Source organism: Porites lutea, chromosome 12 (assembly GCF_958299795.1).
Source record: "Porites lutea chromosome 12, jaPorLute2.1, whole genome shotgun sequence".
NCBI lineage: Eukaryota > Metazoa > Cnidaria > Anthozoa > Scleractinia > Poritidae > Porites > Porites lutea.
This window is the reverse complement of record NC_133212.1, coordinates 863,790-1,071,289: the sequence shown is the minus strand read 5'-3', so window position 1 is coordinate 1,071,289 and position 207,500 is coordinate 863,790. Positions and strand designations below refer to the sequence as shown.

At 39.2% G+C, this 207,500-nt stretch overlaps 15 protein-coding genes and 3 non-coding genes across 20 annotated transcripts in view; 10 read left to right on the top strand and 8 right to left on the bottom strand.

Moving 5' to 3' along the window:
• Positions 1 to 10,364: 10,364 nt before the first annotated feature.
• Positions 10,365 to 39,118, top strand: LOC140953938 (transient receptor potential cation channel subfamily A member 1-like). The gene is made up of 30 exons (XM_073403318.1): positions 10,365 to 10,484; positions 13,062 to 13,155; positions 14,233 to 14,408; positions 15,675 to 15,782; positions 17,196 to 17,304; positions 17,527 to 17,624; positions 18,402 to 18,449; positions 18,584 to 18,769; positions 19,259 to 19,453; positions 20,185 to 20,271; positions 20,543 to 20,628; positions 21,297 to 21,458; positions 22,518 to 22,632; positions 23,736 to 23,905; positions 25,389 to 25,473; positions 26,203 to 26,259; positions 26,485 to 26,562; positions 26,838 to 26,908; positions 27,227 to 27,386; positions 28,699 to 28,740; positions 31,636 to 31,674; positions 31,967 to 32,047; positions 33,101 to 33,267; positions 33,773 to 33,833; positions 33,931 to 33,999; positions 35,058 to 35,231; positions 36,526 to 36,594; positions 37,216 to 37,326; positions 37,590 to 37,699; positions 38,408 to 39,118. The coding sequence occupies exons 1-30, from the start codon at positions 10,380 to 10,382 to the stop codon at positions 38,541 to 38,543; spliced, it is 3,249 nt and encodes a 1,082-aa protein (XP_073259419.1). The 5' UTR covers positions 10,365 to 10,379; the 3' UTR covers positions 38,544 to 39,118.
• On the top strand, positions 23,270 to 23,353 carry Trnal-cag (transfer RNA leucine (anticodon CAG)). Its single transcript has one exon. It is a non-coding gene; the product is annotated as a tRNA-Leu (tRNA).
• Positions 23,597 to 23,680, top strand: Trnal-uag (transfer RNA leucine (anticodon UAG)). The gene has a single exon. It is a non-coding gene; the product is annotated as a tRNA-Leu (tRNA).
• Trnal-cag (transfer RNA leucine (anticodon CAG)) lies at positions 26,652 to 26,735 on the top strand. Its single transcript has one exon. It is a non-coding gene; the product is annotated as a tRNA-Leu (tRNA).
• A 1,106-nt stretch (positions 39,119 to 40,224) lies between the features above and the next one.
• On the bottom strand, positions 40,225 to 44,775 carry LOC140922061 (cartilage matrix protein-like). Its single transcript, XM_073372089.1, has 3 exons — positions 44,659 to 44,775; positions 41,884 to 42,222; positions 40,225 to 40,525 (listed from the first exon to the last, which is right to left on the bottom strand). The coding sequence occupies exons 1-3, from the start codon at positions 44,747 to 44,749 to the stop codon at positions 40,278 to 40,280; spliced, it is 678 nt and encodes a 225-aa protein (XP_073228190.1). The 5' UTR covers positions 44,750 to 44,775; the 3' UTR covers positions 40,225 to 40,277.
• Positions 44,776 to 47,461: 2,686 nt separating this feature from the next.
• Positions 47,462 to 49,372, bottom strand: LOC140921847 (cartilage matrix protein-like). The gene is made up of 3 exons (XM_073371846.1): positions 49,084 to 49,372; positions 48,454 to 48,801; positions 47,462 to 47,712 (listed from the first exon to the last, which is right to left on the bottom strand). The coding sequence occupies exons 1-3, from the start codon at positions 49,370 to 49,372 to the stop codon at positions 47,462 to 47,464; spliced, it is 888 nt and encodes a 295-aa protein (XP_073227947.1).
• A 4,758-nt stretch (positions 49,373 to 54,130) lies between these two features.
• Positions 54,131 to 55,571, top strand: LOC140954085 (uncharacterized). The gene has a single exon (XM_073403487.1). It carries the CDS (start codon positions 54,478 to 54,480, stop codon positions 55,048 to 55,050), a length of 573 nt encoding a protein of 190 aa, XP_073259588.1. The 5' UTR covers positions 54,131 to 54,477; the 3' UTR covers positions 55,051 to 55,571.
• Positions 55,572 to 55,722: 151 nt separating this feature from the next.
• LOC140954086 (mitochondrial ribosome-associated GTPase 1-like) lies at positions 55,723 to 60,793 on the bottom strand. The gene is made up of 12 exons (XM_073403488.1): positions 60,653 to 60,793; positions 60,494 to 60,557; positions 59,924 to 60,032; positions 59,601 to 59,684; positions 59,172 to 59,234; positions 58,644 to 58,740; positions 58,139 to 58,200; positions 57,993 to 58,032; positions 57,658 to 57,714; positions 57,314 to 57,395; positions 56,836 to 56,927; positions 55,723 to 56,487 (listed from the first exon to the last, which is right to left on the bottom strand). Exons 1-12 carry the CDS (start codon positions 60,783 to 60,785, stop codon positions 56,387 to 56,389), a joined length of 984 nt encoding a protein of 327 aa, XP_073259589.1. The 5' UTR covers positions 60,786 to 60,793; the 3' UTR covers positions 55,723 to 56,386.
• An 82-nt stretch (positions 60,794 to 60,875) lies between these two features.
• LOC140921845 (dystrophin-like) lies at positions 60,876 to 77,041 on the top strand. Its single transcript, XM_073371844.1, has 26 exons — positions 60,876 to 61,004; positions 61,171 to 61,231; positions 62,407 to 62,468; positions 63,436 to 63,510; positions 63,841 to 64,051; positions 65,118 to 65,203; positions 65,318 to 65,397; positions 65,474 to 65,551; positions 65,932 to 66,043; positions 66,427 to 66,481; positions 66,581 to 66,620; positions 67,283 to 67,354; positions 67,521 to 67,669; positions 68,042 to 68,116; positions 68,336 to 68,410; positions 69,063 to 69,101; positions 69,735 to 69,759; positions 70,570 to 70,661; positions 70,925 to 71,132; positions 72,486 to 72,687; positions 72,749 to 72,843; positions 73,898 to 74,402; positions 75,101 to 75,196; positions 75,991 to 76,070; positions 76,222 to 76,289; positions 76,540 to 77,041. Exons 1-26 carry the CDS (start codon positions 60,989 to 60,991, stop codon positions 76,571 to 76,573), a joined length of 2,691 nt encoding a protein of 896 aa, XP_073227945.1. The 5' UTR covers positions 60,876 to 60,988; the 3' UTR covers positions 76,574 to 77,041.
• A 107-nt stretch (positions 77,042 to 77,148) lies between these two features.
• LOC140954113 (uncharacterized) lies at positions 77,149 to 91,176 on the bottom strand. Its single transcript, XM_073403519.1, has 15 exons — positions 90,292 to 91,176; positions 89,258 to 89,366; positions 88,756 to 88,901; positions 87,331 to 87,483; positions 87,085 to 87,167; positions 85,631 to 85,786; positions 84,534 to 84,638; positions 83,799 to 83,920; positions 83,171 to 83,482; positions 81,647 to 81,795; positions 81,183 to 81,386; positions 79,851 to 79,980; positions 79,239 to 79,505; positions 78,416 to 78,548; positions 77,149 to 77,898 (listed from the first exon to the last, which is right to left on the bottom strand). The coding sequence occupies exons 1-15, from the start codon at positions 91,152 to 91,154 to the stop codon at positions 77,555 to 77,557; spliced, it is 3,276 nt and encodes a 1,091-aa protein (XP_073259620.1). The 5' UTR covers positions 91,155 to 91,176; the 3' UTR covers positions 77,149 to 77,554.
• A 1,086-nt stretch (positions 91,177 to 92,262) lies between these two features.
• On the top strand, positions 92,263 to 94,011 carry LOC140921245 (uncharacterized). Its single transcript, XM_073371228.1, has 2 exons — positions 92,263 to 92,998; positions 93,738 to 94,011. The coding sequence occupies exons 1-2, from the start codon at positions 92,266 to 92,268 to the stop codon at positions 93,809 to 93,811; spliced, it is 807 nt and encodes a 268-aa protein (XP_073227329.1). The 5' UTR covers positions 92,263 to 92,265; the 3' UTR covers positions 93,812 to 94,011.
• Positions 94,012 to 94,072: 61 nt separating this feature from the next.
• Positions 94,073 to 96,420, bottom strand: LOC140921844 (uncharacterized). The gene is made up of 3 exons (XM_073371843.1): positions 96,070 to 96,420; positions 95,272 to 95,958; positions 94,073 to 94,872 (listed from the first exon to the last, which is right to left on the bottom strand). Exons 1-3 carry the CDS (start codon positions 96,418 to 96,420, stop codon positions 94,459 to 94,461), a joined length of 1,452 nt encoding a protein of 483 aa, XP_073227944.1. The 3' UTR covers positions 94,073 to 94,458.
• Positions 96,421 to 96,549: 129 nt separating this feature from the next.
• On the top strand, positions 96,550 to 100,513 carry LOC140954094 (intraflagellar transport protein 25 homolog). 2 transcript variants are annotated; one of them, XM_073403496.1, is made up of 7 exons: positions 96,550 to 96,721; positions 97,011 to 97,117; positions 97,460 to 97,528; positions 97,630 to 97,673; positions 98,095 to 98,182; positions 99,050 to 99,104; positions 100,490 to 100,513. In XM_073403496.1, the coding sequence occupies exons 1-7, from the start codon at positions 96,630 to 96,632 to the stop codon at positions 100,494 to 100,496; spliced, it is 462 nt and encodes a 153-aa protein (XP_073259597.1). In that variant the 5' UTR covers positions 96,550 to 96,629; the 3' UTR covers positions 100,497 to 100,513. The 2 variants fall into 2 exon arrangements, with proteins under 2 accessions (XP_073259597.1, XP_073259596.1); XM_073403495.1 differs by lacking the exon at positions 100,490 to 100,513 and having other exon boundaries at positions 99,050 to 99,120.
• On the bottom strand, positions 99,348 to 108,449 carry LOC140954093 (endoplasmic reticulum metallopeptidase 1-like). Of its 2 annotated transcripts, XM_073403494.1 has the most exons (10): positions 107,683 to 108,449; positions 106,818 to 106,991; positions 106,109 to 106,429; positions 105,551 to 105,786; positions 104,226 to 104,663; positions 103,417 to 103,563; positions 102,602 to 102,795; positions 101,142 to 101,257; positions 100,586 to 100,761; positions 99,348 to 99,536 (listed from the first exon to the last, which is right to left on the bottom strand). In XM_073403494.1, the coding sequence occupies exons 1-10, from the start codon at positions 108,446 to 108,448 to the stop codon at positions 99,360 to 99,362; spliced, it is 2,745 nt and encodes a 914-aa protein (XP_073259595.1). In that variant the 5' UTR covers position 108,449; the 3' UTR covers positions 99,348 to 99,359. The 2 variants fall into 2 exon arrangements, 1 of the variants encoding a protein (XP_073259595.1); XR_012167484.1 differs by lacking the exon at positions 101,142 to 101,257 and having other exon boundaries at positions 99,396 to 99,536.
• Positions 108,450 to 108,549: 100 nt separating this feature from the next.
• On the top strand, positions 108,550 to 149,094 carry LOC140921715 (ubiquitin carboxyl-terminal hydrolase 24-like). Its single transcript, XM_073371727.1, has 63 exons — positions 108,550 to 109,145; positions 110,992 to 111,059; positions 111,253 to 111,396; positions 111,716 to 111,859; positions 112,892 to 112,927; positions 113,050 to 113,118; positions 113,314 to 113,379; positions 113,636 to 113,710; positions 114,048 to 114,206; positions 114,510 to 114,624; positions 115,281 to 115,384; positions 115,762 to 115,869; positions 116,331 to 116,426; positions 117,603 to 117,848; positions 118,347 to 118,628; positions 118,918 to 119,029; positions 119,236 to 119,474; positions 119,558 to 119,611; positions 120,107 to 120,219; positions 120,526 to 120,592; positions 120,834 to 120,944; positions 121,277 to 121,375; positions 122,226 to 122,345; positions 122,828 to 122,854; positions 122,956 to 123,000; positions 123,484 to 123,654; positions 124,824 to 124,946; positions 125,201 to 125,295; positions 125,599 to 125,694; positions 126,371 to 126,593; positions 127,662 to 127,889; positions 128,375 to 128,444; positions 129,161 to 129,231; positions 129,441 to 129,495; positions 129,921 to 130,023; positions 130,129 to 130,190; positions 130,640 to 130,732; positions 131,109 to 131,192; positions 132,052 to 132,163; positions 132,469 to 132,613; positions 132,715 to 132,834; positions 133,204 to 133,244; positions 133,845 to 133,971; positions 134,611 to 134,664; positions 134,939 to 135,021; positions 135,733 to 135,871; positions 136,654 to 136,773; positions 137,419 to 137,684; positions 138,105 to 138,244; positions 138,937 to 139,081; positions 139,470 to 139,629; positions 140,612 to 140,704; positions 140,817 to 140,920; positions 141,519 to 141,632; positions 142,051 to 142,150; positions 142,583 to 142,702; positions 143,454 to 143,537; positions 143,768 to 143,876; positions 144,371 to 144,489; positions 145,103 to 145,216; positions 145,953 to 146,018; positions 146,322 to 146,391; positions 147,227 to 149,094. The coding sequence occupies exons 1-63, from the start codon at positions 108,641 to 108,643 to the stop codon at positions 147,601 to 147,603; spliced, it is 7,800 nt and encodes a 2,599-aa protein (XP_073227828.1). The 5' UTR covers positions 108,550 to 108,640; the 3' UTR covers positions 147,604 to 149,094.
• Positions 148,124 to 155,057, bottom strand: LOC140921716 (FGGY carbohydrate kinase domain-containing protein-like). Its single transcript, XM_073371728.1, has 14 exons — positions 154,828 to 155,057; positions 154,202 to 154,569; positions 153,875 to 153,936; positions 153,270 to 153,353; positions 152,977 to 153,105; positions 152,794 to 152,891; positions 152,314 to 152,421; positions 152,074 to 152,135; positions 151,581 to 151,737; positions 151,196 to 151,270; positions 150,524 to 150,644; positions 150,224 to 150,318; positions 149,670 to 149,731; positions 148,124 to 148,966 (listed from the first exon to the last, which is right to left on the bottom strand). Exons 1-14 carry the CDS (start codon positions 155,008 to 155,010, stop codon positions 148,888 to 148,890), a joined length of 1,683 nt encoding a protein of 560 aa, XP_073227829.1. The 5' UTR covers positions 155,011 to 155,057; the 3' UTR covers positions 148,124 to 148,887.
• Positions 155,058 to 157,313: 2,256 nt separating this feature from the next.
• On the top strand, positions 157,314 to 165,757 carry LOC140921560 (sphingomyelinase phosphodiesterase D-like). The gene is made up of 7 exons (XM_073371561.1): positions 157,314 to 157,469; positions 159,997 to 160,502; positions 161,993 to 162,307; positions 163,223 to 163,394; positions 164,197 to 164,291; positions 164,535 to 164,747; positions 165,184 to 165,757. The coding sequence occupies exons 2-7, from the start codon at positions 160,013 to 160,015 to the stop codon at positions 165,453 to 165,455; spliced, it is 1,557 nt and encodes a 518-aa protein (XP_073227662.1). The 5' UTR covers positions 157,314 to 157,469; positions 159,997 to 160,012; the 3' UTR covers positions 165,456 to 165,757.
• A 19,714-nt stretch (positions 165,758 to 185,471) lies between these two features.
• Positions 185,472 to 207,500, bottom strand: part of LOC140921265 (HEAT repeat-containing protein 1-like) — a 29,993-nt gene continuing 7,964 nt past the window's right edge. The window contains exons 7-42 of the mRNA XM_073371250.1: positions 207,315 to 207,413; positions 206,925 to 207,001; positions 206,455 to 206,678; positions 205,957 to 206,075; positions 205,411 to 205,608; positions 205,072 to 205,249; positions 204,592 to 204,644; positions 204,335 to 204,430; positions 203,648 to 203,831; positions 202,966 to 203,333; positions 202,227 to 202,601; positions 201,843 to 201,931; positions 201,351 to 201,494; positions 201,024 to 201,121; positions 200,460 to 200,584; positions 199,836 to 199,964; positions 198,125 to 198,370; positions 197,543 to 197,614; positions 196,838 to 196,898; positions 196,055 to 196,218; positions 195,612 to 195,652; positions 195,192 to 195,315; positions 194,710 to 194,853; positions 193,671 to 193,826; positions 193,514 to 193,564; positions 193,008 to 193,132; positions 192,268 to 192,367; positions 190,035 to 190,150; positions 188,901 to 188,985; positions 188,661 to 188,798; positions 188,445 to 188,549; positions 187,772 to 187,842; positions 187,582 to 187,679; positions 186,631 to 186,794; positions 185,830 to 186,097; positions 185,472 to 185,682 (exon numbers count right to left, since the gene is read on the bottom strand). Coding sequence (XP_073227351.1) covers positions 185,594 to 185,682; positions 185,830 to 186,097; positions 186,631 to 186,794; positions 187,582 to 187,679; positions 187,772 to 187,842; positions 188,445 to 188,549; positions 188,661 to 188,798; positions 188,901 to 188,985; positions 190,035 to 190,150; positions 192,268 to 192,367; positions 193,008 to 193,132; positions 193,514 to 193,564; positions 193,671 to 193,826; positions 194,710 to 194,853; positions 195,192 to 195,315; positions 195,612 to 195,652; positions 196,055 to 196,218; positions 196,838 to 196,898; positions 197,543 to 197,614; positions 198,125 to 198,370; positions 199,836 to 199,964; positions 200,460 to 200,584; positions 201,024 to 201,121; positions 201,351 to 201,494; positions 201,843 to 201,931; positions 202,227 to 202,601; positions 202,966 to 203,333; positions 203,648 to 203,831; positions 204,335 to 204,430; positions 204,592 to 204,644; positions 205,072 to 205,249; positions 205,411 to 205,608; positions 205,957 to 206,075; positions 206,455 to 206,678; positions 206,925 to 207,001; positions 207,315 to 207,413 — 4,974 coding nt within the window. The 3' untranslated portion in view covers positions 185,472 to 185,593. The remainder of the gene's footprint in view (positions 185,683 to 185,829; positions 186,098 to 186,630; positions 186,795 to 187,581; positions 187,680 to 187,771; positions 187,843 to 188,444; positions 188,550 to 188,660; positions 188,799 to 188,900; positions 188,986 to 190,034; positions 190,151 to 192,267; positions 192,368 to 193,007; positions 193,133 to 193,513; positions 193,565 to 193,670; positions 193,827 to 194,709; positions 194,854 to 195,191; positions 195,316 to 195,611; positions 195,653 to 196,054; positions 196,219 to 196,837; positions 196,899 to 197,542; positions 197,615 to 198,124; positions 198,371 to 199,835; positions 199,965 to 200,459; positions 200,585 to 201,023; positions 201,122 to 201,350; positions 201,495 to 201,842; positions 201,932 to 202,226; positions 202,602 to 202,965; positions 203,334 to 203,647; positions 203,832 to 204,334; positions 204,431 to 204,591; positions 204,645 to 205,071; positions 205,250 to 205,410; positions 205,609 to 205,956; positions 206,076 to 206,454; positions 206,679 to 206,924; positions 207,002 to 207,314; positions 207,414 to 207,500) is intronic.

Sequence of the window (207,500 nt, the reverse complement as noted above, 5' to 3'; positions counted from 1 at the left end):
TTTTTAATTTTCTTTTTCCGACCAAACAGATCCTTGCATTTATAATTAAAGTTATATATAGCCTCCTCTTGTGGACGCATGCCGAACAATAGTGTACCGGTTATAAAATCAAGAATATTTAGTTTTTGCTTTACATTTTGCACTGTCTGTAACTGCGTGAATAAGTCGCAGCTAAGCATGGAAGAGGAAGAAGAAAACCTCGTGTTGTCAGATCTAGACAATAGCTCTGAACACAGCAAAAACAATGGAGCAAAGCAGCAAAGGAAGTTTTCACTTAAAGGAGTGAGTACGGAATTTATCCAGCACTAGTAAGATAAATTTTTCTTGGGTGTATAGAGTTATTCCTTATGACCCAGGCCCCAAACTCGTCAAAAGCAGGTAAAAGATTTTTCTGATTGTTCCGTCGCGAAAGAGCGAAATTATAGAGATCTGTTAGAGAGCATCTTTTAAACTTGGATATAAAGTTGTTCGCATTTTGATTAGCAAGCAGGAATCACTCTTTGTCTTGCAAATCCTTAGTTTCATTGATATCAATGGCGCTCTTGCGTAATAGACCTATTCGGCTAACTCAATGTTGTACCCAATTCAAACCCTTTGGGAATAAAACGTTTTGTTTCAGGAATTTCCATATCATTTAAATGTGAATGCCACATTATAATGCAAATGAAATACACAAAGAATCTTACCCCCGGGAGATTCGAATTGGGTACAACATTGAGTTAGCCGAATAGGTCTATGGCAGAAAGTTCAGAAAGTTGAGTTTTTACAGTTTGGGTGTCCTGTAGTGTGCTTGAAGCCAGAACTTCGAGGGTTCTTGTGCCTCTATTAAACAGTTAATCATTAACTGTACCTCAATATAAGTAGTATACTATGTTGTGAGATAAGCCTCGTTAGTGTCTAGCACGGTCTAGCTAGGTCTAGTCTATGACGTCACCTCGGAAAGTAGTGTCTTCCTCCATATATAATGAAGTGGATAGGTTTACTAATGAGCGTTTCTCTGCTACAATAGGAACAATAGGCTTGCCTAGACTTGCCCGGGCTCTTTTAACCCTGATTGGATAGTAAACAATCTATTATGTGTTCAACATAAAAGCGCGCTCTCCGTTCAGCATTTTATTCTTGCAATCGCTTTGCTAAGGAAAAAGTATTACTATCACCAATATTTTTTAAAACATTACTCCAAACATACAAGTCGAATCGAGCGCTACACCGCTTCTGACTATTACAGAACTGTTTCCTCCTTTCTATCTCGAGGAAATGAAAAACTATTGAAGTCTTGTCATTTTCACGCACGGTTAATCAGTTAATTATGCGAGTTCGCAAGCCCAAAGTTGAATACAAATTAGCTCTACAGGAAAGACCCAAGGGAGAGAATCTTGACGTATTATTATAAAACAAATAACTTAACAAGGCCAGGATCAATTAAAACACGCGACTCGTAATTGCTAGCAATAAAAAGACAAGAGCGATACCGTTTTAAACAACTTTATTAAGAAACAAGGACAAAAAGAGTCAAATACACAGGAATGGAAATTAATTAATCTTCATCTTCGTTCTCCTCTGTAGAAGGGGAATAGAAATTGGTTTCCAACGTCTTCGCGTTTTTGTGTGTAACTGCTCCGCAATCGTGACACCGAAGAAAGCCCTCGGGAATCTGGTGATCGCATATAGGACAAATCTTGTAGTTATCGTGCCAAAAGCATTTAGGACATTTCATGATCAATGTCCCGTACACATTAGAGTTTTCGCAGTGTTCACAGGGACTTTTGGAGTGAAAGGTGGTGAACGTTTCAGGGTTACTACTTTCTGTTTCCTCACTATCGTTTTCAGTGTCGTTGTCGCTCTCTTGGGTGCCTTCAGTTTCAACGCCATTCTCAGAAGCCACTACCTCCTCCTCCTGATTTTCAATATCCGATGAACTCTCCTCATTATTACTCTCGTTATCGGAAGTATTTTCTACATTTTGGTAGCCTTTTTCCTTTTCCATTAAATCACTTAACAACTTTTTGTTCTTGTTTAAACTTTTATCGATTCCTAACTCTGCAAGTCCATCTAGAAACGTATTCAGAACACGAGGCTTGGTAACCTCATTGTTATGAGGGAGTAACACATACTCAACTAGCTTAGCGATGTTTGTGACGGGAATAGTGCGTTTATTTCGCAGTAATTGTCCGCTGGGGGTCCAGAAAAGAATATCTTTGGACGCAGCCATACTATGCAGCAAATCAGAAGCACGCTTTTCCGGCACTGCTCGGGAAAGATGACTCAAAACATCTTTTATTCTCGGTTCTTCTTTTATTCCTGGTTCTTCATCCTCGCTTTCATCACCAGAACTTTCGCTTTCTTCATGTTCACTCTCGTGATCTTCTTCTTCAACTAAATCTATGTTTCTCTTCATTTTGATGAGTACCCGTGACAGACTTAGCTTCAAATGATCAACCTAGCGATGTGTCACCTCTTTTATAGCATTAGAAATCCTAAGCTTGAAACGACAGGGGCTAATACATCTTCAATAAAACCACTACCCTCTTGAACAAGGACTCGCTTCTTTGTTTTGAAAGGGACATTTGGACTGGCCAGGTTAAGTAAAGCATCCTTATATGGCAGCAATACCCGCTTATTTTCTTCGGAGATAGGAATGTGTCCCATGAGTAAATTGTATAAGACTTGGATTAGTGCATGAAGTTGCTGTGGTGTAGCCGTCTTTAAAAGAAACTGGCGCTGATAAGTAGGGCAAGCAGCTAACAGCTGAAGAAAACCACGATTGTTGTTCACTACACGAGACATTGCTACAAAATGAACTAAGAATGGCAGTTGGTAGTCTTTTATAGAATCTGGTGGAGAGAAAACAATAGAAATGTGGTGGCAGTGGTGGTGGTGGAGGAAAACAACAGAAATGTGGTGGCGGTAGTGGTGGTGGAGGGAAAACAATAGAAATGTGGTGGCGGCGGTGGTGGAGGAAAGAAAACAATAGAAATGTGGTGGCAGTGGTGGTGGTGGAGGAAAACAACAGAAATGTGGTGGCGGTGGTGGTGGTGGAGGGAAAACAATAGAAATGTGGTGGTGGTGGTGGTGGTGGTGGTGAAGGGAAAACAATAGAAATGTGGTGGCGGTGGTGGTGGTGGAGGGAAAACAACAGAAATGTGGTGGCGGTGGTGGTGGTGGAGGGAAAACAATATAAATGTGGTGGTGGTGTAGGAGAAACAATAGAAATGTGGTGGTGGTGGAGGGAAAACAATAGAAATCTGGTGGCGGTGGTGGTGGCGGTGGTGGTGGTGGTGGTGGTGGAGGAAAACAATAGAAATGTGGTGGTGGTGGTGGTGAAGGGAAAACAATAGAAATGTGGTGGCGGTGGTGGTGGTGGAGGGAAAACAACAGAAATGTGGTGGCGGTGGTGGTGGTGGAGGGAAAACAATAGAAATGTGGTGGTGGTGTAGGAAAAACAATAGAAATGTGGTGGTGGTGGAGGGAAAACAATAGAAATGTGGTGGCGGTGGTGGTGGTGGTGGTGGAGGAGAGAAAACAATAGAATTGTGGTGGTGGTGGTAGTGGTGGTCTTGGGGGAGGAAAACAATAGAATCTTGTGGCCTGAAACCTATATAAATGCGCAACAATCTTCCTCTTTCTCAGTCTACATTTTGCTCCTGAGGAGTTGCCATGAGTTGGTTCTGTTCTGTCTGCGAAAAATCTTTTAGTAGAAAAGATAGTATGCAAAGGCACGTGATGTCTAAACACCGCAATGCTGGTCTCACCCCATTTCAAACAGTTCCAATATTTTCACAGAAATGTCAGCGGTTTCGCTTCGAGCATCCTTTCACCTCCATGATTGCCGGAATGACCGGGTCCGGAAAAACGGCCTGGGTTCGATCGCTATTGCAACAAGCTTCAGAGACCATTTACCCTCCCCCAGAGAGGATCGTTTGGTGTTATTCACAATGGCAGCCTGCGTATACACAAATGTTAGTCGCCATGCCAAACATTGAATTCGTCAAGGGAATTCCTACGGCTTAGGAGCAAGATTCCTATTTTGATGTGAACAAACGGAATTTGATCGTGTTTGATGATCAGATGATTGACGCCAATAAGGACAAGCGAATTGTGAACCTTTTTACTCGTGGTTCTCATCATCGCAATCTGAGCGTGATTTATATCGTGCAGAATCTATTTCATCAGGGGAAAGGTAGCCGCAGCATAAGCTTAAACAGCCATTATCTGGTGTTATTCAAGAATCCACGAGACAAATTGCAAATCCTGACTCTGGCGAAGCAAATGTATCCGGGCAGACTGATTTCTTTTTAAATCAGTACGAAGAGGCTGTAAAAAGACCTTTTGGTTATCTTCTGATTGATCTGAAAACTACTACCCAAGATAATTGTCGGTTGCGAACAAACGTCCTCCCCAGTGAAGAAGGCTTTAACCAAGCAAGGTTTCAAGAAAATATTCCTCAAGAGCTCCTAAAATATCTGAAGCAGCAAACTCTTTCGCCTGTCCCACTTCTTCCAGCTATGCAAGAAATACAGGGCAACATGGATGACGTGCTTTCTCGAAACGATCTTCGGGACGATCAAAAAGCTAAGCGATACGTTCAGTTGCAAAACAGATACCTGGCTTTTAAAGAACAATTAAATACAAGAACACGACCGGAAGAAATAATCAGTACTGTTCCAGACTTAACATCAAGGACACAAGATTCTTCGACAGCAACGACAGCATTCTCGACTCCCCTCAACCCCTTTAATGTAACACCTGAATTAACACAAGCGGCTATCTCTCAAAAGGCTGACAAAGAAAGCCTCACCCCTCCACCACCCTTAAATTCTGCTTTCCTGACCCATCCTCCCACAGTAGAAACCCCATCACAACAAGTACCGAAGCGCAAAAGGCGTCGGATTCAATTTCTAAATTATTTCGATGATCATAAGTCTCATGGCAAACAGCTGAAGAAACGTCGGCATAAGAAATTCAAACCTTACAAGTACTCCATGGGCGAAGATGAAGATTAATTAATTTCCATTCCTGTGTATTTGACTCTTTTTGTCATTGTTTTTTAATAATTTTTTTTAAAACGATATCTCTCTTGTGTTTTTATTGCTAGCAATTATGAGTCGCGTGTTTTAATTGATCCTGGCCTTGTTAAGTTATTTGTTTTATAATAATACGTCAAGATTCTCTCCCTTGGGTCTTTCCTGTAGAGCTAATTTGTATTCAACTTTGGGCTTGCGAACTCGCATAATTAACTGATTAACCGTGCGTGAAAATGACAAGACTTCAATAGTTTTTCATTTCCTCGAGATAGAAAGGAGGAAACAGTTCTGTAATAGTCAGAAGCGGTGTAGCGCTCGATTCGACTTGTATGTTTGGAGTAATGTTTTAAAAAATATTGGTGATAGTAATACTTTTTCCTTAGCAAAGCGATTGCAAGAATAAAATGCTGAACGGAGAGCGCGCTTTTATGTTGAACACATAATAGATTGTTTACTATCCAATCAGGGTTAAAAGAGCCCGGGCAAGTCTAGGCAAGCCTATTGTTCCTATTGTAGTAGAGAAACGCTCATTAGTAAACCTATCCACTTCATTATATATGGAGGAAGACACTACTTTCCGAGGTGACGTCATAGGCTTATGCATATCAATTAAGGGAAGAGGGTCTCAATGGGGTGGTGGCTTTTACGGTTATCGGCTAAAATTTTGGCTATTTTACGGCTATCGGTTAATTTTTTTCAGTTACGGTTAACAAAAAAGTTAAAAATTAACTTCCTTTGTTTCAAAAAGTTAAATATTAATTAACCTGTATTTTTTGTATCTTTAAATCGAAATAAGAGGGTCTGGATGGGGGGAAGTACAAATGTCAGTTGTCAGTTAAAATTTCGGCCATTTGTCAGGTGTCAGTTAAATGTTGGGCTTTTTGTCAGTTGTCAGTTAAATGGTTATTAATGATTAGCTATGAAACTTATTTGGATATTTTTAATGCAACATTTGGCTTAAAAGGCACATATAATGTACATTAATTTTCGTCTATTTGTCAGTTGTCAGTTAAAATTTTGGCCATTTGTCAGTTGTCAGTTAACCCCACCCAGACCCTCAAATAAGGTCTTCAGATCATCTCGGGATGAAACAAACTATTCTTGTGAAAAATTTTAATATTTGATAGATCATTCTTTTTATGAAGTATTTCACTTCTAATATTATTTTGTACATAGAAATGTCGATAGTCAATTTAAAAATAATCTTTGTGAAAAAGCAAAAGCGGACACGCAAACGCCCAACTCAAGGCCGGGGCGCGACATTCATTATAACAGAAATGGCCGTTTTCATACTAGAGACGGATTACTCGTGTGAGACGGGTTATCCGTTTGATGATTCGCGTCGGGTAGGTAATACTTCGTAATTTGAAAATGGAATAGTATTAATTTTGAATGAACAATCCGCCTGACTTTATCCGTCAATTTCGACGGACAGTTTCAAGACGGGATTATCCGTTCCAGATAGCCTGTGTACAGCCGCCCCCTCTCCTCAGAAAAAATAGGAGAAGGGGTGTCTGTGAGGAGGGCGCTACTTTACACAGGCTAGTCTCAGACGGATAATCCATCTCTAGCTCTAGCGTGAAAACGGCCAATAACAAAATTCCCGTGTCCGGTGTTTTTAATGATAGCGAAGGACTGTACGGAGCGACTGTCTACCGTTGCCTTGTCCGTAGGCCTCATTATTCCGCGCGGCTAATGCGTTTCGGGTCACGTGGTCCTAGCGAGTTCGCCACCGAAATGCCTTGACCGAGATTGCGTGGGAAGACGCCGTACAGGGACGGCAATGTCTACCGTAGCGTCAGAGAAAAACAGGGAAATATTGTTTATCGGCAACGCGTTTTGCAAACAGTGACATCTCTGTGTATTGTTTCACTAGTGTTTTGAGGGCACGACCTCCTGAAAATAGCAAATATTAATCCCCAGCAAGAAGCCACACTTTCGCTATGGAAAAAATTAGTTCCCCGAGAGAGTGGAGGAAATGGAGCCTAGGTCTTGGTCAACACCTAAAAGGCGCTTCACCTAACGTACGTACGGAGTTTCACTAGCCGGGAAATAAAAAACGCAACCATAAGTAAGTTTTGTAACTCCCTTAAAAGTGGCAAATCTAGGGAACAATTTCTTTTACGGTTAACTCTTTTTTACTCGATTTACGGCTAACGGTTAAAATTTTTCAATTTTTACGGCTATCGACTAAATTTTTGGCCTTTTTACGGCTATCGGTTAACCCCATTGAGACCCTCAGGGAAGGCATACGGAAGGCAAGGGAAGGCACCAACGGGGTTAAGTTTGCTGAAGCCCTACTACTAATATAACCAACATTTTGCCTGTTTTCCCAAAACTTCGTTAAATCAAAGTTTTTGATTTAACGAAGCCTCGATATAACGAACAAATTTCCCCAGTCCCTCGGCACTTCGTTAAATCGAGGTTCCGCAAATTCTTCTACTAAGTAATTATAATGGCAACTGTTGGACATTTGGCGGTAACGTTTGCGAAAATCCAGTTAGATGTACATTATTTAGATATTTCGGTTGAGCCTCCCACGCAGACGTTCTTAGGGGCTCGTCACGCGTTCCTGTCCCACTAACGACGTTAATGGGGCTACGCATGCCCCTGCAGGCTCGACCCAAACATAGCGAAGTTCTTGATGCGAGGAATTTGAAAAGAATTGTCAACCGCAATTTGCAGTGGAAAACCTGTTTGTTATCCGAGCTATTGGCCAAAAATAAAAGAAAAAAAAAAAATTTTCGAAGAAAAAAAAATATGGAGAATCCGGACATCGATCCCACATCCTCTGACATGCTAAGCGAGCGCTCTACCATTTGAGCTAATCCCCCGGAGAAGCTAAAATTTGTTAAAATTAGATTCATCTTCTTGTTCTTTACAAGCAGTCTGCGTCTATGCAGGGATTTTAAGTCATGGCTACTGCTAATGGCTGGAATACATTGTTAAAACAGTTTAACAGTTTAAAAATTCGTAAGATAATTATTTAAAGTGGCTTTGTTTGCCCTTTCAAGGTTTTAATAGAGCGTTTATAAACATGTACTGGCGTGCAGCGATTTGCTTAACTAGAGCAAATAGCGATACACCATTCTCTGTGCTTGACGAAAGCCAGTAACAAAGGAAAAAGGAATGTAAGAAAACAGATTACAGAAAATCTTCTCGAGTCTTTTTCTTACGAGAGCTAACAAGGAAAGATTTCCTTGGGTTTCCGACTTCCGTCTAAAAATATTAGAAACCTCTCCTCAGTTTTCCGTCGTATTTTTTGGACTTTTCAAATTATTTTCTTTATTTTCAAACAGGATCATAAGGGAGGGAAATGTGTCTTGCCTTTGAATCCCAATACTTCTCAAGAAAACTCTCAATTAATTAGTTTAGCTTTGAGAAACAGCGGAGGTCAATCCATGAATCCCTACCTTTGTTCTGGGATTTCGCAGTTTGGACACGATCGCTTAGGCCCAATTTTGATACAATACATTAAAACAAATTCACTGTCCGTAGAGAAGATGCTATTGCATACAAGAATCCGCGGCAGCAAGTTAAGGCGATTTTTTTTATAGCTAAGTCAACTATGGGAACGGTCCTCTGAAATAATTCCGGCTTAACGGGGAAGGAAGTGTTCGCTCTGTTTACAATCTGTAAATTGCAGCTCATTTAGGAGACGTTTTAATAGCATTTTAACGTTTCGCATATGTGAATAAAGCTTTGATGATAGGACGGTTTGCGCAGGTAGAATTGGGATAATTTTCAGTTCGTGAACAGTGTACAAAGTATAGGCTGGATTGCTGGTGCTGAGTTTGAGTGCTGGCAGAAAATATATATGATAACGGATATATTCTATAGCTTAAGTTATTATTGAAGTTGTGAGTAGCCGTATAAACCTAAGAATAATTGAAAAGAAGTAAAGGTAAACTTTCCTGACAGGTGTTCTCGCTAAAACAAACGGTATTTTAACCCATTTTAATAAAACCGTTTATAGTTTTCACGCTTATTGATTGCGGGAAATGCACGTGATATAATTTGTTGATAGAAGACTGGGTTATCGCGCACTTTGTCGGCAAATGGGAACTTTAATTTAAGTACCGTCGCTCGGCCTAATGTACTTTAAATTGAAGTTACCGACTTATGGTTTCTTCGCTGTTATTACAACATGCGGGAAGATCACTGTTTGGAAAGGAAAATATCAACTCAGGATTAGATAGACTGGCCACAATTTAAACGTAGCTTCAAGGCTTGAAGGAAAAAAGTAATTAAAGAAATGTATATTCATCCTTTAACCTCTAGACGGTCTCTTTTGTTTTATTCGCCCAAGCGTTGGTTTTAACACTATCGAAATTTGCCATCGTCTACTGAACCAAAACATACAGTCATCGCTCTTTTAAGACGGAGGCCTTTGGGAACCGGTCATTGGATGTTTAGAGAGATTTCCACTTTCTTAATTAAGAGATAATGATTACAAATTATATATACGTCCTGAAAAAAGGCAGGGACCGAGTGTTGTAAGTAGAGAGGTGTCTGCTCATGGACAGTCAGCTGTGTCCAATGACCAAAATTAATACACATTCAAATAATTTCTTAGCACCGCTCAAGCAACATTAATTTATTTATTTATATTTGATTCTGGAACAACTGGGTTAGCATTAGATCGAGCTAGTTTAAACAGAGTCCTGTAAAAGAAAACAACAACCACGTCAAACAAATAAACAGATAAATTGCAAGTCAATTCAAAAAGATAAAAACCACACCGATGAAACACAACGAGACTTGGCACAAGAGAGCTTGAAGTTTCGTTTCGCCTACGACTTGAATGATCGAAGTCAGTGGCAAGTAAGTTCCTGATCTAATGTTGGAAGTTAAGGATGTTCTAAGACCTAATGATAATGTAATTTATTTAATGTTTTGATCAGAGCTTTGCTACCCCGAGGCAATCTCAGTGTTGGTCGACATTGCTTATCAGTTCCCAAACAATGATGATTGTTAAACTCCACCAGCTTGGAACTGAAAGTAGATGAATTAACACTTTGTATCTTGACCTTCATAATAATAATAAGAAGAAAAAAGTAGGCAGAATGTAATTCTCATCAACATGTTATTGCCAGAATATCATAAAAGAGCCGGGGTTTGACTGAAGATTCGAAACTTTCATTAAGTACACGAAATTCTTTCATATGTCAGCACCAAACTCTTTAATTTGCTTTTCCAACCAAACAGATTCCTGCATTTAAAATTAAAGTTATATATAGCTTCTTCTTGTGGGCGCAGGCCGAACAATAGTGACCGGTTATAAAAACAAGAAAATTATTTTTTTCCTTTACATTTTGCACTGTCTGTAATTGCGTGAATAAGTCGCAGCTAAGCATGGAAGAGGAAGAAGAAAACCTCGAGTTGTCATATCTAGAAAATGGCTCCCCACGCAGCAAAAACAATGGAGAAAAGCAGCCAAGAAAGTTTTTACTTAAAAGAGTGAGTACGGAATTTAGCCAGCGCTAGTAAGATAAATTTTTCTTGGGTGTTTAGAGTTATTCCTTATTACGATCCGGGAGTCGTACGATCAAACTCGTCAAAAGCAGGTAAAAGATGTTTCTGATAGTTCCGTCGCGAAAGAGCGAAATTATAGGGATCTGTTAGAGAGCATCACTTAAACTTGGATATAAAGTTGTTCACATTTTGATTAGCAAGCAGGAATCACTCTTCGCCTTGCAAATCCTTAGTTTCATTAATATGAATGGCCCTCTTGCGTAATGGCAGAAAGTTCAGAAAGTTGAGCTTTTACAGTTGGGTGTCCTGTAGTGTGCTAGAAGCCAGAACTTAGAGGGTTCTTGCGCCGCTATTAAACAGTTAATCATTAACTGTACCTCGATATAACGAACAGTTTGCTTGTTTTCCCAAAACTTCGTTAAATCGAGGTTTTTGATATAACGAAGCCTCGATATTACGAACAAATTCCCTAGTCCCTTGGCACTTCGTTAAAATCGAGGTTCCCCTGAAGTCTTCTACTAAGTTTTTATAATGGCAACTTTGGAGATAGTTTTTGCTCGAAAAAAAACTTTTGGAAGTAAAAGGTCCATTTGGCGGTAACGTAGAGTGGTTTATTTCCCATGACATGTACTTTCATCCAAGCCGCCTCACAGTTTGAGTCCAGATTACTTTCGTGGGTCGCTATCAATTTGTTGGAAACAGCTGTTAATACACCACCACCGATTAAGATTTCGGTCTTTTCGAAAAATCGTGTAATTTCCACCAAAGATTTCCGATGAGAGAATCGAATTACCAATATGGGTCTCATTAGCATTTATAATATCTGAATTGTATGTGGCAACCATGAGTTGGAAATCTGGCCGCTTCGAATGACTCCGCAGGCTGCAACAATTTAACGACAACACTCGTAGTGTGGAGGTACATTGTGATGCCTTTCCATTCTTTTGTGATTGAGTTGGAATAGAGCCCTTTCCATCTCTACGCGAAGTTGGCGGTTGTCTACAAGGAGTTGATGAAGTGCAAGGCTGGCCGTCGTTTGTTGTTGCGTTGAATGATGAAAATCGGGTAGTTGATGTAATATCGTTAAGGGGCGAAGAAGAGTATCTTTACGTTCAGACTCTTCGGGTGACCATCATACAGATGCCAAGGGTAATGCCGCAGCTATTACTGGCACTTCTACCAAACACGCCCGTTTTAAACACCACCAGGTAAGATATGAATTTACAGACTGCCTTAAACGATTATCAGACTTTTGCGAGGTAAGTTTATTGAAGATTGTGACATGGTGTCTTTTGAAAGAGCGAGGCATTATTGACTTTAGTATTAGCATGGGCAATCAGAGGTTTCATGCCGGTATTACATCGAATAACATGCACATATTTTCTATTAAGAGTTAATAAAGAAAATTATTGGATGGTGGTATTGAACTTAAGGTAAGTCTCAGTCATATATTGTGCATTTTAGACAACGTTTTTTATGAATGTGAGGGCATTAAAAAAAAAACTTCCATGCAGTTCAAGAGTATAGCTCAGGGGCGAATCTACGGGGAGGGTGCAGGGGGTGCGCACCCCCCCCTGAGATGACCTGCGGTTTTCTAATACAACTGGTATTCTGCAAAAAAAAAACTATGTGGTTTATTGGTGTTGAAGTAGAGCAAGAGACGAGTGCACCTTCTCCTACAAAAAATCACTCCTGGATCCGCCCCTGTGGCGGGTCGGGTATGGTCGAAAATAAGTAATTTAAGATTTCATATTCCTTTCTGCGGTCTACCCTAAATAAACAAGTTTTGCTAGTCAGTCATAAAGCTTAACGCTCTATAAATTTAAAGCCCGGCTTAGGGAAAGCATTTTGCTTTATCGAAGGGCGATATCGTTACATCGTTAGGGTGTGTATTTGAAGGGATTTTTATTCTCTCAAATCTACAAGTACGATGCTGAACAATTACTTTGCATCCTACAGAAAACTTTTAAGATTAAACTAGTTTTTATGTTATCCATATAAACCTTAGAAACTGAAATCGTAAATATGCCGCGTTGTCGGACTTTCAGATGTAACAATTCTGCAATGACGGGATGAACTTCCTTTGTTTGCCATTACGTTCCGCTAGCTTGATAGCGACATGTTATTCCACTGAAGTGCATGCAACAAGTTTAGCTATGGCTCTTAACGATATTTTCAACTTTCACAAAGTGAGACAGCTTTAACTTCTTTAAACTCCTTAATAACAAGTCGCTTTAAGGAGCAATTACTGTCATACCTACAGCTGTAGCTAGCTACTAATGAGTTCGAGTCAATAACCTGAATGAAAGGCGTCTGGACAAAGCAGGGGGAGATTGAGCTCATACAGGGTCACTGATCAAAATTTCCTCTTTTTGCTCTTTTGCTTTTCCTCTTTTTTCATCCTCATCTCATCCCTTGTCTGCCGCTGTAGACGAACGATCATACGACACAGCTATGCTCCAGTTATTTCCACTAAAGTTTTACTGAGAATTAATTACCAAAACGCGTAGCAGATTTGAAGTTGTTATGTAAAGCTTCTTTGTTTGTTTTCACCTTTCACAGAAAGCAGGCAAGGGAAACAAGCTGCAAAAATTACATCTTGCTGCTTTTTCAGGAAATGAAGAAGAGGTTCGAAAATTGCTTGGAAAAGGAGTAGGTAGGTAAAGTCCAAACACTATGAAGTGAATTTAGTGTTCGAAGTTAAGGCGTTCAGTTCTTTATTGCTGTTGTCTTGTTTTGGCCAGTCTCGAAGTATCACTGAATATGTCGCACGAAACTCTCTCTGACATATTTCATATAGCTTCTGTAATAATCAATGATTATTAAAGAAATTCAATTCTGAAGGAAGGCGGAGTAGGCGATACCCAAACGCGCAATCCCTCATGGTTGTGGATTTTGTTTTCTCTTGATGAATGAAGTTTATTTCTAAAGGAAATGAATGTTTTTACGGCTTATGGCCAACAATTTATTCTGACTTCCGGGTCATTGTACATCGGAGACATGTAAGTTCTCTAGTCATGAAAGCGAGGCACAAGGCTTTAGCTCGTTGTAACAAGAAATTTAGGAAAAATGCCTTCCCTTTCCTGCCTTTAGCTCTATTTTTTCTTTAGGGGATGGCTGGTTTACCCTCACCTTTGTTCTTAATGTTCTTGTGTATTGCCCCAGCTTTTTATTCTTTGATTAAAAAAACGGCCACGCGAGGCAAAATTCGTTCGTTAATAGACTGGTCATTATTTGGTGTCCCAGCAAAAAGAGCTCACCTAAAGCAAGACTCCACCAATATCAGCGTGTTGTTCACATTTCGCACCCTTCCTACATCTTGTCTAACTTTCAAGACTAGTCGGAATCTTTACCCTCGCAGAGCCGTAACAAGCCTTTAGAAACTTGGAGGGGGGCGGGGGCGGGGGGGCACAAAGATTTTAGGTAGCTCATAGTCATTGTGTTTGAAAAGCAGAGGGTTTTTGGTCCGGAGGACCCATTGGACTGGTCTCTGTATCTTAAAACCTGAAAATATTTCACCTAGCTGCAAAGACATCATTGTGTGCTCTGGGAGATGAATTTTTATTCTCAACTTTTATGCGTGAATGTTTTGACTTTTTGAGGCAAAAAACTGGGGTGGGGGGCACGCCCCCCCCCCCCCCCTTCCGGCCCCTTCCCATGCTACGGCCCTGCCTCGTCATCATCATTTTCGTCAAAAGTAATTTGCAATTTCTATCATTCATTCCTTGTGCAGATGTTAATGCGAAAGATACATTCGGCAAGACACCACTGCATAATGCTATTCTTGGCAAACACGTGACCATTGTTGAGCTACTTCTTAAATCAGGAGCTGATGTGAAGTGTTTGGACGAGCGCGGTGACACGCCACTGCACAATGCTGTTAGAGTGGACAGTGAAGCCATTGTGGTGGTGAGCTTTTAAACAACCTAGTTCTCAGGGCTTTCACTCGTTATTACTGAGAGAAAAGTCCTGGGAACCAGTTTGCTTTTAAAACTTCTTACACACCCGAACGTTTTCTCTCACTGTTAGTCTATTACACAAACATCTTCCTATACTCCTCTAATCTTCTCAAGTTCTGGTAATGAACGGAAACATCTGTGCTATCTTTATACTGTATCTCCGAAACCTCTTTGTAAGTAATGGTTAGGAACATGAAAAAGCTTGAATTGGCCCTTTCCAGCTAGTAATTCACGTGGTACAACTCCGCTATGCTGGAAAGCAATACAAGAGACGCAATGGGAGAAGACAAACGAAGGAAATTACAATTTTAAATGATGTGAGTCCTTTGCTTGTCTTCCATCAGTGCATCTCTTACTCTTCAGCATGGTGGTTTTGTACCACGTGACTGACTAGATGCGAGGGGCCTATTGTTTAAGCTAAGATAGAATGCCCTGTAATTAGCACAGGGGCACCCAACGAGAATATAGTTCAAAATCACTTGAACATAGCATTGTTGAACGTATTTTAGTATTCAAACGGTAGATATGGGCATATTTTTATCCCCTAAAAATTTTCCATCTGTTCGGATTTCCTAGCTGAAAGTCTAGTGATCCGAGAATTATGAGGAATCAAAACTTACCTTTTCGAAAATTTGTGTCAGAAAAAAGGCTCCCGAAAATTCTAGGTTACCTTTTTAAGGTAAAAATCCGTTAAAAATGGCCAATTATACCATTTTTTACATGTTCGAAAATCTTAGGAGAGGCAGTCAAGCAAGAAATTCTACAGCAAATGTTCCGAAAATTCTAGATCTCAAATCGTCTTCCGAACAGATATTTTCCAAAAATTGACGTCTGGTGTCCCTGATTAGCAATTTCTCAGGTTGTCCTTACTCGACTGGGTAAATGTGGGGCCAAATTGCACTTTTAAACTGTTTAAAGGGACGAACTTCGATCCAGATTTATCCTTCGCAACATCGCAAAAGCCGGTAAAAGAAGCATTGGTATTTATATCCCCACGACAGTCCCACAGTGCATTTTGACACAACACTGACCCAGTCCCACGCCCAAAATCAAACTGGCCAATAGTATATCCAGTAGAACTGAGACTGTGATATTTTCCTCGAATTAGAGGTAATTTGCTGAACAATAAACAGAAAATCCAATGAATGCTCCCTGTTGTCTGCCTTGGTTAGAGCTCGCGGAGTCATTCTATTTATATTATTTTCTCTTTGCACAGCTTCTTCTAAATAACACTAAAAGTAAATCCAATGCCAAGGGATTTGGTTCATACACACCTCTACACATTGCTGCCCAAATTGACAGCGTGGATATTTGCAAGCAACTGGTAAGTGAAAATGTATTTACATTCGGCGGAGCTAAACGTAGTGGCAGTGACAGAGAATGTAAATACTTTCCTATTGGTATGAACGTACGTGAGCCGCTATGGCGTTAATTGACTGTATTGTTATTAGGTTTATAAGGTTTTGACAGTTGTAATGTATTCATCTCAGCTCTCGAACTATCAATTCATTTTTATATCTTACTTTATTCATCTATCGATTGATTTTTTACCTTTAACCCCCAGAGGTTGTGCGACCGCATCGGTTGGGGAATACGTTCCCAATTTTTTCCCGTTGGGTTTTTGGGTTTTCGTATCAGGCGGCGCACGTGAATAGTTTAGCCTGAGTGACTTCATTTAGGAATATTTGTATACTATTCTTTAGTTATGATGTTGCCAGACTTTGTATGTTATTTGGACGGCATTAAACACTCAGGCTCCACAGTTCGAGCTGCGCACCGATTCCCGTCTCTTAGTCGTGAATATAAATAGGAACATACACTCCTCTACCTTCAGACACTCTTGGTGACGACAATTGTCCGGATTCAAGTGTTTGTCACTTACGATAAGCCGACAGGAATTTCTATACTGGACTGCTCTTCTGGTCTGCTCCAGCACTACTGTATTTCCTTATTAGCTAAACCATACAGTTAAACAAGCGGAGCTACAATTAACAGTCCAGACAGTAAGTTGTAGAGCGTTTTCACATGACATCACGGCGGCCATATTGGTGTCCCAAGAAAATGAAACGGCGGCCATGTTTGTGCTCCAAACCAATCGTGTAGGAGTCGAACTCTTTTCTTATGTAAAAACTTTCTTTTGTTCCAATAAATTTGCATAACGGCTGCACCGTAATTTTTAGGGAGTTATATAACTCCAAAAATGAATAAAAATTTTAGGTACAGGATAAGCCCTTTTTGGGGGATATTTTGACTCCTAATTTAACTCCGAATTTGGGGTCATTTTTAGTCCTGAAAAAGAGTTCTTTTTACTCCCAGTCTGGAGTTAAAATAACTCCGAAATGGGGTTACTTTTACTCCTTACATGGGTTGTTTGTACTCTTTTTGGAGTTAATTTAACTCTGGAAGTGGAGTAAAAAATTTTAGGTACAGGATAACTCCTTTTTGGTGGTTATTTTAACTCCTTAATATCTTGGGTCACTTTTACTCCTAAAAGAGAGTTTTTTAAACTCCTTTTTTGGAGTTAAAATAACCCCCCCAAAAATAACTCCACTGTAAGGAGTTAAATTAGCCCCACTAGAGGAGTTATAATACCTCCTTGAAAATTACTGTGTGGACATGTGGGTGAAAACACGCTATAAGACACGCAATCCTGGATAGAGGGCCAGACCTAACAGGCAAAAGGTACTAACATTAAAACCAAACCTAATTTGACGTTAAAGTGTTTCGTCTTTGTTAGGTTGAACACAATGGTGATATCAGTCAGAGAGCTGAAGATAAGATGACACCATTTGGCATGGCAGTATCCAAGGGGTCACAATCTGTTGCTGAGTACTTTGTCAGCATTTGTAAGTGTCCTAATATCACGTGATCATGATTTTCCCGCCATTTTTAATCGTTGCCGCCTGGCGTTAGACAAATCCAACAAGGAATTGGGCCTTGTGGTAATCTATGAGTGACTAGCAAAATGGTGATGCTTCAATGTATACGTAACTAGTGTTCTTCAGTTTGATGAGAGAAGGCCGAGGCCTCCCCAATTAACTTTCAACTATTTGATAATTTTTCATCAGTGGACGAAAAACAACTTGACAAAGACAATCTCCTTTGTAATGCTGATAATGAAGGAAGCACCCTACTACATCTAGCAGTGGACAGCGGAATTCCACAGGTAAGTGCATGCGCCGCGAGTCGACGCAATAGTTTTAGAGTGCTGTGTCATGTCTGTGTAGTTTTTTTTTCTAATAACAGTGGCGGAGCCAGGGAAGGGGCCCGCCCCCCTTATTTTTAGACCAAACTGAGGCCCAAAAGGCCGAAAAAAAATTTTTTGGGGACCGCCCCCCCCCTCCCCCACCCCTCCCCCACCCCCCTTATCTGAAGGCCTGCCTCCGCCACTAAATATTGCCAATTACGCGTCCTAATAGCTCACAATCGATATATTAAATTTCTAACATGACTTCGACTTTTTCTGGTCATTTTTCTATATATTTTTTTTCTTGGCGCTCAAGTCTCTTCTGGGAATTGCGATACAATGGAGTCGTAAATAATGTGCAATTTTGACCCCGAAGCCTCGGAATCTTGTTAAAATTTTAATATATCGAACGTGGGCTATTAGCTATGGAACTTGAGCGATCGAAATTACTTGTAATGACAAAATAATAGCTTCCTGCAAAAACACTTGAAATATGTCTGATAAGCCTTATATCCAACGCTACAAACAACAAAAATGAACTTTGAGAAACTGTTAGGCTAGTGACACAGCTTCTAAGGCACATTAAACTATATTTCTTTCAGTTGATCTTGTCAGCCTAAACCGGCCCTCCGAAAGGAAACAAGATTGCATTCTTTCAACTGAGAGTTCGCATGGTCTAACATATCTCCGATGAAGTAAAACTGGATTTTTTAAAAAAGGTTAAACGTGTATTAATTGAAAGTTCTTTTTCCTCAGATCGTGTCACTGTGCCTGCAAATTGGAGCAAATGTGCGTCAAACAAAGGTAATGGCCAATTACATCAAACACTGTCTTACTAGCTCAGTTTTTCCCCAGCTCAGGAATTCCATCAAAAACGTCTTTGCTTAAGCTCGCTAAAACAGGGCAGTTTCAACACAAAAATATATCCACTTTTGTAGGAGGCGGACAACAGTACAGCGTTTCATCTGGCATGCACACAAGGCTCACTGGAGATAGTTCAGCTGCTGGTCGGAGCAGACCCTGATTTGTGTAAAGAAGAGATACTAGATGAGCAAGGAATGGTACCCCTTCATCGGGCAGCGCTGAACAATCACGAGTCTGTTGTCAGCTACTTAGTAGATGAGGTATGACGTGTATTTTGTCTCTATCTGACCGACGGATTGCAAACCAGCCCGTATTTTGACGTTGGTCAAAAACACGCGTGCAGTCAATCAAAAGGTCGAGGGTGAAAAAGAATGAGCTACAATAAAGAATAATCCTGAGCATTTGTTAAAAATGTGGTACCATCTGTGGTATAAAATTCACAGCTACAAGGTGAAGCGTAAAAGGTCCTCTGGCTACCATCCTTTCTTGCTATCATTTATATAACGTGGGGGTTGACTGCTTTAACAGTCGACCTCATTGACTGTAAGACCAGCTACAGTTGGATGTGGAAAGGTCTTGATCTACCACGCAACTTCCCCCCTCCCCCCGTCCTCGCCAATTTACCACATAATAACAAACGACAATTCTTTCCATTATTGGATCGACCGCCATGTGGTCCATACAAGTATGAAGTCCAACAGTACTGAAGAAAACGAGGGTATGTAAATGTAAGTTCCTTCTCTTTTCAGGGTGCTCCGGTGGATCCCCGAGACATTCAAGGTCGCACCCCCCTTTTCTTAGCTGCGTCAGCTGGTGGAACAGATACTGTTAAATCGCTAATGGACCGGGGGGCCGATATAACACTTAAAGATGTTGAATTGCGCTCACCCTTGCACGCAGCAATTGTGGATGGAGATTCGTCCACCATGGAAGCCTTACTCAAGGTAATACGTTTGGTAATTATGCAAAAAATGGTTACTTACACGTTTAACCGCCTCCGGTTAGCTCAGTTGGGAGAGACGCGCTGTGATTTCAGATCTTCTATCAGTTCAGATGTTCGTGGCATTGGGCGGCAACGTTAAGCTGTTGGCCTTATCCTCGTCATCCTTTCTTATCAGTTGCAAAGTGACGTAAAAGAAGCCACCCTGCTGTTAGAAAATAGTAGGGGATGTAGACCCCCGGGTGGTGTGATCTATCTCACCTGAGGGTAGGGGACTGTTACGGGCCCGCGGTAAATGGCGTCATGAAGTTGAGGTGTCCCTTTCAAATTGGCGAATCAAAATAAATGAATAAACAAATGATTTAGCCTTTCTACGAAACTGGACAAAGATGTACCATATAACAAAAGTTCTGATTGTGTTTGACAGAGTTTGTCCCAATCCTTGCGCCTTAATCCTCATGAGCAAACAGCAATTTCAGCCAGAAGAGGCAATTTACGCTCTTTGTTTTCAAAACATATGTGTGCGGTCTGATAAACAAGCCGCGGGCGGACCGACGCTATGCTGTTGCTGAGGGCGTAGTTGGGAAAAACGTTTCCTAGAATCGCTTGATTCGCTCACCCTAGGATCGGAAGAACTAGCGCTCAAACCATCATCATTTAATTTATTTAAAATGACATATTTGCTTACCAGATTATTTACAGCTACCTTTTTTTATTTGTTATCTTTACTTATAGAGTCCTGCGGCGAAGGCTTTAGTGGTTGATAAGGACGTTACTGGATACACCCCAGTGCATTACGCTGCACGGGATGGTTACTTGCAGGTAAATGTCCTTATTATCGAGGTAAGGTATTTCTAAAATTCCATTTCACATCACAAAAAGGCACGCGTTACTGGCATCTCAGAGCTCTCGCAACCAATAACCTCATGACCTAACTGACAGACGATAAAGCAATACACAATTTAGTCTGGTGACTCTAACGTTGACTTGCTCGCAAACGTCATTCACTGAACAACACTGCTATTCTGGACTACACACACGGGCAATCATATTCAGCCTATTAATTTAATAATTGTTGTTTCCCCATCTGCAGCACATCACCCTCTTCATCAGCAAGAACAAGGCGGCTCGTCAAGTGACGTCAGACTCACTGGATACTCCTCTTCATATCGTTGCTCGGTACGTTTTGCGGACCTACGAGAAAATCTAGGCGGATACCTCATAAAAGCAAATCAACGCTTCATGAAATTTACGCGATTTTTAATTTAAGTCGTATCAATTTATGTATATGTTAATTTCCGCGCCATTAATAAAGTGGAAAGTTAATTATCGTTACTTTAATTTCCATTATTTTGGCCTCAAATTCTTGATACACTTTTGACAGTCTTGACACCTATGAAAGAGGAGTAACGTGTTTTATCAGGGTAGTAGTAGTAGGGAGGAAAGCTAATAGGAGGGAGATTTCTTTGGCTGACCCCCTTCGTACGTTTATGGGAAGCACCACGAAAAAAGTTCCCATTTCGGATTATGCGTTTTATCCTTTGTTCTTGTCATCTCAACAAGTTTTGTTTCTTTGTAAAGGTCGTGTTAATTTCCTTTATGCGAAAGTCGTTTTCCATTATATTCGCGCTAATTTAAGTCGCGTTACCTTTCAATACCGTAATTTCATGGAATATTAAATTCCTATAAGGTAAGCGCTCTGCAGACTGCAGACCTACTTAAACCTTGTGAGGACCATCACGTGATCTGAACTTGGAAAACCTAACATACATCCTAAAATGGTCTATGAAAACGCGCTTTTTTGAGGAATTTTTTGTCGAACATAAATCATTGTTTGCTTTTTCCAGGTATGGCTGGCTACAGATTGCTGAAGCATTACTGGTTAAGAGAAATGTCCGAATAATCAATTTGCAAAATAATAAGGGAAAAACGCCCCTTCATTACGCATGTCACGAAGGGCATGAGCATATAGCCAAGCTTCTGTTGAAGAAGGGCGCTACAATTGAAAGGTGATATAAAGATGACTACCTCGCAAAATTTACTTAGATCCACTCGTATTTCTTTTATTCATCCTTTCACGCACTTCTTTTTTCTTAAACAATATTTAAAATGACAAAGATAAAACTGTAATGGCAAATAATTAGTGGCCAATAAAAGGGAAAAACCTGCAGATCGTCTCCGGGACAAACGTGGATCTTCACATGCTACAAACTAAACTAATAAATTAGGAATTTGTTTGATCGTTCGGGAAAAAATTTATTACTGATCTGATTCAGCTGATTGGTTCGATGCATCCTAAGTTCGACGTCTGACCCAACAGACGATCTTAACTTAATTTAGGTCGACCCAAATTAGAGTTTGGTTCGTCTCATGAAAAGTTCGATGTGTGGCCTAGACCTTAGCCACTCTTCTTGTAATGTGCTGCTGTTTCTCCAAGGGAATCCTTAGTATTACTATCTAGCTATTTAGATTTACAGTCGAACCTCCTCAATTCAGGCGCAAAAAGGAAATAGAGCCTAGTGTCCGCATTACAGAAATGCCGTTTGTATCAGAGTCAGGAATCGTATAAAGTTTTAGTCCTAGTGGGACCAAGAGAACTGTCTGTCTAGGGGTGCCCTCCGTACTATGCCGGGGGTGCCCTAAGAACAGGTTTGACTGTATTCAACATCGATATATAGCCGAAAATTCGTCTTCAAGAGAACGTGCTTTCATTGAATACTTCAAGATGATATCTAACAACAAAACTGTTTCCCGCCAAAAGCCCTGAGCGGACAGCAAGACAAAATTATGACGTCAGACCGGAGCTGTGCCGTGTTACCCGCAAATGTTGATCGATTCACTTTCATAAATTTGTGAAAGTGGAAGTTTTCTTCATGCGCTATATAACAAAAACTCAGCGCTGAGATGTTCGAGAAACAAACTAAACTCTCTCCCACTGACCATTCGTTTAATGGTCAATATAACATGGTTTTTCGCGTGACACTGTCCCTTCCCCCTAGTCCGGCTATCTTGTTCTGAGTATTAGCTTAATAAGACCTATGTAATTTCTCTCGTCAATTTATTATCAGAGATCATCATGACCGCACTCCACTACACATGGCTGCTGTCAAAGGCTCCGAGCGCTGTGTGGAGTACATACTGCAGACTCACCCTGAAAGTCTCAACGCTCTAGATAAACATCAGGTGCAGTGTCGGACTCACTTGCTATAGCCCACGTCCAATATTTTGAAATTCTATCATGACTCCGAGGCTTAATATGACTCCGAGGCTCTAGGGTCAAAATTGCAAATTTTTCACCGCGCCATTGTCTCGCAATTCCCAAAAGAGAACTAAGCACAAATAAAAACCAAACCAAATATAGAAAAATGACCAGAAAGCCTCGGAGTCACGTTAGAATTTTAATATATCGAACTTGGGCTATTTGTGATTACTCTCAGTTATACTACTACATGAGAAATTTCTGCAATTTGATTGGCTCAGAGCAGTGGTATTTCTGCTTAATTTGAAATACCTACATGTGAAAATTACAAACCTTTTGCGGGTAGTAGTATAAACAAATAATAGCATGATTTGTACGTGATATTTGGCATAAATACCACTTGTGATATTTCAAAATTGTCTCAAATTTCACTCGCCTAACGGCTCGTGAAATTACGTATAACAATTTTGAAATATCACTCGTGGTATTTATGCCAAATATCACTACATATCATGCTATTACCTATGCTAAGTACTGTGGTAGCAACATGTTATTCTTGGAGACGCAGTTGATGAGAAAAGAGTTTTTTTAAAAAACAAGATCAATTATTTAGGGCATGTTGTCAGGATGGCCGAGCGGTCTAAGGCGCTGTGTTCAGGTCGCAGTCTACTCTTGTAGGCGTGGGTTCGAATCCCACTTCTGACATGTTTACATTTTTGAAACTCTATGTTTTTGTTTTTGTTTTTGTTGTTGTTGTGGTAGTGGTTGTTGTTGTTGTTTAAATTAAAATCTGGTAAAATCGTTCAAAGGATAAAGGAACCCCCCAAAGACTTCTCTCGTCGTTACACAGGCAAAACGTTCAGCCGTTAAACTTTCGTTTTACGAGGACATACGGTATTCTGCTTATCCTTTTCATTGTAAATAGAATGTTTACGCTATCACTCGTGTGTCAGAATGGGCGAGTGGTCTAAGGTGCTGCGTTTAGGTCCCAGTCTACTCTTGTAGGCGTGGGTTCGAATCCCACTTCTGACATTCTTGTATAAACATGGTTGAAACTCTATTTTTATTTTTATTTTTTTCTATTCAGAACACGGCCCTGAACTTGGCTGCAACTACTGGCCACGCATCTCTCGTGTCATATCTGCTGTCCGTAAAAGAACAAGAAATCCTGTTAAACAAGTATAACCAGAATGTGCTGGACCTTGCCATATCCAACAACAAAGAAAAGGTTGCGATGGCCATAATTGAACACAGCAGGTAGGTACAAAATGATTTCTCGAGGCGCGCAAGGAAAAGCTCTTTGTAAAGACACAGCCTTTGGCGGAGACAACCTCGAAATTACGACACGCGAGGTAAACACACGTGAATCCCCCGTGCGGCTTGAATACTATGCAGGCTAGTATTCGAAGTGCTTTTGCTAGTCTTTTCTGTAAATGGGACTAATAAATAACGTGGTTGCCCAGTTGCATACCATAATTTTTTACAGCGGAGCACCATGGAAGAAACTTTGGTTATCTTTGTATCCAAGAAATTTTGGTTTGGACAAAATTGTTCGTACGTGCGTCCTCCCCTTCATGTTAGAGGATGTGTTGTGTCTTTTTAGCTTTAAGGTGGCTCGATACAGTTTTTCAGGGTCAACACCTCCCAAGTTTGAGCATAAACTACGTCGCCATAAACAAAGTGTTGGAGAAATTAACAGCACAGTTGTATTAGATTAAGATGAAAATTTGTTATGATCATGGTTGCAATGGCATCGGAGTTGTCATAGCAACGAAATGACAATATTACCTATTTTACTTGCAGTAGTATATCTCGGCACTGGGAACTGTTCTTCGAAAATCATTCACGAGAGCTTTTTCTTCAATAGCAGCCTCGATGTTCGTGAAGTTTAAGCGAAATCTGTAAGAGCGTTATCGAGATATTTTGGGATAAAGATTTTGAGGTTAAAAATACGGTAAAAATGGACAATCTTGGTGTTTGGCTGTTATCTGTAGAAAATGAAGCGCTTTTGACATGCAATTTCACCTCATAGTACTTTCAACCTTTTTAAAAACGTGTGTGAAAGATCAAGGAGATAGCTCCAGCCGATTGCTAGATGTATTGGCCCTGAAAAACTGTATCGAGCCACCTTAAAGTCTAAGGTATACAGCCATTTCGAGAAGGTTATCGGAAAAAGTGCACGCGACAATCCTGAAAGGTATTGTGGGTGGTTCTGAGTTTACTGTTCTTCACAGAAATTTGAAAGAATGGCACGTATGGACGTATGTTTGCGAATGCTAAAGGAAAGCAATAATAGAAGATTCGACACTTACAATGTCAGGAACAGCGTATTGATCATATCCCATATTACCTTTCGGGATGGTCGCGTGCATACTTTTTCGAACAACCTTTCTCGAAATAGCTGTATACATACTGTGTTTAACTTACTTTAAATGGACATCGATGTTATGATCGTCGACAGCTGTCATAATAGAAAATAGGGTATCCGCGGAGCAGTGTCACATGACTGTATCGCAATCTCATTGAGGTGACGTAAATTTATCCGCTTATTACTTTTCAATTGATCCAGGCACAGGTCTAGTTTTAAAGGAGGAATTCAGTTCGCTTCTTGCTAACGGCAAAAGTTGAATTACTTAAGAAATAAGTTTCTTAACAGATCCCTCAAGAGCTTCGCTCTTGGTCTTGGCTGGATATCTAGTTACTGTGAATAACTAAGTATTCTATCTGTCCTAAATCATAGGTGGAAAGAGGTGATTGACACCACTGAAGGTGGAGGTGTATCTCAGATTCAGACACTTGTGGCAGAAATGCCTGACGTAGCAGAGGTATGTACACTTCATTCTCAAACTCACTAATAATTCATGAAACGAAACTCACCACAAGAGTCACGGGGGAACTCCCATATCAAAGATACCGGAATGCTCGTGGGAGAGTTAGCCGGCTCTATTAAATCCCATACCAATTGTAGAACATTATATATCATATGTAACAATTAGCAATTATTGGACAAGGTTGAGCAAAATATCGTGAATTGTCAGTGGTGAGCAGATCAATTATTCGGCTTCGGCAAATAATTGATCTGGGAGACACTGACAAATCACGTTATTTTGCGATAACCGAGTTCAATAATTGTTTTATCATTCGATCACCGAGTTTGTTTTTTTAATGAATATCCTCGGGAAGCGAAGCGATCTGCCATTTTCACGCAAGAGCGATCGCAAGAAGGAGAAAAGCACGGTTTCCTTTACGCATGTGCAGAATATTATTTGCAACCAAACACAGTTGGACGGTATTGCGCATGAGCACATCATTATTTGTAGGCAGTTATTTGCAGGTCACGTGGTGGGCTCTCGGTCAATGAAAAGAAAGAAACATTTGCATCGAATGATAATAGATATTTGCCACAACATTTTGCTGCCTACCTTTACGCGGTGAGCGTCGTGTTTGGGACACAGTGTGTGTTGCCGTATCTTGTAAACCTTTTTTTAACTGACTTCAAACAAATGTCATTGCTTTCATTTGAAATTACTCACTGGATGACTCTTTTTCTCCAGCGCGTTTTAGACAATTGCATTGAACAAGATGGAGATCCAAGTAGTAAAGATTTCAAGGCAAGATAACGAAACAATGCTCTTTTACTTTAGTCATTTTACATTATTCATAAGTGTTTTATTACCCTCGCCTCCACAAAAATTCTCCTTTCTCCCGTTTAGTCCGCCACACTATTTGATGCACATTTACCACATAATAGTGAACGAGACCATAGAGTAGCTTAATGTATCGAGCTTTCCATGTTTCCAATTCGAATAATGGATTGATGACTCTTTATTTGTCAGGTAACATACGATTTAAGGCTAATACAAGGAAAGCAGAGCACGACGAGTCCACTGGAACACTCTCTCGACGCGCTTAAGGTATGAAATTCCACCAGGTTTCTACTAGTGATAAAAGTTCTTGCTTGAAATCTGTATGATTGCGTTAAAAAGTAATTTTCAGCCAACTCGTCAGGATGGCCGAGCGGTCTAAGGCGCTGCGTTCAGGTCGCAGTCTACTCTTGTAGGCGTGGGTTCGAATCCCACTTCTGACATTATTTTATTCTTTGCAATTGTTCTACATTTTTCTGGTTTTGTTGTCATTCTTATTTTTTCTTATTTTTTTGATTTATTCCCTGTCTGTTCTTCTTCTTAAGACCATGGCAGAACGACGGCGGGAGAGATGTTTGACTCACCCTGTGTGCTACGTCCTCATGAATATTAAATGGTTAGTTTCTCTGTTCTTTCCTGGGTTTTATGTGTTATCCATTTTCTGTCAGCGCGCTCAGGGTTTGTTTTCTCGTTTTGATTGGCCAACAAAAAAAATTCGCGCCACCCTCTTAGCCAATCATAGATAACTTCCTGAGGTACGTGCTCATGATTTCCTGCGCTGAAAGAGGCAGCTCAGGTAAGTTGATTGTGATTGGCTAAGAAACTGCTCAATACATCATTTACGCACTGGATTGAAACAAGAGAGGATAAGAGATTCATCTCTTCTGATTGACAGAAAAGTAATAGAATATCTGTTTATTTTTTTCTGTTATAGGAAAAAATTTGGATGGATAACATTTATCGTCAACTTGTTGCTTTATTTGGCGTTTCTTCTTCCTTTTACTACCCTGGCTGTTAACCCCAAGATCAACATTTGTGTCCTGTGCAATTATAGCTTCTGTAACGAGACACCTGCAATTCCAAATGGCCAGTCAGTAAGTCAAAGTGCCAAGTAAAAATACATTCGAACCTCCATGTGCAACTACGTCTCGTAAGCGACCACCTCCCATAAGCGACCGACGATAAAAAACACAACAATTTTCTCAGTCAAAGCCTTACAGTTGGAACCTGTAGTAAACGACCACTTCCTGTAAGCGACCGCGACCACTTTTCGGGGATTTTTCTATTGTTTGAAAGCGACTACTTCACCCATGGTCTGATCTCTATACACACCCTATGTACTGTGTTACTAAAGTATACAAACAACTTGTAACGACAACATGGAACTACACATATCCTAACTTAGAAACCGCACACGATAAATTACCTTCCATAAAGTAGATGTGTCCGGACCTCTTCTCGGAAGAGACCTCTGTTGTTCGATTCTTGTAAACGACCACTGAGTCTTCGCGAATTCACATTTTGCGTGGTCGCTTAAGATAGGTTCGACTGTAGAATGAAAATTGAATGAGCTGTGACGTCACGGCTGTCTAGTTCATTTTGTTAATAATGCCAAAGTTATGCGTCTTTATTCGCTATGGAACTTGAGAAATTTCTTGTAAATGAAAAAATCACAGCTTCGTTTCAAACAAATATATCTCCTGAGCATTATATCAAACGCTACAAACAACAAAAATGAACACAAGTGAAGATTTATACCTTTATGTTTCGTGTTCTGAGCAGTGATTTTTCTGTTTCATTCAGGGGTTTCGTGGCAGATTTCGTGATACAGCTTCTTTAAAGAGATCTGCTTCGGCTCCAAAGGGCCAAATTAGCCGTGCAGACACAATTGAGCCCAATTTGAATCACGACAGCCTCACAATTATGTATTCTAGCCCATAATGTTAGACCCGAAAATATTATACTCCAAAAAACTAACCCCATTTTGGTTGCCAAAACAGGTTTTTTTATTTACTTTTTACATGACCCGTCGTTTCGTTTACTAGATTTACGCCCGATGACTTATGGGTTTTTTTCCTGGTTCGTGACATCTCATCTCTTGCAACCCCGTGGTTTTGTTGTGAAGTAGAACAATAAGGAAAATTAAGTTTGTCTTTGTCACCTGAAAGAATATAAAGAAAATTGGAAAAAGAGCGCATTTGCAGGGAGCGACATCACCCTCCAGGCGTTTACTTTTTAAATTCCCTTTCTCAGTCTCCTTGTGTTTCAGAACCTTTGCGAGGCCACAAAAATGCCTCTGTGCAGAAAAGAGTTTTTCCGTATTTAATTAATTCTCTTCACACAACAACATCATGTGTTGCTGGACTAGTTATATATCTCCTTATGCCTTTACACTGTTCTTTTCAGGAGTGGCACGATGAAATTGACACCTGCACCACATATGACAAGGTGACGCAACACTCTTGTATTTTCTCTCTTTTTTTTTTCCTTGGTCCGGTTTCACTCTGCCAGGAGAACCTTTCTTTCGCTTGCTTGATTTTGGCGTACTCTTGAAAGCCTCTACATGAATCGATTAAGATCTTTGTTGCGCATGCGCTGCATGTTGCTAGTATACCGTTTCGAACCCAGGCCTAATAGCCCCACCCTTGGTTCAGTGGGCTCAGTTATGACCATCGATTATCGATAAACGGATGTTCGCACTCGAAAAAAACAGTTTGACGAGAGAAACGAGACAGGTAAATTCTTACTTAAAAGCCTATTTGGATATCTCATTCCACCTCAATCGCCTGTGCTTTGATGCTTAGACGACAGATACACTTTCCCTCGTTTACGAACTAGTTTTGGAGTTGCCCTTTAAGTAAAAACCTCACACTGTTACAGTTACTTCTGTACCTAATTAATAATTAATTATTAAAAATTTATAACGCGCCTTTTCCATGCAAATATGATCAAAAGCGCATGACAACTCGTAAATGTTAAAAGAAAATAAAAACTAAAATGAGCAAAATAATTAAGGCTAAGAATAAACAACGCTAAAAATTAAATAAAGATTTAAAAAAAAAAAAACACTAAATATGTTACATAGTAGGTAAAAAAAATTACATATCAAAAGCTAGTCTAAAAAGATGCGTTTTTAGTAGAGATTGAAAACGTTCAAAATTGTCCTCAAGACCGATGTGAAGGGGCAGATTGTTCCATAAATTAGGGGCAGCAGATGAAAAAGCACGATCCCCTAAAGTCTTTTTCAGTTTTAAACTAGGATAATTTAAGATAAGACCGCTAGCTGAACGGAGATTATAGCGCGGCTGTTCTTTGATAGCAATCAAATCGATCAAGTAACCAGGTGCATGACCGTAGATAGCTTTAAAAGTAAGAAGAAGTATTTTAAAATCAATACGAAATTTGACAGGAAGCCAATGTAACGCACATAGTACTGGTGTTATGTGACTGTAGCGAGGGACATTAGATATAAGTCGAGCAGCTGCATTCTGCAAGCGTTGTAGTTTAAGTAGATGAGCAGAGGGTAAACCAAATAGAAGGCTGTTGCAGTAATCTATACGACCAATGATAAAAGCATGGACCAAAGTTCGTGCAGACTCCTGGGACAGATATTTTCGAATACGCCGAATATTGTATAAATGGAAAAACCCAGATTTACAAGTTTTTTGGATCTGTTCCTGGAGACTCAAGTTAGAATCGAACCATGTCCCTAAATTTCTTGCCACAGTGACAGGAACAACGTCAATGCTTCCTACAGTAAGGCAATCAATATTTACTTTACCTGTTTTATTTACCTGTTTAAGTGTAAAGCTTTTCTATTTTTAACGTAACAATGAATTTCAGACGACAATGGTGTATTTTTACGAATACCCTCCCATACATAAAGCTTCACCTTCCGTGTTTTCTGTAACAAAGATTTTAATTTCTTTATTGGTAGTCTGCTAGGTGCACGATCGCGTCGAGAAAAATGACTAACCTTATTTAAACCAACGGAATTGTAGGTTCTGTTATAAATAAATTTCCCACGACGAGATCTCAATTCAACTTCTTTTATTTCCTCCAGAACACAATTTTCCATCTGTAAAACTAGCTCATTACCTTCTCTTGTCGTCACCTCGCTGCCATCAAAACACTCTAACACAAAACTTGCTGATAATGCAAAATCCCGACGCACAGCATCGTACATGTACCGCGTCACAATATACACAATTAGATGAAAAAACACAACACGCAATACAAAAACAAGCACATTAACCGTCAACCTGCTAAACAAAATTGAAATAATAAAAAGAATTGTTACAGTTATCACAGTAGTTCCAAAAGAAGCCTCAGTCCCTTTTGGTTTCAATTTTTGACAATCGTCTCTTCCTTCATCGGAACAGATTTTTATCACAGGCAACTCGTTGTGTTCCGCAATGCAAAAATCAAAATCACTATTGTCACACTGATAACCAGCTACACAAATCTTGCGACTCTCAAACTTGTTAAACATTCCTTTGTTCAAACTCTTGTCCATTTTACACGTACACTCCTTATATTCCGATTTGTCATTGCTTCTATGGGGTCCATGAATCTTTGATGTCATTGAATGTCTTGATAATTTCCTTTGTTTTTCTTTGAGTTCGCGGACCAGCCCATTCCGAAAACACTCAGTGATATTTTTTAGTGTGGGCCTACCGCGAACAGTGTGTGCATTTGTAAGCTTAACCCTGGATAACATAACTGAACAATATATTAACACGTTCCTCGAAACGCCGCGGCCAAACTGCTTCTCACTGCTGCTTCGAAAAATTTCGGATCGAACGATATCCAAATCGTCCCTCATTGGATTATCCACTCGACATAACAAAATCGACCAATCACAAAATAAGGAAAAGAAAATGGAAATAAAATAAAGAAAACATCAAATTGACCTCCTAGGAAACATGCTGTCTTTCTATGATTGGTGCATTTCGATCCTCTCGTCAAAAAAATGTCAGACGCCAATTATCTTAGTGGACTTCTTAGGAAACGAAAGTTTACTTCAACGGGTTCAAAAGGTCATTTTTGGTGATTTGTGATTGGTGGATTTCGATCCGTTTCTGTGTTTCAAGGTTCGTTGCTTATGATCTTATAGACCTATTCGGCTAACTCAATGTTGTACCCAATTCAAATCTCCCGGGGATAAGATTCTTTGTGTATTGTATTTGCATTATAATGTGGCATTCACATTTAAATGATATGGAAATTCCTGAAACAAAACGTTTTATTCCCAAAGGGTTTGAATTGGGTACAACATTGAGTTAGCCGAATAGGTCTATTGTGACCAAAACCCGACGTTAATATTCCAAATATTTTTGATAGATTTCATCCCAGGACTTCAGACTGCCAAATTTCAATAAGGTAAGAATACTGAACATTCAGATTAACTTTTGAGATCGTAAAAGTGCGATAAAGTGCCGTGTGCTCGCAGAGCTTTCTTTCCCACATGCCTCTTATCTTGTACAAGACGTTGGCATGGCAGACATTCGCCTCGCTTCGCTTGTTTACTTCCCTTGCTTATGTTAGCACGTATTGCGTGCCTATTGCACATTTGCGTCAAAACAAGCCGTTTTCATTACTCTATTTGGGCCACGCTCAAATAATTATGAACGTATTTACATTGTAATTGTCACATTGTTTGCTTATATTCTAGACTGTCGTGTTTCTGCATTGCTTTGTAATTATCTTTGCCTTGATTCACGTCATAAAAGAAATTATGCAACTTGTTCGCCAGGTAAGGATCCGTTAATTTTTCTTAAAAAAAACCTTGGTGCAAGTTAATTTTATTTCCGTACTTTTAGCCGATATCACCTTATTGACATTGTTATTTATGTAATTAAATAAACCATTTGTATACATGTGCAAGCATCACGTTAAATATGAAGAAAAATGTACCCATGTAACACAGTTCCAAGGTCAAATGTATACCATATACCTACAAGCATATATGATAACAAAGCACAGGACGTTTGTATCAAAACAAGGTCACCGTCAGCCTCACATTTACTCGAAGGCCAAGGTACTAAGTCCACAACTTTAAAATTGTCCATTTGTCGTGGCCGCTGAATAAAAGCACCGAAGACTTATTTGTACAGGGTTGGTCTCAACCTAAAGTAAAATATTCACATATACCGGCGAGAAGGTGCCTGAATTTGAATTTCAAACAATAGACGCAGTTGTACACAGGTCTTCTTCTGAGGCTAACCCTGTATGAAAGAGTTTTCTTTGCTTCTATGCAGCGGCCGCGACGAATTCGAAACTCGACTGTTGTCTTTAATTTTCTAAACAATGTCTCGACGGGTCTGTTCTGTTCGGGATACGACAATGATCGTCGGAAATCCTCGCGTAGTTTTGTAGTCCTTTTGACGATCAAACGCAACCGTTGCATGTCTTGTTTCCACGCCTTCTCCCGCGCTTTACAATTGGAAACCGGTCACGTGTATTTGCTTCAAGGTGTTTATTGGTTCATTGTCTGTTTCTATTGTTATTAGCAAAAGTAATTAGCGAGTCTTCATTATCTATGGTTTGTGGAGGTTCACAAAAGTCACGAGGTTTACTTTTGGGGGAGGTCATTTGAGTTTTGCCGTTGCCCGAGGGGGGTCATATGGATGATCAAAATTGGGGCCATACAAGATGCCACTCCTCCCCACCCCCCCCCCCCCCCTTCGCCATAGCACCACAAACCATAAATAAGACATTCAGTATTAAAATGTTAAAGCACGAAGACCGAAAACATTCATTCAAAGCCAATTTATTGGTTTTCATTTTCGTTTTTGCCTTTTCACAGCGCCTTAAATACTTGACGTCCGCAACGAACCTTATCGAGTGGGCGATATACGTGTCTGCGTTATACTATGTATTTCCAGTATGCGCCTGCAAGTCATATTTCAAAACCATGGCAGCGGCCTTTTCTCTGTTCTTTGCTTGGCTCAATCTTGTGCTTTACTTCAGAAGGTTAGTCATTCCATTTTTCTCAATAACGCCTCACGCAGCAAACACGAGGTAACTGTGTTAGAGTTTGTTTAATAAGAGTGCTAAAGATCAAGAATGACTGGTATTTTTGTTGTTGTTGTTGTTTTGTTTTGTTTTGGGGGATCAAGGATGGCCCAGTGGTAAGAGCACTCGCCTCTCACCAATGTGGCCTGAGTTTGAATCCTGGCGTCCACGCCATATGTGGGCTGAGTTTATTATTGGTTCTCTTCCTTGCTCTGAGAGGTTTCTCTCCGGGTACTCCGGTTTTCCTCTGTCCTTGAAAACCAGCCCTTCTAAATTCAAATTCGACCTGGGACGCACGCACACGTTTAAAAGACTTCTTAAACCTCCTAAGTACTTTGTGGGTAAACAAACAAATAAATACAAATTAAATTACAAGTACAATTTTGTTTGTTTTGTTTTTTGTTTGTTTGCTTGTTTGTTGTTCTTGTGGCTGTTTTGTACCATTTCTTTCTTTTCTTTTCAGACTTTCGTACTACGGAAAATACGTGATAATGCTGCTGACAATGTTTCGGACGCTTTTCCAGGTATTTATGTCCATGAAAGAAAACAATGTAATGTGAAAAAAACTTATTCGCGGTCGGTTTTAACGCTTTGTTATACCATGATATCTTTTTATTTCAGGTCTTGCTTCTCTTTTTTCTGTTCGTGGTAGCATTTGGAACGACCTTTTTCCTGCTTATGTATAACCAGGTATGTTGTATTGTAGATCTCAGTGCCTAGAGAGCTTAAGAAAAGACGAGGACGACTACGAGTACAAGATTTTCTTAACACTAAGTAGTGCGCGCGCGTAATCCAGCGTCATTTGGGCGGGAAAATTGGTGGTAGCCTCCCTCATTCTACTACAAGGGTTAGCGAGAATGTCGTAGTGGCGGAAACAAGTTATCAAATGTAAGAATTTTTATCATTTTGCGGTCGGGAGGGGGCTTAACCTCCTCCAATAAAGATAACAGGGCTAAATTTTGTGGTGAAAATGTACACTCTTGGGTATGTTTTTATTTTTTTACAATATCTGAAAAAACGTACGTTAAATCAAATCGTAATCCTCGAATATAAAGGTCTCTAATAATGTAAATATACAGGACTTGCTTCCCAAAACAGCTATTAACCAATATGATGTTCCGAGAGGGAAGCGCCCTGTTTAGACCGAATAAATGCTTGAAATTTATCGGAAGTTGCTTTCCGGAGTGGTCCGCAAACTTTTATTCAGTCTTGTCAAAAGAATAGTCCAGTTTCGAATTAAAAAATACCGCTGAATACAAACATTAACGGCACATTTATAAAGGGTTAGCCTCGACATAAAGTAAAATATTCAGAAATTCCGGCAAGTAAGTGTTTGAAATTTGAATATACACAATAGACAGAGTAATGAACAGGTCTTTTTCTCCTTGGAATTTGTGAATATATTACTTCAGATGGAGGCTAATTAAGCCTGTAAAAAATGCGTCTTTACTTCTTTAATTCAGCGGTCATAGCGAACTCGAAACTGGACTATTCAACAGCCGCCATTACAATATTCTGCATTGTTTGCTTTGAGGTATGTCGCGCGTGGTTTTAAGGACGTTGTAAACGACGTCTCAGGAAATAAACTTCCGTTAAATTACAACCTCTAGAAATAACTTAAGTGTAATTCACATCTCCCGGCCAACGCCCTAAGATTCCCTCTCTGTGCCAATCAAAACGCGCGAAAATGCTATCTACTGATTTAGTACATACTAATAATGCTAATCGCCTTTTTTTTTCTTTCACAGGAATTCCACACATTTGAATTTGCTTTATTGAAGACATTTGCAATGACCTTGGGTGAACTGGATTATGAAAATGATTTTATTATACAAAAATCGGAGCGGCATTACTCAGAAGCTGTCAATGTAGTCTTTGTATTGTTCTGTCTGGCAATGCCCATTATCCTCATGAACATGTTGGTATGCTATTTTCTTGTTTATAATACAGTCATCAAATTATTTTTTGCTGGATTGCGAGCAGTCTCCTATTTCTGTTTTGAGTCAAAATACATCAAGAGCACGCGTGACGGGTGAGCGGGAAGGCCGCGAGTAGCCTGGGACTAGGCTCCGTAGTGGATGAGGGGAGGAGGTGGGGCGCCAATCGGTCTTCGCTCCCCGATATTTTTTCGCCCTTTTCCCCCACTGCGCAACCTGGTGTCCTGCTGGTCCCAGGCTAAGCCGTGAGGAACAAGGGCGGAAGTACCCTTGTCTCTCCTCCTTTTTATCATCAATTTACATAATTTTACTTTTTCGCTCGCCGCCCGTTGCTCTGAGGAAAGAAAGACGACCGCTCGCGGTCTTACTTTTTGCAGCTGAAATAAACGATGACAGTTCCAAAAAACCTTTCGTTTTATTTGCATAAGTATAGGTAATCGGCCCTTTAACTCGGGCATATCGGACTTGTTCAACTTGAAGGCGGAACCACAGTTTTTAAAACGGACATTCCCTAGTGAAAGGCCTATTTATAAAATGCGTATTTATCACATTGGGAGTGCTTTATAAAGACTTTTTTGTTTGATATGTCCGTAAAATAACTTGGGGAAGTTTTCGAAGGAAAAAAGAACATATAGTCTCTAAGGGATTACATTCCATTATGTGAAAAATTGTGAAGGTCCCAGTGGAATAGCCCACTTTCGATATATTAAAAATTCTAACATGACTCGGAGGCTTTGTGGTCTCGTTTCTATATTTGGTTTAGTTTTCTTTGTACTTAAGTCTCTTCTGGGAATTGCGAGACAATGGAGTCGTGAGAAATTTGCAATTTGGACCCTAAAGCCTCGGAGTCATGTTAGAATTTTAAAATATCGGACGTGGGCCACTGTGAACACGTTATAGCTTCTTACATTAATTGCTTTGGTTCGACATGAATCAGTCTTGGGGAAGAAATTTACCTTGAAACAAAGTATTTACGGTCTTCTGGTGCTTTAAATATTGTGGAGATAACTCAAGGAATGACGGTGGAGGAATGAACTTTTTAAGAAAATTGCAAATACAAGAAACGCAAGTTTAAGTTACGTCCTGTTGAAAGGATAGATGAAAATCGAAAATGTCCCATGTTTGTAAAATCATGACAGGATGATACTATGTGTACAAGGTATTCATTTGTTGCTTACTCATTCTTTTATCTTGAAACTGGCCTATTTTTGAGGAAAATGTTTAGGTGAATATGGCGGTAGGAATCTAGTATCCATTATTTTCTTGTTGTTATCAATAGATTGGTTTGGCCGTTGGGGACATAGACAAGATTCAGCAGAAGTCAGTAATGGCTCGTTACGTCATGCAGGTATAATTATACATTTTACTGGTTTGTGACGTCATGGCGGCCTTCTTGGTGGTCAATAAAAAAAGGGTTTTCTCTCTGATAGAAACTTAACTCCATTTTTGATTGTATTGACCGCCAACATCGCCAACTTGTCACGTGTTTCCAAACCAAGAATATGCTAATGATCGAGTTATGATGCTGTTAACGACGACGATCATGTTGACAGCGATGACGATGACGGTGTTGATGATGATGATAATGATGTTGATTATTCTGTTGATGATGATGATGATGATGATGATGATGATGATGATGATTATGATGGTGATGACGGTGATGATGATGATGATACTATGTTGATTATTCTGTTGATGATGATGATGATGATGATGATGATTATCATTATTATTATAATGACCATGTAGAGGTTAAGCAACCAAGTCAACGATCGACGGTAACAAAAACTTTGACAAAAAGTTGGGTCTAGCAAAACGCTGTTGCTATTTGGTGCATTTCTTTGACGTCCACTGCAAGACTACGGCGTAAAATTTCCTAATGCGACGTTTCAGTCGAGGAGGTTAACATACGACGACAAATTGTTGTGTTATTTTTCTTGAGCTCTTTCATCTTATTTTATTTAAGGTTGAGCTGTTGCTGGAGATTGAAGAATCGCTACCTAAGTGGATTTTGAGACGTGTCCAGGTCGATAAACACGAAGAATTCCCAAACAGAAGTTCCAAACTACAGACAAAGGTCAGAAAACTCCATTACAAAATTACGTTTGAAATTTTCGCTACCCTCGTTGCTTCAACACACCCCCATCCGCAAAAAGCGAAATGCTAATCGAAACGGACGGTAAAAAAATCAACTTAGCAAACTTCTGTACTCGGTGGTTAACAAAAGACAACGATTAATCAGGAAAGAGGAAAAAACATGAAATGTTTGTAATGGTGTGCTTTCTGATGCCGATATATATCATAAATTTGTTTGTTCTTTTGTTTGGTTTTTTTGTTTAGATCTACGAGAAATTCATTGGTTTTGGCAAGGCAGAAAGCATGGGAGACGATGATGGCGTCCCTCCAGCGTTAGCACAGATTATTGACAAAGTCTTGGAGCAGGATTCAAAGTACAGCTGAATTATTTTCTCTTTTGCATTAATGAAAATGGGCCTGGTCTCCAAAATACATTTGTTCGGCCCTTCGGGCCTCAGGTTGGTCTAAAAATAAAGCGGGGGGGGGGGACGGGCCCCCGGGCCCCTTCCCTGAATCCACCACTGCCTAGTGTTCCCTAGCCTGCATCGATGCCGGCCCATGCATCGTCTAAACCATTGCTCTATATAGCGTCTTCACATGACTTCACGTCCACCATATTAGGTTCTAAAACAATGAATTGGCGGCCATGTTGGTGTACCAAATCGATCCTGTGGGAGTTTAACCTTATTATGTAAAAATGTTCTTTTGTTTCAATAAATTTGCGTCGATGCTGGAAACGCGACTGAAAACGCTTTATACAGGATCGCCCCATGTAATGGAATCCAAGACAGTCTTGGATTCTGGATTCCATACCGTGGATTTCGGATTCCAGGTAATGGTTTTCAGTCTTTGTCAGTGGAACTTGGATTCTGGATTCCAATCGTTAGTGGGATTCCGGATTCCTTGTACTGTATTCCGAATTCTAAAGCCCAGGATTCCAGATTCAACGTGTAAAATTTTCCAGATTTCGGATTCCACAAGCAAAAATTTTCCGGAATCCGAACATGAGGTGCTAAGTTTTCTCCAGCAGAGGAAGTATCTGTGTTATTCTAAAACGGTTCTATTGTTTGTTTCAAACACAGAATTGATGAGATGCACGAGATGCTGAAGGAGCAGTGTAAGGTAGTCAAGGCAATTGGACAACGTAAAGGCGTGGGAGACGACGGTGGCCCTGGAAACAGAAAAAGCCTCTTTAACTGGTTTCCGAAGAAACAATAGGCGTCTTATGAGAATCCATACGTTTCTGCGAGTTTTCAACCCAATTCCAAGACAGTTATATTTTCCTGTTAAGTTGTTAGTTACAGAAAAATTAGAAAGGTCGGGGGTAAAGTATATACGACGTAAAATTTGATAGACGTGCTCAATCTTGTGTTCCTGCTCACTGTGAAGGGAACAAGAGAGTGAGTATTTCAAGCAACTCCAAAGTACATTGAAATTTGTGTTCACAATCCGATGTTTGTGCTTAAATATGAACGCAACACGAGAAGTAGTGTTTCAAACACTTTCGAAACACCTAGAGGTTGATCGAAAGTTGTATTTACAATCCCATATTTGTGCTCAAATATGAAGGCGACGAGAACTAATGTTTGAAACCATTTCTAAACCCTTTGAAGCGAGTTGAAATAGCAAGACAGCTTCAAAGGTGTTTCAGTATCTGATGCATGGAATACTATTCCAGTTGTTTCATTAATCGATTAACAATTCGTCAATTAAAAAGGTGTATAAAGACAAGAGAGAAGTCTCTCTTTCTTTATAGAGGTTAATAGAATAAAACATTGCTATGTAGAATTTGATCCCGACCACGCTTGTCTAATGCGTTTTTGTTCAAAAACACCTACATTTCGATGCCTTTAGGCCTTCCCTCCACACTACGTTGAGCGTTTTCATCGAAAACGATTCGAATTGAAAACGTTCTTGACGGTGGATCAAAGTGCATATACACGTCGTATTAGTTTGAACGGTCGAAAGCACATAAAAGCACCAAAAATGTCGCAGGCGCGTGTGTTTGAAGCATGCGCATAGAGTTAACCTTACAACACAACCGTTTTCGAAAGTTTTCGTGTGGACAGTCGGAAACGGATGATCAAAACAGTAGTGTGAACACGAATCGATCGATCGAAAAAACGCATTACGGTGTGGACACGGCCTTAGGCAATTTATAAATCACTTTCAAAGTGAGCGAAAGATAAGAGACATGTCTTGTAAATTCTGCCTGCCTGACTTTTATGATAATCATTTCTGCGTGTGTTTATCAGAAACAAAATTAGAAACAATGAAACTGGCAGTAAATCTCTTCTTCACATACGCAGTAGAATAAACTAATATTTCCCCCTGTTTTTCTCCGCCTTTCTTCACCTTTCAAATCTATTTCTCTTCTCTAATCTTTTATCTCTATCGCAACTACACTTAACTTTACTTGGTTATGACATTCTGCTTCTCTGTTCAAACCAGTGTGTAAGAAAGTGTTCATTTCTCATACGACGACCTGTCGTTAAATCGAATCCACGCCACAACAGCAGGAGGTCAGTGCTATCATTATTATTTGAAATAGACTGCTCTGCAAAATACCTTACATTATCAACCATTTATGATAAAACTATGCCATCGCATGTTTTTGAAGTAATATATCAAACATGAGATGCAGTGTTTCATCACCAGATGAAACACCGAGAAGAGAGTTGAAAATACGACGCGCAGCGGAGTATTTTTGACGAACTTCGAGGTGTTTCATCTGGTGATGAAACACTGTGTCGAATGTTTGATATTTCTTCTCAAACAAAATCATTTTTGAAGGAGAAATTAAGGATGCAAATACTAAGCAGTGTTTCATCCGATTTCCAAACACTCATTAAACATTAATTTCCTTTGTATTTTCTTAATGAATTATTAATGAGTTTGAGAACTGCAAATGAACAACTTTAAATATCTATTCCTTAAGCTTTTTTGTGACTATTAACAGACTTGCGTAACAATTGAATCGATTATTTGATTTTCAGCCATAGAATCTGTCAGCCTAAAAAAATGGTGTTTTAGAGGACGACTGGAAATAACTTGTAATTCTTCATCTTTCATGCTGTTTGTGATTCCCACTGCAAACATTTCAATTCCCCTTCTTTTCATTTGACCTACTTTCTCCTTTACCATGTCGGTACCAATGCCGCTCCACCCATCGGTGACAACTACAGTTACTTTTTTAACGCCTGAAATCATAACGTGGGAAAAATATTAGGGAGTCTAAGCCCCCCTGGGGGGGGACTCCGCATATGAAAGGGGTGGGGATGCTCGTCGGAAATTTTGAATTAAACCCCTAAAGGAGACCGATCTGGGCGTGGCCCAAGCTTTTTTTGACCCCTAAAAGAGACCATGTTAAAACACAGACAATATAGATATTTTTATATTTTTTCGCGTGCAACCCTAAACGAGACCTTCCCAGCTAAATATGATGACGTTTTGCCTAGAACACCCTAAGTGAGACCAAAATCCGACATTTATACCCCTAAGCGAGACGACGAGCATTCCCAACCCCTTCATATGCGGAGTTCCCCCCCCCCCCCCCGGGGTGTAAGCAGCGACGTTTTTGAGAGAGGCACTTCAACCGGAAGTGGACTTTTTGCGCACTTGAGCTGTGATTTTGAACAAACGTTTGGTCAAATCGTCTCTATAAGAGTAAAGACACATAGCCATACAAATTTGATAGCGTCAGAGCATATTAAAATAGAAAATAGCTCATTTCCGGTTGAGGAACGTCGCTCAAAAACGTCGCTGATTAAGCTCTAATAATGCAACGTGACCCAGTTGAATGTGAGAGATCAGGGGAGCGGAAGCCGGGGAGAATAGGCGGAGGGTGGGGTACGGGAGGCGGGGGAGGGAAGTCAGGTGAGAGGTAAGAGTTCTAAAAGGGTGGGAAACGGGAGAAATAGGGCCGGGGTTACGCTGTTTAATATTTCGCAACCCAAAAAGGGCAAAAAAAAATGAGATCCCCTCGCCCCGCTCGTTGAGATATTTGATACCAGTTTCACTGAACTGTAAACGCGATTCACATGTACCGAACGGTAAACGCGATTCCGGGACGAGATTTACCAGTTCTAAATTTTGTGAACAGACCAGTTTGTACAAGTCAGTTCCATTTACCGAAAAACAGCCGCGAAGGCCTGAAACTGGTATGAAAAATGGAATACGAATTTCCGTTTGGAACATTCCGTCCGCAAAAAAAAAAAAATTCCGCTGCAATTACCCAGAATGTCGTATAATAATCCAGCTACTTTCCAACCGGATTTTCCGGGACTTTCCAACGAGATTTTCCGGAATCTGTTTGTTCACCATTGTAAACAACCGTGACCGCCGTTTTAGTTTGGTACACCAACATGGTGTACGTGACGTCATGTGAAAAGGCTTCACATTCTAGTTGCCTCTAGCCTCTGTTTCAAAGCGAGGCTAAGAGCGAAACCATTGATATGAAATCTCATGCAAATAAAACTCATTTACACAACAAAGCTTTTGCACTTAGCCTCGTTTTGAAAGTGGGAGTTTTTGGAACTGGGAAAAATAGTTTTCTTACCAGGCCTCCCACTTCTTGCCCCACTCTTCTCTGTAAACACCTCGAAATTTACGGCCTCCAGAGTTTTACCAGTGCCGCTTGAAGATGCTTCGTAGAAAATGTTGTCCAAAGTATTATCCAGTGACTTCTCGTCATTATTATCATTAAACCTGGACGCTATGTTGATGTACTGAGAATAAGCGATAACAGACACTTGAACTTTGTCTTTTGAAATCGTAAACCTCTTTATCAGTCTCTTGGCAAAATCTTTTCCAAGTTTGAAGTTCTCTTCACCAATGCTGGCAGACGCATCCAAGACAATTGCCAAGTCGATCTTTTTCCCACATATTTTTTGTTTTCCTGTTGAAATGCAAAGAATTACATCAAAACACCAGCTCTTTCTTAAGTTTTCTTTCCAGTTTATAGTAGAATTGTTTTCCCTGCGAGCTCGCCTCTCACGCTGACTTCGCGTTACTTCTCCACGAGGATTGCGTGACAAGCCAAAAGAACATCTGCATTAACATCTGCGTTAAACATCTGCGTGGGAGGCTAGCTCCGAGCATGAGCAGTAAGGTTGATGTCTACCGATACCCATAGATTAAATAATCGATACCACAATCTCTACCACAACCAATGTTCTCTTACCCTGAGAGTTAAAGGTCTTTTAAAGCTACTTGCAAACGGACGCAACAACTCCCAACATTGTTGCCCAACAATGTTGGGAGTTGTTCCGTCCGTTTGCACGTAGCTTAAAGTTTGAACGGTTTCAAACTTTGCGCACTGACAACTCTTAACAACATGCAAAAGGGTGTGGAAACGGACGCAACGTGTAACATCCAACAATACTGCGAGTTTTTGGCCAACAATGCGTCCGTTTACAGAGGGCTTCATATACAGTACTCTACCAATAGGCCCCAAAATACTAAAAACAAAACTCTACCAATAGGCCAATTCCGAGTTGCTCAAGCCTTTGTTTCAAAGCGAGACTAAGTGCGAAGCTATCACAAGACAGCTTTTGCATTGGCCTCGTTTTCAAAGCGAGAGTTTTTTGAACTAGAAAATGGCCTATTGAATCATTTCCAGATACAAAAAAAGACCTACCTATTAAATCTATAGGCATATCCGGGTTCCAAAACCTCTCACTTTTAAAACAAGGCTAAGTACAAAACCTTTCTTTGCCCTCTGCTTTCTTGTGAAAATGAGTTTTATTTGCATGAGAATAAGAATCACTTTCTTCTCAATGGCTTTGCAGTAGACTCGTTTTGAGAGAGGGGCTTGGGACGACACTGAAATGGCCTATTTTGAGATAGAAACTTATATGCAATGGTTAGAAGAGCACAGGAAGAGCATTAAGAGAAAGAGAAGCAGATTATTTGTTTTTTTTTTTCTTTTTATTGTAGTGAGTTTTAATCGAAATAAAAAAAATTGAGAAAAAGTATTTTAGGTATTTCGAGAATGGAGTTATATATCGATATAAAATACATCATAACACTGACGGCACTAAGAACCCACGTCCGTTTTTCTTTTTGTTTTTCGAACAACGGAATTCACTTCGCACAAGCATGTTTGGTCGTGAACTTAGTGTATTTGCCGCTGTATCTATATTTCTTTGAATTTTCTTAACTAACGGGCATTTTTTACAGAAATATAAAAGAGATTAGCATATAGGCGTTTCAAGTGATAACCGATACAAGCTCTTGCGTGCCTGGTGGCACTTTCTTGTTCAGATTAATAAAACACCGTGGCAAGTATTCTTTCGGCGACTTCTGACACTTTACTATTTACGGCACCGACAAATCAGCTGACAAATGACAGGTCTGTTATCGAGTTTGAAGCCTTTCAAGTGAAAAACTTCGCTCAACGTTTTCTTTCGTCGTTTTGGAAGGGATTAACCAACACGGGGACCGGGAACAATTTTCAACGTCCATGTTTAATTCTAGAAGAAAAATCGGAAACGGCCAATTATTCCAACAATAAAATCTTTAAGCTTAGGGTGCACTATAAGTGTTCTCACGCACGTTTGTGCCAAGTTTGCGTTGAAGTTAATTCTAACTGGCTTCTAACCGATCAGATATCAGTGTTAAACATCAAGAATCGTTAAAAGCTCATATGTCACATTTTTACCAAGGGCGACCCTAAACCAACATGGCTTCAAGAAACCTAGACAAAATCTTACTTTTTTCTACCGACTTTGTTGATGTCATCATTGCAGCGTCTCAGATTTTAGTAGCAAAAGGATTTGCTAAGAAGTATTTTACTAGACGTGTTCTTAAATCTCCTTTTTTGATTAGGGAGGTTCTCTCGTTACAGGTGTCGCCCCTCCTCACACATTCCCGCGGCCTTACAGGTTTCTTAATCAACTGGTCATAACATGAAATGGCTCCATTTCGAAATTTCGGCAAGGAGGCGCTGCTGATTAGGAATTAAGGACCTCCCATAAATAAAAATGTCAGCAGTGAAAAACTTGGTCTTTTTTAGTTTGCATGCTTTTTCTTTTATATGCAATTTTTCCTGCCATTTATCATCTTTAACGGTTTATTACTTCTGACGATGTACTTGGAACAAACAAAACGTCAAGTTGAAGTCTTTTTTCTTTCCAGAAATGCGTTTATATGTCCTCATGTTTATCACCGCAGTTTGGTTTTTATTACGTCCAAAGTGAGAGAGGTTTTTCAAGCTCTCCGTGGAGAAGGTATCCGGCTCAATGGACCACAAAGCCGTGTGAATAAGATAGGTCTTTGATTACAGGCCTCAATTTTTTTTTAATACAAGTTCTCATTACTCTCATTATCTTACCTTCAGCTCCAAAATTAACAGCCACCACTAATAACGGCAACACCCACCAACAATTCATCTTCACTCGGATCACTTCAGTCCGTATCTTCATCAAATCCAGAGATAGCTGATAAGGTGATACTCGGTAAAGAAATATCAAAAGGTGTCGAATGTTTTCAAAAAACACAGACGTTTCGGGTTTATGAGCGTTCTTCAGTGTGAGAAAAAAAGCAGTGATTTGCTATCGTCAGTTCTTTACTGAGCGAGACTGAGCTGTCCAGTCTCATGCAGTCAACAATTGTACTTCCTGCTTGCCTACGGCGAATATTCTATTCAGTAAGCTGGTATTACCTCTGTCTAAAAACTGTGGGCGATCACAAAACATTTTCAATCGTGAATTATTAATTGAGCCCACAAGTACTGATTAATTGACAAATGTATCGTGATCGATACCAAAAATTTTTGTGAACGTTTTAGACAGCCTCTGTCAAAGGCGAGAACCACTTCACTCGCCGCTCAATGAAGTACCATCCTGGCAAAGCCCAATAAATATAACGCCTCTGTGAAAGGCTAAACCTGCAGCATTTCCACCGCATGTCCAAAACAGTCATTTCAACTGCGTTCATATGACAATGAGATTTGGAACCGTCTTGCGTTTCAGTGATCCAGCCCGAGTTCTATGTCTTTCGTTTAATAAGCTGGGAGGGGTACGCCGCTTTGGTCTATTGACGGTTGTCAGAGATAGGGTAGGTTCTCAGTGAGACACTTCAAGGGCAAAGAATAAACTGTTTATTTCAGTTAACGTCAACCTCCCTGAAAAACGCGGTTGGTATGTGGAATTTTAAGGTTGAATAAAGAAGTACCTTAAACACTGAAAAACCCATCCAGAAAAAAGCAAACCTCAGTGGAAGAAAGAGAGAATGTCAGTTTTATTGAAAGGATAAGACTGTGACACGAAGAAGCGGCGATAGCGGGGATTAGAGATTACCGTGAGCTAAAGCTCGTTATAAAATAGTCCATTTGTACGATGGCGTTATTTTTTTTCTACTACAACCAGAATCTTTTTTTTTTCCTTTCACATTTGAATTTAGTAATTCCAGCGAGGTTTAAATAATAAAAGGCCTCATTTGCACAAGAAAGCAAAACCCTGAAGGATTGTGGTCGTAGTAAAAAAAAAGAGACATCGCACAAATCAATAAAATTGCTAGATTTACCTTTCTATCTGTATATTTCTTTCGTCGTTTTGGAAGTGATTAACCAACACGGGGAGCGGTAACCGAAACAGGGTACGGAGAACGGGGAACGCGAAAATGAAAAATGGGGACAAAACAGAGAATTGGAAATAAAGTTACTGCAAGAGAGAATGATCCTCTCTTGGTTACTGATAGAGCTAGGGTTTTAATAAAATTTTGTTCCCAGTTTTCATTCTCCCGTTCAACGTGCGCTCTCCGTTCCTTGCTCCCTGTTCCTCATTATAGCAACTGTCGTTTTGGAAGGAATTTTTATCAAAACAAAGACGGTTTTCTATGTTCAATCACCAGCGTGAGGGCGCGTCGAATTTTGATTTTTGTCTCGACCTGAGAGAGTTAGGAGAGAGTTTCCGACGATTGAACAGTACCCTGATCGAAAGGTTTTATCGTTGTAAATTTTAAATTGGAAGCAGTTTACCAGTCCTAGAAGCTCTAAACATTATAACTCGAACATGTTTCCCAGCATTAGAACTGTATTGCTAAGGTTATGAAACCATCTACATTTAAAACTTGAGTAACAACATGAACACTGAACTAAATAGCTTTCCGGACTCGATAAGTTAATATCGGGCATTGAAACAAAACTGAATGCAAGGCTGACATTACGGCAAAGGGCTCATTTATTTGAGGCTAATATATCGGCTAACATAACTAGCCTTCCTCAGGGCCAGAGCTACACTGAAGGGGCGGGAAAGGGTTGACTCCAAGGGCTTCTAATGGAGATGGAGGCTCCATTTGATGGGCTCCTGTCGACCCATGTAAGGAAATTCTGGATTCCAGCTACTGGATTCCGGATACCAATCGGTAATGGGATTCCGGATTCTAAATTCCAGCATTCTGGATTCCACGGCAAAAATTTGCCGGATTCCAGGTTCCATAAAGAAAAATTTTGCGAAAATTTTACAAAAAAGTGCAAGCCTACACTCAATTCCCGGGAAGAATGTAGTGAATTCGCAGACCTTCTATTTTAGTATTATATTTTAGAGACCATTCTTAAACGCTTTTAGAGTTCCTCTGTCTATTGCTTTGTATTCCATTCACAGTCTATTTCTATAGCTTTCATACATGCGTCACATCTTTTACACATTTCACCCTACACTTTCTTTGCATACAGCTATTTCGAGAAAGGTTGTGGGAAAAAGTGCACGCGACAATACCGAAAGGTATTGTGGGTGGTTTTGAGTTCGATGTTCTTCAAAGAAATTTGATAGAATGGAACAAGAGGCCGTGGACGTGTGTTTGCGGGAGCTAAAGGAAAGCAACAAAAGAAGTTTTGACAGCTACACAGTCAGGAACAGTGTATTGATCATATCCCATATTACCTTTCGGGATCGTCGCGTGCACATTTTTGCCGGGACAACCTTTCTCGAAACAGCTGTATATATAGCGCGCGCGGAATATTCTCTTATCCCTGATGATGCCGTTGATCGGCGAAAGCTTGGATTTTAGATTTTACCCAGTTTTAAACAGCAGTTTAAGGCCTCACTAGAACAGTTTTATATATTTGAATGCCGGTTTCGCGGCCGATTTCAGAATCTGGATTCCCTTGCATGGAGCAAATATCTGCTGATTCGTTATTTACACAGCTGGTTTGTGATTGACTCAATAATTTTGTTTACATCTTGGGAATCATTTATCCTAAATAAATGATTTTTAACTGGTGCGCTAGATAAAGCTAACAATTCCTCTTCGTTTATCCGGCGTGTTATTCCAATGACAAAAACCTCAATTCCTTGATCTCTCATCATTCTCACTTTGTCCTTCAAAAATTCAACTCCTGTGGTGCTAAATCCGTCCGTAACGATAACAACCACCTTCCTGACATCTGTTCAAGGAAATAACATCATAAAGAAGAGTGTTTTAATTTTTATGTTTCTTTAATGTCAATTTTTTAATTCTAGCCACTACAACCAGTTGCAAAAGTACTTGAGACACTGTACCGTATTTTGGCTTAAATGGCCTGTCCATGATCGTGTGCTCGAGACCCCCCCCCCACCCCTTTTCAAAGTTGCTAGCAATACAAAACCATGCTCAAAATTTCGAGGAACAACTTTGAATGGGGGGGAGGAGGGGGGGTCACTATTTTATCTCACAGACCTAGGCCTGTGACTAGCAGAGATTTGAAGCAAGACAGGTTGTTTTTTCGTGAGAGTGTGTCAACATTTTTGCAACTGGTTGTAGCTGGCTTCGGTAATAATAATATAAGAGGACTAGGAGCGAAAGCCGGATTCAAACGACAGAAATACGAAAAGTAAGGAAATTCTTAAATTGATACATCAAACACGCGAGAGAGTGTTTCATCTGATATCCAAACACCCAGAGCTAATGTATCAAACACAGGATGGAATGTTTCACCTGATATCCAGACGTTAAGAAGTAATATATCAAACACGAGATAAGGTGTTTCGTCTGATATTCAAACACTTGGAAGTAATATATCAGGCACGAGAAGGAGTGGTTCATTACTACATACTCAATATAGCACCAGGTACTATGAATACATGACTATACCACTATATACCATCCATTGCTTAACTACAGTAGTTTTTATAACCAACCTACTTACCACGGTGTCCGATTCTCGCTCCTCCTTTAACCCCAAACAAATCATTGGTGACCATTTTTAAAGCTCTTCCCGTGCTAGTGGAAGATGACTCGTAGAAATGCCTGTCCAACGCCCTCTCCAATTGCGTCTCGTTATAGTAATCATCAAATTTGGGAGCAACGTCAATGTGTTGAGAGTAGGACACGAGCGATATTAAAACCTCGTCTTTGGAAATTTCAAATTGCCTCAACAGTGTTCTGGTTAAGTCCTTGGCAAGTTTGAAATTCTCTTCACCGATGCTCGCAGAAGCGTCCAGAACGATAGCCAAGTCAATCTTCTTGGCGCATTTGTGTCGTGTTGCTGTGAAACGTTACATTTATGTTATGAGTAAGGAGACCAAAACGTCATCAAAGTCTGTAGGAGTCTTGTAGGTTTTGCTGTCTGATTTGTTTTGTAGGTTTTTGTGGGACTTAAAAGATATTCCAAATTCGCGCCAAAATTGTTCTAAAAATAGAATGGTTTGTAAAACGCTGTGACACGAGTATCGATAACTAGTAATTATCATGGTTAAAAGCCTTGAAAAAGTGCACTAAAAAAACTCTTTCAAAACGCCACCTAATTTCATTTAATAGGTTGTTAATCAAATGATACACATCTTAGTGCGTTTATGTGTGTTAACTCCTTTTTCTACTCCGCTGGAGATGTTAGTTCCCAAGGCCTTCTTCGCAAGCTGTACATGACTGTCTTTGCTCGCTGCACTTGGGTAAACTGCCTGGGTGAACGGCATGGCTGTGCCGGACTGCGCATGCGGTAGGTTCTTACTATGGGAATTCAAGGGTTTCTCGGATGGCGAATAGCCTCTCTTTTTCTTTAGGTTTGCAGTGAGGAGAGACTGCTCGTAGTCTACCGGTTTCTGTGTGGTGAGTGCTAGTCGATGCATATTGATTCTTTCTGGTGTCAAGGAAAACTTTGCTAGAGTTTTTAAGGCTTTGGCTTAAGTTGGTTATCTTACCTTCAGCCACCGCCAAAAACAAAAAGGACCAGTAAAATTCCATTTTCATCGATATCGTCCCCACGGATTGCTATCGTTTGTGACCTGCCGATGTTCATTGAAGAAACCATCTGTTTTATGATTTTTCCAAGAAGGAATGAATAAAGAGCCTTACGTTTTGGTGCTTTAAGGGAGACGATAAGAAACTTAATATCAGTGGTTTAAGCTACAATCTTGGACAAAACGTGTTAAGAATTTTGCACTTTTTTATTTACAGGAAGCCTATCCCGCGGATTTAGTATCGCTGTGACCCCTTTCCCACCCCACCCTGGTTAATGTTATTCATCCGGAGGCAGAAATGATTCAGCCGGAGTTCAACATTTTTAAATTGTCTTCTTGGGGGAAGTGGTGGGGGGGGGGGGAGGGTATTTTTGATTGATGCCAGTGTTTTAACGAAATGATCCGAAATTAACTAGACATGCAACATCCATTTTATTGACATTTCAGTTTTGTCCAAAATTGTAGGACCAAAACACTCAAAGAAGAGAATGAGACCATTCTCTTAAGGTTGCGTTCGATTGGGAAATCCGGATTTAGACGCGAAATCCAAAAATGGATTTCACCTCGATCCGCGGAGAAATCCGTCCTCGGGATGGATTTCAATTACGAAATCCAAATCCGGATTTCATGGATTTGCGAAAAAGGATTTGCAAAACTATCCTAATGAACAGCGGTCTTCTTTTTGCCGAATTATGCGTGAGCGTGAAGACCGCTGTTCTTAAGGACAGTTTTTCAAATCCTTTTTCGTATTTACCGATCGAACGGTAAAAAGGAAATCCAAAAACAGATATTTCAGCCTTGAAATCCGTTTTCGGATTTCGCGTTCAATTTCAAATCCGAAATCAGGATTTTAAAATCTTAGTCCAGATTTCCCAATCGATTCAACGACGCGAAGGCAACGGGAACGGAAAAAAAACAATAGGTTTAATGAGCAAAACAGTAACTTTGCACGTGCAGCACACTTTTTTGTAATTTCCTGGCCGATATTTGCACGACCTCAAAAATTGCCTAATTTCACGTTTTACCGAGAACGTAAACAAGCAACGACGAAATTTTATCTCTCTTTCTGAACTTGGATATCGCCCCTTGGAATTCAACTTCAGGAGGGTTCGCCAACATTTTACAAAGTAAGTGGGTAGGAATAATCGCTATAAAGACTGAAAGAACGCATTCTCGTTTCCGTCGCGGTTGTTGAATCGTAAGGTCCCTCCGATATTACAGATGACTTCCCTCATTCTGGAGAACTCAAAGAAGTTTTATCAGTGCTATCGGGGAAAATTATCAGTTTCTTCTTCCTTAAGTTAAGGATTTAAAGATTGCGTTGGTATACAAATTTACCATTTTAGTAGCACTGTAAAGGAATAGATAGGAATTGTCGTTAATCGGGCGTCAGCCATGAAATGTTCAGCGAAATACTGTGCTGACATCATTTCCTCGCGTCATGTAAAGAAAAGCGAGAATATTTAAATGGCATATTGTAACAAATTAAACACACCCTTGCTCATTTGAAGCTTAGACTGCGAGCAGTCACTTATTTTTCTTTGCAAAGTTACTTCACGAGTAACCTATGGAACTCCACGAGTAACTCATGTCGCGATCAACGAGGGCGTAAACTGGGATAAGAGCTAGACGGATTTAGCCGGATTTTAAGAGAAAAGGTGGACTGCAAGCAGTCTTCAAGTTATTAAAGTTAAGTTAAATGTCGATGTCTCATAGGGAAAACTCAAGGTTATCACTACAATTGAAGCTCCTTTAACTTTAACATTAACATGAACACAAAGCCATTAACTCGACACCAGCCGCACTACGTTAACACAATAACCACAAAGCTCTGGCTACCACAATGGCCTTTTTTGAAACATTTACTGGTATTGTTACTTGAAACTTCCAGTTAATGGCCACTCTTGCTGACAACTAACCGCCACCATTTCATTGTGCTAAATCCTAGTATATTTTTCAATGATAACCTTCACTCTGGCCAACCCTGTTTTTGGAAAAATACAATTTCTCTTTTTTCAAGGTCCGTTAACAACATAGCTAACATTTGATGACCATAAATCTTCATAATAAGACAGTAAATTTAATCTAATTTAATTCTTTGATTAAGGGACGATATCATACGAGCCCCCTTCCTTTTACACTGTGACCACCAAATGTACTGATCATGGCCACTGTCAATAGATTGACCAGGTGATCAAGTGTAACTATTTAAAAAATTAACAGACTGCTTGCAGTCCTCCTTTCCTCTTAAAATCCGTCTAGTTCTTATCTCAGCCAGCGCGATGCAAAACCACGACGTTATGTTACAACAAGGGATTGGGATGACCTTATCATGATGTTACGCCCTCATTTATCGCGGCTCGCTGCTTGCGTGCTTGGGTTTATTTCGAGTACAGTAACTTTGTAAAGAGAAATAAGAGACTGCTCGCAGTCAAAATACAAAATCAAAGCCGATGCAACCTTTTTCTAGGGAACCCTGATATGGTTATCGGGGATAAATAGAACAAGAAGCCTCTCGTGAAACGTAGCCCTTGACATGCCGCACCGCCCTCCTCCCGACAAAGGACGTAAGCTTTTGTCACGCGTCGGTCATTGCAAAATTGTCTCAAAATCAAGAACGTACTTCGCACATGACGTTGTAGGACTCTAAAAAGCAGCTCCTGAGAGAAGGCAAAACTTAACTGGACGGGAGCTAAATTTTATTACAGACTTTGTACGTGTGCTTCATTAACTGCTTAGTTTTCAGCTCTGACCCGGGTAGCTCGAATAATGGTTCTCACCAAAGGGTTCACTAAATGGAGACCATAGACTGAATAAATTTCTCAGGGTTGTAAAATTGCTTCCCTAAATTTTTCAGCGATCCAAGCGTCTCTTGTACATTTTAACTTTGCCTACACTTTTGTTCATTTATTTTTCCTTTTTTCTTTTTGAAGACGAGATCATGTGTTCCTTTGTTCTCGCCAAATGTAAGCGAAATTTTCTCCTCAAAGAAAATCTTTACTCTGATGAGAGGCAATTGTTTTAACCAAAAATACTGGGGTCCATAAAAAAAGTCGTGAGCAAACATTAGAAGTATCTTGACCCTGACAAGTAAATCACTTCAACGTACTTACCAAATGATTTGATGTGACCAACCAGTAATTCGGTGAAGCTGTGATCGCTTTAGTTATTACGAATTCGAAACTATGGAGCACCTGTGCTCTTAGACGATGAGGTAAATAAATTATTGTATTGTATTGTATTGTATTGTTGTAGACTGTGGGCGGACATCAAAGACCACGGGGCGCAGTAGCTTTTTAGTCGCGGAACTTGTAAGCTGTCTTGTTTCACACTTTTCTCTTTTAGGCGGGTGGGGGCTGGGGAGAAAGAAAAAGAGAGCGCGGGGCGCCTTTTCCCCCTTTCCATCGTCCCCCGCGCGCTTGCTATCTTGCGATTATTGCTATTTATTGGGAAACCCCAGGGGGAGCCTTGATCATGATAGGAGGAGATTGCCATCTTCCCAGCATGCCTTGCGCCTATTTCGAGTTGTTTCCGGTCCGTATGATGAAAACATAAAATTTTACTTCAAGTTTCGGAGAAATTTTCGCCGCTTTAAGGATGAGATATAGAGTGAAAGTAGGTCTTTCCGTGATTTCTCATATAACGTGCAAGCATTTGCATGCAGTACCAAGAACGAGAAGTCCAAAGGCTACTGCAAAGCTGATTTAAAACAACGTATACTGTTTTTTATAACAATATTTCGGCTTTGTCAGGTTTACAGATGTTACTCATGGATGCAGTGGCCGATACCAGCACAGGCAGAGCAGGCAGCCCAAGCTCATTATGAGAGTTTCAAATCATTTAAAATACTAGTCGCCCCATGTAAGGGAATTCTGATTCTTGTTCAATCTGAAGTCCAAGAAATCTTGCTCGTGGAATGAGGAATCGTGGGCTTTGGAGTCCGGAATAAAGCTCAAGGAATCTGGAATTCCTCGAAGAATTGTACTCTTCCAGAGACAAAAAATAACAAATCCAGCCCTGGAATCAGGAATCCTCGGAGTGGTATCCAGAATCTTGGATTCCTTTACATGGGTCCGGCTAGCCTGCAGAGTAGGCTTTTTTTTTAGCGAAAGCACGACCCAGACCCGCCATAATGAAATTAAGCAATTGAAAAATCACCAGGTTACATATGTGTGGCCTCGTATTGCGTAATTCTAAAATGGCAGCGGAAGTTTTCGGTACAATATAGTAACCAGTCAAAAGTATATCAAAACAACTCGGTTCACCACCTAAAAGAAAAATTGTGCAATAGCCCAAAAATAAAACTTTCGTAACTAAGCGCCCGAAACTGTCACCTTGTTTGTTTAGCTGCAACCAACCAGTTAATCCAGTCATCAGGCTTGCAAGTGCAGACATGGGACTCACTAGGGTGGTGTTAACAAGTAACTTACGTTGAGCTCTTTAATTTTTTTGCGGGACATTACACAGCTTTGTGTACTTCACTTTGAAAAAATGTATATATTTAATTTAACGAAACTCAATAACACTCTGAGCCGGTTTGCCTTCTCATAGCAAGAAATTCACCAGTCGTAGCTGCTTTCCTCCACCCTACCCTGGAAAGTATGTAAATCAGTTCTAATCAATTTTGCGTGGCAAAAAGCACGCGCGAAAAGTTGTCCGTTTCACAGTTGTCTTCGCTGCGGTGGAGAGAGAAGGAGTTCGTTTGTTGGCTTCTGAACACTGTTTTAGCCTAAACTACAGCGATTTTACCTTCCTAAATGAGCGAATTTTTCGATGGTAATTGCGAGGACGACCTGGATGGCAGTAGTGGCTTCAGGGGAATTCTGGTGCTGCGAGAAATCTTTCAAGTAATTTTTGACGAGGGAAGCTAACTCAGGAAAACAAGACTGAAATTGATCGTTCTTCGCGCTATATTTTTAGCTAGCGGAGAAGGAATTGGGATAAAAACTGGGACTGTGTAAAACTCGTTTTAAGAGCTCAAGTACTAAATACAGATGAAGAACCAAGTCGCCAGTCAGATTGGGATGGAAGACGAAACGGAAAGCTGCTTCGCTTCACCGGGATCCATCTTCTCCATTGTCGACAACATTCACTGGGCGATCGCCAGCGCTAGACACAACAAAGCTTATGTTCTTCGATTTGTACCTATAGTTCAACGGATCACCAAAGTTCTGAACGGTGCAGATGTTAAGTTTATCCGCCAAGCGGAATTCTACAGCGACCTGAGGGAAACTCTGTTCAAGATTGAAAGCCACGTGAAAGAAAACTCCACGCGTGGGAAATGGATGAGCAAGTTGTTGGCGAAGAAGAACCAGAAAAGTGTCGAAGAATTTGAAGAGCATGTTGAACATCTAATTACTCGAATCGTCTTCTCCTTTGCGCAACGAGTTCAACTACTGAATATGGCTCGCCAAAAACGACAAAGAAGAAGGGCCTTATCGGAAATTCAGGAGGAAGACGAATCAAGCGAAACACGTAGCAACGGGACTGCTTGTTCTAGCTCATCCTTCGAGGAAGAGCCATCCAGTGAAGAAGCATGTCAAGAGGAACTTACAGGAGAACGTTAAATTTCAAGGTCAATGCGCTGATAATCTAAAGGCATGAATCAAATGACATAAGAAGTGTTTAAGAGATGGGCGTCGCGGTTTCTCGGAATCATTAAACATTTCTGACTTTGCGGTAAAAATCCTTGGTGATTGAGCTTTCTAAACGAGAAGCTGAATAGATTACCATATTATTTATTATATAAACCAAAGGACGCTTTTTCGAAGTCACGTATTCGGGTGAAATCTAAATTAACTTGGAAGGGAAAATAGTTGTTGTACTTCATACCCGTGCTAAACAGAAATGTGTGTCTATTATATAGTGCGTGGTTATCATTTTCTTTAGGGTAAACAAGTAGGCTCTTGAAATGTAAATTAGCCTCTCTAAAATGATGAATCACTTATCTTTATTTTGAATATTTTTGTGGGGGCTCACAGCTGTATAAAAAATTGTGAGGATATAAAAAAGTTATTTGAAGCAGTTATATTTAAACATTAATCATGGGAAAATGATACACAATAAAGTTGAATTCACTTGCTTGGCATTCAGGTATTCAGCCAAACCCTTAACATAATCCGCTATTTGGATGATAAATACTGATGATAAGCAATTATTATCGCTATTTCACCCATCGGGTATGTTTTTTCATAATGTTTGGCCATGCTAACAATGGGAGGAACCAAATAATTTGCCTGACTTTACAGTGAAATACTGTTAAAATCTTCCTCAAGGAAACCGTTCACAAAAGCAATGGACTCACACTACAATGAAAAAAGCTTTGGGCTGTATGCAGGTGTCTCTCTAACAACAAAATGGGAGACATCAGGAGCAGAGATGTCTGTTCACAGGCTGTCAACCAAGGGAACAAAAGTTTTGCTCAATTTACCACCCTAAAATAATTGATAACCTGGTGTTTCAGAATGCTGGACTTCTTCCACACTGATAGTTTGTATGTGGCATATCACATGCTAAACACGCCAACATTGCACCTCAAGGAAACAATGGAAAAGAAACACTCTCACATGACATCACAAGCTTGTCACACCAAATGGCTGAGCAGTTCAAAATTATGTTTTGCTTTCCATTGTGGGTGGGGATGGGGGATAAACCTTGCATCACATTGTACAAAAAGAAGTATGGATATAGTGTAAAAATTTCTTCTTTACTAACAATTTTATTTACATAAATTTCTTTTATATACAAAACTTGAAAACAGACAGATGCTTTGTAGATATTCCAAATGCAGTGTCAAGGCCTGAAAACTTTGAATGTTGAAAGATACTTGTTCATGCCAAAGTTATGCTGTAATTGTCCCATTTTCTCTATTTTGCGAACAGATAAAGTTCTTTTGACTGAGTGTCATCTCTCTGGTAGTTCATCTAGCAGTGTGCTACCGAGGAGTCCTCTTCTGAATCTTGAGATGAAATGAACATGGGCTTTTAGATAATCTGGCGTTCTACCTAAAAGGAACAATATAAATTATATATAGGATGAGTGTTTTACTTTTCCCAAAATGCGACATTCCAGTTGCCACTTTACATTCATTTAACATGTTTTAAGTTTCCAACACATACTTCCACAGAAAGGATGGTTGTAAAATAAGATATTACCAAGGCCCTTCTAGCAAGGGGAGTACATATGTCCGAAGTCTGAATTTTAAATATGGTTTTTTGCATTTTGAGGAGTAGGCAATGTCCCTGTTGGTATTTAAACCATCTATTTTATTTGTCATCACTTCATGTAGTCTCATGTCACTGTTTCAAGGCCAGGTCACTTGTGGAAATTCTATCCTAACAGGGCCCCATTACCTGATCTTGGTCCCTGGAGCTTCACAGCAAGCTGCCTCATGACAAAATCAATACTATCACTGGGGTCTGTGAGACCAATCATATCAACATATCTAAAATAAAAACATTATGGTTACTTGGCTAATAACTATAGCAATGCTATATAACATTATTACCATTATATTAAGATATTAATACCACTAGAAAGTCAGCTAAAGTGATAAGAAGACTGTCTGTAACAAAAGATGGTTCAAACTGATTGAAACTCTTTCTAATGGCCCTTATTTTGATTTGGCAGCAATCATAGTACAAATTTAGATGCTGGTTTGTACAATGTTCACTAAAAAAAAATTAATGACATGAATACACATGGAATTCCAACTGTCATGCCACCATTGTAGTACAAAGTATCCAAAGGATCCATAGATCTAATGTCAACTAGTTGAAGTTGAAAATGGATAGAAATAAATAGTTTAAATAGTTCTCATTTATAACTCACTTGAAACACTTCTGTTTATTCAAAGTGAATAACAGATAGTCAGCAATGAGATCTTCACCCACGACATGGTCTTTAAAACATCCTGCAAAAGAAATACAAGTAATGTGACACTTTAAAATCAATGTCTTAAGTTTTTTTTTATTGAGTCAACTACTTATGTAAGTTCATTCCACAATAACAAAACAACCTGTTTAATTTTCCACATGATCTAATTGCAGCCAAGAAAGCATGCACCTTGTAAAAGGCTTTATGGTTGACAGAACACTTTAGTTCAGCTTAGAAACAATGTAGAAACGTGTCTTGCTAATTTTTCACAGACACTTTAACAGTAATAAAAACAGTACCGGTTAAAGCCAATTTCATTCCCACTTCTGCTGTTGGTATGTACGGAGCCATGATACCTTAAGGAGATGAAAAAAGCCATACATACATGTTAATATAGCAATCAAAAACTGTGTAACTGTAGCAGGTCCCAGCTTGGTTTTTTCAGTACATTCTACAAGTGTTTGCAGTTTATTGCTGCTTTGCACATTATGTCATGGCAGCCAAACAAAAGCGTTTCTTTCCTCTGGGAACTAAACTTCATTTTCATGTAAATTATATAATAAACGTTTATTGCATTGGCCACCAACACGGCCGCCTTTAATTGCGACATGGTTGTAAACCAAGAAATTTCTACCTGGCGTATCATACATGTATGCCATTGGCTCATCACAAACCTGCAATATATAACACATAAATTAAATATGAATTAAGCTTGAACATTCGAAGACCATTTTATAAACTGTTCATGTGTGGATTAATGTAACATCAGTAAAGAGTTACCTTGATTCTATTTTCAATAGATGTGGTTATCCCAGGAACTGCTCCAACTCTGGTAGCTTTGCCTGAAATACATAAACTATAACATGACCAATGATTACAGAAATTACATCAACAAATTATTACAAATCAAAGAACCAGAGTTTCAAGAATTGACATTACAGTTGAGAAAGAGAATAAAAACCCCATAATCATGGCAGGACAACCTTAACGGGTACAGCAGTAGACTGCAATTTGGGAGGTCGACAATTAAATTGTCGACCTCCCAAATTGCAGTCTACTGCTGTACCCGTTAAGGTTGTCCTGCCATGATTATGGGGTTTTTATTCTCTTTCTCAACTGTAATGTCAATTCTTGAAACTCTCTTTTGATCCCTGGAATAGTTTGTGTCTTAATATAACTGAGAGATGAAGGTATTGTCTTTGCTCTGCAAATGGCTAGACCTTCTTGTGGCTTGGATGACAGCATAATATGGCAGTCCCTTCTCCAGTAAAAACATTGCCCATACCTTTCTTCATGTATTTTCTTCTCAGTGCATTGACTAATGAAGACTTTCCAGTATTTGGTAAACCACAGATTAGAATGTTGTAAGGCTTGTCTGGTTCCTTGAAAGAAAATTGTTTAGGTTTAATAAATTAATATCAAATAGTAAATGATGTACGCGGGTAAATAAACTTGACAAATTGGCCAACTTCCAGTGCATTGGTCTTCGAAGCTCAGCGGGTAGAGCACTACTGTGCATCCTGTTGAAGCACTGATATTTTCTCCAGTTTAATTTGCAATTAAACTGTTTAAATTGCAATTACTGCTGCGATGATTATATTTTCATTTAAGTTTGTAATCTTGCAGTTCACATCATCTTCATTCAATAATATGATAAATTAGAATCTTTTGTGCTTGTGCTTCCAGTGCATTTGCATAGCACATGTGACCCATCCCTAACAATGCTCTATATTCTTCATCAAACAAGATCATAAAGACCTTTGGTGATATAACGATTTAAAAAGTTTAGAGTAGATTATGGAATCACACTTACTGGTCTGATATATGTTCCCTCATATTCTGCATCCTTTATAGCCTCTAGGGCCGTGGGAATTATCTGTTGAGACAATAGAATTCTTTGCTTACTTTTTCAATGATACACACTCTATTTCTTAGAATAAGTCCCCCTCCCCCCCCCCCCCTCCTCCCTTTTAGCACCTCTCCTCCCAGGCGTGGATCTAGGATAAATACTGACCGATTTCCTAAACAAGCACCAAAGGTGCAAGCTCCTAGCGGGGTCTGGGGGCGGGCTCCCTCACTAGTAACATTACCGCACAAAACAGTTCTTGGTATACAATGATTTCACCTGAAAAAGCAACGATTTGATGGGATGTGCGTGATGAAATCTGCGCCCTTAGATATTCATACAGGGAGTTCCCCATTGTGATAGGTGAAGAAGTAGAGTTGCCTAGACATGCTTTACCTTTCTGATACTATGATGATACTGTGCTTTACTGTCAGTAAACATTGCTCTGATACCGTCATCTTCCAGACATGTAAGGATATCCTTCAATTCAGATAAAAACATGTGTATAATAAAAGTCATGGTCATATTATTATTATCATCAAACAAGTCCCAGCCAATTAGCAGAGCAGGGAATTAGGCAATTAGGATAAAAGTCAATTAAAATATCCTATATGCAGGTTCTCTTTGTGAATTTTACCAGGGTGTAAGTAAATCCACTATTTCCTTTCTTACTATAAAACACAAAAAACATGAGGCTCCAATATTTCAAAATATTGTACCTGTTTCTTCTTCGTATTTCCTAAGAGATCTGCCTTGTTCAGCACCAAGACATGTGGTCGGCCTTGTAATTTTTCTTTTAACTTAGGATTTCTTCCAGAAAAGGGAATTTAAGTGAAGTTAAGGAACAAGGATTTGGGTAGCACAAACAGTACCTTGAGGGAAAGATCTGTAAACATGACTGTTTAATACATGTAAATATGCATCCTCCAAAAGATCAGTATGGGTCGGCACATATATACATCTCGAATAGGCTTTACAGCTTATTTATTGGTCCTTTACTTTGGTAAGTGTACATCTTTGATGACAATTACTGTATTGTTCTTTATTGTAACCTCAGGTCTTAAAAAGTGCAAAAAATTACTGTTTGGAAACTCCATTACATACAGGTGATCACACATAGTACTTTAAGTCAGCCTTGTTTTCAGGACGTCATCTCCTCCACCCAGAAGCGGGCTGAAGGAGGGGGTGGGGGTGTTGCGGGGTGGGGGGAGGGGGTTGAGTTGTTCTAGCAAGTTTGCATATAATCGCTTTACTTTAATCATACAAATTTTTGCACTGAAAAGGATATTCTCGCATCATGAACTTCTATAACACAGTCGCATTTTTGTAATCGGAGTTGCATCATACGTAAAGCTGTAACAAATATATCAACAATGAATGAGTTGTCATAATGGAGATTGTTTCCTCAGTGTTATCGAAAATAATTTCAACAGCGCTGAGTGACAGACCCTTTGCCATGTGTCCTGGGAACCACTTGAGAAAAACACTGGGATGGAAGTCATTTGGAAGGTGGAAAGTTGGTCGAAAACTTGAGTTTGCCAGCCACAACTCCGCCCGACTTACGTACGGGCTGACCGCCATCTTGGATTACCTCTGACGAGCGCGTTGCATTGTGGGCATGTTTGATTTACCGCTGAAGAATCCGGAAAGACCGCAGGCGGATAAACAACGCTTGAATTCCGCAGGGCTAACAGTGTCGATGCAGATGTGGTTTCAAAGCGTCGTAAACAACATATGAAAGTATTTTAAAACGTTTAATTTACAGCTTGAGAAGAGCAAGGAAAATGCCAGGAATTACAAGTGAGTTTTCGTTGAGAAGCATAAAAATGAACGCGAGAAATGCAACAGGAATGTCGCTATATCAGTAACGTATATATATCAGTGGCGTCGTCCTGAGTTGAGTTTCGAGATTATAATATTTACTCTTGGCATTAAGGGTTCTTTCTATTTTCCCTTTTGACGACAGGTATTTTAACAGACGGCTGGGAACGTTCTGAAACAACCAATGGAGTTCCATATTATATAGAGTATGTACAACAAGTAAAATTAATATAAGTCAAAAATATGACCATGTTGTTTATAAAGCTTGGTTGCATTGAGGGTTTGTGTGTTTTGGCAGCCACTATAAGTACATGTAACCTTACCTATTTTGCAGTAAAGTATAAGAAACAAAGACTTAGTTGTCACTGGTCTATATGGCAGTATGAAGATTTCGGTATTCTACAACTTGTTCTTGGTAGTTTTTTAGTAGTAATATTAATAGAAATTTGCCGTTTTTATCCTACAGATGTTCAGTCGTCTGTTAAGTTCATCTAAATGATGCACTTAACAGAAGATTTTAATGCCGTGAGACGTTTAATACGTCTGTCTTATTTACCGTTTTTATACCAGAAATTAAAGTCGTCATTAACGACTTTAACGTCTGTAGCGTATAAAACAGCTATTTACATGGAATATTTAAAGTGATAGTAAAAGTGGTTATAAAATTTAAAAGTTGAACACACTATAATCATTAAACTATTATTGCACCTGTCAGAGCTGGGGGATTGAAAGCGTAAACCCAGTGGGTGTGTGATAATAATTATTTCAGGGCTCAAGCCACTTTAAGTTTCCCCTTCCCTGAGAACAAATGTGTATCAAATTACATTGTACCATTCCAAGAGTGTATTGCCAGATCGCCGATCTGATGTATGTGAAATACAGTTTGAAATTCATGTTACCATGATCGTAACCTGTGAGCAAGCTGTCCGGGGGACTCTGGCGGGGGATGGGAAAAGGAAGGAGAGCTTGGAACTACATCTCTGAAATTTGAATATCTGCATTGAAAAAGTCAATGCGAAATGATGATTGGTGGAGATGACATTAGTAATGATGTCATCATCCTTAATTGGCATCTGTTTTTCAATGTTTGTTAACATGCGCGCTCGGTTCCGCTTCGCGCTGATTGGTGGAAATCTGACAGCTCAGTCGACGGGGAGCCACAGGAGAACTGGGGCTGGAATTTAAATTGCAAGCTCTCCTTCCTTTTCCTGCCCTGCCGCCAGTGCGCCTGGAGAGCTCGCTCTCAGGCTATTGTTATTGTGTCTAGGGGGACTGGAAGCAAATTTGAAGGTAATCTCAGTAAACTAGAAAATTATAATACACTGTGAGTATTTATAATAAGCTGTACCTAATGAATAATCTCACTATTTTCTTGCTACAGCCATGAAACAGAAAGAACTCATTGGGATCACCCAGACATGATCAGTTTATTGGAAGAAATAGGTATTAATTTTGATCCAGGCTGAAAGTTCCCTTGAATATTATCTCCTGTTACGTTAGCTTAGTACATTTGTACTCTAAGCAGGTCCTGGCTTCCGGATAAGTTTGACAACATACCGTAAAATTCCGAAAATAGGCCCCTCCATGTATAAGCTCCTCCAAATATAAGCCCCCCAAACTTGTAATGCAAAAAACCCTTCATTTAATCCCCCTCCGAATAATACCTCCTGGGGGCTTGTACTTGGAAATTGCCCCCTAATATTAAGTAAAACAGGGTTCGCACAGTCTTGAAAAGTCCTTGAATTTTAGGGGAAGTCCTTGAAAAGTCCTTGAATTCCATTTTTCCTTGAAAAGTCCTTAAATTTCTGTGCAAGTCCTTGAAAAGAGCTTGAATTTTCTTCAACTTTGAATGTAGTAGCCTGGAAATAATTTTTTGATGTTTTTTGGTTGTCCAAGACAGGATATAAATCGTAGCTCAGTGAATGTAAAGGTCATTTACATAAAGTGCTCCATGTTTTATGCAATAATTAACTATCAGTTTAAGACAAGTGAACTGAAAAATGTAGAGAATTTGGTGAAGCAAACAGTTAATGCCTTAAAGTCTTATTAGAATATACTGGGAATATGCATTTTTGTACAATCTGTGAAATTATATTCCTAGTAGGTTGTCCTTGAAAATCTAATGTGGTCCTTGAAAAGTCCTTGAAAAGTCCTTGAAAAATGGTTGCAATTTTTTGTATGAACCCTGTAAAACAAAGCAAAAACAGTAAATTTCCTTCAAACTAGAAGCTAGCCCAATCAATTTTGAAATGCAAATTTCCCTCCGTACATAAGCCCCTCTGAATATAAGCTCCTCCAAAAATAAGCCCCTCAAAAAGGTTCTTTAAAAAATATAAGCCCCGGGGCTTATTTTTGGAATTTTACAGTAGCTTCATGTATAATAAATGATTTTTTTCTAATTTATCTGTAGAGAGTTTAAATAATATCAAGTATGCTGCTTACCGCACAGCCATGAAACTGAGAGCCATCCAAAAGAAAACACAATGTAAGTGATTAATAATATGACAAAATTTTAAATCATTGGAAAAGAAAAGGACATAATTTAAAGTATAATGAGTCCAATATGTAAGATAGGAGTGGGCACTTGTTTTTCTGCCCAAGTTTCTCACTAAATCTCTGTCATCATTAATTTATTCACTGATTTCACAGGAATCTTTCTTTTATTAGTAATTGCTACAGAATGATGAATTTATTTGTTAAATTACTAGTCCATTCTTCTTCAGTTTTATTTTTTTAATTTACCTACACTATGTAAAAGTTGAGATGACTTAATCAATTCTCTAATTTTTTTATTATTATTCTATATTTTGATTAGTATACATGGTTGGTCTACATGCCATCAAATCAACCTTTGATGACAATGGCATCAAAGACGGCTTTGTTGACGGAAACCTGTCTGTAGAAGAATTGATGACAATAATTACTGCAGTCTTTGAAAACCAGTCTGGGGTTCGTGGCACTAATCGCATTGACGTATCCCTTGGAAGTGAACTGGCTTTGAACTGGATTCTTAATGTCTATGATCCGTGAGTACAATATGAATTTAATGTCAGCATGCAAAAACAGCCATCCTTATTGTTCACCACCATAAGAGATGTTTTGTGAGTAATGAGAAGCAGTTATATTTGCAGGCTAATAAATTAAAGTACACTATTACTAATATACCGTAAAATTCCGAAAATAAGCCCCGGGGCTTATATTTTTCAAAGGCCCTTTTTGAGGGGCTTATTTTTGGAGGGGCTTATCTACGGATGGAAATTTGTGTTTCACACCCGATTGGGTTAGCCTCATAGTTTGAACTAAATTTACCATTTTTGCTTTGTTTTACGTTGTATTTGTGAGCAGTTTTTCCAAGTACAAGCCCCAGGGGGCTTATTATTGGAGGGGCGATTCAACAGAGGGTTTTTTGTGTTACCGGTTTGGGGGGCTTATACATGGAGGGGCTTATTTTCGGAATTTTACGGTAGTATCGATTTTCACGTTACAAACTAATTTTTTAACATCTTTTCACCTTTCTACCTACCTCTCTCTTTAGTTGTTAAGTTGTTTTTGTCTAAGCCACTTTATACAGTTCAATCTTCCTTCTTGTATGACTAAAGCAGGTGTTCTCTGCCCCTAAACAAATTATTGAGACCCTGTGCACAGCATAGCATATCAGAGATATTCTCTCCTTAACTCCCCAAAGAGTTGACCCTCTCAAGGGGTTGAGGCAAAGGGAAGACTAACATATCAGAATTCAAAGGAACAAAAGCTTTCCTATAATTAGAAAGATCTCTACATTATCTTTATTAATTTTATCTCCATAGCCTCATTTCTCTGTCAGTGAATGTTCTTCCTTCTTTAATTTGCAAATGACTGACAAATGTAGTAAATGACCTAAAAATGGATAATGTTGTCCAAGACTCTCACTAAGGGTTGGGAGCTGGGGATTTTCCCCAGCTAACTATTAACCAAATGAATATCCTTGCTGGTCAATTTCCTGCCTTTATACATGTATTGCATCGAAGCAGCAACTTGAAATCTTAGTGGCAGCCCTGATACTGGGCATCTTTAAATAATATTTATTATTTTTTTCTTTATTTGTGACAACAGGGGAAGATTGGGTTATGTGCCAATTCTTTCATTTAAAATTGGTCTTGTTGTGATGTGTTCTGAGAAAGTGCAGGAGAAGTACAGATGTAAGTTTCTTTTTATCAAAGTACAAGTAAGATTGATATAGTTTGTTGCCTGTAACAGTGCATGTTTGTGCTGATCGTATTTATCATATATTTTTTTCTTTTTTCGGTTTAAAGACTTGTTCTTACAACTTTGTAACAATCAAGGATTTTTGGATAGCAAAAGGCTTAAATTGTTCCTGCAACAGATGATTCTGGTAAGAAATAAAGAATTACATACAAAGTCAAACTTGACACACCTATATACTAAGTTCTCACTTACATTTTTGGTAGATTCCAAAGTATATCTACGAGAGTGCAGCCTTCAGTGGATCTAGTGTTGAGCCAGCTGTGCGAAACTGTTTTGAAAGGGTAAGTTTATAACTGTGGTCATATACATGTGTAGCCATGAAGTAGTACCCTTTAAGACCGGAATTGAGGGTCACCAAATGAATATGTGTATTTCATACCAGTGAGAATAACTGTCAGTTACACTGTTGATCTGTCAAATAACTTTCCGAGCATTTTTTCTTTTCATGCGAGCAGTAGACAAACCTGATTGAAGTGTTTCCTTTCTCACAAAATGCTGGAAATTTTTCTTTCCTTGCATGAAATCACATGCACAAAAAACCTTTACCTTAATGCATCTAAAGACTTAAAGACATTTCTTTTCAGACTGGCAGTACAATTTATTTGTCTAAATTTACGCTGTCTGTTAGTAACATTTTTGTGATAACTTTGCCTTACTCCAGGTGTCAATTCCAGAAAGAGTGTCCATTGAGGAGTTTATTGAATGGATGATTGCTGAACCTCAAACGATTGTATGGCTTCCTACGCTTCATAGATTAGCTGTGTCAGAAACAGGTTCCCATTTCTTATTTGTTTGTAATACTTTTTATCCTCTCAATTCAATTTACACATAAACATTGCATTATGCCATGCTGATAAGCTTAAGTTTGCAAAGCCATACAAACTTTAGGATGTTGACAGCTTCTGCCCATATGAGATCTTTGGTAAACAGATAATACACTGTAATACACTGTATACACTGAATACACTGTAACCTTAACCTATCTCTAAAAACACAACTTTGTGCCGATAAAGAAGTTCCAGGGCCCAGGAATACTAAACAACAGGAGGCGTATGATGTAGATTTCAGAATGTGTCTTGTTCAAACTCGCTTGTTAGCAGTGGCATTACTTAAATGAAAATCCTTGAAATGTAACAGAGATGTTGTTTCCTTTCAGTTAAACACGAGGCCAAATGTAATGTTTGCAAGATGTACCCTATTGTTGGCTTCAGGTGAGATGGAGTGACCTTACTTTTACTGTATGTGTTCATGAAACTCTGTCTATGTTTATGAAAAACTAATGTACAATGTTTGTTCAAATCCACTACCAGATATCGATGCTTGAAGTGCTTCAACTTTGATCTTTGTCAGGTGAGAGAATGCCCTTAAAAAATGGTAAATAATTGGAGACATGTTTGTCTCTTTATGTTAGATAACAATTTACAGTAATTCTTGTTTAAGTTTGAAAGTTTATATGTCATGTTTATTGGCTAGAACAGTGAAAACAAATCCAAACTGATTAGTCCATCACAACAGCCACAGACAATATGAACCAATCAAAACTAGAAGCATAACACATACTGTTCATTGATGCTAAGCGTGGGAAAACACTTGCGACCAGGACTTTGGCTTACTCCTAATTGGCCAAGAAATTGGCCAAAGACTTTTAACCCTTTAAGCCCCAGTATCCACATACAAATTCTCCAAACTGATCTCTATACATTTCCTTTAAGAATTAGTTGATAGAATTTAATAAAACATCAAGGCATTTTCTCTTTCGTGATCATTTTTTATATTCTCACAACCTTATCTCTTGACAATGTATGGATGTTGTTAGGAGAAAATTGCTGTTGGTCACTATTTGGGACTTAAAGGGTTAAGCCAATCAGAAACTCTGATGATGCACAAAACCTAATCATGATAATGGGGTACTTTTGACACCAGTTGACACTTACTGAACTCCTCCTTCAGATTTTCTGCAAACCAACTACCTTTGAACTTTCTAATTTGTTTGTTCTTTGTTTGTTTTACAGGGATGTTTCTGGTTGGGCCGTGTAAATAAGCAACACAAGATTGGACACCCCACTCAAGAATACTGTCTAGTGGTACGATATAATGATGCTATGATTCTCCCCTTTCCCCGGGCTGCTTCCCCCCAGTTCAAACATGAGCTTCAATTTTTACAAATGTAAATGGGTGTTTCAATGATCCAGGTACTGACACAGGATGAAAAAAACTAAGCATTTTAATTTTTTTTAAAATTTCAAACAGTCAACGCAAAAGGAAGACATCAAAGATTTTGCCAAAGTGATGCGCAACAAAGTGAGTAAGAAGAAGAAAAAGGCTCCACAACATCCCTCAAAAGGAAGGTTTATTCCAATTGAAATGGAAGAAGCTCCACCATCCGAGGAAGAGGATGAGTAAGTTTCAAGTTTGTGATTGGCTCAAAGAACCCACACGCCACTTTCTTAAGCAATCAAAGTGAAGTCAATTGAGACTTGCTTTCATTCGTTTTCCCAGTTTTTTGTGTTGGTAACAAAGTGCATGTTATTACCTCGAGATCTGATTGGTTTATTTGAATTTCTCGGCGTTTACATGTAAGAGTGGTAATTTGATTTTGATTTCACAGCACTTTTAAACTAACTGAGGTGGCTTATCAAGTTAATGTTTGACTAAGAATTGAAGTTTTGAGGTCATGGCATTATCTTAATTATCAGTCAGTCTATTTTGGGGATCGGCATCAGGGACTTCATCGCTTAAATGAAAAAAATAAATGCGACTTTAAATTGCAGTGATTCCATAGATGCCGGTACTCCAAGGAAAAGTCTCCCTGGAACACACAACAAACCGGAAGAACATACAGCAAGGTGTGCGTGACTTTGCTTACCTAAAGTTTTAATTTTTACATCGTATGCTATTTTCAGTCTTAATGCCATTCTTCTTCTTGCACATGGAAGAAGAAAGAGTATAAAATAACAATTTCTCTTGTGGTTCCCAATGACCTTAATACACAGTACACCCCATTGATTTAAAGTAATACTTGGTAAGCCTGTCTATATCTTCTTACATTTTTATGTGGTTTTCAGACTGCCACAAAGTGAGTTAAAAGAAGAAGATGAAGAACCAACATATGCGCAGCCAGTTAGAACAAGACCTGTCGTGTAAGAATGTCATGAAGTGTACTCTTGCTATTGCAATCTCTGGAATAGTACAAATGCCGTTCCTCTAATACCTTCCATTTTTAGTTGTTTATCTCACCCCCCCCCCCCCCTTCCTCCCTGCAGTGGGGAGTGGTGAGAGGCAGCTGTGTTCCCAGGCTAATAAATCAATCCACCGGAAATGTTTTTAGATAGTGGGTAGCTATTTTGTTTTCTTGTGTTAACTAAGTTTCACTGTAACTTTTTCAATCTTAGACCAGTCAACTATCAGCATCAAGTTATGATATATTTGACCAAGCAAATTGGTTGGAACTTGAATTTGAATGACCCAGTGCGAATTTGCCTGCAATGAGCTGAAAACTATAAAAGTAAATTGCTGTGACCAGCATGTTTTGAGGTGTACAGTATTGATACGAGGGAATGAGTTCAAGCTAATTCTCTTTTGGAATTCAACAGTCAATTCTCTCTTTATGAACATCTCCATAAGACAGACATCTTTTTAGAGTTGGTTCTTGAGTCCTTTTTCTGTCTTTTTCTCTCTCGCCAACACAGATCCGTCTTTGCTGTAAAGCTATTTGCACGGTCCATTGACAGACATTCCTTATTGCCATTAACGTTTATTCGTTTGTTTTTTTTTCTTTTTAACTGCCAACAGGAATGATGAACACCGTCTTATAAGGCATTATGCTAAGAGGTAATTTGGTACTTCATCTTTAGATACAGGTGGAAAGGGTCAAGAAAGGCTTATCAATGAATGTTGAGTGATTAAGAAAATAATGGTTAAAAAAAGTAGAAAAGTCCGGGTTAAAGCCATTAAAGATGATTAATCATTCAGTTCAAGACAAATCCGTGAAGCGTCGCACACCTGTCTCCCCAACTTCATAAACAGGATTCCCTCTCTTTCCTCAAGAACGAAGGAAGTGAGAGAATCCTGGGAACGAGGGTGCGGTAACCTTTAGATGGGTTGCACATTGCCAGGGCAACGTTCACTTATATGTCCGCTTACAGAGCATGTCCCTCTTACCCCGGCAGGATTCACTGCAAAGCGGGAGGTGTCGGGTTCGATAACCAGGGCCGGAACAATACTCAGGGTCTAGAAATAACTGAGAAATGAAGGTACTACTGTCTGCGCCCCACAAACGGCTAGACGTTCGCGTGGCTCGGATGACCACGTAAAATGACGGTCCCATCTCCAGTTGGAGACGTAAACATAGTGTCCTCACTTAGTACTTTCTTGCTAAATACATTGACTCTCAAATAAAGTACGTATTAAGTGCATTTCTAATTGTAATGGAAGTAATGTTTACTTTGTTATTTTTTTTTTCAGCTTGACTGGTCAACCAGATTCAACGGTAAATGAGATTTTTTCTCGCGTGCGACGAGAAGCATCGTAGGCCGACACGTCTTCGGCCGAAGGCCGAAGACACGACGGCGAAGCCGCGAGTTTTGTTATTGGTTAATTTGAGTTCGCTGGTGGGACTGGGTCATGGTCTTTGTCGTTTCAAATTGCTTTATAGGAATGTTTTGGGGACGCTATTTCATTTTATTGGCTATTACGACGTTGCGAAACAAACTGGGTACAAATTTCGTCCCCCAAAAATTCCCATTGAGGAAAACGACACACCACTCCGTACTCATGCGCAACCACGAAATGAAGAATGTTGGTCACCATAAATAAATTCAAAAGCTGATGCTTAGCGCTAGTCTCCTTCGCAGCCGGTTTTAGGGTCGTCACGCAATCAGAGCGTTGCGTGGTAACGCTAAAAACGGCTGTGAAGGAGACTAGCTTAGCGCTTGAATACTTTTGTTTGCAGCCATTTGCCCATATTACAAGCGTTTCACGAAATTCAGAAGCGAAATGATATCATATTCAGAATTCGCTTTGCTATTTTGGCGCATGAATTAGCAGTTTATTTAAATGGTCAAACAGCATTTCATGATTGTTCAACAAATTTAAAAGTTGAACCACATTTCATAAAGGCGATTTTAGTACCAGTGAAGGCATTCATCTCAAAATAGAGCTTCCAGCAACTAATTTGGTTGGTGTTGTTTTGCCATGGCGAGCCGCCCTCAGACGTAGCCTGTAAGTATCTTAGCTTGGTGACCCTGTGCTCAGACACTTTTTTTTTAAAAAAAAAGTCTACTGTATATCTTATTTTTAGTCTCCTGATGCCTCTCAGATGGCGAGAGACTTGGACAGCCAGGAGAAGCAAGATCTGGAAGATCTGATCGCCAGATTGGAAGATGACAACAGGTAGTTTAGACTTTATTAATTAAACGGAATTGGCTCATTTGAGACATTTTTGTAGAATTGGGATAAGCAGGGAAACCGGTGGGATTGAGAAAACAAAGATTAATGATGGTTGATAGGCGTGTTTTTCTGCAATTTTACTTTTTATATCATGTAAAACTAAGTCAAACGTGCCATTTAACCGGGGATTGAAAAGCATTCAACGTCTCTAATGTTTAGAGTGATTTTCGATTGTTTTTGTTTTGTTTGTTTGTTTTTTTTTATAGAGCATTGCTGGGCGAGATTAACACTATTCACCAGTTACAGCGCCACAATGAAAGCGAGCAGAGTATCGTGCCTGCCGTTCAAGAGCCCGCCAAAGAGGCCTTCTTACGTCATCAGAGGGAACGATTGGAGGCACGTGAGGAGGTCCTCGAGGAGCATAATTATCAGCTGCAAGTTCAGCTCCATCGTTTGAGGATCCTTCTACAGCAGGTACAGACACAGATTGAACTGCGACGCTCGCAACATTGGGTTTAAGTTATTTGTCAACGAAGAATAAAGACTTACTGTACATGTATATAGGAAAGGGCTCTGAGAGACAACTTGTTAGCATGAAGAGCAATAGTCGAGGTCTGGTTGTATTCTCGTGGCAGTTATTGCAGTCTCATTTCTTTCAAAATAGAGGGTTGTTTGGAGCGGAACTCGCGTTATTGTCAAAACCAAAACGAGGGTAATTGCTCTAGCCAATCGCATCAAACTTAAACAATTTGATCAGCTAATCAGAATGTGAGGCATGAAATGGGCGCCAAGCGCGGGAAAATGCTCAAGCAAGTCACGACCAGTTTTGATCTAGCTTCTGATTGGTTGAGAAAGTGGCATGAGTTTGTCAGCCAATCGCAAAGCATAGTAGTACATGACGAAAGCAGTTACATGGTTTAATTCTGGTGCTTAGTTCAGTAAAAAAAACTCTCCACTAGAGTGCAAAGAATGGTCGGTTTTTCTGAGAGAATATAGGAGATTTTGTGGGTTTTGCTAGTCTCCTTCGCATCCGGTCTGGCTGGAGAAAATAAAAATGGAAATTTAATGCCGTGATTATTGCTGTTAGCTAGAACGGTTAATAATTTAAAGCTCTTAACGATTTGTTAATACTGTTCGGACTCTTAGAAATGGAAGCAAAAAAGTTTCAGGTTCCAAAATTTAAATTTACTTAAACAAAATCAACTGCACGTAACCTTCATAACGACCGCTTAACTAAACAGATATGTAAATTGGACCACCTCAGTGAACTTAAAAAAAACTAAACCGTTAAACTTATAACTGTTATAATGAATTCGCGAAAGAAATTCGAGAGAAAGACATGATATCGGGCGAAGGAGGTGAGAGGCTAACCTCGGAACTCTTGTGAGTTCAGTATCCGTTGGGATCTGCTTTTCCGGTCCGGTCACCTAGAGGAACTCCCCACCCGGGTGTGGTTCCCCCTTGGGAATTTTCTTTCTCCCCGCACCTTGTCAGATCTTCCCCTCGGGATTTCCCTTTTGCTTTGTGGTCATTCTTTAGAAACTTCCTCCCCGTATAATTTGCCTTTGGAACTCATTTCCCCTGCTGCCTCCTTCCCCTGTATATTCCTATTCAAGCTCTTTCCTGAGGAACTCCCTACTTCGTAACACCATGCTTCGCTCTCGAATTTCTCTCGCATTGTTTCCTCTCCGCCTTTTAAGCAGCTGCCTAAATGATGAATTTGATAATTTCCATTAAATTACTTTAACTTTTGGTTGTAAAGTTCTTAAATCATTAAAATCTAAACTCCCTTAAAACTCGTGGTGTGGCTTCATTTGTTTACCTTAGGACGAGCGCACCCTCGCTAGTCTTATCGAAGAAGAAGAGAAAATGAAAGCAGTGTACGCGCGTGACCGCAGAGCAAAGTTACTTTTAGACGCTGAAACCAAATCACCTACGGTACTGCACATTTTTTTTTTTGTCTTCTTTTTGTTTTATTTCTGTTTTGCACCTTGCATTTCCACTTTTATGCAGTTATTCAACAGCCATGGTTTTTATTAGACGTTAGGCTCAGGTTAAGCTTCGTTTTGATACAATTTCCTGCTTTTCAGATGCATGTCGTATTGGTCTTGTGCTTAAAAAATATTTGTTCATGTCCACCCCAGCCTTGCAATTGAAGAGAGTTAGAGTTAGAGTTATTGGTAGGGTATAGGGTAATTCCTAGGCGAAAGAAAAATCTATAGAGTATGAGCAATCTTTCATTAGTCAACTTCATAGCCCTCCTTAATGTATCTTCATTGTTTTAATACTTGTGAGATTTAGATGTTCTTGAACGATATTGCTTATTAACGCTTTCTTTTGTTATTCATTATTTAAGGAGGAATTCAGAAGTGTAAAAATAACTTATGTTTTATTTATATATAACCGCCATCGTATTCAGTGTGTCCAGTTAAGCTGTTTTCAACAGTGAACTTATAAATATTGCTTGTGCTTCTGCTTAGCAATCTTCCTATAACAGCACATCGTCTAAACTAAAAATATTGTAAAAGAAGGCTTTGGAATTTTGTCCTATCCTGTAAGAGAGCTATACATCCTAGAGGTATTGCTTTTAAGCTTTAATTCTATGAAGTTACCAGCTTATATTGTTGAAGCAATATTCCATTTAGTCGTAAAAAATATTCAAACCTCGCGACAGGTAAGATTGTTAATCTATAAATGCAGATATTAAAACGGCGAGGAAGAGCTCGATCGTATGGCTTTTCTGCGTTTTCAAATTTAAAAATGCTGTGATTTTCAAACGGATACTACTCGCTTTTTGGAGTAACAGTAGTTCTGTCTGAAAACAAGGAAATGCAACGTTGTGGCTGTAGAGTAAGGAAAATGGTATTTGCAATTTTATTCAAATAACTCTTTGTTAACAACTAGAATTAATGCAAAAAAAATTGTCTTATTTTAATACAATAACCTCTTGCTGGGAATTGAATCGTTGAATTAATACAAAAATTATGTACTTTTAATCTTCTGTTTCCCTATTGTTGAGCATTGCGCTCTTCACCAAAGTACTTTTCGTTAAAAGATGGCGATTTCGTTGTAAGTACATGGTTAACGCATCTTGACTTCCCTATTCAATACTCGTTGTTGATAACTTGCGCTTAACGGCCTTTCTTACTATCATAAAAATCATAAAAATAGTTATGGAAGACAGGTGACGGCGTGCATGCACGAGTGTTTACTTAAACGTATTTTCTCTTCTATTTTAGGGTGATCTCTCACTAACAGTTTCCTCTACAATGAAATCAGTAGTCCAGTCTTCTCCTCCTGCGCGCACAAGTCGAACTGTGGCGGAAGCCACAAGTGCGGCTCCCCAGACGAACCACAATACGCCGACTCTAAGCTTTTCCCGCGTTCCTCAGCACGCTACTTATGTATCAGGAATTTCATCGCCTCACATTCCCACCCACACCTCAATTCCGCAAAACACCTTCCTAACACCTGGTCCTCCAATGCCAGCCTACCTCGCACAGTACTCTTTGACGCCTGGCGTGTCCCCTCCTTGGCGAAACCCTTTAATACAACCGCACAGTGGTGATATCCGGGGGAACTCGCCGAATACAAGCGCGACATCATTGGTTGGTCCTTTTGTTCCTAAAACGGCTGCTGAGTTAGGGTTGTTAGACCGACCGGTCAGCTCGACGTATGAAGGCATGGAGTTGAGTAATATTGTGGATAGAATGACCGCTGCCTTTCCCATGGACGTACATACGGGTATTTGATACCTCTGTTTACTTTTGTCTCTTCTAAAAGAATGAACACAAGATATATTTGAAAACTTTCAGTTGAAGAAAATTTATAGTCGACTAGTAAAAAGTCACACCTAAGGATTCCATCGACAGACTCAAAAGTAAGAACTACCTTGTACACCATAATAAACACGAGCACCAACGGAAAGTACTGCTCAGTAGCTGTCAGTTGATTGGCCACACTTCAGGATTTCAATCACAGACTCGAAAGGTTTCTCGTTGCTCCCAACCCAATCTGTCGCGGCTTCACTGCCCTCGCCCGCCTGATCTTGCAGGGGCGGATTCAGGATTTTTTTTAGGAGGGGGTGCACTCGTCTCTTGCTCAACTTCAACACCAATAATTTTTTTTTTTGCAGAATACCAGTCGTATTAGAAAACCGCAGGTAATCTCAGGGGAGGGTGCGCACCCCCTGCACCCTCCCCCTAGATCCGCCCCTGGCTTGTTTGCTCGCCGATAAAAACCTCCACGCTACACAGGCTAACAGCACCATAGTTAGGTTCTTCTCATTATCTTTTTTGAATAGTCGCACTTTAGGATTTCATCTACAGAATCAAAAGTTAGAACCACCTTTTCGTAGCAAAAACGCTACCAAAAGAAAGTACTACTCAGTAGCTTCATTTGATTTGCAGTACCTTTCTCTAACCCTTACTCTTGTTATTCAGACATGCAGGTGGACATTCACAACGATCTCTTCCTATCAGCGAGTCTCATTGGCGAAGCCATGCAGTCAATGGTCAACACTGTTTCCAGAGATATAGGTAAATACGTACAATAGGGCAAGCCTAGAAGCGGAGCTCCTGTTCATAAAGAACATGCGCTGAACACGAATAGCTCTTATTTTACAAGTAACAAAATTATGTGATTGCAGCAGCCTCCTGATGGGTTTAAGTTATCTTTGAAACTCCTGTGTTATCGTCGTTACTTTTTTTATCCTGTGTTTGTGTGTTATTTCTTTGGGCAATCTGTTTGTGCAACGATACTTAGGCAACCCTGTGTCTAAGTTTCTATTTTAGGAATCCTCTGTGCACGTCGTCACTCTGACCTCTGTGTCTGCGATACTACGCCTCCGTTGGGTACATCGCTATTTTGGGTACCCAGTGTGTGCGTCGCTGCTTTGTGGCTCCTGTAAGTCCGTTACACTGAGTGTCCTGTGCGTGTGTTGCCAAGTTGGGTGACTTGTGTGTGCTTTGTGGTTTAATCTCCAACTTTTTATAATAATGATAGTGACAAGTCTAAAGGCTGGCGACAAGAGGAGCCCGCAATCCTAATCTCAAGGTTGTTATTACGCATGCGTCGATGTATGTAGCCAGCATTCGTTTTGACTTCCACTAAGAATGAATGGAATGCACAGAACGCAATTTGATCACGGGCGTTTGGACTTGCTATCACTCGTAATCTGATCACGCGTGTTTTGACTATCTCTCACGTGAAACTTACGCCAAGCAGAGTGATGGAGCGAAAGAGTTTTGACCTCTATTATTGTAGCCCCACTCCGTAACCTTTGGTTATTACTGGTAGTTACATGAATGCTTGTTCTTTGATATCTATACAGGTGCGAGAAAAGGGGGGATAAATTTTGTAGACGCCCCAATGTTTAGAAGAGATCCTGACGAGCCTGATTTCTACGGACAGGTTAGCAAATTAGCAGAAAGGTTTTAATTCATCCGTCTTTTGTGCATAATCAAAGTAAGCCAACCACACCCCAGTTAGCCAATGCGCTTTCAGAATTCCACATAGCGTGCGAAGTTGGAATATTCATGATGACTGTACCATTTTTCATTAGGGCATTTCCGGTTCCGGTGAATGGCCTAGAGAAGACCTCGATGTGAGTAGCAGACATTCTAACGACAGGTATGACAATCAATTAGTGGCTGTATTTCAAATTGTTCCTCCTCCTTATTCACCATTTTCAATTGCAACTGCTGTTTCGACAACCGTTCTCGCAAGCAGGAACCTATACTTGCACAGACTTTCAGAAAGTCTAGCAGGAACCTAAAGGATGATTGTTTGTTTGTTTGTTTTTTCTTTTTTTCCGTATAGTCAAACATCACTTCGTTGATGTATGTATTTGAGTTTATTGTCATTCTATTTCTCTTTTTAGCAGTACCGAGGGATATGAATACGGACCGCTTTAACTAGAGCGCATAGATTCCTGTGTAAAGCTGGAGAAAGTGGGTTCGATTTTGACTGGCCTGTACAAGGTAATACCTGGCTATGGAGTGTGCTTGAATTACCATTACCTTTGGTGGTAAGCGACTCTGAGGTTTTTGATGGCGGGAAAATAGACGCTGTGGGGCTAAACCAGGCGGCGGGAAAATAAAATCTGTGAGGCAAAGATCCGTGGCCGGAAAAAGGGTTCATGATGGTTGCAAAATGGAAGTTGTGACTTTAGAAAATATAGCGAGATACGTCTGGAAAGCCGCGAAGGAAAAGAGGTGCACTTCATGATGGGACTTGTTCTCACCTAGGCACGTGCCGGGAAGTGACTGAAAACGTGACAGTTGAGGTTCATGATGGCAAAAAAGCCGTTTCGTTGCGCGCAGACAGAGTTAGAAAGAGCTGATCCTTTATCAAGGCGCTTTACATGTTGTATGTTAAAATAATAGAGGCCTTGTCCCAGTTTTGTGGTGAGAAATGAGTCCGTATTTTTGCGTATTCAAGTACGCGCGAGCATGTGGAACGAGGCTGAAAACAGAGAGCGAGACTGGGGAGAGACGCTAAAAATACGGGTTTTTCTCTCTCGCCTCACACGCCCGCTCGCGCGGTTCGCGCGCGTAACACTCTTACGCCACGCTTTACCGATTTCTTTACTGATTTGTAGGAAAAAGCCGACTGTTTTGTAGTCTAGCTCGGGATGATTCCCGACCTAAGGTCAGACCATGATGAGCCAAACCTATGCCCGTTTTCAGACCTAATCTCTCTAAAATTGTCATACGCACTAATACACTCAAATGAACTAAAGTGACGTTATTTCCTAAATAAGCGAGTTCGTGAACGTGACTCTCGCTGGTGAGGTTGTTTCGCCAAATATAGGTTCGTTGTTTCTGTACACTACCTATGAATTGAAAAATAATTATTTCTTCTTTTATGGGCAACAATGAGCAGAGTTTAGTGCCTTATAGCTTATTTTTTTGGCATGTCTTCTTGTGCTCTTTCCAGTGCTGTGTTTGACATTGCTTTCCGCAGTAAAACACTTTCTTGCAGCCCAAACATCTCTTAAGATCGCCTGTTTTCGAATGGCATAAAGCACATTCTGGCTCCTCGAGAGGAGGTGCCCAGCGCGGAAAGCCAAAATTAGATCCTCGATCTGGCTCTGTGAAAAAGGGGTCCATTCCACCCTGTAACAAGCCAGTCCGGAACTCAAAGGGGTCGTCTGGGGAAACCTCGTGTCCAGCAGGTCTTGCCGCAGTATTATACAAATGACTGGAGCAAAGTTTCCGCATGAGCTCCTCCAAATTTTCTGTGACGCAAGGAGAAAAGATTGCAGTTAGAATCATAATTAAATTAAAATGTTTACTCTTTTTGTTTGAAAAACACAACTGACACTTGAAAGCAACAAATGTTCAAGGCATTTCCTTACTTCGCCTTTTAAAATATGAATGAAATGTTTCGAAAACTCTAATTTCCCTCGAAGGCTACACAGTTATCAAGCACTCAAGGAGCACTGAGTAGTACTGACTCCTTAGACTGTTCACAGTCTCCTATTATCCCGCAAGATAGTCAAGATCGAGCGTTTTGCGTTGGTTTCAAATGTACCAAGGGGGTGAGCCTCGAGGCTCTTAGCGGTGGGCCGGGAAGGGAGGGGGAAAAATATATTTCTCGCCTCCTTCCAAACCGTCCCCTCCCGTTAAGTAGATTTGATACTCGTCCCTAGGCTAGACTCGTACCCTTATGGGAAGGTGCTCGATCACGAAGATCCTACGAAATACTAAGGGACTGTGAACAGCCTTCTGGTTCCTAGCCTTATTTAAACTTACCACCAGACTGAAATACTGTACGTTCTCTGGGAAATAGAGGAGAAACAAATGAATCCTTCCACACATCAGAACCATTATCCTGAGTAACTCTAGCTGCATTTGTGTATAGCAATTTACGAAACAAGCTCTTCTCCTGTGAAAGTGATGTTGAAATATGTTAGAACTGTTCCTTATAGGCAGTGAACCTATCATGACTATCATACGCCAAGCGCGGAAAACACGCGCATGAGCAATTAACATTTGGCGTTGATTCTACAACTACTCTACACTACAGCTGTAGTTTGTAACAGTAAGTGTTGGTCCACAGTAAAATAGGAGATAGAAAGAGAGCTTTTAAGGTGCGAAACTTCCCTTGATTTGGTGCGCAAAATTTGCGTTAGTTTAGGCTCAATAGGTGCTTTCCACACTTTGCAGAAATATCGAAACTTCCCATTCAGCATGCCGGATGGTGTTTGGTTCGTTTAATCCGCACCCCGATCCGACACTTCACAAGTTGTTGGATCCAACAATCTACCCTGCGAACAGAGTCTCCTTCAATCTTTCTAGATATTTTTCCCGACTTATCTAGGAAAGATCGAAGCGACTCTGCTAGCAGGGTACCAACAATCTCGAGGGAAGCTAATTCCCCCATCCCCTTCTTAGGTCAAACCCATTTGTTTGCCGTAGTGAAGAGTCAGGGACTGAACTAAATGTTTCACCAGCAAATAAAGGCATGAACGAGAAACTAAAATATTGTGCGAGGCGTAGCCCAATGCAGTATGAAGAAATTCGAGTAAAAAATTATTTACGAAGTTAGGAGTACAAATCTTATACCACAACCCACCTGTTGGTTAGCGAGAATTCTCTCCACCTTGCTTAACCAAGTCACAGACCAGAAGGAGCTCATAACTCGTGAGCCTGTGCTTTCATCACAAATCTGGTGAGCATACTTTTCACAGTCATAGAAGATAACTTTAGCGACAGGCACGTTCTTCCATTTGTACAATCCCAGTACTTTCAGGATAAATCCTCTTTTCTTTGCTAGGTCGTCTGGTGTTTGGTATGGTTCTTGAATAGTCTCAAGTTCTTCAATACAATAAATCTTGGGAGTCTTTCAGGAAATGGAAAGGAAAAAGGCAATATTTAGAGGATACGACAGAAAAAGAGAAATTTATAGTTTTATAAATAATGACCTAACCTTTGAGGTCTTTCAGTGTTCGCGAGCCTGAACTAGTTTATTTGCAGCAATTGCTGGACGGTAATTCAAACCTATCAAGTTTCTTAATAATACAGTGAGGACTTGGCAACGTTAAAAAAAGAAAAAAACTCGACTCGTTCTCTTTCTTGGTCGTCCTCGTCTCGAAATTATTTATTTGTCAGTAGAATAAGCTAGAATAAGGTGTCTCGCATGGAATAGACACTGATAAAAGGAAGGCAAGAATTTCTCTAGTTGAACCTGTGGCTCTTTCCCATGCCCATTTAAAATCATTGAAATGCTCTCTCTCAGGTCATAAAATGGCGAACCACTCGAGTTTTGGATCTTCAGTTCTTGGTCAAGCCTGGTACGAAACATCATACCGCAGATTCTGAAATAAAAATAGAAAGCTAAATTACTCAAGTAGCAAAAGAGATGAGGTAAAGATACAAGATGATCTTGTATGTCCGCTTGTCTGCATGGTATGCTACGCTGTATTGTATGATAATTGATATTTTTTACTCATTCAAACTATTTCTCAGTTTAAATTTCTGATTGGCTTAAATCTCCTACATTGTAGATAATTGTTTATACCAACTAGTGTTCAACATTGTCAAACTTCATGCTTGGCGTATGTTTTGAAGAACGACGCAGATCTTGAAGGGTGTTATCCGCCTCGGCCGACATACCCCTTAATCTGAATAATTGTTCATATTATACAAAAGCCGAATTGAATAATTCGTAAACTAGAGGTGTGCCATCACTGGCAAATCCAGGGGGAGGCTCTGGAGTTCAGGACACCGGCCTCAAAATGAAACCATTATACCAGAGGATTACGCTGTCTTAGGAATGAATTATTGCAGGCGACAAGAGGAGACCGCAATCCTAATCTCCAGGTTGTTATTACGCATGCGTCGCATGTATGTAGCCAGCATTCGTTTGGACTTCCACTAAGAATGAATTGAATGCACAAAACGAAATTTGATCAAGCGCGTTTCGACCTTTACCCCTCGAAATCTTAACCATCTGTCACGTGAAACTTGCGCAAAGCACAGCGTTGGAGCAAAAGCGTTTGGACCTCCAATCGTTGTCGCCCGCACTCCCTAACCTTTGGTTACTACTAATATAATGGTGCTTTGAAACTGAAAATATTACCCTGAAGGGACAGGATCGCATAAAACCTTTTTACGCTCGTTTTGTACTAAGCAACCTCCCGCGTTTATCCGGCCATAACGCGATGGTTGCACGCTGCATGTTTACCATTTCTTAATAATGGTGCATTGAAACTGAATTCGGTACCTTGAATTAACGAAAAGGATCGCAACAACTTTTGTCTCGTATGAAACTTGCGCAGCACTTCAGGCACTTCGCCTCAAAACTGACCAAACTGTGCAATACTCTGTTCAATAAAGCTTTTTTTTCAGGCATCACCCACTTAAAGTTCGCTGGGATGAAAAAGCAATTTTGAAAGATTATTAGCTGTAAAACGATACCCTCAACCAGGGTAATTTCTTGAGTTAAAAGCTATAGAAAAAAACGATAACAAAGGCTCAGCGTGCGTTTGCAAAAAAATGCTGTTATTGATATTCATACATTGCAATTGAGTCCCTCAAATGGTCATCCCATAATGGTAAGACGTGAAAGGGTATTGGTGCTGGGCCTTGAATCACCAGTTCACCGACAGTTCCCTCTTCTCTCTTGGGAATGTGACAAGTGACTTTTCCTTGCTTTCGTGAAATCTGAAACCTCGTTGAATTCTCATCAACAGCACAAGAAAAGTGCATGATGCATTTTTCTCTACAAGAATAATAGTAAAAATTAATTATTATTATTTGTTCGGGCAAAGAGATGTTGAGCATATGCTACCCTTTGTTAAAATAACTAAGGAGAGGCCTGGGGCGAAACAGTCATGGCTTCTATTTTTACTCTCATCTACATGCCAATCTCAGAGACACAGCGGCAAAGAGAACTGAAATGACGGACGATAAAAACGGCAAAGAGAGGTACTAGAGAAAATTGAGAATATTTTCATTGTGCTTTAAAACCCATATACTCACCTTTCGGCCGCTTCGAAGTATATAGTCACCTTATTTGGACAAATGGCAGGCTCAAAACAAGTCTTCATTGTTTTAGCTTTACATCGAACCGAATCCACAATTTCAAGTTCTGCAAGGTATGAAAACCTGTTTTCCTCGACTTTTAGAACCTACCAACATAGACAGAGAATATTTCACTTTAGTTTGATCTTTTGGTAATAGAATACGGACTAGTCTTGGCAGGAACCCTTAAAGGTGATCTTACACAGGACAACTCGGCAGCACAGCGTTGCAATGTTGGAACAATGTTGTAGCCATTCAAAACATTGTCGCAACAATGTTGCAACATCACCTTAAGGGACTGTGTCACGGCTGTCTAGTTCATTGGGTTAATACGAATATCTCTCCCGAAGCATTTTATCAAACGTTACAAACAACAAGGATGAAACCCTTGAAAAATTGTTCGAGGCTAACAAAGTTTTAAAATGGCAATTGCATTTTGTTGTAATCTTCTTCAGGTTTGTCTATCAGTGCCTTCTTTTCTACTTGTTGTGCTGTTATTGATACCTTCGATTCCTTTAATGTTATTTTTATGTTTTAATTAATTTGGAGCCCGGGGGAGTTCTTTAAGAATTTTTGAGTGGGGATGGGCCGCTGGGATCTTGGAAACCTTAGTCTATACCGGTGCTATTTCAGCTGAATTTTGCTACCCTATACTAGACTAAATTCGCCAATTCCCCCCCCCTCCTAGAGTAGCTTTTAGGCTGAGTTTGCGTAAATTTAAACTTGCCGATTAAATTTTTTTACTGATTTTTGATTGGCAATTCCCGGTTTCCCTAGTCTAGACTAAAATCTCCAACCAATTGATCAGTTTCCTGGAAAATGATACCCTATTCTAGACCCAAACTCTCTGATTTATATACCCTATCCCAGGGTAAGCAACTTGAAAACCATACCCTTCACAGCGGCACATACCTATATAGCCCATATTTGGAAGTACCTCCCCCCGCTTCCCCCCCGGGATTTGGAGGCAGTTGCACTGGCCGTTTTAAGAATTTTGATTGATTTCGTGACACAGCTCCTTTAATAAACTATGATGAGATCTTGAGGTTTTTGTTGTAGCTTAGACTTGTTCGAAATGAGCTACTTCACGTGGATTGGGATTCAGTCTACTTCGTCCCGGCAAATAATTCAAATACGTGGGTGTCAGCCCAGTTCTTTGAAAGGTGGATAACGCTATCCACCAGATAAATAATCTCTTTTCATAACACTGTAACGGCGAAAACCCAGAGAGAGGTTGCAGCCAGCCCCCTGACCCATGTACCCCCCGGAGGAGAGCGAATCTGCTGGCAGCATTAGAACGTAAATCGAATCTTAGCAAGTTCCCCGGCGCCAGGTATATGTCTTTGGTTGCCTAATTTTGGTGTCTACATCAGTAACTTTGGCATTAAACTAGCTGGAATTGGTTCCCAGAAATTACACACGCAGGATCGGTAGATTTTGGCAAATGCCTAGGCTTTTTCTCGTTTGGTATCAAAAATTTACCTTCAGAATTTCACAATCCCCGGACAATTCAACGTCGAATGTCTGCACAGCGAACAGACCAAATTTCTCTACAGGATCGATCTGTTCAACTGCTTTAACTCGATCACCCTCAAGAAAAATTGTGTCACGTTGTATGACTGGAGCAAGAAGGTCGCTAGAGGCAATCCACATCCTGGCTGAATTTGACTTGAGCTCGTCCCAGTCCTTTTTTCGTAGATGGAATGTCACCAGGCGAGCGGCGTCGTCATATCGTACACTGTTGTAAATTACTGACAATGTCTCTTCCACTGGCAGAGGTAGACCAAAAAACCACTATAACAATCAAGAACTGCGTTACAAAGTAGCTATAACAAGGTAATTTTTGTTGCTGATGACAGTACTTTTTAATGCGTGGAAGATACTTAAGCTCAGGAAAACGGCAGACGTTAGAAAAAAATTAAGAAAAGGGGCCAAAGAAACAGCGCAGAACAAATGAAAATAACAAAACAATTATTTAATATGAGAACTAAACTACGCAAATGTTGTTGTAATTCTCGGACTGAGCAACCTTTTTCACTCTACAAAATTTTGAAACGCAAAGTTAAAACATAAATATACTTGTTGAACAGAAAATTTCGAAAGCATTTACTTGAAATTCCCTCTCTTCATAAGTTCTGTCTTCTTTTTTAATGCAAGCCGTCAGAATAGGTGTTCCTTTGTACCCAGGGAAAACTAATATTGAGCTTTCCACTTTTATTTCAACAATAGGCTCTAAAGGAAAGAAAAAAGTATATTGACTATATCAAACTCAGTACCTCGCTAGAAAATAAAGTCAATAATACTTTCTCTTTAGAAACATCCCTTACAATGTAAACAGCTCAGTTGATAACAAAAGAATCTTTCCTGGCGTTAGTAAGTTACCAAACGTGTCTGAACTGTCATTTTGGGAAACGTTTTGTACTGTGCACCTCAGTTAATTTCAATGACGTTGTTATTAATAAAAGAGGAAATGATTATCTTGGCTTCAACTGAATACGTCGCCGTTTACATACGGCCCTGCGCACGGTACTATAGCGTCTCCAGTTTCGTCTATCAACTATCAAGCAACCCTAAGAAAACATTTATAAAAATGGTTTATTTTCTTAATTCATTCTCATTTGGTTTTTAATTCTTTCTTCTATGACAACGTTATTCCAATTAAATGTATGTCCATACAAAAATAGTGACTTTAAACAGCTGTTGTCATTTTAACTCATCTTAGACTTTCTTTTCTTCTTTCAACCAATTTTCTTCTTTCAACCAATTAACGAGGTATGTTCTCATTCGTCTATCTCCAGGCCATGTTCAAGATTCACTGAATTTGTTCAATGCTTACTGATCTTACCTCGTTCCCTTCCAACTGATGCCCTCACCAAATTCCAGGAAAGACCAAACTTTTTCTTGAAATCAAGTGTTAGCTTACTTTCGAGAGCATTGAAAAGGGCGGTTGCTAGAATAAAATAAATTAACAACGTAGTCGAACGTTGGAAAATTTACCGTACAGAGATCCATGCCTGTCAAAATTTAGAATAAACTTGCACCCAGACATGTGGTGAGATAACAGGTTAGTTTAATTCAGGATCGCAGGAAAGAAAATACACCAAAATTTCCTAGCAACGAAAGATGATAATAAGAAGTATTCTGACGCTACTTAAGATTAACTTGAGTTATTTAGAACTTTTTTGTTGAACAATTTATCACGGTTATAAATAGGTATGAAATATATTTACGTTTTATTTGAATTCAAACGTACAGAATTTTTTACTTCTCACGGAGGTTAAGTTGCTAAACACCACACTTTAAATTCCTGGCCCTGGTTGTTCAAACGTTGGATAGCACTATCCATCGGGTAAATCTCTATCCAGCGGATAGCGTAATTGATTTCCGTAATACTTATCCGCTGGATAGTGATTTATCCGGTGGGTAGCGTTATCCAACGTTTGAACAACCGGGGCCTGGTGTCGGATTTTCAGTTGGAGGTCTAGATGGCGCAAAATTCGCCTTTATCGATTTCAAAGTTTTTTGTTTATTGTTGCCATGGTGATATCGATTTTGGTAAAAACTGCATTTTGCCAAACTTCAATTCATAGTCAATCACCGGTGAAAATTGTATAGTGATCGAGCAAGGATAAAGTCGCTTTTCAGGTGATTGAAAAATATCAGTATGGTCTCCGGAAACCTGTATAACATCTTAAAGCTCCCTATCGATCCCTACTATGTTTCAACCAATAGCGTATCTCCACCACTAAATGAAAACCGTACAGAACTCACAGATACTTGCTTCACTCTCATGGAACACGTCAGCTTTTATTTACTGTGACCAATTTACATTCTATAAACTTTTAAAATAAATGAAACCAAATTTTTGCACTCCACTTCCTGACCAACGTACAGCACCATGACATCACATCACATTGCATTTCTCCAGGAAGTAATTCTTACCTCCACCTCTGAAAAGAGGATGTATCTGATGAATAATTCTGAGGAAAGTCAACGGCGAGGACACAGTTGCCCCATATGTACTATCTGTCTCATTCGATATGTTGAAGCATCGCTCAACAAGGCGCAGCAAGGCATCAATAATGTCGCCATTTTCCCCTGCGATTGCAAATAAAACCACAATTAAACTTATGTCTTAAAATGGATTACTTTTCGGCATGGCAGGGTGCAAAATGGTGACCACAATGTACAGCCATCGAATCCGGCCCCTATAGGATGGGCGGCCCACTAGGGCCGGGAACCAGGAAATTTGCCCTGGTTACCATAAGAATGATCCTCGACTACTTCCAAAGGAAACAAAGGGAAAAGATTAAGCAAAAGGACTTTCTAAACATTTCAGTTTCCCGTCTACTGATTGTATCTAACGGACAAAACTTCAAAGCCCCGTGGAGAAACTGTCAACAGCTGGCGGCAGATAGTATAGGTAAGTCGATGGATATTGCGCTAAACTGTTGGTAGTTAAGACAAAGTTTAACCATAATTGTTGAAAGAAAAGCTGAGGCAATGAAACTTTTACGCGCAGGAAATATTGGGTCGTCAATGTTGATGTGTTTCCAACACGTGACACTTTAACATGATATGCTGTTAAGTAAAGTGAGAACTCTTAACAGTTGTTACAAAGTTTCGTTTTGAACGGATATTATTTTCCTTTGACAACGTAGTGGGTGGATAGAAAAAAATATTAATTTTCAGGAGTCGCACCAATAGAACTTCCATAAAGATATCTTATAACTTAGTGTGAGTTAAGTTGAGACGTCTGGCTCAGTTAGGATCGTCTGAATGAGTTTGGATCGTACAACACGTTCCATCCGCCAACTTCAGACGGATAGAACGTCTGGAGATCGTCTCCGGAACAAACATCGATCTTCACATACGACGAAATGAACTAATAAATAAAAAAATTGTATGATAATGTATATTTAGTCTCGTTCGGGAGAAAATTTGTTAAAATTACTTTTTGGTCGGTGCATGATTCAGTTGATTGGTTCGACGCGGCCTCAGTTCGACGTCTGACCCAACAGACAATCTTAACTTAATTTAGGTCGAACCATCTTGGAGTTTGGTTCGTCTCATGAAAAGTTCGACGTTTGCCATTGAGGCCTTATGGCTCAGTTAAAACGCAACCTGTTCCACAGTTATATTAAACTAGAGGTAATCACTGATTACGGATCCGCGTTCGTCACTTACAGAAACGAAATCGAGTCGAAAGGAATCCAGTTCCCGAGATGCCCCTGATAATATTAATAGGGGCGGCTAATTTGCAGTCGCCCGTCCTGTGATTGCTCGAAAATTTCTGCCTTGGTGCCACAGGAACACCAGATTAGGATGCGTTCTGACGAAAGCGATCAACAACCAGTCTTCCAACCCCCCATTTCAGGTCTTCGATGTAACCTAACCTGTCGATAGCGAAGTCCTCTTGGGCTCCGCTTTTACCCAACAGAGAATCTCTTCAGAGGTCATCATGCTGTCAGGTAGTTTACTACAACAAGAAGAAAAACACAGTGGAAAAAAAAATCCGGGGTTTGAATTTTAACACCGGGGGTGCTTAACATTTACACAAACAACCCGGGTAACCTCTCTTCCGCACGCAAAGCGAAGATCTTTATATAAAAGGATGTTAACGTAAATTCCGTCTAACATACCTGCTACCAAGCTCTAGATCAACAGCCAGCTTCAAACCAAGGACAGTTGGAAGAAGTTGCACTGGAACACCGATAGATTTGTCATAAAACTCGTCAATACTTTGACAGCTACTCCACAACATGCTTGAGGTATACAAGAGCGACTTGTTTGGCCTAGGTATACAATAAACACTCTAAACAGTCTGTAACTAGTCCCATCATCATTTTTTAGCGTATACATACATATAAAATCCCCTGAAGAGTGAGCGATCACGAAACAGGCTTGTCGGGATGAAAGTGTAGTTTTTTTCCTATTTTCAATATTTATATATATATACATCTATGTATTTTGCCAAGGCTAATAGCGAAGCTCTCGTTCATAAACTTGTAATTTACTCAAACTAAAAATAAAATCGTGTGGAATGCTCAACGGCGACGGCAACGAGAACGGCAAAAAAATTAAGCGGTCCAATAAGCCCCCCCCCCCCGCCAAAAAAAAAACAAGTTTCCACTTTTTGTACATTTCTTTGCCGTTGTTGTTGCAACGCGAAACTTCTAAGTAACACGTTCTATGGAGAAAATCTGTCGTTGTGCTTACAAAAATTTTTTTGCTCGTGTTCCTGTTCGCTTTATACATTTCACTACCGCTCATTTTCACCTTGAAGGCCGCTAGCATCTCTCACCTTCACACCACCGATATAAAATTTTCATGTTGTTCTTCCAACGAAATTCGTCTCCTTTTTGTTTTTTATCTCTTGCTCTAGCTCTTTGTCGCTCTTTTTCTCGTTGAGCTTCTCTAGCCTTACGCCTACTTTCTCGTTTTCTTTGTCTTTCGCTTTCTCTATATTACAAATTTGTGGACATGACAATTAATTTAATCTTAATACTTTAGGCAACACTGATATAGAAATAATTTCCGCTTTCCATGTTATCTTTGTTGACTCTTTAATTGTCTCTGCGTCATAAGACGCGGTTGACCATGCAGTTTTCCGGCAAAAAATCTCGAGTTGCATTTGGGTTGGCATACCTGTTGATTGAGTTATTTTCATTGGTATGCCTGTGGTGCGGACAAACGGGCGGTCGGTCGGACGTACGGTCACGTGACTACAAGTCACTACCAAAATCTCGGATGTACAGATAACCAAATTTTCCTACCCACGGTGCGCCGCTGCGCGCGCGAGAGAGCTCCGCTATAATCACTTTTAGATGCCACTTACTCGAAATAACATATCTGCGAATGTGATTCACAGTTTACTGCAGCCAGCCATCTCTGTTAGGCCCTAGTTGGTTTGATGTCCCCTTAGTGAGAACAGTAGAAAATTCGTTTCTTGCCATCCAACGAACAATGGAAAGTTTGTCCCTTAAATGTCGTGGTAAAATAAAAATAGTTATAATGCAAAAAGAGTAAGTGGTGAAAGGTAAATAATACTGGATATGTAAACGTACTTTTTTAGTCTTGGTGCACAACAAACGAGGACATTTAGCAGGCCAATATGGTCACCAACGTTACTGGTATCAATAACATCGAATGTCTGGTCTGGAGGTAAAACACTTGTACACAAAGATAGAGCATCACCAGTCCATAAGATTACCTTTAAATGAATATGAGACCACAAATCAATCCCTGAACGGGAAAAAAAGAGTCAAATGAATAGTTTAATAAAAATTGTGAGGTAATTTCTCTTAGAAAATAGTTAGATAAAAAGTTAGATGCATCAGTTACACATACGAAAACGTTTGAATTTGAAACTTAAGTTAACTTTCCTTCCAGAATGTTTACTGTTTGAGGACATAAGACTAAAATCACGTTCTAATTGCATTTATATTCATCACTGTTGATTTGTTTATTTTTGTTTGCCCTGTAAACTTATTATCTCAAGTAAACTGCATGAGACAAACAAAAAAACCGACCAATAAAAAATGAAAAAGAAGCAGGAGAGTAGCTTGCCTTAATAGACGTTGATTGGGCGTTCTTGTACTGTTGGTAGCGTTTTACTAAAATCTTTAGGCTTTCTTTGCAAGTAGTTGTTAGCGTTTTACATCGAAGTAGCTCTTGCCTACAAAAGAACAATGAAGTAAATACGAGAGCAAAAGTACTAAGACAGCAGGGGCCCGTTTCTCGAAAGTCCCGGTAACTTTACCGGCCCGAAATCAGATATTCAAATCGAAATATAAAGAATAAGAGCGCGGGCCCTGGCTAGCAAACTACTCCATTTTGTTTCATTAACTGACAGTTTTATCGTGTTAGATGCAAAACTATTGAAACAGAGACAGCTTACCGGGCCCGTTAATTATCGGGACTTTCGAGAAACGGTAAAGGCATATTTATCACCAGAAATACGTATCGCGCAAATTTTATCATCATCATCATGATCGTGTGTTTATATGATAATAAAAATAAGAACAAATAAATAATATTTATGTAAATAAGCGATTGGCATTCGACCCTCCATGCTGACATTAATAAAATCAAAATAGAAAAAAATAATAGTTAAAAATATTTGTTGATAAAAAAGAAATATTACGTCACATTGTTTACGCAATGGATGTTTGCTGGGCTGTGTCCACAAAATACTGGCACCTGATAATAAACGCGGATAGCGATGACTTTTTCCCTCTCGTGGCATCTTTTACTCGGGCAACTTCGGCGATACTAGTTACTACGTTTTAGAATTTTCGCAGATGGTCAGCCTTCTTGCAAGAGGCGACGTTCCGGGATCTTGCGTGTTCTATTCTCACTATTTTCTCTCTGACCTTGAATAGTAATAAAAAGCTGAAGCCGTATATTCTAAAAGCAATCTTGATCAGTAAAGATAGATCTCTTTGTACCTATGAAAAGGTAATTTATCAGAAGGAGCTGGTCTCTGCATGAAAAAACACGACTCGACAAACCAAAGATAAGGAATTTTTTATCAACATTTAACGTTCTATCTTGAGAATCGTGATCGAGTGCAAGGAATACTGACGAGGCTCTCTACTCACTTTTCAAACGGGAGATAGCCATCAAAAGGACATGCAGCATAATGCTGCTTCCACTTGTGAACAAATGGGCGAATCAAAGTCGGATTCACTTTATCTGATTCATCACCTGTGGAACCCTCTATGAACCAACGCTCAACTTCCGTGTAAAACGGACTTGAAAATATCTTTTCCGGCAGAAACACATCTTCACCTCCTGTTTCTTTTCCTACCCCCATCAACATTTCCGATACAACCCCAAAGCAGTGATAGTCCATTTTAAAGCCTTTCGCTTGCATCTCATCTTCCATAAACTTGTTTCTTTCTTCTTTGACGCTTTTTACGTTAGGGTCAAGCGTCATCCAGTCCTTCCAAATGTCACGGCATTCTTTAAGGACAGCGCTATCTTGAAACTTTAAAACAGTCATCTCGCTGCTATCAAAACTCTTCTCGATCAGTCCTGAAATAACTTGTCGTAGTCTCAGAAAGTGTGCCGCAGACAGCGTCATGTTGTACCAGATATTCCATAAAAAATCAATATCTCCTGATACACTCGTATTAATCGAACCTGCTACTTCGAGCAAGATCGCATTTCGAGCAACCACCGACGGATCGTAGTCATTTAAATGAAAACTTAAACTCTTGGGACAATCCTGAGTTTTTTTCAAAGAAATTTCAGACACGGTGAACAAAATATTTCTCACATCCCCGGAAGCTAAAAGCAGCAAGTCTAAGTGTTGTTTCTTCGAAGTTCCTAAGAGTTCCGAAATGTCCCTTGCTCTGGTGTTTCCAATAGAGTAGGAGTATAAACCATTAGGGTAAAGAATTGTCCCCGCAGGATTATCAAATCCCAGAATTGGAACTCCTTGGCTGTCATATTTGGTCATGATTCAAAAGTTGTGAGATATTCTCTGGGGACGGGAAATAATGCATTCATCTTTTTCGTTCTGCGAAACAAAAGTCAGTTCCAAGAACACCGTCCGCGAGAAGTCTGGACCCAAAGCGGAAATTCCTTTGTGGCATTTTGCAATGCTTCAGTGCGTCCTAAGTATGTTTTTAAAAAAATTTCATTTGAAAAGAGAAAATAAATATCTACATTAGTTACTACACTGTTGCTTGAAGGATGTTGTGTAAAATTATGTTAACTTAGCTAAAAGTAAAACAATGGGAAATAAAATGCAAGGGCTAACACTTTTGCGAATGTCATTTTGTAGACCGAGTAAATGGTTCTAGTGCGAAGCGAATCAAGTATTAAATTTCCTTACTTCGGGGAGAAATGAAACAAAGTATACTTTCTGAGGTCTCAAAGATCTACTGACTCTTACAGTTAACACAGCCCCCAGAAAACTAAGGATTGTTGGAAGAATTAATAGATTTACAAGAGAAATTGAAAGCCATTAAAACTCACAATTCGTGTTTACGTTTTATGTTTTTTTCCTTGATAAAAACACTCTTTTTAGTGTAGCAGATTCCAAACCTCAGAACAAAAATTAAGATAACGAAACGAATATTTCGTCCTTATCACTCGGACTTCATCAGGGTTTGGAATTGACAGGTTGCATAACAGAAAAGTTACAAATCCCCTGGAGAGGATTGTAAATTTCGGGCAAAAAAACATTCTTGCTCGTTTATTAAAACGTATGCCATTGAAACAATCCCTTAATGAAGCTAAACTAAATAATCAGTAGATTTGACATTGATAAAACAGATCAATGAAATTATTTACGACAGCGGTTTCTGCCTCATATTTATATAAAAGACCAAGTAACTCCCAGTTAGAAAACCCGTTGACCGTCATCCCTTGATCACCTTCCTTTTCAGGATCTGGATTTCATCAGCTTCTCTTCGATTTCGCCTCATTAAACATTCATAAAAAATGCTGTAGCGGGAGAAATTCATGATGCTAACGGGTGGCATGTCAAATTAATATGCAAAATAAACGTTAAACGGCGAATCCGCTTAAATATTTGATAGTGTAAAGCAGCACTGACTAAACTCATGGGTTCTAGCATTTGCTCGAAATTTCGAAAGTGGAGAAAAAATCTTGGGTCAAAAAAAGGAAAAGATGAGAGAGAAAATATTATTTTGAACGTTGACGAAGGAACTACTAAAGATGAAAAACCCGCAACCAACAAACTGAGGGAGATACTTCGACAAGAAGACGATGAATTAAAAGTCGTCCCGTACACGACAGCAGAGTTAGAGGAGTTGGTAGTTGATCTCGAAAAACAGCTTCAAGAACTTTGGTGCAACAAACCCGAAAGAGAAAAACTTTTTTTAGACTTAGGACATGCGTACTACAAATTATGCAAGTTTGAAACAGCAAAATATTACTACGAGCAGTATTTTAATCTTGTGAAACGCAAAGGCTCTTTAATTCATTTACAAAGAGCTCACTGTAATCTGGGATGCGTTTACAGAAGACTTGGGAATTTTGACAAAGCGGCGGAGTTTTTAGAGAGTGGTTTAGCTATCGCTGAGGAGCTTCAAGACTTAAGAGCCCAAGGAAGGCTTTATAATAACCTTGGAAATGTCTGCGAGATGCAGAAGGATTTTGAAAGCGCCATATACTATCACTCAAAAAGACGGAAGATGGCTGAGGTATTGAAAGATGGGGACAGAGAAGCGAAAGCCAGTGCAAGTATTGCTAACGCGTATCACTGTATGGGGAATTTAAGGAAAAGCATTGCATACTATGAAAGAGTTATTCTTTGGTTAAGAAGGAAGCTAGGTAAGGAAAAAAAAAGTCTAACTGAGTAGCAGATTGCCATGACGACCCGAAATAAGCAGAAGTGCTTATTTAACATGTTAAACAAGGAATTTGAACCGAGAAGCAACCTTCAGTTTTTTAAAAGTTTCTGAACCCTGTTGGGGACCCGCAAGTAGTTGCGAGTGGTTTCTCGCTGGTGAAACGATAGCATTTTATTTGTGTTTTTAAAATTACGTTCTGTTAAGGAGTGTATTAGTGCGAATTGAGCCGACAGAAAACCCTCCCAACATTTTTACAATTTATTGCTTTGAAAATTGACAGAATTTTAAGAATTTATCAAACCTAAAGTGTCAAGTTTGTAAACTGCTTTAGCGTGAACGAACACATAACAACTAAGTTCAACATCGAGCTCATATTTTTGAACGTTTTCACTTCACATTGAGCTTCACTAAGACCTCCATATCGTATTTACAAAACGCACAGTTTGCCAAAAGAAAGAACAAAGAAAGGAGGGCTTGCGCTTCCTAGCATATCTTCTCGTGCGCTTGACCTAATTTCAAAGACTAATCTTCGGGTTACGATTAGTTCAATCCATCAGTCTGTTTTTCTCACGACGAAATGTACTTGGCCAAACTATGCAGCATCATGTAATAAAAACCTAAGTTTGAATTGTCTGTTCTGCACTATTGATCATGAAAATCGCTATTAACGACGAAAATGGATATTTTTCACTCAAAATAAATATTTAATTTATTTGCAGCTTATCAAGAAAAGCAGAAAAGCAGATTGAGCTTGTTATCGCAGATATCCACGGAAGATGAAGAGTGGGTATAGAACCTGTTGCCAGAACATCCAACACCTATCGTACGCAGCTCAACACCATCAACTGAAACTAAGCATTTTAATCTTGACTTCTGATTACAATATCAGAGTACCTGGTTGCATAATACACAGAGCTTGTCTTCTAAAAGGTGCATCGAGTCAAAGAAGAGCGTGTTTGCGTTAAGATTCATTAGTTCATTATCGTTACATTACATTTTTTCATGACTACACTGTATGTGTAACTAAGGTTGCTTATTGCGGACAGTCATATTTTACCAGAAAAAGATGGAACGTAATAAAGAAACTTATTCTTAAAAAAGAAAAAGTTATTCCATTTCTTTGCAGCCCTTTCATCTAAAAAAATGAGTCTCGCTCTTGCTGCTATTAATCAGGGACTTGAAGCAGCTATGAACAACTACCACACTGGTATCGTCATGAAAACGTCCCTTGACCTCCGACGTCTTGAGTAATCATCAGCAAAATAAGAGGAAGATAGGAAAACTAGAGAAAAACCTACAGATTTCTTTGTAAACCTGATCTTTTTAGAGAGTGCCGGCCAGTTTAATGTGCTAAAAGCATCCAAACATAAGTGTAAGCTGTAAATATGTACAAAAATATTTTTAAATGTGTTCGACATCTCCTCCAAGTGAGCGAGTGGATCACTCAGTTAAATCAAAGTTCACAAGCTTTATTATTCCACTTGAGCAGAGTTTGTAGACTTCAATTTGTGGAATGCCCTTTTCAAGTTGTCGATATTCATCAACAACTACTAACACACTTTGCCACTGTGATAGAAACCTGGTGTTCCTCGCTCTTTGATCTTCTTGTTTTTCTTGGAAGTTCCATTCCTGCGTCAACCTATGAAAACGTTCTTCTACTTGCCAGTCAAGTGTAACGCCAAGGGCAGGGGAGGTCAGTAACCAGGCCACAGGGGGGTGCTCCTTTAAAACATGGCCAGTGCTGGCTGTTGTTGTCAATGAGGTTTGAGAAATTTGATAATATTGGTCCAGGAATGCACTGAGATGCACAAATGTGTTAACCCTTGATGGTAAGGGGTCTTTGGTGCTGGTATTCTAAACAAGAAACACAAACCACTCAATCTAGCTAACTAAATAGATATAACTAACCTCCTTGCAGGGATGGGGAGGGTTGATCAAGACCAATATTTATTATTGGAAGTTCAGTTATACACGAAAATAACTTTAGAGTTTTCTTCTGGAATGCCCCCAGAACATCAAAATTTACGACCATAGATTCTATTAAAGTGAATTTGTTATTTGAAAATTGAGTTCATTTTTTGTTCGATCTGACCAACAAGAAGGGTAGTTTTTGTCTAAAATTCACCGTTCATTTTACTGCAGGAATGCATATCTGAATTTGATTCCAGTGGCAGCTATGACTGATGGATTCAATTTTCAAATAATTTACTGTAACTGGAATCTACCTAGTCCCAAACATAAGAAACGTCATACCTCGCATCCACCATGGTTATCCTCATGTCTGCACCCGTGTTGTTCTAATGTTTCTACAATCCCTGTGATGTAGTCATACAGACCAACTACTTCACTTTCAACCACTGAAATATGAGAACTGTCAGTTTCCTGAGAACCATACAAAATAGCAACCTTGCCATAAATATCCACATCCTCATTTGGAACATTTCTTGAGAGTCTTGTTTCAGTGTGTAAAATTGAATTTAGAGCTTCCAGTTTGAGATTCATTGTCACAGATGGTGAAACAGCTCTTCCATGGCATTTTCCTTGCTTTTTCAAAGGTAATGGCTCGATCATTTCTGTCTTGTCACAAAGCAATGATTCATTTAAATTTTTTCCATTTTTTCTGACTGAATTGCCAGAAAGATGCTTGCCATTTGAGAAATCACTACTTATACTATTACCCCTGCTGTGCCAGTAAGCTGATACTAGTTCTTCACTGTGTATGTTTTTCTCTACCTCACACAAACCATCATCTAGAATGAAATTATTATCGACCCTGGTCCTGTTTTCAACTTCATTTAATAAATCTGAACTCAACTTGGTTTCCTTTGAAAGACTGGCTTGCTCAATGACACAGTGAAAAATATTCTGAGACGAATCACTGCTATTGACAATATCATCATCATCATCATCATCATCATCATCATCATCATCATCATCATCATCAACATCATCATCATCAACATCATCATCATCATCATCAACGTCAACGTCAACGTCAACGTCAACATCATCATCATCATCATCATCATTGACACCACCACCACCACCACCATCCTTATTGTCATCATCATCATCACTTTGACATGCGTTATTGTTTATGAAGTCATATTCTCTTTGAGAATTCCAACCACATGCACGCAAAGGGTCAGTCTCCTGTTTTCCCGACTGACTTTCCACTACTGTGCATTGTCTAACGAAGTCCCACATTATGTTGCCAAGTGGATGACAAATTGGAATAGTACATTTGTTAGTTACACCGTTGTCTGTTACAGCTGAGGCAGGTTTTAACAGCCTTTTTGTTGCATCCTTATCTTCAGTTCTCACATCGTCCCCATATCCTCGACTATTACGGCAAAAATCAAGGAATGTAGATGAAAACTGTCTTGCATTTAAGGGGAACATGATCTCTCCGAAAATCCGTCTGTCTGGTCGTCTTTCTGCCATCTTGATATTGAGCCCGCAAAAGAATAGCGGCTTCAAAAACTGAGCATGAGCAAAAGGGATACCTCACCCCAGTGTTTTTGGCATGAAATCTTTAGCGGGTATGTCTGGATTTCGGAAATTGTCCATTTATTAGGCTAGTTTTTAGGTCAAAACATCTCAGTACAATTATGTTTGACGTTGCATTGAGTAGTGCGGGAGCGACTATCGCCCTGGCAACATCGTATGATGAAAGTTATCCACCAGAGAACATGATAGATGGGTAAGTTTTGTGGTCGTTTGGTAACCTTTTCGATGTTGAAAAGATTTAAGAAGCCAAGAACGTTTTAAGCTTTTTTCTATTCATGAAGCCCCCTGAAAATGCCTTTTATTTATTGCTTACAAATGAAAATTTGACAGGCAAAGGTAGGCATTTTTTTTACGTTCTAAGGCCCTGATGAAAAGCCTGCAATTTGCATTGTTGTCATGGCGACGTGGATGGCCATGTTAAAATATACAATATTCTTGTTTTCGCTTGGTTTATTATTATTTTTGTTGTTTCTTTTTTGTAGAAGCTTAGAGACGTTTTGGCCAACAACAGGATTGTTTCCTCAAGAATTTATCATCAGCTTCAGTACCTTGATGAGTATAGGGAACATCAAAATCTCATCTGCAAATGGTAAGATCCCAGAATACACTTGAACACAGTGGAACCTCAATATAATGAAGGGCCAAGGGACTGGCTAAATTTGTTCGCTCTAATGAGGTTCCGTTGTGTCGAGGTTCTTTTTCATAAGTATTACTATTACTGGGGTAAAGGAAATCATTCATTCATTTTAGCTTGATTGCAAAAAGCACTTTCAAGGTTATTTCCAATAAACTGGTCGATTCCCCTTCAAAACTGCTAATGTATTTACTTCCAAAATGAAGGAAGTTTTTAGGCTTTATTGTACTGCCACATGTAATATAGTGGCTGATTGCTCCAACATGCGATAATAATATTGTTTACCTTTTTTCACAGTGAAAGACCTTTGCATAGAGAAAAGCACAAAGACAGAGCCAGTAGATTTTGAACCCCTTGTGGATAAAGGTATAGTTTTATTTAACAATACAAAAGTATCTGAATGTTTAACCATTGTAAAGCAGCTAACTTCCTAATGCTCATTTCCTGGGGTGCTCTTCTCCTTACAGAGTATGAAAACATAGATGGTCAACTACAGAGGGATGAAATCAAGGTAGTTCACAGCCTAAGAATTCAGTACAGTGTAGCTACAGATTGTAGGGAGTGGTGGGGGGGGGGAAGGGTGTTGCTAAGTAACTGAGGATTGCAATGGCAACAAGAATGTCAAGAGATTGATGGAATGAGCAGAATAACTTTGCCTATGCATCACTCTAGCTGGTTCACTTTTATGCCATACTGGGAAAAGAAATTTCTAAATGAACAATTTTTTGAGGGGCATGAAATAATTATGATGAAAGATTCTCATTTCTCTTTGTAACCTTAGATGTGGTCTAAAAGAATTCAACTCACATTAAGTGGTTGCTTAAGCTCATTCCTTTGTTACCTGTCAAATGCTTTCAGAAATTTAATGTAGATAGCATACTAACTTCTCTCTTTCACTGATCAATACTGAAAACTTTTTCTCTCTCTTATAGATTCCTGTCACATCAGCTTGCCATCTGAAATTTCTCATTAAGAGTGGCTTTGATCATTTTATTTTCGTTCACAATGTCAGTGTTGATGGTACAGCAGTCCACTGATTATTTAAAATACAACAAACAAACATTTATTTAAATATTTATTGTCAGTGTTGGTAGAAAGATACCATTCTAAAAGTTGAAATAGAAAAATTATGTTTAAAAAACGTCCATTTTTTATTTTACTCCTATACAAGCAGAGGCTACATTTGCACAGTGTGAGTTGGTGTGCGAAAAGTAGCACACCAGTTCACATGTGAAAATGTAGCCTCTGCTCACACGGTATCCATTTACAGACATGAATGCAATAGTGACAGATGTTTTGTTTAAGGCAATCTTTTTAAGGCATCGAAAGAACTATTCTTTTAGACTGGAAACAGTCCGTAGTTTTTGTACATAAAAATTATTACTTGTTGCATTTGATCATGAACACACTAGAAACATTCCGATCGTCATCTGCTAATAACAGCCCTGCAGAGCAGAATTAAAAAAGAAAAGACGAAAATATAAAATATTGCTAATAACTTCTTTTATTCAATGTTTTCAGTGTGTGAGCGAAGTTTGATATATTATGCACCTTGTTAATGTACATAGTACAATGTAAATAAAATTATCTTGATTTACTTTAACAACTTTTCTTTCTTTGTCATCTAAAATATTAATAGTTACTATTATTGTAACAACTGATATACAGCTGAATTAATTAAAAAAAAATTATTATAAATATACCTAATAGTAAACTATTGAAATAATGCAATGAATAAAAAAATCTGAAATCTGAAATCTAACCCCTCAATAAAATCTTCTTTTCTTTGGAGATAATTTTTCAGAGCAATCTTTAAATTCAGATAATTATGTTCCATTATAATAACGAACTATTTCTATAATCTGTTTTTCTATTTTTATTAAACAGTGTTAGGTTACAAGCAAGCTCTGTACCTGGATGAATACCACAAGATGTTCATGAGGCAAGAGCTTGCCTGAAGTCTAACAAGTTGTAAGAACTGAAAGTTAAACTGCTTCGATATTCCCTACGATCATGTCTTAATTGGCTATCCTTCTCTCAAAGCAAGAAAACAGAAACAGGCGATGGAATGTTATCCATCCTACAGTTTTGTATTTGTTGTGTCAAAAGTGTAAGGAGATCAAGACCTGTTAACACTTGTAATCTAAAGCATAAGTAAGGCCAAATCATTCCCTTTATTTAGAGACTGTGACGATGTTTACAAAGTGAAAGACCAGCTCTTGTATGTGACTACCCAAGTGTTAGCAAAAATCCAGTCAGGGATAGCCTTCTTGACTTCCCTGAGAACTGGTGAAGATGAGTCTTTTCCATGAATGTATTGAGCAGCAACTGCAAAATCCATCAGGCTGCTTTTAGCAGGCAGTTCTTGTTCTGTCTGAAAAACAAATACATACCGCGGTAAACCACTTTTTATCATCACCACTATAACATTGCGCTCCTGTTGGTAGCAAATAACTTGAACAGAATTTGTGTCCTGTGAAAACTGCTATGGCCAAACTTGGTGGCTGTCACCCCAGGGGGTACTCCCCTATAGAAGTGACGCGGGTACTTGTCGTACCTTGTAGGGGTTTAAATTTGTGGATTGGTAACACTAACGGTGATACAACCTAAATGACAGATTAGGATGAACATTTTTGACAATACTTTCAAAAAGGCCTTGAGACTAAAGTGCTCAAAAGTTGTCTTTATTACTACTAAAATTTGCAGTGACAGTTATACCTAATTATAATGTATTATTGTTGAATTGGTACCTCTTTACCCTGGGTACCAGAGATTTTTTCTCGTGTGCGACGGAGAGTTTCGTTTGGTCGGCCGCAGGCCAACGTGTTCGGCCAAATGCCGAAGACACGAGCAGAGAAGCCACGAGAAAAAATTCACGTGAGTCACTTTTTAAGACTTGACCAAACTTGACCACTTGTCACCATTTATAGTAATACAGGACTGCTGCTAAGATTTCAAAGTGCCAGGTAAATTAAGCATTTAAGAGGGTTTTGGTTCTGTTTTCCTTTATTTCCTATGACAGTAGGCATGGGTTATGCTTGCAGAAGCCCAGGACAATCCCTGGTGTCAGGCTCGCAGTGACAGCTCTGTACATACTGTATAGTATGAGACAAATAATCTTGAGTTTCATCCATGTAAAATTTTTACTTATTTTAGCCTTAATTAAACCTATGCAAATGCAAGCAGCATCTTTGCATCTTTGTCGGGACAACAGGCACTAATGATCAACTAGCTTGACCTTATCCTTTCTCCCTTCCCAGTTCCCTCCCTAGACTAATGCTTAGCTTGCTTGGCTTGCCAATTTTTTTTTTGCATTTTCAACTGCAGAGCCTAGTCCCAGGCTAATGATCATGCCACTGTATTTGGAATATTTTGCTTGTTCATATCCTTGTATCGTAAGTGTAACCACAGTAACAGACATACCACCAACTCAAGAGAGAACTCCCATGGTCCAACATCAGCTCCGTGGGAATAGTAAATGAAGTACGTAATGCGGTCTCCCCCATTTTCATCTTCAATGGGATAAAGAGTTCCTAGAGATGAAGACAGCAAATTCACCCCACTTGAGGGGGACAGATACACAGTCATGTGATCGGGACCTATTTTGAAATAAACAAAAGGAGTTATTTATTTAATCATGATGAGTCCAATCAATTGTTTTGTATTTTGTTGGAGATGAATAAACACCACATGGTCCAAAGACAGTTAATGAGAAGTTTATTAGATATTTTGGCGACTTCACAACATCTGAGGTTACAAGGAAGTGAAGTTAGCGAAACTGTGGTTCCCATCTTTGAAGATTGCAGAATTAATATCCTTCATGTCGCTTGTTTATATTGTTACAACTTAACTTAGATTTGTAAGTGTTAGATTATTAAAAGGTTTTAATTGGAAATGATCAAAGTTGAGACTAGAGCTTTATGGTTGAAAACCAACAACCTTGAGATATTTAATTACTACCATGATTAATTTTACAGACCTGATATTGAGAATTTAAAGCTGTATATTTTATCATGCCGTTCTCTTGCTAAAAGTGTTACTGCTAGTTGTGATGTTGTGACTTTTGGTGGAGGGCCAGGAATATACCAAGAGTTTCTATAGAGAAGGAAAGGTCAAGTTAAGTTTTAAAGCTTTATTTCAGTTATTTTAATAAGGGAATGCAACAATAAAAATGTGAGGAAAAAGACCACGATAGAGACTGCTAGCACATTCTTGTGAACAAGGGTACCAACTCAAACAGTTATTAATAAACTCTTCCAATTGGCAGTGTTTTCCGCATAAATGCTTTATGTCGGTACCACACAGAAAACACAGAAAGGGTAATGGGCAAAATTCTGGTGGCAGGGAAGCGCTTAAATCTAGGGATAAGGGGACCAGGAGAGAAGCCCTCCTGGGGGGAGACAAGATCGAGTGGTACCGGGGGTAGCCACCCTGGACAGGAGTCCTGATCAGTCTCCGGGGGTGAGGCCCATATCCCCCAGTACAGGAACTGAGGGGAACCAGGAGGGGTGGCCCTCCTGGGTGGAGTACAGATCAGGTGGGACTGGGGGTCCACACCCTGGAGTGGATATTTTTCCGGACCTGTCTCCAAGGGCTAAGCCTTACTGTGGGGTAAAGTGCCAGATCTGGGTAGTGACAAATCATCAGTATGTAATTTCTAAACTCATTCCTCAGACATCATTTCACAATGAAACCAGTGATGGCTTCACAGAATGTTGGCTGTTTTCTCAGGCTCAATTAAGAGCCACTGGAGCAAAATGTGGGAAGTTTCTGTTTTGCTTAGACATAATGATCACAGCAATTGACTGGGAGCACGCTCTCTCTCAGCTAATTTCATGATACCAGCCTCCTTAGGCAAGCAAAGGGATAGCTGAAAGAGAGCTTGCTTCCAGGTTATAACAGCAGCAGAGATGTCATTAACAGACATCAAACGATGGGTTAATGAGTGTATGAAACACACACCAACACCACATGTATACTGTATATTTATGTCTCTCTTTGAGCTTGGATGCAGTACCTGGGAATTGATCATCTCAAGAAATATTCCCAATTATTGTGATCAACAAAATTGGATGTTTCAATTAAGAAAGCAAAGTTGCTCTATGTGAAGTCTTTACAGACATTTGAAGGGTGTCTTGACAACACCCCTAAGACCGCTAAGACCCCTTAAGAACCCCCACTGAATGACTGAACTTTATTGATCAGGGTTAGGAAACTGAGTTAATCAATTTTCAGGTCAGTTTGTCCAGTATAAAGACTTAAATGGAACCTGATTCACTCAGTCTCCTAACCTTATACTAATCAATAAAGTTCAGAGTCATTTGGTGGGGGGTTTTAGGCTTAGGCAGTCTTTGTTAGGGGTATTAGAGGTCTCTGTTTTCAAGACACCTGACATTTGATCACTGGTGGGTAATATGTCACTATCACAAAGAAACATACCTCATTAACTGCCTCAAAGGTAAGTAATAAGGAAAGCCTCCATAGACCCCATACTGTGGTGCCAGTGAGGCATTTCTAAACATGGGTACATCAGAAAATGGCTTGATTCCTAAATAATCCAGAGGAGTGGTCCATACACCTGAGTCTTGCAGAACAGTATCCCCCTCATTGTTGTAAAATTCTCTTGATGTATGCTATGGCAAAAGCAAAGTTAAGGTTTTTAGGCCCGTATAAAAGAAAGCAGCATTGAATTAACTTATTAAACTTTTTTAACAATAATAATAACAAGGCAAACTTGTGATTTCAAGACAAAACAAAATCTTTTCCAGCGGGACAAAGACAGAAATCCCAAACACACAAAACCGGCCAATCTTGCCTACTCAGCTAGGGGGCCAAAAAGATTAAGGGATTTGACTGATCTTGCCTGCTTAAGGAACCAGCCATTTATAATAAATGGCAGGATCCTGTTCCATACATTTTACTATAACTGCAGAGGCAAAGAATGTCATTCAAACATGGCCATTGGCAAAACCTGGATCGGACTGCATCAGTTCATTCCCAGAGACTCTATCCCTTACATTTTGTCATTTAGTGAGATACAGGGGTTGATCCAATCCAGTCCAATCCAAGATTTGTTGATGCCTTTCTCACACTGGGCTATATAATAATAACAGTGTATACAGGGCCTAAGTGTCAGATAAGTGGATCAAGCAAAAGGACCACAAGGGTATGACTAAATCACGACCCATGAGTCTCAAGCTAGGGCTGGATTCACCACTGTAGTGGGGTTTGCACCATTTTCTTAGCATGCTTACCTGAAAGAAAACCCTTTTAGGACATTGATTGACAGCTGAGTAAGGAAATGAAAGTCCCAAAAGAGATATTACAATTGCAAGTGTTGAGACAAGGAAGAGGAATAGTGCTGGAAGTTTCAGGCCACCCATGACATACACAGTGCTAACCTACAAAAACAAAAGGATGGAAGTAACAGTTGAGGCGGTCAAGAAGAGGATTAAGCAACATCATTCTAATAACACAGCAGCCAAGTGAGTGATGAACTTGCGAGAGGGAGACTTGAAGTCCTAACTTTTGTGGTTTTGCAACAATAAAGGGTCTAATTTGCAGGTACATTTATGCAGTGCAGGTGTGAATAAAGATTCTTAAACTTGGACCCTAACAGTAAATAAATCCAAACCCAGTGGGTGTACCTGCCATTAAAATTAATTAGCTTAAGTACTTTCTGGGGACTGCAGATTAATACATGTAGCTATCATTGGGTGGGCTAAATTTCCACCAACAATTTCACCAAGAATTTTCTGATACTTTACAAAAGTACTTCTTATCTTTGTACTAAAAAGCAAACAAAATTTTGTGCAGAAAACTAACAGAATGGTGATAAAAATTTGACAAAATTGTCTAAGGCTGTCATTTCAGAGGCTCTAAATTTCAAAATTTTCTCAAGGAGCATGCCTCTTGCGCCCTCAAAGCTTGTGCCTTTGGCAATAACTAATCCAAAATATGCTCTGAGGTCCCTGCTTTCACATGATAAAGATAATAATTACTTGTTTTTCAAATGACAAGTACTGTAACTGTACTGCACTAAAAATATATAAATTATACTCACCATATACGAAGACAATGTGACAACTGCGGAAGCACACAGAACAGCAATGAACAAATCTGGTGGTGTTTCAGTCCCTGAACGGCTCATGATTGGTAAAAGGACATCAAACCCACAGATAAATAAATAAGTACAAAATTTCACAGGTATTAACGAAGCTATTATGTTAATTAGCACAGATTTTTCTATAAAGTTCTGATTGACCATTTTCGCTGCAATGAAGTTGTCAAAAATTAGAACCCGTACTATCAATGGAAAGATCACTAGAATTAATAGTATGTAAGCCGAGGCCAAACGATAGAAGGACATCACTAACAGGATTATTGTCCACAGTAGAAGCACTGCATAAAACACTTCTGTTTCCCTTGCTGAAAGGCAGCAGGATTTTCTTTCATTCCAGGAGACTGTTGCTTGTTTTTCTTTCTCATGTTCAGCTTTACTCTAAAATTTTTTTAAAAAATAAAATGATGTCAACAAATTAATGATTTCACTTCAAAAAGTCAATTTCTATTAACCCTTCAAACCCTAAGATCAAAATTTGAATTCTCATTTGTTGCCCCTATTCATTTCCTACAGAAGAAGTGGGGAGAAGTTGATGAAACATCAAGCAAATTCATCTTGTTTTATCATGTCTGTAATTCTCAAGACCACTCTTTTTAACAAAGCATTGATATTACAAGGAGAAATTTGATGCTGATCACTCTAAGGGCTTAAAGGGTTAGCAGCAAATGTCACAGAAAGATTATTAGTATAAAGGTACCTACAGCCTGTTCCAGGTGTTCAGATAGTGGGGCAACAGTGCAAAAATTGATGAGGGAAAAAATACGGGGAAACCAGGGCAAAAAAGGGGAGGTAACATCACCAGCACTTGAATGTTAACAGAAGGTGTCATAATCGACCAATAAGAGGGTATAATGGAATACAGTATACCGGAACGACCCTTTGTTAAGAATGTTCATAGGCCTTCCCTCACTCTCACCCTAGTCTACCCTTGTTTTCCTTTTGCAATCACCGTGTACAATTTAACTCACTCCGCACCTTCTGAACACCTGGAACAGGCTACAGTGTCCATATAAGGACCATAGACAAAGACCTGGATTAGACTAGATAGGATCAACCCTCGTAGAAACCCTTACCCCTAACCTTCTGTTGGTTGATCCAGTCCAGTCCAATCCAGATTTTGTTCACGCCTGTATCAAAGTGTCCTTATAAGGATCTTTTTCTATTTTTTTTCTTTAAACTGCTTTTGTACATGAAGAATGTGATGCAGGCTACCTGGAAAATAATCTCCTATTTATGAATATACATATATACTGTAAGAGGCACACCTTTGCCAAAAGTCTTCTCCTAGCTGCAACGTGGACTAAACCAATGCCAAGCAGCGAGGGAGCAGCATATAGTGGCAAAAGAAGGTAAGGATGGCAATACCAAGTCATTGATTGCCCGGCATACGTAAGTAATAAGGATAAGACAACAGGTGTTGCTATGCCAACCAGCCATGACAACAGTAAAACCAACATTGAAAAGAGAAGAGAAGACAAAGATGACTGTTGAGCAACTTGACCTGAAAAATATACAACAATCAATGATTATTTTAACAGGCTATCTTATACATTATCGTTGCCATCATCATCACGACTTAAGTCATCTGCCAAGTAGTGTCACAAAGTTTCCTCTGGCTGCTGTGGTCTCTAGTATAGAGGCAAAACAATTTGGCTTGACCGCAGAATTCCTTCAATATCTCCCACAAGGCTTTGATTGGGTTTGCAACATACAGTAACAACAATTCCAGAGATACATTGTATTTCTGACAGTTTTCTGAATTTCACAGTAAGACTAGTGATAGTGCTCATACATGTACACTGCAGTACTAAACATCTTCTTACCCTTCTTTACATCTTTCTTTCCAGGAAATCCCAGGAACTTTCTGATCAGACAAAGAACTACCACAAAAGCAGTTAAAACATTTATCACAAGGCTAATTCTCTCAGGATAATGCACCATGATGATGCCAAGAAAGTCAAAGAACACCACTGCACCATGACGATATTCTCCAGGATCAGCCAGATATGGCGAGTTAACAATGCCTTTTATAAGTGCTAGAATGTTATCCCCAGCACGCTGAATGGAGCCAGGTGTGACTGCAGCAGGAGTGTCATAATTTGTGTGGTAAACGTGACCATTTGCAGTGTAAGCAAGGTCCACTCCTAGTCATTCAAACAAGAAAAAATTTAATGTTAATACATGAAAATATAAGCTAAAAAACTTCAAGTAAAATACTAAGGATCTGTTGTCTTCTTTTTTTTTTTTCAAACCTTTAAAATCATGCACTCATATCAAGCGAAAAGGTACATTGTGTAGGTTTGTTTTACATAAAAAAGTCAACTTGAGGCTTATGGTTTTTAAATCTCTTTCTTTCAGGGATAGAGAAAGTCTCCTTTGCAGCTACTGGGGCCAGAGTCATGCAATCTTCCTGCTCCCATAGAAATGGGAAAATTGTGTGACTCCAGACTGAACTGTTGCCAAGGAGACTATGGTAGAGATCACTTCTTGTGACTTTGTTGTTTAAAGATCAAATATTTTTTTTATACTTGCCAGGTATTTGTCCAAAGTCCCTGTAGATCCTGAAGTCAGTATCACTAGGAATTATCCCACTCTGAAACAAATCTTGACCCAGAGCTTGTGCACACGGATGAGGTGCCACTTCAGCATATGTTTTTATTAACCAGAGGTGATCAGGCCCTGCCTGGAAAACTATTTCCCGTCCACCTTTTGATTGAGTAACAACCGAACATTTAGGATTAATAGATACATGTATATAAAGAGCCACCAAAATTAATGTTGCTTTCATCAAGGCTACATAAAAGGGAAGTGTTGTAAAAAACAAAGCAACCTTCACTGCAGGTGTTTAAACAACGTGATGTATTATGTAACACTGAGCGTGTATTGGGGGAAAGCCTGGTTTCAAGGTGACAGGATGATCAAACGGGGACAAAAATCTAGAACCGAAAAGATAACTCGAGGGAGAGAAGCAAGACCTCCTTCCCCCTAGAAAGACCTGTTAACAACTGCACTGCTAAATGGAGGTTGGGTGCCTGGACTATCCGGGGGCTTCCAGGGTATTATAAGGGGGACAGTGTAGCATAGAAAGTGATCTCTCCCCAACATGTTTCTCTTCTTTTCATGTGTGCACCATACAAAGTGATTTCTCTATAATTCCTCCTGAATCTCTTCCTGTCTTGTATGCACCATGGGTCTCAAGATTTAAAGGCATCAAAGCATAAGAAATGCCCTCCCTCTTCTTGTGCACCGAAAGCGCACCTCATGAGTTGCAGAGAGGATAACTGGCAGGAGAAGTGCCTCCTCTAGCTTATCTCCTCCTCACTTCCGCACTATGCCCACTCTGTCCATTTTGCCCAATTTTTTTTCACCTCCTTATACCCCCCCTTTAATATTGTACCTGCTCCTGCTGCCTCTAGATTCACAAAAGCTCTGATTGTATCAACCCATTTGTGTTGCGTGATAAATCCGTGGCTTGCCTGCAATACATTCTCCTCTGCTCCATTAAAATTGAACACAACACCGTGGTCAAAATCAAAGTTCTGAGTCTGGGCAAGGCATCTCAAGATTTCTAACATCACAGCGCAACTAACAGCGTCATCGCTTGCCCCGGGTGACCCAGGAACGCTATCAAAATGGCCGTTGACAAGAACCGTATTTTTCGGAGGGTAATTTTTTTTCATCGTTATTCTAACCAAAATATTTGTAATTTCACGGTAAACGCTTGTAAATCCGGCTATGAATCCTAGATCGAAACTTCCAGAAGGCTTTTGGATGTCAATTTCAATGATCACATCTTCTCTTGCAGTTTCTTTAATTTCTTGTAAAACTCCAACGATGAAATTCACTGCTTGAACTTCGTTTGCGTAGCTCCCAGCAGGTCGTGGACCAAACGATGTTAGTGCTTCAAGATGTCTCCGAGCTGTTTCCTCCACAAATTCGCTTCGATCGCTCTCTGCTGTTTTTTTGGGCGCGGGAACCGCGCGCGTTGCTTTAAAACCGGTATAGAGAGAACATGCATAAAATAATAAAATAAAGAAGAATATCCATCTTGTGGAAGTGCTCTTCTTTGAATCTGCGTCAACTGAAGAACAATCATCAATGCCTTCCTTTAAGACTTGAAAAGGCGAAGAAGTACCCGCACCTCGCTTCCTTAACGCCGCCATCTTGAACTCAGCTGGAATTCTCATGTTGGAAGCCTGGATCCTACTTACAAAACTAGTTACCAGGTTACTCTCTCGATCAACTCCTTCATCCGGGCTTTTGCCTCAAATTCAACATGGCGTCGGACAGCTCCATAACCTGAAACATTGATTTGTAAATGCCATTAACCTTTCATTTACGGCACTATCATCAATATGGTTGAACCAAACGAAGCTTACGTTAACACTCTTCTCAATATGGGATTTGTTGACAGCGCACAGATTCGCAAAGCGCTCAGTTTGGCCAAGAATGATTTGAATGATGCTGTTGCGTTGTTAACAGGGGAGGAAACTCGTACAAGTTTTTATTTCGAAGACCCGGAAGTTAAAGACACGGAGACCCAACACGGCGTAGATGACGGAGGAATGGATATTCCTCCTCTTGTAGACTCCAGAGATAACGACGAAAGCGAATTTTTTGACGCCAGTGGCGAGCCTCCACCATCTTACGATGAGGCTATGAATCCTGCGGGAATGTCTCTAAACGGAGCTAGTCACGGCAAAGACGAAACGGAAAATATGGACATACCTCTGGAATTTCCTACTACAAACCTTTACGAGTTAGAGGACAGAGTTTTTATAGATAATTGGTCTATTCCTTACAAGAGAGAGGAGTCTTTGGGAAAGTGTTTACTAAGTTCTGCGAGATTTGCTCAGGAAGGTGAGAGGAAGTGGGATGGGCCAAAAATGAAATACCGTATACTGTTAGTTTGTTTTCATTTTGTTTTCAAAAAATTTTTGTTTGGGTAATCGCAATAGCCTTCAAATATTCATACGGAGTGTCTTATTTTATCAGACTTGCATTCAGAATACTCAAAAAGTTAATTTTGATAAATACATTCTGGTGTTTGTTGGAGAGAATTTTAAACTTGATACATTTTGAAACAAATTGATCATTCAAGGTAAATAAAAACATCAAGTTGATTTGGCACAAGCCATGCATGTAAGTGTGGTGGCAACTGCAGATTTTGAAAAGATTTTATTGAAATGATTCTTATTGGAATGATACTTACCGCTGTAATCACATCAACTGTAAATCAAGGTGATAATTTGCTTATGTTTTGGTGATGACAAGTTACTTTGGGGATGGGTAAAATTATGTTGATTGATTGAGCTAAAATTTGCACATCATTTAGATGCCTTACTGAGACAGAGATTCGAGTTTTGGGTGAAAAAGTATAAGAACTTTTTTTATTTACTAAGACTTTAATTACCGTCTTTTTGAGGGAGCTGGACTTACAGTTTTTTAATAGCTCTTATAATGACACTTTTTTTGTCAGTAATTATCATTGCCTGTGATTTTGGTAATCCAAATTTTATCACTCTGTAAAATACTGAAATAGTGCATGTATCAGTACCAGGCAATTGCAATTAAAGGACTGAGTTGCGAAGAAGTTCAAGTCATGTAGACACACCACATGAATTTGTCCATAGACTTTAAAGTTAGAACTACGTTATGCAGAATTTTCATTAAGAAATCTAGTCACAGGAGAAAGTTGTAACATTTACAGGAGAATATTCTAAGAGAGGCTCCATGTCTGAATAAAAAATAGTCATAGGGTACCTAATGCACCTATCAATGTAAACCCCGTGGGGGGGAGTGCGGGCAAGGGGTGGGGATTTGACAAATTTTAAAATTTTTTGAAAAAATTCACCAGGGTGGGAAACAAAAGGTCAATCAAAAGTGTCAAAAAGCCCCCACCCCAGGGGAAAACTCGAAACAAACAATACTATAATACTATATAAAACGAATGAAAGAAAATTTCAAAAGTATGTTCTTACTACTTTTATTTAAGGTTTACGTAAGCTGCGTTAAATTACTTGCTGTAATTAAGTATTTTCTCTCTCCACTAGCATCTCTTATTTTGAACAACATAATCACTCCAGGAAGATTGACCGTGCTATTATATTAATGAAACGTAAAATGCTTTATAACATCGGCTCAACATGTCGGATCAGTGACCTGTAAAAAATCCTCTGACTTTCATGGTAGAATTCGATTTCAATCGAGGTTTACAATCAGATGGGAACTTGAAGATAAAAACTTTCTCAAAATAGACAATATCTGTTTAGATGACAGTGTACATGTAAAGTATCGAATTAAAATAAATGAAAACTTCATAACTTTCTCCAACAGTGTGACTTTCAGAAAGCCTTGAGGGACGGACTTGGTTACCGCTTCTGAATTGATACCAGGCTTCTATCGGTCAAAGTCAAATGTCCCAACCCCGGGGTCGCTTCGCACGATCAAAAGCCTGACAGGGAGATAGTCTCAGGCATCAAATCCCCGCCCCTTGCCCGCACTCCCCCCCCCATGGGATTTACATTGATAGGTGCATAATGTTAGCCTGAGGAATCTGCATAGTAAGCAGAGAATTCTCCGACCTCCAATGCCCAATGAACACCCTGATTATGCCAATTACAAAAAAATGATTACAAATCTTTTGCAAACCTCTAGGATACTATGGATAGATTGAACTAACCTACATGAACTGTATGTTCTTCAGGTCTTGCAGATGCAGATGAAAACTGTAAAAGATTTATGGACCGAGCACTACCTGAGTGCTTTAAGAAGGTGTGTGTTTACCACTTCCACCGCATTGCCAGCTATATAATACACCTTGTTTACCCCTAAAGATTTCGCATAGGCTTTGTTTTCTTTTTCTCTTGGGATGCAGACTATTAACCCAGGAGAAATTGTAAACAACTGTTATGCAAAATGTTTGGGAGTGTTGGTGTCATGAATTGTTTTTTATTTTTTGCCATAGTTATTGACAACACAAGCAGTCCACAGATGGGGTTCAGAAATCCATGAAGGAATTTATGACATGCTTCATCTTCTTCTGGAGTTGATTGCTTCTAGGCTCAAGTATAAACCTGTACCATTTGGATTACTGGAATTGTTGACACAGGTACCTGATCAATAGTGCCCTTTGTATAGTAAGCAAGATGCTACAGTAGTTAATGACCCGCAGTAGAACATCGAGCCAGCAACTTCTTTTCAAAACTAATCCCAGAAGAATGTTGTTACTCATCAGCTCTCCACATCTGTGATCTTTTGTAACTGAAACCATTAATTTTTTTGGCCGATGGTTTGAAATTTTTCATTTTATTTAATCTTCTCAATTTAATTGGGCAAATGAAGATTGAAAGAAAAATCAAGATTTCAAGAGTTTAGCTATCCTGTAGAACAGTGATTAATTTTGATATGCTGCTTGCTATCATTCTTAGGCTTTCAATCCAGAAACAGAGTTCCAGTTCAAGAACAGGTCAAAACCGTGGGATAAGAAATACTTTGAAGGAGTGTTTGGAGCTGATGATTGTTATGCTGTTTGCCCACCGACCTCTGTGTATTACACAAGCCCATCTTACAAGGTAAGCTACTAAAACCCAGTCAGCAGTAAAGCCATTCTTTATTGTTTTCCTATAATTCCAAAGATCCTTCATTCTTAGGAACCCAAGCTGAGTAGCTACATGTCCTTTCAATGAGGTGGAAGTTGAAAATGCTTGAGTCTTTATGTAACCAGATGGTTAATCTGTAGACAGATGCCAAAAATCTTTATTACAGTTAACTGAGATTAAAATGTAGTTCTGCTATATGTTTAAAGCACAAAAAAGAGTATAATAAATATGCATCTTTAAACAACAGCCGCAGAAATCACGTGAACAGGATATTCTACCAAAAGTCTTCAAAATGAGCGATCGTTCTTTGCATCCTACGGATGTATGCTATGAATTATTTTGCGTCTTTGGCAATTTTTATGCATCAGTGATGCAGGACACAGAGGTAACAAAATCACTGTAGTTTACAAGAAGATTGAGAGAGTCTTTTAAAGTGCTTATTCTTACTGAGCAAATTCTAGAAGTATTTCATTTCACCACTTCTGTCTGACCAATCACAAGTCTGGCAATTCAAATACTTTTGGGTTGTTAGTGTGTGGAAGTGGTCACCTGAGCTCTCCCATATAACTTTTTTTCTCTGTTTTCAGAAGTGTAGCAATTTCTCCTGAAAGTATCCCGTTCCAATTTGCTTCTCTTGGGTCTTTAAGGATGGTTGTGTTACAGGTCAATGTTAAATCCAGTTGAGATTTTTTTTTTTACCTACGTTGATTCTTAATTTCTTTTGTCTCCTAAGCCCTGATTATTCATGAATTGAGAATCAACCTCTTAGGTTAAAAAATTTTAAACTGAATTTAATTTTGACCTAACAGTTATCCCTTACAATATATTCTGGCCAGTAATATTGAAACTAAAAAATTGGCCAAGTTTCAACAGATATAGTTACATGTAACACATAGTGAAAAGTTTAATATGTAAACTTCTACTTTCCAGACCCTTATTCTTAGTAATAAATTTTAAATCATTAATGAAAAGTGATTTGTGGTTGTTTCCATTGTCTTCTTGCAGGATCCATATGGCTGGTTGGTAAACTTGATCAACAAGGTAAACCCTACCACACTTCATTCTTTGCCATGTTTTTCCAATACCCCTGGAAAGATAAAAGAAAAAGACACAGAAACTTAGCCGTACTTAACACTTAAATATATATTTTTTCTTTGTGATAGTTTGCAGAGCTTGGGGGATTTGAGGAAATCAAGAAACAGATTGAGACGGCAGAAAGAGTGGATGCTCCTGTAAGAATGTTGCACAAGTTAATACCACAATATATTTAGTTTGGGCATTAATTACATTTAAGGCCATTGTAAGCAACAATGCAGCGGTAAATTGTGAGTCATAGAAAAAGGACTTTAAGCAGGCAGTAACTATGTGTTGTTTTAATTTTTCTTTGCTTTTAGAGTTCTCAAAGTTGTGTTTTATCTTTATTTCAGATGTTGGCTGCACTCTTGAAGCCCCTGGGAATTTGTGCCAGTTATCTGAATGCAAAAGTGCTGCCAGTAAGTGCCAACAATAATTTGTTTTGTCTTGCTAAGAAAGGTTATTTGCTGAATCCTTTTAATCTCCTTTTAGTATTCTTATCTCATGAAACATGGTGGCTAGTCTAAAAGGGGATGATAAAATACTGCTGCATCTTTAGCATGGAAATTTTACTTGTTGATTATAACTACCAGCAGATGTTTCAGTGCAGTGTGATTTTTTTCTAGATGTACTTTGTACCTGTATGCAGTTGTGATGTTTGTTTTTTCATTACAGAAAGTCTTCAGTGATGTTTTTGAAAAAACACTAGGATACATCCAAGAACTGACAAATGAAGACATGAAACAAAAGGTATTATTGCAGTGTCTGATATTGGCTCTTAGTATAATAATTATGTGTTACCGGTCAAATGTGGTTTCAGGTTAAAATAATATTTTTTAAGACCAATTTTCTTCTCAATGTCCTTTGTCCCCTAGGAATAGGAGACAAGGGTAATTGAAAATCAACTTACTAGGTTAAGTCAAAATTTATCTGAAATCAAATTTGACCTATAACACATGCAAATTTTGGAATTTTAAACTGATATTTTTTCTTGTGTCATTTTTACAACAGATTGGTCACAACTCATGTTACCCAAATCATTATTATTCATACACTTAAATCGATTATCATATGTTTATTTTTATAGGCTGTTGGAGATGTGTTTGATTTGTTAACGACTCTTAAACTGTTGTGCATGAGGCTTTGGCAGAACATGGTGTCAGGTGTTGATGATCTGAGGCTAGAGGTGGCTTTGAAGATGCTCAAAAGTCCACATTTCAATGCCAAGATGAATTCACTCAAAGAGGTGACTGCCGTGCACTGCAGACATACTTTGTTTTTTTTTCTTTTTAAACTGTTGTGGCATGTCCTGAAACAAAACTTAAAAAACATAATTGCTAAATTTTCTTTTGTAAGATGTTAAAATTTTGGAGTACAGCTGAAGAGGTTTAATCTGAATCACACTGCCGTTAGATTTCATCTACAAACTGTAAAGTTAGATCAGCTCATGTTGTGCCCTACCTTAACCATTTTCTTATTTACTAGGTTAACTTACACATATTTTACATATATTTTAACTATAATCAATATATTTTTGTTCAAATATCAGGTCTGTAAGTTAATTGATGATTCTGAAAAGAGTAAGAACCCTAAAGTAAACATTTCCCAGGATGTTATCACAGAGTGGCTGCTTCAAAACAAAGTTCTCTCTATTGCATTTGAAAGTAAGTTTACCATTCACAGACTAAACTAGTCTGTGCCAGGGCACTTTATTAAGGTAACAGCAGATAAAGATCTGCACAGAGTCCTTGAGGAGCAAGGATAAGCACATAGTGCAAATTAGCCTTCTGTGCAGGCGGATTCGAGTTTCATTCCCAGTTGTTACCTCAAATCTTTTTTTCAACTTCTTTCCTTTCCATGTACTTTAAGTACCTCTAAATTCATGGTAAACGGAGCACTGATAAAGAGATGGGTGTAAAAAAGAAGCACACTGTTAGCCTCAGGTTCCTCAGTCTAATGTGTACTGTTATGAGTTCCAATGGTCTGTAGTGTGTGATTCCACTGCATGCTTGGTCACATCGTTGCTTTTGTATTATAGGATACAAGAATGTTGTATTCCACTTACATTGTAGGTCACAATCTTTGTTGGCCAATTTTTGTGCTCTTCAAAAATGTTGTTTCTCCACTAGCCTCTTTCTTCCACTTTTTTCACTGCTTATTTAGCATGACAGGTTCTAGAAAAAGTTTTCAGGGATCATGGCTGGGTCATGGGGTTTTCCAGCCATGGGAACTGGGTGATTTCCTGTGTAAGTGCATAGATTAACGTCTTCCATATGAATATTGCAAACGTTTTGCTTAAGATTCCTTACCTTTCTCACAGGCAATCTTCATCAATCTCAGTACTGTGATCGAATCAAAGTACTTGTAGAGTTCCTTGGTACCAAGCTCTCTTTGGATGAGTTAACCACCATATGGAAAATGCAGGTATTTAAGCATCAACTTACCATGTTCTTTGAGAGCTCAGGTTCACAAAACAGACCCTAAGCTCAAAACCAACCATACATGTGCAGTATCTGTGTCCTTCTTTAGTCTCATGAACTGGTCAAATACACTAATGCCAACAATTTTAGTACAGCTTTTGGTTTAATATAGCAATACATTCAGTTAGCATAGAGTGCATGAATATCATAAAATTAAGAGTTCAAGAGCAAGTTGCCAAAAGTCATAAGTGCTGTTATTTTCAAGAAATGAAACAAAATAAAGGAAACATATTTAATTTATTTCTCTTAAAACTCTCTGAAAAACTTCTTGCATAATTTTTTTGTTACAAAATTAAGTAATCAATGTGATGAATTTGTAAGGTTGGAAAGCACCACACTGAGGTAGATAACATACACAATATCCTGGCTACAGCGGCGGTGAGATTTAACTCTAACCAGCTGGATCATCTCTTTGTCCTGATACAACAGGTTTGTTTCCTCGATAGTAACTATTAATTTGTTATTATTTCATGTTGTTAATAGCTCTTATACAAGGAACTGAGAAGGTGCATGCAGAGATGCATTTGTGACATAAAATCAGAAAATGAGTGAAATCTGTGTCTGAAATTCTACAGCCAGCAAAATAGGTGACTTGGTGTAGAAAAATAGCTTCCCAAAAAACCTTTCAGTTAAATTAATGTCAACTGACTAAATTATGTCCCAATTATGCAACCCAATGAACGGATAATTGACCAACCATTTGGCTGAAAATTGGCGTTGTGGTATTGTAGTCCACTATTGGGAATTGACAGACTAGTTTATCTTGTCTTTTGTCAGACTCCAATTCATTATTCTAGTCATTAGAAACAAAGGAAAAGAAAATGCAAACCATGTTTTCACATGCAAATTATTAAGTACTTAACTGTCTGGAAATTTGTATTTTATTGCAGAGCTGGGGATCTGAGAGCGATCGTATGAAGGAAAAACTTCTCATTCTCATTGGACGAATAGGAAAAGAAGCTAGAGTGGGAAAGATCACAACTAAGGTACAGAGTAATGTATTATTGTATGGCATTTTCCCTATCCATTCTGTATATTTTATTATTGTTTCATTTAATTGTAGTATTCAGGTTAAAATAATGCATCATTTGCTGGTGTGCCTGTGGCTTTTTTAGACCAAACTGTTAAGTAAGATGACTGACAATGGACTTTAATTTGACTGTTGTGATGAAGGTCGATGAAGGTTTTATCTGCTAGCCCTTGTAAAGCTCATGAAATGAAATTGTCAATAATGCCTACACTGAGTTACAATCTACCTTGTACTGTAACTGTGTCAGAACTTTTTGCAGCTTAATCTTTATTGCTCACGGAGACATGATAATTATTCTTTTATTCATCAGTCTTTATCTAACAATAAATTTTTCATTTCTAGGGAGCTTAAGCAACAACAATGGCAACGTCAACAAGAACAACAAAAAAGAAATTGGTTTAGATTGGCAAAACAACAACTTTGAATGTGCTTCACACTTTTTTGTACATTTCTTTGCTGTCACTGCACAACTAGGATGTAAAAATGCCCAATTTCATGATTTGTCAGGGATGGGAACACAAGACAACAACTTTCCTTTTCTTTTCCTGAACTTTGATATAAGTCTTCAAGGCTGTGCTCTAGCAGAGCCTGGTGGCCCCAGGCACATAACTTTTGCCCTCAGGCGACTAGAAAATCTCAGATTTTTCATACAAATTATATGCTGGGCACCCTAGATTTTACAGATTCAGAGGATTGGGCTTCCTTCAATTTTCCTTAGAGCACAGCCTTGGTCTCTCGAATTCAACTCCAAAGAATTTTTCAATATTTGACAAATTAAACGAGATGGAATAAGCAGGATAAAGTCTGAGGCAGCAGAAATTCACTTTTTAAATGATGTTTTTGTGCCTGTCACCGTCATTGTTGCTTAAGCCCTTTTATATAATTATTCCCTCTTCCAAACCCTCAACCCTTCAAGCCCCAATATTCATGCCAATTTTCCACACTGATCTCTAGGCATTTCCTTAATTTGTTTAAAGGTCAGTCATTTTCTCTTAGGTGATCATTTAATCAATTCTCACGACCTTTTCTCTTGAATATGTATTGATGTTGTTAAGAGAAAACTGACGTTGGTTTCTCTTAAAGGGTTGGAAATGCAAAGGTTAAAAGCTGTAAGATTTCTTATTTGTTTCAGGTCCTTGATCTTCTCTGGAGTCTGTCACATCTGCCATCACTTACAACAGAGATGGTTGATCAAGCGCTCAAGTCTCACATTGAAATCCTGAGTGATTCCTACTCAGTCAAGGAGCAGATCAAGAAGAACTATGCCATCAAATGTGTGGACGACATGAAAAAGGGAGTGTTGATTGTTCCAGCTATACGTCAACTTTTGAAGATTACCAGAGGAATGGTGAAGCAACAGTTCAACAAAAATGACAAGGTTGTCTTGAGTGTGCAACATAAAAAGTTAATAACCCATAGAGATCCAAGGACTGAGTGTTTCTCACCACACGCTTTCCATGCTCCATTTACACTGCAGACTGCTGGCTACTTTGGTTTTTAACATACTCTTTCTGAAATATGATATTTATGGCTTAACTGTTTTTTGATCAGGTGAAAATAATAATAACATTATATCAAATTACTCTGAAACAACTCTCTCCTTGTTTCGTTGTCTGTCAGTGTGAATCTCTTGCAAGTATTAAGGAAATTTGTCACATCATCTTCTTCATAAAATTTTGATGTCCTACAAAATTACGCTGCTGGAAGAGTATTTTTTCTGCATAGTTGGTTTGTTGAAATCTGTGTGAACAAACCAGCTGCGCAGAATATCAATGGCACAAAGCAATGATATTATTGATACATGCTAAAAGCCTTGCAAGTAAAAAGCACCATACTATCTGAGTATATAATTATTATTGGTTTATGTTTTGGTTAGGGTAACCTTCAAGAACTTCACAAGAGCCATGATATCATCAAACTGACTGTCACCAGCCTGGTGAACTGCCATCAGCAGGCTGTCGCAGCTGCTGCACCAGGTTCACTGGAAGAGGACACCCTTGTGGATGGACGTTACACCCACAAGGAGTTTATCAGTATACATTTACGATTCTTGGCATATGTTCTGGAACAGGGTCGTTTCTACCTACATTGGCACAGAGCTCGAGATATTTGGGATTGCCTTGTTGCTAATGCTGATGCTTGTGAGTTTGATCGCGAGGTTAGTTGATCTTGAATTTTTCAGCTCCAACTTTCAATGTGTAGACGTGGTACATGATTCTGACTTTTTGACCATGAAACCTCTTCAGAAGTGCTTTCACTTGGTACTATTTGCTTCTCATAATAATTTCTACAGGAGTATGTTGCCCCAGGGATACAATAGTATTAGCTATTCTCAAGGAATAAGTTCCCTGGGGAAATAAATCCCCCTAATTAAAGTTTTTTTTTTTTAAACTGGGAAATAGATTTGTATTTATATAATTTATACCCTTTTGGTGCTGTTCTTCCAGACATGTTTTGACTGGTTTTACAAAGGACAAGATGACTTGGACTCAGAGACTCAATCTCAGATGTTCACAAGTAAAGTTCTCAAACTGGAACCCAACAAGCTGACCATGAAAGGTACCTTAAAAAAAGGAGAGGTTTCTTTTACAGGTCACATTCCACAGGTCACTATGACAGGTCACTGTTTTATTAAAAGTCAAGTGAACCAAGTAATTTCCCTTCAATCAAAAACAGCATTTTGGACAAGGATTAGGGCTAGGAGACACTTCTTGTCTTGCTTATTTATCTGAAGCAGAGTGACCTTTTTTTCTTATTTCATGCAGGTTTTAATTGCTTCAAAAAATTTCTGGAGAAAGTCAACACCAATGATCATCGTATGAAGGAGACAGGGAGTACATACACTGTAGACAAGAATGCTTACACAATAGAGAAAATGGAGCTTGTTGGACTTGATTACCTGTGGAGAGTGGTGCTTGAAGTTCCTTCTGAGGAAATAGCAATGTTGGCTGTCAAGAAATTAATGGAACTAAGTTACACTTGTCTTTCTCCGAAACTTAAGAAGGTGGGTTGATACATGCAGGGAACTTCCGAGTAGTAGTGATCAGTGGCTATCTGTTAAACTCTGTTGTGCTGTTTTTCTTTCAGGATCCTGTGAACATCCACAAGAAGTTCATTCTGGAGTGCTACAAACGTCTTGAGGTATGCAAAGCATAAAGTGAACCATCTTATACTATCTTACAAAGTTACAAGAAGGCCAACTGTCAGTGCGTTATGCTATTATTTTTCGTTTCAGCGTGTTTTGTTAATTTTTCAATAATATTGTTTCTACCCTGGCTTATTCCCACATGAACGTTCAGGGCCATGAAGTGCAAGCCAGTAGATTTTTATTTTGCATACTGTTAATGTTGTGTAGTTTTAATGGACGCCCGGGAAATTACACCAAGACGGTTTGTAAATTTTCGGACTTTCCTGGCATTAGGCGTTGCTTGTCTTTGCTGCTAACCATATGGTTAACTGCATTTGTTGTCCGTTCAGAACTCATTCATTGCAATGTGTATTTGCCGCTCGAAAAAGTGTCTTAAGGCAAAATTGTTATAAAGGGTTTAAAATTCAAGTAGTGTACGTCAGTTTGTTAGCAGCTACACCAGACCCACTAATCGACTGTGCTTAATATACATCCTTGGTCCTTTGCAGAGCATGATGTGTGGCCTGGGAAACTCCTCTATATCACAAGCAGCCTGTACTGCAGCTACAGCAGCAACTGCTGTACTCACACCTGATGTGATAATCACACCTGTTCCAGCTAGGTATCACGTCAAATAGCCTGTTTCTTTTTAGAGTGAAGGGAGAAATTTCAAGGATGCACTTGCCCTCGTGTACAAGAGGAGAAAAGGAGAAGAGGCCTCCCTTCTCACACTCCATAAAAACTAACCCTGCCATGTGGGCCAGACCTCAAATCCCACGCAGAAAATAATCTTTGCTTTCAAAGACAGTCGAACTTCCACTAACGGCCATCTCTCTACAATGGCCACCACTTTCTTCTGTCCCCAAGGTGGCCATTGTAGAGGGGTTCAACAACTGTAAATTGTTGATGAGCATACCTTTTATTGCAGGGCAAATGTCATGCTGAGTATTGAACGACTTTTAGTGTTGGTGGAACAGTACATCATAACTGTCGAGGTAATGCTTTTTTTCTTGAACCAAACCTATGAAATCACCTATAAAGGCCTTTTTGGAATTAACGACCTCTGAATGCAAGTGTCAAGTATATAAGGGTAGGGGTGTGGAGATCATACACCCCTCCCCACTCCACCCCTTTGCATTTTAGTCATTTTCTCCAAGTTGTGTTAAGAAAAACAGGGGCTTTGAAAAGTCTACTGCTGTAACACCCTCTGTTGCCTTGTTACAATTTTTTTTCCAGGATCTCCATGCAGGTCCCCGTACACTTTTACCACATGGCGCCTCATTTCATGGTTATCCCATCACAATCAATGTGTCTTCTGATCTGCCACGGCAGGAGTTTACTTTACAGGTATTGTAAAGGCCAATTTAGACTGTATGATTTTTGCTTACGACTATCGCGAGCGACTAGCATACGTCATGATGCCTGACCATTCACACATGCACAGTTTTCACTTATGGCATACACACATGTCGTACGGATGTCATGGGTCTAATTTACATGACACAATCTGACGTGCTAGTCGCGCATGATAGTCGTAAATAAAAATTGTACTGTCTAAATCAGCTTTAATATATACAAGCGTTTTTGCTGATACTTTGCTAGTGTTAAAGATAAAATACACTGTCCAAAATTATTTCATGCTGAGAATAAATCAATGTTATGCTGTTTATATATTTCAGTGTCACTCCAATGAAAGTCTCAAATCTATTCGCAACAGAGTAGCAAACCGACTAAACACCAATCATGAGCAGATTCAGTTATCAACAAGTGAAAAGCTGGTATGTAATAATTGCATTTGCTGTCTGACCTAAATAGCAATCAATATCACCACAGTTGTGTCATGCAGTTAGGCTGTCATTAAAATTTGTTTTTCACTATGGTTATAACAGATAGCCACCATGCCTTCAAAGATACTGTAGCTACAGAAACATTGCTTAAACTACCCGTGGAGCTGAGCTTCTTCAAAATTAAAGTTGCTCTGACCAGTAAATTCAAAGAGAGAGGATCTCTGAGCATTAATGCTGGGCTCAAGCCTGAAAAGAGATGATCCTTTTATTTATTTTATTTTATTTTTGTCTTTTTTGTTCTTTTGTTTTGCTCTGAATGAAAGGAAAAGGCTGCACCGCCGTAGCCAGTATGAGGCGAACCGAGGCACTCGCCTCGGTAAAATTTTACCAAATACTGTCGATTTTTATTTTTTTTATCAGACTGATAATATTAGAAGATTTCATACGGCTGATTTCGTACAACGGACCGTGTGTTCGCCTCGGTTGTAGTTTCTTCCTGGCTACGGCCCTGGGCTGGAACACTTAAAGGGATGTGCATTTTTTTTAGTTCGAAAACAAAGTTGTTTAACTTCTCCATGATACCAATATAGCCACATGCGAGTTTTTTATTCTTTTAGGAAGGGAAATGTCTCTTGAAATCGATGTTACATGCATTTTTAGCACCCTACGTTCTTTTCTCTTCATTCCCCTTGTAACATCCGAGGCAACACACAACACATGATCTTCCCAAAACATGATTTAACAAAGCAGGAGTTATTGGCCCCAAAACGTTAATATTGTATTGGGCTTTCGACACTATTGCCTCAGTTTAGCTGAGCTTATCTCTATTTTTCAATTGTAGCTTCTACCCTCTAAAGATCAAAAGCTACTCTATCAGCTCGAATTTGAAGATGAACAGTTGCTGTTTGCCAAAGTGTCTGTATCTGGTGTGACAACAGTCCCTACCAAGGAAGAAGCAGAGGTATACTTGTCTATTAGCCTCTGCCCAGAGGAGGGGAGGGGAGGGGATTAAATACCATTTTCACCCCCCACCGCCTCATGTTAGCTAAAGGTGATTTGTGACTTGTATGTCGAAAAAAAAATGAAAAGTAGGACAGGCCAAATATCACCACACATCTGTTAAAATCAATTACTTTGCAGATCGAAGAAAGCAAAAAGTCTTTATTATTACGAATTAATCAAACCCAGGCAAATGAAATCATCTAGCCTCTGTAGCAGGCGCTTTGAATTATTTGATTTTCTATGTCTCCCTCGCGTGCCCCATTCTTTCTTGCACCCATTACTTTAGAGCTAATGAAATCTTGCCTACCACCTCTCTTGAACAACACTAGTACTTTATGATTTTTCCCCTACATCCTAGCATTACAATACTTACCTCATTTGTGGCTCATCAGTTGAAAACACATTATCTAAATCATAGTTTCTTCTCTCCACTGTTTCTAGAGCCAAGAGGCCATGAGAATCGATGAGGTATGGATTTTTCCAGGCTGACATCTTTGTCTGTGCTCCTTTGTAGCGTGCCTTATGTTTTGTTAAAAGTAACTGTTTTTTTGTTCTTATTTGCTTTACAGTCCAGTGCCAGTGGCTCCAATCGTCAAAGCTATGCTCTGGAGCAGGTTAGAAAGTTTTGGAAGCGTGTTCCCTTGTTTCACGTTTAGACAGAACCGAAAGCAAATGCTGTGATAAACCATTTGAAACCAAACTTTTTTTAGTTGATTCAGTTTGGTATTTCCAGTACTTCCAAACGCTTTTGCAACCGGGTATAGTTGTTGCTGGACTGTCTCTCAATGAATTTACTATTACATTGAACGCAGTTGTTTTTGGAGATGGTGTGAAAAGTATTTGTGAGGATTTCAGACCCTCTCAAACTGGGTTTGATGAGTGCCTGAGCCCTTCCCTCACTGCGTTAAGGCTCAATTAGCAGCTGCTGTTTGGGAAATGAGTCCACGTTCCTTCTAAAAAAGAGTCGGAAAGAACCCGAAAGAGCGACCAAAATCGAGCCCAGTTTTCTTATGGAGTTAAACAAAATTAATGATAATTTAAAATGCCAGAAGCTGAATTTCTATTGTTTTGTTTTGTTTGTTTGTTTGTTTTATCAGGAGCGCATGATGCCTGGTGTTATCATGGCGACGGAGTGTAAGGCATTTGATAAGTTGTATCAGCTGACTGATCTTGAAGAACCAACCATCACAGTCCGTGTGCAGAGGCTGTTAATGTTGCTACCTACTGATCCTGATGTTCAGGAAGCTCTGGAGTCTATCAGCCAGCAGGTGACAAGATTGTGATCTTTTTTTTCTGAGATAAATTGACGTGATTAAAAGTCAGGAAAGCAAAGAGCGCCCATGAATCATTTAGAGTTCTGTCGATGTGGTCTTTGATGTTCTTTCCGCATTTTTACGTCGTCGGTGATCTATAATAACGTCTGCACGGGAGTCTATGATCTATAACTGAAGAGGCACACAAGAAATATAATCCATTTGTTATACAATGCGTAATATGTAATATTATGGAGTCTAAGCAAAGACGTTTTTGAGCTACGCACATCGGTAACTAATCATTTCGCCCCGATTTCTTAGCCTCCTGTTTTCCAGTCATTTAGCGCGCTTTAAATGTAATGTTCCTCGTTCTATAAGCCGTAAAGCAAAACAAGTGCACTTCAAATGTGACATTCTTAACTCTTTGAGCCATAAACCAAAACAATCAAGCTTCAAATATGATATCCCTCGTTCTAAAATAGGGGGCTAAGTAACCGTGGCGAAATAACTTGGGGGCGAAATGACCGTAACGCCGCATGTCATCAATCGAAGTGAGGCCTTTTCTCTTTTAATATGTCTTGACGCTGCCAAATTTGTATTGCTGTGTCTGCGCGTATAGAGACAATTTGCCCAAAAACTTGGGCAAAACCAGACTGCCAAAAAATGCGAAAAGTCTACTTCTGGTTGACGTGTTTTTGCTTACTCCCTATTATAACAGCATTCACTTGGTGAATCCAGAATAATCTTAAAAACTTTTGAAAAATGAGCGCCATCTTAGACAAAAGTCAGCTGTGTCTGTAAAGGGTGCTCTAATAGACCATGGGTAAAGACTGTTTAAAATGGTTGTGGTACGTAGTATGAACAGTAGTTGGCTGATTTAGCAACAGAACGGGAACGTCAGTTGAGGACGGCGCGCGCAAATCAAACAACTGGATTGACCAATGGCAGAGCGACAAATTGGGCACCGGAAGTCGCGTTCAGTCCTTTCCTCGTGCTTTCCCGTCGTCAAATGACGTTCCCGTTCTGTTGCTAAATCAGCCAGTTTTTAAAGGAAGTATGGACTTACGAACTTTCAGTTCTTTTAAAGAGGTATTACGATTTGTTCACAAGCTTTGAAGTAGACTAGCGATCTTGCTACATGTGCTGTACATGTGTGCATTCTGATTTGTCTTTTTCTTGAACAGTATACCATCAGTTGCTCTCCTGGAAGTGTTGATGACCGAATGCAATCCACAGCTAACCTGCAAAACATGTTTAAATGTGTGACACCTGGGATGTCTCCATTCAGAATACTGTATAACCTGGAGGTATTGCTTACATGTATTATAATCAGAGATGAAATTAACGTAATCAAGTTAGTATCTTTTAAGTAAGTACTGCAGACATGGAAATGCTAGTGACAATCGTATCTCCAGACCGCCTTGTATTGTTTCTGAACTTTTAATAGTCAAGATAAAAATTTGCCATGTCGCTGACTAAAATAAATATAATGCAAGTTGTTACAGTTTCTTTTATTTTTCACTTCCTTTGATGAGCGTCACAACACTCAATTGTTTTCCAGGTGTTAAGTAGTAAGCTGATGCCAACACTAAACAGAGATGGTGGAGCAAATGCAAGGATGTTCAAGGAGAACTTTTTAGCAGCCGGAGGGCTCAGGTAACTGTCAGTTCTGTGGCCATGCAAAGGCTTTGTTATTATTATTCACGCAGTCTTGAAAAGTTTTTAAGTTCCTCAATGGTTTCTCAAAAAAGTTCTTAACTTCCTCTCTGAGATCTTAACACTTTGTTAAATTCCTCTAAGTGTTTTCATAAAGTTTTCAAAAAAAGTCCTTTCATTCCTCTGAAAGTAGGACCCGTCTTACTTCTCTTACTTTCAGAGTGCGAAAAGGTCATATTTTATATGAAATATTGTGCATTGTACTTATTCACTGGCTTGTTCTCTAAATGTTGATCCTAATAGCATTGTTGTCAACATATTGCAAAAAGACATGTTTCCTCAAGACGTAGACACAGAAATTCGCCGAGGCTGTTATGCAATCTGTCTACAACTAGCAAGGTTTGTAGTCCAGTATTTTATTTTTTAAAAAAGTCATTGATTTACGCCAAGTTTACAGGTTAATTTGTTCCTCTACAAGACAATTTAAACGTACTTTTTAACGATTACTCATTAGGGAGAAATGGCTAACTCCTTAAGTGCTTGATAACCAATAATTGTTGTTTAATCATAAACGGTTATTTTTCTAAAGGTAATCTTGACGTCTGACCGCACTTCAGTCAGGAAGTCTTTGTTTTAAAATTAGTAAATGCATCTTCATTTTCTTGGAAAGTAGTCATAAGGCCTCAGCACCATTTAGCTCAAAAAAAGAGCTCGACTTGTGGGTTGGAAATGGTGTGTTTTAACCCTGGCCAGACTACCAGCTAAAGTTTTAACAAAAAAGAAACATCTCACCAGCTCTGATTAAGACCTTAGTTTATCACCGAGTTGAGCAGTTAAGATATGCCGTTGGCTTTGTCGCCTTTAACAGTCCTAATCAATTTGTAGGGAGGTTTCAAAACAGGTGTATGATTGAAGGAAGGGATTGACAGTGCCATTCTGGCCCACAGTAATATGCATAAGCTGTTTTGGCGTCCCTGCTAGGTTTAGCAAAGCCATTAAAATGCATTGAGTTTCATGACATGGAGCAAAGTAGCATGTTCGGTTTGTCATACTCTTCTTTCTAATTGTCTTCAAGGTTTTTACTATGTGGACAGTCATCTGAAAACTCCTTCACAGTTCCTCCCACTTCACCTTACCGAGAATCTGCTACTGCTGCTGCGTCACCCATTGCTATGGCAACGGGGACCATGGAGACTGACTTAAATGACTCTCTTAACAACTCAGCTGTTGAAGCCAAAAGACCACGCTCGAGTAGCGTGATCGATGATGTACATCCTTCCGTAAGAGTAGCTATAGAGGTATGTACTTTACTAGATAGTGGAGGCTAAACCAGCTCCAAAAATGTTGAGAGGCTCCGACAGAAAACCGGCACTCCTTACGTCAAATCGCTACCTACTAGTCACACCTCTGTGAGATAAATACTCACCTCCCTCCTCCCCTTCCACTAAGCTTTGAGTATGGTCTTGTATTGCTGGCAACTTTGATAAGGGGAGGAGGAGGAGGGATCACAAGCGCAAGAACATAGACAAACTGTAATAAGCCAAAATAAGGTACGGTGTCTCAAGTATTTTTGCTACTGGTTGTAGCACTCTTAAAGCCTGTTTACACGTAAAATACACGAACACAGGCACAAGCAAAGGACAAGCAACCTAGTGTAAACCGGGATGATGTGAGTATAAGCTCGAGAGGAAGAACCAAAAGTGTGAGAGTACTACCCGACAGGTCATTTGAAAGGTGACACCTTAGGATTTCACTCCGAAGTGACATTCACCTGTTACTACGTTATTAATAGTACCACAGGAAAGTACTGCTCATTACCTTTCAGTTGAATGGTCACTCCACCAAAGTTTGGCATCGGATTCACAAAGTAGAACTACATAATGTGTCCTCATAATCGACATTGCAAACTTAGAGTTCGTCATGAGGAGGTGCACTAAGTTTGTTACAATAACTTAGCGATTTCTCGCGCATACCGATTTTCCGTGAAACTTCAAAGGAAGTAGACGTCAAAACTGTCATTATTATTGTAAAAAAACGAATCGACAACATTTTTCCACGCTCTGTACTCTTATCGACCATAGAAATAACGTCAAAATGTTCAAAACTTTGCAGTGAAACTACTCACCTACGGCTCGTAGTTGCACTAGAATTTGGAACGTTTTGACGTCATTCCTATGGTCAATAAGAGCACAGACCATGGAAAAGTGTTGTCGATTTGTCAATGGAGTCCGTAGACAAAATCCTATGACAATTTCAAATTTTATTGATATTTTTATAGATTTTTCAGACTGAAGTTCAGAGTTGACTAGATTTGATGGGGCTTGTACTGGAAACGAAAGAATTAACGGGAGTGTTTCTGTCCTCAGACAATGGGTCGCGATGACTTTGCGGAGACTATTGCCTGTTTTATGCGAGTGGCCTGGGCTGCAGCAGCTGGAAGGATTAACCTTGCAGGGGGTAGACAGAGGCTATCCAGTCAGAGCTCTGATGAGGAGGCGGCTACTATGGGGGGAGGGGCGGGTAGTGATACAGAGTCGGTCAGGTCCTTCAGGTCAAGTGTCTCCAATGGTATTCCTTCTGAGGTCACAAGCAAGGTATCTCTAATTAATACACAACAGATAGAGAGACAGTCAGAAGCTTTTTGAGCGACTCGACCCTCACTTGACAAGCTGACGAAATAACCACAATGTATTTGTCTCCAAATCACCCGTCTCTCTCCAACTCACGTTTTTTATATTTATGGTTTTTTTTGGTTGAAATTCGCCTTCATTTTTCACCTGTGGTCTGCCACTTTTGCTTTGAATCGTAAGCACTTGCTAGCAACGTATTAAGACTGTAAAACAACAAAAAATGTGGACATTGTACATCTGTTGTTCCGTTTTACCCTCTCCCTGGTTTAAATAACTTTATCTGATTTTCTTACGCCCTAACACTGTCCACCGCGGCTTTGCTGAGGTATGCCAATGGCGCAATGCAGACTAGCCTTGGGTGGCCTGTGCAGGTGCAGGCTGAGACTATATTTAATGTCCAGAAAGTTAAAGTTTGTTTGTTGTTGTTTTTTCATTTTTCTTTGCTTCAGGATGTCGTTATAGTCGCTGAGGCCCTTCAACTACTTGTCCTTTGTCTACAGCTCAGAACTCAACTTATGGGTGAGAAAATGTAGTTTATTTTTCGGGTCATAGTGCCCTTTGATTGAATTAGTCTTCCATCGCAACCGCAAGGCTACGATAATACAGCACCGGACGAATTTTGGACTGGCTAAAAGTTTGACCGGGCACTTCGTTCACACGGGACCGTTCAATATTTTCTCACTATTCACACTGAACTTTGAACGGCTAGGAGTTGTTGTTTCCTTGTGAACGGAACACCTAAACGCTCAAATTTTCACCCGGTCGAAAATTTGTCACGTGCCGTGTGAATCGGGAGCCTAAGCATATTAGGGAGCTTAAGCAACGATGTTTTTTAGGGACGAACGTCAACCGGAAGTGAACCTTTTACACTCCTCGGCCGTGAATTTGAACAAATCTTGGGCAAATCGTCTCTATAAGAGTAAAGACTCTTTGTCATACAAATTTGGTAGCGTCAAGGCATATAGGCTCGATTTCCGCCATCTCCCGGGTCCGGTCTTTGATCCTCCCCGAAGAGAGGCTTTCGGGGGGATGAGTGTGGGCTCATTTTCCCAAACAGCGGCTGGTAATCGAGCCTACAAGGCATATTGAAAGAAAAAAAGGGTCACTTCCGGTTGTCGTATGTCGCTCAAAAACGTCACTGCTTAAGCTCCCTAATTACTGACCTGTGAGTTTTGATTGATTAATTACAAGGGTCATGTTAATACAATAGTCTTTTCATATCCTTGTTTTGACAGGAGTGTTTTATTATCTTCCAAATGTCAATGATTTCATCGTGGAAATCCTCATAGGTTCCATTAATTCTCAGGTAAATCAACTTGCACACTCATTGTCTTTAGCTCACTGACTAGCTTTAAATCAGTACATAAATAATCCTCATCATTTACCTTTTATTTGCTTGGGATGTGGGTCAAGTTGCGTAAACATCGAGACCCGTTACTTTGATCATCCTTAGTTATGTAATAATGGGTGTGTGTATTTTCCTTCTGTTATAATTTTTGTCTGAATGAATTGCAGGTGCGGACAACTGCTCTAGAGCAACTACTAATTCTTAGCCAAACGCCAGTAGGAGGTATGTACGTGTAGTAATAGCACTCTTGAGTAGGCACAGAAGGGGAGTAAAAAACGTGTTCGCTTCTGCAGCACCTGTGGCCTATAGAAGTTTTTTATATAAAATTATATTCATGTATATTTTATGTGATCAAACCCCACTAACCTTTCGATGACAAGTGGAGAAAAGCACTAAACTGGTCCCCACCAGAAAAAAAGAAGGAGAGGTAGTTCAGAGATAAGTGGCGTACGATGGCAGAAAAAGAGAACTGAATTTGGCATTGAGGTATTAGGCTGATATTAAGTTAGCAAAAGCAGGGCTGAATGGAAATCATTTCTTTGCGCCATATGATGATAGTGGTGGTGGTGGTGGTGGTTACGATGATGGCGGTGGCAATAACCATGACGATGATGAACAACTGGTTGAGTACTTTTTTCGCTTTTCAGATCCCAAAATTCAAACTCCAAATCATTTTCTTCTGAGTGTGATGCTCAATTCTCCCCTTCCACTGTGGACTCCAACAGTTTACGTCAGAGGAAAGAACCACAGGTAAATTTTTCTTTTAAACAAATTGCATGGTGCTTCATACCTTTTCACTATTACTGTAGTTGATGTGGCATAACTGCTTCTCACGATACTCTGATTGCATTCTAGATTACAGCGTCATTGTAGCCAGTTCTTTGATCTCCTCTGTCGACTGCTGGATTACTTAACACGTGAGTAGAGTAGTAGAGTGACGAACCAACATCAACATTCTCCTAACAATATCAAAACATCAAGTGAAAAGGCTATGAGAATTTGTAAAATGATCAGAAAAGAAAAATACCTTGATCTTTTATCAAATTCTCTCAGACAATGAATTTGTATGTAGCAGTGGCGGATCTAGGGGAGGGGCCCGGGGGACCCGGCCCCCCCCCCCTTGTTTTGGACCAAACTGAGCCCCAAAGGGCCAAAAAGTGTTTTTTGGGAGACTGCCAAACCCCCCCCCCCCCCCCCCCCCCCGCTCGCAAGGTCTGGATCTGGCACCGTGTAGATATCGGGTGGGATAGATTCTAATATTCTGGACACTAACAGCAATGCTGTAATCACGCATGCGACTCATAGAAAGCAAGCTTAACGTAAAATAGGTAACGTAGTTTTTTTCTCCCCTTCTTATGTGTTTCAGTGATGGAGCAAAGGCTGATGAAGATAGACCCTACAAAGATGATCGAAACTGAAATACGTTGGCTTGTAAACTACGAATGTACAACCAGTTTAGGTAAAAGTTTCCTTTAACATTTTTGCCCTGTGATTGTTAAGCCCTGAGGGCCCCAGAGTCAATAATGAAGGCATGCACTGTAGCTATAAATGCTCCTGAAATTTCGCTGGTATTACCAATTCGTGGTATTGTTAGTTTTTCAGTACATAACCAACCAAATGTGAGGTTAAGACGCCTTCTCCCGACGATCTTGTTCAATAAAGGATTTATTATAAAGCCGAAAGGGTTTTTTCCCGCGGGATCAAGTAAGCAATCACCGACAAGACTGCGCCATCTTACTTGCTTGAGTAGTCAATCAAAACCTAAATTTCCTTAACCTTACCGCGCATGTCTCCAGCAACATACCAATTGTCATCACTTTGCTTCTTTTCCACAGACAATGAATTTCCACTACTGGCAGGACACTTAAAACTAATTAAAACACTCTTTACATGTGAAGGCGTTGACAAGAGAGGATTAGGTAAGTGAGACAAGCTAACTTTCTTTTTCAGAATGGAAACGGCTTTTTTCTTTTGACAGTTGAGTTGTACACACTATATGATGTATATACGTTTGTGGTACAAAGATCCTAATGATGCCAACACTGGACTATAATACATCGTACACTAGATGGAGTGTTTCATCCGTTGTCAAACACTCATAAGTAATATATCAAACACGAGAAGGGCGAGTGTTTCATCTGATATCCAAACACGTAGAAGTGATATAACAAACACGAGAAGGGGTGTTTCATCTGATATCCAAACACTAAGAAGTAATATATCAAACAACAATCAATCAACAATCAACAATCAATCTGACATCCAAACACTACGAAGTGCAATGGCAAAAATGGGGTCCAATCGAATTTTTGAACACCAACTTTTTATTGCGCTTTATACAAACATGCGAATACTAAAGTTAAAAAGGCAACTGACAATTGCGTTTTTCGCTGCTGTCAATCATCTTAACGGACCTCTTAGGAAACAAAACTTTACTTTAACGGGTTCAAAAGGTCATAGTGTGTACTGACCTAGATTGAACTGTTTATATCAATAGTGATATGTCTTCCCCGAGCGGCTCCGCCAGGAAACACATGTCAGCTACTTTCTGTTATTCTCCTGCTACTTAAAATCTTTTTGACAACCCTGGTTAAGTATGGCCTGAAGAAGATAAGTCTTGAATATATTCAAAGTTAAAGTTGGCAAAATTTGAGGGTTATTAAATATCTGATTTCCAAATCCTCTTCATGGTTGTGTTTTTCTTTGTTTTCTCTTTATAAAGTACTTATAAGTTTTAGAAGCATTGTTAATCCTCTTGTCTAACTCTTGTATTTTCAGGAGAGAAGCTTATAAAGGATATTTTAGATGATTTTCTCTTTCCGGCTTCTAAACTCATCTTTGATACCAGAAGCACGCCAAATAAGGAAACCGTCATAGATGTACAACCGAAGTAAGTTCAAAGGAATTCAGTTTTAACTGTTCATATGTTCAGTTCAAAGGCTAAAGCAACACTAAGAAATACGCGGAATGCGATAAAAATGAACTCAAGAAAGTTTGCTATACAACTCAACATTTGACTGAGCCAATCCTTTCCCATCAAATTGCAGTTGTAATTCTTGCATAGTCTGGGAAAAAAGCCCGACATTTTCGAGACGCCATCACTAGTTTCCGCGCGACTGCGTCATTTCGACAGGAAAATCTTGGCGTTGCAAAATGTCAGCTGTTTTCTGATATCTAGCGCTTTATCTGTTGCAGATGTGTTGCAAGAGAGTGTCAAGTCGCTGCTCATGATCTGTTGGTGGAGCTGGCCGATGGCTGTGCTGAGAATCTTGTTTATATTGTCTCACAGTTGATTAGCATGCATCACATTGGGGATCCTGCTATTCTAAAGGAATGGGAGGTACGCTGTCTTGTTAAACAACTAGTGTCCATAAATTTTGCAGCGCAGCAAATATTGCTATTTTACTATCTGTATTAATACTGGATTGTTATATTTTTCAGTTTCAGCCACCAGTAGCCCCTAGAGCTCACTGTGGATTTGTGGGTCTTAAAAATGCCGGAGCGACATGTTACATGAACTCCGTACTGCAACAGTTATACATGCAACCAGCCCTGAGAGAGGTATGGAAAAGTTTTTTCGCTTTCACAAAATGGAAAGTCGTTCTCAATACTTAGCATCAATACTGCTGCTGTTTTAGCCTGTTCCAGGCGCTCAGATAGTAGAGCACAGGCAAAAAATTAACAAGGAAAAAAAACCAGGTTCTGCGTACGTTTAAACTCGCTCCTCACCATCTGAAAACCAAACCGCGTCCTACTATCGGAACGCCTGTGGTGGTGGTAGTGATGACGACGGTGAGTTGTCTAGTTGAAAGAGAGCCGCTTAAAGTTTTCTAAACAATATTTAAATGTGTCATATTCGTGTTCTTGTCTTGTACTTGATGTGATTTCCCAAAGAAAAGAATCAAGAATGTTTGTTTTATTTTATTTTAGGCTCTTTTGTCATATGATGATACGCATCCTGATAAAGAAAGGTATTTAGTGCAACTTTTAGTCCAAGTGGTAAACAAGCGGGCTTACGAAATGAAAAGTCCTACATGTATTTTCACCATCTGCCGTCCTGCCTTGCTTCCGCTGAATGATCTTTCCCTCCTTTTCAATAGTCCATTAAGATCGTCGTCCACATATTTACATACATTGCAACTCTATAAGACCGACTTTTCTCATGCCACCATGGCGTTTAACTTGCCGTAGTAGTCATTCCACCCACTTTTTGTTATCAGACTTTATACAGAGCTGTCCGCTCAAGCTTCAAAACACAGGTTTCCTCTAACAGGGCTTCTTACCTGTTCTTTCAGGAAAGATTACCCACCAAGCCTTACCTTAAGAGGCTACTAAGTTTTATTCATCATCTACGCAAATACCCTCCACTTGATGTCACCATTCATTTGTACTGAACACGATTCGTATCAATTTAGGTTTCTGGGAAACTGCCCACCTACCCCTCCCCAAGGCTAACATTAACACTTACTTCTCACTTTGGGCAAAATGATGGCTTAGGGGAGGGATAGGTGGGCAGTTTCCCAGAAATCTAAATTGATCTTACGATTCTTGTCTTTCCATTTTCCCCGCAGTGTATTTTTCCAAGTCCAGTCAGTATTCGGTCACCTAATGGACAGCAAGTTACAGTATTTTGCTCCTGAGCAGTTTTGGAAGTGTTTCAAACTCTGGGGTCAGCCAGTTAATGTTCGAGAACAACAGGTTAGTCCGTTAAATTCAATTAAACTAGTAATAACCAAAGTTTACGGAATGCGGGTGACAACGATCTAAGGTCAAACGCTTTTGCTCCAACGCAGTGAGTGCTTTGCGTAGGTGTCTCGTAACAGATGGTCGAAACACGCGTGATCAGATTACGATGGGACGAACGTCGAAACGCGCGTCACCAAACTGCGTTCTGTGCATTCCATTCTACATACATGCGACGCATGCGTAATAACAACCTGGAAAATAGGATTGCGGGCGACAAGAGGAGCCCGCAATCAAATTAAATACTTAATTATCCTCTCCCCTTATGGGGCTTGTTAGGGACAATGAAACAACAAGGTTAAGAATCTCAAGTGGTTATAAGAGGCGAACCAGTAGGACGTTTCACAGATTCTGCAGATGATTTGAACTTGGGACTGCTAGGAAGAAATCCAGCTAGCGGTCAGGGCGGGACTTAAATAAATGGTCTCCGAATGACAAGTCCAGCTATGTAATCATTCGCCCACATTTCCTCCATTAATGTTAGTTACAGGAGTGTGTGCGGAAAGTGAATGTTTAGTTATAATTATTCATGTACAAAGTGTAGGTCTCTTAGTGGTGATATTAATGGCATTTAAATCTGGCCTTACTTTTCAGGACGCTTTTGAATTCTTCAGTAACCTCACTGATCAACTCGACGAGATTCTTAAGGTCAGTTGTGTTTTTTGGGATACTTTTTAAGAAATATTAAAACGGTAAATCACGAATAAAACTTAGGCAATGTAAGATAGTCTACGTACAAAATAGAAATTTAGAAAATTTCCATGGTACTTCTCTCAAGAGAAGGACAAATATTTTGGCGGCAAACTTTGCTTAAAATCTTTAGATATACTTACAGTTAATGTAATTTTCGGTGTCTTCATGACTATTGAAGCTTGCTCCATTTAAGACAGGGGAGTAGTTTACTCATCTTCTTTATCTACAGAAATTAGGTCAAGAGCAGTTATTTAAAAAGACACTTTGTGGCATGTTTGCCGATCAGAAGATTTGTAAAGAGTGTAACCACAGGTAAGAAAAACTATCCACCCATTCAACCCTCCCCTGACCCAACATTGTTACAAGTAGGAAGATACTGTTAAAATTGGTCAGGGGAGGGGCAGGTTGGTAGTTTCGTAGCATCAGGGATCAGTATAAGATTCAGGAAACTGGCCACTTACCCCTCCCGTAACCCAAAATTTTGTTCCGAGCAGGAAGTCAGGGTTGATGTTATGTTAGAGTAGGTGTGCGTGACCAGTTTCCCAAAATCAAGGATCATTACCTACCCCTCCCAGAATGCCTTAAATTGTCTCGCCCTTGGCAATGTTCACACGTGTTCGTATACAAATTTATATGTTTACGGCTTGCGATTAAACGTCAAAGAGCGGCGTAAACTGATATTTAGTCTCCATTGCTGAGAGGTTGTTTAGGGTATGTGCCTTTGTCGTGTGAACAGTATAAATCTCTGTTTTTGCATTTTCAAGAGGGATTTTATGAACTGCTGGCGGTTCACGGGTATGTAGGTTAAGAGAGCTTTGTAGTTACCAATTGACCGGTGCAGTGTGTAGCACTAATGCCTATGGCAGGTTTGCTCCCTTCCCTGACAACCCTTCTCCCTCACCCACCCCTCCCCGTTAGTCTCAATAAATTTGGTCCGTCCATACGGCAGCTTATCGTCCACCACCTGTATTAAGCTAAGGTTCATGCTTTGACGATATTCATACAAACGCTTTCTCTTCGTAGGTATGAGAGAGAGGAAGCCTTCCATTCACTTCAAGTAACTGTCAAAAACTGTAGATTAGAGGACTCGCTGGAACAGTTTGTTAATGGTGAGATTCTTGAGGGGGACAATGCTTATTTCTGCGAAAAATGCAGTGAGAGGGTAAGTGATTGTTGAAGTACTCTTACAGGGTTGAAAGCACTGTAATCCCGATTCCGAAGAAATGTCCAGTTCTTAAAAAACTCTCTTTCAGGGCTTGGAATACTCCAAGCCTGAGAAAACAGCAGACATAATTATTCGCGACGCCACCGCTGGTTTTCCCGCGAAATGGCGTCTGAGGAACAAGCACAAAAATTCCATACTGATGACGTGTCAATAGCCAGATCTGGGTAGTGCTTGCAGCTTCTGATTGGTTGAAGCAAATTTCCCTTGCAGCACGACCAATCAGAAGCACTACCCAGATTTGGGTAGTGGCACGTCATCAGTATGAATTTCTACGCTCCTTCCTCAGACTTCATTTCGAGGGGAAACCAGATGTGGCTTCGTGAGATGTTAGTTGTTTTCTGAGGTTGTAAAACTACTTGGAAAATCTCTTTTTCTACCTACCCCTGAAAACTCCCGGAATTTTTTTGTCGTGGCGGATTAATGAAAAGTTGCAATACAGGCCACTAAATTTTCATTTTTACCGTAAATTGGTCTAGTTTTGGGTGCTGCTTTTTAGAAAACCCCTGGAATATCATTCCCCCTCAGACGAACAAACCCTGCTTTTACTTTATCGTAACTGAATTGTGGCCAAAATAAAACTTCTTATAGCAGGACTATTCAATGACTGTTTTCAAGCTAGTGAGCAGTGCATTTTATTGTTGCCCTTTATAACGACGCACAGTTACTTAATCTTTTGAGGCTAGTTTAAATCCTAAGGGGCCTTAAACCTTACTTTTCAGCGGACTACAGTGAAGCGCATGTGCATTAAGGCCCTACCTCCGGTGCTTGTGATTCAGCTCAAGAGGTTTGGGTACGACTGGGAGGCTGGTAGAGCTCTCAAGTTTGATGATCACTTTGAGGTAATATATTCTTTTAGTAATTGCCTCAGTTTTGTATAATGCACGTTGTGATTGGTCAAACAAACTTTCTTAACCAATCAGAAGTTGAACCAAAAACAATGGTGCCTTTTTCACAAGCGTTTTCCCGCGCTGTTTGCTTCAAATGCTGATTGGTTTATTTTACTGTATGTCATGACTGGCCCGAGTCGTTCATAATGAAAACCGGTCCTTTACACAGATCGGGCAAGGCCATTGCGACGTGAATCGAGGGCGTGATATTAATGAGTGGAAATGTTTTAAATAAAACTTTTACTCAACTTCCGATGCGCTTATATACCTTGTGTGCACACTGATGTCATAGTCAAGTTGCGTCATACGAAGACATATGATACAGCTCACAAATTCCCGGTCTGTCGTCGAAATCCTATAGTGTGACCCTAAATTTGTCACCTGCTCGGCGTTTGTTTCACACGAAGGTGTTTATCTTTTGCTAGAAAAAGTACACTTTCGTAGAATTCTCACTTTGTTACTTTCATAACTGACAAGTTTAACGATACTGGATACATTTGTAACACTTGATAGACCATCGCTGTAATCACGCCACTGTAGCGGTTAAGATAAGAAATCCTGAAAAAATTATAGCTTGAATATATTTTTTATTTGCAGTTTCCTTGGGTTCTGAACATGGAGCCATACACAACAGAGGGCGTGGCCAGAAGAGAATATAACAACAGCAATCCTCAGGCGGCAGACACTGACAGTGAAAGTGGCAGTGTCACCGACCTGCATATGTCAGCGTCGAATTCCTCTCTGCAGTCAAATGTCTCTAATGTATCCGTCAATACACCTGAGATCCAGTATGAACTTGTTGGAGTCATCGTACACAGTGGCCAAGCAAATGCTGGACATTATTACTCGTTCATCAAGGACAGGTGTGCTCAGATTTAGAATCACGAAAACGCGGTTTTTTCGTGGAATTTTCAAATAATCTTCCTGGCCCTAGAGCATTTTTTAAAAGTTCTTTTTTTCCCTGGCGTGAGGTTGGAGCAAGGGAATGGAGACAGCTGAGGAAATGTAACTCTTGATTAGCAGTAAAATCATGGAGTTCTAGGTCCTCATTTTTGACATTTCAGTCTGGAAAACTCCGCCCTTTTTTTCTCTCCAAGCTGTACGAACTATATTCCATTTGTTCCATGGTAATTTTTGCCACTTTTTTAACAAGAAGACTTGTCCTAAAAAACTTGTTGGGAACCCGAGAAAAATATTCAAGGAAAACTTGCTCACTTTCAGTCAACCTCAAATTCATGTGTTGATTTGCAGTAGATCAACCATCAATTTTTTTATACACACAGGGTGGGGGTGAATGGCTGCGATACAAAGGAAAAGTGGTACAAGTTTAATGATATTATTGTTGAAGAGTTCGATATGAATGAAGACACGCTGGAGGCAGAATGTTTTGGTGGCACGTACAAAGCCAATGTTTATGATACAGGTATGCCTGTTGAAATGTGACTATTCTCTGATTCGCTGAATAACTGACTGCCTCATCGATTGATTTACTGACTGAATGACTGATTAGCTGACTAACGGATTCACTGACTAACTGACTGATTTACTGACTGACTGACTGACTGACTAACTGACTGCTTACTTGACTGGCTGGCTGACTAACGGACTGACTGACTGACTGACCGAGTGGCTGGCAGCCTGACTGACGGACTAACTACCTGACTGCCTGACTGACTTGCTGGCTAGCTGACTAACGGACTGATTGACTGGCTGGCTGGCTGACTGACTGACTGACTGACTGATGGACTTTCTCAAAGCCCGTTTCCGGTTTCAGCTGCTTAGGTGGTCAGTCGTAAAATGACTTACTTTTGGCGCCCACTCACGTAGTCGACTTGTGGCAAGGCTAACTGACTGACTGACTTGCTGGCTGGCTGACTAACGGACTAACTGACTGAATGAATGAATCACTGGCTGTCTGGCTAGCTGACTGACTCGCGTACTGGCAGGCGAAAGGAAAAGCAGTCTAATTAGCGATTAACTGTCTTGCAACCTGAAAAACTGATTCGGGTTAAAAGTATGTTCGAATGATCCAATTGTACTTGTTGTCAACGGCTATCTTGAGCGAGGTTCCCTGTCTTGCCGTGAAGATTTGTAAAAATTGTTTTCTGTTTTTAGTCAACAGTTACCCCGAAACTCGTCATCGCTACTGGAATGGTTACATGTTGTTCTATGAATCAGCTGACAAACTCAGGGCCATGAACGGCTCCGGCAATGATGGTCGACTCCTAGTACGACAAGAGGCAGTTATGGAGGGACAGAGGTATGAATCAAAAAACGTCCTCTAAAAGTCAACACCCCGCCTCCTGAAAGATTTGAAAAAAAATACAATTCTACTTTTAACTTAAGTCCAATGCAACTTTTCATTTCTGGGGAAGCATACACAGACGATTTTTCATGCGATTTCGTTGCTGAAAAGTTCGAGTAGGTTCAAACTAAAAGCAATGTCGCGGAGATACATCACCGCTAGTTACACGCGCTATTTCAATTAAAATCGCAGCAATAGACGCCTTAATAACTTGACCATGCGTGACGTAAAAAATATCATCTTATCCTTGGGTGGTTTTGTAAGAAAAACATTCGACGAGCACAGTAAGAGGTTAAGTGATTGGAATAAATAGATACTATAATCACTGGTGTATTCTTTTCAGGTCTTGCCCACCATCTCCGTCATCATCTTCAATTTCCTCGAGTTCAGGCCCTCCATCTCCCACCAGGATAGATGGCCTGTCTCAGCTGACAGCTTTGGTGCAGAAAGGCGAACGCAAGGGCATATTTAAGGATAAAATGCCAGCTGCTATCCAGAGAGTGGTCAGTTAATGTGCAGTCACCATTTTGATTAAAACAAGTATAATATAACATAACAGGATTAAAAACCTCAACCATTTGGGTATTTATAAGCCTGCCCAAGGATTTGAACTCGGGACAATGAAACACTTTTTCACGTGTTTGGCAAATCACTTCTCGGTGTTTGGATATCAGATAAAACACTCCCTCTCGTGTTTGATATATCACTTCTCGGTGTTTGGATATCAGATGAAACACTCCCTCTCGTGTTTGATATATCACTTCTCGGTGTTTGGATATCAGATGAAACACTCCATCTCGTGTTTGATATATCACTTCTCGGTGTTTGGATATCAGATGAAACACTCCATCTCGTGTTTGATATATCACTTCTCGGTGTTTGGATATCAGATGAAACACTCCATCTCGTGTTTGATATATCACTTCTCGGTGTTTGGATATCAGATGAAACACTCCATCTCGTGTTTGATATATTACTTCTTAGTGTTTGGATATCAGATGAAACACTCCATCTCGTGTTTGATATATTACTTCTTAGTGTTTGGACATCCAATGAAACACTTCTTCTCGTGTTTGATATATTAGTTCTCGGTGTTTGGATATCAGACGAAACACTCTATCTCGTGTTTGATATATTACTTCTTGGTGTTTAGATATCAGATTGAACACTCCATCTCCTGTTTGAGATATTACTTCTCTGTTTTTGGATATCAAATGAAGCAGTCCTTGTCGTGTTTGATATATCACTTTGTCGGTGTTTAGACATCGAATGAAACACTTCTTCTCGTGTTTGATATATTATTTTTCATCCCACGCTTTACTCCGAATACATGTATTTGTTTTGAGTTCTAATTAGCTCATGGACAGGACTGTTGCCATTGGTCAGATGATGAAAAACTCTGAATGGTTGGCTGCGGGGACGGTTGGGATTTAAGGTTTTATGAATTTCTTATCCCCGTTGCTCTCTCCATATTTCCCTCAACAGGTTCACACTGAAAATCTTCAATTCATGCAGAATAGGGACGTGTATAATGTGGATTATTTCAGATTTGTCCTCAGTCTTGCATCTTGCAATGCGGTGAGTTACACATAAATCAATTAAATATCTTTAACAAACTGTTTATTGCTGTAGAAAGACTAGCCTTTGGAATTGAGACTAAGCCTTTGCTTATTTTGCTCCTCTGTTGCAGAGAAACACTTCATCCGATAAGCAAACCATATTATCAGTATGTAGCCTACAGCTGGCTGTAAACTTCCTGTTCCACACATATTTTAGGACCACAAAAAAACTCAGGTCAGTAAATTAAAAAACGAAAGTAATCTTTATTTATCCTTTAGTGGCTCGCCACTGACGCGGACAAATAGCTCCAGTATAACCATTAACACAACAAGATTGAAGAACCTTACCGGCAGGAGGCGAACCAAACTTGGTTGAGGAGTTGAACGCGGGACTACCGAGAAACAGATCCAGCTAACTTGTTTCGGGGGAATTGATCCCGAGTTCTCGGAATTGTAAGACTGCCTCTCTGACCTGTCGACCAAGTCGCCTTTTACTGTAAACTGCTACTGTGCTAAAGCTCTTTCCTACGCTGCAAATGTAGGAAAATGTGAACGGGACGCTACCTTCGGGTGTCACGGTAACTGGTAACCTCAAACTAACCGTTCTCTGTGCAGTCAGATTGAAATAGGTGGGGACTCGCTTGTGGCTGAACTGTATTCTGCCAAACTTCAATGAAGTGGGTATTTTGTTATCGCCCGAAGGTGACTTCTGTTTAGAGGTTTTACTGCAGTCAAAATCTGCCCCATTTGTCCGATTTAGGTTAGATATGTTGGTACTACAGCGTAGTGTAGCTGTTGTAAAAGACGGTAACAATTGTTGTGCTTTTGTACAGAACGCACACAGAGGATTGGTGTAGCTGTATTAGTATAATAGTGAAGCACAATAGTGAAGCGTGTGGATGGTTTATGCAGTTTCTCGCCGGTGATAGAGGCAGGGGATACGTCAGGTAAGCGGACAACTACAGTGAGCAGACGTCTCGCCATTATAATCCAATGTTCGGTAGACAAGTAAGAGTAACCTACAAGAGTCGTATTGCAAATTTTTCGATTTTTGTGGTCAGTTGCGCTGGTAAATGTGATAAAATTCTTCCCTGCAAGAATTCTCTGGGATGAGTTAGCTTTCGCAAAGAATTTTGGGATCCTAACAGGGGACGCGCAGGTCAGCTATTGGTCAATCTGTTTTCCTTGTCCCAAGTAACAATCCCAGAAGACTTTGCGAAAGTGAACTCGGCCCAGTTTTTTTTCTCTTTTTAAAGTGGCAAATGTCATCAGTTCTTATGACGTATACTATTAGCAGTCTAAAGGTATGGGATCAGACAGTTCACTGCGTAATGTATCGGTGATTGCTCTTCTTTCTTGTTTCAGACCTTTTCTTTTAGAATGTCCCTCGCAAGAAGTGCGCTTTGCATTTGCCAAGATTCTCGGTGTTACGTTCGAGAGCTTCATAATGCACGGAGGAAGTGCGGTAAAATATGTGCTATTTATAATCTATATTTAGTTATTATTGCTCTTTAAGTACAGTTTTTATTGGTTCTCTTAATCTACCAAACTTCAAACACTGCGCCGCACAAACACCTCACCCACAGATTACCCAAAACATTAACGCGCGCACTCATGCTTCCCAAACAATGAAGTGGCACAGGATACCCAGAGCACTGACGCAAGCACAGAGAACCCAAAGCAGTCACGCTAACACGGGATGAGCAGTGTTGCTTATTCTTAAGATTGACGAGATTGATTACTTGCACCCATCACAACGTTGCTGAGTTGTGAACGCCCACGCAATGCTTTTTGTCTCCAATAGAGGGGTTTCCCTCTGTAAGTTTGCCCTAATGTAGACAGTATTTTTAGCAGAATCCCGCTGGAAGTATTTTATTACCGCTCGCTTAAATTGTAGGAATCTGGACAACTCAATATGTTGATAGAGACCTTACTGCAGATGTGTGATCGAGACGTAGTAGATAACCACAAAAGCTGCTCAGAATACTTTTGGTTAATGAACAGATACGCTACAATGGTGAGTACAATTTACAGTCAACACTTTCTTAACGGACACCTCTCTAAAACGGGCACCTCTATAAGACAGACACCTCTATAAGACGGACACTTCTCTAAAACGGACATCTCTATAAGACAGACACCTCTCTAAAACGGACACCTAGAGTTGGTCCCTGCCTTGCTTTACTCCTTCTAGCTGACTCGCTAGAAGACGGACGTCTCTCTAAGATGGTCACATAGAACCAGTCCCAAAGGCGTCCCTCGTAGAGAGAGCTAACTGTAGTTTTGTCTGCGTATTTTAATTTCTTTTGCTTTCTTTTGATTTCTCGTATGTCACATTCTGAAAAAGATGCTGATACCCCATGATGATACCTCCACGTTAACCAACACAGGACCCCCAGCCTTATTCCCTGTTGGGTGAACAGTTCCTTCTTTGTTCTGTGTTTGTCTTCCACTGTTAGCCTAGAGTTCGCTTCTTTTCCCTAGAGTACATTTTATAAAAACCCAAAGGCATTCCAGGCCCAAAATGTCAGTGAAGTCGCGGTGTACTCTTCGCCTGCAAACTAAACCAACTTATGATACCAAACATACCCCCTCAGGCTTTGATTCATAAATTCATTACACTCATTAAGCTTCCTGATGGTATTTCACGCGTTTTTGAAAACCCGTACCTCATCCTAGCTGCAAGGTTTCTCAGGAATCACTCTTGTAGTGCATACCGAAGATACAGAACATCTTAACAGGCTAATGCTTTTTTGGCTTATTTTCAGAATCGGAAGACTTGTAAACATCTTATTGCGCAAGGAGCTTTTACCAAGTTCTTGCTCTTCTTAGTCGGACCAAATGCTGAAAACGTAAGTTAACATATTGTCATCAGCATAATCTTAGTAGTATAGTAGGGAATGATCAGGCCTTCCTTTCTATAGGAACCTTATTAGTGTGCAGAGTGGTACATTTAATTACATGACCACATACTCTACTCATTTTGCCCTAAGCGAGAAGTAAGGGTTAATGTTAGCTTAGGGGAGGGGTAGGAGGGCAGTTTCCCAGAAATCTAACTTGATCCGTTGCTATTTTTCTCTAGGGTTCCAATCGTAGGTGGAGCTCTATTCAAGCACAGGAATTTTCTCATCTATACAGCGTACTTGCGTTCCTTGTGAGGTCATGTGACGTGTCCACGCAGATTACAGTCGGTATGAAAAATACAAGTATTATACCTCACTACTAAGGTTATAGTTACTTCACCATACACCTGTACTGTGGTCATATCTCTACACAGATCGCAGTTGACAATAGAACAGCACTAGTTATAACATACTGCACCGCCGTACTGTGATACCATAGGCAAACTATAGGCTATAAGCATTCTTGAGTCTGTACCGCTACGGAAGTTTGGGCTTTTGGCTCGTGAAATGGCCCACGTTCGATATATTCAATTCTAACTTGGCTCTCAGAAAGCCTTGGAGTCGTGTCATGTTAGTCATGTTAGAATTTTAATATATGAAACGTAGGCTGTTATACTACAGTTTACTACTCCACCTACTGTTAGACAGTGCTTCCAGAAACAACCCTTTACAATACTATACCACATTGTATTCCTTCATATTTCAACACAGATTACGTCTTTTGTATCTAGCGCAATAATATTTCTGTTGCTGCAATTAATTGAGTATAATTTCTGGTTCAGAACCCAGGTCTTTGCGGCCCACGTTCTCGGATATGGTCCGTACAGACCCACTCATCCCCATTCCCCCTCAAATGGAAGACGCCATATTTGGTGTAAACAATGATACTTACATCAGAGAGGTAAGGCTTACATACACGATTGTACTTGTTCCATTTACCTGTATTTTGCTATTGAATTTTCATTAAGTAGGAAGCATCCATTCAATTGGTGGTAATCGCCCGGAAACGACACAACGATCACTTCGAGCCTTGCGTTGTCGTTTTTGAGATTACAATTTCTTCATAGTTTGTTGCCTGCAATAAACAGACACGACCACAATTGCTCGCGTTGGCCGTTTTCACCCGCTGTTTGCCTCCCCCACCTCTCCCCGTCTTCGACAAATCATGTGACATTATTTTGATTTCAGACATCTCACTATTAAGATGGCGGATATCGTGAATTAGTTCTAAAGGTAACCCTCTCTGAAAAAACACCTCTATAACAGACAGCTGCCTAAAGTGGTCACCCAGTCACTGCCTGCCTTTCATCGGTCATTTTCATTGACTGCCTTAGGCAGACACCTCTGTAAGATGAACACCCTAGAGTCGGTCGCTGCCTATCTTTACCCCTCTTTTTGTTGACTCTTTATGATGGGACAGACATCTCTCTAAGACGGACACATATTGCCGATCCAAGAGGTGTCCATCTTGCAGAGAGTTGTGTGTATTGCTTCTAATTGCCTCCTTTCCGCAGATGTCCACAGCCATTTGTGATGTGATGGGTACATCCCAGCAGATCGCCAACATGTTTATTCATTGCAGCTGGTGCAATGAACACTTCAGTGTTAAAGTCTTACAGCATATCAGGGTAGGTATTATCCGTGCTCATATGCACGAAGAGCTAACACATACACACTGGAAAAAAAAAAGAAATAGGGACCCAACTTTTTAAGCCCCAGTATCCTCGTACAAATTCTCTACACTGATCTCCATACATTTCCTTAAAGAATAATAAGTTCAACAAATTTGTGGAAATTCTCATAACCTTTTCTTTTGATTATGTATGGATATTGTTATGAGGAAATCAATGTTGTTTACTCTTTAAGACTTATACTGACAGCTCTTTTCAAAGGCCTTTCGTACCTCACGTTCAGCTTTGCAGACTTCATTGCCATTAAGCTAGATTGTTTGTGAGATTCTGAAGGTGATCTAAGAAACAACTGGTTTTGAAAACCTCTCTCACACTCAAGGAAACATTCACAAACCAGTAATGAAGAAACTGAGGACGGGTCACACCTTTCTATAGAGTATCTCACTAAGGAGTAAGTTGAGAATGGTCGCGGAGGCTTTAGACTCGTTCACATGTCAGGCTGTGAAGCTGTTCCGTGGAGCGCGAAAACGGTGCGTGAAGAAACTCGAGCGTTACGAGAATGAGAAGCGAGATCTGGTCGTTCGTGATAGACGGGATTCCTACAAACGCGAAGGACTTTGAAGAATGTACCTCTTACCTGACCCACCCCTCCCCTACCCCAAGAAATGCTGCTTCCAATTGAACACACAGTTTACATGACAGCTGTCCTTCCTTTTCTGTGTTAATTTTCCAGGTTCTTCTGGCTACCGTCTCCGCTAATGATATGAAATACCTGTTTGGAGCTCTTCTTGATATACTGGTAATATGACTCTTGTACCCTAGTCTGTTAATAGTAATCTGTACGACTCCCCACTGTTTCTCATGTTTTGTGTCAGATTTTTGTCGACTTTTTTATTCATTCCTTACTTCATAAACCATGGAAGGTCTATTCTTAACAACCTTATAAAGAACTATTGAATTTTGCATTGATTCTTGGGCTTGAAGAAATAAAGCTATGTTAATCACGTCTGCAAGTCTTCTTAAAGCCTTGTTTACTTTCAGATTTTCTTTCAATTTTGTGGAGGCTCGCTCTTTCACTGAGAACATTATTTTTCTTTTTCAGATGGTGGAAGATCCACTACAATTGTTGCGAATAAAATGCGTAGCTGATGAACAGGGTGACGGAGTTTTAGGTAATTTTATCAATAGGTCTGGTTAAGTTGCGGTAAGAGCTGTGAAAGTTTGGAAATGTTTTATTGAGGTTGCGTTGGAGACTATGGAGACTGGGGTGGTGGACGATACTACTCACCTTCCCGTGGTTGCGCGGAGCCTGGGTTATAATTACTCGATAACACAGACCCACAGTTCCCATGATGCAAGTTGACACAACACCGACCCAGTCCTCCGCGCAACCTCAAAGTGGTGAATTACCACTGACTTTTTTTATTTGGGAACCTTATTAAACAGAAGAGAGAGTATTTCACAGGCTTTCACTACACCTTGAAGTCGGTGTAGGAAACTCGGCTGCGCCTCTTTTTCAGCCCTCATCTCGGTGTTTCGATATCAGATTAAACACACTTTCTTGTGTTTGATATATATATATCAGGACCCAGTTGTTCGAAGGCCGTTTGGCGCTAACCTGAGGTTAAATTTTAACCCGGGTTTCTTGTTCTTATATTTGAAAGCATTTTCTCGGGTAACTTTCTCTATACTTTTATGATCATCCAATCATCATATTGTAGACAAAAAGAATTAAACTGAATTTGCTTTTTTACCTTTCAAAGTCTGAATTCAAATTTCGCACTAACCCTGGGTTATCCTAACCCAGCTTTGAACAACCCGGCCCAGACCGTTTGTGTAACCTGTGTAACGTTCATGATGGTATGCAAGTCATACTCGTCCATAGGAGGGGAGGGGAAAGCTGTCTACAAGCTAACTCGAGCAATGCACTTAGCGGTACCAGTGTCATGTCCACACCCTCGTACTGTTCATTCCCAGCTTACAGTAGCTTCCTGTTTTTATTTGTAGCCGTTATCAAGTCAAGCAACACAGCTGACAGCAGACGCGCCTATCAGTGTATCAAATTTCTAGTTCAACTCGCTAACAAATGCCCGCAAGCTAAAGATTATTTGCTTCAAAACACGTCTCGCTGGCAATGGGCCGTGCAGTGGCTCAAGAGAAAAATGAACGAGCATTACTGGGCACCACATACGTCATCATCCAACGAATACTCGTCCAGCCGAACATTTCAACGAACCTCAAGCGCTGCCGACACCCTTGCCGAGGCTACAGCTTTGCTTACCGAACTCGAGGCAAAGGATGGCGAAGTTAACACGAGTGATGAGGTGGACGACTCGGATAACAAGTTAGAAGGCGAAGATTGGGAAAAGGAGGGAATGACTTAAACTTCAAAGGAAAAGATGAAATGATGAGAAACCGCGATTCTAGGACGGGAAGAAAAACCTTTGAAATTTTTTAACAACATTTCAAAATGGATACTGCTCACTGAAGACGTTCTTGGTTGAGGTTTTATCGACTCGCTTAATCAAGTGGCCAAGTTTGCACATGTAAACAACCTTCGTGTTTTAAATTAAACCAGAAGAAAGTATTGGTCTGTTCATAGACCAGACAAGAGACACTTGTCGGCTTAGAATCACCGAACAAACTGAGAGGAAAGTGCCCTTCAACGGCTTTCATTTGAAAGTTCTCTTTGGGACTTCATTCTTAAACTCAAACGTACACTGTCAGCTACATTTCGTCAACAGTTCACATATTAAAGCCTCGGAATGCGGAAGTGAATGTTATGTGCCAGTGAATTTGTGCAGATGGGAGTAGTATTTCAAGGAAGGGTTACATTTTGGACATAAACAGCTTTTTTCGATGCAAGGAAATACGCAGTGAAATATTTCTCACTGTCGTGAAACCCTGTTACAATGCAATATATTTTCATCGTACTTTCTAATATAGTTTGACCTCGCCGGCACTTATGTTTTTAATTTCAAAATTAAATCTTACTCTAAGTTAATTAAGAGTCGCGTAAAGCGACTGCCATTTTGGCGTGAAATTCTGTTTGCATTCTCGTCCCCAGAGCCTCTCGGCTTAAGACAACGTGACCGAAAGAAACGACGGGCTCTGAGGACGAAAATGCCCTGTTTGACGTTACAGGCTCCCAGAGCATGCGCGTTGTGCAAAGTAATCACAGTGACTGCTATGTTATTGTTTCTGTCAAATGGGGATTTACTCACCAGTTACGCATGCGTAACAAAGAATGAATTGTGTGGAATCAAGAAGACAGTCCCCTAAAAATGGAGATTTCTCTCAAATTGCACATGCCCTAAGACTGGGAGTGAGTGTACTGTGTTAACACTTGAGGCTAGAGGTCCACAAAAAATGGACTAGGAATATTCCAACAATAAATTTCGTCAATAACATAAGATATATCTATCAACTTTTTTTGGCTTTGCGAGAAGAGAATTTGCCGGCCAATGTCACGAATGTCGTGACTCCGATCACTCGTCACGCACCCTATGGTTGCGTGACAGAATGAGACGCTGTACAGAAACACAAAGTAGTTTTTAATGTCTGCGTCCGAGGAGGAAATCCTGCGCCATGACCATTCAAATAAAACCAGTCCAGCAATACTTGAGATGTCTTCAGTTTTTACTTTGATATCGTTAAGAATGAAAAAGTTAACTGTTCATCAATGTGCGATACTCCACTTGATTCTGCAGCATTTGTAGAAACACTTGGTGCTTCTTGTCATAATACCTGGAATTAACATAAGTAGTTAAAAATTGCTTCCTTCAATGGAGGAAAAACGAACAAAGAGAGGGAGAAAACTCTGTCAACTTTTTATTAATTCACGAATGAACATCAAAATAAATCCCTAGCACGAACGAATTTTGGTATTGAGATCCTTAATTCTCACCCAACAACTTTGCGGTATTTAATTATGAGAAACTTTATTTAACAAACGAGAGAGTGTTTCACCTGTTATTTTATAACCTTAAATCCAATTATCAAACAATGTTTTTTGTACACTCTCGATCTACTTCTTGTTTTTTTTGGATATCCGATAAAACACTCCTTCTCATGTTTGATATGTCGCTACAAAGTATCTGGATATCGAATCATACACTCCCTCTCCCTCTCGTGTTTGATGTCACTCCTCGGTGTCTGGCTATCAGGTGAAACACTCATTCTCATTTGTGGTATATCATTTCTCGATGTTTGGATATCAAATGAATCACTCCTTCACGTGTTTGAGTATACCACTACTCAGTGATGCGATACCAGGCAAAACACTCTTTCTCGTGTTTGATATAGTATTTGTCAGAGTTGGAATATCGGATGAAACACTCTCTTCTCGGTGTTTGGATACAAGAAAAGGATACAAGATAACATTTTGGATCTTCCAGGAGAGAGAAAAAACGTTCTATATGAAGGTAAGTAGTATTTTATAATTTCTTACTGTTTGAGTATGTCTTGTGGCATCACCAGTTTGCCTGGTGCATTCATGCTTTTCATGGCCTCCTTTGGAATCAAACACAGCAAATAAGGTTACGAAAAAGAAAATGTCGACAGTACAACCCATTCTAGATGTGTTACTTGTCCAATAAGAATTTTTATCTCCTTATCCTAGTTACTTTTAAAGCGTCAGACCACATGCAGGCAAATCTCTATAAGAGGGTCATCCCTGGAACCAATAGTGAGTGTCCATCTTAGAAAGGTGACGGTCTTATAGAAGGGTAAAAGACAAAGACTGACGAAGGGCAGAGACCAACTTTAGGTGTCCAGTGTTTGCAACTCGGTGAGGTTCTGAAAAACTGCCTACCTACCTAACTACCTAACTACCCAACACCCACCCCAAATGCCCCCCCCCCCCCCTCCCTCCCCGACCCAAAGTTAACAATACTTGTTCTTAGTCAGGGCAAACTGTTGCGCTAGGGTTGGGTAAGTGCGCCCGCACCTCAACACCACTACCGATTTGGAGAAGAAAATTACTCTGTTGAATCACTCGCTAACCTGAACGGAGGAAAAATCGCCTGATACGTATGCTCCCAAGATAGCTGAGCCCACAAGCACACACTCACTTTCACGCGGCAGCACGCAGGGCAGTCCTGTGAAAAAATATTTTTTTTATACTTTTTAAAATATTCTTACAAAAGCTACTAAGAAATAAGTCAAATGTTATTTCTCGTAGTTCCTACTAGTATTGGCAGTGTCTGCCATCTTTTAGTGATTTTCCTGTCATTATGTTACAAATATTGATTATCAAGCAATATCATACTTGAAACCCTTTGCTCGACTTTCAATGGAACTGACCTGTTACATCAGCGTGAGTTTGAATAAACAACTCATTTTTACTGAGACCTCCACAAAGGAAGAGAGTGGTAATGCAGTGTCCTGCTTTGTTCAGGCTTTCAATGATGTGGCGAGTACCATGCTGAAAAAATGAAAAAAAGCAACAGCCATAATAAACACGTGTAGAACAAGCAACAGGAATGGTTGGAGAAGAGCGAGGGTGTAAAAGGGAGTGGCAACATGAAATGACTAGTTCGAAAGTGATGTGGTGCAAATTGCAGTTTTATTAATACACGTTGAGACTTCGAACCAGTCAAATTTATCCTTCATTATCACTGCCAACACAGACTATACACCATAAGGTTCCACAATAATGGTTTTCAAGTGGGTGATTCATGATCAATCTAAGCCTCCAAGCCTTTGTTGTCGGGTAAAGGAGACCTAGTTACAGACACAAATTTTTTGTAACTTTGAAAACCTGTGTTTTTCATCTACTGTCGTCTCCACCCTTCTATCTTAGAAGAAGTGCAGAGTTCACGATGTGCGAAAGATGTATGATGGAAAACTTCGGAGGGGGTGGGGCGAGTCAGGACCCCTGGGACCCCCTCCTATTTCACCTCGATCCATTTACTCAGCACTTAGTCTGTAACAAATGGTATCTGTAGTCAAGTTAACATAGGTTATATTACTTACCGCAAGAGCCTGTAATGTAGCTAGATACAGAACGGCAAGACTATCTATGTCAGTTGTAAGGGTTAATCCACAAATCTGAAAGAAAAATAAAGTCTGCAGGACTTCTTGTCAGGAAAAATTTCAAGTACGTATTTACGGCTCAATAATTGCTCCGGGGAGGATCAAAATCAACCAGGAGCCAGATTTCTTTCAGACACCACTACTTAACATTTATATCGCTCCATAACTGCAACACGTTTTTCCTTCTAATGATGGCAAAAACACTGAATACTTTGCTACAGTAGGTGTGACAATAAGAGAATTTATAATTTGCACAAGCGACTATTTTCAAATTTAGCGTTTGCATTTATTGTTGGTGGCAAAAAACACTTTTTAAATTGCTTACCATTCCAGTCATGGATGGATCAGCTATTGGTGATCTGTTACCATGGAAATCTGGTATCACGTGTGTATTTTGCGCTAACAATGCTACGTTCGTAAGTTCTCGTTTCACAGCTAGAGCAGTCAAGTGTCTGTTCAACTCTTCGTAAATGGAGGAACCACTGAAAGAATTCAATAAAGAAGTTATGTCAGGCCAACGGTTTTAACGTTGAAGTCGTGTAGGAGCCACAGGGCACCCACACAACCACAGCTCAACCAAGATTTTGTGGCATTAGGGAACTAGAAGTATTGGTATCTGTCCGTAGATGGGATTCTTGCCTAAGTTCCATCTCATTATTGGTCACTGGTTATTTTTTTAAAGACTGCACCTGTCCAAGGGGCAAGAAAAAACAATATCCCACAGCACTCATGCAATGATCTTAGAACTGAAGTCCTGAATATCCAAACAAACAAAATGCAAAAGGAAATGATTTAGAGACAAAGAAGATGTATCTAACCTTTTTTCAGTTTTTTCTTTCAGTTCTGGATATGCCACATGTGTCTCTATAACGTGATCAATCTGTTAATTTCACAAAAAAATGGCTCCTTAGCAACAGTTGTTAATCTAACTACAATCTGAGGTGTGAGCAATAGAGTTAATCACGTATATCCTACCCCACTGCCTTCAAAGTACAAAAACCTACATAACAGTCAGCAGGCCAAAATAAAACTTCATTTCCATTGCTTTCTACTCTTACCAGTTTCCCAGTAACACTTTGGCCACCTTCATTTACCCACAGGCCTGGCACCATGGCAGAATAGTATGGCCCCCAGACTCCTGGAACAAACACTGGCTCTTGACTGATCTGAAGCACAGAAAAATAGCTCCATTAATTTTATGCAAAATTTATCCTTTGAGTCCCAGCATCTAAATACTATTTCTCTAAACTGATCTTCATACATTACGAGGATTTGATAAAAGATCAAAGCATTTTCCTGTAAGTGATCATTATATTTATTATAGTTGTACCTTTTTCTCTTGGTTATATATTGATATCGTTAAGAGAAAATTGGCATTGACCACTCTTGGCACTTAAAGGATTAACCTCGTTATTAGAATCTAGAGTTTCTCTTTTTATCTCCCTCTAAATCACTCCAGGGGAAAGGAAGAGGAGAAACCTAGGGAGAAGGTTGATGAGAAACGTAACTTTTTGGTAACAAATCACAGCAATACTTACAGCCATATGACAAGATGATGTCCCACAAATGATAGCTAGGCGAGAAGTTAAAGGTATGTTCTCGCCAAGGAGCAAACTTAAATCTGCACCAATCACACCTTCGTAAAATAAAAGAAGGAGAATACAGCTATGAGAAGAAGAATCAACCACTGTTTATGCAGTAACTATGGTAACCACTCTTACCCAGTCCCCCCGCATGTGCATCAATCAGCGAGGTGCCAACTGGCATGCCTTCCCATAATCCTAAGTCATTTGCAGCTCTGAGTGTCAGACCATTGCCGACTGGCTCACCCCCACTGCTTACTTTGCATCCTAAGGATAAGAGTATACAAAGTAAACATTTTCAGGAGATTTTCAGAAAGAGTTGCTTGAGCAGGGTAAGTGAGAGTTAAATGACAAAATGTCCTGGTAGATGTAGTATATTGCAAGAATGGCACAAGGAACTACATTTCTGTCATGTATGCACACTAACTTACCAAGTTTGGAGTACTCAGTATCAACGAGGTCTTCCAAACCAATGATCTTTAAAAAGGAATCCACCCAGCCACTGTTAGATGAACCTGCCAATATTAACCAACACATATATGTATCAAAGCGCATCACAGATCTGGGGTGTGGGTTGGGGCAAGGCTCAGGGGCGTAGCCAGGATTTTTCAAAGGGGGGGTCACAGACAGGGACACCATCCGGGGATCGCAGACTATATATGGTTTATACTGCTGCTTTCCCTCGTGTATTAGTGGGCTCAGTCATATTATCATGGCATGAAGGCCCATATTAACTAAAGACAAGAGCCGTTGACAAAAATACTTTACAAAAAAACAAATTTTAAAAAAGTGGGCTTTTAACTATGGCTTTTACGGCCAAGATATTGTCATGGCATTTTCACCACCTGAATATTGTAGGTTGTTTGCTCAACAGAAGGCCTATCAGGAAGGGGGGGGGGGGTCACAGGCACCCCAGGACCCCCCTAGCTATGCCCCTGAGACTAGATAAGAAACCATGCAATGAGGGGTGGGTGGTCAAGATGTGACTTCTTCTAAACCAATACATTGCTTGTTGGCATGAAAGCAGTCTACTCACCTTCATGCAACTGTGAGTTATGACCCATGTAATTGAATTTACAAACAAGTGAACACATGGACCTGAGGAAACAAAATATTGTAATATATCTGAAATGGACACATCTAACAAGATGAAGAACAGCCTGCGAGCAAGCTCTCTGCTGTCCACTACTCTCAGAGCACCCCGCCTCTCTAGAGCCCCCCCAGATATCTTGCTCACAGGCTGGATTAAGATAGATAGCATAAGTAAAACTACCACATTTAAGGATCAACTAACATTCTTCTTTTGAGATGATGTTGGGGAATTTTCTGGTTCATGGATTTTCTTGGATCGTAAAATGCTAACCTTGTTGGATTATCTGTAGCTCTGTAAGTGAGAAACTCTGGCAGCTCCAGGAAAAGATCACATTTTTTCCAACACTTCTCAGGTAAGTTCTCTTTCAACCAAAGCAATTTAGGCATCTCCATTTCTGGTGAAATAGATCCCCCAACATAAGACAGTACTTCATGCTTTGTGTCATTGATCCTCTGTGCTTGATCAATTGCTCGGTGATCCAGCCACATTATCACATTTCGTTGGTTATCCTGTGTTGGGCTGATAGTCACAGGATCCCCAGCTGAGTCTAGAGCAACCAATGAGCATGTTGCATCAAAACCAATGCCCTTTATCTTCTGAATGAAATCCTTGTCACTGCTTATTGAAGAAGAAACTTCCTACAAATACGTAAAATTAGGAGAACAACTAGGTTTTAAAGGTAGATTATTCTTCCTGAATACTTGCTACCTTTTCACAGGAGGGAGGTGGCAGTTCAAAGGCCTTGCTATCCCCAGAAATATAAGATAAAGTTAAATTGAAAGGCAGTATTAAAAAAAGGATTTTGAGAAGGGTGTGGCACACCCCCATGCTCCGCCCTCAACTCCCCGCCCCCCTCTTCCGGTGGTCCCAGATCATAAAATTGAGTAACAAACTACCTTGACCACTGTGCAGACATTTCCCCATATATCTTCCGACGATTGCTCGAAATAGTTCGGCTGGGATTTCCATATTTTTAAAGGCCGGATGGCTGATGATACGATCTTGCCATTACTAGAGACGAGAGCTGCCCTTACACTTGCGGTGCCGACATCGACACCGACATAATACGGTTCTACCATCCTCTAGTACACATTTCGGTTACTGAGATCAGCGGCAATCCGCCATGTTGCCGGGCAATGGTGAAAGAGTCTGGTACCAAGTTGAAGCACAGGTACCCCAAGCTCACGAGTGAGAATCCTTCTGCGACAACATTTGTGAAACCTCTTTTGAATTGTGACTTAGACTTTGTAATGAATGGCTCTCGGAAGCGACCGCAACCACTTTTGGGATTTCTCTCGTGAGCGGCCACTCAGAGTCTTATGACATAAAAATCAACACATCAATGAAACTGCAGACTGCCAATGGTCTAAAAAATTGAACGTAAAGTTTAGCTGTGTCTATCAGTTATCAAGATACTCATTAAACTTTAACTTTTTTTTTGTCTTTTTCTGTATTAATTATATTTATGAGCCAGTTTCTGAAGCTCTTGTAAGCTCTACAGCAGACGACCACTTTTCCGAAATTCCGAGGTGGTGGCTTACGAGAGCTTCAACTGGAAAGAAAAACTTCTTAAATTGTTTTCTCGTTTTATTTGTAGTGTGTTCTTTAATGCAATTTTCAATTCATTTTTCTTGCTACTACTTTTCCGACACTAATTAAGCTCAAAAATGCCTTATTCTGTTAGCAAAATGCCTTAAAAATGCCATTAAAAAAAAAAGACTTATTATACTTGAAATTAACGAAACATGGCCTGCAGAACCGTTTCTTCAAGACAACTCAACCTTATTTCATTTGTAAAAGAATATCATCGGTTCAAATAAGGAGGGCGGCCAGCCGGTTTAAGCAATATCTTTTTACTTCGTTAATTTAAAGTTCCGACAGGTGGTTTCGATATATATCGTGAACCAGTTCGAATCACCATATGATATGGTGCTGATTCAACTTCCTTCATTAATTCAATTAGCTCAATATCGAAGTAAAAAAACATCATTTCTATCTGTTAACGGGCTCACTCTTTTTTTTTTTTTGAAACAAATGGATTCTTTGCCCCTGTTTTAGAAAAATGTATCTATGGAACATTGGACCCGATTAATGACTCCCATTACAGAAACCCCGGTAGAACGAAAGACTTTCCTTTCATCAGTTATAGTAAAATAGTGTATGGAATATATTCCGGTAGAAACGAAAGATTTTTCAAGTCCCTCGGTCTTTTTTGTTAGTCCATCCTTGTTTGTAAATCAAGATATTGGTAAAGATGACGAAACACAGTAAATTAAACAAAATACGTGAAACACAAAAATGCGAAAAATGCAGGCTTATATAATATCGTGCACACGTTATTAACTTAGCGGCTAAAAAAGAAGCCAAAAAATCTTGACCAATACGATCTAGCCATCTTTACGGAACCAAAAAATTATAATTAAGAATTTCATTAAACTTGTCTTTGTTTTATTTCTTTTTATTGTCTTTAAGAAAGACAGGAAATTGGAATCGCAGAGGTGAACTGTGACAAGAAGTATTTCAGAGAGGGGAGCAAAGACGTGGAGGTTAATGGTATTTGCCTTTTTTGGAGGGGAGGGGGCTACATTTAGGTTGACAACAGCCTATATCTCTAGATCACCGGACGAGATACTCCTGAAGAGATTCGTGCATGGTTGCGTGCCATGCTTTCTAAACCGTTACCTTTTTTCGGACCCAAACCGTTGCTCGTTCATTAAAGAAGCGAACGGTGAATATAAATACACCTAATTCGAGAGAGCACATAGCCCTGCTCTTCACTGTAGACCTCTCCCCTTGGTGCAACAGTTGAGTTTTGTCAAGTTGGTGAACACTCAATATCTTTTACTACACTAGATAAGCTTACATTTATCTTGTGACATCAATAAACTGAAACTACTTTTATTTAATCCAAAACATGCGAGTTTAAAAAATAAATATCTTGGCAACCTACCATACAATGTCCCGCCCTCCCTTTGCCAAAAATAGACAAGGTCAAACATTAAACCAGTCAAAATGTTTAAAGCTGATAGTTATTTTAAACATGTTATTTCTGGGGCTCTTCGATTAATTTGCGATGGTTTAATAGATCTTTATCTTCACGTAAAACATATCTTCACGTAAACATTTTCGCCTCATCTCTTCACAGTTTCCTCACCCGATACTAGACGGTAGGATTTTGACACAGGATAGACATCACGGTACGGCTGTATCAAGTTGCGCGGAAAGGACGACAACAAAATATTTCCTTCATGCTACGATAGCCTTAGCACCAACAACCAAAATACTATATCCTGTCAACCAATACGATCCTGACACAGCATTCCAGCCGACAAAGGGGTCAAAATGAGGACATAGGTGCATCAAAATTGTCTTATAGTATATATTACATATCTGTTCAACAGACTTTGTCATTTGGAGTTCTTATTACTGACCGATGGTCGATCCGAGCCGTTGTTAGAGTCTGAGATCGTCGATCTGAGCTGAGTTGTAGTAGCTGTCGTTACTGAAAATACTCTCAAGCGGAAGCAATCAGAAAGTGGTATGTATGCTTTGATCTCGTTTTAAGTTATGTGTACACTTAGAAATGTGGGCTTAAACCTTGTCACGTAGTGGTATGGTACGTGCTGACAAAGACTGACCTTATATTTGATCGCGCAAACACTCGGCAGGAGCTTTCCTGTTATTCTTTCACTTGTTGGCTTTGTTCTGAGATTGTTTGCTCGATTTTCTTGAGTATAAAGCTACTTAACTCGTATACTTCAGCGCCACTAGCACAATAGTTCAAAGTAATTGATTTTAATTCGTCTTTTAGCCACTGTAGGTAGGCGCCTAGATCACATGTAGATCACTTCCTTATCGCTGAAGCCATTGATCTAGCACGATTCAAAGTAAACAAGATCTTTGTAATGCTGTAACGAATCCAATCTGGTTGTAAATATTTAGTAAGTTTTTATTACAAGACAAATCCCTTAGGGGTCCCCAATCAGGGTGACTGTGTTCCCACCACAGGCATACCATTAGCATTAGGCAGAGTTTAGCAAGGACAACGCAGCCTCTAGTGAAACGCAAAGCACTCAAGACAACTTCTGGTGCTCAATTGACCGCTCTTCCATTGGTCAAGCCTGGTTTTAGAACTGCCTGAACTGCCGTCACTGTTGTCGTGTTGCCTTTTGTTAAACTGACTACTTGTCAGTTTGTGTGAAGGTTACTGTGTTTTATCAAGATTAAACCACATGGGTTTTAAAAAAGGGGTGTGTCACGTAAGACTACCTGAAATTATCAAATGAAAGCATTAACCCTTTAAGTCCCAATAGTGACCAACATGAATTTTCTCCTAACAATATCCATACAATGTCAAGAGATTAGGTTATGAGAATTAATGAAATGATCACCAAAGAGAAAGTGCTGTGATCTTTTCTCAAATTCTTGCAACTTATTCTTTAAAGAAATGCTTAGAGATTAGTTTGGAGAATTGGCTTGTGGAAATTGGGGCTTAAAGGGTTAAGAAAGTGCTCAGAAACATTCAGACTTCTGTTATAAAATTGCAGTCAAATCTCGTTAATATGGACACTGAGCAAGGCTGTGCTCTTAAAGGAAAGTTGAAGGGAGCCCAGTGCTCCACCTCTGGTCAAGGGGGAAGGGGGGAGGGAAGATGCCTCAATTTGACAAGCTATTGTGTTAGTGTCTTAAGAGTTTTGACCAGGGTTAGGGGTTGCTCTCACCTGAGAGCAAAAGTTAGGTGCCAGGGGCCGGCAGGCTCTGCTAGAACACAGCCCTGCTGCTGAGGGGGCCAAAAGAAGTGTCCGTATTAACAGGGTACTGTCCATATTAAGTGGGTTGTCCATAATAATGAGGTGTTGGGTCAAATATAAAATAATGCTTCTAGAAATCAAAAATTGGAGAGAAAATTATGGATAACTACAACATTAAAATATACTTGATCTTGGTTTTGAGTAACAAGATTAGATTTTGATGCAAAGGAGATCAAGCCCTATCCATGCATCTGTTATTACTGTTCAAAGCCTGATGAGTGATTACTTGTGTAGCCTGCATTACAGGCGTTTTATAAGCCAAGCTAGGCGAACACTGTGCACAAAAGGAGTTGGAAGTGTGAGACGAGGGGAGGTGAAAAATGAAGCGCCTGTTACCAGTCCATTGTTCTAGCTCTTCCCACATTCACTACATGAACATTGCATTCCAATTGGTCATTGATGACGCGTTGTTCTGGCTTGTTTGTCTGGAACAAAATAACTGTCACACATTCATGTTCTTTTGACGGTGCTGTTCGAGATGCCTTTCATCTATTTCCAAATGTTCCAGAAATTAAAAAAAAAAAACAAAAGAAATGTTTAAATTTATTGCTTAAGAGGAAAGATATTCTTGGATTGCTTCCATCTAGGCTAGGAAAAAGCCCTGATTTACTAACTTTTTTAAATTAAGTGTTGACAGGCCAAATGCGACTCATAAGCTTGTGACCTTGGAATTTGTTTGAACAACACATTCTCCCTATTTTCTTTCTCACCGCTGTGTGTGATCTTAACTTTGACTGAGCAAATCCTACTTTTGCGGTACTGAGTCTTACATTATTGAAGGTGATTTTGCCCTCGCAGTAATTTCCTGTGTTTTATGCTGCTGTCAGTGTTTCTGATAGTATAAAGGTGACAATTTTTGACTAATGGATTTTGCTTTGATTGGTCCTTTTGAAATCACCGCCGTCAGTCAATACTTGTGAGCGTAGCCAGAACAATGGACTCAGGTAAAAGGCGGTTTATTTTTCTCCTCCCCTTGTCTTGTGCTTCGCACTCGTTTCTCACTTTGCGCAAAATGCCGCGTTCACCTGGCTTGGCTCACAAAGCGCCTGTTATGAAGGCTATTACTTGTGTCGTTTAGTTAACTCCCCAAAGAAAGAAGGTTGGTAAGCCTGTGCTCTCATCAATTAATTTTCATTGTTGTCCTGAATTTTTTCCCCCATATTATTCATTCTTATTGGTTACATTAAAGTCACTGACATGAGATGTAACAATAAAACTGTTTCTGACTCGATTTCATCTGATTTTTACATACAGAGCCACTATACATGTTATGGATAGTTCCACCAGGCATATCCTGCCAGGAGATGAAGTAGACTCTGCAAGTCATCAAGAGAATTTGCACTATTACTTGGTTGAACACCGACGATGGAAGAAGAAAACTTTACAAGCAAGATGCTTGATTGGTCTCATGACATTAATTTGCTGTATATTAATCGTGGTTTTAATTGTGACTTATGAAAGTGGACGTCGTAAAAGTAGGTCCACAAGAGAGTCCTCTAAAAGAGAAGGTCAGGGGACAGCAGGTGATGACAACCTTATCAAGTTTATCCACTTATCAGACATTCATTATGATCCATTTTACAACAAGATGATTTCAAGCAGCTCCTACTGCCGACAACAGGTAGCAAATAGCACGGCAAAGTACATTGCTGAATATGGAAGGATTGGATGTGACTCACCAGCAATGCTGGTGGAAAATTCCTTAGATGCTATGAAAAATGTCAGTCAAGAAGAAGACATTGCATTTATCTTGATGACAGGTAGGGCAGATTTTAATTCTCTGAATATTCTGGAAACGTGTTTCAGATTCAGACTCTTGATTGTTTACAGGCAGTTGCTTACTTGGACTTTCTCACAAAAAATAAAATAATTTGTTAAGTAAAGTAAGCATTTAGCCTGCAGAAATGAATCAGCTATACAGTGTCACTGATATTAATTCATGTGCAGCCAATTATTATTGCATATAAATGTATATAAAACATGATTAAATCTGAAGTTTAGAAAATACACAACTAGAATAAAGATCAGTAAACATGCAGTGCTGCCAACTCTCCCAGACAATCCAGGAAAATCCAGATTTTGGACCATTATCTCTCGCTCTCCAGACCAGAGAATGTAATCTCCTGGATAATTAATCACCAAAGTAAGCCATTTCTTCACTCGACTTTCTGACAATAAAATTTCAACTATTTTCGGTCATTTGAGCTAGTTTAATGTTAATATCGGACATTTCCTTGTCAACTCCGGTATGCCATTGATATACACCTGATTGAAAAAACGTTGTCGCTTGAAAAGTATAATTAAACCATGAACGATGGGACCCAATGGATTTATGGGTACAACTTTATTAGCATTGCAAATTTAAAGTTCTTCTCAAAAATGTTTACATTTTTACGATGTATTCACCAGTACTGGACACATAAGAGATTTTTACAGTTAAAGAGCATAGCCATATCGCTAACGCACACTTGAAAATCATAATATAGGACCTAAAAGTGTTCTTGGAAGACAAAAAAAGACAACAGCATGCCTTAAACAAAGTACTCTAGGGATTTGCATCCGCACGAGCATCTCGTGACAATGTAAACTTTTGTCGAAAGAACTTTGAATTTGCTCTGCTAATGAACGTATATACCCATAAATCCTTGAAACCTCATCGTTCATGATTTATACTTTTTAGCGACAACGTTTTTTCAATCAGGTATATAATAATCTGATTGGTTTTCGCGTGTTTTGTGTCATCACAAATTCGGTGACAATCGGAGTCAATAAGTATTTTTTGCACAAATGACATCATGTAATGTCACATATGATGTCATTTATCATCCCTTTCCTATCAGTTCTCAATATTTGAAGACGTAGGGGGTGGGGGGGGGGGGGTTGACAGCCGTGAGCAAATATTACATGGTGATAATAAAAATGGATATACAGTTAAGTCAACCAGTGAAGCTTGCCACCAAACACTGATGATCGCATTTTTCTGCTTTAAGCTGGAAAGTGATTGTTAGAATAACAAATGAAATCATGGCAATAAAGCTTAGGGTGGAGCGTATTAGAGAAGTGGCTTAAAAGATTTTTTGCTGTTCAAAAGGGAGACTTGATGAGATTTGGCAATTATGCTTTCGAGATATTATTATTATGTTGATGATGATCGAGGACACTGAAATTACAAGATGTAGACCTTGACAACTACACAGAAGTATCAGAGATTATGTAAGATGTAATATTATTATTTTGTTGTTGACATTAGGAGACTTATCAGCTCATCAAATGTGGACAAGCTATGCTGGCCCTCAGCGAGTGTTGGACAACATTGCCACAGTCAGTAAACAGATGCATTCAAGATTTCCAAACATTCCTATTTTTCCAATGATTGGAAATAATGATCTCCCAGGCCACTATGTTTTACCAAAGGCTGGTGATGACTGGTATCAAAAGGTGTTGTCTTCTTGGGAATCACTTATAATATGCTCTGAGTGCCCTGGCAGTGTCAAGAAGCCTACAACCCAGGCTATTTTGCAGGAAAGCTTTTTAGAGGGTGGATACTATAATGCAAGCATTGCAGGTAACCAGTGCCATACCAAGATTATCATTAATTTTTAGCATGTCATGTGTTCATAAAAAATCACCACTCACAAAAAGGTGCTGTATGCATTAAAAATCACTTCCACTAAAAGGTGCAGTACTGGCATTAAAGGTAATTTTCACTCATACTGACCTTAAAATGCAAGCATTGTAGGTAATCAGTGCAATACCAAGATTATCATTATATTTGTGCGTGTTCATATAACCGAGAGTGAAAATCACCTTTAGGGAGAAGGTGCGGAATTCAATGGAGGATACCATTACCCTTTACTCATGGGTGTGGTGGTGGTGCGGGCAGTGGTTTGTCGCACCTGAGTATTCCTAAAATTGTTTGTTTGGGGTATTCATTCCATCTGTCAAAATCCCCAACCATTTTTAAAACTTGAGAAAATTGGGATCATTGAAAAATGTCACTTGGGAAAATGCAAATAAGTGTAAAATGTTACTGAGAGAGTGCCAATCAAAAAATTCTCTGTCAGGGGTATTGTTCTTGCTCTTCCCCTTCATCTTGCTCCATTTTTAGCTGCGTCACTTACAAGTGTGAGAACTGGGATTTATTTTAAGAGAGCAAAAATGACAGTTCCCTTTGAAACCTAACCTGACAAGTACCCCACCTTTCCCAGGTGAAATTTTTTTAATGGGCATTGTTCTGTCATGTATTATATGCATTTGGCCTGAACCCTCTTTTGCCCTTTCCCTGGGAAATTTAGATTGGTGGAATAAAACGAATTAAGCTCAAGGCATATTTTTATGCCAAGAAGTATGCGAGTTGTTCAGGTGTTAAACACAGATGCATTTGCTTTTAATTACATAATAGCCACTTGATATTTTTATGTGACTGTGACTGACCTGTTACCAATGATGTAACCTTGTCAATGTGTTTTCTTTTTTCTAGATGGAAAAGTGGTCCTGCTAGTATTGAACAGCCTTTATTGGTCAGTAGCAGTAAAGCGAAGTGTGGAAACCGATCAGAAGGCTTCCAAGCAATTGGTTTGGCTGGAAAATCAATTAAAACTTGTTAAGAGTCGTGGACAAAAAGCTATGTTGGCCAGCCACATCCCCGGAGGGTGAGATACTCTTGAACTGATGCCGGGATACTTTTATGGCATATTTCTGCTTTTTGCCATTTTAACTTCCCCCAAGGGTGAAATATCTTCCTCTAACTACTCCATTATCCCACAATTTAAATTTGTGTCAGAAAGATTTGCCCTTCCTTGGTCCATGTTACAGTTAGATTAGTTTTCATGGCTAAATAAGGAAGTGGGAAAAGGTTGCCATATTGCCCAAAGTGTAGGAAGGGCACGCAGTGTTGTGCTATAGTCTACAGACACTTGATTGAGGTTAATTTGATCAATCTTGCATTTGATACTTCATCTTCGTTCGCGGTGAAAATTAGACAATCAATAGTGCTGTTTCCTACACCATCTACAATGTCAGGAGGGAGAAGATCTCGCAAACATAAATGTTTTCGTAGCGCTATCAGCTCTTATCTAACATGCACAACTCAATCAAGCTAGAGCACTGCAAGATCGGTCCCTGTTGCTTTATATTCAAACTTTTAATAATATATCGGTCAGCTCTCTCTATAATGGACTGCATTAGAGGCAGCTCGTTTTGCCCATCTGAGACTAGACTTGCCTGCAAGTCGAGCTAAAAGAGAAAGAGAGCTCCTTGCGCCTTCCCTGCTCGCTTGCACGTTCTCTCGCGGTTCGCTGTCCGTTTTAGGGAGGTGTCCATTTCAAAAAGAGTAATTTATCCCATAATTGTAAAATTTACACCTATTTTAAGAGTAAAAGACCAAATGGGGCTGAAACTGACTTAAAATCCCTTGTTGATCTATTTTTTTTTTCTCTCTCTCTCTTTTTTTAGTATCGACACATTTGACAGCAAGCCTTACTGGTTCAATAATTATACAGAAATCTACGTGCGACTTGTGACAAAGAACTACAGTGACGTGGTCATTGGTATGTACTGTAACTTATAGATGCTGTTTTCGATTTAAGTTTGCAAACAAATACAAACCTTCAACTTTATGATTGTCTATTTAAGAACGATTTCTACCCATTATAACTTAAACCGGACATAGCCTTATTGACCAGGTGTGAACACCTCAGTTTCACGGTGAAGTTCGCAGGTGAACTGTTGCATTTAAGTGTTTTCATACTTCATACTGTAAATCACAACATTCTCTTCCTTTTTTTGTCTAGGTCAGTTCTTTGCCCATTCGCATAAAGATGACTTTCGTCTCCAAATGTTTGAACCAGAGACCAGTATCACAGCAAAGTCCTTTGTTCTACTTGCTCCCGCTATCTCCCCTGTTTACCACAACAATCCGGCTTTCAGATTGGTCTCTCTTGACACAGATCAACTGTCGCTAGCAGATTACACCCAGTACTACATGGATCTAGTCATGGCTACACGTGAGTTTTGATTTAATAAAGTTAATAAAGATTTTTCAAGAGTAGAAATCTTTCTTTGTATCCGCGGGGCTTTGCATTTTTTTCATCTTCTTGAAAAGATTGGCATTCATGTGATATGTGGCATTTTTCTTAAATACAACCCAGTAAACTGACCTCTTCTTGCAGCTTCAAACTTGACTATCATTGTTATGAACAAGTTACTATTGTGAAACAATGAACGAGCCTGTCATACACTTTTCACCATGAATAACATTAAGCAATTATTGGATGGCAGTGAGTATGATATGAAGAATTATGCAGATCATGGAGGATGTATTACAGCTAACTCTCTTTAAGCCAGACTCCATTGCGACCTGCTTTACCCCTTAAGCTCTGCTATTCACATACAAATTCTCCAAACTGATCATAATCATTTGTAAAATTTGCTCTCCTTCAGAATTCTCAAATCCAGTGTGGCAAGTGGACTATACCTTCAGCAAAAAGTATCCTTCAAAAAACACTCTAATCAATGCAGAGCGAATCTACGAACTGAACGAGCAGCTAATTAACCAGACAAGTGATACATTCTGGAACGGATATGCTTTCTCGCGAGAGACGAACTACCAGCCAATGTCTTATAATCGTTTCACGTTGTACTGCGGGATGCGGTTCGTCGATTTCCAAAATTTCCAGAAATGCACTCAGAAATATAGTGTGCCTGGTGGATGACAATGCTTTTAAAGTTAATGTCCTCGTTTCTATGTAAAAAAAAAAGGCCATGTTGTATTGTATTGTCCTTGAGAAAATGGAACCATTTTAGAGTTGAGAGTTGAGGCCAAGGCGTGACTTAGAGTTGAGAGTTGAGGCCAAGGCGTGACTTGTTGTGAGTAAACTCTGTTATAGAAGAATAATCAAATTACCTAAACAAGAAAAGAGTTGCCTAAGGAGCAATATTGATGATAGTGGCTTAAGTTTTACGATTGCAAATCATCTTATCATACAGAACTACAATAAATATTGTTTTTGTATCAGATTTATCAGTTTTCTTGATACTTCCTGTCATATGTAACTGGAAGTTCTAATGTTAATTAGAAACGATAGAACGATCGTCATGAATGTCTTTGAAGGCGAGTTGCATATTTCATTTTAAAAAAATTGACCTGTAAATTTGAAAATATTCTCAAACACATTTTCCTGGCCTATTTTGCCTATAAAAATGGAAAATTTGCAGATTTTTGAAGAAATCGATGGACTAACCCTTTCGAGTTTTTTAACTTCTTGTTTTTATAGTCTGAAAAGGCTTTTTCTCTTTGTAGAATATTCTGAAACACATTTTCCTCCTTTTACCCTTCCCTTATTACTAATTACTTGCGGGCGCGAACAATAGAAATGTCATCATTTCCCACCAATTCCTCGTGGCCCCTTTTCAAGCAAATCGAGATTTTTTCTGACATGCTGACTGTATATTTCAACTATAAGTACTTTCCTTTATATACGCGCGAGTTTAATACTAGAGACTGCCTCCTGCACACGAATCAATGATATCATCCGTAAGAAATTGATCAAGAAAAACTCTAAAATACTTCACATCTGGACATGATGCAGTTTGCGGTGATGTAATTATTTCTTCGCTGCATTACAAATCATATTTAGCCTTGCTTGTGTAAGCATCGAGACTCATAAATTGTCTTCCAGTCCTGTACTAGGAGCTTCATAGCCTCCCCGCAGACGTCCTTTGGGGTTCGTTTGTCACGCATTCATTTCTCCCCCACGGACGTCTGCTAAACACAGCCGACATTTACGTTCTGGATTGTTTGAATAAGCCAATAAGCGGTTAGTTATTGTGTCACGATCAGCCAATCACGGGCTGTGATATAAGTGAAACGGCACCCTACGAATTATTTCTCGCTTTTTTAGAGGAATATTTATTCCATATCTATGCATGGATGAGACTCCGAAGAAAGTTATACGAAGCGAATTTTTTGGTTTTCTTTGCAGCTGTAATTTAGGAAAGGACCAGGTTCGTGTGTTTAGAAAAAGCGCAGTCGACATCGCAAGGCTCATCAAACGTGCTCTGGACGTTGATGTGTCTTTGTATTCTCAAGTGAATTATTTATTTGCACCGCTATCTTCTACGTGAGACGACTCAAACGTTTTGAAAAAATCACAGAAACGATGCAATAAAGCTGCAGTCAGATGTATAGTTTTTTCGGAAGTTGTGACTATAAAATAATCTGCTTTTCTTTGAAAGACTTCAGACAACAGTCTCGAGCGCGGAGCGGTTTTCAGCGCGGTCGAAAACAATATTTACTATTAACTCTGTATATATTCGAAGTATTAAGAAAAGAGAACTTGTAAACGTTTATAGGGAAGATATTCAAATCATTCTTCGAAAACAAAGGCCGTTTCATTTTTTGCGAAATGTAATTCCACCAAGGTCATCAGGGGCACCCAACGAGAATATAGTTCAAAACCACTTAAACATAGCATTGTTAAACGTGTTTTAGTATTTAAACGGTGGATATGGGCATATTTTTATCCCCTATAAATTTTTCATCTGTTCGGATTTCCTAGCTGAAAGTCTAGTGATCCGAAAATTATAGGGATCAAAAATTACCCGTTCGAAAATTTTAGCCAGAAAAAAGGCTCCCGAAAATTCTAGGTGACCTTTTTAGGATAAAAATCCGTTGAAGATGGGCAATTTTACCATTTTTTAGATGTTCGAAAATCATAGGAGAGGCAGGCAAGCAAGAAATTTTACAACAAACGTTCCGAAAATTCTAGATCTCAAATCGTCTTCCGAACAGATATTTTCCCGAAAATTGTCGTTGGGTGCCCCTGGGTCATGGGTCGCGGACCAAGGACCAGTACGCGAAATTTGGTTATATTTTTTCAAGAGTAGGTAAAACAAAAAATTCGAAGTCCACAGTAATGTGCTTCCAACGGAAGTAAAAGGTTTATCTGAAAACTTGTTCTGCAAAAAGGCACGTCTTCCCGTTGCGGTTATTTATTCACAAGCTAAGTAAACATGACCACGGGGCCGCCGAAGTCCAAAATTCAACCTAGAACGACAAATTAACCTACCTGTGAACAAACTTTAATCTCGCTCCTTCAAAGAAAGAAGGAATGCTTATAATCAATAAATCATTGAACCTTTCATTGTTCATTGTATTTTATTTCTCGACGAAGTATTTAATCATGCTCGGGAAAGTCGCCGACCAAGGACGACATACTAACTGTATAAGTCACTCGCTAACATTTCCTCCACCGATCGATCTTCAACCAAGTTTTTGGGCTTCCGTAAACAACAGAGAAAGTTCCTCTCTCGACAACCCTCATATTCTCTTTGCTAATATCACTGAGCGTTACAGCAGGAATACCAATATTTTCCAGCTTTGTAGATTGATCTTTCAAGATTTACCAGGGGAGAAACAACAACAACAATAATGTCCAGTAGTTCCACGCACTGTGTCGCAAACAAGCAGCAAAGCTTGATAGATAAGGGATTTGCCAAATCCCGTCGGCAAATTTATAAACACAATTCGGTCTTTGTCATAAAATTTGCAGGATAACTTCTCTCTGATACTTGTTTATCTCTGTATTAATTACAAATTTCTCGCACACTCGATCAAAAGCCTCACTGATCGTGTGAATCTGAAGCGGCTCGGGTTACGTTTTACAAAAATCCGTAAACGGCCCGTGATTGGTGAACGTAAATCGGGAGCTTAAGGTGACTCGACCCAGTTTTTTTTAGGGGGTACCATCCTACTTTGAAGCTCTCTGGTATCCCCACCTTTACTTTTATCGTAAGTCTAACACATAGAATGGATAACATATAGATCAATCTACAATGGAACATAAAATTTTTGGCGATCGGAGTAAATGTCACGTGGTTATAATGCCACGCCCCTTTGAGGTCTGAGTCGAAAATCTGCTGTTGCCGGCATTTTTTCGTGAAAATCTCTCGGCTACACATAGTGTGCATTAGTGCCTTGCGCTGAACAGAGTTTCACCAAAATCGCAAAGACCCAATTCGAGAAATTCAGCGGTTTCCAAATTTAGGTCATAATTTATGCGAAAATGATAAGCAAACTTTAAACGGATTATATCTAATAAACTATGAGATTCATCTCTGTATTTTGGGCATCCTTATAACAGATGGGTCCTTGCAAGTTAGCAAAATAATTTAGGGCCTTGTAAATGCGCGCGATTTCGAGCAAAGCAAACATATAGAAATTATAGTTTTCGCTATTTGTTGACGTTTGTCAGCGTTTAAGAGTCAATCTCACAAAAAAAGCATTTTCTTAAAAATTCGTAGTTTTTTTTCTTTCAAATTTTTTCAGGGCCACAATTGATTAACTAACAACCCGGACTCTGAATTTCATGGTCATGCAATGACCACGCTTGGCTGACTTCCGAATGCATACCGAGATATGATAATTTAGTATAAGAAAATAGAAGGGATTCCCGTCACGAGTTGGTTTAATTATTGGCTTGCAGTAAACCTATGAAAAAATGATATTTTTTTAATAGTAAGTAGATTTAGTGTGTAGCACTTCTTGATTTTTTTGCAAAGGCACAAGAAGCACGAGAATTCATTAAAAATTGTGAGTTAAACCTCTAAGTATCACGCGATGGCCTGTCTCACTGTACCAAAATTATCATATTCGGAAGTCAGCCAAGCGCGGTCATTGCACGCGTGCTGAACAAGAATGCTGTATAATGACAGACTAGAAACAATAGACAACTCCCAAAGCACAAACTCAGCCAAAACGCTAACAATCTTCAATGTTTACTTAAGTTTGGGCTTATAGAAGGTAATGTCACAGTTTTTCAATGACCATGAAATTCAGAGTCCGGGTAGTTAGTTAATCAATTGTGGCCCTGAAAAAATTTGAAGGAAAAAAAACTACGAATTTTTAAGAAAATGCTTTTTTTGTGAGATTGACTCTTAAACGCTGACAAACGTCAACAAATAGCGAAAACTATAATTTCTATATGTTTGCTTTGCTCGAAATCGCGCGCATTTACAAGGCCCTAAATTATTTTGCTGACTTGCAAGGACCCATCTGTTATAAAGGATGCCCAAAATACAGAGATGAATCTCATAGTTTATTAGATATAATCCGTTTAAAGTTTGCTTATCATTTTCGCATAAATTATGACCTAAATTTGGAAACCGCTGAATTTCTCGAATTGGGTCTTTGCGATTTTGGTGAAACTCTGTTCAGCGCAAGGCACTAATGCGCACTATGTGTAGCCGAGAGATTTTGAAGAAAAAATGCCGGCAACAGTAGATTTTCGACTCAGACCTCAAAGGGGCCTGGCATTATAACCACGTGACATTTACTCCGATCGCCAAAAATTTTATGTTACATTGTAGATTGATCTATATGGTATCCATTCTATGTGTTAGACTTACGATAAAAGTAAAGGTGGGGATACCAGAGAGCTTCAAGGTAGGATGGTACCCACCCAAAAAAACTGGGTCGAGTCACCTTAAGCAACAGCGTTTTTGAGCGACGGACCTCAACCGGAAGTGGACTTTTTGCATCATTGGGCAGTGGTTCTGTTGAAACTCTTTGGTAAATCGTCTTTATAAGAGAAAAGAAGCTTAGCAATACAAATTTGTTAGCGTCAAGACATATGAGAAGGGAGAAGGCCTCACTTCCGGTCGACGTGCGTCGCTCAAAAACGTCTTTGCTTAAGTTCCCTATTGTCGGCTGTGTTTAGCAGACGTCCGTGGGGGAGAAATGAATGCGTGACAAACGAACCCCAAAGGACGTCTGCGGGGAGGCTAGGAGCTTCAGGACCTTTAACGAAAAAAAAATCGCAAAACTTTGCGTTCACTGTTTGCGTTACTCCAAATTTGGCCAACAAATTTTGGCCAATTATGTGGCTAGTTCCAGTCCCCGGTCGGTTATTACCGTAACGCAACCATTTTTTTCAAAAATCAGAAATGCGGCAAGGATTTTGTTCCGGGGTTTGCGAAGAATGACCATGAAAGCTTGTATCGACGCGTTTTGACCAAATACAAGTCGAGCAAATTATTTTAAAGGATTCTGGAGGATAACAAGCAAGACAAACGCGAAAATCCAGGTAAGAAAATAGTAAGAATCGCCGAGCCGGCCATGTCTGCCACACAGTACTCTCTGATACTCTTCAACTGCTTCAAACGCGACGAATTCCTTCCCGCTTAGCTTTTTGCCTTCAAAGCCTTGCTTATTTTGATGAATTCTATATAAAAATTCATATATGCTTGTTTTTAACCCGATATTTCGATGAAAAACTAAAAAATAAAGCGTCTTTTAAAGATAAACAGCAAACCACGAGTATTGAATTTCATTATGCTAATTAGCTGTAATCTCATTAGCAGTATGTAACAGCGTCAGAAAATGAATTGTAGAAAATTCCTAGCTGCTCTATATTTTCGAACGATTTTCCTGCTGTTTTGTTTAGATGTTATATACCACACAAAATAGACATTTTTCCTGGCAAAATTACATTCTCTATTAATGGCTCAGTCAATTCCAAGCGTGCCCATTCCTTCCCCCCCACCCCGGGCATTTGTCAAGTATTTGTCATCTTGTTTTGGAAAATCTGCATATGCCCCACAATGGTGCTTAAAATGAGGTACAAATGCCCCACCCTGGGACAACACCAAAATTGTATTTCCAGTTTATTTTCCATTTCCAAGCTGCGAATACCATATTTATGGGAAATCTGTAATAATTTGATCAAAACGCATGAGGCACCCTACGCGAATCGCCCCTAACTGCCTGTTATAATTGTTGCAAAAATCACTTCTATCTGATTAATATCAATGACAGAACTATAAACTAGAATTTTTATAATACCTTTCCTATTTTCGAAGACTTTTAATATAGTGAACGCGAAAGAACGTTAATTATTATTTGCACATCGCCCAAATAAAGTAATCGAGATCGCTTCTTTTGATTCAAAGTTGCAATAGGCATGCAATACATGCGAATGTAAACAAGCCACTGTCTCGTACAAGATAAAAAGCATACCGGAAAGAAAGCTCTGCTTACAGGGTACATACTTGATTCCACTTTTACGATCTCAAAAACCTTGCAACAAAGAAAAGCAATTCTCAGCAGTGTGTGGACAAAGGAATTAAAAGGATGAACATGTTGAAGCAAGGCAAGGATAATTTTCAATGTGGAGGAAAAGATGAACTTTATCTGAAGCTTACCTTTTTTATTATGGCCGGTTTTATCAGAAATTTAGAAGTATTAAATCCAGGGATTAAATCTGTCAAAAATATTTGGAATTTAAAACAGGTTTGGATCACACCTAAGAGTTTAAGCCATTTTTGTGCTTTCTGTCAGGTGTTTATAAAAATGTGTTCATGAGGAATGACATTTCAAATATCATATTACAGGAAATAGCTCTGTTTTTTGATATGATGTTATCATTTAGCCAGGTCAATTTTTTGGGTATTTGTAGCCATTCGCAATTATTGCTTTGTGTTGTTTGAGTTTTAGAAGTACTGAATATTTCTGAATCGTTGGTAGTATTAAACATTGAATTAAATCACACTTTGGAATTGATGGGTTTGGCTTATAGCCAAGAGTTTGACAATATTTTTGCCCTCAGTTGTTAAGAGTCAAAGAAGATGTCATGCAATGACGGAAAATTCCGTGATCGTGCAGGAGATGAATGTGAGATTGTTTCAGTGGGGGAAATGAGGATGGGATGAGTGGCCACGTATAAAGTATTTCGGCAGTTTGATAATTTTTTTTTGGAGCTAGTAGACATTAGCCTGTTACTTGAACATTGAATGCATTATTTCATTGCATATGTTCAGAAAGGAGGTGATTTCTTAAAATCTTACTGAGAAAACACATGCAAACTGCTTGTGTGAGAATTGTTTTTAAAACCCTTGTAGGTTAATTAGATCAAGTCGATTTCTCTCATATATGAACCACAAAAGTGGCAAATTCCAAAGCTGTCACGTGCAAGCAGCGTTACAATGCAACTCACAGTAGGGGCCTGAATACATGAGCCGGACTGGATAGCTCTGCTTATGTAACTTTTATCCTGGTATTGCATGAAAAGGGCCAGCCCGGAGTGGCCAGCTATATATAGAGATTGGAAGCAGTGTGCATGTTCCTCGCTTGGTTCATTCACTGGGCTGCCTGGCAAGCATGGTCAATTGGAAAAACTCCAGCTGGGAAAAACAAATAATAGCAAGATCTGTACATGATATTTGGCATGAAATACCACTCATGATACTTCAAAATTGTCTCAAATTTCACTCGCCTAACAGCTCGTGAAATTACACATAACAATTTTGAAATTTAACTTGTGGTATTTATGCCCAAAATCACTACAAATCATGTTATTACCTATACTAATTTATCTACATATATGACTTATGACATATATGATCACATTACCGTGGACAGGTGGCTGGGTTTTAATTTTTTTTCCTACCCTGGATAAGCAACTTTGAAACTATACTGTATCATTATTAGCCACAAATCAGTCATCTACAGTAGTTCTCTAGATAAACAGAACAAATGCGATGCAGAAACCTGAGTTGCCTTAAAAACAATATTTTTATTTAGTACTCTTAGTCATTGTAACCTAACAGAGATAACGACAGTGTAAGTAGAAGTTATAGTCTGATAGTTACAAAACACGTTTAATTTTCCAGAAAAATATCTGTGCATGGCAAATTGAACATGAAGCTCTCATTGTAATCCTCAGAGGCCACCTGGGGGCATGAAAACTTGAACCGAAAGCTTGCCTTAATCAGCTGAAGAGGTGGGTAACATTGCAAGACCCCTACTAGATAATGCTATCTTGAAAACAAATTTGCTGTTGATGCCTTGATACATTTACCAAGCAGAATGCGTGATGCAAATGTTAAACAATTCACTTTATGATAAACACTCAGTGAAAAACATGTAGACTAATTTATGTATACGTTGTAAGTAATATTTTATCTCAGGTAATTTTTTTTTTTTTTTTTTTTTTGGGGGGGGGGGATTTTAATGTATTGCTAATGAAGTTAAAACAAAAGAAAAATAGATACAAATCACCTTAGATAAAAAATTAACTACAACATATATATCCATAGGAACATTGCAAGAAGCCATCAACCAAGGCACCACACTGGCCTCGGAGATGCCAACCCCTGGAAATCTAAAATCTGGAGACTCTCTCTTTTGCATCAATGAATCAATGAACACAATGAATCAGAGAACAGAGAAACGTAGGGATACCACGCTAATTTGGGTACTTTTCAAATTGGAACCTTATGCTAACTTCTTAGTTTCTTCCAAACTCTATTGACCATGATTCTATTTTTTCCGCTTTCTTTTTTAAAGAGAAGAAGGTCCATATTACTCCGATCTAAAATTATCAGAGCGGACAAAGGGAATCCTGGTTTCTTTGGGAATTGATTTTTTGTGGAAATTCGACGGGGTGTATAGGCGTTGAGACGTATTTTGCGTAAACCGCTGACACTTCAACCGAATTTACACAATAAATCAGTTAACAGAGAAACGTAGGGATACCAATCCAAAATTATTAACGTGGACAACGGGAATCCTGGTTTGTTTGGGAACTGATTTCTTGTGGAAATTCGACGGGGTGTATAGGCGTTGAGACGTATTTTGCGTAAACCGCTGACACTTCAACCGAATTTACACAATAAATCAGTGAACAGAGAAACGTAGGGATACCATTCCAAAATTATTAATGTGGACAACGGGAATCCTGGTTTGTTTGGGAACTGATTTCTTGTGGAAATTCGACGGGGTGTATAGGCGTTGAGACGTATTTTGCGTAAACCGCTGACACTTCAACCGAATTTACACAATAAATCAGTGAACAGAGAAACGTAGGGATACCAATCCAAAATTATTAACGTGGACAATGGGAATCCTGGTTTGTTTGGGAACTGATTTTTTGTGGAAATTCGACGGGGTATATAGGCGTTGAGACGTATTTTGCGTAAACCGCTGACACTTCAACCGAATTTACACAATAAATCAGGGAACAGAGAAACGTAGGGATACCAATCCAAAATTTAGCAACGTGGACAATAGGAATCCTGGTTTGTTTGGGAACTGATTTTTTGTGGAAATTCGACGGGGTGTATAGGCGTTGAGACGTATTTTGCGTAAACCGCTGACACTTCAACCGAATTTACACAATAAATCAGGGAACAGAGAAACGTAGGGATACCAATCCAATTTCGGTACTTTTCAAATTGGAAACTTATACTGGAGATATAATAATCATAAGATACCCCTCTCATTGAGATTCTTTCCAACGCAAAAACTTATTCTAACTTTCTAGTTTCTATTTATTTCTACAGGTAATGGTTGAGCACATTTTATTCCCAGAATTTCTAACCTTTTTCCTTCATTGCCTCTAGTGTTGTTGTTTTAGAGCGGCTTTTATTCAGTTTTTCCAGGTCAAAGCGAGGATGTGCATAATTGGAGCTAAAATTATTAGGTAGAGATTTGGAATCCTGAATCCTGAGTGACCACAGATGGCTGCTTTTGGTGGTACTGTTGTATCTTCGAGTTTTAAAGTTTGGCTGGTATGAGTATATTACGTAATGAATTTCTTTTTTAGATAGGTCTTTTACAATATATACTATCACGATTTCCCTTAGCAACGGCTGGCTTTTTATGAGAGGCAATATCTCATCAAGATGTTTTTTGGACTTCAACAACATTCTATGCCCAAAGACACTTTTTTTTTTAACGGAGAAACAACTCCACGCCATACATTTCTTTGCAGCGACTCGCAATTTTTGCCCCGTGGCGATCCCATAATCCTGTGCGCAAAACATGCGTCTCCTATTACTGAAAAATCATTCATTTACATCTGATAAATTAATGGGGAATTTTAAATTTTTTTCTCATAATTAACAGCTTAACAGAGGAAGAGAACCTAGAGCCCCCCAACAAAGTGTCGTGCCTTACAGAGAAGCGGAAATCTGAATTGTTGTTCTGTGAAAAAAAATAATGGATTGTAAGAACAGAGCACTGAATGTTGAACAGATTGAAATGCTGCTAGCATTTATCTCCTCTTTAAAACCATATCAGCAGATTTACGATCACGATTAAGTCCCCTTTACAGACACCATTTCGTGAAATAGAGGATAATAAAAGGTGAAGCGCTTATCATGGCTTGTTCCACTAGCCTTCAAAACCAACCTTCGTTTCAGGTGGTCACTTATGTCCAGGATCGATCTTGTTAGCAAAAATTTGCTAGCAAATTGCTTTCGCAATTGTCGCAAAAGAAATAATTGAGAAAATATTATGTCAGAAAATGACTTACAAATATCGCAAAAATCGCAAAAATAACAAATCTAACAAAAATCAAGACTTAGAAAAAAAAGAAGCCAAGAAGAACCCCGAAATGTCCGCAAATATCGCAAAAGTAACAAGGATTTTTCTTGTTAGGTGAAAACACCGGTGACAAACATCGCAAAAGTAGCAAAAATAACAAATCTAAAATCAAATCAAATCTTGGAAACAGAAGAAGCCAAGAAGGGCCCTGAAATGTCCGCAAATATCGCAAAAATCGCAAAAATAACAAGGATTTTTTTTGCTACCTAAAAACACCCATGACAAACATCGCAAAAATACCAAATGTAACAAAATTCCAGACTTACAAAGAAAAGAAGCCAAGAAGGGCCCCGAAATGTCCGCAAAAATCGCAAAAGTAACAAGGATTTTTCCCGCTAGCTGAACACAACCGTGACAAATATCACAAAAATCGCAAAAATAACAAATCTAAAAAGAATCAAGACTTGGAAACAGAAGAACCCAAGAAAGGCCCCGAAATGTCCGCAAATATCGCAAATATAACAGGGATTTTTTTTGCTAGGTAAAAACACCCGTGACAAATATCGCAAAAATAACAAATCTAACAAGAATCAAGACTTGGAAAAACATTTGCTAGCAAATTTTTGCTAACATGATCGATCCTGGACATATCTCCAGGTGGTCGTTTCTCGTTTGCCATGTAAAAGTCCCGTAGGAAGGACTTTGGAGCGTGAGCCTTGGTTCCTATCCAGATTTCCTGCCCGCTTTTTTCTCCTGGGGTTTTATGGGCAAGTTTTTTCTGGCCTCCGTCTGAACGCTCTCATTTAAGTTGTAAGCGGTAGCTCAGCTCTGCCAAATTTCCCAGAGTCTTGCTTCATTTTTTAGCTAACCCAAGATTAGCTTTAGAATTGCAATGTTGTACACCTCCAGTCAGGGTTATGCCCTTTCATACTTGACTTTTAAATAGTTTGTCGCAGATTACTAGTTGCTGTATGTACTTCGCAGAGATGGTTTTGTCCAAGCCGTCCTTTGCTTACACACTAAGTCTGTTGCTGAGTAGTACAGTCAAAATTTAAAATAACCATTATTTGACAGTGAGAACTTTGTACATTACTTTAGGAAATTGAAATAAAAGTGTTTTCCTTCTTGGGTGTTCATGTTTTGGTTCAATTTTATCCTTGGTTTAAATTATATTTTCCTTTGTTGTTGGGTATCAGTGGTCGTGTATGATAATGAGTGAAACCAAGGATAAATTTGAACCACAACATACATTTGTTGTGTACTACGCATACACACGTTCTCGAGCGAGAGCAATCTTCAGTGACACTCCGATCGTTGTCAAAGGTCAGGTTTACGTTCAGTGGATCTTACCAACAGTCAACTATGCATGTGAGACCTTACGAAATAACAAACCTTTAAGCTCCGAACTTTACAGAGAGTGCGTGAGAGAATCATGCTAAACATCACATGACGAGATCACACGACTTGTTGTTTTTATAGCCTGGAAAAGCTTTTTTTCTCTCTAGAATACTCTCAAAAAAATTTTCCGGGGATATTTTGCCAATATTAAAAATATGGAAAAATTGCCAATTTTTGACCAAAATCATAAACTAACCGCTTTGGAAGAATTCCAAATTTTCGACTTCCCTGCTAGCAGAGGTCTCTCATTTTTGCCTCGCCGTGAGAGACCTCTGCTAGCAGGGAAATTTTCGACTTTTTTAACTTGTTCTTTTTATAGTCTGCAAAGGCTTTTTTTTCTTTCTAGAATACTCTAAAACACATTTTGCTGTGCTATTTTGCCTATATATAAAATATGGAAAAATTGCCAATTTTCAACCAAATCCATGGACTAACCCCTTTGGAAAAATCAATTTTTCAGCTTTTTCAACTTCTTGTTTTTATAGCCTAAAAAGGCGTTTTTTCGTTCTCGACTATCGTAAAACACATTTTCCTGGCCAATATTAACTAAAATAAAAAGATGCAAAAATGGCCAATATTTTACCAACACCATGAACTAACCCCTTCGGAAAAATCTCAATTTTTCGACTTTATGAACTTCTTGTTTTTATAGCCTAGAAAGGCGTTTTTTCGTTTTACACTATCGTAAAAGACATTTTCCTAGCCCATATTACCTGAAATAAAAAGATGGGAAAATGGCCAATTTTTTAACAAAACCATGGACTAACCCCTTTAGAAAAATCTCATTTTTTCGACTCTTTGAACTTCTAATTTTTGTAGCCTAGAAAGGCGTTTTCTCGTTCTAGAATATCGTGAAAGACATTTTCCTGGCCTATATTACCTAAAAAAAAAACAAACTTGGATACATGGCCATTTTTAGACCAAACCCATGAGTTAACCCCTTTGGAAAAATGTCAATTTTTCGACTTTTTGAACTTCTTGTTTTTATAGCCTAGAAAGGAGTTTTTTCGTTCTAGAATATCGTAAAAGGCATTTTCCTGGCCTATATTGCCTAAAAAAAAAAAAGTTGGAAAAATGGCCATTTTTGGACCAAAACCATGAACCTTTGGAAAAATGTCAATTTTTCGACTTTTTGAACTTTTTGTTTTTAAAGCCTAGAAAGGCGTTTTTTCGTTCTAGAATATCGTAAAAGACATTTTCCTGGCCTATATTGCCTAAAAAAAAAAAAGTTGGAAAAAAGGCCATTTTTGGAAAAATGTCAATTTTTGACTTTTAAAACTTGTTGTTTTTAAAGCCTAAAAAGGCGTTTTTTCGTTCTAGAATATCGTAAAAGACTTTTTCTTGCCCTATATTATCTTTAAAAAAAAGTTGAAAAAATGGCCAATCTTAGACCAAACCCATGGGCTAACCCCTTTGGAAAAATGTCAATTTCTCGACTTTTTGAACTTCTTGTTTTTAAAGCCTAGAAAGGCGTTTTCTTTTTCTAGAATATCGTAAAAGACATTTTCCTGGCCTATATTGCCTAAAAAAAAAAACTTGGAAAAATGGCCATTTATGGACCAAAACCATGGGTTAACCCCTTTGGAAAAATGTCAATTTTTCGTCTTTTTGAACTTCTTGTTTTTATAGCCTAGAAAGGCGTTTTTTCGTTCTAGAATATCGTAAAAGACATTTTCCTTGCCTATATTTCCTAAACAAAAAAGTTGGAAAAATGGCCATTTTTGGACAAAAACCATGGGTTAACACCTTTGGAAAAATCTCAATTTTTCGACTTTTTGAACTTCTTGATTTTATAGTCTAGAAAGGCGTTTTTTCGTTCTAGAATATCGTAAAAGACATTTTCCTTGCCTATATTTCCTAAACAAAAAAGTTGGAAAAATGGCCATTTTTAGACCAAAACCATGGGTTAACCCCTTTGGAAAAGTCTCAATTTTTCGACTTTTTGAACTTCTTGATTTTATAGGCTAGAAAGGCGTTTTTTCGTTCTAGAATATTGTAAAAGACATTTTCCTGCTCTATATTGCCTAAAAAAAAAAAGTTGGAAAAATGGCCATTTTTGGACCAAAACCATGGGTTAACCCCTTTGGAAAAATCTCAATTTTTCGACTTTTTGAACTTCTTGATTTTGTAGTCTAGAAAGGCGTTTTTTCGTTCTAGAATATCGTAAAAGACATTTTCCTGGCCTATATTGCCTAAAAAAAAAAGTTGGAAAAATGGCCATTTTTGGACCAAAACCATGGGTTAACCCGTTTCGAAAAATGTCAATTTTTCGTCTTTTTGAACTTCTTGTTTTTATAGCCTAGAAAGGCGTTTTTTCGTTCTAGAATATCGTAAAAGACATTTTCCTGGCCTATATTGCCTAAAAAAAAAAGTTGGAAAAATGGCCATTTTTGAACCAAAACCATGGGTTAACCCCTTTGGAAAAATCTCAATTTTTCGTTTTTTGAACTTCTTGTTTTTATAGCGTAGAAAGGCGTTTTTTCGTTCTAGAATATCGTAAAAGACATTTTCCTTGCCTATATTTCCTAAACAAAAAAGTTGGAAAAATGGCCAATCTTAGACCAAACCCATGGGCTAACCCCTTTAGAAAAAATGTCAATTTTTCGTCTTTTTGAACTTTTTGTTTTTAAAGCCTAGAAAGGCGTTTTGTCGTTCTAGAATATCGTAAAAGACATTTTCCTGGCCTATATTTCCTAAACAAAAAAGTTGGAAAAATGGCCATTTTTAGACCAAAACCATGGGTTAACCCCTTAGGAAAAGTCTCAATTTTTCGACTTTTTGAACTTCTTGATTTTATAGCCTAGAAAGGCGTTTTCTCGTTCTAGAATATCGTTAAAGACATTTTCCTGGCCTATATTGCCTAAAAAAAAAAGTTGGAAAAATGGCCATTTTTGGACCAAAACCATGGGTACCCCTTTGGAAAAATCTCAATTTTTCGACTTTTTGAACTTCTTGATTTTGTAGTCTAGAAAGGCGTTTTTTCGTTCTAAAATATCGTAAAAGACATTTTGCTGGCCTTTATTGCCTAAAAAAAAAAAGTTGGAAAAATGGCCATTTTTGAACCAAAACCATGGGTTAACCCCTTTGGAAAAGTCTCAATTTTTCGACTTTTTGAACTTCTTGATTTTATAGTCTAGAAAGACGTTTTTTCGTTCTAGAATATCGTAAAAGACATCTTCCTGGCCTATATTGCCTAAAAAAAAAAGTTGGAAAAATGGCCATTTTTGGACCAAAACCATGGGTTAACCCCTTTGGAAAAGTCTCAATTTTTCGTCTTTTTGAACTTCTTGTTTTTATAGCCTAGAAAGGCGTTTTTTCGTTCTAGAATATCGTAAAAGACATTTTCCTTGCCTATATTTCCTAAACAAAAAAGTTGGAAAAATGGCCATTTTTAGACCAAAACCATGGGTTAACCCCTTTGGAAAAGTCTCAATTTTTCCACTTTTTGAACTTCTTGATTTTATAGGCTCGAAAGGCGTTTTTTCGTTCTAGAATATTGTAAAAGACATTTTCCTGCTCTATATTGCCTAAAAAAAAAAAAGTTGGAAAAATGGCCATTTTTGGACCAAAACCATGTGTTAACCCCTTTGGAAAAGTCTCAATTTTTGGACTTTTTGAACTTCTTGATTTTGTAGTCTAGAAAGGCGTTTTTTCGTTCTAGAATATCGTAAAAGACATTTTCCTGGCCTATATTGCCTAAAAAAAAAAGTTGGAAAAATGGCCATTTTTGGACCAAAACCATGGGTTAACCCGTTTCGAAAAATGTCAATTTTTCGTCTTTTTGAACTTCTTGTTTTTATAGCCTAGAAAGGCGTTTTTTCGTTCTAGAATATCGTAAAAGACATTTTCCTGGCCTATATTTCCTAAACAAAAAAGTTGGAAAAATGGCCATTTTTCGACCAAAACCATGGGTTAACCCCTTTGGAAAAATCTCAATTTTTCGTTTTTTGAACTTCTTGTTTTTATAGCGTAGAAAGGCGTTTTTTCGTTCTAGAATATCGTAAAAGACATTTTCCTTGCCTATATTTCCTAAACAAAAGAGTTGGAAAAATGGCCAATCTTAGACCAAACCCATGGGCTAACCCCTTTAGAAAAAATGTCAATTTCTCTACTTTTTGAACTTCTTGTTTTTAAAGCCTAGAAAGGCGTTTTGTCGTTCTAGAATATCGTAAAAGACATTTTCCTGGCCTATATTGCCTAAAAAAAAAAAGTTGAAAAATGGCCATTTTTGGACCAAAACCATGGGTTAACCCCTTTGGAAAAATGTCAATTTTTCGTCTTTTTGAACTTTTTGTTTTTAAAGCCTAGAAAGGCGTTTTTTCGTTCTAGAATATCGTAAAAGACATTTTCCTGGCCTATATTTCCTAAACAAAAAAGTTGGAAAAATGGCCATTTTTCGACCAAAACCATGGGTTAACCCCTTTGGAAAAGTCTCAATTTTTCGACTTTTTGAACTTCTTGATTTTATAGCCTAGAAAGGCGTTTTCTCGTTCTAGAATATCGTTAAAGACATTTTCCTGGCCTATATTGCCTAAAAAAAAAAGTTGGAAAAATGGCCATTTTTGGACCAAAACCATGGGTACCCCTTTGGAAAAATCTCAATTTTTCGACTTTTTGAACTTCTTGATTTTGTAGTCTAGAAAGGCGTTTTTTCGTTCTAGAATATCGTAAAAGACATTTTGCTGGCCTTTATTGCCTAAAAAAAAAAAGTTGGAAAAATGGCCATTTTTGAACCAAAACCATGGGTTAACCCCTTTGGAAAAGTCTCAATTTTTCGACTTTTTGAACTTCTTGATTTTATAGCCTAGAAAGGCGTTTTTTCGTTCTAGAATATCGTAAAAGACATTTTGCTGGCCTTTATTGCCTAAAAAAAAAAAGTTGGAAAAATGGCCATTTTTGAACCAAAACCATGGGTTAACCCCTTTGGAAAAGTCTCAATTTTTCGACTTTTTGAACTTCTTGATTTTATAGCCTAGAAAGGCGTTTTTTCGTTCTAGAATATCGTAAAAGACCTTTTGTTGCTCTATATTGCCTAAAAAAAAAAAGTTGGAAAAATGGCCATTTTTGGACCAAAACCATGGGTTAACCCCTTTGGAAAAGTCTCAATTTTTCGACTTTTTGAACTTCTTGATTTTATAGTCTAGAAAGACGTTTTTTCGTTCTAGAATATCGTAAAAGACATCTTCCTGGCCTATATTGCCTAAAAAAAAAAGTTGGAAAAATGGCCATTTTTGGACCAAAACCATGGGTTAACCCCTTTGGAAAAGTCTCAATTTTTCGTCTTTTTGAACTTCTTGTTTTTATAGCCTAGAAAGGCGTTTTTTCGTTCTAGAATATCGTAAAAGACATTTTCCTTGCCTATATTTCCTAAACAAAAAAGTTGGAAAAATGGCCATTTTTAGACCAAAACCATGGGTTAACCCCTTTGGAAAAGTCTCAATTTTTCGACTTTTTGAACTTCTTGATTTTATAGCCTAGAAAGGCGTTTTTTCGTTCTAGAATATCGTAAAAGACATTTTCCTGCTCTATATTGCCTAAAAAAAAAAAGTTGGAAAAATGGTCTTGTTTGGACCAAAACCATGGACAAACCCAGGAGCCCAAACCCCTTTGGAAAAATGTCAATTTTTCGACTTTTAGAACTTGTTGTTTTTAAAGCCTAGAAAGGCGTTTTTTCGTTCTAGAATATCGTAAAAGACTTTTTCTTGCCCTATATTATCTTTAAAATAAAGGATGAAAAATGGCCAATTTTAGACCAAAACTATGGGCTAACCCCTTTGGAAAAATGTCAATTTCTCGACTTTTTGAACTTCTTGTTTTTAAAGCCTAGAAAGGCGTTTTCTCGTTCTAGAATATCGTTAAAGACATTTTCCTGGCCTATATTGCCTAAAAAAAAAAGTTGGAAAAATGGCCATTTTTGGACCAAAACCATGGACAAACCCCTTTGGAAATATGTCAATTTTTCGACTTTTTGAACTTGTTGTTTTTAAAGCCTAGAAAGGCGTTTTTTCGCTCTAGAATATCGTAAAAGACATTTTCTTGGCCTATATTGCCTAAAAAAAAAAAAGTTGGAAAAATGGCCATTTTTGGACCAAAACCATGGGTTAACCCCTTTGGAAAAATCTCAATTTTTCGACTTTTTGAACTTCTTGTTTTTATTGCCTAGAAAGGCGTTTTTTCGTTCTAGAATATCGTAAAAGACATTTCCTTGCCCTATATTTTCTTTTAAAAAAAGATGGAAAAATGGCCAATTTTTGACCAAAACCGTGGACTAAGCCCTTTGGAAAAATGTCAATTTTTCGACTTTTTGAGCTTCTTGTTTTTATAGGCTAAAAAGGCGTTTTTTTGTTCTTGAATATCGTAAAAGGCATTTTCTTGCCCTATATTATCTTTAAATATATGATGGAAAAATGGCCAATTTTTAAACAAAACCATGGACTAACCCCTTTGGAAAAATGGCAATTTGTCGAATTTTTAACTTGTTGTTTTTATAGTCTGGAAAGGGTTTTTGTTTTTCTAGAATACTCTTAAACACACTGTGCTGGGCTATTTTGCCTATATTAAAAAGATGGAAGAATTGCCAATTTTTGACGAAGAGCATTGACTAATCCCTTTGTAAAAATCGTAATGTTTCGACTTTTTATCTTGTGGGTATTATTGTCTGGAAAGGGTTTTTTTCTTTGTAGAATATTCTCAAACACATTTTCCTGGCCTATTTTGTCTGTAATAAAAAGATGGAAAGACTAACCCGTTCGGAAAAATCCCAAATTTTTTACTTGTTTTAGAAAAATAAAATTTGATTTGATCTAAGAAAAATCAGAAAACAACTGACTCACCTTACATTAGTTGTACGTTTCTCGCTTGTTGCGTTAGAAACAATAGTTTATCCCCTTACAAATCCTTATACTTCGAAGGTTACGCAACCTTTGGGCTACCTGTTATGCAACCATTTTTAAGCTTGGTTTACCTGTGGATTGATATATTACCATATGCGTTCTAGACAAGAACAACAACAAATTTTAACGTTCGTCTGTTGTAGGTAAATTCTGTTTGTAGGTCAAACCAGAATCTAAGAATAATTAGGGTTAGGGAATAAAGGAGTTTTCTGAATCAAACTAGGCCTTAGTTCGATTTTACCTACAACAGATCGACCCGTTTACTCGTCAATAGTTATAGGAGAAACAGTTAGGCACACAGGGCAACAATGATTTGACGTCAAAGAATAACGCTTTTATTGCTCATGATAGCTTCATTTTTACAACAAGGAGAGGGATCTTATTCTGCAGAATTTTTATAAGAATGTATTATTTTTTAATGTAAAAGGTCAATAGGCAGGTCTAAAAAGACAAGACAACTATCCTCCAGGAGTACTGCATAAATAACGTAAATAACAGCATCGAGTTTAAAACAGGAAATAAAAGTTGTAATTTTTGTTAAGTCTTTATTCAAATGATAAGAGATTTAGATTCACAGTTCCTGAAGACGTACAAAACAGTTTAGCACTAGCAGAGGGAAAGCTTGGTCACGTGATACTGATTGACGTTAACGGTGGCCTGACGGTTAGGCCATGCTGATATGCATAAATAAGATTGAAACAGCTTCTCATGGCATTACTGACCGTGTGATATAGCTACACACATGCGTAAAATGGTAGCCACGCCGCTTGTTATCTGGGTTAGCCTGGGACCAGGTTACTTAATGGGGAAAATGGCGAATAACAGGACGAAAGTAAAAAAACTGCGATTGAAGCGAGCCGACTAGCTCAATTTGTCATATGTAAGTGAATTTTCTCGGAGTTCAATTTTTGAAGACCGCACTTAAAAAACTTGTTTCTCTACGCCGCCCCTAAAATGTTGCGTTAAAGAATTAAACGTTATAGTCGTGCCGAGGGAGGAAAATAAATGTATTAAACAGTGTTATGCACGCCACAGTTGTTCTTTTGCTTATTCGACTCACTACTTTTTGGACAATCTTGTTGCCATCGCCGTGTCGTTCCTTAAGTTTTCTATATCAATCTCGGGGGGTGGGGGGGGGGGGGGGTGAAAAACGTAAACATATTGTTCCTGTATATCCCCACCCCTCCCTGGCTCTTCGAACAGGCTGAACAGCATGACTTGAGTCGATGTCCGAGAATTAAAAATACTTCTGTAGTGGTTCTCCCAGGACTCGTTCAATCTCCGAGATCAGATGTTGACATTGTTGCTCGACTTCAAAACATTCATCTAAAAAGGCGAATAGAAACAAAAAAAAACATTACAAAAAAAACCTCGAAAAGTCCTTTCAAGCCATGCCATTGGCTTATCACACAGAGTTGGGTTGCGTTACAAGAAACTTGCTTGACTGAGGGGATTAAAGGGTGCGTGACCTACCTTCCATGAGCTCTGCTAAGAAAGGAATGGTTTCTGGCAGGAGGACCATAAAATCTTCTCCTAGTCGAGCGTGGATACCCTCCAATACTTTCAGTGCCGCGAAGCGAACTTGCGCAGACTTGTGACGTGTTTTGAGCAACACTTGATAGTTCAGAGGTTTCCACTGCGCATCGTTCCCGGCAGCCACCGCAAACTGTGAGACACAGGGCACCAAATGATTGGTTAAACGCTGTTTGAATTCAGCTTCACCTCCTAATGGATTTTCAGTCTGCAAACAAACGTTAAGAAGATGGATTCAAGAAGTGAATTTAGGATATGGCGTATTAAACGAACTTGTTATGAGACCTGTTCTGCTATATCATGCTGCTTCCTCCAACCTCGGGCTCTTTGCAAATAGGTTGATGTGATGTGCTTTCTCTAAACTTACTTCCCTCTCATCTTATGCCATTGTGCCATGATTGATTTTTCAGCTGGACCTTTAAGACTCTCGATTTTCTAAGGTGGAACCCCATGGGACAAGAGCCGCGTAAAAGGAGTTAAGAATCACAGGGACCAATTCTATGGGAAACTTCCAATTTTTTGCGCGTGTCATTCCAGTCCACTTGCCCCCTTGCAGTGTTGTTAAAAGGTGCATTTTGGGACATACAAGCCCATCACGCACTTTCATGTAGTGTGCAACTTTTATTTCTAGGTTACCACACTGTCATACATATTGACAGGAAGGTCCCATATCACACGGTGAGTTAAAAACAGGGTATTAACAAGACAGGAATAAGTGAAGTGTCACGCCTAACATCTTACCTGATCCACAAGCGGCTGCATCAAACATTGGAATCGATCGCCGTCCAGGAATCCATGATTGTCGTACAGGAGACACTTGTGTAAACAATCCAGAAGGTAGTTCAGTAGAAGACAAGTAAGGTGTGTTCCTCTATTCTTAGACACGTCTGGGAAGATGCCTTCTTCTATAGAAGTGGAAAAGAAAACGGTTAATCTTTGGCAAAAGTCTTTTTTTCTGACAGTGTAACAGGCATCTCCTATTTTGGCACAATAATCTAAACACGTGTCGTTTGGTACATAAACAAATTTTCCTGCAACTTTTGGCATTGACCTGTTATACGTTAGTGACCATCTAAACACCAAGGCCAGACAGTTTTGGCATTTTGCAAGTTAACTGGATACAGCCTATCTTAAACCCTCTTCATTAACTTAACACAAAAAGAATCCTTTTATCTCGACTAGCAATTTTTTAGACCACTTACAGGCCATTTTCAGGTTGCGCAAGAGACTGGCTCCGTGTTGTGCCCTATTGCACTATGGGATTGAATTGAGGACGAATTTTGACTCAATTTTCTGCGCAAGCCTCTAATAGCCAACTAATGAATGATAGCGTCATCCAAAACTGGCTCGTAGCGTAATTCGACAGTAAACTGAGCCAATCTCTTGCGCAATATCAAAATGGCGTATACTGGGGATAATAACGCGCGGCTCTATGCCACACCTCGCATTTAACCCTTTAAGCCCTAAGAGTGATCAGCATCAATTTTCTCCTTGTAATATCGATGCTTTGTAAAACAGAGTGGTCATGAGAATTACAGACACGATCGCACAAGATGAATTTGCTTGATATGTTATCAACTTCTACCCACTACTTCTGTAGGAAATGAATAGGGGCAGCAAATGAGAATTCACATTTTGATCTTGGGGCTTAAAGGGTTAAGCGATCAAGTTCAACGTTTCTTATCAATTTACCTGTTTTGGAAATGTTGGACGCATCTAGTAAGGAAGCACAGTTCTTGACAAGATAACCAGCGAACAGCACAAACAAACCCTTCAGTTTAGCAGCCACGCTAGGAGTTGAATAAAACAAGATTAAAAGTAAGGCGAAATAGCGAGCAAACAGAGCATCGTAACACACAATAATTGACAAAATGTTCTTTACCTGTCGCACAGACGATAGAAAACAAGCAGCCGCTCCTTGCTGGAAGAAGACCTGGTCGCCCAGTCTATCAGCTGGAATGAAGTAACAGTTGTGATTACTTTTTCAGGCACCAAATTAACATCCTCTTGCAAAAAGACAAATATACTCTAACAGTCCTATAGATACTATGTGGCTCCAATTAAAGGAGGAATACCACTCTGAGCCCTTGCACAGACAAATAGAAAACATTTACCGTCTCTATCCCCTCCCTTCCCAACACACACCCTCCCCCCAGCCCAGCCTGAGAGCACAGACGCATTTACTGAAGTCACTAATCACCGCGCGGCCGCAAATTTGGTGAGTTGTTCCTTGTAAGTTAAAGCAGTTCTAACCGTATCATACAAACGAGAAAGGTCACTGAATAATTAGCTCGTCTCGAGATGCGCAGCGTTCTTATTCTACTTTCCGGGGAAATTTTTGACATTGTAGATAATCATCTTAAAATATGCGAGATAGTTACTCGCAAAAATTGGGAATTGGAACTTGAAAATCCAAGCTCCTATTAGCAAACCCAACTATTTTGGAGCTAAACAATAGAGCATTAACAGACACGCCCTGTCGGCTTTAGAGGGAAAGCCTTGACGTTTTAATATATCATTAAACAATAAATCAAACACAACAAATGAACACATACCCGTAGAAACATTGGTCTGAAGGATACTTCAGACAGCTTGACCACTAGACACAAAAATGCTTCGATAACTCTACCCTCTGTCTTGTCTACTAAATCATCATCGTCCTGAAAAATGCCAAAGAAATAAGAGTTAACAGACTTACATGTACTTTAGAGTCCGTGGAGTCTTAATAAACCTTCATAAAATAAAATAAAATATATATTTGAAATTCATACTTCCTGGGTGTGTTGCACTCTAAAATCCAGCACTTCCAAAAACAAGCTAAACAGGTTTGACTGGTGGGTTTTGATATCCTCCTTCGTCATACCGCTAACACAATCTGCAAGCAGGCTCATAAGCGACATCACACACTCCTGAAGGAAAAAAAAAGATAGTCCTAGTTTATCCCTCGCTCTCTCACAGATTTCCCAGAGCAACTTCGAAAATTTTACACATAAACACGTATTCTCTCTCACCTTGTGTTTTACTACAACTTTGTGGTAACACTCGGTCACAGCAGATATCAGTACTCTTGGGGATATCTTGGAAGACAGCTCTTTCCTGTCGCAAGAGAAAATTAAGCAAAACAGAATGAGTATAACCTTGGGATGGTGAACAGCTATTGTCTCAAGGGGAGGCTTCTCTTTTTCTCTTTTCATCTAGCAAGCGATCACTGACGCGAGTAATACTCATTGATATGGCCAAACCTGTGCATACAGCTCTCGTTGCTGTGCACTTACAAAATCAAGTGTAACAACCATGGCATTGAGGAGAAACCGTGCTTCGCCTTGACTTCAGTTATGGAGAGGACTTCAGCAACGACGAGGTTGACAGCACAAACAAAATGCTTATAATAATTAGTGGCAGAAACCAACGCGCTGCACGCAATTCATTCTTGAAAATCTGTTTAACGTTTTTGGCAAAACGACAACGTGAGAAATACAACGAGAGCTCAAAAATTAGCAAAATGGCAGGTTATATGAAGAATGCGAATACTTGAAATGAATTCACATTTGCATTTTAGCCTTAAACGCTATCCCGACCATTTCATTCTGTATAACTCAGCTACATTGTAAAAGTTAAAATAGCTGTTATTTTGACAAAGAAGAAGGAAACTGGAACCGAATAGTGTCCCGCAATTGTTTCTGGGATGGTTATTGGGGATGAGCCGGTCAGCTATTGGCTAATTTTTTCCTTTGTTCCTAGTAACAATCCCAGAAGCCTTTGCGAAAATTAACCCGGCCCTGGGGCCCGTTTCTCGAAAGTCCCGATAATTAACGGGCCCGGTAAGCTGTTGCCGTTTACATTAAAGAACGCGGTTTCAGTAGTTTTGCATCTAACATGATAAAACTGTCAGTTAATGAAACAAAATGGAGTAGTTTTCTAGCCAGGACCCAAGCTCTTATTTTTTAATTTCTATTTGAATATTTGATTTCGGGCCCGAAACGCTACCGAGACTTTCGAGAAACGGGCCCCAGACTCCTTCTCACGAATGGCACGTACGTGGTTGTTAACCTCCCTAGTGATGCCATGCCAGACAGATAACGCAACTCTTATCTAAAAAGACTGAGTAAATTAAATAAACTCAATACAAGAATAATTCTTCAAACCTCAGTGCAATCAAACGATCCTTTAGTTGCAAATCCAGTGAGGCCTGCTTTGTAACCTCGGCTTGTTCTTCTAGACTCTCAGTAACCTGGCCTTCTGTAAGTGAAGGATTTGTTGCCTAGAAAAAAAAATTAATACTCATTCTAGCTGTGCAGACGAAAAAGACACGACTTGAACTATTTTCTGCATTGGGATACTCGACGTCAGCACCACTAATAGCCCAGATTAGAGTATCGTTCAGACCGACAACTGGAAATTGAGTTTTCTAACAATACTCCTACACAACTGGCAGGGTTGTCACAAAGATTTTAAGTGGAAGCAGAATAATAGAAAGTAGCCGACATGTGATCCCCGGGGGGCCCAATAGGGAAGACATATCACTATTGATATAAACAGTTCAATCCAGGTTGGTAGCAGCTGTCAAACATGATATCATCTCAGCAAAACTTTGGTGCAAACATGCAAAGAAGTCAGATTGAAAGCGAGATGCAAATCACAAAACAAATGGTTCAATCAGAAACGCGAAACAAAAAAAAAAACTTGCAATCCCTTGAGGACAAAATTTCTCATAACTTTAATAATTCTAGACTAAGACAACCACTGTGAGTAAAGAAAACACATCACTAGGGATATGTGCTTCCCAGGTGGAAGAACACATATCACTAGGGATATGTGTTTCCCAGGTGGGGGAACACATATCACTAGGGATAGGTGTTTCCCGGGTGAGGGAACACATCTCATTAGGGATATTTGTTTCCCAGGTGGAGAACACATATCACTAAAATATGTGTTTCCCAGGTGGAGGAACACATATCACTAGGGATATGTGTTTCCCAGGTGGGGTAACACATATCACTAGGGATATGTGTTTCCCAGGTGGGGGAACACATATCACTAGGGATATGTGTTTCCCTGGTGGGGGAACACATTTCACTAGGGATATGTGTTTTCCACGTAGGGGAACACATATCACAAGGCATATGTGTTTCTCAGGTGGGGGAACACATATCACTAGGGATATGTGTTTCCCAGGTGGGGGAACATATATCACTAGGGATATGTGTTTCCCAGCTGGTGGAACATATATCACTAGGGATATGTGTTTCCCAGGTGGGGGAACACATATCACTAGGGATATGTGTTTCCCAGGTGGGGGAACACATATCACTAGGGATATGTGTTTTCCAGGTGGCTTAGGCTAGGCTTATCTGTTTCCCAGGTAGGGGAACACATATCACTAGGGATATGTGTTTCCCAGGTGGGGTACACATATTACTTAGGATAGGTGTTTCCTAGGTGGGGGAACACATATCACTAGGGATAGGTGTTTCCCAGGTGGGGAACACATAACACTAGGGATATGTGTTTCCCAGGTGGGGGAACACATATCACTAGGGATAGGAGTTTCCCAGGTGGGGGAACACATAACACTAGGGATATGTGTTTCCCAGGTGGGGGAACACATATCACTAGGGATATGTGTTTCCCAGGTGGGGGAACACATATCACTAGGGATACGTGTTTCCCAGGTGGGGGAACACATATCACTAAGGATAGGTGTTTCCCAGGTGAGGGAACACATATCACTAGGGATATGTGTTTCCCAGGTAGGTAATCATATCACTAGGGATATGTGTTTCTAGGTTAAGGGAACACATATTTCTAGGGATATGTGTTGCCCAGGTAGGGAAGGTGCTTTACAAGAAAGAATATGCAGGGCATGATTAAAACAATTTCTTTTTCCTTTTTTATTAAACGACTTTTTTCACCGTTAATTTTTTTTGCATTTTTCCAATAATGTACAGGCGGCAATAGCGCCGGTTGCTGGGGGATATTGATAACCCTGAACTAGTCTGAGTAATGGCAGCTGACTGAGATATTCCATCTGTTTATACAGTCAGCTCAGTCAAAGATGGACACCTAAGTGTCTAAGAGAGACGTTTGCCGTCTTATAGAGAGTCACATAAACGGAGTAAAGAAAGACAGGGACCAACTCTAGGTGTGTTAAAGAGGTGTCTGTCAAGGGAGAGTTGACTGTAATCGTATTCCAGACATAAACTACTCTACCTACCAGTTTAAACTGCGACTTACAGATGAACCTTAAACAATACATTGTTGACTACAAAGCAGACATGTAAAAAACGTATCCTGTTTGCAAAGGCGACCTTACATTATGACCAATATGTCAACATGGACTGCCTCTGAAGAAGGATGGAATCAAAACAGGATACCCACCTGAATGAGTAGATCCACCAAATAAGGACTCAAGAAGTGAGGAAGGGCTTCTGTGGTCTTGTGAAGAGTAGTAGCACAACAGAGTGTCAGCAAACTGTTCCTAACAAAACACATAAAAAACCATCAGTCAAGTATCAAGTCATATGAACAGGCATTTTCTTTTCCTAGAACAAACGTCACAGTGTAGGCTTAGCGCACTTCCCAAGTTCGATTCTCCACGCTCATGGCTTCAGTCCGCTTTTCCTTCTGCCAAGAAGAGCGTCTTCAGGGTTAGCCAAGGATTCATTTCCGGTGCAGTCAAACCTCCACTTCACAGACACCCAATTAATTCAGACACCTCATCATTACAGACAGTTTGATTGGTCTCTGGGGAAAAAAAGCCCCTTAATACCGACACCCTTTTAATACAGACATTTTCTATGGCCCCCTTAGTGTCCATATTAACAGTGTTTGACTGTACTTACTGCCTGGTAACAAAGCGTGGAAACTCCTATATAAACTATATTGTAGGTATGTGTGGCCCTAAAAGGTGTGGTTTATTAAAGCCCTGTTTTTTGGTCAAAGAAATAACAGCAAACTGATCCTTAAATTTTCCTAGTAACCACGCCCAGGCACTCCTGCATGAACTATAATTGGTCCTCAAAAGTGTAGTTTGTCAAAGCCCTGTTTTTGGTCTGGTCGTCTACTTCTCTCCTGCTCACAGCACTGGAGAGGCAGAGGTGGGTACAAAATCTTAGTACCTTTCTTTTTCAGTTCGTTTCATTAACTTCAGGACAGAAGGCATTAGCTGTGGTAAGAACAGAATGGCATGGACTTGAAGACCACTAATCACTTCTGCTGCACATAGCAGTGCACTGGAGGCAACCTGAAATAAATGACAAAGATCACAATTAATCTAAACAACATCACATATGATGCTGTACAAAGCGGGTTATATTTTACTGTGACCATTTAAATGAAAGTTTATAAGTAGTATTATTTGTGGTACTGTAAAATAGGCAGAGATTGTGGTTCTAACTCTTCAGTCTGTGTATGATATCCTGAGCTATGACAGTTGAAATAATACACAGCAAGTACTTTGTCACGGTTGCTGATTGTTGCTATGCCTATGTTTCCATACACCAGAGCACAGGTCTCAGTTTGAATGGTTGAGAGAAGGGGGGGAACTCTTCTCTTCCCAAATGTTACTTCCCCGCACCTCCCAATTCCCCAGGGGTTACCCACGGGCAACCCAGGCATAACTGACCTGCACATTAGCATCTTTGGACGAAAACACTTCAATAGATGTGGACATCACCTAAACAAACAAAACACAACAAAATTTGAGTCGCTGATTCACTTCAACAATACAACATATTTTGTAACATTACTGCTGTGGTGAAGAGTGAGGAAAAGTGACACACCTCCTTAAAAGGACTTGGATGGTCTTTTGCCAACAGTCGTGAAAGAAGCTTTAAACTGTAGAGAGCTGTTTGTCTGTTTATAATGGATTCTTCACTTTCCCCTGTGCCTCTTGATATCAGAAGTAACTCAGCCAACAGGTTAAGAAGTATCCCAACCTATAAAGACAGCGAAGAAAATTTGGAAACTCAAATGTCTAGCAAAGTCCGTACTTGCAGTACCTAAAAAGGATGACATACATGCAGATACAAACATACATGACTTAATTTTATCTCGAATTTACAGAGTAGCTCAAAAGTTAATATCTTGTGCTTTTGAATCAACAATAGTTTTATCATGATTACATGAGCTGATGTCAAAACTTTCCACTGCCATGTGGTTTTAGCACACCTGACAGCAAAAAAGCTTTTCCACATTGCGAGGGAACTGGAATGGACTCTTGATTCAGGTAAAAGTAAGGTCCTTATTTTACGTTGTTACATGTGACTCGTTAGACTGCGAGCAGCGTCTCTTTTTCTTCAGATTTAGTAAGGGGAGTGCACGCGCGTGAGTGTTGAGAGGCAAAGCCACGAGCCTCTAGAAACGAGGGTGGTATCCTGTCTCGCGCTTTCAGTCACGCGCTTGGTCATTTGTGTGTCTCGGCCACTTTGCTCGACGGACCAAGAAAAAAGAGAGAGTGCTCGTAGCCTAGTGACTCGTTACAGTACGTATTAGACTGACAAACCTGAGGTGGACGGTGCCATCATTTTACTCCCCCCCTCTCTCTACATCAGTTCTCTGTTTTACAGGTATTTAAAGCAACTTAAAGCTACACACAAAGGAAAGAAGTCACACAGGGATTTGTGGTCACACCTGGGAATCAAACTCGGGACCTCTCGCACGAGATAGACTGCGTACTAACCGCCTCTGCTAATCCTTGCTTCTTAGAAGTCTTAAGTTAGCGGGCTACGAGACTTACAATGGCCCAACCTTTCTGATGCTTAATAGAAGAACCATTTGATTTACTGGTTATAGGTACCCAAAATTTCAAAGGTAAAATACCTGATCATCAGAAATGCTCCCTGCATATTGGCTCAGTTTACTATTCAACAGTTCCATTGCTTTACGCCTGACTGTAGAACTGCTGCTGTGCAGCAGCTTCTTTATGACATCGAAAAATACTGAGGCAGGCAAGAGAAGGTTAACCTGGAAAAGAAAGGTAGTTTTCATGGTGAAAAACAATGGATAACACCACAACTCAAGTCTGAGCAAAACTGATTCAATTCCATTTGGTCACGACTTTAAACATCTCCTCTAAGACACCTCTACAGTTCTAATGCCTCACAATAAATGGACAGTTTCCTTGGTCCAAAAGTTGACAAACTAAATACAATGCTTACTTTTTAAACACAGACATACGAGGTTGTCCCCTTGGCCATATATCTACAAACTGAGCTAACTTTGGCATACAGCCCTGCTGTGTACAGATGACATTTGAGAAAACTTCATTTTGGAGAGTTTACAAAATACATGGTATGACTTACCTTATCAACAATTTCATAGGTTTTGTGCAGCATTGCTTTCCAGAATTTGCCACTAGCATCATGAGGTGCATGTTCACTGTGTTGAGCTACTTTAGTCATAAAGTTCAGAGTATCTTCCAGTAATCTGAAATGACAAAAGTAACTAGGGTCAATACATGTATCTATGTTTGACCTCCTAAAAGCGCAGTTCAATGAACTGCTGGCACCCATCTTTAATCAAGATGACTTCGTAATAATTTCATAAAGGATGTCCTTCCACCTCACGTACTTGAATTAATGAGAGAATTGCATGCTGTCAACAATACACATGACTTAGGAACCTTTCAAAAATACACTGTCAACGCAACACCGCTCCTGCCTCCCTTTTAATTCTTTATCAATAAAAAAACAAACAAACAAACAAACAAAATGGCAGAGTACCTGAGAAACAGTGTGTTTAAGATTTCTCCCTCTTCATGGACCTGTAGTAAGATGTATCAAATTTTGGTGTTGAATTAAGGTCACTACAACTAGACACTACATAATCTCGCCTGAAGGGTTACTCCCCCTTAGATATGTATGCAGCTACGAGCTAGCTACGAGCTGCATAATGGGGCTGTGAAAATAAAACAACAGATCAAGAATGATGTATCCATATTCAAGAAAATTCAAGCAGGTATAATACAATTTCCAACATAGGAAAAAAGCTTCACAATAAACTAAATACAAGTATACAGTACAGGGTATTTAAAATGTGCCAATTTCTGTAAAAGGGTACGTATCATCTTCAATACAAATCCTACTCATACACCCCAAACCTACTCAACTCCCCCCTCCCCCCCAGTACTGGAACCAACTTCCCACCCAAAAACCTTTGCACTGACCTTGCTAACAAAGTCTTCACTGTCAAGAAGGGAGGGTATAAGAGTCAGACATGTGTACTTGAACTGCCGCAGATGTTTAGCAGAGTGCTTGTCTACATCAAAGACAGGTATTACAGCCAGGAAGGTGTTGGCAGTTTTCCGACTCATCCTAGGCTTGTGACGAACTAAGAAGAAGTGTAAGGGTCATTAGACAGTAATAAAGCAAAGAAGAGACTGGTGATTGAGTGGTTGAACAAATAAACTACCACAAAAAATAACAATACAACTAGCAAACAATACTTTTCTTGTAAATTGACAATTCATTCAGTTGTTCATTCAGTTGGTTAGTCAGCCAATAAGCTGTGGTCAAGCAAACAGTTTTTCACTGCATTATTTATTTTGCATAGTTGGTGAAGCCAGTGTCAGAAAGTGATTCAACTAGTGATTTTTCTTCTCAAAAGGATCACTCCTTCAAACACGGGGAATACACTTTTCATCAGCCACTGGACTTAACAAAATGGAAAATGTCTCATAAAATGTGTCATAAAACTAAAAAACTTGTACTGTCTACAATCACAAAGAAAGATAAACTTAAATCTTCAAGCCCTGATATCCACCTACAAATTCTCCAGACTGAACTCCATATATTTCCATAAAGAATATGTCGAGAGAATTTAATAAAAGATCAAACACTTATTTCTCCTTTCATTTTTTCGTTTTATTATTCTCATAATGTTTTCTCTTGATTATGTGTTAATATTGTTGAGAGGAACTTGACATTGATCACTCAGTAATGTAACCTACCTTCAGGTTTTTCAAGTGGCAATTGATCAATAAACTGCAAAAGCTTTAACATGGCCTCAACCTTAAATAAACAACAAAATGGATGTTAGCAAAAGTCAATCAAGATACAGCAGGGCTGTCACTAGGATTTCAAGTTGCCACCTACCTACATGCAATTAGTAGCAAGGCTGTGATATAAAGAAAATTTGTAGGGAGCCAAGTGCTATGAACCTGTAAAATCTATGGTGCCCAGCATATGATTTGCATGAAAAAGAAAAAACAACAACTAAGATTATCTAGTCACCCAAGGGCAAAAGTTAGGTGCCAGGGCCCACCGGGCTCTGCTAGAGCACAGCCCAGAGAAGATGGGAAATTCAACAGCTAGGAATTAAAAGTTCTCTTAGTTGTGTTTTCCATTTGTTTGCTGTGAAATTAGTTGTGAGACATGCTCATAGAAGCCAGAGGAAATCCCTAGCCCCCAGTCCCCAGCCCCAAGTGACAGCCTTGTAAAGGAACTAATCGAAGGTGGCAATTAAAGTAGTGCTGATGAGTATAACAGCCCAAGTGACATCCAATTTGACATTACATTCTTTTTCCACAATAAATTACCTTGTGTTAGTTAGTCAATGAAACAAATGGAGAATTTAAAATTGGATCAGGAGTCCCTTGAGGCCTCTCTCCATTCACTACTTCTTAAATTTGCAAGTTTGTAGTTGTAAACAGTACCTGGACGTGGGAATCAAAATTGTGGCAGAGGCTCAGACAAAACTCCACTCCAAGAGGATTCTTAATGCCAGCCTGTAATGGGATTAAACAAAGCATTAAAAAGTGTCATTAATCAATGAAAAACACCTTTGGGACAAGTACTAATAATGCCTTAGAGGAAGTAATATGCAACTAAGAGAACCTCTCATCAAATGAGACAGGCTCTCGTCTCTTATGTCTCTACTATAACGATTGTACACCTGAGAAATGAGTCTTTTTAGAGGATTTGACTGCATAAGACAGGCTATCTATAACAGGGTGAAAACAGGTTATAATATTGGGTGAAAGCATTAATACCCCTGATGCATGTTTACATCAGTAAAGCAAATTTTACCACCAAGCCTTGTTTTAAAATTGTACAGTTGCAAAGTTTTGCATAAATGAATTCCCAAGGCAATAGAGTAAGAAAAAATACCCACACCCAGAGAGTATTTTGCTTACAAACAAGGCTTGGTGATGAAATTTGCCCATCTGATGTAATCAGGCATAGGGGCCATTATATTGTTAATCCTAGATGATCCTGTGGTTGACTTCAATGCAAACCTGTTTGTCTCCATCAGGATTGCTTGCACCATGAATAACATGTCTCTCAAGCAACAGAAGGACAGCAGTATGAAGAAATTGAAGGGAACCAAGAGTACTGATCAGATGTGTAAAGAGTGGAAGCTGACGGTGTTCAGGGATGTGAGGTGATGCATCAACAAATACTCTTATCAGCATGGCTACGATATCATCCAATGATATGCCACCCTTCTTTGTGAGCTGAGGTAGTTGATGCTTTTCACCAGCCTGTAAGGAGGGATAGGTCAATGTATTTATTTTTCATGTGAAAACTGAATTGCAAGCAACCATAGGAGCCTACAATCCTAATCTCTAGGTTGCCATCAACCATGCTTGGCACGTACATGTATGTGGCCAGCACTCGTTTGGACTTCCACTTAGAGAAAATCAAATCCACAGAACACGATCTCATCATGCGTGTTTGGACCTTTCATCACTTTGAAATCTGATCATGCATGTTTTGACCTTCTATCACATGAAACTTACACAATGCACAGCATTAGATCAAGAACATTTTGAGCTTAGATCACTCTCACTAGTCCACTGGTCCATCTCACACTTAAAACATCTACCTGTAGGCCAGTCACTGTGCTGTCTGTGTGTCAGTCTATCCGTAAATTAGTCTGACAGCACTCAATCAGTCTGTCTGTCTGTCCATTAGTATGTCTTTTAGTTAACAGAGCAGTCAGTATGTTAGTCAGCCAGTAAGCCAGGTAAGTAAGGCAGTTTGGTACATATGTAGCAGGTGAGTGTATGAAAGTCAGTTGTGTCAACAAGTCAGGCAGTCATCTGCAAGTCAGAAAGTCACTCAGTCACATCAGTCAGTATGTCTGTTATTCAGGCAATACAGCAAGTAGCTGCTCTAGCTGGTCAATCAGATTTATCAGTCAGCCAAGAAGTCAAATCAGACATGCAATAGGTCTGCTTGTTACTTGTTCAATCACAGAATCATTTACTGGTAGCTTGTATAAGAAGTTGATCAATCCAGTGTCAGAAAGTAACTCAACACGTTTTTTTTCTTCTCACAAGGAATTTACCTTCCTTCAAACACGGGGAAAACGTTTTTCATCACTCACTGGACTCAAAACAGTCTGAGCACAATATTATTACAATACGAATAGCATAAGCAATAGTAAGAATTGATATTCATTCAAAATATTTCTTCGTTTCTGATTGGCTAAAATCCCCATATAATTCATCACAGCCAGTTGTTGTCGATCAAATTTGGAAGAATTTTGCGATATGTGAAAAATGACATCAAGTGTGCAGCAAAATTACCAGATTATTGAACAGTTAACTGAGAAGACCTGGGGACGAGGTTGAGTTGTTTTGGTAGTGAGGACAAAATGGCAAAACATTTCACTTGTTTCACCAGGAAGAAACAGGCAAACTATTGACTAAAAAAATAGCAAGGATACAACTTGACAGAAAACATCTGCTATTTGGAGGATATTTGCAGCACTGAAAAATCCCTTTATCTCCTAAAAACTTGCCAATAAACATGCATTATCAAAGATGAACTTGATGGAGGTAAGCATGTTTTAACTTATTAAACTGGGAATTTATTTTGAATGAATAATAAAACAATAATATTATTGAATTTGGCTTTCGTATCATCTGAAGAATTAGGGAGATCGAGGAGGGTATTATCCACCAAGGCTGTAAGCACTAAAGCACTACAATAGTCACATACTTGGATCAAAGCTGGAATAACTGTATCCAGTGTTTTAGTGATGACTTCAAAGCTGTAGCTATCATCCTTACGTACAACACTAGCACCCATGAATGTGAAGATTGGCATCACATTATGCAACACCTTTTCCTGTAAGAAATGTTACAATTTAAATTCTACTAAATTACCATCAGTGTAACTTAACTGGGTTTGCAATTACTATGAACAATACAACAATAAAACAACAATCCTTGTACACTGAACATTAAATGGAGGGAAGGTGAGAAGTCTAGATTGCCATCCTGAACTCAAATGTTGGGTATATAAGCACTATCCATTGGATGAATGAGTGTTCAGTGGATACCTGTTAAGGGACCAATTTTGTTTCTGCTGGAGAAAGATTTCTCTGGTGGATAGCTTGTTTGCTGGGTTCTGAAAATTGCCACATCATCCCTAGGTAGTGTTCCTTTGAATGCATACAGGCAAACCAGAGACAAACACACAACCCTTTCAATGCCATTCATTACTGACATAAAGACCATTAAATTCATCTGCAATGATTTTTGAGCTACTGTTGAGAAAGTCTTGCTGCAACAGTAACAGTATATTGTATAAGAATCAACACAGAAAAAATAATATACTTACTGGAAAGAACTTTGCTGCTGTTGCAAGTAACAACAGAGCTTGATTGTGAGTTTGTGGACTTTCAGAGGACCTTATACATTGTACTATCAGCTCAACATCAAATTGATCCTCAGGGACAACATCTGCTGAGAAGAAAGAATTTCTTAGTAAGAATATTTCAAACATTTAAACCCTCAGGTATGCAAGAGGCAAAAATTAGAAAATATAATATAATATTGCAATAACTGCAAGAGGTGAAGGTCACCACCTATACGAAAAAACATGATAAAGATGGTGATTAGATAATAAGTCAGTGCAATTTCCCTACCCTTTTGCTTTATAGGCCATGTCAACATGAATCCAGATGTTTTTGAAACCACATAAGTATATTAATTTACACAGATCGACCTTCCATCCACAAGACACCAGTGAATCTGCTCACCAAAACTGCATCATTTTGAAACTGCCCTCCAAAACCCCCTCCACAGAAATGCGGGTAAAACGAAATCTGGTTTCAAAAATGTCCAGATTCCTGTGGAGGGTGCCTTATAACCATACAGTCATGTGCCTTACCAAGAAACTCACCTGCACCAGAGAGTTTGTCACAGATACTGTTGATCAGGGAAAATACAAGCTGCATGATATATTCTGAGGCCACCTGACTATGATCCAGCTCTACACATCTGCGTGAAGTCAATACATCAACAAGTTAATATCAATATCTGCCTCATTACACACAAAATACAGAATACACTGTGCAAAATAAAGAGTATGCATGCATGTTATCTGACCTTGACAAGTGGGTTTACATTATTTTAAAAGGGTGCTAACATTTTCAGAATTCAAAAACATCAAGATTTTACAGTGCATGTCAAAAGGAAGAGAATGAATATTTAGTGGATTCATGCATACCTGGTAAGAGTGCCAAATAAAGTCAGCAAAAGCCTGTGTGGTTCTTCAATGTTGATCTTATGCTGCAGAAGCTCTAGGATGACTGTTACTCTTTGAAGCTGATTATTTGCTTCATTTTCCTCATCTTTCTGTTGCTGTTGCGACCTTAATGGGAAAACAAAAAAAGGCAGTAAAATAAAATATAAGGGCTATGCATGGTTATTGTACAGTTAAGTAAGAAATGAGAAAGTACAACATAAGTTAAATTAACTTCATCTAGAATAGACTGAAGAATTAAAGCATTGGTCTATGAACCTCAGTAGCAAGAAAAGGAAGTAAAAGCTGATCTACATAACAAATATTTCATTTCAGTTGATAATTTTCATGGTTTATTATGTGACTTTGCCAATACAGTGTATGTTATACTAACCCCAACAATTACCTTTTACAAAAGCTGAACAATGGCCATTAGAAATTGAATACCCTTATCAGATTCTTGGGTAACACACCAACCTTTTTACTTTCTTCTTCTTTGGCTTGTTCTCATTGTCTGTATTCAACTTCAAAATTTCCTCAGTTATCAGATCTGCTGTTAATGTGAGCTAAATAAAAGAAGAAATAATATTATCATTTTTCCATCTTTGCCAGCCCAATAAACTTATATCATGTACATCCTAAGCCAAAAGCAACAAAATATTAATGGGCAAAATAAGAATATCTGCTTAGCATATAGTACAACGAACAGCTGCCAAAAGCCTAACAAAGATGAAAATGACTAGTAAAAAATAATGTAATTTCCATTGGGTCATTATTCAAATATCTAACCATACTGAAGTCGGTACATGTTGGTGTTTAGTTTGACTTTTATTAACCAATCAAGCTCGCATAACACCTCACCTTCAAAATAGTATTTTTGACTGCATTGCCTACAGTGATATCCTTTGTTTGAAACAGCGTGTCCACAAGAGTCTTAAACAAATGCTGCTGTAGCTCCTCTGCTGGAAGTGCCTGGAAAAATCTGTTTGAAACTTGGCCAAGAACTGTCATAATGGGTGGTGGGTGTCTAGGACACACGCTTGTTGTTAGGGACATTATCCTTGATAACAACTCCCAAGGGGAAGACTCTAACTGCAGCAGGGCGGCAGTATGTGTCGTATACTTCTGCACTATCAGCTGAAGCACAATGCTTTCATCTTCCGTCAAGGCAGATGTGTTGTCACTGCATTTTTGTAACAGCGTTTCCAGCAGTGGCAAAAGACTCTGCAAAATATCCTACATAAAGAACAAAACATGTGTGAAAGTCTTAAGTACAGGATTTCATCCAAAGATTTAAAAGTTAGGGTGACACATTATATCTTCTTCAACGTTACTTTCGTATGGTACTATTTCATTAGTATGTACATTGTAGTTCTAACTTTGGAGTCTGTGGATGAAATCCTGTGGTATTACCATTCATATTAGACCTCTTTAGGTGCTCTGTCAATTGCTACTATATGTTTTAAGTATCTTACAGAATTAAATTTGGCATTCTTTTGGGGAACTCTCAGCGATCCAAAAGTCCTCCCCTATGGTATAATCACCTGCCTAAAGTTTTACCTAAAGTCATATATACTGTACATGAAAGCTAATCAAATACCTGGGCATCCACTTTTCTCAAAGATGAAAGAATGATTCTTCTGACATAAGAAGGCATGTCACTGGAAACCAAATGTTGTAAAAGATATTTCAGTGTGTTCTTTGCACCCCTTATTTCAGCAGAATCCTTTGGGCGTGGCTTGTCATGTGGTGACAAAGGCTTAAAAAATTCACCAAAAACCTTTGAAAGCTGTTCAGGGTCAGCAGCCAGTTCTTCAGCATTTTCCGTCAGTACTCTAACTAATGCAGTAATGGTGACTGCTTGGGATCCTTGTGGAAGCTTTGAATTGAGAGTTTTGATGCAGGCAATGGCTGATTTCCTGACTGATGATACAGGGCTGCATAATGGAACAATTAAGGAAGGAATCACTGAAATGAAAAAAAAATTGGTAAATCTTATTTTTTATTTAAGTAACCTTAAAAGAAGAAGCTGTTAGCTGGTATATGTAGATTCCAGATCTAATCAAGATAGTTAGTAAACTGCTGTGGTATAAAACATGGTGATGTAGTAGTCAACATGTCAGACTTTGTGAAATGCCACCGGTGAAAGCCTCTCTACTAGCTAGCACAGCTACTCCAATTGGAAGGCTCTCTCTTCTTAGATCACTCTTTCTGATGCCTGCTAGGAACTTTTTATCCCTCTACATTAAATTTTCTGGAGAACCCTATCAATGATTACACACCTGTGCATGTTGCCTTAAACAGCTCCTTGACTGTTTTTCCCGACACAGAGCTAAGACAGACATTTGCAATGTGGAGACTTTGTACTTGAAGTAGAGCTGACACACTCTCCTCTCCCCTGTTGGGTGGTTTACACCACAGATGTCCCAGAAACTTCAACAAGACAACCTTGTCAGCAAGCTGGAACTGAAAGATAATATTACCAGGACAAAAAGTCATGAACTATTTAAAACACTACTACTTGAAATTCTGTTAGTTTGTACAGGGAACTGCAAAAAGTACACAGTTTAATCTTCACAGTTTAACCTTCATCTCAGGTTAAATAATTCCATGATTTGTCAGACTGTAAGTAAAAAACACAATGCTGCAGTTTTCCCATTGACTGAGCCATTGACTCTTACATTTTTATTCAAACTGTATTTTGTTACACAAAGTTACCTCTCTCTAATGGGAAAGAAATTCTGCTTATATTGAATATACTGGACAAGGCTTTCAAGACTGATACAGTATAGCTTTCAAAGGATAACTGTGAGAGGGTTTGACTTCACTCTCAATGCCAGTGAGAATTCTTCTTTTAAAAAAATACAAGGCAAGTGAGAGCAAGTGAAAGGCCTTTAAATTAACCTTGACAAAATGAGCAAATAATACAAGAATGTGTCCTCTGTTATTCCCCATGCCATAAAACATACCTCAAATATCTCCTTCAGTAACGTTTTAAACTGCATTTGATGTGATGTTGATGTGCCACTCCCAAATGCCACCACCTCAAAGAGTGATACCAATAGCTGGATAGAAAAACAATAATTTACTTCAAATGGGTCACCAAAATAAGTGAAAATGCAAAGACTTGCTATGCAACCACTTTAATAGTGTAGAGGCTCACAACCAGAACAAAAGTCCCAACTTACATATTAAAGAGTATTACTACAAACAAACTGTTAATCACCTTAGTGTAAAATCCTTCATCATAACTGGTACATTCAGAGGACCACCAATGACCTGTGAAACCACATATATAAACCAAAATTAATATTTCATTGCCTTTCAAACAGGTAGAGGATGGAAGGTTAAGAATCAGATTGGAGCTATCAGATTCTAGAAACTTTCCAAGATCTTAAAGGTCTCCTTTCTGTTTTGATGGTTTGCATATCTAAAAATAGAGCTTTAACTGTTTTGGCCGGAAAATTTAATTTACCCCTAGATAATATACCTGTAGATAAATTATTAAACAGTCTGCTCCCCAAAATAAGGTTTAAAATGTCAATGTTTATAGCCAAACAAACAGATCATCAGAATTAATAAATATCTTAATAGAAATAATTAATAAAATATTATTCTTCTGCACTGTGTATTTTAAAGAGAATTTGTTAAATAATATGAGAACATACAGGTGTAGAAGAATGAAATTCACAGGAAATTCTCTTACCACTGGAAGCAGCTGATTTAGATGGTAGGTTCTTCAACAAATTGCTACACAGCTGAAGTGTGATGGCCCCTATAGCATGATTCAATCGCTTGGTGCTGCGCTTGCCAAGAAACTTAACCAGACTGGTTAACAGTGGAAGTGGAACACTCCCACTTTCATCTTGTTCTGAAACTTCACTCTAAAAGGTGAAAAACAGTTCAAAATGAATCAGGAAGATTATAACAAAAATGTTTAAAGATAACATAAGTGATTTCTTTTTTCTATTTTATTAAATTTAACATAAATTATTCAATGGGCCCAAGGTTTAACTTTATAAACAGGTACATACAACTGAACTACCTCGGGTGTGTCATAATTTCCTTGGAGTCTTGCTACTTTCCAAAGGTCAGGCATGATAAACCCTGCTATAATATGGCATAATGTCTCCTTAGGTTGGCCTGTTGTCATGGATACCACCCTACATAACAGGCATTTTAGAAGTGGATGAAACAGGCTCTCTTCTGTAAGACCCTTGGCATGACTCATCATACTTTGCACCTAACGGAAAAGAGGATAATAAAAAAATCACACTTAAGTACCCCTCATGTGTTTGCAAAAATGATGTAAAATTAATAATGGCTTTTATATTTTAACCCTTGTGTTGCTCCTAGCCTGCATTTACGTATCTCATTTCACTTTTTTCACTTCATTTCCACATTTCAGTATCGTTTTATCACTACAACTTTAAAATCTGTGGAAAAGATCCTTTATCAATCAAATGAAAAAAAAAATTTAACAATAACAACAACAATAATAATTTAGAATCCTAGGTATACCTACTCAGTGGACCTTTTCAGTATTATTGGAAACAAAACCAATCAGCCATCAAAAAATTTTTGCACTTACTGTTTCTAACAGTTCTTTCTCCTTCAACTTCATTAGATTTTCTCCAAGCCAGTGGAATAACAGGCTATTGGCCAAGGCCAGACTATCAGCATCAGAACTCTTGCTACACCTCTTCCATTCTAATTGTTGAGAAGTTTATTACACAAATATAAAATTAGCATAAATTTTAAATTTTTTACAAAACTTTACACACAGTGCACCATCTATCACTTGCTCACTCAGATGCATAATATGGCCCCAGTTACTGTTGCCACAGCAGAAAATTAAAACAAAACTGACCCAGAAATTTGAGAAATATTTTTATCACTAAAATTGTTGAATAGCTGAAACAAAATTACCTCTTCTGATTGAACCTAAAATATTACACCGTTAATGAGCTTCTTGGCTTAAAAGAAACATGATCATTCTGTAAGTGGAAACATCAATGTTTAATACAAATGTAGCATACCTGAAACCAATGCACTAGACATCACACTGGAAAATAAGCTAACAAACTACCTTTCTTTTTGACAAAGTCTTTCATTCCAGACAACAGAGGATGCTGGGCAGCTAGCACTGATTTGCTGACTGTCACTGAGAGGCGAACCGCTGTCATGTGGGAATGACGATAAAGGAAGAAGTAGGGTAACAAGCCAAACAAGATATTGTCAACAAGTGTTGAATCAGCAGATTTTATCCAGTCACCAACAAGCAACAGCAATGCTTCCTCTTTCACTTCATCCCTGTGAATTTACATGTGCATATATAAATATCTGTGATCTGAAAGTACATAGGTTGCTAGTAAAATCAGAAATGAAACTACTCAAATAATGCAAAAAATAAATAGGTTTAAGATCCATGAGCAGACACTCTTGAAGTAGAAGACTTCCCAGCCTATGGCCACCTCGAAATTTTTCTCCTTCCTAACATGGATGTCTGCTTATTATAAGAAGATTTTGTCTGTCATTTAATTACGTATTAATGCTAACCAGTCAGAGGATCTCTTATTCAACAGCTTCAACACCTCTTGCACAAATTGAGAGCCAGGAAGATTATCAGCAAGGAGCTGGAAAAAAAGGCAAGCACTTTAACACACTTTTTTGTAATCACACCTTTTCCCTCAAATGCACAATACTTTCTAATAAGGGTAAGTGCATGCTCCACTACAGAGCTAGATTTAATTTAGTAACATACAGTGTCTCATATGAGCATAATTACGAAGACAAAAAGAAACTGTGATCATGCTAGTTTATTATTATTTTTTTGCTTCTTTGACATGGTAGTAGTAGTAACTTGTCATTCTTTATTATGTCTTAAATGCCCCAGAAAAGTCTCTGAATGTACAGTATTAGAGACATCAGCAGAGTCCACAAACCAACCTTGCCTAGCTTAAGCACACATGTAACAACCGTTGGATCATCATCTTGAAGTCGTGAAAGTAGAGACTCTGTAACAAACTGTTTGTCTTCTGGCACTCCCTACAACATTAAAAAGAAATTTAAAATGACACTGTCAACTCTAAAGTTCAAAAGCCGCCTTCACAATTACATCTTTTGTTGCCATCA

What these genes read in the sequence shown, in the direction of transcription:
- LOC140953938 (XM_073403318.1), top strand. Translation starts at nt 10,380, where the DNA reads ATGGAAGAGGAAGAAGAAAACCTCGAGTTGTCATATCTAGAAAATGGC. An exon ending in TGGACAGCGGAATTCCACAG is followed by an intron (nt 17,625 to 18,401) that starts GTAAGTGCATGC and finishes CTTTTTCCTCAG; the next exon opens with ATCGTGTCACTGTGCCTGCA. An exon ending in CAAGTAGTAAAGATTTCAAG is followed by an intron (nt 26,260 to 26,484) that starts GCAAGATAACGA and finishes TTTATTTGTCAG; the next exon opens with GTAACATACGATTTAAGGCT.
- LOC140922061 (XM_073372089.1), bottom strand. Translation starts at nt 44,749, where the DNA reads ATGAAGATACGGACTGAAGTGATCCGAGTGAAGATGAATTGTTGGTGG. An exon ending in TGTTAATTTTGGAGCTGAAG is followed by an intron (nt 42,223 to 44,658) that starts GTAAGATAATGA and finishes GCATTTCAACAG; the next exon opens with GAAAACAAAAAATATGTGGG. An exon ending in GGCAAGAAGTGGGAGGCCTG is followed by an intron (nt 40,526 to 41,883) that starts GTAAGAAAACTA and finishes TTATGATTTCAG; the next exon opens with GCGTTAAAAAAGTAACTGTA.
- LOC140921847 (XM_073371846.1), bottom strand. Translation starts at nt 49,372, where the DNA reads ATGCATCGACTAGCACTCACCACACAGAAACCGGTAGACTACGAGCAG. An exon ending in ACATAAACGCACTAAGATGT is followed by an intron (nt 48,802 to 49,083) that starts GTATCATTTGAT and finishes CATAAATGTAAC; the next exon opens with GTTTCACAGCAACACGACAC. An exon ending in AGCGAGAATCGGACACCGTG is followed by an intron (nt 47,713 to 48,453) that starts GTAAGTAGGTTG and finishes TTCCTTGAACAG; the next exon opens with ATGTCAGGAAGGTGGTTGTT.
- LOC140954085 (XM_073403487.1), top strand. Translation starts at nt 54,478, where the DNA reads ATGAAGAACCAAGTCGCCAGTCAGATTGGGATGGAAGACGAAACGGAA.
- LOC140954086 (XM_073403488.1), bottom strand. Translation starts at nt 60,785, where the DNA reads ATGGCGGTCAGCCCGTACGTAAGTCGGGCGGAGTTGTGGCTGGCAAAC. An exon ending in ATCATCATAGTATCAGAAAG is followed by an intron (nt 59,235 to 59,600) that starts GTAAAGCATGTC and finishes TTGTCTCAACAG; the next exon opens with ATAATTCCCACGGCCCTAGA. An exon ending in AAGAAAATACATGAAGAAAG is followed by an intron (nt 58,201 to 58,643) that starts GTATGGGCAATG and finishes TATGTATTTCAG; the next exon opens with GCAAAGCTACCAGAGTTGGA.
- LOC140921845 (XM_073371844.1), top strand. An exon ending in ATTCTTAATGTCTATGATCC is followed by an intron (nt 64,052 to 65,117) that starts GTGAGTACAATA and finishes TTGTGACAACAG; the next exon opens with GGGAAGATTGGGTTATGTGC. An exon ending in TGCGAAACTGTTTTGAAAGG is followed by an intron (nt 65,552 to 65,931) that starts GTAAGTTTATAA and finishes GCCTTACTCCAG; the next exon opens with GTGTCAATTCCAGAAAGAGT.
- LOC140954113 (XM_073403519.1), bottom strand. Translation starts at nt 91,154, where the DNA reads ATGACCAAATATGACAGCCAAGGAGTTCCAATTCTGGGATTTGATAAT. An exon ending in TGTGCACCAAGACTAAAAAA is followed by an intron (nt 87,484 to 88,755) that starts GTACGTTTACAT and finishes TTGTATACCTAG; the next exon opens with GCCAAACAAGTCGCTCTTGT. An exon ending in GAATTCTCGCTAACCAACAG is followed by an intron (nt 78,549 to 79,238) that starts GTGGGTTGTGGT and finishes TCACTTTCACAG; the next exon opens with GAGAAGAGCTTGTTTCGTAA.
- LOC140921245 (XM_073371228.1), top strand. Translation starts at nt 92,266, where the DNA reads ATGGGTTCTAGCATTTGCTCGAAATTTCGAAAGTGGAGAAAAAATCTT. An exon ending in TTGGTTAAGAAGGAAGCTAG is followed by an intron (nt 92,999 to 93,737) that starts GTAAGGAAAAAA and finishes ATTTATTTGCAG; the next exon opens with CTTATCAAGAAAAGCAGAAA.
- LOC140921844 (XM_073371843.1), bottom strand. Translation starts at nt 96,420, where the DNA reads ATGTTCCCCTTAAATGCAAGACAGTTTTCATCTACATTCCTTGATTTT. An exon ending in ATGATGATGACAATAAGGAT is followed by an intron (nt 95,959 to 96,069) that starts GGTGGTGGTGGT and finishes GATGATGTTGAT; the next exon opens with GATGATGATGATGATGATGA. An exon ending in ATAACCATGGTGGATGCGAG is followed by an intron (nt 94,873 to 95,271) that starts GTATGACGTTTC and finishes TTTCTTGTTTAG; the next exon opens with AATACCAGCACCAAAGACCC.
- LOC140954094 (XM_073403495.1), top strand. Translation starts at nt 96,630, where the DNA reads ATGTTTGACGTTGCATTGAGTAGTGCGGGAGCGACTATCGCCCTGGCA. An exon ending in TACAGAGGGATGAAATCAAG is followed by an intron (nt 97,674 to 98,094) that starts GTAGTTCACAGC and finishes TCTCTCTTATAG; the next exon opens with ATTCCTGTCACATCAGCTTG. An exon ending in TCACAATGTCAGTGTTGATG is followed by an intron (nt 98,183 to 99,049) that starts GTACAGCAGTCC and finishes TTTATTAAACAG; the next exon opens with TGTTAGGTTACAAGCAAGCT.
- LOC140954093 (XM_073403494.1), bottom strand. Translation starts at nt 108,448, where the DNA reads ATGGCGGCGTTAAGGAAGCGAGGTGCGGGTACTTCTTCGCCTTTTCAA. An exon ending in AAAGAAAGATGTAAAGAAGG is followed by an intron (nt 105,787 to 106,108) that starts GTAAGAAGATGT and finishes TATATTTTTCAG; the next exon opens with GTCAAGTTGCTCAACAGTCA. An exon ending in CCTTTGAGGCAGTTAATGAG is followed by an intron (nt 101,258 to 102,601) that starts GTATGTTTCTTT and finishes CCTTCTCTATAG; the next exon opens with AAACTCTTGGTATATTCCTG.
- LOC140921715 (XM_073371727.1), top strand. Translation starts at nt 108,641, where the DNA reads ATGGTTGAACCAAACGAAGCTTACGTTAACACTCTTCTCAATATGGGA. An exon ending in TGGGAAAGATCACAACTAAG is followed by an intron (nt 116,427 to 117,602) that starts GTACAGAGTAAT and finishes TATTTGTTTCAG; the next exon opens with GTCCTTGATCTTCTCTGGAG. An exon ending in TCGGACCAAATGCTGAAAAC is followed by an intron (nt 143,538 to 143,767) that starts GTAAGTTAACAT and finishes ATTTTTCTCTAG; the next exon opens with GGTTCCAATCGTAGGTGGAG.
- LOC140921716 (XM_073371728.1), bottom strand. Translation starts at nt 155,010, where the DNA reads ATGGTAGAACCGTATTATGTCGGTGTCGATGTCGGCACCGCAAGTGTA. An exon ending in TAACTCACAGTTGCATGAAG is followed by an intron (nt 153,354 to 153,874) that starts GTGAGTAGACTG and finishes TAATATTGGCAG; the next exon opens with GTTCATCTAACAGTGGCTGG. An exon ending in CTACATTACAGGCTCTTGCG is followed by an intron (nt 150,645 to 151,195) that starts GTAAGTAATATA and finishes TCATTTTTTCAG; the next exon opens with CATGGTACTCGCCACATCAT.
- LOC140921560 (XM_073371561.1), top strand. Translation starts at nt 160,013, where the DNA reads ATGGATAGTTCCACCAGGCATATCCTGCCAGGAGATGAAGTAGACTCT. An exon ending in CTACAGTGACGTGGTCATTG is followed by an intron (nt 164,292 to 164,534) that starts GTATGTACTGTA and finishes TTTTTTGTCTAG; the next exon opens with GTCAGTTCTTTGCCCATTCG. An exon ending in GGATCTAGTCATGGCTACAC is followed by an intron (nt 164,748 to 165,183) that starts GTGAGTTTTGAT and finishes GCTCTCCTTCAG; the next exon opens with AATTCTCAAATCCAGTGTGG.